The 243,356-nt window shown below is 38.8% G+C and overlaps 1 protein-coding gene and 1 long non-coding RNA gene across 14 annotated transcripts; one reads left to right on the top strand and one right to left on the bottom strand.

Moving 5' to 3' along the window:
* The first annotated feature begins 13,907 nt into the window (after window positions 1–13,907).
* On the top strand, window positions 13,908–174,777 carry LOC121655598 (transducin-like enhancer protein 3-B). 13 transcript variants are annotated; one of them, XM_042010479.1, is made up of 22 exons: window positions 13,908–14,264; window positions 140,190–140,416; window positions 140,944–141,044; window positions 141,298–141,361; window positions 142,954–142,998; window positions 148,889–148,951; window positions 149,376–149,480; window positions 151,780–151,818; window positions 155,067–155,271; window positions 155,927–155,985; window positions 158,448–158,570; window positions 160,017–160,067; window positions 160,469–160,624; window positions 163,965–164,100; window positions 164,504–164,676; window positions 165,151–165,221; window positions 165,336–165,585; window positions 166,317–166,564; window positions 166,708–166,855; window positions 167,032–167,182; window positions 171,451–171,527; window positions 173,373–174,777. In XM_042010479.1, exons 2-22 carry the CDS (start codon window positions 140,393–140,395, stop codon window positions 173,478–173,480), a joined length of 2,397 nt encoding a protein of 798 aa, XP_041866413.1. In that variant the 5' UTR covers window positions 13,908–14,264; window positions 140,190–140,392; the 3' UTR covers window positions 173,481–174,777. The 13 variants fall into 13 exon arrangements, with proteins under 13 accessions (XP_041866413.1, XP_041866708.1, XP_041866629.1 ...); XM_042010774.1 differs by lacking the exon at window positions 13,908–14,264 and adding an exon at window positions 139,293–139,719 and having other exon boundaries at window positions 149,376–149,450; window positions 151,783–151,818; XM_042010695.1 differs by lacking the exon at window positions 13,908–14,264 and adding an exon at window positions 139,293–139,719 and having other exon boundaries at window positions 149,376–149,450.
* On the bottom strand, window positions 33,767–42,903 carry LOC121628528. Its single transcript, XR_006008194.1, has 3 exons — window positions 42,894–42,903; window positions 36,315–36,319; window positions 33,767–34,076 (listed from the first exon to the last, which is right to left on the bottom strand). It is a non-coding gene; the product is annotated as an uncharacterized LOC121628528 (long non-coding RNA).
* Window positions 174,778–243,356: the final 68,579 nt, after the last annotated feature.

The raw sequence follows: 243,356 nt of genomic DNA, 5'->3' as shown, positions 1-243,356 counted from the left end.
ATCTTTATAAAATTCGTTGTCCATGGAGGGATCAGAGCCATTATTTATGTTGGAATCGGCCCCGGCCGTCCGCTGCATACCTCGTGAGTGGTTAGATGGCTGAGGAGCCATGCGGGTGGTTATATACACATCAAACACACGCCCACATCTTTGCTCGCAGACCTCTGAGCTGTCACGAATGTTTGTTATGTTGTGCAGCAGTCTTCCCCATCAGCAGCTGCTTCTTTGTTTCTCCTCTCGACACTTGTTCCCCAGGGAAAGGCTGCACTTTGCCAGCCACACAGAAACTCAGGACTCTTGATGTCTGAATTCTGATTGAGTTTGATTGTGACTACCTTAGTTGTTTAATAATTATATGTTCATCAGCTCTGTGGTTAGTTTTACCCTTCCATTTTTGCTCTTAGGTCTTTCCAAGTTATTATTAAACAAGTGATTCACTCATTTAGTTTCCCTGTTATGGGCATTTACCAATAAAAACCAGTACATGTCAAAATATCCACTGTTTACCCAGTGCAAAGACAGAACTAGCCTTCTTTGAGCCTCAAGCAGAGAAGAGCAGGCTTCAGATTTCTATAACCTCTCTTCACCCCCCAGATGGTTTTTATTTTCAAACTTGTAGTTTTCATCACTTGAGGCAGTTTATTAGACTCTCTGCAGCTTCCTCTAAAACCACAAAAGCTTTCATACAAGTTTTTTCTCATATAAAGAAGTGTACTCTGCAAGACCTGTAAGCACACTTTGATGTGCAAGTTGCAGAGTTCCCCTGTAAGTACAAAACACGGCACAGTGTGATGCACAGAGCAATGCAGTATAGTTTGCAGAACCAGCGTTCTTCCCCCAGAACAATACCTGTCACACAGTTTCTGCTTATTGGTTGGTTTTTTTGGTGGTTTATGCAGATTTGTTCAGGAAAGTGAAACATGTTTTTAAAGGTTTAAGAACCAGACTCCCTCTGCTCAGCCAGGTAATGTTGGCTGACTAAGTACATAACATATCCAACTGTATGACTGAGCAACAGACAAGCAACCTAATAGTTCCAGATGAATGCAGCTTATATCAACTGCTGCTGTGAAAGATGCAATTTGTCCCCAAAACTCCAACAATTTTCTTTCAGTCTTTATGCCATGTCCTACATTTGTTTTCCCTCTTCTTCTCTGTTCCTTTCGTCTCTCATCCTTCCTTCCTGGTTAACCTCAAAGGTCAGGTCAGTCAAGAGGTCTGTGCCATATTTGTCTCCCTTGTGTAATTGCTAACTATTTCTTTGTCACTAATGGGCTATTACTCAGGCAGTACTGGCCAGGCAGCTTATGAGGCTTCACTGAGGGCACCAAACACGAGGCCAGAGGCCCCCACTCTTTTTTTCATTAGTCCCTTGAGGAACTGGACTCTTCTTGGCTCCAGGCCGAGACAGGCGGAGCCCCTTTAATGTTTTTGTAGATCTCCAAAGCACTTTGTTGCCTCAATAAAGTTCATTTATGGGATAATAGGGCTCTGGAGGACACATGGTGCTGATTTGAGTTAAATGGTTTCAGCCTGGGTCACATTCCCAAAACCACTTTTCTTGTCTCTCTGCCTGTTCTACGTCTTTCTTTTCTTTAATCTAATTTCTTTTTCTTTCTCCACTTCTCACCTTTCTCTTGCTCTTCACCTCTGTACTTGTCATCTACCATCATTTATTATTCCTCTCTCCAGCACTTGGGCAGTGTAACAGCTTGATCCTGGGTTGACCTGGGATCTGCACACCTGGGAATGAGTAGCAGAGAGGGGACAGGAGGCCCTCTCATTTCCCAGGATTTATTCCAGGGCTTTGAGGGGGAAGTTAGTTGGGGTAGATGAGGGAAGAGAGGTGATCAGAGGAATGAAAACCAGCAAACCCCAAATCTTGGCAAAGGGATCAGGCTTTACATGCCAAGACTACACGAGAGCCAAGAGCCCCAGACTTTTCCTGTATCAAAGGTGTGGAAATAAACATATGGGATCTATGTGTTAAAACAGTTTCCCTTACTCTTAAGGATGGCTTCAATCACACGAAGATTAAAAACAGGTCCAACCTCCTCTTCTTTTTATCCTTTTGGTTTTTACACATAAAGCTTACGTGAGTGCTGGCCATCTTCCCTTGAAACTGTAAGGATATCATACACCCCTGCATGCTGAATAGTTTTATCTGAGTTCAGTGCTTTTCTTTTTCCCTCATTAGTAGTTGGTTAACCACTAATGCTTAGTGTATCTGCTCAGCTTTTCTCCCTCCCATCATTGACTTAGCAAGAAACAGATGGGCTCAAACCGCCACATCTCCCCCTCTGTTCTGACTGCCATCCTTCCCACCGTGTCTTTCACAATAATCTCTCGCTCTCAAACGGAAAATCGCCCTGGTTTTGCATGTCTGCTTGTGGCACAACACAGAAGACAGTGTATGTGGTTTAATAGGATAAGGCTTTTGGGGTTTACTCGGTGCTTGGAAACATAGCTGAGGCCACCTCCGGCTTCCTCAGTCATTTCAAAAGCACTGGTTTAGGCCTGAGGGTGTTAGCTCAAGCTTGTAAGTGAGGTTGGAAAAGGTTGTGTTTGACTCCATGATGAACACTATGAAAATGTCTGAGGCTGAAGGGCTGATGCTGATTTCATGTTGGTATTTGGGGGCCTCAGCAGTATCAATGGTATTGTGGAATGGTATGCTTTTAGTGAAGCTTGTTTAGCTGAAACATACAACTAGCAAAAAACCTTTTATACACACAGAAGTTATGGCTTACTCATTAGTGAGATGTAATACAAAGTGATACAGTATTTTACTTTTGTGGATATTCAGGATTTGTATTACGCAGAAAAAAAAAAATCTCTTCAACAGCCTTTTGTCACCTTACGAAGCATTTTGGAACTGATTGCATGTAATCTCAAAAATATGAAACCACATTTTTGTTTTTTTTTCATCAATGAAACACACACAATATCATTTGTCTTAATTTATGCACCTCAGAAACAGTAGCAGACATTTTTATTGCAAACCTATAGTGAACAATGGTAGCTGTTTCCACTAAGCTAACCAAAGCTAAGCTAAGTTTAGCTAATTACCTTGTAGCTCCAGTTCTGTTTTAACAACAACGTTCTAAACTGTACAACACCAATTTGTGTTGGTTATGAACAACAACAGATTAGATTTCTATGGTGACTTTCACCAAAGGCTTTACATTGTATTTATTAATCATTCAATCCTCATTCATACTTGGTGATGGTAAGCTACATGTGTCATCATGTGCGCAGACAATTGCTCACAAAACAAATGCTGACAACATCGATAGAAAAAGAGACAAATGCTCACAAATTCTTGCAACCTTTACTTTTCAAAAAGGAAAAAAAACAGAACTTTCTGTTACATTTAAAATAAGACGTATAACATAGACCTACGCATGTGAGAGGGATCACGTCTCCCTGACAAATGAAAGTTATTTTAAAGAATAATCATCGATGTGACTGACTACCTTTCAGTCCTGTCATCCTTAGATCACATGTCCTAGCTCATCATATAACAGAACTACTCCCAAAGTACTCGACACACTGAGTATCCAGAACGGCTTTAATGACTCGGTAAGTGTTTTTATTCTGAGTAATTCATTTATAAAAGGACCAAAGCTTTGTGGTGATGTCAATGCAATATTTAAAAAAAAAACAGGTGTGAAAGGTGATGAATAAAGTGTGAAATGGGGTGTAATAGGTAAGGCTAACTAAAGGAGTACACATGTGGCATCTATAAAGGGGTTAAAGTCCTTTAATTTTGTCTCACCAGTGTAACCTTAGGTGTGAGAGAATTACAAAGCAAATCAATTTCACATTACTCTAATGCATTAGGTTTTGAAACTATCTGTACATGTTTTTATAATTAAATGTGAACACATTTCATATCTGTATACTGTAATTTTTCACTGTAAATATAGATTATAAAACCATTTGTGAGCATTTGTCTCTTTTTATTTTAGTGTTGTGAGGTTTTATGTTGCAATCATTTGTCATGGAATCGTAGCCTGGGGCAGACTGACGGAGACATGGCAGCCAGTCCGCGGCATTCAAGCAAAACACATTCATCCACCAGCAATATACATACACTGTTCATACACCTCATATATATTATTCTATAAAATGAATGTGTGAACAACACAAACATCTTGATCTGCCTAAACAACAGTCACTCCATATTTTCACCTCAGCAGAGACTGGACGGACGTTAATTTTAAGCATCCAACTCTTATTCTAATTTGCTGCCTCTTGTTTTTTAAATAAAATAAAAAATATATAATACTAATTTGTGCACTTCACAGGCAGTACATTTATATTTCAAATTTGAAGTGAACAAAGCCAGTTGTGATAAGCTAAGCTAAATTTCTTGTAGCTCCAGTCGTTTTAAAAGATTTAGTATATGAGGGTGTTCTTTTGGGGGGGGGCTAGAAGTTGATAAAGATCAAAGAAAAAGTACAAAGAATTTCTTTGGGAGCGACCCAACTACTAGTGTCGGTATAAATGTGTAGCCAATACTGCAGCAGGTTAGCCTAGCTTTCAAGCTAATCTCTTCTCTACCTCTAAATCATACTAACACAGTCATTTTGTTCCATTACATGTAAGATTATATCTTGCAAACCACAGCTGGATACTTGAAAAGATTATTTCTATATGAAGAATGTGTGGACACTACAAAAATCCCCTGCTCTTGATCTGTCTAAGCAACTGGGACAGAGTGTTTTCGCTTGAGCAGAGACCAGACTGAGACTAATTTAGAGCATCCAGCTCTTTCTCTAATTTGCTGCTTCTTGCCCGACATGAAATAGTTTAGCTTTGTAGTTAATTGATGAAGATAGAGTAGTTCAGAAACTTCATTTCCTCAACAGGGCATGGATTTCAGTAGTGGCGAGGTCAACAGGTCAAACATTCAAAGCAGCCTTCCTGTTTGAGTCGTGGTGTTCAGATGCTGAGTTATTGTCAAGCTAGTCCATTGAGATTAATTCTGACTTCAGACCAGCTTTATAGGACAGAGGTGGTGGCTAAGAACTCACCAATTTAAACATGGCTGTATTGTCACACCACCTAATTAGACACACGAGAAGCACTTTTCTTTGGGCAGGGGTTCACAAGATGTACACAGGCTGTAAAACACACATCTGGATTCATTTTTTCCTCCCCAATTCCTCCACATTTGGTCATCTTTAATCTCCACAGCTAATAATTCTTCAGATACAATTTTGCCCAGAATTAGTTTGGACCATCTGCTATGAAGGTTAAAATGGATTTTCTTATTTTCAGCCAAGTATTGTTTGATACTGTGTCAGATATTCCATAAATGGTCGGATATTTTAGAGGTGGAAAGTTCATCCAGCTCAGCAACTGAAAAGCACAACTCAACTTTGAAGGCAATAAATTTTAATAGCAGGTGACATTATGCAACTTTCAATTTCAAGGCAAGGCAAGTTCGTGTTAGTCATTACAAGCATTACAGCGGGGTGCGGAGGAAGCATTAAAAGTAAATTAAAAGCAAACTTTACAAAGAAATAGAACAAATTAAATAAAGGCAGGAAAAAAACTAAAATAATATAAGATCAAATGCAAGATGTAAAAGTTACAGTGTAAAGAAGTAGCAGTTTCTGGGGAAAATTTCAGGTAAAAGCTAAAGAAAAACCTTTATATATACTTTTTTTTACACCAGCCTGTAGGTATTAACACTGCAGTCTCTTACATAGTCTCTTACACACATAGTACCTGCTATGCCAACTGGTTTGTCTTGTGGCTTTTCATGTTTAGGTTGCCCCTGGCCAACCAACTAAATGGTCTGCTGTAAAGTCACGATAACATTATAATACAAGGCATTAAAGCATAAACAATGTTTTTTTTTTTAAATATAATGACGTGGTTTTTAATGCCTAACGGAATAGTTTTAGTACCAAACACGGATCAGGAAAGTGTGTCTAACCATGTAGTAGTTGTGAATTTTTTGCCATGAGATCAAAACAAAGTGATTAATGAATAAAATTAAAACTTGTTGTGTCATCTCAAACAAAACTTGTGTGTATTAGCTCGATCTACCATCCCTCCTACTGGTAAGCATATTTTATGGTATTAGCCCAGTGGCTCGTGTGTATGGGAAAATATGCCCAGATTATGCTTTTGGTCTTCACTTTTTGTTTGAATATTTTATCTACAATAGCATCTCAGATTTTTTTTTTTTATTCACTGATCCAGTGATATCAGCTTTGCATTTTTCTGACAACAAACTGGGGAAAGAAAAATGAAAAACCTGCAAATATAAATAATTGATGAAATCTTGATTTGATGTTTCCAAACTGACATTTTCTTTTAATCACAGCCTCCAACCTTTTGATGTTCAGGTAGAAATAATCTTGCTTTGTCTTCGTCCTCTTAGCCCCCCACTGCGAGGCAACCCTATTTATTGGCGGCTTTTTCCCCCCCCTCACTGACAACAAATAATTAGTGTCTTTAAACTGTACTAAGTGCCTACTTTCATGGCAGGATCTTGAAGTGTTTTCAGCCCTGTGATCTCAGTCTGGCTGGGTGGTGACTGCCTTTCTGTGTCTTCAAGCTTTGATGCAAATTCACAGTGACGGGAGGTTTCCAGCCTTAAGGTTTGTAATCTAGTGAGAAGTGTTCACCTGATCAGTTATTTGGCAGCAGAGAGTAGTGTGTGTGTGTAGGTGCCTGGCTGAGGAGAGCGTTACTGTAGGTTGTGTGTGTGTGTTAAGTATGCAAGCATCACACAGGCATGACTTTCATGGCCTCACATCAGAGAGAGCTCTCCCCTGGTAAGATATGCTGCCCTTGGTAAGACCAAAGGGAAATATTTATAAATCATTCGCACAACAAATATTGAAGCCGACCTGCAAGGGCAAACCTGTTCAACAGAAACCCATGCCAGAAATGTGCAAATACACCTCCAAGTCCACTCGGTGACCCACCAGAGCGTATCTTGAACCTCTTCTCTGACCCACTTAGCTGGCTTGTATATCACACACACCATTTTGACCTATTAATACCAACACGATCCCTCTGGGATTGTGAATTGCTGCTTGCTGGAAGATCAAATGTAAACATCTGGTACTTGAGCGATGAAACAGCTTTCAGCATCCACACTCAACAGCCTTTCTTCACCACGCTTCATCTGCTTTGTGTTGTTTGTGTTGTTGCTGTCACAGCCACTTGATTTGATTGTCAGTTTAAACTTAATGTGAGCTCAATTTCAGAATAAATAACTGCAATGTATCATGATTACTTTATACTACCCTGAATCTGTTACAGGATCTTTAACAATCATAAATATGGTGTGACCATGTCCTCTGATGTGTTGCATCACTTCTTCACAACGCTTTTGAAGCATCTGGGAATAAATAAGTTCCAGTTGCTGTAGTCTTTTAATGGACGTGTTTACCCATCCTTTGGTATAAAATTTGCTTAACATACAGAACCTCCTTTGTGTTTTGAGTCTGCATTCTTTTACTACAGATCATGCTGTTGTAATAGTTTGGCAGTGTTGTGCTGAAATTAGTTAAAGTTCACTGAAAAAATGTTATCAAAATGGTTGTTTTGCTTCATAGCCTTTAAATACTGCTCAGGAGTGACAATGCCTTTGTGGATGTGCTAGTTAACCATGTAATGTGTGCTAATGCACCTACATGGAGGCTATTTTTACATTTTTTTTTAACTTCCCACGGGGCCCCGAAAACAATATAATAAGATTGTCTTCCACCGCGATGCAATCCATTTTAGATGTGATCAGGAATCTTGTTTAAATACAGTGCCAATTAAATTATTCATTCACTCATTCATTGTTGAATCGCTGATTAATCTTAAGTTCTGAATGATATTTAAAAAAATCAATTTATGATGAAGAAATACTGGGGGAAAAGATGAAAAAATAAAACTATTAAATCAAAAATAAACTATTTGAAATGTTTAATTTCAGGTTGTTTTATAATATAAGTCATCCCTTTAGTATTATGCTACATTTTATAACCTAACTTGATCTTTTAGATATGCAACAGTGATGAAAAGTTGTCTTTTAAAACTTTTAAAGATGCTCATACTAAACTTCCTTTCATTCAAATACACCTACTTATATGTTAAAAGTCTAATTTACTTTTAATCCTTGGGTGCAGTTTCACTGTACATAGGTGGATATAATGATTATGTGCACACAGTAAAACTGTCAGCAAATGTGTGACAGTTGCAGCATCAGGTTTAACCAGCAGAGGGCAGCATATCCCCATCTCTTTAGTCCAGATGCAGGGAAGATCTCTTTGAAAAGCAGCAAAATGAAAGGATTGATTTCGGAATCAGTGCTTCTCTCCGTTTGATGTATAAACCCCAAAGATCAGAGAAGCACCATGCATTAGCACAGAAAAAAGCGTTCATTGCCATCACTGTTATGCAGCATGTCCTGTTTCTTGCATGACCTCTTTTTGTAATCTATGACAGATTTGGTAATTTCAAAATTCTGTCATACAATAAATTTTTTAATTAATTTTACTTTAAGACATAGACCAGTATGTGTGGATGATACTCAAACGTAACCAGGCTGTAAATAATGACGCCCCGAAGAGACAAATTCACTGAAAAAATGTGATTTCTTGAAACAGGAAGAAAAGCAGAGGGTTTGTGGGTAGAAGAGGGGGAAAAAAAAGAAAGAAAAGCAGTAGCTGAGGAGAGAAAATGAAAAGAGAGTTCTTGTTTTCAGTGCTCTTGTTATTGCAGCCTGTTCTGGCTGTCAGAGGACCTGACTGAACCCTGACCTCGCTGCCTGCAGCATGAGGAAGTGGTTAGACAGACTCACAACAAGACTCGGTGCAGCTGAGTGCAGAGAAACCATAGCTGTTCCCTTTGAGTTTGTCTTTGTTTTTGGCATGGCACCTCAGGCCACTGCCGCGGTTCCTGTGCCTCAACAAACCCTCTCAGGCTGTCTGTCCAGGATCAGGCCTCATGTTCTTGTGTCGTCTTAAACCGCATCCCCTCTTGCTCAAATACGGTGACCTCATTCTCAGCCTGAGCGCCATGCTCTCATGAGAAAAGCAGCCCCAAATGCCATTAATTCGACCTCTCTCCACTGACCATGTGGTTGAAGTGCAGATGCATAAACCAGCCTGTTGCTCCATTGCACTCGGGCAGCTTCATGCTCATAAACACAGTCAGGGCTCACTGAAAGCACAGTCATCGTTGAACTCCCACCCTCCCAATCCCTTCATACTGTTGTACCACATTTCCCTCTTGCTCTGCATGTGTGTGTGTTCATACGCACACACTTGGCAGTCTGGAGGGGACATGCCAGATGTCAGCACTCTGTCTTGGAGCAATTAAACCGGCTGCTATGATGAAAGAATTTACTTGCCATTTGTTTCTCCTACTCAATCCAATTGAGTGATTGAGATCTTAATTAGATTAGTTTTTTCCACCTCCATTGTTACTCAGCCTCTTTAATCCCTCATTTGTATTATAATCTTCACTGCTGAAGTTATGACTGTTTAATGTTGGCTGAGTAGAGCTGGAAAGCAGATATTTGCTGCTAAACTATTCATAGTCCTGTGTGCAGTGATGCTTCTGGTTGTATTTTTAAATATGTGTTTTCACTGCTTTTCTACCAATTAAACCATCTGCCGTTTTGGTTTTTCACTTCTCTTAAAAGCACTTATCATCATTTGCATTTTGATAATAAATAACCCGACAGGGTGAATGTGGAAGTCAGTATTGACACTGACAACTGTCACCACAGTTTAAGTTCCTCTATGAAATGAGGATCATCAGCATGTTTTGTCACATTGGTTGGGTTTTCATAACTTTATACTTTCTTTTGGGTTCCGTTTTAGTACTCTTGGCTGATTCTCTACAACAGTGGTTTGCAAACTTTTTGAGGCACGACCCCAAGATAAGATGATTTGGTGTACATAATTGTGATTAATTGTGTCATGGTTCAAATAGGTCATCCTGGTTTTTGGCAGTTTACCGCTGTGCCTACATGCCCCAAATCTGCTTCTCTTGCTGAGATAATGTCAAATTTGGATGTTTAATATGGCATGGGTACTAATTTTGTTGTTTATGAGTTAATGTGTTAAAAAATTAAGGTGCTAATTTCAAAGATTTATCTCTTCATTAATAGTTTGACAGCCCTGGTAAAAATCCCAAATGTTTTAGATCAATGTAGGTAATATAATTTTCAAAATTATCTGGCCCAGTGGGAGTCCCGATCTCCAGTTTGAAAACCACTGCTCTAGAACAGGGATCCCCAACTCCAGCCATCAAGGCCCAGTGTCCTGCACTCTTTCAGAGTTTCCAACAAGCCACAGTCTGTTTTGCTGCCACCATTTTTCAAGTCTGGTCTTTTCTGAAACTCATCACATCATCTAATCCCCACATGATTCATGCATGCACAGAAGGAACATATGCACCACAGTAGAATTCATAATGAGTGTATACATGGTTAATTTTTCCTTTTGATTTGATCGTAGAAAGATTTCAACCAACCCTCTGGATTAGATGAAAAATCTATTTCTATTGAGAGCGATTGGATAAGCTGAGGTGTTTACATGATGCATTTTTAACCTGACTGGATGATCGATTGGATCAAAAGTGCTCCATGTAAACATAACTACTTTCAGCAATGCTACAAAAGGCAAATCAAACCTTTGTTTAACTGCAGCACACCTTTAAAAGGATTTAGCAGCCTATGGAGCAATGGTGCATTTTGCTGCTGGGCAGAGACTAGCACCTTCATGGACGAGTCAGCAGGAAGAAATCAGCGTTAAAAGATTAATAACTAACTTTCAGTGAATCCAGATCACATGGCCGTTAGATGCCATGCATCCATGCATCCATGCATCCATGCATCCATGCATCCATCCATCCATCCATCCATCAGCATCCCAGCAACTAGCAGGCGAGAGGCAGGGTACACCCCGGACAGGTCGCCAGTCACTCGCAAAGCCCACATAGAGAGATAAACAACCACTCACACTCACTCCCAGGGAGATTTTAGTGAGACCAATTAACCTAACATGCATACGTTTTGGACAGTGGGAGGAAGCCAGAGTACCTGGAGAGGCTACGGATACACAGGGAGAACCTGCAAACTCCACACAGAAAGACCACTGTTTGAACTTCCCCCCAGCCAAGACTTGAATCAACCGTGGGCTGCACGGGCCTTATAACTCTTCGGTTACAGGGAGTGATTTAAAGAAAAGAATACCTCACCCACTCCTAAACACAGAGATGGATAAATATTTTTTGGGGCTTACATTGCACTACAATAAGCATTTCTCTACTAAAGCACTGAATCATATAGCAGCCACTTCTGGAAGCAAACTCACCATCTGTAAAGATACTGAAGACAATGACTTCTCCAACAGAATAATGATCCAAAAAACACTTCTAAATCCAAAATGAACTACCTTACCAGGAGCCGATTTTGCCATCTCACAATCCTCTGGTACAGATATCAATAAGAATCCTTTAAAACGGCAACATGACACAAGAATCCTTCAGAAATGTGATGACCACAGTGATGTACCTGTTCTTCAGATGAAGTTCTTATCACTTTGATGGGATTGAAGGATCCTTGACCCCAAAACAGAATGAAAGACAAGCTTATTAATGGATTTCAAATGTTTTAGTTTGGCGGAAACTGCATTAAATAAGTGATAATGATGGTGTCTAACTGATTGATAAGGAGTAAAAAAAGAGAAATACTCTGTAAACAAACTCATATGCGATATGATGAATGTGATGTTTTCAGTTTGTTCTCACAGACCAGTATGGTTGCAGGTAAGTTATATCAAGTTTAATGTAAAGCTAACTGAAGCAAAAAAACAAACAAACAAACAAACAAACAAACAAAAACTCAATTTTATTCATTGAGAAATTTATAGAAATTAAACCTTATGTTCAGTAAAACACAACTATTTTTAATTAGAAAACAGAGCATGAGGTTCCATCTATGACAATTATACTGTTCATAAAACATGCATGCATGAAACCCTGATTTATTTACTTCATAGACATCGCTGGCTTTCTCTAAGCTAATTAAAATAAAATTACTCATGCAATAGTTGAGTATAGAAGTGTTTTTAGTTACTTATTTTGGAAACAACAATTTTATCACTTTTAAACAGGAGGAACCATCTTAAACATAAAACTGAGTCGACCTGGCAAGACCAGAGATGCTACAGTCCATCTTTGTATAGAGAACAGATATAAACACAGCAACCTCTTATCATACAACAGTTCAATTTTGTAGAAAAATAAATCAGCACTGTTTTCCAATAATGTACCTCGGCTTAATGAGAAGTCAAAATGATTATCTTGTGGTTATTTAGAATCAAACGACAATGCATAATGTCATTTAAATTAATTATCAACACAGTTTTGTATTAATCTTGGTAAATGAGGAAATTATGTTCATGAAATTATTTCAAAATGCCTCAGGTTTCTGTCTCACAAAATGTGCTCAAATGTCTGTGAAATATTGTCACCATGGTACCCTGTGGATTACAGCCTTCATACATGTATTTCATCCAGAAATTAGGTGGTTAGAGAATGTCTTCTTAGCACTAGAGTTTAAATATGTTAATAACTCGCAGTCTGCCTTTCACAATAGCAAGTTATGAGACGCTTGAAATTATGTCTGCGCTCTAACAAATGAGTTTTCATTCTCTTTTAGATTTTAAACAGCACTCTGCTCCCAACCTTTTGCAGACACCACTAAAGTTATTTTGCATTCTTCTTCATAACCAGGCAGCAGTTCAGTAAAAGCAATCATTTATTCACTAGTTATTAGCAGGATTGCCCTGGATGCTAACAAACTTCTGCAATGTTTGATCTTTTTTGCACTTTGTTCTGAAAATAGTTGTTTTGTTCTGAGTAGTTGGCTGAATTGTATTTCAAATGAGCTCCTTCCCTGGGTGTTTGTTTACTGATGCAATAAGCAGCAGGTTTAATAATGAGCAGCAAAAGTTTATATATTTTTATTTTATTTTATTTGTTATTGTTTTTATTTGTCCCTTATTTACCTGGGGAATTCCTGTTCAGATGCAAAATCTCTCCGTCCAGATAATCCTGGTCAAGAAAGCAGCATAAAGAACTTCACATGAAAGTTACACATAAATAAAAAACATTTTTGAATGTTCATACAACCCATATGGGTTCATAACCCGTAAGTGTGTTAAAAAGGAAGGAAATTAAATCTTTAATCAGTTAAATTTACTTCATAGATTAAATATTAAGTCTCAAACACGAAGACTCCATAAAATAATTCTATTGGTGAATATTAATACTGTAATAAAAAGTATTAAAATGATTTCAAATAATAATAATAATAAAACAACAACAAACAAACAAACACAAAAAACAAAACAGAAGCTCAGCACGGGGGAGCAGATTTCAGCAAACACCAGCCTGTTTATTAGCAGATCTAGTATTCAGTGGTGTGACTCAGATAGTCCTGATAAGATATCATTTTATTTCTCCTTTCATTTTTTTTCTCCATCTCTTCCCTTTTCTTCTTCTTTTGTTATTTTTAGCCAAAGTTTAACCAGGTAACGATGGTTGCAAACAAACCTAATGGTAGAGTATTCATTAAATGATGGAGCTACTGTCCCAGAATACAACACAACTGTTCACCTTTTTCGTTTTTTATGAATAGATTAAATATTTTATTCCACTTAACGATGATTTTTTTTTACCTCATATAACACTGTATGTAATGACTTTGTCACAACATAAACGGGTGAAACAGCGCCCCCTGGGATTCTAAACGTTGCTTTTTGTTAATTCTTGTGGTTAAAAGTGGTACTGCATTAGCACTAACGGAAAAAAAGCAAATAAAAAAACTTCAAGTTATTCATGACAGCCGAAGGGAATGCAGTGAGTTCGCCACTTATTGTTAAAAGAAAGTGTTAAACTACAACTTAATATCACAAAGAAATAGTTAATACTCGAAGAAACATGTAAAGAAAAGAGAGACGCACCTGCTTGGTCAAAAGCGACTAACCTTTTCTTAACGATGTTAGCTAGTGGCCTCGGTGTTAGCTGGCATGTATACACAGTTTTGCACCTCCCAGAATTAAGCTCGCCAGTAAATAGTTTGACTTAATTTATAAACAGTGACAACTTAAAAAGAAGCTGAAGTGAACAAGAGCTAACGAAGCCAATATATAGAAACCCAACACCCTGCGTTGCTAAATGATGGGGCATTTAGCCACCGTGATGACCCATGTTGGCTCTGCTGCCAGGTAAGTGATAAATATACTTTATCTCCATTTGTCCTTGCTGGCTATGAGGTTTATAAAATGTCCTCTAGATAAAGATACTTTCAGATGTGCCAGGATCTGTACTTGTACTATGAATGTCAGTTGTGATCGTTACTGTATACTGACACGCTTTGTCAGATAGTTTTACATCTGTATTCAGCCACTTATACATCTTTATTGATTTCTTGTGATGATTTTTTTCCCGCAACATACGTTTACTTTCACCACAGCACACAAAGTACTGCAGCTGTACATGAACAATATTTAATGTGTAAATAGATGTACATACTGTCTCTGTTAAATGTTTGGACACACTTACCCAATATATTTGAATGAGTAGGTAGGTAGGTCAAACTTTTGACTTGTCCTGTACACACACAAGAATAAAAACAGAAAACTAGGAGAAGAAGAACTTGATCTGACAGAACCATCTAGAAAGCACCTTGGGTGTTTACAGCTGTTAAAGACGTTATATTTAAAGTAACAGCTTCCATCAGCAATGTCAGCTTACTGAAAAACTGAATTTCTATACCAAGTGACTTGCCCAGAAAACGATAAATACTTTGTGTTATGAAGAATGACATGCAAATATTAAGTTAATCCAAAATAGCCAGTAGTATTTGCACATTGCTACCTTTCTTCCGGTGCTCGATATCAGGAAGTAAGGATCAGCATAAAATCAGGGCGTCAGACGAGCCAACTATGCACTGAAGAACTATTACTAATCAGTAGGGGTGCACGATAACAATTGGCCTGATAATTATCGGGTCAGTAACAGGAAATTATTAAGTCATTCCGATAAGTCCGATTTCATAATGACTTGTCCCGATAACATATATGTTTTTGTCAGCATGGCAGTGCTCTACTTATCCTAGGAGACCTGAATGGTCTGCAATGAATGCTGCGTTCAGTCTTTCTGACAGGAAAAATATAAGAATAACTCCTTTTGTTGGAAGACAGCTCGTTAAAACTCGGCCATAGTTTTGGTAGTTTAAAATTTATCTAACCAGAAAACTGACTGAGTTACTGACTTGAACCGACATCTAGTATTTTTCGACATGTTAGACATAAACAATAGAAGCGTAAACTTGAAAAGGCTGGAAGCAGCAAACGTGGGATTTGGGAAGTTCCATCACCCCTTGAATGCAGAACCACCAGCATGCAGCACAGTGTGCTTACGTTTGACAACAGAGAACAGGGCGTCAGTACTGTGGGAATTCTTCAAAGTTTCCAAAGAAGACAGTTCGCTGGTTATTTGTAATAACCCTGAGGAGGGAAAAAGTAGCACGAGCTTCAATACTACAAACCTGATCAGTCACCTGAAACATAATCATCTTTTCGATGGAGTTTTGAAAGCGTATGAGGCGCCTGGGCTGCTAAACGCAAAAAACTTAAAGCCAACCACAAAGAAGCCACCGGGACTGACAGACATCCATGAGGCGATTGAGACATCCAAGAAATTTGCCAGACATGACCCACAGGCTAAGGCTATTGAAGATTCAATCATGGAAATGATGCCGCTTGACGACCAGCCCTTCACCCTCGTTGAGGACAGAGGCTTTTGTTGTCTGATTCATCATTTGGAGCCATGATTTACGATGCTGAGCCGCCCCTACTTTGCTGATGTGTGCCTTCCATCCAAGTATGATGCGATCGCCAAATGTATTCACACTTTGATTGATAACAACATGAAAGACATAAGCTTCACCATGGATATATGGACTTGATTTTTGCATCAGTAAGCAAAGCACCTTATTTAAAATGATGTGCATTTGTGATATGAAATAGTTCTGTTTGATATCTTTAGAAAATGCTTTAGAGGTATACTAAAAGTTTTGCACTGGAAAAAAATAAATGTCTCTTAATATAAACAGTGAAAAGTCTTAGGTTTTGTTTGTATTGATGTCATGATCTTAAGTGTGTTATTGGTTATCAGTTATCACTATCGGCCTTTAGTAGCTGAAAGTTATCGGTTATAGAAAAATGGTTATTGTGCATCCCAACTAATCAGTAAGAGGCAGAGAGGGACGGATAATGTCTTTGCCTTCCTGTTAAAACAGATTTACTTGCCACACACTGCTAAATGTGATTAACTTGATCTGGTACACTCAGTATAACCACACATACCCTTTACTACACTTTTGCTTATCCAGTAGCCATGACACATAATTTGTGGCCTGACTTATTGCTCTAATATACAGAATGTTCACTTTTAGGGTGAGTCACTCTGCCTGCCTGTTACTGTGTTTTAATTTCCTGTTTGATTCATCTGCTTTTTGCTGGTTAAAGTTAAAGTTCTGGCGAAACTTACATTAGCTGCATATTTAAAGTGAAATTCTGAGCAGTTTCTGGGCTGCTTCTAAAGCACGCTGAGGGACGTTTGGTCCAAAGTATAATTAGAGTGACTGTAATAAACTCTGTTGACGGCTTTCATGCTGGAAAATGTCACAATTGTAAAAGAAATGGTGAACCTGCTGTCTGAAAAGTGTTGAGCAGTAAGTTGCCAAAATGAAGTAGACTGGAGTGGAGTGGACTCAGATGACTGATAGCAGGATAATTGGACCAGCAGCACTACCAAGATGTGAAAGAGCTAACGGTTTTATGTCACAGAGTACCACAGACATTAGAGCCCACATGATGGTTGGTATTGAGCTCTATATACCTCTTGGGTTAAAGTGGTGATTGTCACTCTCCATCTCTGCTGTGCTGAGCATGCCTTTTGTTTGTGCAAGCTAGCATCAGTCCAACATATTCTGCATTTGCATGATCATTTTTTCCACTTGAGTTGACTGACAGAAATGTACTATAAATATTTCCCTGAGATGTTTTTTCTAAAATCTGCAATAACATTACACCACTCCTTGTTGAAATTATTTCAGTCTGTGCTTGTCAGTTCTGTCACTCAAAACCTGGGGGATACTGTCACAGGAGCTTGTAATGGACAATCAAACCTTTCACACTCTGTGAACTTTGATGTTAGTGTTACAAGGTTAATGCCACAGCGGGCTGGGATTCAAAAATAGCAGTTCTCTGCAGGCTGTGGATGGATTTGTCAGTGGAAACCACACGCTTAGTGAAGCAGGTCCTCATAATTGCCCACTGACACACAGCCTGTTGGTGAACTCTTTCCTGCTTCCCACAAGATTTTTAAACGGGAGTTTGACAAAGAAGGAGAAGTAAGTTTAGGGTAGTCACTCAACACTCTGTTACATAAAAGAGGGGAACTAGCTTTATATTGTGAGGGAATGCAAAGTATTGTTAACATCTGGTTGATTGGTATTGTAATCATGTCAACACTAGTAGACAAACTAGTGTTTTGACAGCTTGGGCTCTCGGAAACATTCTGGTCCACGCTCCGGACCACTTGGTGGCAGTAATGCACCAATTTGTTTTTGCCAACCGCTCAGAAATATAAAGAAGAAGAACTGCAGCACAGTGATCAGCTTTTACTGAACGCATTGAAGGGATAAAAGAAAAAGAGAGAGATATGGAGAAGCAGGTAACTGGGGTGAAAGAGGGCAGATATCTTGCTCTTGATTTAATAGTAAATGTGTTTCTTATTCCATCTCCCTCACGTCATCATTATAATAATTTACATAGTTATTTGGTATATAGTTATAGTAAGTTATTTATATATATAGGGTGGCACAGTGAACAAAGTTTGAGAATCACTGACATAATGGCACATAAAAACTGAAAAAAGCAGTTTTTCTCAGAAACAAGACTAACACTTTTCTTCTTATTTTTCTTGCTGCTTAACTGCGTAAATATGACTCATAGTTAGAAATATTATCCATAGTTATCGGGTAACAGACATCTCCTTCTGCTATACCGCTGTATCTGATGGGCTGTCATCTGTTTGAGTTGCAGCATCGGTTGTAGCTGAAGACAAACTGGAAATTCCAGATTGCAGTACAAAATGAAGTTGTGTTTATTAGGTTCCTCCAGGGTTGGTCAGAAGGTTCAGGGTATGTTTGATGGTTCAGAGACTGCCAGCAGGACATCCGGTGTCTCTTGTGTTTCTCTCTGTGTTTTTCGCCGCCAGCCTGAACTGCCGTCCGGCGTGTTGTTGTTGTGCTGTTGTTGGCTTCAGTCTTCATTTTTAACCACCAGCCCTGTTAGCTCCAATACCATCTGTGGTCAATAAAGTGACTCAAAGGAGGAAATAAATAAATGTAGGTCTTTGGGAAGTTGTGCTCTGTCCCAGACTTTATCACATTTAGCTTTCCTCTTGTTATTGGTCAGAAAACAGCTAAGTCTCGTTGATTTTTTTTTTTTTGTTTTGTTTTCTTGTTTTGTTTCTGGACACTGAAACCAAAAGCAGCCCGCTGCAGCATTGTTTATGTGGATCCACAGTTTAAGAAGAAAAGCTTTCCACAAAAAAGTAGCATTTGCCTTCGCCTCCATGTATTCTAGTTTAGATCACAACCCTTATACGTAATCTCCCAGAATGCATTGTGCAAGTAAAATTATGGTGACCTCCATAGTTTAGAAACGTAGTAAATACATACGATATTAAAAGTCATTAGGAATTTTCATGTGTCAGAAACAATTAATTTTAGTTAAAAACAATAACTAAATGTTTTGGCCAAAATGTGCTAATAGCCGGGGTTACTTTTAACACCCCTGCAACAACATGACGTAGCACAATAAAATTCAGCCTACTTTCTGCCTTGTGTCAAAAGTTTCATGAAGTGTGAAGTTTCAGTTTCCTGCACTGAAAATTATTAGAAGCACCGAAGGCCTCTGAGGCCCCTCAGAACTCTATTGCAAGAACAGGTGTCATAGTGCTGTAAAGAAGTAGTGAATCATAAAAAGAAGATTACACCTCAAGGTTTCCCACCTTATTTTAACATGTCGGCAGGCAGCACAGGTGTATTTACGGGTGCCTAAATGTATTTAGCAACCTACTCATAGATTTTTAGTTTTTACTATTCCGGATAAGCGGAAGAAAATGGATGGATGGACTATTCAGATAGTAAAATTATTACTGCTGAGCTGCACTTTGATTCAGCCCCTTGCTGCTTTATGTTACTCTCAGACATTACATCTGCCCCTTCCTTCTTTATACACACATTGCAGTACACAGTATTAAACAGCAGAGACGCTCATTGGATTGCCATCACCAAATATATTAAGTCATTTTTAAACTTTTTTCAGACCCTTAACATTTTTTATTTTTTAATAACATTTTGAGCAAACCTTTTAAGTGTGAGACTTCCTGCCCCCATGCTGCTCCTCTCTGCTTCAAGCACAAAGAGGGACAACCTTGTATGAGTTCATTATTGTTTTGACCATATTAAGGCCATGTGCCAGATATGGAGGCAACAAACTTGACCAAACAAACGTTATGACAGACTACTCGAATGCAGTCTGTTCACTTAGTGGCAGAATGAACAAGGAGAACAACAGCTGACAAGGACACATCTGTAGTCAGTATTCAGTGTTATGATAATCTAGTAATGACAGTTTTATGTCTGTTTTCCTTCAATTTTTAAACCCTACCACATAAATAAAAATGTGGCAAAGCTACAAAGTACTGATGAAGTAATGTAATGTACCGCGCATTTTCTACAGGGGGTAGGAAAATGAACAACTTTAGGTAATTTGGTCCAGGTTTGTCTCCTTTTTTTTCTATGCTGTCATGTCATTGCATTGATTTTGAATTATTTCTGCTGTGGATAATTTTCTGATTGAATTTTCATGGTTGTTTTAAAGCTACATAAAATTTGTTTTGTATTTTCTTTGGTGTTAAAGAATAGAACAGAACAAAAACAGCTGAGCATGTTTCTAGGTCAGCAGTCATGTTTTGAAGGTGCTGGGGGGGGGAAAAAAAAAAAGTAAAAATCAACAAAAAAACCAAAGTGCCATCAAACTGAAATACCTGTCATGGCACACAGCTTGACAACACTTGGTAACAGCTTAATAATAGTACCATAGTGCCGATTGGCTAATCATTTGTCCTTCTGATTACACCAAGTTTTTCAACCGAGAAACCTCTGTTTCATGGCACCATGTCAGATTGATCTGTCTTAGTTTTAAGTTCTGTTGGGATTTTCATCACTGAGAGTTTTTGCCTAATGGCACTTTGTAAATTATTTTATTTATATTGTTAATGCTTCTGGGTACATGGTATCACATAACTCCAGAATATTAACACATATTACCATAAAAATAAGAGAAAGACAGTAACTTGTCCATGTTGTCTGCAGCTGTATGACATGTTATCTTGCAGTAGTCAAACTTCTCTTTTTGTTTCTGTTGTGAAATCTCTTTCTAGTCAAAGCCTGGGGAACCTCCTGGCTAAACTGGACCTGGTGCTTTGTTGTGTTGTGACTCAGAAATAAATTAGAGAGACTACTGGGTCTACAAAGTAACTGGAATAACAGGATACAACATGAGACAGTTGTTTTTTTCCCCCAGCTCTTCCTTTAAATTATAAGGGAAAGTACCATCTTGAAGTACTTTATTGCATTTGAGCAGATTGCAGAAGGTTAAAATAGTACACAACAAAATATTTTCTAATCAGCTTATTACAAATCTTTGTACTAATGATACATGGGCTTCAGGGGTATAAACATGATGTTTCAATGTGGCTTCATTGGAAACTTTCAAGATTAGATATATTCAATTTAAATCTAGATGTAAGGTTAAGAAGTCTGGAGTTCCTCTCATGCTAAATGAAATTGGACTCTTCTTAAAGTATGCTCCTTCTGGTCTTGTTTGTTAAGAAGAAATTATTATAAAAGATGTCTGAATTTCAGTACAGGTGGGTGACTATTCGGTTTGCTGCCATGGTTGTGCTTAAAAATTTAGCAAATGGTATAATGTAAACTGCACACATGTGAAGTTGACTGTGTTTTATAGTTTTATTTTTGTTCAGTTTGATCAGAAATCACTAAACTTAAATGATCTGAGCCCCGCTAGGCTAGGTTTATGCTCATGTTACAGATTTGTATGAAGTCTTGATACGTTACTCCTCTTTAACCGCGGTGGACCATTTTGTTTATGACCCAAGCCTTTCAGACCACCGCGTGTGTATTCACAAGCTCCTTTCACCATGAGGGCTGTAACAGCCAAAGCTGCTCCACAGAAGTTTCTGTTCTGCGTTGAGCCCAGACAGGAAACAGCACTCTGGGGAACCACAGGCATCTATAAATATTCAAGCCTGGAGAAGTTTATAGAGTTTGTCATTAAGGATTTATGGTGGACTGCAGAAGTGGTTATGAATCTTGTTTCAGACCCAGTTCGAAGGAGGGATTGCACTCTACACTCCTTAGGAGGCAGGCGGTAGTGTTGAAAATGGGATTGATGAAAAAACATGACACTTAAGTCATTAAGTTTGGTATTGTTTGGAGGAATGAATACTCCTGAAGAGTCATAATGTTGTGGTGTTGGATAATTTCACTGTTTACATTGTTTTCTCATGTTAGAAAAACTATTTTGTGGATCACCATCTGTTGAGTAGTTTAAAAGATTTGGAGGAATTCTCCAAGGGCAATGCATTTTCATATCTATCAAGTCAACATTGTACTGATTTGTAACTATATTTCTAACTGTAACTATAGTTAAACAAGAACCTACTTTATGCAGAATTTATTTTTTTTTTATTTACATTAAATTTTAAATTGATCTGTTTTTGCTTGTAATATTTGTGAGTATATTGAACACTTTGAAAGAGAAAAGAAAAAAAAAATACAGAGGCACCAACTACAACATGTTAAGAACAAAAAAAGAGGAACATGACATGCCTGAGTTAGTCATTTTAACTTTTTCTCTTTTTTGTTGTGCAGTGAGAAACCGCTTTTGACTTTTGCGGAACATCATGGTTTTGGGTCAGCATATTTGTCTTTCACAACCTGCTTCCAGTTGGCTGGACAAGGCCCATGTGCCCTCACCACAACCGCATGATGCTTCTATCAATACCCAGCATTAAGACCACTACATCTCACATTTCACACATTCTTTTTCTTATCTCTACTTCCCCTTTCTAGTTTTTCTTCATGTCTCCCCTGGCTTTTGCTTCTCATCAGGCTTGTTAAGAGCTGTTGCAACCCTCCTCCACTTTCTGTACTCTATAATTTGTCTTTCTCACATGTGGCTTAAGTTTCAGTTCCTTCTAGAGGTTTCTCTTTGGAATCTCACCATCTGTCTTAATCTTTTTTTTTTTTTTTGCTGTTGTTTTCTTCACTTCCTAGCTGTGTGTCATTTCAGTGCATTACAAGGCCACTTAACTAAGTCTGTATTGCAACAGTTCCATTTCCCTTCACAAGCCATGGTTTATTGATGTCTTCACACCACACCAAGATGATGACATTTTCTAACTAAAGGTCATGGTAATGCTACCCTTACTGACAGCATTTCTCTCCCTTTTTTTTTTTTTTTTTTTGTAGCTGAAGGTTTTCAGGAACGCTTTTGTTCTGCAGAAATACCAGAATGCTGCTTGGGGATTTTTGGCATCACAGTGTGCAGGATGAAGTGTGTTGCTCAGTGTATGACTGCCCACATCAACTCATTAATGACTTTGTTAATTAATAATGAAAAATGTTGGATGTATATTGGTGTATTGGTTTGGACTATTGCACACAAGAAGATTCCAGGTTAGGGTTTCAGCTCTGTCAGTTTGCATGTTCTGCCCATGTACTCTCCTGGTACTATAGCTTTCTTCCACCATCCAAAAACATGTGTGTTGGGTTAACTAGTGATTCTACATTGAGCCCAGAAGTGAGTGAGTTGTTGTCTTATTTGTCTGTCTTAGCCCCGGGATAGACTGGTGACAACCCTGAATAAAATAAAATAGGAATAGAAAATTAATAATAAAAAATGCCAGCCAGCATATTTAATTTATTATTATTTATTTATTTTATTTTATCATGGCTTTGTTGGAGAGCAATCATTCACCAGTCATCAGGTCGACAGGTTGCTTCTGATGTCAGGTGAGCACATTGCATTGCAGCTCTGTTGCCTTTGGTATGGGATCGTGAGAATAGGTACATTATACACTGTAAATATTTATAAAGCCTAACTAATTTTATATAGGTGCTATATTATTACAGCTAATTAATTAGAAAACAGTGAACCCTTGTGATAACATGTTGTAAACATGTATGTCTTAGAGTTATCTGAAGAAATCAGCACTATTTACTTTTTCTGGCCATAAGCCACACTTCTCCTGCGGAGTCATGTGATCCCACCAGAAACCCAATAAAAAGCAGGAAGCTTCATTTCCTCTCCAGCCAACAAATTGCTCATCCATCCTCCCCTATCTACACGAACATTCAGATTTAAAAAGAAAAAGCAAAACAGATTTCATATTACAAGACAGCCAGAAAGGGCTGCCATGTGAGGAACCCATCTGCTTTTTTGTAGTTTAAGAGAAGGCATTTGTTGATGTCTGCCACACCTCTGTGACAGATGATATGACAATATAAGCTGGCCCACAGGTGATAGGGTTTTTTTCCATGAAAAAAAATATAACTCAGCTTTAGGAATGGATGTGACATGTGGATGAAATGGCATTAACTTTGGTTTCTACATTGACTTGTTAACTTAATGTAATGAGTGATTTACCTCCACATATTTTATCCTGGAGTTCTAGGAGGTCCTAGTGTGTTTGTATCTGTCATGTGCTTTTGCCTTTAGTGTTGATCTGGCACTCATTAGTTCTGATCGTGAAATCATGCTGGGGAAGTGGGCACATATGTGGGAGCATATTTGTTTATGTTTATGTTCATGCATGCATGCATGTCATGCATTTAATCAAGTAGTTTACTTGGCTTTGCTAACTGCCAATTTGGAAAGAGGGAGTTTCAGACTTGTATAATCCAGCATTTATTACACACAAGAGGGAGCCAGTGCTGATTAAGGAGAACAGTGGAGCCTTAATGGATTAGTATATTGCACAGCAAATGGCCCCTAGCAACCTGAGCTAAAAGGATTCTACATCACTTTCTGAGAGGTCTCAAAGTTTATCATTAGTAAAGATAATGGCATTAACTAGAGGGCTATTTTCTCATCTATATTATTAGTTTTTCTCATAAAAGACCATGATATCTGCACACAAGAGTACTACAAAATAAACAGGCTTTTTCTATTTTTTCTTTGTATTTTTTTGCCTGGCAGACCATGAATTACAAAAAATAAAAAGTCTTTTTTTGCTGTCTATTTTTTTCTGCATCTGCTCGTCTGTCACACTCTGCACAGTCTCAATCATCCAAATTTGCACCCACACACTGATCTGAAGCTCATACACATATTCACATTCCAACCTACCCTATGAATTCTTATTAAAGTGAGCTTTTTGAAATGGCTGCCCCTGCTTTTCAATGTCAGTCACTGCATATTATGCCAGTGGCAAAGCATTTATTTAGTATATCTTGCTTGGGTTTCAATTACACCTATTGACTGTACATGCGCAGTTAAAATTCAATTCTTCATTCACTTTGGTCAAGGGGGGGCACTAGTCTGGAACCCAGTTTAAACTATGTGCAGTTAATTAAAAATCACTCCTGTCTTTCTTTTTTATACCTATACCTTCCCAGCTTTTTCTGATTAAGGTTGTATTTCAAAATTTCAAGTATAGCTTGATCTCATGGGTATCTAAACAGTCTTTTCAATGTGGAGAAACAGTAAAATGAAAGATCTTGTCTTGTGTAAACCTTTCTGTATAAAACCTTCTTATCTGTCAGCTAATATCTATCTGCATGTCCATCTGTAACTCAACATTACATCTCTGTTAGTCTGTCTTTCTGTTGATATATTTATAGGGATTTCCTCAGGCTTTCTTTCTGCTTCTTCAATGTTTCCTTTTGATGCTGAGTGCTGTCAGGTACTGCCTAAGTGTTACTGAATGACGTCTGACTATGCTTAATGCTATCTCTGAGTTATCTGTTGTGACTGTGGACTGTCTGATGACATTTGTCAGTATTTACTGTTGTAGGTGAACAAAGGCTTCTTTTCTCCTCCCGACTGTGACTCAGTGTTGCCAAGGTCACAGAAAGTTCATCTTCTGTTTGTTGGGAGCATGACCAGACAGACATGTATAGGCTGTGGCAGGCTGTCTTTGTTAAGGTTAGGTTGATACAGACATTTCCTTTTGGATGTCAAAGGACAACGTCAGGTGAAGTTGAACTTTTCTGTTGTCCCACACTGGCTTTCTCATAACCCTGCTTTCTTTTTCTGCCTTTGCTCAGTATTTTACATTTAATAACAATGGATTAAGCTCTGGACATAACACAAACATGCTCACTTGGATTTAAAGTTACAGACATGGAGGGGGCTAAGACCAGAGGAATTATAGCCACAAGCAAATAAAAAAAATTGAGGTATTTTGAGTTGAAACTTGAGTAGACACATTCTGTTTCATGGTTTCTGTCAGCATGCTGCAACCATGAATCATGCCAGTATGCTGACAATACAAGTAAAAGGTTAGCTGTCCACAGTTGTAACATCTCTTTGATTTTAATAAAAGTCAAGATCTGGGATAAAAGACAAGTTGGGGTCTCTTAACAATGCCAGCAATGATAAAAAAAAAAAAAAAAATCTACTTGTGTCTTTTGAGTTTCTCTCTGTAGAGAAAATCTAGAGTTTCTGACTAACCATTTGTAGATCAAGGTCACTTTTCACTCCTCCCTGGGTGCACCAGGTTCCCTGCAAAGCCTCATTATCCTTTTATCACAACATTTATCTGACAAGAGAGCAGGGAGGGAGTATCCAGGCCACCTTTAAAGATTAATAAAAGGCAGTAAAAAGAGAGAGCCCTAAAAAAAAAGAAAAAGAAAAAAAAAGAACAAGCTTCAAACTAGCAATTCAGTTTAATGTCTGCATGTGATAGGGTTGAACAGAATTATTAATCAGAAGCTAAAAAAAATTCAGACCTTTGCTCTCAGCTGCCTCGCTTAGAGTCTTTAGTTACCACCATTACATAGCAACTGAAGGTCGGGAGGTCTGCCACTAATTGGTTCTACAGGGTTTTGAATAACAATGAGCAGAGCCCAATTATAAAATCACTATGAGACGCCATGGAAGAGCAAGATAGAGCGAGTATGAAAAACAGAGGTAGGAAGCATAAAAGAGAGAGAGATGAGGGACCTGCTGGACCAGTGGTGGGAAAGAGGGACTACAGAGAAAAAAGACAGACGTGAGGCTGTTTCATCACTTTAGCTTCTTTTTCTTCAGCAGCAAGCTATTAATAAATTTTATAAATCAGCGGTGGCATAAATTTGAATAGAGGTTCGTGGAAAAACTGTCAAGGTCTCTGAAGATAGCTCCACCTCATTGGAAATTCCATTTCACATAACACAGGCTGATTTGAAGGGAATCTTTTCTGTTTTATTGTCTGTTCATTTATTAGTAATAGAACAGAATCATTTTTACAAGGTGGGATCTGACGCGAGCATTTTGGAATATAAATCAGTGTCTTTTTAGAATAAAATAAAAAATAGTCTTTTTTACCTCTATCTGTGGTGTATATTTTTTGTCCATTCATGCATATTTAGTTAAACATATGTTGTGGTTAAAGCATTTGTCATTACTAGGAGTGTGTCTGTGAAGATTATCTATGTGTTCTTCATGTGTCTTCATGCTGTGCTGTGTCATGTTTGATGAGACATCAACAGGCAAGTTTAACACCCACCTGGTGGCTCTGTTTCTCTAGGAAACATAAGAAACTACTGTTCCCCAAATCAAGGCTTTGTCAGGTAGCTGGAGAAGCCGTGTCAGGTTTAACAACAGCCCCTCCCTTTAACTGACATATATACTCACCACTGGATATGAATGGCCATGTTACAAGTTTATCAGGCTCTTACTGCTTTGGTCCATGTTCATCTTTTCTTTGGCATCTTTCAGCTATGAAGCTCAGTGTCTAAACAAAAGAGAGTTATTCTTTCCACAGAGGACACTGTTATGGATGTGTTTGAAACACCTATTTTTCTTTAGTTCAGGCTTTTCTTCCGTTGTTTATCTACATCATCATGTAAACATATTTACGTAATGCCTAACTAGTTGATAGTTTAGTATGCCTTAAATGAAGAATGGGCTTAAATGTGGTCACATGAAGAATCAGTAGCTTAGGCATTGTTGGGTTTGAGATTCTGACAGTTTAACTTTAAGCAAAAATATCAGTTTTATGCTATTTTTATTAAAGTGATACTATGTAAGGGCACATTCACACCAGGATAATTTGGAGAACGCCATTGGGCGAGGGATTCTAAGGAATTCTTCCATTGGTTTGGTTTGCTTTCACACTGCAGTTTACTCAAGTGGACCAAACAACCTGGATAATGTCCCAGTTACAACTGCTGCTGCTAGAGGCGGTAGTCTCCAGAATGCAAAATAAATTTATGCAGTCTCCTGATGTCCCTTTTTACTTTGTGGTTTAAACCTATTGGTTTTCACAATAATTTGTCCCGTATGAGCAACAGGAGATGCAGCTAGCTTTCAATCATGTTGCGCTACAACACGCTGTACATCACTTCCACACCAGCGTTCATCAGGATGTGAACCAAGACCCCTGGTTTTCAAGCAGACCCCAAAAGATAAGACAAAGTCAACACTGGACTGACTTTTACTGGCTAGAGAGAGCTCAGAGAAGATGTAAGATGGAAGGTGAATTAGCATTCATTAGAGGGCGCCACTGTGTGAAATCGTCCAAAGTCCAGTAGTGCTTCTTTAAAGATCTAAAATAGGTTTATTTAAAATGTGTTGATAAAACCCCCTTTTTTTTTCTATTAAAGCAATCTATTTTAATTTATATACCATTGTCACTTTTTAGGGTTTACATTTTGAGTTTGCTTCATGTTCCAGATATCTTAGTTTTTTAATTGATAATCTTTCATCAGCTGGTAAAAAGTTTGAGACTGAAGCTAGGTTTTTATTTCAGGATAAAATCCTGCCTTTCAAATGAATCTAAAAAAAAGGCTGGTTGCTGCCACCTTTATGTTAGATTTAGATTATGGAGATGTTCTGTACGTGCATGCATCGTCTCAGAGTATATGTGCTCTGTATTGTATGTAAACGAGACTTTGAGGTTCATCACAAATTCTCGATCACCTATCATTTATTGTACAAACATGTTGGATGGTCTTCTTTGTCTATATGAAGGCATAGACACTGACATATTTTTTTATTAAGTTATTAGTCTGCTTCTTTCCTACTTCTCAATTTTTCCCCATCTGAAGAGATCCGGGGCTTTATTTATAAAGTTGGCGAAGGTACAAAAACTGGTGTACGCCAACTGTAGTCAACTTTTGGGATTTATAAAAACCAAACTTGACTGGAAAATGTTCCTACCTTCACGGTAATTCTGACCCAGGCGTACACACAAAATGTGGGAAAATGGGAAACTGCGGCACCAATGGTACAGAATAAAATTGAGGAAATGGTGTGAAATGTGAGACATTTGTGCACAATCCACTACTACCTTTCACGCCACGTTAGATATTAAAGGTGTTTGCAGAAATAAATAAAGATGCACATTCCATATTAATTCTCCTAAGAGCGCACGCTCGGGGGAAAAAGACAGGATTTTCGGGAAAAAGGGAGATGATGTCAGTGTGAAAGTCATTCAGCAGAGCGGGATGCAGATTGGAGGCTGGAGGTCTAGAAGTGATGCAACTAGGGCCCGACCGATATGGATTTTTTGAGGCTGATATTTGGCAGAAAAAATCTGAAAAAACCGATTAATCAGTCGACAAAAAAATATATATATAATAAATAAATTAACCTAATTTTTGGTTCATTATAGGGCTGCAACGATTAGTCGACGTTGTTGACAATAGTCGACAATGAAAATAGTTGACAACTAATTTACCAGTCGACTATTGTCGCAAAAAAAAAAAAAAAAAAACAAACAAAAAAAAACACCTACAGAGTGAGACATCATCTTCTTCCCTATCTCTGCTGAGAGTTGCACAACGCACATGTGCAAAGAAAAAAAAAACAACCCACAGAGTGAGACATCGTCTTTTTTTTTTAAATCTCTGCTGAGAGTTGCACATGCGCAATAAAGTCAACCAGGGGAAAAATAAGGCGGCCGACAGGGGAATAGAACAGCGACAGAGGACGTCAAAAGTCTGAAATAACTTCACGTTAAACTTACAAAATAAATTAAAAGCATGTCAGATTTGTAAAGCGGACCTTGCGTACCACGGAAGTATGTCTGCAATGCTCGAACACGTAAAGAGGAGACAAGTCAGACGTACATAACAACCTCATGCAAGATTTCAAAACTGAAAGTGAAATAAGATCCATTTAATAATTATGAGATACATAATCCGATTGGTCGACTAGTCGTTTTAATAGTCGGTGACTAATCGACCATAAGAATAGTCATTAGTTGCAGCCCTAGTTCATTAACGCATACACCAACAAAATATGAATTACAGAATATTTTACTGTTTCACAATATTTTTTCCTTATAAGTTTAACTTTACAACAGAAGAATTTAAAAAAACATGCAGCAAAGCATTAAATAACTGGGAAATTAAAATATATAACCTTAAAAAGTCAATCTATAAATGAATTGTATAAATGAATGATGAATTAATTAAATATACCTTGTTTTGTACTTCTTGTTGATGCAAATTAGAAGTAGGCTAAAGTACAGGTAGAAAAATATATATAAGGTGTATGCCTTATATAACCAAAATGAGTGAAGTTAGCTAAACATTATGCAGCCTTCTGGTGCCCTTAAATGTTAAATTACATTTTCTTTACTCCATTATTTTTGTTGTCATGAAATATATCATGGCATATATCATATATGAACCAAAATAGAAACCAGATATGCTTTTCTGTCAAAAATATGTCATCTTCGATAGAATTGTATTTTATATATATATGGTCTGGCACTAATTGTAACACATAGTGAGTTGCTGTTACAGTCTGTGTCACGTTAGTATTTTCTGACAAAGTAAAACTAAGGGAGATAAACTAATATTAATAATGTTAAATTTTCGGTGCTGCATTCACGTTTCTCCTCCTAAAATGCGCCTCAACCTGCAGCTGACGGAGTGATGAACGCACATTTTGTTCTCTCAGATGTTTTGTACACTTATGTTATTTCTGCAGTTACTGGCTACTTAGCTAATGCTATGCTAGGTTGGGATAACAGTGATGTTATTGCTAACATAGACGGATGTTATGACTGGCCGTTTTTTAGGAATAACTTTACCTGTGTGAACTGCTGACAACAGCTGGTACTTGACGTGCTATTATGGCAACAAGTCAACGTTGCAATACCCTAACATTTTACATCTGGTGCTTCACACTTCAAAATAAGAGTTCCGCTTTCAGCAGTTAGCCAAAACATTTAAACGGGGAACGCCATGAGCTATTTTAGCACAACTTTAGCAATGCAGCGTAAATAAAAAGCTGACCGACACAATGAAGCATGCGTCACTCGTCATTACACATGGCAAACAGAGTTAAACTGAAACTGGAGACATGCTGAGTCATTAATTGTACAACATTTTTATAAACGTACCTGTCGGTAAGCTCCACTCAGCCCATTGCTTTAATACAGGGATCTCCAACTCTGGTCCTTGTGAGCTACTGTCCTGCAGGTTTTGGATTATATCCTGATGCAACACACCTGACTCAAATCACTGGGTCATTAACTGGCTTGTGCAGAGGTGTGTTGTAGTAGGAGATATCTAAAACCTGCAGGACAGTAGCTCACGAGGACTGGAGTTGGAGACCCCTGCTTTAAAATAAACTGGCTAGCTACTAGCTACCTCTGTTGAAAAAACGAGAATGACTGTGGGAGTCAGAGCTCCATCTAGTGGACAAACGTCGCAAGGACATCATTCAGCAGACTCCGACACTTAACAGCATTTACTGTTTTATGAGGAAGTAAGACTAAATCGGCGTATAATCGGCAAAACAACGGCCGATATTGGCCATTTTGAAAAGGGCTAATAATTTAGGGCTAATAAATCCGATTTAATCGGCCTGTTGATTAATCGGTCGGGCCCTAGATGCAAATCTAATGAAACACACGAGGTGGATTTCTTTTTATTTATTTGTTCTTATGCAATGCTTTTTAAAAAATTGTTCCAATTTCTGTCAAGACGGTCTTTATTTCCTGCAACTCCTTGTCCATCTGGTTAATAGCGGAGATTGTGTCCCTCTGCACCACCCACCCAGCTGGAACACCCAGCAACTAGAAAGAAATACAATTTAACACTAAATAAACTGCTGCTAATCTCAGATGTATCTGTACATATTTATTTTATAAATTAAAACAAATTACCGTCATCATTACTGTCATTTAGTGATTCACAACTCCAGGTACCGAACTTCGGCCTCCCGCATGAGAGACGGATTCCCTATTGACTGAGATATGCAGCCGCATGTACTTATGCCTCTGGCGTATCTTCCCTTCTCAAACTGCACTGGCAGGATTAGCCCCCTGCTACCACTATTTTGTTTTTCTGACACCAGTAATGCCCACACCGGGCACATTCAACATGGGCCATCAGGATCTCTGTCTCACACCCTGAAAAATTGCACTTCTTAACTCCTTTTCCCTCCTGAGACATCATGCAAACGATGTGATGAATATATATTACAGGTGTCCACCTGACCATTTATAGCCACCATGTGAGCGTGGGAAGGCTTTCCCTCACGTGCTCCCGCTTTAGAGTTGATTCTGATTTATAAATGGAAAAAGGCAAAGGACGTGCGTGCGCAGGCTTTTATTAATCTGAAAGTAGAAGTGCGTAGCATTTGCTTTTTGCACAGCAGATGCCACCTGTAGTTTGCTTTGCTGTGCACAGTTTTATTAATAAGGCCCCAGGACCTTACCTTACCAATTTTTTTTATTATTTTCAGTCCCAAGAGATTGAACTGGGAATGGAAAAATGTTTTTTCTTGATTTGGAGGCCGTTACATCTGTTTGAAGATGTTCTGAATGATTTAGGGGGGAAAAAAGTTTTGTTTTTTAATTTATTTTTAAATTAGTTTTTACTTTGTCTTAAGACATAAGCCAGCTTGAATGTGTGTTGTTGTGGTTTTGAATGTTTTTTTTAACTCTGCTTCTGCTGTCTCTGCCAGGACACTTGGAAAAGAGATTTTTATTGTCAGCAAGGCTTTTCCTAAAAAAATAAAGGTTAAATAAAATTTTTTATAAATAATAAAAATAAAATAGCAGTGAATATGTATCAGCAGTACAGTATTAAACATGAATTTAAACAATGTGTTACATAATATAATCGATTTTATTTAAAATTACAAGAGCTACTACTGCTAAGAACAAAATTCAAATATTGTAATATTGATTCTGTTAATTCCATGTTGTTGCACTCATACACGTAACGATAGAAAGGTGGAAGGAAGTGTGTCATCTTTGAGCACACATACCCATTCACACTGTCTCCATGGGAGTTTTTGACAAGTCATTAAAAAAGCCCATACCAGTACAGGAATGGTATAATGGAAAGTAGTGCTGGGTGGTATGACCAAACTGATGTAATGGTATTTTTCAAAATTATGATGGATTCATGGTATTTGACAGTAATTAGTTTTTTTCTTTATGCATGACTGGGTGTCTACAACATTGGCTCATCTCCATGAGAACTGTACATTGTAAAAAACATAGTAAGGCTGGATTTTGGATTTTCTTACCAATAGATCATAGTGTGTGAAGGTAATTGGTGTGTTTTCTATTGTGCTACCCTCTTCCACGGGTTCTCCACAGGGTTGTTGTCTCTCTCCACTTTTATACATTATGTACACCGATGAGTGTTGTAGTAATGTTAATAATAGATATATCTTTAAATTTGCTGACGACACAGCTATCGTTAGCCTTCTTGAGGGTGGTGAGACAGCACGTAGGAAGGTTGTGGATGATTTTGTAAGCTGGTGTGATAGCTCTTTCCTCCAAATAAATGTGTCTAAAACCAAAGATAAGGTCATCGATTTTAGAAGTCTCCACCAAACCCCCCATCTACTTTTATAAAAGCAGCTGCCATCAAGAAGGTGGACAGCTATAAATTAGTGCTGGGCGATATGACGATACATATCGTGGGGAAGATAGAAAAGTGTCTATCGGGCCATTTCTCTTCTATCATTTCTATCGTTTCTAACCTAATTTTATCAATTATTACAACAAATATATCATTAAACAGGCTGCGACGATTTTATTAACGTTGTCTTGTTATTAACGCATACTCTAAGTTTATATAAGTGAAAATAAAGAAGAATAAAAAAAGATTTTTTGCAAAGAAACTCCGTCTGGTGGTTTTGCGACATGACGCTGCTTTACGTTCTTTGACTCTCACGCGGATTTGCAAAATGCTTTACGTTAATCATGAGTGCTGAACGATGGACGTGGAACAGGTTGATGTTTCACGCCCGGAGTCGCAGATAGAGACAGCTACGCAGGCAGCCCAAGAAGAAGCACTTTTACCCAAAAGAGGGGGTACGTCTGTGATTTGGTTACATTTTGGGTTCAAGAAGTCCGACACGGATCAGAAGATGGCCATATGCAAACTATGCCAAAAGACTATTCCTGCGCCCGATGCCAACACAACAAACCTCTTCTATCACCTTAAGAAGGTCCACGAAAAAGAATACATGACAATCCAAAAAATCCGAGCTAAACCAAGTGGAACAGCGGGGGCAAGTTGCGAAAAGAAAAACTATAGCCAGCCGAAGATAAAGCAGTCTTTCGCACAAGGTACGCCATATGAGAAGGCGTCCCAGCGCCATAAACAAATCACATGTGCCATCTCGCGTTGCATCTGTAAAGGCATGGCTCCCGTGTATATAGTTGAGAAGGACAGCTTTCGAGACCTTAAATTAATTAATTAAATAGTGTTTATTTTGACAGTTGAGTTTAAATAACTGTATGATTTTGAAAAAAATGTGAAGGCTACTGTACCTCAACCACAGCTGTTTTCATTTGATACATTTATATTGCTGCACTAAAATGTATGTTTCTCATTTGTGACAGTACAGTTAAATGTCACTTCAAAATAAAGCTGGAGAAAAGTAAGCAATGAAATTTTTGTCAAACTTTTCAGAGAATAACTGAAAACATACTTTATTGTGGTATATCGTGATATATATCGTTATTGTGATATAAAATAATCCATATCGTGATATATGATTTTTTCCATATCGCCCAGCACTACTATAAATATTTGGGTGTAGTTCTTGACAACAAATTATGTTTGACATTTACTCAAAAAAGGTTCAAACAAGGTTATTCTGTTTTAGGTGAAAGTCCTTCTGCATCATCATGTATGTCTTCTGCATCTTCACTTTCAAAACTTTCTCCATCCATTTTAATCGCTCATCGCTGCATGTATGGTTAGCAGTGCAGCGGTGACAAAGGTCCCCCTCAAACAGTTTCCCACTGTGTCATGTTCTGACACCAAACACTAACAAAAGGTTTAGAAAAAATTCTACTTTAAATGTGATCTAGCTTAAAGCAAAAAGCAGCCAATGGCTGCCTGTGGATGAACGTGACATGACGTAATATATATATATATATATATATATATATATATATATATATATATATATATAGTATATAAAATATATAAGGTCATGTGGCTGCATTAACAGTTTTGGGGCGATCATCTTGAAGCTATCTACTTAGCATCTTGCTTACTGGAAGCAGAATAGTATCTTCTAGAGCTTCCTTTGATCGTAATTTGATTGATCACAGTGGAGTGAAGTGGACACCTGATAAAAGTACTGATTATTCTCTAGTGTTTGTCTACTGAGACTCTTGCACTCTGTCTGGGATTATAGTCAGCCTTTAATCAACCTGGAGTCGAGGCTGTGTCCTGTTGGCCCACGTCAGACTCGCCATCATTGTATTGGGAGTATTGACCCAGGTTATTGAGCAAGAGGTTTCAGTGTACTCCCAGGTCATTACATTATTTGATTGTTGCTGAACCTCTAAGCAGTTAGTCAGTATTTGGTCTAAATCCACCTGAATGGTTAAGAAACAATACATTTTTTAAGAACGAAATCTCTACATCCCAGTGTCTGAAAAATGTAATGAGAAATTAATCTGGTTAAATGGTAATGAAAAAACAAAACAAAACAAAAACAAATATATAAATATATATATATATATATATATATAGTATCACCATTCCTGAATAAATTTGATTTTAATCACAACAGTCTGATTCAACTAGACTTAGATTAAATCAATAAAGACTGTTGTTTACATTTACCAGTCTGTTATCAGATTTATTTTGTACTACTTATGTGCATGGTGACATCACTTCCTATAATTTCCAAAACCTTAAGTGCTTGTTGAACATGGCAGAGCCCACGGTCTTAGTGTTAGCTGCTACAGTGAGAGGTAATACGCTGCTAAACATTTATAGGAGGGTGTAATTCAGCTGTGAATGAAAAAATCCATATTTTGCATCTTGGTGAGAGAAACTGATTTTGAGCATAGGTGCCTTGTCTCAACCATTAATCCTCCTTATTTATGAAGTTTCAGACAGTTTTCCAGTCTTAGATTTAGAAAATTTATCATCAGGTGTCCAGACACAAAGTCATCACGGGTGCTATTTTAAAAAAAAAATCTGAATTTGGCATTCTCTCTAGCAAGTGAAGCTTATTTTAGTCGGAAGTGACACAGGCAACCTTTAAACTATGTAAATATGCTGAGATCACACCGAGCATCAGTAAGTCACGCAAGAGTAGGGTCACTGTTACCAGAAAAGAAAATGTATTAAATTAAAAAATTGATTTCCAGAGAAGTATGAATCGATATTGGATTAATTAAATCTGAACTGATTAAAATCGATGAATTTTTATTTTTTACCCAGCTCTAAATATTTTTACACTAACTAAGCTCGATCTTAATCATGATATGGAGTTTGGAGTACTGTCAAATTAAAAATATACTAAGAACCACTCAGAGCGCAGACTTCCACCAAGCCATATAGTCACTGAGAAAAACCCCAAAAGACCCAACAGCCCACCCAGTACACCCTATATTTCTAACCCTCTGGATCACCTGATGCAGAATAATAATGTTGGATTATTACAGAGTGAGACATCGTCTTCTTTTTTTATCTCTGCTAAGAGTTGCACATGCACAATAAAATCCGCCAGGGGAAAAATATGGCAACCGACCAGGGAACAAAATGGCGGCAGAGGACGTCAAAAGTCTGGGATTACTTCACGTTAAACGTATAAAATAAATTAAATATATATGAGATTTGTAAAGTGGACTTTGCATACCACGGAAGTATGTTTGCAATGCTCAAACATTTCAAGAGGAGGCACGTCGGACTTACATAACAACCTCATGCAAGTTTTCATAGCTAAAATTGAAATAAGAGCCATTTCATAATTATGAAATACATAATCCAATTGGTTGACTAGTTGTTTTAATAGTCATTAGTTGCAGCCTTATTGCAAACAGGCAGACAGACAGACAAACCAGTGCTGCATAACAAAGAATAATAAAACATGAACAGAAGTAGAAGAATGAATGCAGAATAAGCTGTGGCTATGCTCCAACAAATTAATGAAGACTCAGAAATGATCATCGACTCTAACTAAAGTAGGACCAAGTTTAGACATCCTTGACAAGATGCCAAGATTTCAAGTTACAGTTAGAAGTTTTTGGACATTGCTTCACTGAATGTTGGGGTCCTCTACCGACGCTGCATCGATGCCAGAATGACCCGACGTCTGTTCATTCCTGAGCTCTCAATGTGTGATACAATAAATCCATATCAGCTGACATCCAGCACTTTGTTACTTTAGCATTATATTATGCTTTTTCTATTTTTTCACCCTCAAATAATGAATAAAAAATATAAATTATAATATACATTACAATAGTAAGTATTTGACATTTTTTATTTGTAATACAAGCCCATAGTAATCCCACATGCTAATCAATTATATATTTATTTTTTAAGCTGTTTCTACTTCTAAATGATAAAAAACAATTCACAGGAAAAGAATTTGCCTCTGTAAACACCACCTTTATCATTTTTATTTTCAATTATGTGTCAGCACAGTGTCAAAATGACCCTATCTGGTGGTTCTAGTATTTTTAAAAAAACCCTGGATCCAGGTGGTGATCCAGATCACCCCCAAAATCTGAGATTTCCTAAAACGATTTGATCAAAATCCGTCCGTTACTTTTTGAGTTTTGTTGCTAACAGACAGACAAATGTCCTTTCTGATATATTAAATATTGTGATTTATATATATATATATGTGTGTGTGTGTGTGTGTGTGTGTGTGTAAAACAATTAAAAAAGCCTGATCTCCTTTTATCACAAACTGATCTTGGGATGGTTAGAAGCAGTAATGTTACTAGGTACGTGTCCTGCGTCCCTGACGCATTAAAATATAAAAGGACGCAGTAAACTCTCTATTGATGCGTCCTGGGGATGCACCTCAAATTTTCCACTACATTGACTCAGGCTATATTGTTAGTGTCACGCCTTCAAAATGCCGAGAATGAAATCTTTTAACATTAATGTCAAAATTTCTAATTACAACCTGCATTGCCGCCTCCAGAAGCGCAGCAGTGGTAGGCTAATCTGCTGTCAACAATTGCCACAATTAAAATGATGGTTCTACATAAAGTCAACTACCTGTTTTCAATGATACCCACTTAACCATCCTCCAGTCACTGAACTCACAAATGCAAAATTCTATGGAAAAACAGTCTAAAAACTTTACAACAGACGTAAGACAGAGGTGGATTGGAGCTACCCATCAATCCCCACAAGTGTTTTAAAAGCATTAACATCAGTCCCTCTTTAATTTCTTGGTGGGAAATGTCAGCATGGTTTAAATGTAATAATATTGCAAACCCCACACTGTGCCTACTAGGTGACTTGGCTGAAATTAACATGTTATTAACTCTGCACACATGATCGTCACGGTCTTATGCATCGCAAAGAAAACTATCCTGGACCGCAAAAGCAAATCTGTAATAATTCAGATTCTGGACCCTTGGGGCTTGGGGCCTTTTGCTCTGGCTGCCCTATATAACAAAAAACAGGAAATTCTCTGTTGGGTTTCTGTACAGGTGTAGCAGTTTATTGTTTAGTGTTAGGTTGGATTGAAGGGTTGTTGCTTCTATCTACTGTATCTTTGTCTCTTCCTTTTTTCTAATTTCCTTTTTACTTTTTTTTCTGTCCCCTGCAGTCAGGTCTAGCAAGATTCCATAAATTCCGTAAATCCAAATAAATAAGATAAAACAATATATTTAAATAAATATAGAAATAAAAAATTTAGATTATCAAGAGGAGCCTTATACCCATAAAGGTCACCTTGGCAAAGCAAATGTTTTTGGCACAACACTGCAGCCAAACCATCATTCTGTTTGCTACAGTGCTGGACAGGACAAATAAATAAAAAAAAAGATTGGTCTGTGTTAATAATAAAACATCAGTGGTTTTTGTTATTGCTTTCTGACCTTTTCAGATTTGGAATGTTTTTTCTTTAATTTTATATACATACATGAATATGTCCATTAATTATAACCATGTCATACAATACCGCCATCAGAGGAGTTTAATATTACAATTTAAGAAATATAAGAATATAAAAAATAGGGGATTTTTATTTATTTTTTTCTTTTTTTTCAGTTGGGGATCCATTGAATTTCCAAGGTACCCACTCAAATCGCCACCTGTGTGTCCTGGAGACTCACTACATTGAAAATCTATCATTACCTAACATCACATCAGCATATTCACCGAACATCACTGTGTGAGGGTACTATTGTGAATCTCAGTGATTGGGAGGGCACATACCAGGTCAATAAGTTTGAGATATATATGCTGAGGCAAGGTCATTTCAGGCTTTGAATTTGAGCAGGAAGATTTTGGAATCAATATGAAATCTAACAGGAAGCCAGTGAAGGGAAGAAAGCAGAGGGTTAGTGAACTCTTACTTTTTTTCTTGCTGCTGCATTTTTAGCTCAGATCAGAAAACTTTGTTTATCCCTAGAAGACAATTCAGTTAGACAGTTTTCAAGATCACACCACAACAGAACCACTATAAAAAACAGCACTGATAAACACAGTGTTAGCGCAGCAGGAAATTCAGCAACTTGAGCAAGGATACTATCACAGCCAAAACAACAATGACCATGAGGCAAAGTCAGAATAAATTTAACAACATAAATCATTTGAAATTAATTATATGAAATATCAAGTCTCTTCTTATGTCAGACCTTTTAAAAGCATTTTGAATTAAGCTTAGAGTTTAGAGGTACATTCCAGCTAGTGGACTGGAGTGTGAGAAATACATATATCCCTCTGTAGATGGATCAACTGGAAATGTTTCACATTTACACCAACATCAATTTAATCACAATCTAATTTTGAGATAGTTTTGTCTGCCACCCTTTAGCGATCTGCAGTGGCTATAGCAAAAGCCAATTTCTTAGAAGACTCATAAGTAATTATGCACAGAAATAAACTCTAATTGAGAAACAGTAACTGACAGGCATCTCTTCCACCTGTTAAACAAAATTTCAAATGTATAATTGCTCATGTTAAGTGGCTACTACATCATTGTCAACAATCCATTTGTTCGGTGCCCTAATTAAGCAATTAATATCTGACAATGCTGCTTTCAGCTGTTTGCCTTAGTCCCTCTATGATAGTGCTGTATTTGCCTGTTTGTTGGCAGAAAGGATTGTACTGAATAATGCATAGCACATCACAGCCTCAGACAGCGTTGCCATTGAAATTATGAAAACATTATGGGTGAGACACTAACTTGCTCCGACTAGCCTGAGGTGAAAAGAGGGAAGAGGACAACATAATGAGCCTCATCCCAGGCTTCTCTTCATCTTCATTTGATATTTATAAGTGAGAGGAGCATTGGACGTTTTAGATATGTTCAAGTGTCTTGTTAAAACCCTGTAAAATCTGAAAGACAGCAGCACACCCAAAGAAATGCTGCCATCACCACACCTTGTTTGGCACAAAAACATTTGAGTTGCTGGTGAACTGAACTCTTCTGTAATCTGAAACTTCTCAGTTTATAGCTGCTAAATATCACATCGTTGAAGTTGGTATGTTTATGTAAGCACATGCAAATGACAGTCATAAAGTAAAGTGTCTAGTGTTCCTCTTTTTGTGACTTCCTCTTATTTTTATATCAACCTAATACATTGTTTACATTTTGATCTCTTAACGATAACCTGTTCTTTAAAAAGTCTTCAACTCAAAGGTGACTTTGTCTTAGGAGAACTTCAAAAATGTTCATTTTGGTCTTATCCATCCATTTGTTGAGGCTTCTGAGGTGAAGAAAATGGTTTATTCAGAGGAGGAAACACTGGGACTTTGCCCACTCCCAGTACCACTCACGTGCACTAACATGCAAATGCAGTACAACTAGCTGCTAAACACACTACAGAGATGCTTGGAGTACAACACACACACACAGGTGGAAAATGGCATTACATTGTTAAAACTTTATATAGCAAATGATTGATTCTAAGGGCTTCTGTTTTTATTCCTATCATACCCTCTGTGCTCATTGTTACACTTCATATGATGATATTGAAAGGGAAGCAATGTTATTCATCCACAAACATGTAATTCATAATTATGAAGCTTACATATTTTTTCATCTATTTTCATTCTTTTAATTCCTTTACAAAAAAGTGATCAGTATTCATTCAAAGCAATAATCAATCTATTTAGAATAACTATTAAGAAAAAATGTTTGGGAGCTGGTTGTTCAAAGCCAACCTATTTTTGTTCTGTTTCTTTCCCTCAAGAATATTTGTTAATCCCATCTGTTGTTAAACATTTGGAGAAAACTGGTTTCACTGGAAGCTGTTTCTGTAGCAAATTTAGCAACAAGATGCGCAGATTGGCAAGTTTACATTTAAACTATGACCATTAAGAGAATTCCAGGGCCTGTGTTCTGCTTGAAGTCTCACCACATTTTCTCTTTCTTTAGTATAGAAACATCCATCATAATATTCTTCTTTACAGTGGTCATAGATAATCATTAATTGCTGGCACTGCCCTTAAAGAAAACAAAATCATAACTCTAAAAACCCATATGTGCTGCCTTACATGCGTAAATAGCGACATCCTTTTCAAACGTTGTCATATGTCGGCTGGATAGCTCAGCTGGCAGAACATGCACCACATCGCTATAAAGCAGGGCTCCAGACTGACGTTTTTTTACGAGGAGCACAGTGGTCCCTAACTTAAATTTTTAGCAGCGTAACGAGAAAATTTAGAGCGCACATTGAAATTGCCTTGCATAGCAAATATTCACATTTCCTCCCATTTTCACTGTATTAGTGATAAATACTTCAACAATAAATTTAGAAATTACAATGTTTATAATTCACATTTTTTTTGCAGTTGACATAAAAAAAAAACATCTTACTGGCTGCACTAATAAATAAACAGCTTCAGGGACTGATACTCCTTTCCAGCCACTGTTAGCTATTGGCCGTCCTAAAAGTCGCTAGAAGTCGCTAATTAGCACAATCAGCCTAGTACATATAGTAATGGATGCTCCCACAAAGAGGGATGTAGTGGGAAAGGCAAAAATTGATTAGAAAAAAAAAAAAGACAACCTAAAAATGTTTAGAACAGCAATAAATAAATAAACAAACAAATAAAATACATATTAAATCAAATAATAATTCTGTCAATATTTTCTTTATTTTTTAGTTCTGTTTTTTTTTTTTAAAGTGTAGTTTGTTTTTAATTAGGAGTCTGGAGCATGTCCACACTCGGTAAGCCAGCGCAGGATCATCCAGCATCAGCTTTGTACATTTCTTTTTCAGCCTTGTCATGAAACAGAGGTGATCGTCATCTGCTCTGAATACAGCTGGGAGCTGCTGCTGCTGCTGCGAGAAGACCAAGCCTTGTATGAGAGGGGTCTGCACAGCACCCTCTCCTCATTGGGAAGCGGAAACTACGTTCATTCACGTCAGTCTCCAAAAGTCTCCAATAACCAGAAAAAGTCGCTAGATTTGTCATTAGTTGCTTTTTTAAATAAGGAATAATGAATTCCCCCAAGACCCGCCTCTTTTCACACATAAGCCAATCACAGTGGTTGTTCATCCCCGCTCACACACACATTGGCTGTCATCTTCTTCGTTGGTGTTCGTCTCCTTTTCCCGTATTGATGTTAGTTTGAGTCGGTAAACCAGCAGCTAATTTGTGCATTACTGTGAACTACTGGGCTGAAGAGGGGAGCAGAAGTTTGTTAGCGACAAAATAAATTCAGTTATAACTACTACAAAAAAAACGGCAAATGGTCGCCATTGCTCGAGTAGATGAAAAATTCACTCGCACTGTCTTACATTTTAGTCGCAAAATGCGACCATTAGGTAGCAGTCTGGAGCTCTGAAAAGTTGTTTTCACACACCCTAAACACTTTCTTTAAAAGCTTCTACAGTTGTCCTCATCTTCATTCTTTTGCTTTTTGTTCCCTTCCTGATCCTCCTCCTCTTCTCTGGTTTCTTTCTTTGACTGGTCGCATGTCAGCTATTCTGCTCAGCACTGCCCCCCACGATTTCCGGTGGTATTGCTCTGTTTTCTGCCTCAAGCAACAGATAGCTAAACATCCTGAAAACGGACCAAATTATGCGCGTAACTAACGCAGAAGACGGACGAAACTGTCAGTCTGCATATCTGTCTTTTGCTTTGAGGATAAATGGGCCTTAAGTCAATAATTATCTGTCTTTGACTTACCAAAGCACGCAGACACCTCAAGATATGGACATTAACTTCCATTCACTTAAAGATAAATATATTATTTATTTTTCCCTTGTACTGGTTCCGAGCTATTCTTTGATAAAGTTTACCAGGATAAGATGGTATTTGATTTGTGGAAGAGGTGGGTGTTTTGTACTGTGGAAAGTAAGAGAAAGACACTGGGGTGTGTTTTAGAGGCAAATTGGGTTCAAGCGCAGCCTGAAACAGTCTGTCACCTTGAAGAGAGGCAGGATGTGTAGCTCAGATCTGCAGGGAACAGATCTGTCATGAGAACAGCCTGGGCATCCTTCCCCTGGGAGACAGAGAGGAGACAGGAGGAGCTGTTGGTAAGAGACTAGAATGGCACAGAGTGGAGTAGTAAAAAAAAGTGCTGATAAAAGAATAACAAGAAAGTGTGTCTCTATGCTTGTGTGAAAATCCACAGCCATCTAAGACAACTTATAAACACATAAAAGTGCAAAAAATTGGGTAACAAAAGAGAACAAAAACTCACCTAAGGTACTGCTACTTTTAAGAATATTTTTTCCCCTTTTTCTGCAGCGATATACATCCTAAACAAAGCAAATCAGACTTGTGATTTGTTTAGCTTGACAAAGCAACTCTATTAATATTAACAACAAAAAAAAGAGAAAAAAGAAGTCTGACTGGGGGTTATTTTATCACTCCCAGCGGGAACTCTTCAAATTAACAAAAAGGAAAATTGAATGCAACAGTCACTGCCTCTGCTATTTCTGTTTTCCCATCTCTTTCCCCACATGAGAATGCTACATACTCTAAATTAATTAGCTCCGGATATGTTTTAATGATATAATACTTTCTAGTGTAATTGTCTAATTGTGCTTTCCTAAAGAAAACATGCAGTGTGTTTGGAGGCAAGCTTCCTGCAAAGTACAAAAAGAATTTCTCAGCTTATTAAGTTTTTTTTTTTTTTTTATGTTCAGCACATCATTACATCTGCTCCCATTGTGATTGTGCCTAACCAGCCTCCTCTTTCCTCCTCTCTGTTCTTTCTCAGGGGATAGATTCTGCACCAGGCTGTTGGTCAATTAGCTAGTCTGTGTAATTCAAAGGCTGAAAAAAGACCAAAGGGAAATAAAGATTATGTGTCTTGTGCTCCATGTTTGTGTGAATGAGACTGGTGGTGGTAAAGGGCAGGAAATAAAAAAAGGTTTGGCTTAATAGATGTTTGGCCTTTGGGTAATACATCTTGGCTCTGATTGCCATATATCAACAAAATACATTTATTAGTGTTGGGTAGTACCATTCACTGTGTCCGATAGAGAATATCTTGATTAGTATTACTGAAATATATTTCATTTTTAAAATTATAAAATGACATATACCCACAAAAAAACATTTACAAACACTAGTGAATGAATGTGCATCCAGGGGGCCAAACCGCTGATGACAGCAACAATATTGCAACTAGATAGTCATAAACTTATTTTCACAATTACTGAATTCTTGCTGACTCATTAGTTAAATGTGTCCATCATAAAAGGCTATGTTCAGTTTGAATACTGACCTGTGGAAACTGTAAGCTGAATATCTATCAGCAACTTGGTGGTAATGTTAGTTTCACTGGGCTCAATAAGTTATTTTTACTTGTACATTATACTTTACAACTTACCATACATAATTAGAAATCACAATGACTATAAACAAATTGTTAAAGACATGAGTAAGATCAAAACCTGTTTGGGATAGTGGCTGGTACTGAGCACCATGCCAGTTAAATTTATAACTTGATCATCCTGATCCTAACGCTGCTCTCCATGGAAAATGTGTATACATTAAAACAGAAAACAAATGGAAAAAAGTACAGGACCTCTACCTGGACTAGAGGGTTCTTTCTGTAAACCACTTTATAAAAATGCTTTTGTACATTTTTAACCTGAGTAGAGAATTTAGAAACACAGGACAAAAATGCATCTAGATGCTGAGTTCAAGCTGCCCTTTAGCAGAATAGCTGCTGTTAGAAACATAAATTATACTGGGACAGGCAAAATAAAGAACCAAGACCATATATCTGAAATTTTCAACTTGAGTTACACACATTTACTAAATTGCAAATGACATATTTAATTTCAATGTTATTTTAGGTAAACATTAACATATTTTGACCCAGTTACTGAGCATTTACCCTAACTTAACCAATATGGTCAGAAAAAATCTTTCATGAATGTTATGATATTGAGGGATTTTTATGATTTAAGTTATTATGTTGTCTCATTTGTTACAAGAGATGCAGAGGCTTAGGACAGGCCTTTTGGATTCATGTGCTTTTTTTTCTTCTGGTATCATGTCTTGGTTTAACAGAATTCATGTAGGTAAATTTTGTATGAACCAGGAAAAGAATGACGGCACTTTAACTCCAGTTCTGAGTGCAATCACCACTATCCACAGTTTTTAAAACCATCATTTAGATGAAAATTCAGCCTACAAAGACAGATGGTATGTTAATGTTGTGCCTCTTCTGTCACAAACAACAAGAACAAGAGCCTCACAGTAGCGACCATTTTGCTAACAGCACTAGGGATCTCCATGCTGGACGTCTTGCTTACAGGCCTAATCACCCTGCAATATGTCGGCTTGTTTATTATGCATGCTGTTTAGTTTGGCTCATATATCAGCTGGTGATTTGAGGGTTACAGTATGTAATTGTGTCAGGAAAATGATCCATGATTCTAAGGGTTAATATTTCTCCAAGTAGCTTATGTAAACATTTGAAGACCCTTATGTGACCTGATCTCTATGTTATATGCTGTGCCTCTGGCCTGTTCAGGATTTGGTGGAGCAGACACATGAAAGTCCTGAAAAGTTTGGTCTTGGTTCAAAGATGGCAGCTCTTTTTAATAACGTGCCCTGCATTCACTCTCAACCAAAGGAAATCCTGCTTTTACTTGCAGCTCTCACCTGTTCTTTTTATCTCTGCACTATAGATTAATATTGCAAACCCTGTAGCTTCTACCTTCATCCTCTCCCCTCTTCCTCTTGTTATCTCTGCATCCCATCACACCCAAACACATTCGCTCTTTCACCTCCCCCACTGCCTTCTCTATCCCTCCTCTCTGCTTGTGGATATTGCCTTTCCTTCTCTCCATCTCTCTTGTTTTCTTCACCGCTCCATCTCAATCAAGAATGCCGCTAGTTTTATGAATTCATCAAAATGATCATGGACAATCTAGGGAGGCATGCAAGCAGGCAACAAGGCGAGGCGATGGCGGTTGGAACAGACGGAGGAAAGAGAGAAAGATGTAGGGGAAAGAAGAGCAAAGCGAGGGGGTGTTGCTGTACTGCTGAATTTTAATGAGTACCAGGGGGAATTTCTTCTGCACGTTTTTTTCCCTCGCTCCCTTTCCTTTTTTTTTTCTCTGGGATACACCCATCTACTACATGGCCCTATATCACTGTCACGTAAATGAGCTTTAACACATTATTGCTTTGGCCTGGACAGAATGTGTCACTGAATAGAAGTGTTGGCTAGGAAAAAACAGTGAACCAAAACTTCTAATTGAACTGCCAATTTGTCATGTTTATCTTTTCTGCTTTCCACCAGCCGCAAAACCACACATGTGGCACCCACCACATCCCTTTCCTGGAAACAAGCACAGATGTAAGCTGTTTCTTTCCATGACAGTTCTGCAGCTTGTTAGTAAATTATTCATTCTTTTCATTAGAACCTAACAGATAGCATCACAAGCGTAAACACTTGGCATATCTGTACTTAATGCTGTTTCTTTGTTTCTCATCAGCTTTCCCCCCTGTCTTCCACCCCTGTGCCCTTATGCCCTATGGCTTCTTCACAATATCCATACCTTGTCTTTTTCTCCCGTCTTTCTTTCCCTCTTGGGAAGAGTTTATTATGCTTTGCTCTGACAGCAAAGTACACAGATAAAAGATAATTGCCTGGCTTGACTCCTCCATTGATATGAAAATAGGATTTAAATTATTCACATCAGTTTAAAGGTTAGTTGAAGGTTATTACTGCCCGATAGAAGTAGAAAGGAGCAGGGTAAGGTGTAAAAAAAGTCAGTGTTGCAAGCTGTGGCCTGAAGGTGAGGCGCTTTTCTGAAAGGCTAATTTGCAGTGCAAGCAGCAGAGACATCTTGTGAACAAACCACAAAAGCCTCTCAGGGGGATTTGAACACAGTGGTGGAAGTCAGTTATTAAGCAGCAAATTAAGGGTGGCTTCTCTGCAGAAAAACACTGTCAGCTGTAAATAAGGCTGTATCCGATCCTGCCCTTGCTCTAATCCTTTTTCTACGTCTTCTGTCTACCCTTGCATAGACTTTTCTTATTCATGCAAAGTTAATAGTGCATGTTAGGTAATAAACTGCACCTTTCTTTTGAGGATATGAACGATTGAAGAGCTGGGTTTAAATCAGAGTCAGCTCTGTTGGGCGATAGAGGTGTTTTGAGGTGGGCATGAAGAGGGGAATGAGGTAGAATTACCTGTTCTCTTGTTGTCAGTGTCCCTGAGGACACGTTCAGTGATCACAGCAGGGGTTTGTGGGATTAACAGAAGAGATGAGAGGCCTATGAGGAGTCCTCTCTTTGCTCCCATTGTATTACAACAGCATGTGTGTCGGAGGGGTCTTTGTTATCCCCACGGAGGGAGTTCAGACATATTTTACACAGGACTGTTGGAGTTGATGGTCTTTAAACGCAACAATGCTGCCACAGTTGAAACAACAGCTGTCTACTTCTACCCCTTAGCTATTTGACTATTTCCATATTTGATTTATGGTTGAATAAACATTTAATAATTGTTCTGAGGTGCTTGATTCTAGAAAAACATAACCACTGTAATTAGCTTGTTTCATTGACCTACAAAGCTTTCTGGGGACTCAGCCTGCTGGAGGCAACTTTCATATTGAATAAATTAGCGTTTTTATAACAAAAATTTAAATAGATACTAATATGGATTTTTTGCCATTTGATTTTTTTTGTTGAAGTTTAAATAGCACTTGCATGTTTAAACATCCAGCAGATATTGAGCGATGTGATATTTTAAAGTCAGTTTTATGCACACATGAGGAACTTTGGTGCATGTTGAAGCTTGGTTTTTGGTTTTCACTAACCTTTGTTGAATAGTGTCCCTTCTAAGTGGATAAATGCTCCACTATGTTCATCAGATAGTTTCCAGTTGCCTTTTACTGTGTGTTTTTGGTGAACAGACAATGCACACTGGATGTATCTGAGGTTGCATCTGAGCATGTATCTGGATGTATCTGAAAACCTTTGCTGAACAATTAGTTAACAGTTGTGTAAGAGATGAAAAAATTGACTAAGATAGATGAAAGATAAAAAATAAAACAACAAGAAAAAGTAAAAGGGAAATCTTGACTGTTGACTGTAGTTGCTTTATGGGTTTGTTGCTTACAGCATGATTATTATTATTATTATTATTATTATTATTATTGTTTATACATCTTATTAGATTTTTTTAACTTTACTACAAAGTTATCATAAGATGTGGTTTGTAGATTCATCTTGGTGACTTAATGGTAAAAGAAAGCTACAATTTCATGGAGTTTTATTTGAAAGGGAAAAAAAGAACAGAAAGACAAATTGTTATAAAGTTTCTTATGGTGAATTACATTCACATTTATTGAAATTAAAACGTTCACTTAGCCTGGGTAAAGCCTTGGCTCAGAATTGGATTTACCTCAGTGGTTGCATAATCTCAAAGATAACTTTAACGGGGTTTGGAGAAACTACAAGGTTTACATCCAGTTATGCTGTCACAAGCATGAGCATCACATAATGTGATGCATTTTCTCTGTCTGGAGCGATACATCAGTTTTCATTTAACATTAACCACAATATAGTTTGCTTTTTAAATAACTGGGCTATGTTTTCTGTGCAGAGATATTGCTGTTAAGCACTGAGTGCCATTTAGTTCTTTTGTTTTGAGATAGGACTGACATTTGCATAATTGAAATCCTCCAAACTTGGCACCAGTCTCTAAACAAGCAAGACCAATGAAAAGCTCTGCAGGGCAGGGTAACATGTGTATCACACATACACCACAACTTGATAACTAATTCCTGAGGCTTAATAATGGTTTGCTGCACCATACCAGTGTTCACACTGATATCACCAGGCAACCTTCGGACATTTTCACGTTTTTCTGAAGTAAATTTGGCTATTCTGTTTCTTCTCTCACTTGTTTTATTAAAAAAAAATTCAAAGTGAAGGTCCCATTTTTCAACTGTCCCCACCCCAAGAGCTTATTGATTACCTGAAGCCAATCACTTGACAGCAGTATGTCCTTAGAGAGCAGCCAAGCACAGTTTTTCCCTCTTATTCTCTAATTAGTGATACAACCCGTGGGCACTAATCTATGCAGTCCCTCTCTGATATTTCTCAGATGTTCAGCGCTTTGATTTCTCTGACCCAACAAGGAGCACTGGGATTGGTGTGCGCTGCAGGAATGCTAATATGTTCTAGGAAAGGCAGACACTGTCAGCCTGTTGGCAGACCAGAAGGGATTAACCAAGACTTTCTTATTTCAGTATTCACACCTGTATTAATCATTTCTTCTAAATATATTCTAATGCACTGCCATCCTTGAAAATATGCTGTTTGACATAATCAAATTTGGTAGTTGAAGTGCCTACAAACAGGCAGTAATGCAGAAGCCAGATCCTAACTCATGTTCTTGTAAGAAATCTCTGGATATCTTATCATGTTAAGGGATAGAAATGTCCAGAAAGCTACATGGACTTGGAAAATGTGGTTTATTTTTTGTATGTTTTGTAATTATATTTATTTAGTTGCCATGCATCCCATGAAACCCCATAATACAATAATTTCTGACTAGGGATGTCTCGATTACAGTGTTTCCTGGTCAAAGAAGTAATCACGATTTTACGATTATCCCAGTTTTTCTGCATTTATTAATTTCACAACACTGTAAATGTTTAAAATCACATGAATACTCCTTATAAGTCTTTAGGTTTTGGTTAGGGCTGGTGAATAGAAAGTGACAATATTGAGGAGTATTTATGATTAATTAATCATGGCGTTTAATACTGCGATTAATCGTGAAATTAAGTAGTTGTCCCGACATCCCTGTTTCTGTCAGGCTCACTGTTGGTCGTTGTGCTGATCAGGGGTTTTGTGCCTTGCTTAAAAATAATGGCTTTTGTTAATGGAAGTAAGGGTGAATCCTCTCAGATTTCCTCCTCCAGCAGCTTCCCATCACAGTCTTGCAGTCTTGTCTGGAAACCTCAGTAAACAAGCGGTGAGCAGCTCTTGAATAAATCAGTCGGTGATGTATGACTAAAGCGAAAGTTAGACTGCCCAGGCATCCCTTTGATGAGGCCGAATTTGAATATCAGTCATAGGCCAGTGCTGCTACCTTGCACACTTCAAACATGCTTAGTGCTAAGCCAATTAGCATGACTTTGCATGGTGTTGATCTGGCTGTGACATGGAGCAGACTGGGCTTAATTGCCTACTGCCAAACTGGCTAATGCTAATTTCTACTAGCCTCTAGGAAAACTGAGCCCTGAGGTAAACAAAGCAAAAAGGTTAATATGCTCTTAGTGCTGTCTCCATGCACCGACTAAACTAATGCTTCTACTCACAGTGAGCTGTATGTAGTACCACAGCATCAGGCTAAATATTTTTTTTCATGTAGAATTTATTTACATCTATCAGTATTACTGTACAGCTATATTAGCTGGTTGAACCTTAATTACCTAATTATGATTGAGCTCTTCAGTAGATGGAATAATGACAACTGGAAATGATTCAGATTATATTCAATACATGTCATCTTACTCAGCGAGGATGTTTCGCCATTGTGAGGCTGTACCATTTAAAACCTCAGGAAAAGAAAGGCTGCCAGCAGCTGCTGTAGAAAAATCTTTTATTGTGATCTGTAGAAACAGCTTGTTTTTCTCACAAATTACTCTGAAGACAAGTTTTTACTGGTGGGAGTTCATATTGTTCTAGTGAATTTTTTGTTTATCATTAGATTCGTGTCTTATTACCCTCTGCAATATTTGTTTGCATCTTTTATTTATTTATTTTTTACATGGTTATAGTTTCTTTTTCAAAATCCCCTCAACACAAACCTAGCAATACAAATAATTACATTACAAATTTTACATCATTCCAAGTGCTATTTTGCAAACTTTATGAAAACATTGGGTTTCACCTTGTAATCACTTCAGTCTACATGTTTTCTGTGATTGTTCAAAGATATTTAATATACAGTTATAAGAGGCAAACAAAAGCCCTTACGATATGCTACTATATGATGTCAGTATGGGGTGGGCAATATGGCCTATTACTGATATCCTGATTTTTTTTTTTTTGCCTTATCCCGATACACAATATACATCTTGATGTTTTTGATCTCCTCTAAAACAAATGTTGAATTAACATTATCATGCATAAAAAGACATCAGTAGGATTTAAGTAAACTCTGCTAGATTTTACTTTGTTGTAATCTTTTCCTTTCAGCAAACTTTATTTTCAACTTGGGACTTGCACTCATAAACTGTTAATGAAAACCAGTGTTTCGCAGTTTGCGTTCCATGCAGACCTCTGCTCCATGACCAGATTGAAAATAATGCGCTAAATTGACACTGGCTAATCCTGCTCTGGCTTACCATAAGATATTAATGCTTATTAATGAAAAATAATTGACGAAAACATTTAAAAAGTACAAGTACTGTATTATTTTGTAGCCACTTTTCTACTGTGTTGAATTGAAATGCAATTAAATGTGTTTTTCCAGACATTACGAGAGCTTGAGTTTACAATATTAATGTCTGTGTCTGTTATATGATTCGGTCTATTAAAATCCATTTAAGTTAAATAAAGTTTGCTTTTTTTTTTGTATATGTAGAAATGTATAAAAATGTTTGTAAGCTGGGTGCAGTGAGTGCAGCCCAGTCTCACATCTGAGAAGGCCTGCAGGAATGTTCAGTGCCTTTGAAAAGTCTGCTGTCTGTGCTCAACAAATATCGTGTCCAGAATGAAGGGAATGCAGCTTCACAAGGTTCCATCCAGCCCTGTTTTATTAAGGGATCCCATTCGTTTTTTCATCCTGCTGCCTCTGTTGTTGTAAGGGATGAAGTGGGCACATACATACTGATGAGATGAGCTGTACTGGAGGCTGCAGCTCAAAGAGACATGCAGGCTGGCTGAGTCCAGGAGGAGGGGATCAGAGTGAATCTGTGGTCTATGGGTGAAATGATTTTTTTTAACCAGGGAAATGTGCTGAAAATTTCTTAAGCTGCATATAATGTAAATAAAATGCAGGACAGAGCCAAATATAAATTAACCTTGGGTTTACTGTGATTAGTTTTAAGCTTTTAAATGAAAAGTCCAGGTAACAATCAGCTGGAACAATGAGACTATCTTCAGCTGAAAAATAAGAGTAAGGTTTGTTTGCCTGTGTTTACACTTTCTGACAAGCAGCGTCTTAATACCAGCAAAGAGACTTCTCAATTACCTTCTCAGACATGCACTGCTTTACTCTAATATGACAGCAACTGAACATGTCAGTGTCATGGTTGAATGACTGGTGGTTTTCTGTAACATTTCCTGGTAACATTTCTGTATTACTTTCAACACAACACAAGTCTGAAAAAATGCAGCCACATTAATAATAGTACTGTCCAAACAGTCCTACTTCTCCATGAGATAATTAGGTGCAACACATTTTTTTACATAATCTAAACTGCTGTTTAGTGTGTGAATGTTTTATGGCTGAAGGATATGGTATCATGAGAGAACAACAGCTCTACAAGGACTCGTGTGCTTCATTTTCTCATCTAATACTGCTAGGATGATGAATGTGATTTATACCTTAAGTAGGGGTGTCCCAAGCCGATATTGATATTGGAAATAGGTATTATATCGGCACTCCGATATAAGCGGCCCATTCCACTCTCCCTCCCGCTCCAGCAATTCTATCCAGCAACACCCAGATCCAGCATGCAGAGCCCACATGATCACCACAGTGTGTGCAAGCCAAGTAGCAAGGAGCAGGAGCGATGTCGGCCATGTGGCATATTTTTTGTTAAAGTATGAAAAAGACGTTGCAGACGTTGAGTGCAACACTTGTCCTGCACAATTTTCCCATGGTGGAACAGAATCAGGGAAGTTTTATATGTCCCACCTCATCACGCATTTGAAGCAGCATCACAAAAATCTAGCGAGAGGCTCTTTAGCACAGCATCAATTATCATTACTGAGCACAGGAGCAGGCTCACAGCTCAGCATGCAGAAATGCTTATCTTCTTAAAAAAGAATCTCCGCATCATGCTCGGACTGCAATAAGTGGAGATGGAGGGGTAGAAAGGGTAGTCATCCTTTGAGTTAACTGACTGATTATTTTTTTATTATTAGTTTTATGCTCGTTATTAGAGTGATATGAATATTCTGTTTACGCTGTATTTTTTGTAAAGACTAAGAGCTGTGACCACATTGTTTTGGGCAGTCAGTGAAATTGAAGCTGTGGAATCCTAATTTTGATCAGTTGGACAACATTGTGTTTTTGTTTGTTGTTTTAAGTCCTCACCCTCAGTAGTTCCTATCATATACTGACAGTAAAAAATAACTGAAGTGACCATGAATTGTTATTTTGCACTTTTAAAATATAACTTTTTGTTAATTTTGGATTTATGGAGGTTATTTTTCAGGGTCGTCTTATTTCTTTTTTATCTATTTTATTATTTGTTGTATGTTATGATTAAGATTCAAATTTAAGATTGATGATTAATTAATGGATTAGTTTTTTCTGTGCCTACTGTTGCTGACTATTATTCTATGAGTAATATCACTTGATCAAGCCTTTTTTCACATTCCACACTACAAAATAAGTAAATGTATGATTCGGACTGATATAGTATTGGATTGATATCAGTGACGGCCAATACTGAAGGCTGCAATATTGATTTCATATTGGAAGTGAAAAAGTTGTATCAGGACACCCCTAACCTTAAATTAGATGTATTCATTTGTTCAGAGGTAAAGCTGCTATTTTTAGGAGTGATTTGAAGTTTTGACTGGTAATGACAAACCTAAAGACCTTTATTACCTGCCTCACTACTCTTTTACTTCTTAATGTCTTTCAGCTGCAGCTTTTTTAGGAATATAACTTTACTCTCACAGCTGTTCGTTTGCCTCTCGTCATCTCAAATGTAATTACTGTGAGGTCCTAACTTTTACAACTTTTATTTTTTAATTTTTGTATACATCAGTCATAAATGATTATAACAGAAATGTGCTCATCAATGCTTGGATTAAGCTAAGGCCATCTCTGCCCTTAAAAAACTTTGTATTAGCCAGCCAGAACAGCCAGATCAAATGTCATCACAAGTAACGACTCAAAAAAAGAGGGAGGAAAGCCAGGATCAGTGTTCAGCTAAGTCATCTTGGTCCGAGGGCTATTCCTATAAACAGCCTACTTCTGGCAGGAGGATGTTGCTCAGTGGGTGGGATGAGACTCGAGAAACAGCAACGGGAGCTATTTATACCCATATCTCTACAGAGACCTGGCTTCATCACTGCTCAAAAAGGCAAACTCAGAACAGTTTTACTTAATTTCATTGCATGTTTACATGCCCATCTGAGGAAAAAAAATACCCTGGACATTTCTGGAAGCTACAAAGCCCTCCCACATCCTCATTTTGGTATGTCCGACCATGTAACCTTGCTGTCCCAATCAACTTACTGTCATGTCTCTTGTTTAAATTGCTTTTGTCATATTGACTTCAGAGACTTTTTTTTAAATGCAATCTTTTGTATGTAAAAGGAAGGATTCTGATTTTGACATTTGCTGGAAACTTCTGGTCCTCACTTGCTACCAGAAATCAACAAATAAATAATAGAGCAGGTTTCACAGTGTAAACATAATCGGACCTACACAGAGTTCAAAAGTAAATTTTACATAGAAGAGTTTTTGGGCATTAAAGCTTTGCTTGATCTTAATTAAATTAAATTGGAATTAATATCTAAAACTTTATGGAACTGGGAATAAATAAATAAATAAAAGTGTGTGCTGACAAAATATTAGTGCTATTAAATGAATTGTGAATGAATTTAAATATACTGTAATCTGTAGAGTACTGACTTTCAGATGGATGGAGCTTGCTCATGCTGTTTATCCTCTCATCCGTCCTCTTCTCATCCTTCCACCTTTCCCTCTAGTGCTGCATTACTTACTTCTGACTCAGCGTCTCCCCAGCCCAGACACCAATATTGAGTGTTTTCTATCGTAGCCGCACTTTTTCCTTTTTTGAAACAATATAGCCTGACGGTTACTATTGATTTCAGCAGATTGCGCTCTTGTAAGCACTCCTTCAAGCCCCCCGCTGCTATATTAAGCGATTGTTTCCCACAATAGATGACACTCTTTCTCTGCCTTCTGCAGCAGTTTGATTGGCTCTAATGGGCCTGACATTGCTCAAACTCCACATTGATTGCATGGTAGAGGATTTTAAAAGGAGTGGTCGAAGTTTCCATTAATGTGGCCGACGCAAATGAGCTTGTTCTAAGATATCTGGTGAATTTTCTTCTGTGGACTGGTTCCGCTTGACAGTTCGAGGTGCTTGTACCATTAAATGATATTCAAAGATGTGGTGATGTAGGCGTGAGGGCTGTGCAAAATTAAACTCAATAGCCCACTTTGAAGTCTCTTGGATTCAAAATGAAACAGTGATGTGCCTGGATTGATTCCACTGGCCCACCATTTATTTGCATGTCTTTGGTTTTAATGTGATGTGACTGCATTTCTCTGCCAAGCACCGAGGTCCTCTGAAGTATGTCTCTTTAAATCACTGGGGCCTCGGGAGTGCAACTGCAAATGATTTCAGACGCTGGGCTGCTTTTCACATCAGTTGTGGTACATTGGATTCCCGCTATGCTATCTGCTATCTCCTCCCCATGTCACTGAGCGTCAATAAATCAGTATGCTCTGCAGGCCGACCAGGGAACATGTGGGGAGAATAACATGCCCTGTAGTCACGCATATTTGAATATACAAGGGCTCTGTGTTGCTGATGATTGGGCCACATATCACAGTCTCATGCATTCAAGACAGCGGAAAAAATGGCTGCCGTTTGGGGACACTTAAATGGTGAAGTCATCTAACATGAGACTCGCCAATGTAATCTAATTGGCTTTGGAGAATTGTTTGTATGCAATATATGTGTGTGTTTTTCTTTTACTGAGCAGTGTGTTTGTACAAGCTTGAAAATGATAGTGCAAGCACAATGTTGAATACTATCTTTTGGTGTGTGCTCGAAAATTAAATAACGTGCCATTTATTACAAGGTGGTACGATGATTATTTTCTCAGTTGCCTGAATAAAAGCTGCAGGTTGTATTTTCAAATGTCTTCCTTTTTGTCCAATTAACAGTACAAAACAAAAAAAATGATTGTTGTATAAGACAAAGAAAAGCTGTGAATATGATTTGAGAGGCTGGAACTGTTTAGCATTTCAGTATGAAATGGCATTCAGAAAATGGATTCAATTAAGATTTTAATTACTTTGAATTGTTCATTAAGAAATACTGTTCAATTTTCTGTGCAAAAAGAATGAAGGATATTTAAATAGCTTGTTTTGTATGCAAGAGAGTCCATGGAAATCGGACACAGAAAAGATATAGAAAGAAAGTCGTGCCTCGGACGAACGAGGTCTGGGTCAGATGTTGGGGGACCAAATACTAATGAAAAGTGGGCTACTGGAACAACACACTGTTCTGTACCAAGACATTCCAGGAGCACAAATATAATATTGGGACAAGGTATTCATGGACCAGAGAAAATCACATTGTATGTGTTACAATACCAGCAATGCCAGTGAGAGTGGATACACAAAGTAAGACCTGTGGACATTTTTAAACACTACATCTAAATTAACAACAAAAAAACAAACGAACAAATAAATAATAAAAAATAATAAAAAAAAAAAAAATGACGACTTCTAATCCAGTACTCTAACATTTGGAAACAGAATTCACTATAACGAGACACAAGGCACAACAAAGATGCTACAGCAGATTGGAGCCAGGAGAATGATAGATCGGGAGGATATATCATCGTCTCCACCATCTGTAATGAATACCGGTCTCATTTCAAAGCCCTGATAACCTTAACACATGGGCAGCTGACATGAGATGGAAGATCATAGACAAACTGGACACTTGGACTGTTTGCCAATGCTATTAGATAAGGTACTTTCTGAAAATATGCTAGAAGACGTGTAGCACTTCATACTAAGACCATCACAGAGACCAATAAGTTTATGTACAGCAGCAGTTATTATGTAGATTCCTGGCTATGAGATAGACAACACAATTAGCAGCAGAAGGCAGTATCTCCTATTGCGAAGAAGGTTAAGAAAAAGTTTTTTGTATTTCTGAAGTCCCTGAAATAATTAATCACTAATGAAAGAAAATAAATCTGGCAATTTTTTATCAGTGATAAGTCAGTTTTGGCTCTACTTGTAAATATTTCCTGTTCAGGGCAAATGTTTCCTAGCTATGAATCACTGTATGTCAGTCTTACCTACACCAGGGTGGGACCGGGTGGTGTCAATATTACAGTAAGGATTGTGAGGCATTCATCCATGTAGAAAGCTGTGGCAGCCCACCCTGCTGTCTGTCAGCATCTCTAGGGGACAACTGTCAGATTAAGAGCCTTAACTTAATGTCAATAGATCACAATCTGGCTCCTGGCCTCAATTATATTGCCTCTCATCCTCCAACCTCCCCTTGGTGTGGAGAGAAGTATTAGTTGTGAGGCTCATTGTGTATTCAGAGCTGTAATGGCTTCTCCGTGCCTGCACTGCATAGATTAGCACTGAGGGCCGAAGGGAAGCTACATGTTGGCAGAGGCTTTATGAACATTGCCGTGATGGATGTCAGGCCCGAGTGTCATTAGTGCTGTTGTGCTGTGAATTCAGCAGTAGATTGCCAGAAAATCCTCTCAGCATGCCTTGATATCCTGTTAGTGTAGCCATGGCATAGGAGATGTGCACATGTGCAGTGAAAACTAATTTGCTAATGGAAAATACAACATATTTGTGTGACTTGCCACAGTAAGGTTTTTTTTTTTTTTTTTTTTTTAGCCATTTTTGTCATTTTCCCGTAATTGGTTGTAATGGAGTATTTCCTGATGTTGAGAGCATTTGTAGTAGATTCATTCAGTGCAAATGATGACTAAAAACAAACAGTGTTTCTTGCATATATAGCTCTTACTCCCCCACTCTTTCACACTTGGTCAGTCCCTCTGGGCTCACCTCTGCCGGCCAAGTTTTATTATCTATTTGACAGAAGGGCTGGTGGAAGGCATTTGAACACTCCATAAATTGTCATGCAAGCTGCAGTGTGATGCTTACCAGTTTCATTCCCTCAGCAGCCTGGCACATAATCTCAGTGCCAACCCATCACACTGCCATTTGCAGATCCAACTCGAAACACTGCAGTGCAATTAAGAGCATTGATCATTTACATAGTGGTAGATCTCATTTTCATAATGTTTCTTTTATTATCTGAGGTAGAAATTAACCCAGGAATATATTTACATACCAGCTGCCAATGTTAACAGCTTGCTAATTGCCTGTTAGATGATTAATAAGCTTACAGCAGATGCTAATGAATCGAGCACTCATTGTTTCAAAGGTGCTCATGTGGCATTGCTTGTTTTATTTTGTTGTTTTTTTTTAGCTTAATTACTGCCGCAATTATTTACTTGTTGCATCTGCTTTGAGCAAATTCAATCAAATAATGGGTATATAAACAATAACCATTTATGTATGGATGATTGTGATGTACTGTTGTCATTTCACAGAGTAATAAAACAAAAGAGCCATCCTCTGACATCACTAAGTGAGAACACTCAGGAGCTGAAATACTAATAAAGGTTGTTATCATACAGTTTTTTATTTGGGCCAGACCAAGAACCACAAGCCTTATAAAAAGAGATAGTGCCTTTCATCTCAGAGACTGTATTATCTTTTATTTTTGTTGAACAGGCTTGGGTGGTCAGTTTGTGAATTATGATCTCATTAATTGTAAATTGGCCATGAATCTGGGTTTACAGTACTATGTTATGACCAACAAGCAGCTTACAAATAGTAGTTTTGAATTTCTGCTGTTTTAAGTCAGATCCACCAACTAACAGTGTACAAAACTTGCTAAACCTAAAGTGGATGTCCATAAACCGTTATGTGACATATCTGTGGTTACTCTAATCTATTTTTACTGAGCATTACTTGCTTGTATTAAAGCTTCAGCACTTATTTACATTTTACTTATTTACATCATTATATGTGTATCTGTACATATGAAAATGAACCCGGACTTGGTCTCCACCATTTAACTGGCTGCAGCTCTTCACTTTTAGCTCTTCTCAAACACTTGATTCTGTAGCTTGCATAAGCGCACAGCAGTAAGTACTACTAATGGTAGATAAACCTTGTTTTGGGTCACCAGCTCTGACAAGTTCTACTCCACATGTTGACAGGAGCGGTTTCTTCCCTTTGTAACCTTTCAAACGCTGTTTAAAGCTGTCCATCAGTGCATTGCTGCGGTTCAGAGGTGGTAATGTACAGACGTGGAATTAACTACTTTTCTGCTACAATGTGGGTGACATTTTTTGATGTGGTGGATAGTAATTTAGAAGCAACATTACTTTGTCAGGATGAATTGTGTTCAAATGACAGATTCTTTAGTGTCTTATATACCAGCACTATGAGATTAAAATTTGTCCAGTAGTTTAGCTTATTATCACAAATCTACAAAACTTATGACACATAAATCAACGTCAGCTGAAGTGTAGTGTTAATGTTTAAGAGATGGTATGTTAATATGTTAAAATAAAATGGTTAATATAATGTCTGCTTCAAATTATCATGGAAATACTTTTGTTGTATAAGTGCAGTCGTGTTTAAAGGTACAGTGTGTAAAAATGACCAGCATGTAGAGGTAAAGATGTGCATAGAAATGTTTTCAAACGTCAAGTACAGCTGTGAAAGGATGGTGGCTATTAGTGGCCAAAATTCTTCCAGACAAAAACATTTTTTTCACTTGCAGCAATGACTACACTACAGGCAACTACTTCAGCATTGTGTACATGTTTACTGTCTTCTTCTTTGTGCCTTTTAAGGCGTTACTGTAGACGGTGCTCTATCACCTATCAAACAATGATGTTACTGCAGTTTTACAGCTCAGAGAGTTCTCACTTCACACACTGTTGTTTCACATCATAGTAAAAATGGTTACACAAATATGGCAGCTGCTATGTATGTGGATCTAGGACAGGTACATATAAAGAGAATAAAAACATAACAGTTATTTTAGTAAACTGGTTAGATAACAATGGGAGTGATATTTTTTGTCATTGACCTTTGATTTTGTTATACGCTGTAACTTTAATATTTATGATAGCTTTGAACAAATTTAATATAATACTATTTATTCATTTAAACAAAGATCTAAAGAGAGAAGTTTCTGGATGCAGTATTTATATTCCCATTTTTTAACTTTTATTTATTTAAAATAGGATGATGGATATTAATTGACATGAGGTTTACCATGTAAATATACCAGATTTAGCTCTTCAGGTTAATTTTCATCTGTAGTCTCAGGGCAGGTTAAATAAAGAAGAAACATGATAAAACACATTGGATTGTTAAGATTAATAAACTTTAGGTCAATAGAAAGACAGACAAAAGTAAAACAGTCATGTATTAAACACATATAACAAAAACAATGTTCAAACTGCCTGAGCAGAGTGAATTTTAGTTTTTGCATGTAAATAAATTACAGTGTCATCTGCATGCATTTGACATGCTGCAGATGGCCAAGCATCTGGCAAATCATTGTTATAAAGTGCAAATAAAAGGTTTTGCTTTGTGGCACACCCATGTAATTATTTATTTTGGCGGGGTAGTATTGAACACACTACTTCCTGTTTTCCAGATATGATTTTAAACATTGAATTACAGTTGTTGAAAAATTATTCCTATATTTTATGAATCAGAACGTCATCATTAACAGTATCAAAAGGCTTTTTGAAATCTAGATAAACAGCTCTCACTACACCCCATTTATCTATTTTGATAGAATGTTTTCCAGTAAAATTTTGTTTGCTGTCTTAGGGCTGTGCATCTTCACTACTCTCATAATTCGATTCAGTTACGATTATGATTAGCTTGTCAATAATTTAATTCAGTTCCACGATGCAATATGGTGCATCACTATGTGTTGCATCCTTATTTTTTTTTTTCTCCACAATACTACTTTCTTTCCAATGAATACACGCAGCCAGATAAATATGAACTCCCTGTTTATTTATAATTATTTCAGAAATCAATTTGAATGTCCTGATATTGACACAGATTAAAAACATGTAAACAATGATATATTATTTTCAACTTCATTATCGAACAATATTGTTCTGTTACCGGAATATCAATAAACATTATTACTATACTGTGATGTTCTGATGGCCAGAAAACATTTGCCTGTAAGTCTTCTAGTCAATTTGTAATTGAACACAGAGAATATTGTTGACGTAAACATTTGTTGATGGACAAGGTTGTTTTAATCCCTTTAGTCTGTTCGCGCATGCTAATAGCCAGCGTGTCAATGGCATTTTCCATTTATGTTACCTTATCAGTTTTTATACATTTTTATGTGTAATGTTATGCTATTTCGCTGAGACAATAAATGCATTTCTATTGAGATACTGATGTAATTTCTGTATGTTTTCCTATTTTAACAGTTTTTCTAAGGTTTCAAAACGGATTCAGCCTTGGATCTGCCGAACTGTTGCAGCAGGCTAGATCATGCCACAAACACGCAGGCAGCAGAATATATGTATTACATTGCTTATAATCGATTATGTTTTGTTGCTGCATCGATGCAGAATCGTCCATGTCCACATCATGATGCATTGTAGAAATTATTAAATTCAACACCCCTATGTCTCAGTGGAATGTTTTTTTCTAAAGCTGAACTGCAATGGATGCTATGTACTTTTAAATTGAATTTAGATGTGATGTGATTTGTTCAGAGAGGGCTTTTTCAATGGCTTTTGACACAGCTGGGATGTGATAATTGCTCTATAGTTGGTCACAGCTAAACAATTGCCTGCTTTAAAAGTTGGTGTAATTACAGCAGTTTTCCAGAGAACACTCATGTACTGATTGATCAGTTGATAATCTTGCAAATGACAGAAATAAAATAGCTTCATGAGCTAAAAAAAAGACTGTATCAATTATGTAAATGTCTTTAGCACGTGATGATTTAACGGATGAATGTGTTTTAAGAGCACAGTGCAGTGTTGTTTTTGTCAACGATGACGATGACAAATTTATATTGTTGACAAACCTTTTTTTCTTGACGATAAGATGGTGACGAGCTAAAAATGGCTCTCTGACGAAAACATGAAGAGATGTTTGTGAGATTTCGTTGACGAGACGAAAATGTTCAAGGGCTGATTGTCCAACAATAAAAATGCACAACATTTCTGCCTATTGCGAGTGCAATCTGTCAGTCAGCAATGCTGCTGCACTTTGGCCACGTCCACGCCCCAGTGCACACACATAGATGAATTATGGCGGCAGCATCGACGAAGGGGTTTGGTGGAAGCGATGAAATGATATATGGACGTATTTTAACTATAATCTATCATAATTTCAGTCGCAGACTAGGTCAAGTTGAGCATATGTATTCCTCATATTTTGGGCATGTGTATGCTCAGGGTGGAGTATTACACTTCAGAAAATTCTCAGAAATAAAGCTACAGCTACCAAAGTAAGAATGTTGTTGCTCTTTGCTTTTTTTGGAGTAATTGACTCCACAGTTAACACTTTATCTGTGCAATGCATAACCCTAAGTAGATCAGAAAGTTTTTGCTGTTGGTTGGAAACTTTCTAAGTCTAAAACCATTCCTTTTAATTTTGTAATTATTGATGAAGATAATCAAACAAACTCACAATGTGTTGCTATATGTTGAACTTATAGATATGCTATTTTCTTGTGTCACATTTTTGTATGATGAAGTAGGGCATCATTTCATGAAAAAAGGTGAAATATAAGTATAGCACGGCAGCATCGCATCCCTGTTGATGGGAAAGTCTCGGCTACAGCTATCAGTCTGGTAAAGGATCTGGTTATTATGCAGAAGCATTAAGGTTAACTTGTTTTATGAATTGGAATACTTGTTATAACCTGTCAACCTTGATTCCACTTTTTGACATGTATTATAAATTAATTTGTTTAAAGACTAATACTTTTTTTATTTGACTAAAACTAGACTAAACTATCAAACTTAGAAATGACTAAAATGTGACTAAAACTAATAAGTATTTTCGTCCTAAAAGTAAGACCAAACCTGAGATGTCTGCCAAAAACAACACTGGCACAGTGCACATTAATTATCTTTCAGAAGAGGTAATATTGGCTTTATTATATCACATAATAATATATACAGTTTTATGATGCTAGTTTTTTTACTATGCCACATACAGTTATGAATTTGTACAGAGAAACATGCAGCCATGACACCCCCACACAACCCCATATGTGTGTACATGATTTCCTCCCCTCTCCAATCCAATCTATTCATTGGTGCAGTATTACCATACCCATCCGAACAGACAGATAAGCTCTGGTTATGGAATAAAGGCTGACTCACTGGTTGTGATGCAGAACCGAATAAATCTCTTTTCAAATCCCCAGTTTTGCATCAGTTATTATTTCAAATATCCCATGTGCTGCTTAAAATCTTCAGCTTGTGATGTGGCTGTTTTATACACAATCTCTTCTCCATTTTAGTGTTATGCTCAGTATCCATGTTCCACATCTAGATAGACAATATATCCTTAATCCCCATCTCTTTTGTTCCCAGGCTGTAGTTTACAGTGAAATAAATGGCTGTGTTTTAATTGTATCACAGTACAGTGCACTCATTGTAGCAAATGATTAGCACGACAGTATCTCCTAAAACCCTGTGCTGTTGTTTATTTAATTGTCCCTATGATGCTGTGGCTATGCTCTATTTATTTTGCTGCTTAACTAAAACAAAAGCAAAGGTTCAACTTTAGCGAAGGCTCATACAATATTGAGCGGAGTGAAAGACTGCACTGCACTCTGGAGATGAGTCCCTCCAAACAGTGTGAGCACAGCAAAGCAAGTGAGTACTGTTTTTGTGCCTGTGTGTGTGTGTTCAGTCGTGTTCATTGAGTGTTTTTGCCAAGACTTTGAATAACACAACTTTAAGTCTATGAATAATTTCCTGTGTTTATGCTTTTTTTGCCCCCTGAGTTGCTATTTTTCCCTCCTGGCTTTCTTACATTCCTAATGCAGATTTTTTTCCCCCTTCGTCTCCCACAGATGCCTCCCTTTTTCCTCCATCATCACTTGTAATCATTACTGAAACGTTTGAATATATTTTCAAAAATATGTTTAGCTGTTTGCCATAACAACATTAAGTTGGTTGTGAAAACTTAAAACTTTTCCATCTGTATTTTAGAAAATATATAAAAAGTTAACAAAAATCTTTCCTCATTCCCCCAGCTGGTAATACGACGGCATAGAAATGTCTTTGTGATCTATATCACTGCACCTTCAGCTAGATATTTGACCACTACGATAAAGGAAATATGTACTACAATTTGATACAGTAAAACAAACTAGTTTAACCAGATTAGCGTTTTACTCGCTGGGTAAACCCAAAGAGAATGTTTGGATAAAGTTAATGATTTCTTGCCAGAAAGCAGCTCTGTTTATACCTTGTAATGTTTATACCTTGTATTTACATATCTGATGATTCAAACACAAGTTCTAGTTCTAATCAATGTTGAAAGTCCATCCAAATTAAAAAAAAAAAAAAAAAAGTCCACATGAACACTTGATGTTCAGCACCACTGAACTCTGGTAAATTTTCTCACTTCCTAACAAAGGCTACATCCACATCTGTCTTGCATCCTGTCTCTTCCCTGAGGTCTCTCCAGCCTATAAGGGTCAATTTCATGCCGACTCCTGTCTTACCTCTTGCTCTGTCGCTTTCTTGCTCTCTTTTTCATGCTTCCTCTGGCATTATCCTCTTGGGTTTCCTATGAATCAGCAATGGTTCGTGTTCGAAACAGCCAGTGTTGATGTCCGGTTACTAGCATGTGACCAACAGAAACACTGAAGTTGTCCAAGAAGTTAAGAAATGCAACTCAAGTGGCTCTAGAAAAATTAAGGAAGCTACTTCCCTATTTAGTGACTTGTTGTATTTTGTAAGTTTTCAGACAGCGACTAGACAAATCTGGCAACACGTTATTGGAGACTTTATGAGACAGGCATAAACATATAGTTTACTCTTCTCAAAGAGCAGCGGGTGCTGCTGCAGGCCCTTCCCCCGTTCCAGTCACCTCTGCTCCATGCCCACACTCAAAGCTGCCGCTGGCTCATCACGGCCTGGCTTACAGTCAGATATTAACGCCTATTAATGTAGACTGTAGACAAAAAACATTTAAATTATCTTTTAAAATGTTTTTAAAAAATTGATCTAGTAAAAAATTGAATCATCTTAAATATATATATTTTTTTGTTTAGTATTGGTATTGAATTTAAAATTTTAGTATTGTGAGCCCTTTGCTCCAGGTCACTCCTTCTGTCCATGACCCCCTTTCCTCTCGCGCATCTGTGTTCTAAAGGCCCCTAGAGCTAATGGTAAACACAGACTTTGGGAAGAAACACAACATATTTTGAAGGCCCTAGTCAGAAGCCTTTTCTGCATAATGAAGGTTTCATTTGAGGTCAGCAGGAAACTGATAATTGCCTCATGATGTTGGTAATTTTAAAAGAAGCTCTGAATAGCTTTATTGTTACCAGAAGTGTCCTGAGTTGAGTTCACCACGTTTGACAAGAGCTGCATGTGCTGACAGGCACAACTTCACCTTCAGATTTTCACATATTATTGATAAAAATGCCTGAAATGGCCTTACAGATGGTGAATAACCTGGAACAATAGACTCCCTCATATTGTGTCTCTACAAAAAAAATCTTTTCAGACAAAAAGTAATAATGCTTTAAATTCTAAACTGCTATTGATCACAGTGAAATGTTGAAAAGTTCTATAATGATGCTCTAGTCTGAGGTAGAAAAACTCACCATGCGGCCTGAAAATAATAGTTATAATAGAAGACAGGCTGGTATTAAACCTTGTTGAAATTCTTGCTTGTACACTGCACAAAATCAATCTTCAGAAGTTTTAATGTTTGAGAAAATCTGGCTCTAATTTTGAAAGAAAAAGAAAGAAAATCACCTGAGAGTTCAGCTTTATCTTAATCCATTCAGCTTGTGTCTTAGCCCATTTTAATTTTTAATACTTTGAGTAATGTCCTTTGTAAAGATCAAACTAGTGCTTTTCATTTTCTTCAAGCCAGGAAAAATGGCCTCCTTATACACCAAGGTTTTCTATTCTATTCTATTCTACAGTCATTTAGCAGACGCTTTTATCCAAGCGACTTACATTTGAGAGTAAGAACAACACAAGCATGAATTCAAACAAGATGGGACGTCATAATTAAGTGGTAGTCAGACTGCTTTGAGTCCAGTTGGACCCAGGTGCTGTCATGTAGTGCTAGAGGCAGTGCATATAATTTTTTTTTTTTTTTTTAAGTCATTTTATTTAAATACAAGATCACGATTTCATCACACAATACACACATCACACAAAATTGAACTATGAAGCATGTTAAACTAGGGTTGGGCAATATATTGAGATTTTCAAATATGTAGAGACTTTATCAGACGCAATATAAAATGAGGGCATATCTTTTATATCGAGATAGCTTGTTTAGAGTTAAAAGCATCTTTTCTTTTGCATTTTGCACAGCTGTATTTTTGTTATGGTCATTGAAAAGTATTTTTCATTAAATTTGTTTTAAGAGCATTTAATGTAATATAAAGCTACTTTAATTTCAGACAACTGTTTTAATGCACGTGCTGCTCATCTTTAATAAAGGATTTAGTTTTTTTGCTAATGATTGTGGGCATTTTTGTTAATTCAGAAGCTCTTATGGCAACATTATGCCTACCTCACAATAGTAGAGAAATCTTTTAAAAATTCCTGGATCCAGCTGTTGATCTGGATCACCCCTAAAATCTAATTACTTGTTCTTTATTCCATTTCTGAGATTTATTAAAAATTTAATCAAAATCTGTCCATAACTTTTTGAGTTATGTTGCTTACAGACAGACCAACTTTGCCTAATACATGACCTCCGCTTGGCTGAGGTAACAATGTGCCTCAGTGAAGCATTCGGTCAAACGTTACCTCTTATGTATGGCTGCTTTCACCAAGTCTAACAACTTGTGACACAAATAACAACTTTTATATGCAAATGAATTATATTGTGAATTAAGGGGTTACCTACATCCATTCATGGCTAAAGGTTAGAGTAGAGATCAGGCTTGTGCATCTGCTAACCGTTAAAAAATTATTGAGGTTTGTAAGAAAACCATGTACATGCAGGGGTTTATAAACCTGCTAGAAAGAATACCTTATGAACTTGCTATTCATTTTTTCTTTAAAAATGTCTGCGGCTAAATTTTCTTCTGCTTCTGCATTTACAAGAAAATATGAGAGTTTATTTACTGCTTGGAAAAAAAACATGAACAGCGTTAAAACTATACACACACACACACACTGCAACAATTCTCAGCCTCCCAAACGAATGCACGCACAAGTTGCAGGTCATAGTCATATAACGTTATATATAAACTGACATGGGATTTTATGCATCCCATCTCAGCTCATTAATTTTCAAAAGTTGGCCAGAGTCTGCAAAATCTCATTCATAAAATATTAATATGAACAAATATTCAAGGGATGTGTAAGAAATATTAAAGAGGGACCAATTAGGCAAAGTGCCTAAAGATTTTAACAGTTAAATTCAGAGGAGCTCTGTAGTGATTTTATTTCTACTTACATGTTTAAGACTTACAGAGGAGATTAAGGTTTGTAGATCAACACAATTGACTGAACACATGCCCTCTATCTGATATGCAAATTCCTTATTAAATTTAATGTCTATAGTTAGTCATATAATATTAACGTACACACAAATCCTCACACCAAGCTGGTCCTCAGATGTGTATCCCCGCCCATATAAACAATGTATGCCTTTTAGCTTGAGCATTGTTTATTTATTCAAGCAACTAACTCATCTGTACGCTGTTCTCCATTAAATGTTGGAGCTTTAAATTTAAAATATCTCAGGTATGTTTACTGTTTGACGAAGAATATCTAAATGTAATAATTAAGTTTTAACTCTGTCCTTTGAAGAGTCTGATCAAAGAAGCTGTTGATTTAGTTTTGCCAGTTAAAAAGTATTCAATCAATGTGTCCCAATTCAAGGTCTGCACACTTCGAAGTGAGGATTTGTCACCTACATACGTCACTGTGGTGCGTCAAGCACAGTCCCAATTCAAAGGAGCCTCTGAATCCACCCTACTTCGCACCCGTGGGTGATGTGAAGTACAGCAAACTTTTCCCAGTAAAAGGATTCAACAACTTAAAAAATAAGACACGGCAAAAACAAGGTAGGCTACATGTTTAAAAAATTAAACATCACATGATGTTACATTTTCAAACCTCATCACGGACTGACTTCTGAAACGTCCTAATGAAGTGAATAAAGAGTAAAGTCGCTCTAAATATTCAGAATTCAGATCTCAGATAACTTGCTGATGTTAATAAAACATTCAAAGAATATTGGATCTATTTTAAGCCGTAATATGACAGAAATCTTTGCAAAGACGGTAGATTCAGCTTGTTCAGTCGTGTCTCTGTGATGGACATGAAGTTCTCAGCATAACATCTTCATCTTCCTGGGAGAGTAAAAAAAAAAAAGGATTTCTGTCTGAATTTTAGGTGGTTGAAGCCACATATTTTCTGTTATGTATTCTTTGCTGGTTGGAGTGTGCGCATCTTTGGTGCACACGGTTTGTGTTTGGCATCAGGCTGAATCTCCACTGTGTGCTGTACAGAATCCACACTGATCAACTCATGATCCACACTGGAATATAAAATGAAAATCTTGTTATTAAGAGCTGTAAACTTTCTATTTGGTCAGATATGACATTGTCAGCATAGTTTTGTTGTAACTATTTTAGGCTGCAGGATACCTGTACATGATCTGTTTACGTTACTGACTGAATGATTTTTATTTCAGGTCACAGTGTTGCCCAGATAGGAGCAAATATGGTTACATTGAACATTCAATCATTTACTGGTGCCCCTTGTCGCTTAGTCCATTAGCATTAACTAGCATAACAAACGTTACTTGTTACGTCACATTAAGCTGGATGGCAACATGCATACATGGAATTTAGTGTTGGATTGACGACTGTTCACCAAAATTTATCATGTTTTTGTTATTGGAAATAAAATCCAGTGTTTTCTTTGCCATGACGGCATGTCATTTCTCTTTTGCTCTTTGTATGTCCGGTGTTCCACCGCGATGCAAACACACCGCCATCAGCGGACCAACAGTGTCAACCACTGCCCCTCTCTGTGTCACACAGACCATGGCAATCATCATGAAGTAAAGATCAATGTTCTTCACATACAACAACGCAAGTTTTTATTGTCATCTGCTATTCATTTGCAAGGAAGAAGTTTCAGAAGCAGCTGTGTGTAAATAAGGGGTTGAAATAAGGACAATCCGTATTTCCCACATTTCTCCTAGTTCATTAAAAGAAGACATTACATAAAACCTGCTCTGTCTTCATTCATTTTTATTACCATGTTTATAATTGATCATTTTGTTTCCTGTAAAAGAGATTTCACCGGAATCGTCTGTCTGAATGTGTAGCCAAACCTGAGAACCACCTGTTGTATTCAGCTTGTCTGTGGCTATGAACAGCAGGGAGGAAGACCTCCAAGGAAGAACTTTCTAAGCCAAATCCCTTTTCCAGAGACCTCCCAAACAAACCCCAAGCATGGTTTAGAATTTGTAGTAAACAAAACTTTTAAAAAAAGATGCATAGCATTCTCAATAAAAAAGACAGCAGCGGGTTTGTTCTGTCATGTATAGCACTGCTGCTGCTGTGATCAGAGAACAGCATGTGTTGGCATCCTAACCTTTGCATTGTGTTAGATGTGCTGCCATGGCACAAACTGTAACTCAAAGGCTCAGTCACTCTGTGGGGTTTGCAGCTTGGCTCAGACTTAAGTTCAGACTTAAATTTGGTTGAACTATGCCAGGGCATAAATAATGAAATCTGTTCTAAGAAACAAAAGTATTGTTAAAGTTAAAATATCTGCTTTCAGTGAGTTCATAATGAGCAATAAAAGTATAAGCAAGCATTACTGCTAAATGTTTAAAGCTATTTTAGCAGCCTACGTAGTTTTACCACACAGTTCACTAACCTAAGAAGTTGAAACACCTGTGTGGGTTTTCAACACAAAGTTGGTTAATATATTTAGGCTACTTTATTGGCAAAGAAAACACAGTTAAAGTTACCAGTTTATTTAATGAAGAAGATGCCTTTTTAACATCCGTTTTCCACACCTAATTTCCTGACTCATGACTGCTAATGATCCCATAATAAGGCAATCCAAATGAATTAGCCTCCTAATCACAAACATCTGCCTTTGTCAAGTGATAATAAGCGGCACAAGCTATAAAACAAACAAAAGTGGCTGATAAAACAAGTCTGTCAGCAGTGTAAAATTGCTGAGCCTGAAAGCCATAATGTCCTCAGCTGTGTGTTTGGCCTGCTCTTCAATCAAACCTCTGACACAGTGATTTGTTTGCTTCAGTCTTAATTGCAAACGGGAAATAGCCAAGCTCAGAGTCTATCTTCTACTGGAACTGTGCCCTAATTATAGATATTGCTTTTGCAACATTGTTAATTCATTCTGCCGTTTTTCTCTTATCAGATAAGGGCATCTTCCATTGAAAGCTACTGGGAACCATGTGTATACTAACAGGTAATTAATCAGAAAACCAATGGCTGCCATCTAAAAAATGTGCAGTGTGTAGGAAGTTTAACAGGATGGCATTTCTGTTTGATATGTCTTTTGTTGTTTTAATTTGTTTTTACTTTATTCAGAAACTGAAATATTCTGTAATAACTACTAGGAGACGTACAAAGGGTGAAACCATTATACTTCAGTGTAAAACAGAATGAACTGACATCACCAAGGTTTGAGTAACAAAAAGAAAACAAACCTTAAACTGAAGAGTCACATTTTTACCCTGGCTCTTGTCACCATCATGTTTATCTGCCATAAAAATCTGTGTGGAGCCACCAGTTCAGAGCAACTTCAGATCCATGTTTTTTTTTTAACTGTCACTCACAGCAACAAGGAGGACTGTGAGGACATCTCTTGTGCCGTTGAATTTCACTTGTAGCACATCACAACACATTTCTCTACATGCTGCCTTCAGAATATCGTGAAACTTTGCACAGCCATTCTTTTCTAACTCAGCATTCCTCAACTGGTCAGACCAATTAATAAAGATCACCCCTGATCCAGTGTGGTCCGTTACACTGATTTCTTTCAAACTTTTAACTTCCTCCAGACATGCAAACCCCTTGTTTTGTCTCACAGAATCAAACATCTCATTCATGATACTGGATACAGTGCAATCATCTGTAAACTCCTCCCTTGGCTACAAATTTGGAAAATTTCCACACTTATGTCATTGCTGAAATTAGCACGCTTACGCAGATGTCAGATGTGCACACTGTCTCCATTAAACAGCAGAGGGAAGGACAATTATGTCAGCTATTCAGCAGAGGACACAGGTTGCAGCTGTACACCCATTACTCTGAGCAGTGTGTGGTTATATTAGATTCCTATCAGAGTCAGACTGGCAGGTGGCAACTTTGGGCTCTTCCATAAATGTGAATGAGTATGTGTTAGTCTGTGCAGCTGGAATCTATCCAGGCTTCTGCCCTTGTCTGGTGAAAAACTGATGGGGGGTAATAGCCTTCCACGCCTGCTTATTCATCCAAAATTCTTCACTTAAAGGACAAAGAAGATTAAGTCCTACTCAGGTGTCCCACTTCCCTTAAACCTGCTGACCTTTGCTGATTGACTCGTCAATACTGAGCCAACTCTTTCAAACTACCCTGCACAGCAAAACTGACTGTCTCACCTCTGCCAAACGAAGACAAATGTGCTTTGGAAGATAGCCAAGCTTTAGAAATATACACATTTTATTTCCCTTTAATCACAGGGAAAGACAAGGATTTCACTGTCTTTATTGAAATGTTGAGTCCTAAACAGGAGTAAATGTGCTGTGGCATCAGCTTTTTTGAAGAGGAAAATGGATAAAGTATCATTGTGTAGACTGTGTAGAGCAGGATGCTCAGGTTGCAAACAAAGAAGCAGAGGTCAAAGTAATGAGATGCATGATTTACTTAAGCCCCAAATGATATTAATTTTTGGAAAGAACATGACTCTTTTCCTTCATTTGTATTCATTGTTGTGTATTGCATTGAAGCATAAAAGAAAACAAGGTTGTTACTTTCTTGTGCACACACAAACATCCCTGTGAGTGCGATAAAATCATCTTGTCCTTGGGAGCCCATGACTACAGCAAACAATGTTGGACCTGCACTCTCTCCAGCATCCTCTGCAGTCCCTTGACAGCAGCTGAACCAAACAAGCCGTCTGTAAGGCCGTGAAAGAAAGAGACATCCTCATTGCAAAGTCTGGGCACAAGCAAACAAGGAAATAGCTTGGCGGTGGTCGAACCTGAAAATAATGGAAAAAGCGCACTTTCAATTTAGCCATTCCTGAGGGGTTTTTTTTTCTCCCTTTTGGGGGGGTGCAGAGAGAGGTATATATGGCCCAAGGCAAAGCAAGGTGGATAGCTTGGAAGCCAACTGACAAAATACCAGTGGAAAATGGAAGCAAGCTATAAATAAACAAGCAGCAATATCCTGTGTTATGAATATATAATTCCTGTCTTTAATAACTATTGAGGCCTGAGGGATAGTCTACAAACGGCTCAGTGAGCACTGATATTGTGATTGAGAATAAAACTCCTATTGAATTATTAAGGCACCAAGAGACAGGTTTCTCTTTCGTAAGGTGATCCTAGCTCTGCTGTCCGGTGACACCTGTTTTGAAGCCTGGGGTTACATTCAAGATCTAAAGTGTGTTTCAGCATAAGGAATTGAAGAGAAGCAAAGCAAGGCTACGATCAATTCATTTACTGAGGAGATGGTGATGTTAATTTGTAATAAATAGAGAATCTAGAAAACGGAGTATATAGATATACTGTTTTCATTGTTTCAGCTCACTATTTTGTTCAATTTAATTGCATGTGTAATTAATATAATATTAAAAGACAGTAATTGTCAATATTATTTATATAGCATTATTACTTACTGCTTTTAACCTAGGGATTGAGTCTCCAGCTGTGACCTGCATGTGTCCAGCAGTGTGTCTTTGGTGCTTGTGATTAATCTTCTACCACAATCTCTCAGCATCTCAAAACTCCAGGTTGACCAATAAACATTAGAAATACATTCCCATTTCCACAGTAAGTTGGGACGCTGTGTTAGATTTGAATAAAAAATAGATACAAATGATTTGCAAACCTCATAAACCAATGTTTTATTCACATTAAACACCGAAGGCGACCAACGACAGTGACGGGTGAAACTCATCACCACCCTCGTGAAACCGAACACGCGGGACACGACAAACAGCAGCGACGGCTCTGAGATCACTTTTCTCCAAGAAATTGGAGGGGGTTTTGACATTTTCAAACCAATCTGTGACAGACAAAGTTAGAAGATTTTGGTTGAATTGACAGAAATCTTGCTGTTTACAGGGTTCATCCGAGTTTACAAAATAGGTAACAGCATTGTGAATGTCATCATTTGATGGTGGACCTCAAGGCTGATCCAGATAAATCCAAAACAAATTCACCTTGGCGCCACATGGCTGCCTTTTTATTTAGCCTACATATCTATAATCTTTGTGTGAAGTATTGTAAAGTATTGGGAAAGTCAGACAGCTAAAATTATCTGTTCTTCCATGTTAAAAGTGTTTGCAGACTGCGCTGTCTAGCCTGCTCTCATTGGTCAGTAAATGAAACCCCTCACTGATTGGTTGTAGTGTCATGCAACAGCAACAAAAATTGAACATTTTTCTATTTTCTTGTGAAACGTTGCAAGCCCCGTGTGCACGTCTACGTGAACGAGCGCAACATTTCACATGCATGAATGTCGCCTGTCGCTTGGCTGGAGGAGGACAGCAATTTTCGAATGAACAGAGAAGGAGCGACGTCGCCTGTGTGTGTAAAGCCCAAAAAAATGGCATTAGTTGAAAGTCAGACATTTTGCTATTAAGGGAAAAATCCTAGCTCATAGTATGTCTGTAGGTTGTAAATGAAAGGTATAAACACTGATTAATTCCTCTTTGGAAAATTATAAAAGAAATTAGTCTATTCATCTTATTTGTCTATGCATGTTATAGTCGCCTTACCGTGATCTTCGCTAACAGATGAGCCCTCAGTTAGCCACCTCAGTCCTGATCCAGACTAGCAATTAAACAAGTTCCTCTTCTAATAAAATATTTTGTTTTTGCAGATCTCATGCTAAAGTCTCTAAAAGACTGCTAGCTTGCATTACATGATACAGTTGCACATGTATTGAACTCACTAACAATTACTGGTTTCTCCACATTTAAATGTTTCAAAAACAACTTTTTTCCAGTGTATTTGTTCATTATATATATTTTTTAAAAAACTTCAATCTTGTTTTCTTTTGTTTTTTAGCTTCCTGTAACATTACCCTACCTCGTTGCTTGACAGTTTAGGTGGTGTCTTCACCTGCATCTACAGCATGATACATGTATGGCTTTTAACAGGGAAGGTGCCGTCTGGGATTTGTTTTTACAACAGTGGTGTTGCATCTGACAATTGAAGAGCAATAAAACTGCTAGATTCTTTTGCTCCGCTTTAGAACGAGGCCATTTCTCTTGAGGGATTGTATTTTCCTTGTTAGGCGTGATCATCACCCAGAAGTGTTAGCATGTATGATTTTTACTTCACGATAAAAAGGAGTAAAATTCAAAAAGGTTCATTTCTTGTGGCACTTCCTGTGCTTCCAGTAAAAATACTGATGTCATATTTGCCTCTATTTTTGCCTTCCTAAGCCATATACACAGCTGTCGTCAATATCTGTGCAGCAAATTTCATTAGGGTGAGACTTGATATCCTAAATGTATCTTCCCAATGGCCAGATCAGTGTCTTCTTTACCAGTTTCTTTTACTGTACCAGTATTGTGATATGGAAACTATGTTTCAGTTGAGTTACAATATATACAGTTTTTTTTATTTTAAAAAAGCAAAACAGACTTTTCTCAAGAGCTGAAGTGCATGCTCATCTTTTTATCCAGGAAATGCTTCTGTGCAGCTTATCTGTGGAAATTATCTTTGGGTGCTTGCTATGCGGCATCAGTTCAGTGAGATTTGACGTGTCTTGTCCACTTCCTGCCCTTGCCTTGTGGTTGGTAGTCCTTTCCCATAATGATAAGGAAATCAGCAAGTTACATTTTTCTTTTCATTTAGTTTGAATGCTAAAGACCTCTTGGTAGCATGCCTTTAATGGTTTAAAAGACCATCAATAACAAACTCATGTGAAATTTAGTGATAATTATTAGTAAGAACTGGTGTCAACATCTAAATGTTTTTGGCATATTTTAGAGTTTAAAAGCTCATATAGAAATGGTACAATTTATTTCTACATTTCTAGGGCTGATAACAATGTAGACATCCTGTTGTGGCAAGCCAGAGTAGAAAGAGCTCACGAAATGGTGTATTTTCAAATGATGCTTCATTCCCTCCTTTTCGAGTGTCAGAAGCCAGTTCCAGTATAGTAGCAGTCATTGATTATGATTAATCATAAAGAAGATTTTTCCCCACCCAAGTCATAAAACAGTATAATGACAAAGAAATACATTGATAGCCAGTGTCATTAGTAAACTGACATAAATTCACAGGAGGTAAGAAATACAGATTTTCAGATGATAGTTTTGTAGACTGATTAATCTCTGAAGGAGCCTGACAGTAGATTGTAGCCATAGAAACCCTCAATAGAGCAGTGTATGGATTTTATCTGGTACTTTATTGATCAGAAGGTTGTACCTCCACTGCAGTCTGCTAATCACAGGCCTATTAGAGAGAAATGTTCAGCCACCTCTGACAGTGTTGCACTGACAGTATATGGGAGTGGGAGGTTAAGTTGTAAAAATGGATCAATTGCTGATTTATTGGATCTACTGGTTAATCCTGAAGCTTTGACTTTTGTGTTGAGCTTCCATTGTTGAATAAAATGTTATGAGGGGGGAATAAAATGAAAACAATTGCAGCTTTGTTTCATTGTTGGCTGTAAATCAGTTGCTATATTATTATTCCCTCGGCTGATGCTGCATTTGTATTGCAAAACTTAGAGAGGCAAAGTTTAGATGTAACGGGTAGCTCTTGTAATTTAATGCAGTCTATTAAAAACTATGATTTAAGCTAATTTGAAGCTAACTTTTGAAATGCCACAAGCAGAAAACTAACTGGCTCTGTATCAGAAGGTTGTAGCATGTGTGAGGTTATGCTAGAAGGTGTCATAATGACTAATAAGAAACAGAACCTCAACATTGGAAAAAATTAAACCAGTTTCCTTGGCTGTCTATGTAAGCAAATGGTGAAAGGTCTGTATTTAAATTGGATGTGATTATTCTTTCATGTCAATAAATATCGGAAAAATATTAGTTAAATATTAGAAAATATATAACAACAAAAAGTAAAAATGTTTCTTCTTGGGAAGAGGAAACGCACACCAAAAAGCACCACAAGCAAGCATTTCAACCATTAATAAATTACTGTTTCCCCCCAATTTTTTTTTTATTCCATCAATTTCTTTTGCCTCAAGCCATATATGAGAAACAAAGCGATGGAAGTGTGTGTATATTTCACATGTAAAACTAAGTTGAAACATGAGTAATAAGCATTAGTTTCAAGGGTGAGAGATACAGAAAGCATTGCTGCAGTTCAGCATCCTTTTCACAAAGCAGGTGTATCTGGCAGCATCTGCATTATTGTGACAAAGTTTGCACCAGTTTTGCTTCCATCCCACTGCAAAGCAAATTTCATGAGAACCTGAAATTTTGTTTGCAGCAGATAAACATCAGTTTTTTTTCCATCTCATTGTTTGGAGTGAATAATGTCGTTATCAGCAGCTGCATAGCTGTAAAAGACTGTGAAGTATTTAACTAGAAATAAATGGTTGATGAAGTAGACCCAAATAAAACTGATAGCCTTGGCCATAAGAGATTAATGTAAACAAAAGAAAACCTTTTCCTGAATTCTTGTCAGCGGGGAATTTGGTGTTTATTTGTGTCTGTTGTAGCGTTGTCATGACACTAAAATTTCAAACACGATACAGATACTAAGGATGGTTCTCAATGCAATTCTTTTAATCAAAGTCAGAACACCACAAAAATAACACAATCCAAACAATACAACAAAAATATATAAGAAAAGACAATAACAATGTAATAAAATAAATGCATCATTTTAAAAAATTGTTCGCACTGTTTCCTCAATGTGGTGCAAAAAATGCAAAACTAAGAAATAGCTTAACCATTAGTTAATGTACTTACTTACATAAGTGTCCTTTTCTTCACAATAATTGATATAAGATCAAGTAAACAGTAGAACAAAGTAGGTATATCTACTATATCTAATATCTGCTTTTTAAAACTAAATAAATTAAAAAACATTGAAAAAGATTAGCTTTTTAAATGTTTTTGTCTACAGTCTACATTAAAAGGCAATGATATCGGAGGGCGTGATCAACCAGTAGCAGCTTCTTCAATCCATGTTCAGGCTGGTTATGAAGCAGAGGAGAACATCAGCTCTTCCTGCAGCTCACGATGAGCCTCCTGTTAGTGCTTCCAGACGGGTAGCAGCCGCAACTCATTGAGAACAGTAAACGAGACGTATTCACGTCAGTTTCAGAGTCTCCACCAACACCAGAAAATTCACTAATTTTGTCGATAGTTGCTTTAAAAAATTCACTAGAGAGGTCCAAAAACTCACTAATTATAGCAACAAGTTGCTAAGTTGGCAACGCTGTAAACAATTGGTCCTTCAGGGAGATGCTTTAGAGGCGGAGCTGCCCGCTGCAGTGCCTGTTTTAATGGGCAGAGATGGCTGTTTTTTTTCCGTGAACCAGCTCTCTCTGTGTTGGCCCTGCGATGGACTGGTGACCTGTCCAGGGTGTACCCTGCCTCTCACCTGCTAAATGCTGGGTTAGGCTCCAGCTTCTCCGTGACCCTTAATGGACAAAGCGATATGGATAATGAATGGATGGATGGTGACCCTACTCTCGCTTGACTTACCGAGGCTCTACGAGATCTTCACATATAAATATACAAACAATTGATTTCCTGTGTTGCCTCAGTCCAAAATCAGCTTCTCTTCCAGAGATAATGTCAAATTTTGATGTTTTCATTCACCAATGTGGATTACATTCACCTATAAACTATTTTTCAGTGTATTGCCATTCTCATTAACAGCTAAGACTAAGACAGCGGGCGCCGGTAAGTTCCACAACAGGAAGTGATGTCACCAAGCACATATATTTGAAATAAATCTGACATGCTCATTTAAAGTAAAATTTCCTCTAGAACAGGTTTACACTTTGTCATTTTAACAAACAGTAAATATTCCGATGCTATTTATCTGATTTACATGACGGCATAGCTGCACCTGTTCTCTGTGTCCACGACAGTGGGCGCTCACACAGACACTAGTTTCCGTCAGACGAGAGTCCACGCGTCGAAAAACACATCAACCAGCTGAAAATCAGACAAAAATATGAGCGTTTTCTAGATTCTCTCAAGCGAGTGAAGATGGAAGCGTCTTGCTCCAGCGAGGAGCAGATGGAGTATTTCTCCTGATCTGGTGTTACGCTGATATTGTTAAGGTCGTCACGGCAACGCTCACAGCTGAACAAGCTGAATCTACGTCACTGAAAGAATTTCTGAGTCGTATTACGGCTTTAAACGGATACGGTATTCTTTGTAGGTTTTATTAACATCAACACGTTATCTGAGATCTGAACTATAAGAATATTTAGAGCGACTCCACTGAATGAAACTGTTTTATCAGGAAAGTTATTTTATTTTTATTATTTAAAAAGTTTCAGTTATTTTCTGTCCTGTGGGTTTTTTCCTTTTTTGTATTTCATCGCAGCATTTCTGGCTCTGAATCGGGGGAAACATTGTATTGTTACGATATTTCAGAAATGCGTGTAGATGTGTCAGATCAGATTATTACAGTAATCTGATTACGTCCAGATAACTGATTTTGATTGTCAAGTAAGTGCACTCAGTGTTTTATAAAAATAGTTATGAGAATGTCTTTAATGTTCAAGAAAAATAGGTTGTGTTACACATTTAGCTGTACATGAATCGATATTGAATCGAATTGGATTTAATCAAAATTTAATCGAAATAGGCTGTTGTGAATCGAATCTAATCGATTTAGGAAATTAGTGACGATACCCATCCTACTAAAAACCTTCTCAGGTCAGCATTAAATTGAAATAAGATTGTCTTAATTTTAACGCCTCCACCAATCTGTTCTGTGCAAATTAAATGTGAGTATAAAAAATGTTGATAATATTGTTTTCTAATGTATGTTTATATTGTGTGAGAATGATTTAAAGAAAAAGAAAACCTCTCTTTTATGCTATATTTAAAGATTAGCTGCACAATAACTGTAGTGATCTCTTGACAAGTGAAAAGAAACATGAACAGAAAAATTAGATTTTACTACTGTTTCACATGTAGTTGTTTGATTTAGATATAACTGTTAGTAATGGCAGTTTTCAGATATAACATGAATATGACCATTCTCCTGACCTCACAGCTATAATTTCTACTCTTGAAAAGATTGCACTGCTCATGCCTCTTTGTCCTGATTTCATGACAGTCGCATTAACTAGCCGAGGCCACTTGACCTGCACGTGGTTTAAGCTTTCCTGCTGAGCTGGTGGTATGTTAAAGACAGAAAAGGTGGCATTGGAGAGCAGGATAAGACATGTTACCAAGAGGATATGGAGCCACATTTTAAAGCTAAATTCTTTGCCAACTCTCAGTCAGACATGAAAATAATGAGATTTAGTTAACTAGCTGAACTACACATTACAATTTTAGACATCAACACAATCATTTGAGTAAACAAAATATGACCATTTGCATGAATTTCACAGGAAAATGTATAAATGTTTTTTAAGAAGACTTCACTAGAGGACCATTAACATATGTCTGCTTTCTACACCTTGCTTCAGTTCACAGTGAGTCATTTCTTATAATGAACTGCCAGATTATTAGTACTGTTTCTTGTCAAGTAGAAAATGGTAATGATGATAACAAAAGAACAAGAGTAGCATAAAATAAGTTGTATCTTGCCCTGCAGCCAACAGTGGTGCATTTTTGTCTCCCTCATACACACAGATGCACTTCCCAAGCTGATAATCAGGCATTTATTCCATAAACAATGCTGGAATTGACTTGGGATTTGCCTAACAATGTCTCATTACTAGTGTATGAGCTTCTTTTTTTCCTTGAGCTAATGCAATTCGTCAAGGAGAGCAGATGAGGCAGAGTGTGAGGGTGCAGGAGAACGAGGGGCGGGGGCGGAGCACAGGGAGGAGGACAAAAACACTTATTAATTTGCACGAAATGGAATTAGCAGCGGGGAGTTAGAAGCGGCAGAGTTTCTAATTTTACCCTTGCCCCCATGCGCCGATGGTAAATGGAGATTTGTCACACTCCACTTGGCTGGCTCCCCAGCTTGATGAGCTGTCTCTCTTGCAAGAGCCCTGCTCAATCTCCTGTATTAGCTGCAATGCCAACGTTCACATCCCTGCCACAACCCCACAGAGTTGTTGGGGAGTGGGTGGAAGTGTCATCAGATGCCACATTGCACTGAATTAAAATGAATGTAGGAAGCAAGGAGACTTGTGAACATTTGTCCTGCTAATTTTTTCTACAATTAGAGGTTGGACAGATGGGTAGATAGATAGATTATACATAAACGTGCGGATGATGAACTGAAATAAATTAACAACATACAAACAACGAGTGACATCAGAAAGTTATTTTTGAGTTTTATGTAGCAGTTATGTGGGGTTTGTTGAATTAGCTGAGCACAAACATACGGTTGTTTTGGTTTCAAACGGTCAATAAAAAGGTGGAGATGAATGTTCTCTTGAAACAACTTTTCAAGTTGACAGAGAGCGATAGAAACTAGACTGATAGAGCTTTTCTAGTTCAACAATGAAGGTGGAGCAACACTTTAAGAATGGAAAATTAAAAAAATAAAAAACATATAACCCGAGTATTCAAACAAAACTAATGAACATATCATTTCTTCCAGCTTCACTGCAGGATTTTTCACCAGTCTTAACCCAAACTCATCTGAATGACAATTGTCATATTTTTTTCATGTTTGCTATTTTTCTTTTCTAGGTTTCTCCGTTCAGATTTTCTAACTTTATCACCTGCACTGTCTTGGTTGTAGATGCTTGCTCACGATCTCCACCACTGTTTACTCCTCCAGAATATTAAACAAGCTGCATTTTTGCTCAGACTTGGATGCTGATTTGAAGTCTCACAAATCACCTTTTTGAAGTGTTGACACATTGCGATTGATGACTGCTGATTGAACTATGATTTAACTCAGAGCTGGGCCATTTGTCTTCAGTCACCAACATTTGTCTACGTGAAAATTCAGCTTAAAATCTTGACATTAGGTCACACTGGTCACATTGGTTGCAGGTTGGAAACTCAGAATTGTGTCAGTGCATCCTGTGCATCTTGTCTTCAGCTTCAAACCGTTAATGAGTATTTTCTGTAATGTGGTGAGGGAGCTGCAGTGTGACGTCGTACTTAAAGTAGCATCCACATGAATGAGCAAAAGTTATGAATTTGCCCTATTTCTTTTTTTTTGGGGGGGGGGGGGGCTAGACGGGATACTTTGCCGTGTTTTTTCTTGTGATATTTGTGTTTGTATGAAATAATAAGACTTAATGTGATATAATTGTATACCACATTAGTCTGTCTCAATATTTTGATGGATGGAACATCAGAAAGGCACATGGCTAAATTCCAGTAATGAAATCTGCTGGCATCCACTGAGCAGCAAATATAATAAACAATGTGCTGCTGAAGATGAGCATCGATCAACAACTAAAATTCTCCCCTAGTGAGAGCTGCTGACCTCACACCTACCATGCAGCCTCTTTTTATTTGAATATCTTTTCAACATATTTCAATGGAGCCTGTCCAGAATGTACTTTACGACAGATAATAAGACTTAAGTATCCCAGCTCTGTTAGGACATGGGTACCTCTCCTCATGACCCCACTTCTCTGATTCTTCGATCAATATTTATGTGATGATGTGATCAACTGATGGCAATACATGAGGCAGTTGTGGAGCTGTTATTACCTTCCAAATCCCCCTTAAATCTCTTGTGAATCTGTGTAAAAGGTGTTTATTGATCATGCTTGTCTTGCAGATAGTCTGTTCTTTGTTGCTGCGCTCATTCACATGTATGCTAGGCTTAGCTAAGGAAGAGAAAAAGGGGGAAGGAGGAGTGTGGGGGGATAACATTGTCATACAGTACTTTAATTAGAAGCATCAAAATAACAAAGTGCGTGTTTATCGTCTGTATTCCTTGTTTTGCATAGATATGGTTTGTTTATCCATTTGCTAGAGTTCCTCAAAGCTGAGGTCAGGCCAGTGTGGCTTCAAGGCCACAGACATCCTTCACTGATTAAAAGGAAGCAACTGAGACATGCACATACACACACATACATGCTGTGCCTGCAGCTCTTGCCTAGCGATAAGGATCCCGATGTGTCTGACAGTGAAGCTGACTGCAGAGTGTGAGGGAATTAGGGGGATTAGGGGGCTATAGAGTGGTGTGATAGCCTCTGGGATGACGGAGGGATTAGCCCGATTATCTCACTCACTCTCTGCCAGCCAGGCAGGCCTAGTCTGGAGCTGAAAGTTGCCAGATGTGGCACCTACAGATAGAGAGAGAAGGAAACATCCTGAGGGAAGGAGGCAGAAGAGGGTGCAAACGAGGAAAAGGAAAAAAAAAGAAACAAAAAAAAAAAAAACAGAAGGGTAAGGAAGGGAGGACAAAGGGGGAAAGGTTATAAAGATGGGTAGTGAAAAAAGCTCAAGTATAAAAACAGGGAGAGAAATGGGAGTAAAGTGTGTGGGGAGTGAGAGGCGAGGTAATGATAGTGGTGAAAAATAGAGAAGGGATGAGATAGGAGGCAGAACTCCCTGTTGGCTTGGCTTCACTTTCATTCCCTCCAGCGAACATTGACTCCTTGCTTGGCTTAATATGGGATTTCAGCTAGGTGGTGCTCAGACCAGCTTTACATTTTAATTTGAAGATTTACAGGCAGTTACAGGGAGGTTGTGTACAATATGTCATCCTGTTTGTACACTTCTTATCTGTAAGAATATTATTCTGGACCACACGTTGTTCTTCTGTCAACTTACTGTCAGCTGTTTAGCAAATAGTAATTGTTTGCCAACAGGCACATGCAAATCGTCTTTATCTCCCATGACTACATACTCTGCACATTAAGAACATGAGATTGGAAATTAGCAATACAGTCTGAAATTGCAAGGATATTCTGAGGAAATGCACAAAAAGAAAAAGAAACAAAACAAAGACTTAAATATCCACATGTTTAAAATCTCAGTTTGCATCACAGCACAAATTAGAAAATGTTAAAAGACTTTTATTTATGCTCTATAACACATTCCACTAAAGGCAAATGTTAGAAATTAACATTGCATATTCACAATCTATAGTATACAAGTATACTGCTATTTAATGGCTATTTAAGGACCTATTTGACTGGATGTAAGGTTGCAAGGTCAACAGCCGTAAAATGAAGGAGTGTTTCAAAGACAAGATACGACTTGTTTGGTTCAAGGACTTATTTACAATCTAATATAACAAAGTTGATTTTTTTTCTGCTGTGATCTCAAAATTAACCTCTGCTGTTGTCATGTTTATCATTTTGTTTACATCCTAGTAATTTGGCAACTCTATACAGTCTGAGTCTGCACCCCTAGTGGAAGCCGCTGGTAACAAGCTTAGTACACAAGTAAGTACAGATTGTGAATGGCTATGCTCACAATGGAGCTGGATACCTACATGAGTATGAGGCCAGATCAGTCTCAATAGGAATGAACTCACGCCAGGTTTTTCACAAATGCACATGCTCTGGTTTGCATTTGTATTTCAGAATCGGAAATGCACACTTGCTGTTTCACAAATGCACATGCTCTGATTCACAAATATAATTTTGAGGCACACTTGTAAGATTATACGAATTGCTGAACGTGCATTTACGAACTGCTTCTCATTTGTGAACATCTCTGCATTCGTGAGAGAATTCTCTGCGGTGGATTTTGAGACTCCCCTGACGTCACAGGGTAACGAATGTCACCATTGGTTGACTAATCTGTCAATCAAATTTCCAAGTGTGATTGACAGATTCATCAGTCAATCAGGTGTGTTTGCATTCAGCCAATCATACTGCTCCTTACATTTTCTCCATACTTTTAAACCTGTCGCAGAGCTATTTGAGCATGGTAGTTCAAGTCCAACTAGCGGGCAGACATGGAGGAGACGCAACAATCACAACCTGTAAGTAACACATTTATCTTACATTCCCTCGTTGTAAATCATGTAATGTTATCGAATTAACAATTGAAACGTTCTGCTCAGCCCAGTTACATGTTTGCATGCTTTATGTTCAGTTCAGTCCAGACATTGTGTCAGGTAGGGCTGTAGCCCAGAACTTTCTTTCTGACGTCTGAGTTTTTAAAAATGCAACCTGTGGGGCCTAGCCAATGTCCAAACAAAGTTAAAAGACTGTTCGTGTGCAGCTCCGGGTCCCCCATAGATGTACAAAATAAAGGCTAGATGACTCGCCCGCGCTGCTGGCCAGTGCGCTGGAACGTCTACACTGGGCCGCCATCTTACCACTGGCCGCTCGCTCACTTTTAACATTAATTTAATGGGGCATGTAGTTTATAAATAACCACTACTTGCTCAATTTTATACCGATTTTCAACCCCCTTGATTTGTTATACACATCAGACATGTGGTTCGGACACTGCATACTTATGAATAATTATAGCCGTGAACTTTCGTATGAAAATAAACTAAGGGGCTATGTATATACACAGGGCAAGGCATTTATGTCAAATCAAGGTTTTTATTTCGTTTAGAAACATTTACTCAGGAAAACTGTGAAAGTAAGGAGACATACAGAGAATACATCAGTATCTCATTGGAAATACCTTCAATGTCTGAATGACATCACGTAACATTACACACAAACATGTTGGAAAACCAATACGTTAGCTTAACGCTAACGTCTACGGGAAATGCAATTGGCAAGCTAGCGGTTAGCATGCGCAGGTGATTAGACGAACTACCCTTCAATAAATGCTTACTTCAGCAATATTTTATGTTTTCACTTACAAACTGACTAGAATAGTCACAGGGAAATGTTTCTGGCCATAAAGCGTAACGAGAAAACATCTGAACTTCCGGACGGAGGGGACAAAACTCTGCTTGTAATAATATCTGCATCAGAGGGCTGCTGGACCATCTCTCAATACAGATCATCATGATGGTTCTGGATTTTCTGGCAATAGAATAACAAAGTTCATTAATTAATGATTTGGAAAACAGCATAATTGTTTACATGTTTAAGATGTTTGTCAGTATCAGAGTGGTTTGTAAAATACTTCTAAAATTAACAGGGAATTAGTTCATAATCTTACTGCTTGTGTTTATTGATGAAGAAAGTAGTTATGTGCAGTATGAAGCAAAAAATGTATTCCCCTCATGAGTTGGCTCACGGCTTCTGAGACATGGATCAGATTTATTTTCGGATCAGCAAAAAGGAGAAAAAGGACCAGATAAATTTAACTCTACTGAAGTATTTTTCCCAAATAAAACATTAAAACTTAAAACTAGTTCAACTCTATAAAAACAAATGAAGGTGCAACATAGGACATATAATAAAACCTAAAAAGCAATGAAGGTATCATTGCTCCCTACAGTGAACATGAAGAGGGGAATACATTTTTTGCTTCATACTGCACATAACTACTTTCTTCATCAATTAAGCGTTAAGCTAACGTATCGGTTTTCCAACATGTTTGTGTGTAATGTTACGTGATGTCATTCAGACATTGAAGGTATTTCCAATGAGATACTGATGTATTCTCTGTATGTCTCCTTACTTTCACAGTTTTCCTGAGTAAATGTTTCTAAACGAAATAAAAACCTTGATTTGACATAAATGCCTTGCCCTGTGTATATACATAGCCCCTTAGTTTATTTTCATACGAAAGTTCACGGCTATAATTATTCATAAGTATGCAGTGTCCGAACCACATGTCTGATGTGTATAACAAATCAAGGGGGTTGAAAATCGGTATAAAATTGAGCAAGTAGTGGTTATTTATAAACTACATGCCCCATTAAATTAATGTTAAAAGTGAGCGAGCGGCCAGTGGTAAGATGGCGGCCCAGTGTAGACGTTCCAGCGCACTGGCCAGCAGCGCGGGCGAGTCATCTAGCCTTTATTTTGTACATCTATGGGGGACCCGGAGCTGCACACGAACAGTCTTTTAACTTTGTTTGGACATTGGCTAGGCCCCACAGGTTGCATTTTTAAAAACTCAGACGTCAGAAAGAAAGTTCTGGGCTACAGCCCTACCTGACACAATGTCTGGACTGAACTGAACATAAAGCATGCAAACATGTAACTGGACTGAGCAGAACGTTTCAATTGTTAATTCGATAACATTACATGATTTACAACGAGGGAATGTAAGATAAATGTGTTACTTACAGGTTGTGATTGTTGCGTCTCCTCCATGTCTGCCCGCTAGTTGGACTTGAACTACCATGCTCAAATAGCTCTGCGACAGGTTTAAAAGTATGGAGAAAATGTAAGGAGCAGTATGATTGGCTGAATGCAAACACACCTGATTGACTGATGAATCTGTCAATCACACTCGGAAATTTGATTGACAGATTAGTCAACCAATGGTGACATTCGTTACCCTGCGACGTCAGGGGAGTCTCAAAATCCACCGCAGAGAATTCTCTCACGAATGCAGAGATGTTCACAAATGAGAAGCAGTTCGTAAATGCACGTTCAGCAATTCGTATAATCTTACAAGTGTGCCTCAAAATTATATTTGTGAATCAGAGCATGTGCATTTGTGAAACAGCAAGTGTGCATTTCCGATTCTGAAATACAAATGCAAACCAGAGCATGTGCATTTGTGAAAAACCTGGCGTGAGTTCATTCCTATTGAGACTGATCTGGCCTCATACATGAGCATTAGACTAAAAAGTAAGTATATTCTTAGCCTAAGCTGGACATCTCAAATTCCTAACACAACATTGCATCAAGAACCATCGTTCATCTATAACTAATATAAACACTTGAGATTTCTTAGGAAAATCTTTTTTAAGCACTAAAGTACATTATTACATGTACTTGCATACATGCTAGCTGCATTAACAAATACCACGTAAAAATGTTATATTCTTTGTTAGCTAGGCATCTGAAGTGGACTACATACTCTGCACATTAAGAACATAGTTTTTTTTTTTTTTTTTTGGGAAAAACATCCAGTCCAAAGAGGAAGACGTCCATCCAGCAGGTGCTGTGATGGTGTGGATGGGTGTATCAGTGAACGCCACATTGTACGTCTGTGATGGCAGAATTAATGCAAAAAAGTACATTGAGATTTTAGAGTAATTCATGAGTAATTTATGCATTGACATTTATGGATGTCTTTTGACAAGACAATGTAAAACCACATTCTGCATTACAATTACATTACAAAGGCATGACTGCAGAAGAAGAGGTTACAGGCACTGAACTGGTCTGCATGTAGTCCTGAGCTGCTGCCGGAGGACAATGTTTGGAGAATTTAAATCTAAAAAACAACAATTGACATATTCTAGGTTCAAACTGTTAGGAAATTAGTCAAAATAAATGTAAGAATCACTACATGGTTGTACATTTTTCTTCTAATAAGAAAAGAAAAACTAACTCTTCCAACTTTAAATGTTAGGCCATTGACAGGAAGTTGTTATGAAGCAACCACCGAAAAGTTGTTTTAATTTTAAGTGAGTTGTCATATGGGCCTTGTGGTAATGTGTGTGTGCATGTCTTTTGCTATTTGCTTTGGTGTAATTTTCTGAGTTGGCCAAATATCAGTGGTTAATGTGTGAAAGCATTGCCTTGTTTAAAGATAGCATGTGTAGACCGCCAGTTACGAGTGCTGAGCAGAAGTAATTATCTGGGGCTCTAGTCTGGTACCAATCTTTGGGACAGCAATTAGGCTCATATAAAAGTATATGTTCACCTTATTAAAACATATTTCAGTATATATCAGTGTATATTCTCACTTTCTTCTTCTTTTTATTCTTGGATTAATGTTTAAAACCATCCCTTATTCATTTAAACCCAGTGAAATTTGTATTTTTAAAGTCTTTTTTTTTCTCTTTTGGTTCTTAACATGTCTGTTTTCTCACAGCCCCAGTAGTGGCTTGCATGGCCTAAATATGCTGACAAGGAAACTGAACCGTTATATCTTATGCACAAGCCCACAAACCCAAAAACCACAAGTAGCAGCCTTTCTTAACCCAGCGCTCTCCTTCCTCCTCCTACTGCACCAAAACAATTAATGCTGCAAACACATCTACTGGAATAATCACAAAGAGAAGTGTGCACTTTACTGCCTGCTCTGAGCAGCTTATGAACAGAATGTTAAGCAAAGCATTCTTATCTTTTTCTTTTAGTTTCTGGCTGCATTACTGAGCTTGTTTCAATCCGGATATCTGACGTAGGAACTGTAACACCACATGCAGTTGTGGGTTACTGTATTCTCCAGCGGCTGCTCACATCTACGCAGGATGTGCCGACTGAGCTGCTTGAAGGTTCTTTTGTGGTGAAGTGGATAGATTGTTTCCGTGCAGTTTGTCAGTCTGGTGTTTATGTATGTGTGTGTGTGCGTGTGCAAGTCTGTGCTCTGTAAACAAGATTTGCTTGTGCCCTCAAACCATGGTCGACAGAGTGCTTCTATGTATGACAGCAACACTTTTTTTTCCATGGGTTATTGGGTATGGTGAGTTGTCATGGCAACTGGTGAGACGTTGCTCACTATGATTCTTTCACTCGTTCTCCTCAATAAAGATAGAAGCAGGATACAAACTGACTCCCTCATCAAGCCAAACTAAATCAGATAAAGGGAAGTAGAACTAGTTGCTAATGGGAAATAAGGAGAGTATTGTTTTTTCTTTTAGAAATCTTTTAAACATATGGAAAGAAAAAGCCACAGAAGCATCAGCTGTTTCACTTTTAATCACCCAGCTATTTTTAGAATGAGATTTTTAACACTATCAATCACAAACATCCCCAAAACACAAACTACTGAATGGTAACCAAAGATATTTCTATTTATATTTAGATATACCTTTTTCTTATGATTATATAATTTTACAAAGACACCTTTTTCATTATTATTATTGATCTGAATTGTTTATAATGACTTTATTATGCCAAAAAAGCAATTCATTTCTTATATTCCTTAGCATTGGAATACTTTTTGCAAACATGTGCCATCTGCATGTTTGCCCTGATTTGACTTAAACTCGCCTTATCTTCCATCTGTACATGTGCAACCCCGTCAGACTTGTCAGGGTAATCTAGCTGATAAGTCAGAATGGAAGCAGATGACTTCTTTCTTATCTTCCCACAGCTAAGTGCTGCAGTTTGTCTTGGTGCAAAGTGTCAGAAAGCTTTCACACATAGACACATGCTTAGAAAAGCGTACAAATTGGTTCACAGACTACTTACATCTAATAAGTCTATCATATATGTGTTTGTGTGTGTGCGTGTAGAAGCTTGTTTCTACGTGGTGACTGCTGTTTGAAGACAGAAGACGTGCATTTGTTGTCTGGCTGACGTGGTTGGAAGCAACGACCACAGAGCACCGTTGCAGATTGACCAAAACAATCAGCAGCCTTTCACTGATGCCATTCTGATTTGTATGACCACAGAAAGTTGTTCAGCCAGCAGCTCTTCCTGTTACATTTACAGGGTCACAACTGTTGAACAGTGCTGTTATTTTAACACAAACTGGCATTTTTGCATTGAATGAGAAAATTGGAGACGCAACTGACCTTTCTTTGCCTTTTTTTAATTCAACAGAAAAGTTTTGTTACACATAATGAAACAAAAGTCAAATAATTTGTCTTAATATCAGTAAATGCAAGCTCATTTTTACATTGTACAACCTTGAAAAAGTGGATAGATTGTTCAGATAATTGCCAATAAATCTAATATCTTCTAGCCCTCCGTTTGATATAAAAACTGTTTGCAAGTAAGAAACTATTGTAGCAGAAAGAGAAAAAAGACAAACAGCAAAGAGACTGAAAAGTGAACAAGAGACCTGTAAAGAAAATAGGCTACCCCTACACAATTGCATAACTGTGACCTATAATACACCGCAACCAAGACGAAGAACAAAAGTGGGATGGAAACTGTGTGAGTGTGTTTCTGTGAGCGCTCACACATGCCTGTGGGTGTGTAAATGTGCATCGACGTGCAAGATGACACAATGTATTTGAAATGTGTAAAATGGAGCAGGGGAAGTGAGTGTGAAAATATGTGTGCACACTTGAAGTACACACCTACAAGATGTAGATGTATTGGTTTCCGTCTTTTTGCAAGCGCTGCTTCATAGAATGCTTTGATAGCACATTGTTTTTGCTGCACTGCTCGCCCACAAACCCACAATGACAATCTCATGGCCACGTTGTCAACATCCATACATTAGAAGGATAGTTCATCGTATTGTTTTCTGATCAAGATAGATTACTCTTCAGCAGCAGTTTTGGGTTGAGAGATGCAAAATCGCATTGATGCATTTGATAGAATAGTGAAGGTGATAGATTTTAGATTGAAATCTCTGTGCCTTATTAAATTCCTCAGGGGTGGATCAAATTACTGTTTTTGTCAGTGCACTGAACAGGCTGTCGGCTTTTGCTGTCTCATTTCTCAGGTTTTGTTATTTATCTTGTAAAAACAGAATAACAATTTCAGCTTTTTTTTTTTTTTTCTTTTTTGGTTGTCTTTACAGCGGCCTAAAATACAAACATCTCAAAAGCCAGTCTGCTCATCTGTTTCAAATTCCTGAAAGCAGTTTTAACATTTACACTTCCTCTCTGTGCCTGTGGATCCCTTTCACTTACCCTTTACTTCTGAGCACATTTTGTTGCTGTAGCACGAAGAACAGAGAGCAAATTGAGCCCTAAATGTAAACATGTGACATGAGAAGACAAAATGGCAGCTCAGACAGGCCCTGGACCACCCACATTCATTGTGGCTTCCCCCTAACTGAATGTGGACTGAATTAGATGCAGCCTCAAACTGTTACCCCAGAGCTTTTATTAACCGCACCGGAACCAAATGGCTATATGGCCTGTTTTGACTTCTCTTTTTGACTCCATACACTGTGTGTTTCTAATACTGAGGAAGTTGTGTGTTCAGACTTCAGGTTTTTACAGAGATCTTTAAAGTGGAGGGCGGACAACATGTGTGCATTTAAATACACACAGCAGTTTGTCTTTTTAGGGTGGAGTGTGTTACACATGCAAAAACACCAGATGAAGACTGCATTTATGCAACCTACTATTTCCAAGTGTGTGTACATATGCAGCGCCGGTAAACGAATGGATGTATCTATACTGTGTATTTGAGTACAAGCAGATTCACACTCAATGTGTGGGCCTGTTTTCAACAGTGAAAATCTCTTTAAAAATACTACAAATCTGCTTCACACTTGAAATCACAATTATATATAGTACAAAACATTGTTGCCAAATACACAACACACATGAACAAACATTTTATGGTCCTATAGATGATGAGTTTTGGTTTCTTTATGAACAGAAATACACACATCCCACACAAACATACACTTGCAAGGTGTTGTAGAAAATTACCAGACTTACATGCACGCTAGCATAGTTACTGAAGCTGTGGAGAGTGGGAATGAGCTATTTGTGGTGTCCTGCTGACTGGACCAAAGAAAGAAGACCAGAGCTGTGGTGAGGCTTGAAAGAGGAAAGGATGTCATTAGGCTTGAGGCCAAAGACCTCCATTTACCCTCTGTTCTGTGTGTGTGTTCTGTAGAACCACACAGTAGGTGGTATCTGTGCAAAACGTATTCAGCTCAGGAACTTCACCTCTCCTCATATCACACAGGGTAAAGCCAGAGGTGGATAAAAAGGTTAGAGTGGTAAAAAGGGAGGAGCTGCAGGTTCGTACAGCTTAAATTTGACTTTGAAATCATCACTGTCTCTTGGTGTAGCAGCATGGGAGTCCCTTAAGTTATCTTGTTATGTTTGATAAAAACTATATTTGGTTATTCCCCTTTGGTAGATAAAAATAAAGCCATTTTTTATGAATTGATACTTTTATATGACAAGGAAACTTAAACACCTTTAAATAATGTATTTAAAAGTCATCATTTAGGCCAGCTAGAGTGACATATCTATATTTAATTTACAAATGAGTTCAAAGTTTGAACGTCAAAATGACAACTAGAGACAAACAAACTGTGGACTAAAGCACTATACATACAGGCTGTGTTGACATTTTCAGGAAAGTTAACATGCTATTTAATGTACTACAGCTAAGTGGCTAATTAGCTGGCAAACTTAGTTTTGCATTCTTTCCTGCTGAATGGTGTCTCCTGAACTCAAGAAGCTGAAGGTCGTCTCTGTCAGCTTAATAAGACTTTGTAGGGCAGATTTAGTTTTGCTTTGTATCAGGTACAAACAGCGTTTTGGCAACAAATTTGAAATAAACATGCAATAATATAAACATTATATGAAAACACCAACAAAAAGCAGCTGTAACAACTGTACAACCAAAACAGATAAAACAGCTGCTACACCTGTAGAGAAACTTAACAGCCTCTGTAAGAAAACAAAGCAGATAACCATCGTGAGCACTTTTAATAAGACGAACTGAGAAAAACATGAATAACAAAAACATTAATGACAACAGGACCAGCAATAAGATTGCAAAAACATAACTGTAGTTATTTGTGTTAAACCTACACCATAGCTCTGTGCACACACAGTGACTGTACAATCATGCGCATTAGTGAGTGCAGAATAAAGGGAATGAGATGTGATCATGTGTTTTGTGACCACATGCTAATTTGAACAGGGTCAGTAAACTACTCCTGTGTAGTGTAGCCGCCTGCTGTCTGGCTAAACATCAGTGTAAAGTATTGATGTCACTGCTTCACACAAAGATTTGATTGGTTATATGGAAACAAGTTCTCCATTGCACTTAAAATGGATAACATGCTAAATAACGGAAGAACACAAGTTTTTCTTTTAGGTATGTTTCTTTAAAAAAAAAAAAAAAAAAGTTGGGACAGAAAATACAAATGATGAACTGTATTATTTTAGACATAGGCTCGGATTTATGAAAGCTTTGCATGTATAAAAATGTTTGCAAACTCTATTGCATCTGCAAAAACATGTTGCAGTTGATTTACTCACTGGGCGCACTGAAGATTGTGTCTGTTAAAAATAATGCGACTGGACAAAATAATGTGCTCAATCCTTTTAGCGCATTTGCCCTTGATGAAAATGCAATATATGCATGTCTGCCAGAAAGCACAAAATACTGGGAGGAGTATATGCAAATAGATCAACATAGCACACGCAACATAATTTAACAAATGTGAAACAAATGTGAGATTGTACTGGTGTTTATATTTAGCAAGTTTCAAAGGCAAGTGGAAACTGGCACAACTTTATGCAGAAATGGCTGCAGTTGTTGCGAGGAGGAGGCATTGACACTACAAAAGACGACGGAGAGAACGCATCTTTTCTGATCGTGTAAATATTTTGGAATGCCAAAGGCAACGATTATTGAAACATATGGCTATGTTGAATTATATGTTATGCAGGATGAGCTGTTGCTGCTGCACTCTGAGTCTGTGGGCATTGAGAGCCCACTCTACCGCCTATTCCCCATCGTCAACCCCTCTCTTAAGGCATTAATGACCACCGTCAGCCCAGATTCAGCCCTGACCAGCTGCCGAGTGTGTACTGCAATGCACCCGCATTAGTTTACACAGTACGAACCTTGTGCGTAATAAAAGTTTTCACAGGAGGCACGTTCATTTGGTCAATTTGTCTTGGGCTGAACGTTTTATTTCGTCAATAAAAACGACTGTTTTGTCTTATACCTGTCTCTGCAATCAGCTCTAGTGCGTCATACCCGGTATTCCAGTCATCTGCTCCTCACAGTAAGTGAGCTGCACTAGTTGCTAAATATTGGTCAGAGGCATCTCCTGTACCACCCTCACCTGTCTTGTTTGCAGAGGTTTTATTATAAGCAATTTGTTTTGAACCTTTGTCTTATATCTTGTCATCTCCGCTTAACCTCATCTGGTGTTCTCTGGTTTTGCCAACTGCATTTACTGTTTAGCAAATACTCTTCCATGCTGAAGTCATTCTGGTGATGTTTAGATTTCTTTGCTGGAGCTCAGCAATATTTTCTTTACCTCATCCACTAATATCTATATCTCCATCAAGTCGAATTTCATTTTGCATTTGCAACCTTCCTGCTTCTAAACTCTCTATGGCTACACCGCAATGCATGCTAAATCCTAAAAACTGCTGTTTGCGCCTGTTATCAATTGCGCCATCATTCTTAGTTGATCACCCACAAATCATAAACAAAAAACACGTGCAATCTATTTGCGTGCGCATTTTCCGCTCTTCATCAGGAATCTTAGTGAATCAAAGCCTTAGTATATAAATACCTTGTATGTTTTTAAGAACGAGAGAGGACATACAGCTAATAAGTCGGCCACAAGCATCAATCACAACTGTGGCATTTTGTCTAAAAAAGGAACATTTTTCTAAACCTTGGCTCTAAATTTGCTTTGAGAAACAAAGGTAATACACATCAGGATGCTATTAGTCCACAATCCAACCAATTTTGGCTCCCAATTTGGGCCTCAGACACCAATTCACAACATGTTGTAACAATTTAGTTGCTGCTCATTAATCTAAAATCCTCCCTCTCCTCAAACAACAAATGAGCAGCAACAGAGGGGAAAACAATCCTAAAGTAGTATTGATTTTAATCGCAACTGTGGTGCTGCTCGGCCTGTTTTTATGAGCAACTATAAAACAACAGTGAGGAGATGGCCTGGATGCTTTCCATGTATTGCAATCAGAAATTATAAATTGCCCCATTACCCACCTTTCCACTGATTACTCTTGGAACATTAGCAATTATTTTCACATGGGTCACACTCATAAAACCAATAATCAAGTGATTTAAAGCTGTGATGGAGGAACTGGGCTGGAGCTTACTGAAGCAGCAGGGTTTTTCCTTTTAGACATAGATTTCAGGCTGCTGTTAGTGGGCTTTACAAGGACAAATTGCTTCTGGGTTTTTCTGATGGAGATTGAGAGAGTGACAGAGAGGAGAAGGAGATCATCCTAAATTCAATGTGGGTGTCTGGTGAGGTGAAGTCAAGATACAAAAGCATGTTCAGTGTGCTATGAGCTAAAGTGATAAACAAAACATTTCAGAAAGCACATTTGAAACACAGTATTTCTTGAATGTTCTGTTAAATGTAGTGTTTTCAGTTTTGTTACTGTGTCTGTTCAGATCTGCATTATGTCTTGTGTTTTGTTATATGTTGCATTTTCTGCTTTGTTGTTTTTCATTTTACTATGCTATGAAGTGTTTTGGGTGTCAGGGTCATATAAACTTCTCAGCCATGTTACAGTATAAATGTTGCTTGTTTCTCAGGTCTCCTCACTGTGTGCTGTCCTTTCCTTTTGCGATTAGATATCGTTGGGTGTGTGCTTTTATCAGCGTATTGTTTGACTAGATGGATGTAGGTCTAGGAAACACTGCACAGAGCTATGGCCTCCCACTCTGTTTGTGCTTATGGAGACTGATGACTGCATTTGGTGGTGGGAGGTGAAAAGGGCCTCTGCTGCAGGGCAAAAGCCCCGTTGGCTGCCCACCTACCCATCATCCTATTACTGCTCCACTGGGACAGAGCAAAGAGCGGCAGAGGGATGAGAGTAAGACTAGATAAAGCAATTCAGGTCTGAAGATGAAAGTGGTGATGAGCGCTCTGTGTAGAGACAAGGAGAAGAAAATGGACATAGAAACGAAGAAGAAAGGTAGAGGGAGGAGAAGATGGAGAACTGAGAGAAGAAAAACAAAGTGGCCAATCTGAAAGGCAGTCATGATTTTACATATATTCTGTTGGGTTGATTTTTTATTCACTTTAATGCATTATGTGTATATTGTTCTTGTAGGTTTGTGAAATATTAATCTGCAATTCATAATCTTGTTTTCTGGTCTCAGTTGTGATTGGACAATTGCTGTAAAACCTGTTAAATGGATAGATATAAGCTATTCCTCCATTTAGTTTTTCTAAATGATTGATCATGATGAGTTCTGGAGTTAAGTCCAAATGTAAATTTTGCATTTAGAAGCTACAGCTGTGAACACACAACACACACAACATATATGCAGCAGTCAGAGGAGTCTCAATGCAAATAAAATCCCTCAGAGATACAGTAACATAAGGATTAGTCACATTCAGACAACAACAAACAAAACCACCCACAGCCAGGTGAGGAACATTTACCAGAAGGTGTTTCCAGGCTTTTCTTCCTATAACTTGAAGAAGTTTGCCCATTTATTGTTTTACCATACTGCAGGTACTTTGGTTGATTGCAGTTCATAGAATATCTATTTTAATTGTCTCTTTTTTAGCAGAGAAATTATAAACATCAATGAAAATTGTTCAAATAAACAACAACTCTTAATGTTACCTTGGGAAGCCTAAACAAAACACAGTAATGGAATAAAAGTGAAACTCTGTCTTTTTAAAATCTATGCAACACAAAAATTGCAACACAAATCTGAATCGTCTACCAGCTTTTAGTTGACTTTCACGTCATTTCAGAGCTTCTGTCTGCAGTGAGAATGTATCCAGAGTAAAAGCCCTTAAATGCATGTTGTCCTTTGGGTAGCTCTGCAGTCCCCTCAACACTCAGATAGCCCCAAGAACTGTTTTGTCCTACCCCGATATGTTAGTCCTCTGTAAAGAATGACTTGACAGAAGCATATACAGAATATTTGCCACAAGATACAAACCATTCATAAACATCACAAATAAAATGGCTGGATTAGACTTTGTTAAAATACATTTCTAAAAATCAGATTTGTTGTGTGACGGTGGTTGTTGACAGATTAAACTCAGATCAGCATGTGCCATAATGACAAGAAGAAAAAATATGAAATCTTGATATGAAGCATACAGTATTGCCTTTAAAAAACTTGGAGGCATTGTGAAGAAATAACCCCATGCTGTCACTTGTGAACATATAAATACACTCGTGTTTATTCTTGACTAAACCTTTATCCAATTTGTACATAATTCCCAAACTCTAAGTTTAAATTCAGAGCTTAAGTGAAGAATTGTGTCATTATTGGAACATGTCAGTACTGTACTTGTCTTTTAGAGCAGTGGAGTGCAACTCAAATAAAAATACACAGTACAAATGTCTTCAGATGTCTTGTTTGTGTCTTTGTGTGGACAGGAATCTGTAACTTCTCTGACCCTCTAGATCTCCACAGCAACCTCATTTACACTGAGTGACAGGGCTGAGTGGCATCCAGGGCACAGTTGAGACTATAACCACATACACACTCAACCCACAGTTGGAGGCTAGTCTATAAAAGTTACTTGCAGCTTCTTTCTGTTTGGAACTGTTTGACACGTCTGTATGTACGTGTTTGTTTCTTACATGTGAAAAATGTAGTGCTTCATCATTATATTCCCAGACTTCCTGCATCAGGTCACGAAGTGGTCTTATATAAATCGATGTTTGGTCCAGAGAGCTCGGTGGTTTGCTTTTGTTTTTAAATAGTGATGGAGGCAATCGGATGATGCATTGTGAATTTTCCTACAGCCTAACCCAAAAATGCCACTCACTCAAGCCTAAAGAGAGTTGAGTCTTTTTTCTGGTCACAGGATGGTTATTTAAAGACAACTCTTCTATTTTTGAAACCTGGGGTTTGTCTCAACAACAATGAAATCTGTGGGTTGTGAGTTACTTTCTGTTTTATTATTTAAAGTGTGGCGAACATGCACAAACCATATACAGTGACTTCTTTAATTAACTTTAAAATGTGGCATAAAGCCACAGATGCATGTGCATGAGAGGGAAATAAAGAGGAATAAACTCCCACACCAGGAAACATAGATGCACAGATGTGCAAACAGTTATAAAAAATGGTCATAGATATACACAGTCACACACATGCACTTGTATATATAAACAGACAGATTCACATGCACACAGTGTGGTCCAAGCCTCAGCTTCCAAGCCTGTAATGAAGACTTAGTGAAGGTTTACTAAGGAGGCTGGAGCAGTCAGCCAAATCGGCCTGTGGTCTCATTCAGACAACCACCTCAGCTTTGCCAGCTAACCAAGCCTCTGTGTTCAGTCACTGGGTGGGATGGTCAGGAGAACCAACCCAGCCAAGTGAAGGGTGGAGTTTTGACGAGGCCTGTGCTAGATGTGGTCAGTGTGGGACACCATGAAGGGCCATCATTTATTTTGTACCACAAAAGGGCAAAGGTGGCCTCCCTGTTCTTTACACTGGTCTCCTGGCTAACTCGTGAGTGGATCTTGCCACAGACAAGGAGCTGTGAAAACACAAGCCAGTGTTTCCAGAACAATAAACACTCAGCGAACGTTTCAAAGTGAAGCTTAGACTATTAAGTGGATTCCTCTTACGTTCCATAGGCACGCAAATCTGTATAAATACACAAACACATGCAAACAGAGTTGTTTCACCAGTGTGGCTTCCACCATCCACACAATACACCCACCACAATGACCTGGTGAGGCCTCCACAACACATAGCATATATTTACTCCACAGCAATTTACCCTTGGGCTTTGACAGCTCATCATTTATGCTACTGTGGCGTTGCAGGGGCACCACTCCCTGTCTGTCTGCCCATCTGTCTGTCAGAAAATGGCAAGGGAGGTGAATCAATGACTGAGAAATGATGCTCTATCGTAACCTTAAAGTGAGTTAAAGGTATTCAGAGGTCCCAGGAAAAGCTGTTTCCATGTTGATATTTTATAATAAAAAAAAAAATAATAAAAAAAACAACATTTTTTGCATGTCTTTAAAATGGTTTAGATATAACTTTACACCTTTGCTTCATTTAATATGTAGAGAACCATACATTTGCTAATAAGCCCCATCTGCATCTTAACAGTCGCCTCACTTTTAACTCTGCTCAAACAACGTAAAAGTACTTTAAACTTCACCATGGCAAATTGTGTTGGAGTTTTCACCCAAACACATTTAACCCTTTAAAGCCTGAACCAAGAAAAAATGCTGAGAAAAATATCTATTTTTTTATCTGAAGCTTTTAATTGACTTTTTAACAAATTATAAAAAATAAATAAATAAAGCAAAAATAATTGTTGTATATTTACCCTTTATTACTGTGTATGTCAAAATTATTGTAGTGTTAAAGGTGTCCACCAAGGGGTAGAAGAGAAGTATCAGATTGTTTACAACAAGGTTTTGAGCAAAGTTTTTACCATAAAGTGCTGCAAAAGATATATATATATATTTATATATATATATGTATATATATATACATATATATATATATATATATATATAATTTTTTTATTTTTTTTATTTTAAACACATGCGTGCCTGAATTTATGTTTTGAGATCCAGTTGCAAGGTGCAATGCTCACTACGAGCATTGTCTGCTTTTTACTGAAGTGACTGAGGTTATATTTTCGGCTGAATATGTTTGTCCATCTGTTTGTCTGTCTGTCTGTTAGCAACGTAACTCAAAAAGTAATGGCCAGATCTTGATGAAGTTTTCAAGAAACCTTTGAAAAGGAATAAAGAACAAGGGATTAGATTTTGAGGGTGATCCAGTGTTCAAACATTTCACCTTACCCATCAAGATGTGTGACCTATGCTTCTGTACAACACAAAAATGTAATTTCAGTGTGCAATAAGGAAACGCTTATAAATCCATGCTACCCTCAAAGTCTGTGTCTTAACAGCTGTACCTTCGTGTTGTGAGGCTTTTGTCAGCTGTATCTCGTAAAATAAAACAATTTCATATATGTATTTCATGTATATTCATTGAAATTATAGGCCTATATTTAAAATACTTTGAGTTTTTCATTGTTATGAAAGCCTAATAATAGAAGGTTCTCCCAGATTTCCTTAAGGCTCTGGATGCTGTAGGGCTGTCTTGGCTGACACGCCTCTGCAGCATTGCGTGGACATCGGGGACAGTTCCCCTGGACTGGCAGACTTAGGTGGTGGTCCCCCTCTTCAAAAAGGGGGACTAAAGGGTCTGCTCCAACTACAGGGGAATCACAGTCCTTGGCCTCCCTGGTAAGGTCTATTCAGTGTTCCTGGAGAAGAGGGTCCGTCGGATAATTGAACCTCGGATTAAGGAGGAGCAGTGTGGTTTTTGCCCCGGTTGTGGAACACCGGGTTTGCTCAACCAGTCTACATGTGCTTTGTGGACTTGGAGAAGGCGTTCAACTGTGTCCCCCGGGGACTCCTGAGGGAGGTGCTCTGGGAGCATGGAATGCCAGACCCCCTTGTACGGGTTGTCCAGTCCCTGTACGACCAGTGCCAGAGCTTGATCCACATTGCCCATAGTAAATCAGATTAGTTTCCAGTGAGGGTTGGACTCCGCCAAGACTGCCTTTTATGGACAGAATTTCTAAGTGCAGCTGAGGGGTTGAGGGGATCCGGTTTGGTGGCCTTAGGATTGGGTCTCTGCTCTTTACGGATGATGTGGTTCTGTTGGCTTCATTGAGCCATGATCTTCAGCTCTTGCTGGAGCAATTCGCAGCTGAGTGCGAAGCGGCTGGGATGAGAATCAGCACCTCCAAATCCAAGACCATGGTCCTCAGCCGGAAAAGGGTGGAGTGCTTTCTCTGGGTCAAGAATGAGGTCCTGCCCCAAGTTCAAGTATCTCGGGGTCTTGTTCACAAGTGAGGGATGGATGGAGTGGAAGATTGACAGGCGGATCGGTGCCATGTCTGCAGTGATCAGAACTCTGCAGCTTCTCACCCTATCTCCCTTAAAGATGGGGTGAGAAGCTCGGTGATCTGGGAGGGGTTTAGAGTAGAGTCGCTGCTCCTCCACATTGAGAGGAGCCAGATGAGTTGGCTTGGGCATCTGGTCAGGATGCCTCCTAACGCCTCCCTGGTGGGGTGTTCCGGGCACGTCCCACCGGGAGGAGGCCATGGGAAAGACCCAGGACACGCTGGACAGACTACATCTCTTGGCTGGCCTGGGAACGCCTTGGGATCCCGAGCTGGTGAATGTGGCCGAGGAGAGGGAAGTCTGGGCTTTCCTGCTTCAGCAGCTGCCCCTGCGACTCAAATTCGGTTAAGCGGAAGAAAATGGATGGATGTATAAAGTAGCACATTTCTATTGGTTTATTTACACTTTTGGATCATCCTACCTTCATAAACATATAGGAAATGTACTTTCAGGGGTTCATTTATTCTGTTGAGGTGTCCCAGCTGTACCTCCATGATGTGGGACTTTTGCTTGGTGATATAAACTTTTTTTTTTTTTATGTATATGCATGTTCATAGAAATTGTTTATCATCAATTCCTCAAACTATTTTGAGTGTTTCATGATTACATAATATGTGAATATCTACACTCACTAATCTACACTGTGGAATCATCTTACCTGCATAAATATAAGGTAGCATACTTTGATAGGGTAATTTATACTATCAAATCATCCCACCTGCATAATGTACTCCATAAGATAGCATACTTTGATGGGCTCAATTAAACCATCCACTGTCAAATCATCCTACCTGCATTAATGTATAAGGTAGCATACTTTGATGGGGTAATACTTTTGAGACATCATACTTGCATAAATAGACAATATAAAGTAGCTTACTTTGATGGGGTCATTTAAAGTGTCGAATCATCCTACCTGCGTACTTTCATAGGGTAATTTTCACTGTCGAGACATCCTAACTTTAATCATTTATTCAAGGTTTCATTTTCGAACAAACGTGACATTATTTATTTTTTTAAAGATCATTATGCACAAATATGTGGAGTAATAATATTTAAACTAACTAAATAACCAAATAACTTACAAACTTACTAACTAACTAACTAGTTTTGATTGAAAACTGTGAATTTGTAAAATATGTACATTATTCTGTTAACGGTATTCTGGGTAGCACAGATTGTCCAATAAACCTATAAATTCACCCTGCGGTAGCACATTTCGACAGAACACAGGCTCACTGCCTAGATCCAGGAATTTTTTTCAAACACTAGAACTGCCAACGTTCCAAAACCATTTTGACACCCTGCCGACGCAACAATAAAAAACATGAAAAAGACAGTGTTTACCGAGGCAAAATCTTTTTCCTTTGAAACTTTTATTTCATTTAGACGTCGGCACAACTTCAATTAATAAATAGTTAATTGATTACCTTGTGGGATTACTTCCAAATAAAACACACCAAATACTTATTAGCTGACAGCATTTACTTATCAGATAACATATGACAAAATTAAATCATTTTTAAATGTAATTTTATTTTTATGAATAATTTGAGGGGGGGGGGGATTTTGAAAAAAGCATCATATAATGGTAAAGTAACAAAGCCGAGCCCTGGATATCAGCTGATATTTATTTCTTATATTGCATGTCAACTGGGCCTGCAATGATTAGTCGACATTGTCGACAATAAAAATAGTCGACAACGAATTTAGCCGTTGACTATTATTGGCAAAAAAAAAAAAACTACAGAGTGAGACATCGTCTTCTAATCCTATCTCTGCTGAGTTGCACAATGCACATGCACAAAGAGGGGGAAAAAAACTACAGAGTGAGACATCGTCTTCTTTTTTTTTTTTTATCTCTGCTGAGAGTTGCACATGAAGTCCGCCAGGGGAAAAATATGGCGGCGGACTAGGGAGCAAAACGGCAGCAGAGAACATCAAAAGTCTGGGATAACTTCACGTTAAACTTATAAAATAAATTAAATACATGTGAGATTTGTAAAGCGGACTTTACGTACCACGGAAGTACGTCTGCAATGCTCGAACACTTAAAGAAGAGGCACGTCGGACTTACATAACAACCTCATGTGAGATTTCAAAGCAGAAAGTGAAATAAGATCCATTTATAATAATCATGAGATACATAATCCCATTGGTCGACTAGTCGTTTTAATAGTCGGTGACTAATCAACCATCAGAATAGTCATTAATTGCAGCCCTAATGTCAACAGCTCAAAAATGAACGCGTGTCTCAGTCATTGTGGCATTGACGCAGTTTTGGTAGAGGAACCAATGCATCCAGTGCAGCAATGTCCAAAATATTATAAAACAAAGGCCATCAACTACTAGTTAGTGTACTTGTTTATATAAGCATCCTTTTCTTCACAATACTTAAGAACAGATCGAGTAAACAATAGAACAAACAATTTAAGATGATTTAGTTTTTTAACTAGATTAATTAATTACAAAACTTTTAATAGATTAGCTCTGAACGTTTTCATCTACAGTCAACATTATTCCACACGATGTAAAAGATCAGCCGGCTGGCTCTATAGATAAACCTGTAAACCAGGAGGGATCAGTCAGTAGCAGCTTCATGCATCTGGTCATGGAGCAGAGGTGAACTTCTCCTGCTCTGACTGCAGCTGGGAGTTGGGACTGCTGCTGCTGTGCGAGGGCCGAGCCTTTTCTGAGTCCTTTTGGATGGGGGAGCGGCCTGCGGCAGCACATGCTGCTCACTGAGAAGCGTAAACAATATGTAATTGCATGTCTGTCTCCAAAAGTCTCCAATAGCATCATAAAAGGTCGCTAAATGTGGTGCTAGTTGCTTTTTTATTTTTTTTAAGAGTTGCTAGAGAGGTCTAAAAACTTGTTAAATATAAGGAAAAATGCAACTAAGTCGTCAACACTGTAAGCAATGGGTCTATAGCGGGAGGAGCTGCCCACTGCAGTGCCTGTTGAAAATATGTAGAGGCAGCTGGTCTTCTTCGAACCAGCAGTCGCCAAAGTGCCGCTTAAGTACTGATACCCATGCTTATTGATATCTAACTAGATGCTACAGTTAGGAATCATTAGAATCTGAGAATCTTTTTACTTTTCTTTAAACTTTTTTTTATAATTTGTCCATCAGCTCGCTATATGAAAGACTAGGTGCTTTTTGATTAAACAACATCAAGTTGGCAAAGATGATGAAGATGATGTTAGTATAAATGCCATTGTCTTTTTTTCCATACCCTTCTTTGGAAAATGTACATATAAATAAACACAAACAACAACAACAAAAACAAACATTAAACTGCTCAGTCTCAGTACCTAAAGGGTAATACGGTGGTCACTGGTTCCAAACATGACATAAGTGACCATGTGGTCAAACTGGAACCTGAAGTCTTTTTATGCTGTTAAGAACTTAGTCATAGCAAAATTTCTCTCCATTTTCCCTGCGACGTTAAATTTAAAGTCATAATTTTCACTATTAGATTATAGGTTGATATAACAATAGCCTTTAACATGTCTAAATGTCTTATTAAAGTAATTAGCCTCTCTTAACCTTTAATCTCACTAAATTCTTCTGGCTCTCCAGAAGAGACGCCCTTGGTCTTGCTAAAAATTGGCAATTAATCCTGTCACATTGAAAATGGTAACCAAGCTAGTTTCTACTCCCCCTTGTCTTTTTCCCTTGAAGTCCTTTGTCTTTCTCTCCCTCTGATGTTTTCTGCCCTCTTTTCTTTTCTCTTACTAGCTGAAATGGCATAAAGGCCTGCTTCTGTAGTGTGACTGTAATTGCATATTTCATAATGACACGAAACAGACAGAGATGAAGATGAACAGGAGGGCATAAAAGAGAAGGGGGTTGGCGCTTGTGTTTCCATACTATGTTGTTTCCCACTTAATTGATGATGACCGAAAGTGAAGTTTGGAACCTCTGAGCTCTGTTCTGTCAACATTTCAAGGAAGTGAGACAGCACGGACTCACGTGTGTTAGGATGACATTAACCCCTTAACACATGTCTTCCCTTATAAAGCAAAATTAATACAAGGAAAAAAATCTGAAAAAAAAAAACAAAAAACAAAATAGACTGAAACAAAATGTACAATTTACTAATAACAATAAATAAAGATTAGTAATAAATAAATAATGTAAATAAATACATAAATAATAGTGAATAAAATTACATAAATAAGTAAAATAGAATAACTATATATAAAAAAAGAAAAATAAATAAATAAATAAAGGCCTGAAGTGGTTTGATGCAAATTTGTGACACCAGGCTTTAAGGGGTTAAAGTTCCAGCTGTATTTCGTCCACATCCCTGCAGTTGTGGGGCTGGACTGTTATATGCACATAGCAATCTGCTGGAGGTTAATTTATAGATGCCTGTTTCCCACAATAAACAAAGCATTAACAACATGTGTGGTAGCATTCAACAAGGTTTCAGTCTTGTTGATCTCAGTGTTATTGTTAAATACAGTGAGATGTAAGGGTCAGAGGTCAAGGTGAAAAGTAAAGAGAAAAGTGACATCAAGTTTTCCCAGCTATGAATTAAACAGGGGAAACAAATGTGTTTCCTTTGACTGCATGTTGCTTAATTCTCTTCTGGTCTCTGGCAAGTCAAGCCCAATGTTAAGTGGCTTCTTGAGTTTATCCAGCGAGGTCAGAGGGAAAATAAAAACATCACACAAGAGCTACAATTACAGCCCTCGAACATGACAAGCGTCTGTTTTTGTGCTTTTGACAGAGGGCCCACTTTTAATGGTCGGTTCTGGCTGCAACATAAACAGACAGTTATAGGGTTAGCACAGCCCCCGTCTACAAGCACTAACCCGCCTCAGCCAGTGAGTCAGCCAGAGAAGCTAAACTCTTCCGCAGCGCTGCAGCAGCAGCAGTGGTGGTTTTGGCGGCAGGGTGAATTACAGCACGGAGCAAAGCTGTGGTTTGTATACAGCATACTCACACACTCGCTTCTCCTTTCACTTCTTCGATCCCCTACACACTCAGACTTGCTCCATTTTCTTCTCTTTTTTGAGTATTTGACTCTTGTCTTCAGATTAAACACATAAATGTACATTTACATATGTACAAGTGTAGTGACTTGGGTGGGTTTTTCACCACAGGTGTCATCACAGCAAGGTCTGCAGTCAAATTTGTCTGTAGCAAGAGTTTAAACCTAAAAAACCTACTGACCTTATCAAGAAACCAGTAATCTCTTGAATTATTGGTTCCAAATCCGTTGGGAAACTCTAAGCTAATGGGATCTCATTATACGGTGAATAAAAAGAGTCCCATCAGGTGGCATTTACACGTTGCATCATTCTGTATTCTCATCCAGTCGGGCCCAAGGGGCTAATCAGAGATCAGTTCAGTTAGATTTTCTCTCAGACAGACAACCTGTTTGCAACTGTGAGACAGACCATGATGAATGCTGATTGTAGAGTTGTGGTAGTTGGGCCACAACAGCAATGCAGTCACATAATTTGAATAACAGACTGATGCTTTCAGTGGTTATGGCTTGCTGATGGCCAGTGACTATAAATAATCTGCTCATTATGCCAACACTGGATGTGGCAGTGGTGTGAGATCATCGCATAGTATCCTCTGTAAGATTTTTTTTTTTTTTTTTACAATGACAGTCTGAATCATGTCTGTATTTTATCAATTTGAGTCAGTGTTTGTCTGGTACAGGAACAAAAGGGCTTTTTATTGCGCTTACTGATCTAAACAAATGAGATACTACACATACATTAAAATTGCATGTTCCATAACATACTTATAAATTAAATGCGGATTGACAGTTAATATTTTAATTTAACAAATTTACTATTTGATACTGGCAACGTTACAGATACAATCTCTATAAACGTTGTGGCGTCACACTGAAGCAGCCGAATGTGATATCAAAACAGAAGCTAATCCTGCCTAAACTAATTGGATGCTGTCTGCAGCTGGAAATATTAAGCAAACACAAGTTCCTGGTACCAAAAGTGGATCGAGTTGAATCAAGTTGCAGCAAACGGTGTAAATGAAGCACTTCACGGACTGACCGGACAAGCTGCAGCTGAGCTCTGAAAATCCACATGAAGGTCACTGAAATATTAATGTTATGTTCTTAATAGTAAACCAGAAAGAAACAAGCAGTTTTTGATTATTAGCAGCTCTGCACATCTCATCTTAATGGGAGGCAGAAAGATGTAACCCTTACTGGGTTCTAAGTATGAAAGCTAGACACTGCGGTATCTTTGTTTCTCTTACAAGCATTAGCAGATAGTACACACTACACAAGTGTGATCCATGCTATAGATGCTATTTTGTTAACTCACATAAATTATGGCCTAGTGGGTAGAGTAGCATGAGGGTTGCCAGTTCGATCCTCCGCCTGTTGAGCTCATGTTGAGGTGTCCCTGAGCAAGACACCGAACCTCAAATTGCTCCTAATGGGCCTTGCATGGCAGCTTTATATATATATATATATATATATATATATATATATATATATATATATATATATATATATATATATACAGACCAGACCATTTACCATTTTGTTTACCATTGCCCTTGATTTCATATGTGGATGCGGGTATATGGATGTCAGTATGGCAGTGGTGCACTCTGCCTTAAATTCTGTACTCTGATTCATATTCTGCATGACATCCATTTAAAATTAATCTTACTTCACTACAAAATGACATTGTTAGGTGGGGCTGCTGGACTAGACATGATTTATTTAGATTACTGGCAGTGAGAAACAACTAACCCATGGCGTGCTGTGGAAATAACAGTTTGAGCTTTCCATTTCTGTGCCTCATTGACTTTGAACGTGTAAACAAACATGTCTTTGAACACGGTTTCTCACTCTCTGTTCTGAGTTCACACCTGCTGCTAAGTTCCTGTAACAGATGCATCCATACTTTAGGGTCACTGTACGTAGTGTCATTAGCATACAGCTACATATTCACATGCATACTCTGTAGACGCACAAAGGCATCACAATTAACAAAGTGTCAGTGCATTGTTATTGTGTACATGTACAGAAACACACCCTTACACCCACACACCTGCTGCTCATCCTCCTCCACAGCCCTTTGTGTTAATGGATGGGAGTCTAATTACTACTCTCACGCGGGGACTTCTTTATCCACACTTCTCTCTGAAGACATGTGTGCATGTTAGTGTGTGAGTGTGTGTACATGTGTGTATGGGAGTGATGGGGTTAGCGCAGAGCTCACACACACTGCTCATTAGCAGACTGTCTCTGTCTTACTTTGCCTACTGTTCCGCACGTTTGCACAGCAGCACACTTGACTTGATGCAGAACTCTGTTAAACACAGCGCTGTGCTCAGCTGAGCATCAAAACACATAGTAGAAGCTTTACATATACTTTTCATTTTAAAATGCTGTTTATTTCCTTTCTCACTTTGCCTTTTTCTTCTTTAAGACATAGCTGAGAAAGACATAGCCTCAAGCAAGACACAAAACCAGACAGACACACTTCCCCATTCAGCCACCACAGCTCTGGTTAAAAATAACGACAAGGAACTGTGAGATACTGACTCCTTCTCTCACGATGCTAATGCACACATCTGCATGCACATTCACAAACACTGCACTGGTGGTGGCTGAGGCATTCTGAGTCTGTGTTTTGACATGGCCTCGTCTGTGACGCAGTCTGTGTTGTACCATAAACTGTCTCTGTACTGGAGTGACCTCCCCCACCACTTCCTCTGTGTCTGTGTGTGTTTCATCTCCCCTGTGGCTTTCAGACTCGAGGTCTAAGTGGAGCACAGAGAGCAGATAGGTCTTCAGAGGAAAGAGTGCTGTTGAAAATGTCTGTAGCTCACAAACAAAGGCCACCTGGCTCCTGTCAGAGGGATGGAAATGTGCTCTCCTCAGTGTTGCAGTAACAAGTGTGTGTTAATAACAGGGTCCACACTCCTGAGATCTAATTAGTTCTTGAGCTAATGTTGTGCTAATCAATCATAAATGCTGGAAAAAAGGCTTTGATGTTTATATTTTTGGTTAATTAGTCTGTCCTTTGTCTGACCTGTGTGGTATGAACAGTTTAAGATTGAGACATTTGTCTATATTAATACAACTGTTAATTACAACTTTAGCTTTAAGTTTAATATTTTTAGATTTGTCATAATAGAATGATATTCCAACTTTAACCTTTTAAAACTTACTGATTGCTCACTTCAAAGTCTGTTACGTGATCTCATTGCTGCCATCTAACAGTTTCCTTCATCACTTTTTATATATCAGCATATTCTCACTTTTTTGTTAAATATCCAATTAGTAATATTTCCTCTAATTCTGAAATTAAGTTACATGTATGAAAACATTAAAAGATTGTGTTTATCACATGAAACTGGACATTTTGTGTGAATCAGTTGATCTAGTTTCAGCTTTCCTGTTTCAATTAAAATCACAAAAGGTAGTAAAGATTTAATTTGATCAGAAAATGAAAAACTAAGATTTAGTTGTCAGGTGTAAGGTTATAAAAACTTACTTATTAAGTTTAAAATTTAGCATGTTTTGTTACTGCAGTGTAATTTCATTTTATTCTTAATGCGTGATGAGCAGTTGATGTGCTTGGAAAATGAATTTAACAGTTCAATTAAAATCCCTCCTTTTCAAACACCTTTAACACAGCTGACCTGAGGCCTCATTTATCAAGCTTGTGTAGGTACAAAAACCAGCGTATGCTAATTATAGTCAACTTTTGGAATTTATAAAAACCAAACTTGGCAGGAGAACGTCCCTATCTCCATGGCAACTCTGACCCTCCCGTACGCACAAAATCTGGAAACTGCGACACCAACGGTACAGAATAAAATCATAGAAATAATGTGAAAGGTGAGACATTTGTGCACAACCAAATTCACACCACATGCTATAAATTAAAGCTGTTTGCAAAAGTGAATAAGGAGGCACATTCGATATTAATAATTCTAAGAGTGCACTCTCAGAAAAAACAAAGAAAAAAACAACAGGATTTGCAAGAGAAACCTCATCCACTAAAATATGTTCTGTCATTGTGAAACAAAACTTGCATGTTATAAAATACATTCAGCTAAATAAGATGGACAGTTTGCTGCCAGCACGTCGCAGTCAGTAAAAGAAAAAGTACCTTCAGTCATTCATTCAAAGACCCAGCAGAGCGGGACGTAGACTGGAGGCATAGAAGATGTAATGCTTATGAAACACACAAGAGGTGGATTTCCTTTTATTAATTTATTCTTACACAAAGCTTGTTTATTGTTGTCCAAATTTCTGTCCAGGCGGTCTTTATTTCCTGCAACTCCTTGGCCACCTCGTTAATAGCTTAGATTTTGTCCCTCTGTACCTGCAGGACTCCTCTGTGCATATACTATTTAACACTAAATAAACTGGTACCAATCTCAGATGAATCTGTACATATTTGTTTTATAAATTACAACAAATGACTAAAATACCAACATCAGTACTGTCGTTTAGCAGATGCTTTTCTCCAAAGCGATTCACCCCCTTGGGATTCGAACTTTGGTCTCTGGCATGGGAGATGGATGCTCTGCCAACTGAGACAACCAGCCGCAATGTCCAACACCTCTGGCGTGTCTTGCTTTCTGTAACGATGTTGACAGCATCTGCCACCTGCTGCCACTATTCTGCCTTTCTGACACTGGTAATGCCCACGCCGTGCCCACCAATTAAACATTTTTACTTTTTTTAACGTGGTCCATCAGGACCTCAGTCTCACATTCTGAAACAATCCGCTTCTTCCCTCTTTTCCCCTCCCGAGCCATCATGGAAATGATATGATGAATATTTATTTTAGGCCACCTGCAGTCTGCTTTGCCACGCACATTTTTATAAATGAGGCCCCTGGACTTACTTTGCACCTCTGTATCATTTTTACTTGTACTCTGCTCTCTAGAAAGATTTAAATTTAGCTCCTACTGAGTAGGTCCCAGTTTCTTACTGTACTGAAGCTTTAATGTTGTTCCTCTCTTGTTAGTTTCACTGGATAAAAGTGTCTATGAAACTTCCTGCGATTCTAATGCTGGTTGGTTTTCTTTTTTTTTCACATTCTCTGAAGACTTTATTTCTACCAAAGCAGCCGTTAAACACGAAACATGTGACGTGTCTTTTTGCATTTATGGGAATACTGTTTCTTTCCACTGTTGTTTGGGTCAGGGTTCATTTTTTTTCTATTTTTTAAGCTCAGTAGTTTTAAGATGTCTGTTTCTCATTATGTGGGTGAAGAAATTAATTATTGAAATTATATTACTGTAAATGTTAATTTGAGCTCTTTACGTTTTTATTTAATGCCTCATTATCTCACTGAAATGTATTGAAATGAATGTATACATGTGGTCACTTGTAATTTTGGTCTAGAAAGAAAATTGCTGGGGTTTTTTTTGTAATCTACCAGCTCCCTTGGCACGTAAGTCAAAAGTTAATTTCAGACACTGTAAATGTGTTAAAAGAAGTCACAGACTGCAGACAAATTACAGTTTAGCATTTTCTGTAGTGCACATCTGTAGTGATGTACTGTCATCTTTTTTAAAACCAGCTCCTCAGCTAGACTGAAAGCTTTATTCCTACTATTAGATAAATGATTAAATAATAGTAATAATATAAGGCTGCTCTTGTGTGGAGTTTGATAGTGGAAAAACACATTTTAATGTAAAAGAGCGCTGCGCCTTTAATGCTGTAAGTTCTTTATGTGTTTAGAGCTCATCTTTACACATCCTCAAACAACTCAGCATCATCGCTTAAATATCCATCGAGTAAACATTATGCTGCTGCCGACGCCATGATTTATGGATAAATTTGTCATGAAGAGTAACAGAGTTGTGTGTTACAGAAAACAAATAAAAATAGCAATTGAGTTTTCCATGTGGTTCTGCCAGCAGAGTATAGATTCATCTCTGTCTGGCTGACCTCATCGGCTACTCGCTGTTGATCGGCGATGCAGAAGGAGGGGCAGACGGAGGGTGGGCAGAGACCAGCAGCCGAGTGGACCCCCGGGCCGCTCGATTGCTCAGCCAAGTCGAAAATGTGTTCTCAGATCTTTGCCTGACATGCTGTCCTGTGGGGTTAGGCCTTTGCGTTTGTGTCTTTGGTTGTGTGTGTGTGTGTGTCAGGGAGGAGAAGAAGCTCTGTTTGGCAGCAATTCACACTGATCATCCTTGACTGCTCCATGTCTGAGTGCATGTGTGGGTGCATGGAGCTTTCTTTGTATGAAGGAAGGCAATTTGATCTGTGACATTTTGGCCTGCTGCAAACATAAAATATCACATTACATGTTTATGTGTGGCCATCGTGCATGATCTGTTTTGAGGAGACGAGTATGCTCATATCATCAGAATAATATTTATACATTTAGACATTTGAACCATTGATTATGACTTTGAGCTCATGTTTGCATATGAAAACCACATCAACCTCACTTTAAACTGCGATAACAGGAATAGAAGCCACTCTCTTAAGGAAGCTTGTGTAAAAGGTAGCGAGAAAATCATTCAGGTGTGTGTACGTGTGTTTCGTGTTGGAGTGAAGGCAGTGAAGCCATGATGCCTCCCTGGGCCTGTTTCCAACTGGAACACTGTGTCAGATTGAGCGACCTTCGGCTGACAGGCCCAGGAGCTCACTGGACCATGTGTGTGTGTGTGTCTGTGTCTGTGCGGGCAGCAGGGTTTGTGATTGTATGGTCATGCATGTGTGCAAATATGTGAGTGTGTGTATGTGTGAGAATATGGGTGAATGCACACAAGTGTGATTCCGTCTGTGCGTTTGTGTGTCACCCATTTTTTCTGTATGTGTGTGCTTGCAAATCTCCCAGGGTAGCAATCCATCTTGACAGTCTGTGTAGCCCCATCACATCACTGTCACGGCACTTTCTCACTCGGACGAGTGATGGAAGGAGTCCAGAGGGAGAAAGAGATGGAGGGAGAGAGTGAATGACAGAGAGAACGACAGATCACATCGGTCTCATCAGGAAAAGTGCTGTGACACACACTCGGAGAGAGGAGGGCTGAGTGTGCAGGTCAAGATAAAACAAACCAAGCCAATCAACCTCCATACCATACACAGATATTAGCTTAGTTAGAAATTTCCCTTCAGATGTTTTTACTTGGAGATAAATGATCTGAGGCTTTTTTTTTCCGATTTCGGTATTGACAATAAATAACTTGAGCATGGAAATGATGAAAGATTAATTTTTTCTGCAGATGCAAAGCAAGTTACAAAAGATTCTTTATGATTCCTTTTGAGAGATGTTAAGTCTTCAGTGTCGGATAGAAAAAAAAATATGGATGTTTGTCTTCCTTTTAGATAATTTCATACCAATGTAGATTTGTGGGGTATAATGAAATTTAGGAATAATACATTTTAATACAGAGAGACTTGGTATGATTATAATAATAATATAATTTTCCATTCTAAATTTAAACAAGTCATCTCTATAAATGTGATGCTAGCTACTTTTAAACCAGTGAAAGACCAGAGAATCTGTTATTTATGGTGCTTTTTAAATCTTGTTTGGCTTAATTCTTACTTTTGATTAACAATTCCAGCAGACATTGGTCAGTGAGAGTCTAGTTAGTATTACTGAGAGACCTTTTTTACATTTGCAAATCTTGATTATAATATTGTTTGTTGCTGTCAGCTTTGACAATATACCAATAATAATTACATGTATTTTCCTATAAATTATGAAACTGCTGTCATAATCTTATGAAACTGCTGTCATAATCTTTTTACTTGATTTTGAATATTTATCATACAGGATGGCAGCCACGAATGATGATGATGTTTTCTGTTTGACTCTTGGAAGTGCAAGAACTGGTGCACTGAGTTACTTTGAAACTCTTTTCATGCTTTCTGTGTGGTTGCTGGGCTGATACCTTTTCAGGGGATCAAACAAATTGGTCATGTTTCCCTTTTTGCATTCATCAACTGATGCCAAAGTTTTCACATTGTATTAATCTGCTCCAAGCCATTTTTACCACTTTCACCACTCTCTGACACCCTTGGCTGTCTTCAGCTACACTTGTTTTCTCCTACGTTTCTGCTTAGTTTCATTTCTCAGTCTGCTGTCAAGTCATCATATTTTTATATTTTTTCCCCCTTTTGGATTTTCTTGGTGGTTAGTAACCAGAGAGGTGCATTATCGCCAACTAGTGGCCTGGAGTGTGCTGAGGGATGAACAGATGACTGTATGGACTGACTGAAAGTATCTCATGCTTATCACAAAGATTGACGAACATTTATGGCAATCTAATTTTGAGATTGTTTTAATCACCCAGCTCTACTAGTTGGAATCTGTCACCTAAGCAGTCATGATCAGCACATTGTAAAGTCTCATATTTTTTTAGCAACAAATTTAGTGACAAATTAATTAATTTGGTTTTGTAGAGTTGCGTCTTAAGTTTTGGTTGGAAAAAGTCTTAACCATGATGTCTCACCACATTTTGTGTGTGCAGTATTTAATCAATACAGAGGTTTGTTTAATGATCTTTCAACTAGTATTTTCAGTATATTTCCTGTTGATAGATTTGATGGGATATTATTAACCTTGTCAGCATCAGTCTTTAGATATATATATATATACATATATATATATATATATATATATATATATATATTTTTTTTTTTATTAATTAATTAATTTTTTATGTTTAACCTTGTAAGTAATGATGGTGGGTGCATACGCCAGTTTTTCTGCTGGATCTGAATGTGGTACCCTGCAGACGGACCAGCTATATTAGCTAAATGGTCTAAATGGCCTTTGCTTACTCATTGCACCACCACTGCATGCAGATGTAATAACAGTATGCACCCATCACCTTGATATGGATTTGTTGCACTGACCCTGTGCAGGATTTTCAGCCAGCAGATTTTAAAATGTACAATTTGATCATTGACTAATTTATGGTACATTTGAGAGTGTCTATGTATGGATGTAATTACATCTTTAGCATTTCTAGTTTGTAATAGTGAATCTTTGCACCCCCAGAAGACAAAAAAGAAACCTTACAAAAAGGATAGTTTATTATCCTTCAAAGCTGCTGACTGCAAAGCTAAATTCATGTAAATATTTTTTTCAGGCCAAAATCTTATGAATTACTTTTCTGTAATGCTGTCTTATGGTTTCAGTTAAACAACATAAAGTGAAATTAGTTCTAAGTTCTGTAAAGCTGATCATGCAAATATCAGCACTTAATGCAGCCACTCAAGCTGGTGAGTTAAGCTCCTCTGTGAAGATGCCATCTTTCAATTAATCTCCAATGGGATTGCTGTCAAAAGACTGATGCGGATAGGTCATCAAGTTCTGTACAACTGAGGTTGTACAGTTCTCAGACTGTGCAACCTCAGTCTTACACAGAATGATCATCTATAAGGCGGCTTTAGTTAGCAGTTTATTTGCAATTTAGGTGTACAGGACAAAAAAAAAAAGAAAAATAAAGAGTAGTCAACAGATGCACAAAACCTGATATTAATCTCAGAGCCATGGTAAAATATTCTTTAAAGATTGGACAAAAAGAAATTTACAAGCTACAAATGATAAGATTTCTGAGGCCTTATTTGACACCTTTATCAACAGTTGGGGCCAATATGATTGGTGATGAGGATTGGTTGGTTCACCATTGTCACAATATATGTGTAGATGCTCCACTGGTCTGAGGTTCACTTTATAGATGTACTGACACTTACGTAAAGGTTAGGTTGAACGGAATTATTCATAAATGCAGGTTAAGGGAAATGACTGAGAGATCTGTCAAGCTTCTGGAAAAACTGTGAAAAGAAAAGGTCAGAGGCTTTGAGTGGGACATAGTTTCAGTTTTAAAGTCTGTTATTATTTAATGTTTTTCAGTTGCACTTTCAGCTGGAGAACTTCATATTCTCCAGAGGAAGACACCTACTGATTTGTATTAAATACATTTCCATTTGGCAACACATTGCGTACACTAAGATTGAACTAAGAGTGTAAACACTGTGAACTTAACACATGATTTAACAGTCTTACATGGGCCAATAATTTGGTTTGTTTGTTGATGTAAGTTCGAACCTGGACTCAGTCATGACTCTGTTCATATAGAAAATGCAGAGATAGGCGTTTTGCTACGCAGTTGTTTTTTTTAATACATTTTTTAAAAATAAATAAATAAATAGATTAATAAATAATCCAGTCCATTGTTAGGTGACATTTATGTATCAATATCATTTTTACATCTGTGCATTGTCTTTTCATGCAGGAGCCTCCAGACATCTGCACAAATCTCATTAAGATGTCCAGCTGGGAGGCTGAACACTAGGGTTGTTGAATTTAATAGTTTCTATGATGTAACGAGATGTGGACATGGATGATTCTGCATTGATGCAACAACGAAACATAATCCGTTATAATAATTTAATGCGTATATATTCTGCTGCTACTTGCATGTAGCGTGACCTAGCATGCTGCAGCAGCTCGGCAGATTCGAGGCTGAATATGTTTTGAACGTAATGTATACTACATATACATACGGAAAATACATCAGTATCTCACTGAAAATACATTCATTGTCTCAGTGAAATCGTGTAACGTTGCAACTTAAAAATTTATTAAAACTGATGTTAGCTTAAGGCTAATATCTATGGAAAATACCATTGGCAGGCTAGTGGTTAGCATGTGTAAACGAAGGGGAATAAAACAACTTTCTCCATCAACAGATGTTTATTGCCAATATTATCTGTGTTATATTAAAAATTAACTTGAATACTTAAAGGAAAATGTTTTCTGGCCATAAAGGAAAACATGAAAAACATCTTCTTTACTTCCATATTCTGTCTGTACTGACTACGAAAGACTGAAGGGACAAAACTTGCAGCAAGAAATCTCGCTAGAGGGCTGCTTAACCACAACGTCACCGTATAGTAATGATGGTTCTTGATTTTCCAGCAATGGAAGAATAAAGTTCCATAATAAAGTTAAAAATAACATAGTTTACATCTTAATGATGTTTGTTAATATTAGGACATTCAGATTGATTTATTATATCATTATATTAACTATAAATAAACAAGGAGTTCATGATCATCTGAATGCTTGTATTTATTGATAAAGAAAATAGCAATGTGCAACACAGTGATGCATCTTTGAATCGTATCAAATCATTGACAAGCTAATCATAATCAAATCGTGAGACCAGTGAAGATGTGCAGCCCTACTGAATACCCAGCCTTGGAAACAGCACTACAGCTCTCAAAGGAAACCAAATTATAGTTTCAATGTGGACGTCTGAAGGAGGTTAGTAACCAACCATGCCTCAGATCTCAGGAGCCTTTAAGGCTAAATATTTCTACCATACAGATATTGTTTTCTTATCATTGCTTAGGAAGTTCTATCACTTAAATTGTCCATAAACTGCTCAGTGATTTGAGAAAATTCAGCTGCTTTGCTAATATGAATTCCTTGTTTTGTAGAGTTACGTTTATATTCCCCAAACGTAATGTTTGGCATGGCTTGCTCAGCACTGAACCAGCAGACGTGGTCCAAGTCGTGTTTCAGAGTAATGATTTACAAAATTGCACAGGGTAAACTTTCATGACTTCATTTCCTCTCCTGGTGTATTGTCACTCAGCTGTTAATGTAATCAGTTCCTTGTCCAATTATGTTCAAACCCATCGTGTCAGTGTCATGGTGAAAAGCAGGGCTGAGGAGAACTGAGGCAGTGAGGAGACTTGGCTTGTTCGCCTTGTCAGCTGCTGCTTTTAATCGAACTATCTTCTGAATAGTATCCAGATTGCGCCTGCGCTTCTTCATCCAATCCTTTCATGTGTTGGCGGCTTTCAACACTTGAGGAAAATCTCCTTGAAACTCTTGATACTTTTCAACCTTTGCTCAAAATGTGGAGCACAGATGGTCACTGCTGCCTCAGAACCACTTTTGAAAGGCACTTTGAGCTTTTGAACACTAAGATCATTCAGAAGTTTGATTGAAACTCAAGAAGTTGTGTGAATAAAAGAAACAAGAGGAACACAGCATAATGTCTTAATATAGAGTAAATTAATCTCATCAGCCAGAGGACTGAATCTGAGTGGTGTTTCCAGCTTTCTGTCTTTTTATCACACTTACTTGTTTGGTGTATGGAAGCATCATAGTGAAGGAGTTCAACAGTGATCTAATGGTGAAAGCCTATAATTTAAGTACTTGAGGGAAAGTCTACTTTATGTCTTCATGAGCATAAACAAGCAAGAAAATTACCATCACATGAAGTGATTCATTAGTTTAATTAATTGATGTGGATTTGCTTAATCACTTCCAGATCATGTCAGGCTCAGATCTCATTGATGTTTCCAGCCTTGGCACTCAGAAGGGCGAGGTGTTACAATACTGATATCAGATAATTAAACAGAAGTGTAATGAAGTTAAATCGACTACCAGAAAAAAGCATCAATCAACATTTTTTTCGATAACAAATTGTAATGCATCTTGAATTGATCCAAGAGAGCTTTTGACTGTTGTTAGGGGCTGTCAGTGTGAGCGTCGACATGAGGATGAGACAAAGAGTCCAATTCACTTTGATTAAATTCATTGCTCTTTTGAATGTTAATACATTTCTCCTCTCACCAGTTTTCTCTTTCCACTCATGAATCAATGTGGCAGCTGGAACAAGATGCTCTTCTAACACTTCATGCTGGTAAAGAAGCAAGGGTATTTTTAACTAGGAGCCATGTGTCAGTTGCCAGGCACTGAGGGGTTTGTGTGAAGTCTTGTGTCTGGAGGGGGTCGGGTTGTGTGGCAAAAACTAGCAGAGGAATAGTCAAAGAGAGATTTTTTTTCCCCAGCAAGGTTGTGGAACTCACACTTAGAAATGTATCATAGGCATACCTCCAGAGACACATAGCCTTTTGTTTTTGCTCTATAGATGTGGGAGGATCAGTATAAGCATACTGCTTCTGCCACAAAGAGCTTTGGGCCCCTAGACGACAGCTCAACAGGAGCTCTGACATAATAAATATCTGTGGTTCTTGCTAAGATTCTGCTCAGCTCTCCAGCTCTTCAGTTCCCTCTATATTTTAAAGTTTTGTCTTCCCAAATGCATGCCTGAATTTATTTGAATGATTTATAGCACAAAAGACAATCACATCTGTTTTCATTCTTAATCTTCTGAAAACTTTAATTCTTTCAGTTATTTTACTTTTACCTTTACTAGTCAAGATTATGTTTTTAGAGAAAACACAATCATCTGTTTATGAGCAAACAAGTACATTTTGAGAAATTAATTTTGAGTGACTTAATCAGACATCTGTTTTTTAAACATGATTTACTCATTAATCAGTAACGGAGCTCTAAAAGTGGAGGGATAAAAGCTCCCAGTGGATTCTGTTCTCAGTCAGAGCCAGATCTGTATGTCTCAGCTTCATCCGCCCACTTCAGCAGGCTACTCACAGCTCGATCACGCTGCTTTAATCTCATTAACAGCTATCTTTGGGTGCAGATCTAAATGACTTCAAGGCAGATGATGTGGTTTAATACAGATTGAATGGTAGAACCTCTCTTACTTCTGGCTGTTGTGGCTGTTGTCTTAACTTGCTGCTCGGCAGTACATCCAAATCTTCCCTCTTCATATTCTGCTGTTTTACTGATTTTTAAACTGTGGTCTTTGGCGTTTGTCACTGCATAGAAATAAAAAATGTTTTATGTGGATCTTTATGAGCTTCTTTAGCCATGTTAGCAGCAGGTGGTAGGTCCAGATTGAAATATGTCAACAACTATGAAATTAAGTGTTGTGAACTTGTGTGTAATCCTTAAAAGGAGGAAGTTTATTTACTTTTGTTTTTCCTTTTTCTTAAAGTGGTTGATAGTTTAAAGTAATGATTTAGAACAATTTGTTAATTTCCTGCACAGAACTAAAATAGTGGTAATGGCAAACATTATATCTGCTAAATATACATAGACTATGCACAGTGCTGAGCTGTAAATCTGAGGGAGGTTTATCTTCAACACATTATGAAGTCATCAGCTGCCAAAGCCGCTTTAAACCTGCCTGACCTGATGCTCTGTGTGGCTCTTGGAAAGAGAACTGTCTGTTGTCTGAGAGGCACTTCAGTCAGTTTCTAAAACATATTTGTGAGTGATGCTACAAAAAGCATGAACTAAAGTACACACTCCTGGAAGTGCTAAAGCTCCACATCGTGACCCCTGAGAGACTGTTGATCACGTTTCGTAACAATCTCATCTTTTCAGGCCTGGAAGGTGGAACGGCTCAAGTAGTTGCTCTGTCATTCACTAACAACCACTTGAACCTCGCTACCAAGGAGACTCAGGTACTCCCCAAATCCCAATTAATGAGAGAATAGCTTCAAGAGGGTGTTCTTGACTCTGGCTGTGACAGCTTAATTGTAATTTTGGTGAGGCCCTTCTGGCAACAATCTTCTCTACTTGACAGCTCTGTGCTCCTGATTTAACTGAAAGCCCTATTTTGCATATTCATTTAGTCACAACAGTGTGATGCTAGAACTTATTTCCAATGAGAAGATGTGTGCAGACCTTACATATACATATTGGTAGGCAAAGAGCCTCATTGGTCTTTAGCACTGGATGATGAGAATGAATGTTAATCACTAATATGTCCATGCAGATGGTGGTGACAGATAAGTTGTTGCTTTTTAAAAATAAAAAGCTCTGTTTTCACATACAACATATGATGTGTTCAAGACCCCCACCTCCACACGATGATATAATTGTGACTAATTGTGTGATAGATCAAATGGGTCATCTTGCAGCCATCCTCTAAATACTTAAAGCTAAAAAAAACAACAATGACTTCATACGATTGCATATTCATTCATTGGGTCGTGGGTAAGCTGGAGCCTATCCCAGCATTAACTGGTGAGAGGCAGGGTACACCCTGGACAGGTCACCAGTCCATCACAGGGCCAACACATAGGGACAAACAACCACTCACACTCACTCCTAGGGAGAATTTAGAGTCATCAATTAGTCTAACCTAACATGCATGTCTTTGGACATTGGGAGGAAGCCGGAGTACTCGGAGAGAACCCACGCATACACGGAAAGAACGTGCAAACTCCACACAGAAAGGCCACTGCCCTCAAGGTTCGAACCTCCCCCCAGCCGAGATTTGAACCAGCAACCTTCTTGCTGTGAGGCTGCGGTGCGAACCACCACAGCACCATGCAGCCATACGATTGCATAGTGTTAGATATTTAGGACATGTTCGCAGGAACGAACTAAATAACACCTAAAATGCTGAAATACTTGATATAAGTAAGCAGTTTTATAAAAAGATATGACAGCATTCCTTCTCATAAAGTGCGAAAAGTTTTACTGGAATGTGTTGCAGGAATGAAATGCACAAAATGATTTTCATTAACAGATAAAATTCAGAAAGGAAAGCACAATATAAGTTAATATCTTCGTTACAAAGAATACCTAGGAACTGCAGACAGTCTAAACTAGTTTTTTCCTTTTATTGTTGTATTTAGGCCAAATGAATGCAGACCTTTACGGAGGTTATGAGCAGCATTCTGGTCAAATTACAAGCTATGTTAGCCTAAACCGAGCTGAGGTTAGAATTTGTGATTGCTGTGTGCAGAACAGATGCAGCCCAGGTGGATATTTATTAAATGTGTAAATAAAAAAGAAGTAGAAACAAATAATTTACAAATCTTAAAAGGTTCACACAATGACGTAATAAAATGTGGCAGTTTTATTGGAAAAAACATAACATGACAAAATAACTATTTCAACAATCTTTGATAAGTCCTATTGTTTTGTTCTTGATACCATTCCTGTTATCTCACCTTAACTTATTAAATTAACTGCAGAAACACAGCTTTGTGATACTGACAGAAACTTTATTACACAATGATATTGTACAACTTTGTAATAGATTACTCTGTAATCTTTGCAGTGGATTATTAAGTTAAACGTTTAGGAAATTTTGTAATTTCTAGTGACTTTGTCAAATGAGTGATCAGTTAATGTAGATATTTTACTTGTTTGTTGCCACAGAACAAACAAAAAAGAAAGAAACAATGAAATTCCTTGATGAACTCTGGGCATTTACCATAGATTGAGTATGAAACCAATCCTGCATATGTCAGTATATACATGTAGCTCAGTCAGCTGATGAGTTAGCAAAGAAGACAACACAAACAACTTTGCTGTGAAGTAAATACCTTGTCAGCTTTAAACAACTTTACTCCAGATTTAAATAAAGTCCTGCATGCTACGTACAGCTTCTCCACATAGATGATTCTGCTGGTGCTGTGGCCTTAAAACAGCATGACCATGCATTTTCAGTACATTTCCTTTGATGTGTCCAAGCAAAAAGAGGGAAACAAAGCAGTGACATTGTAGTAATGTTGATTTAATTCATTAAAACAAGTCCTAATCTTGAATTAACTGGTTCAGAGACAGATCTGCTGGTGTTTGCAGGGAACTTGTTCCACAGGGAGGGAGTCTTGGCACAGAAGGCTGTGCCCCCAGCTGTTTGCTTCTGAACAGGGGAAGTGAATGAGTAATTGCACTTTCTGCATAAAGAGGGTTTAAGTATGTTTGCATGGAGTACATAACTCAGTGACTGAATTAAGGTCATATAATCCTGCAGTAATGTACATATATATATATATATATATATATATATATATATATATATATATATATATATATACATATATTACATTTAAATGTAGGATTATAAATAGAAATACATGGAATAAATGTAAAGCTGCTGCTGGGTATTTAGCATTTATAAATAGTTACAGTGAGGACATTTTAACTACCAAAAGCCTTGTTTTCCTGTCATTAATATGTTTATGTATATTATTATCTTGTATATTATCCATATTTAGTTTGACTACCTGAATTGTGTTTATTTTTGCTAGATGACACAAATCCCATTACATTATCATTGTGTCAAATCTTTTCAAGTCATATAACAACACATCATATGCACAATGATGGGTAGTGTATATCCACAATCTCTTTGTATTAATGCTCCAGTGTTGTTGCATCACTGCTTTAGGACTTTAAAAGAAATTCTCGGGAGCTTAGTCAGGATTCCTTGGTCGAACACCTTTGACCTCAGATCAGCCTTGATGAGCCACAAACCTACAGTTTGAAATGTAAAAGCAGCAAAGTGCATTAACAGCACATTCTTCCCTTAATAAAGTATACTGTATCTCATCCATTTCTTCTTATTAACATAATATTAGTAATGAAAAGACTTCAGATAAATGCTTTTTTTTTTGCATGAATAATGTCAGTAAAAGATGCGCCATCTTCTACACTTCTTTTCCCTACATCATGCAGCTCTCCCTCTCTGAAGTAAATGTCTCTAAAAGCTTTTTAGGAGAGTGCAGTGAAGTGAACAATAAAGCAGAGCAAAAGGTTATTTTATTGAAAGAGAGGCAGAATGGTGACAAATTATGAACAACTCATTACACTGACGTGGCACTTTGTAGAGCCGCGAAACACAATCAAACATAGGCGATGGTTCGACCGGGGAATGTTGAAAGGTGCTAATAACCCTCTTGTTGAATCACATAAAATTTCCCCAGAGAACAAAATCTCATTAGTAGCTGAGTATTTCAAGTTATGGGATTGTTTTTTATTGTGTTTTTGCTCTGTGAAATTCAGCACTTCACAAGTTAATAAAAACCTTTTTTATCGAATAAGTTGGACTTTAATACACCTCATAACCCTGAATATTAAAGCGGATATAGAAAATGGATAGATGGTTTAAATCAAGGGTGTCTAAAGTCAGTCTTCGAAGGCCGCTGTCCTGCAGGTCCTGCTGCAGCACATATAGATACATATATAATCCAACCATACATAGTCCATACCCATCAGAAGAAATGCTGGTGCCCTAAATAGTAAATAGTTTCTCAGTTGTTTTAGTCCATGATATGATGATAATGGTTTAACCAGAAGAAGGACATCTCTCAACAGGAGCTGAAAGAGGCATTTCACCACCTATTTTAGCAAAGTGGGAAATATTCCAGTTGTTAGATCAGTTCCCCTAACCTGGTTGAACACTGCACAAGGACCACGGTCCAGTTAAGTGTCCAGGTTGAGCTTTAACATTGTGTGTAAAATTACTGGCTGTAGCTGAGATTCTGGGCAGTTTATGTCCATGCTTAAACATTCAAAATATTCTAATATCTTCCCTGTTGTTTGAAATTTTAATATTTAAATAGACTGTACTCTTAACTGACTACATTGTGTTCTCTGAACGTAACAGTGAAGACTTTTAGTGTGTTTTAAAGGATAGTGAAAATCTAGATTTTTTCGCTTTAATGTATATGTTCATTTAAAAGTGTTTAGTGGTAATTCTGGCAATATTCAATTTCACAATAATAGCTGTTGCACACTAGAAATATTTCATAGATGTCTTAATAGCCAGTAATATCAAAAAATAATACAGTGTGGAGGCTAAGCCATAGAGGTCTGTAAGCTATGTATGAAGACTGGAGGAGGGAAGCAACACACACACACACACACACACACACACACACACACACACACACACAAAAAAAAAAAAAAAAAACTGCTTCTGTGCAAGTTTACAAAACTTCTAAATGTTGATGGTAAGGAGAGCAGTGGAAGTGTGTCAGTTGATTGGAAACTCAGTGAAAGAGAACGTGAACACAGAATAAAAGATAAAGCCTCTCATCACTTTTATATGCTGCAGAGTGACTTCTTAGATCCCATAAAGGATGCAGCAGCTACAAATACGAAATGTAATATTTATGGTTTTGGTTTGACCCTTTTGTTACAAAGTAGTCACATTCACAGAGTTGTGGCAGTTCTGAGAAGTGGCGGAGGAAAGAGTAAAAACAGCCCCCCAAAAAAACCTAAACCAAAAACGATACCATGGAAGAGTGGTAACACGAGTCCTCTATCTACAGTGGAGTCACGGAGCTTAATGATTTGCCTCTCAGCTTCCTCTCATCTAGCTGTTGGGTGAAACAGTGTAACCCTCCTCTCGTCTCTTGGATAGAGTCATCAGCTGTTGGTGTTGAAGAGAACCTCTGTGTGGGCCAGCACATGCTTCCCTTGTGGCATCGTCAAATCCCTGTGGCGGTCTCCCACTTTTCTTAATATCCCTTGTCAACAACTGCTTTGGGTTCAGTTCTCGCCACTGGTATTCTAATCAGTCATTATTATGGGCTAAACAGTTACACCGGCCCTGAGGCCAGCTGCTGGGCATGTTTGGATGTGTTTGGATACGTGCCTGCATCGGAAAGTCCTGCCAGCATGGGGACAGCGCAGTTTGTTAAACCTTTGTTAAACACACACATGTAGAAACACAAACAGACATGAAATACCTTCTTGGAAAAAAAGAGGAAGCCTAGAATTAAGTGTATTATTTTTCTTTTTGGCTATGAGACTTGAACCTGGCTAAAACTACACTTGAGTTTTATGATCATTCCGGGCAGTTTGCAGTGTTGTGTTCTTTGTTATAATTCAAGGAAGGCATTGCACTGCTCTCTGACACAGCTGACATATCTATTGCTATCTGGCTTATACCTCGCCCACCAGATAAGGACACTGTTGGCTCTGGAAAGGACACAGAGGTCAGGATTTACTGAACCAAACCTTCCCATCTCAAATTGGACCCCGTGGTGGAAATGGGACTTTTATATTGTGAGCTTTGGCAACATTAATAATAAGGCTGGGTTTTAAAAAATGATTTATTGATTTGAATAGATTCAAATTAAATAAATTCTAAATCAGTTAATAAAACTTAGAGATCTTTTTTTTTATACCTCTTCTTTTCAGGTAACGTGCCCCTACTTTCGTGTGAATTTCATTTATTCATTTTCTATACTGCTTTGTCCAGTGAAGGGTTGAGGGGAAGCTGGAGCCGAACCCAGCATTTAACAGGTGAGAGGCAGGGTACACCTAGACAGGTTGCCAGTCCGTCGCAGGGCCAACACAGAAAGACAAACAACCATTCACACTCACTCCAAGGGAGAATTTAGAGTTACCAATTAACCTAACATGCATGTCTTTGGATGGTGGAAAGCTGGAGAGAACTTATGAATACACGGGAAGAACATGCACACTCCACACAGAAAGGCCACTGTTCGAACCTCCCTCCAGCTGAGGCTCAAACCAGTGACCTTCTTGCTGTGAGGCTGCGGTGCTTACCACCACACCACCGTGCAGTCCTTCCTGTGTTGCCTCCATCCAAAATCAGCTTCTCTTGCTGAGATAATGTCAAATTCAGATGTTTTCATTTACCAGTGTGGATTACATTAATATATAAAACCTTTTGCAGTGTATTCCCACTCACATTAGCAACTAACGCTAAGACCGTGGGCTCTCATATTAGCAGCTAATACTAAGGCCTTGGGCGCTGCCACGTTCCACAACAGGAAATGATGTCACCAAGCATGTATGTAGTTTGAAATGAATCCAACATGGTCATTTAAAGTAAAATGTCTTCTAGAACAAGTTTACACTTTGTCATTTTAACAAACAGTAAGTAGTCTGATGCTATTTATCTGATTTACATGATGGCATGTCATAGCTGCACCTGTTCTCTGTGTCCATGACAGTAAGCACACACACAGACACACAGGTTTCCATCAGATGAGAGTGCACATGCTGGAAAACATGTCAACCAGCTGAAAATCAGACAAAAATATGAGCATTTTCTAGATTCTCTCAGGCTGGTGAAGATGGACGCATGTTGCTTCAGCGAGGAGCAGATGGAGTATTTCTCCTGCTCCGGTAGCTCAGATAGCGTCACGGTCGACACGGTAACGCTCACAGCTGAACAAGCTGAGTCTACGTCACTGAAGGAAATTCTGAGTCATATTACCGGTTTAAATGGATCCAATATTCTTTGTAGGTTTTTATTAACATCAATACATTATCTTAAATTCTGAACTTCAGGAACTGAATGAAACAGTTTCATCAGGACATTTAAATAGTTTTTTTTTTTTTCCATCACAGTGTTTCTGGCTGTGAATCTGGAGAAATTCTGTATTGTTAAAGTATTTCAGAAGTGGATGTAGATGTGTCAGATCAGATTGTTACAGTAATCTAATTACTCCCAAATATCTGATTTTGATTGTCAAGTAAATGCACTCAGTGTTTTATAAACAGTTATCTGAGAATTACTTTAATATTCAAGAAAGATAGGTGGTTTTACACAATTAGCTGTAAATGAATCGATAATTGAATTAAATTAGATTCCGTCAAAATCTGAGGCTGTTGTGAATTGAATTGATTCAGGAAATTAGTGACAATACCCAGCCCTAATTAATATTAAGAAACAGCACTTATGAATAAACAAAAGGCCAGAAGTAGGCGGAGTAATGGACATTTAAAAGCTCTGTTTGATCCCACAGTGGAAAAGACCATATCAAACAAGGCCAGTTAACTCTTCTAATTAGTTCCACAACTAGAAATCACTACGGCTTAAAAACCAGTCCTGTAGTTAATGTTAAACTTCTAAGCACACATTTATCCCTTTTTTTTTTACCCACATTGTTACCTATTTAACAATAGCCAAGCATTATCAGACCAATGTAAGGGTTTTTTTTTTTAATCATCATCAGGTAATGATTAAATTTCTACTGGACACAATTTAATAGACCTACAACCAGGCCTGTCATGATAACAAATTTTGCTGTACGATAAATTTTCTCAGAAATGATCGTGATAAGCAATAATATTGCGCAGAGCGATAATGTTGTCATTTTGAGACCATTTTCAACTAATATAATAACAATGCCATAATAATGCAAGTACACTCTTTCAAAGATCAATAAACTTTCATTTCTAAAGAAAATTTTATACTGGAACTGGAAGAAATTTTAAACAAAACAATAAACAGAACAGACTCTCAGTCTCATTAACAATGAATGAAAACCAAACACAACCAAAAACAATAAGTATGATAGAAAATAAAGTCTCTGTTCTGTAAACAAAATTGCTCTTCAAAAAATATATTAAAAAAATATTAAACATGGGGCTCAGACAGAGAAAACTGGTAGTTAGTGCCATTGTATTTAAAGAAAAATAATTGTGCATCATTACTGTTTATGAAGCTGAAATATCTCCCTAGTTACTGCGTGTCAGACTGATCTACGAGCAGTGAGTGAACCGCGCTGCTGCGATGCGACGATGCGCCTTTTTCACATACGCCGGGACACTGGCCCCAAAGTAATGCGGCCCACTGGGAATCCTTCCGAACCTCTCGATTAGCCGATTGACATGTATTTCAGCATCAGAAATCGGAGGTTGAGCGTGAGAAGCCACTCAAATGCGCGAGTCTCACGGCTGATGTGTGAGAGTTGGCAGTCCTGTAAACAAATGCAGCGTACCAGCTCGCACAGGCTAAGTGCTTCACCACGGTCCCGTGCTGCAACATAATGCTGTCAAGTATGACACGAGAGAGATCACGAGAGCGCTCAGTCAAGATACTACATAGTCAGTCAAACCTACTGTCATACACAGTCTATGGTAAAGTAAGATAGAGAGAAAAGAAACGATAAAAAGATCGCAGCTGGCAAACTTATCGCGCTCATTTTTTCTTACCGTGCAATTAATTGACTTATTGCTTATCGCGACAGGCCTAACAACAACAACTGAGAGCAACGTCACGTGAGTCTCTGGCCTTTCTTATTGTATTCTGTCTATATTAGATAAAAGGTTTGAATTTGCACCTTAGACACAGTCAAACGGACCAGATGCTTTGACTAGAGCAAATATAAGTTGAAAACTAACTCTTTTTACTCAATATTTCATCCCTACTGAAGACTACCAAGCTGCTTTTGTTTGAGTGAAGGAGAAGTGAGTCTGTGGGGGGGCAGCTGAACATGAGCTGAAACTCCACATTGCGACCGCCTAACATTGTGATGTGTGTCATTATAACATTTTTGCCACAATGCTCGGCCCTAGTATTTGGACACATGAGCTATTTCATCGCTCTGAGTGAGACAGGCTGTGATGGTCAGTGGGCAGTGTGCCAGCCTCAGTGATAAGTGGTCTGCTGCACAGCTATGAGTGTAGAGAAACCAGATAGTGAGATGGCAGCACTCAGCATGTCAGAGGTGAGGGACAAGGGGAGGGAGGGCAGAACACTAACAACAGCGTTACTTTTAAGTGGACTGCTTAGAGATATTAACACAAGATGCTGTTTGGCTGTGGCTGGTGTGTTAATGACACATGAAGCAGAAGTGGCGCAGCTTGGAAATTTAACTAGACCAGTGAGTGAAGCTGAAACGCCATCATTAAATCCCAGGCTGCCTTTTGTGCTTTGAGCTTGTTTCAAATGCAGTGAAATGCCTCAGAAAGCAAAGTAAATAAATAAATAATAATGAACAAAAACAGGTATGGAATTGAGGCTGGAGATTTACTGTATCTTGTGTTATTTTGCTGTTACAAGTTTCGACTCCTGCAGCATCTTTAAAACCAGACTGATTTAATTGGCACGTCTCCTGAAACAACCTTCCTTAAAAGTTGTATTCAGCTGCCAGCTCCCATTCTGACAGTAATAAACATACTAACAGAATTCAGACTTATTCCAGACCTTTGAATCACCTCTTGTGTAAACTTTTTATGAATAAGTCAAAAGTCTCTCAGCTAAGAATTTCTCTTGATTTTCTGAGGTGAGCATAAGGATCAGTTTTTAGAAATTGGTGAAAAAAAAATCTTTGATAGTATATGAAAATAGCATCAGACTGAAACATCCAATCAATTTGAACATAAAAACCTCTATGTATGAAAAATGCACTCGGGGGCATTGTAGCTTTGGTCTGACTCAGTCAGTGTTTTCTCACTCCAGGTCCTTGAAGACTGCATGATAGATTCTGAATTTATTGCAGTGGGTGGAGTAAGGTAATTAGAGCTATTGATCTGGCTAAATGATAGCCTTTGCCCAGTGCTGAAGGGCATGTGCTCAGCAAGCCCTGGTGTTATCTGATGACCCATGAAATCAATGCCCTGTCTGCAATCTCCCAGGTGATTTACCTCATTCTATTTATCTCAGAGCTGAGTAGGTTCACATGAACGAAAAGGACACACAACACTGCACAGTATACTGCATGTTTTCCTGTAAGCATGCACTAATTCGGCACAGCTACCTCTGAGGTATACGTGAGTACAAACACCTCATCTTGCCTACAGTCGTAAGGCACTGCCTGTAGGGGCTTGTTCCCTTGGAAACCACATTTTGCTCGGGTCCATAATGACCGCAGTTCTTTAGTTGCCTGCTGAGCAACTGATGAAGGAAAAGAAAAAAAAAAGATCATTTCACAGAGAAGACATTCCAAATGTCACTAAGATGTCACGCTGCTTTCACCTACTTTGTACGTCCCTGTGTTTTCGCTCCTAATAAAGAGTTTACATTGTAACAACAAGGCACAAGTTCTGTGTAAACCTCGGCTAATGAGGAACTTCCAGTTTGCAGTATTGCACCCAAACCTTTGCTTTATCATCCCATGGTGATATTTTCTGAGAAAGTAAAATACAAAGTGTCATAGATTCAATATTATAATAATGAAAAGACAGACAAGAACAGTACTTTATTATGGACAGTTATATATATTCCAGGAATCAAATTAAATAACCATAAAATCTCCACCTGATATCTGTATCATTAACAGACAAAATGTAAGTGAAAGGACCACTCAGCCTGACAAACTTCCTGCTTTTACATTTTTAGATAGGCTTTAAATTTACCCTCTGATGAGCATTTTAATGATTGACGTTTTTGTCTTACAAACCTCTACTTGACCACTAGCATTTCTTTCTTAATTCCTATTTCATAATCAGTCACCACAGACAGACAGACGTGGTTTCACTAAATGCAATAAAAAACATATTCATACTGACAAAAAAATTAAGTTTAAAAATGAATAAAATTACATTAAAATCACATTAACAGATAAAAATCATGTGTGGTGGTAGCTGCTTGATTAGTTCAGGGTGGTCACTGCAGAGGGAATGGAGGAGGTTTTGTAAATGTTCTTACGGGACGGGAACTTTATAGCGTCTGTCTCATGGCAGCAGCTGGAAGCAGTGACGGAGGGGGTGAGATAGGTTCTCTGTGATCTGTGGGCTTTACTAATTACAGAGTGGTGATACAGTTCAGAGAGTGGGGTTGGTGGTGACCCAGTCATTTTGCTGGCTGAGTTGGTTTTTCACTTACTGATCCAATTTGATGAATTGTCTTGAAATCCTGCCATAAAATAATAAAAATAAAAGCTTGAATTGCAAGAGAAAAATGGAGACTCTGGAATATTATATCATATCTTGGAAGACAGTGTCACGTATGCTTTTTGTTGTTCGGCTTAGACCGAAAACAGCTGGTGAGTCATGTTATTTTAACCTTTGTTAGATCAGATAAGGTTTGCAAAGCCATTTCTGTTTCTCTTAACGTGTATCAGTATTTAACAGTTTTTCCCCAAACCTTCCATAAGTCCTTATTTAGATTATGAGTCACTTGGTCACTCTCATCACAGGATTCTCTTTTACTCTCCAGCTGATAGGCAGGATAAGGTCACTTTGTTGACCTGATTTTCAGCAGCAGCCACTTGGATGGTAATCACAAAAAATAACACCAGCCCACTGAAGAGCCTCCCACTGGACTGGCCTGTAGTCCCGGTCACAATAAGTGCCGGCTAAATGAGCTTTTTAATGACAGACAGCAGCAGAGGCAGAGCCATTCTGAATTCATTAAGATTCAGCAGAGTAGTAAAAAAAGGCTCAATCATATTTTAGGTATCAGCAACTTTGAACTCATTTCAGATTAACAGCACATGTACAGCAAACACTTCAACCTCATGAGTGCAGTACTACATTCAAGGACACTTTGTTATACAACACCACCACAGCTAACATGCATTTACACATCTACAATAAACAAATGTTGTAGTGATATTAGAAAGCAAACCACTTTTAAGCTATTACTATCGTTTTGACTAAAAATGTTAGTTATAGGTATATCATTCATGTAAAATGTCCCTGTGAATAAATACGAATGAATCCTTCAAGCTGCAGGGCATCTGAGTACTAATACCTCCAGGTTTCTATAAAAACATGAACTAAAGGAAAATTGTTCCATGCACTTTGAGTATGTTGTCTTTTTCACTGCATTACTACTGTTTACTTTTAGTACCATAAAGTTTGTTGTGATAAGCATTTTTTTTTTACACAGTATGGGGCCAGCTTTCAAGGTGAGATTACAGCAAATAATCAGCCAGGATTTTACAGATTAGGTTCATATTCAGTTCTCTTTTATTGATTTTACTCTCAATAAGGGAAATACACACAAGACAATATTCTAATTCCCATTTTCTGCTGGTATATTGCACCATGTAAGCAGCTCTCTGGCTTCAGTAATGTAGGATATCCTATACCAAAAAAGACGTTCACCTTTTTTGATCAGACTTTGCTCATGTCTGTGTTTGTCTGTTTTGATAAGGCCCTTTCATCTTGTTTGCATTGATTACAGGCTGACGAGTCACAGTGATACACTTAAGGGCTCTATTCATGTCGGCTGCCCCCGCAACACACATTGGGTCCATTGTGGGAAGGAATGTCTCCTTTCAAGGCCTGAACTCGCCTGTGAAAGCATGTCAATAATCCTGAGTCAGTGGGTGCTTCACAATACCGCTGTGACCATCCCACCAAACACACCACAGTAGAAACAGCCCCCAAGTTTGTGCTCCTCTGAGGCAAAGTGACTGGGATGGTTGAAGGTGGGTGTAGTTGAATGGATGAAGTAATTAATCTCATGGATACCAGAGTATAAACAGCCTCACAATAATGGGGTCATTCTCACAAGAAAAAAAGGCTGTAATCAGTGTCCCTCTTCATTTACGACATGTACCACCTCAAAAACAGAACGGCTTTATTACACAGCCCCTCCTTATTTTCACGCTTCAGTCCCCTAAAAGGTGAGTGAACAGGATTTTTCTTCTGAGGAAGTATTGAGGTCCTTGTTCTGTATACAGCTGGAGCAGAAACAAGCGTTTGCTATCGAAACTGTGGCTTGGACTTTGTTTGAGCACAGAATGTGATATCATAAGCAAAATAAATGAGATTTGTGTTTTTAGTGGCCACTAAAGCCATGAAAATAAACATAATTTCTACTTATTTAAGGGCTGGTTTGAATTGATGTTAGTGGGGGGGCTAAAGGAGGCTGAAGGAATCCACTGGCAAAGCTCCTGCAGAGATGAGAGTGGAAAGAGCCAATCATTGCTCTGTAAAGAATTAAAACCACCTCTGCAAATAGCCTCAATATTTGTGCAGTGCCTCAGAGTGGGAGTTTCACAGCGTCTGGGTTTCCAGTGCAAATAAACAGTGCAGAGGTCTACAAGGGCGGACTGCCCCCCTCCCCCCACCTCTGCTCCCAGTGGTGAAGCCCACTCCTTTGTTGCTGCTTAATCTAGGTGGCTCTCTATTGAGTAGGATGAAAAGTGAATCTTTGTGTGAGTGTTTGTGTGTGAGTGTGTGTGACGCATCCACAGCCCTCCATATGTCAGATGAAGCCGTACGATAATGTCTGTTTGTATGTGGTTCTTGAATCAAGTCTCGGGCCTGTGGAGACCACCGCTGTGTTTGCCAGTTCCCAGATAACCCACATCCTTACACTGGGCCTACACATACCAATCCCAGGAAGCTCTGCGGAAAGCAAACTGACAAATATCGACATGACTGACCAACAGTTCTTCTTAAATCAACACTACGTGCCCACTTGAGTAGAGATATGATGAATGGGGGATGAGTTTGATATGCTGGGAGCTGATTTCAGACATTTCACAACTCTGTGTTCTTCTCTTCTTCCTCTCACCAAGGATATATCACGCTGTTTTTTTTTTTCTTCAGATTTGTGTGTTAATAATGTCTCAGAACACAATATGTGATCATGTAGTCTGTTATAAAAGAGAAATGTTTTTGTTGCTAGATGTATGTGCAGTGTGCACTGTAGAAAAAGGAGTAAAGCTGCTGCAGCTGCTGGTTAATTGGTGGCACATGATACTGCAGCCTGCACCACAGTATCATATATTCTCTCCTCTGCTTGGGTTTCAAGTCATCCGGCTCAGTCTAGGCTCTTCTTGTGTTTTTCAAGCCTCAGCACAGTTTTCTACTTTTGAGTTTTGATTTTCAATATGCAATTTGTTGAACACTAACAAAAAAAGACCAGTTCAGAAGTGCTCCAGTGATACGTGTATAAATAACAAGTTAATGACAGTAAAAGCTGTTCAGAGAAGTAGATAGTTTCTATACAAGAGTCAAACTTCCTTAAATCATCTCTGTTGTTTTCTGGTTGAGTAAGCATGAAGAGGTTGAAATGGTGCCTTGGCAGGTGATGTAATGTTGGTTGGTTCTTAGCGTTGCTGCTACTTTTGTAATTTACAAAAAACTTAACCCACTCATTAAACATGATAATACTTGGATATTTAATATGGATATGTTAATCTCTAGCAGAGGTCAGGAGCTAAAGTAGCAGATCAACATGTTTAGATAGACACCTCACACATAGCTAAGGGCTGTTCGGTCTCTAATACACATGGATGGCATGTCCCTGGTATGTGGGAGGAAACTGGAGCTAGCAGCGGAAAAAGACACAAACAAACATACAGAAAGAGTCTGTGAGGTGAAGAGAACCACTGACCCAGTAGGTTGCTGTGCTTAAAAAATAAAATAAGAGGTTGCACAAGGTTGGAGGCTGAATTGCGTGTGACACCTGAATTTGTACATTTATTTTTCATTTAATATGTTGATCATTTCAAACTCTTCCATGACAAAAGTATAAACTTCATATTTTATAAAGCATATTGAAGATTGGACTTAATCAACACCATCATACCTCAGATGACATTGCGCAACCTTGTTGATAAAGAGGTTTTAGAGCTGCAAGAACACAGCGGAACATCGCTCTGCTCCCTTTTTTTCCAGGTGAAAAAATCAGCTCGCATTATCCGGCTACAGTTCATAAACATATCTAACATATCTGCTCTAAAAGATCCAGTCATTAAAAAAATGTCATGTGAGAGGTAATGGAACAGAAAGGTCGAGGTTATCCTGCTGCTATTTAAAATAGTCGATTGATTAACGGCATCAGCCCATGTAAAAATGCCATAAAATATCATTCATCCATTTTCTATACCGCTTATTCCAATTCAGGGTCGTGGGAAGCTGGAGCCTATCCCAGCAATTAACAGAGAGGCAGGGTACACCCGGACAGGTTGCAAAGTGATGGCCCTAATTACCATCATCATGTTAAACTGAGCAGTCTTAGTGATGGTAGTGTCAGTGTTTCTACGTATCAGACCAAAAGATGGCGGCTTGTTTTGGTAATTGTCATGTTTGTGGTAATTAAAACTTTTGAAACCCAAAGCGAGGAGGTTATTGGATTTCTTCAAGTGAGCTGAGTTCCCCTTTCTACATTACTTCACATTGAGATGCAATAAACAGTAATGTTCTGATTTTATTCTTATAGTATGATATTTAGCCATTAACTATCTAAATGCTTTTTTAAATCAATATACAAAGTATTGAAGAGCTATGTTCAACCTTAGATGGCCCACATCATTTTCACTGATGGCTACGCCTGTAACGTTTCATTTATCTGGTTAAAGTTCTGCTTATGGTGGATTTTCATCACAGTGATGCTTCATTTGAACACCTGGGAAGCATCTGTTGAGTTTAGTCTTTTTCCAAACTGTCTCTGTGAAGAAATTCCAGGTAATTTCTGCCAAACTAACCATCTGTTGCGTCAGGTTATATAAGACTTGAAGGACATATCTGCCAACTTTTAGGTCTTAATACGCCATCATTAAAACTGAATGCTCTACAGAACAAGAATGCTCTTTTCTAATGGAGATTTTTTAAATGATAACGAGGCCTTTGCCTTTAACTTCTTGTTTAGTCGCAAAACAGAACAAATTAGGGATTTTGACTTACAACTGGAACTAGCAAAGTTCCCTGAGGAAGCTTGGATTTTGAGAAGTGTGGTGAGTTTTTCTGTTTGTTCACTTCTAAAGTTTCATGATAACTTAATCAATTTATCATTTGAAGTTCTGTGTGAAGCCCCTCTTTAAAGTCTCCCCATGTGTGTCACTCACTGACATGGCCTCGGTACATGAGCTATTATCCCAAATGATGTTGCCACATCTGCAGGAGGGAAACATTTGTTGCCAAGCAACATCTGAAGCACGCAGCATGCTAGCTACAATTTGATGCTGATTTTCAGGGAATTTGTTGTGTTGTGAATATTATAAAATTTATAAAGTTCACTTTTTTGCACTGAGGTGTAGAAAATGTACCAGATTGCACAAGTCTCCTTTATTTCTTTTCTTATTCATTTAATCATGACACCCATAGGCGTCGCCAGACCTCTTCTCCAGGGGCATGTATACAAGCTCCAGCTTGCTCTGAATTCTCCATTTACAATAATTATGGATGGTTCTTGAAGCCTCTCTCCCCCCTTTAAAATGGTGAACAATGGTTTAGTTCACACCTGCACCGGCTGTTTCAACTGAGTTACGTATCCTGTCGGCAGCCTAGGATGGTCCGCCACTGGAGGAAGGGAAAAGTCATGTCTTTCCTCAAGAAAGGAAAATCAGGCTACCATAAAAGAAAAGAAAGACGAGGAAGAGAAAGTGAAGTGAGAAGCAGCTGCTTCCTGGTTTCTTTGAAAAAGAAACCAGCAAGCAGCTCACAATGTGTACTAACACATTGTGAGCTGCTATCAGCAGCATGTTAGGATTCATTTAGAGACAACACAGATTAATTACTATCAGAAATTCATCAAAATTATTACCAGCAGTTATTTGACTCTAAGATGTTGCTGGAAAACCAGTTTGACTTTGTATCGCTATTTCATCCCTTTCCCAGTGACCAACCATAACATATTTAGTATCAGTGGATTCCTTATGATGTCATTTCTTATAATCGCATGATTGAGAAGATGAAAAAGAGTCTGATTATTATGACATGTCAGTGCATGAGTCAGATTTAATGTCTCAAAATTTGTTGGAAAACATTTCCAACACAATCATATTTTTCTGAAAATATAAATAAATGTGAGTAAAGTCTGACTATTTGACTTTTATTATGCTGGTTATTCAAACCAAACCTCTATATCCATGTGAGAAAAAATAATATTAACTACTAATATTAACTATTCAAATGAAAGTATTTTCTATCTTGAATCCATATTAATTTATAAATCTGATTATATTATAAATTTTCTATTTTTTTTTTCTATTTTGGTTGACAACCCAAAAAAGGAGGCTTTTCTTCACAGAGTCTACTAAAACCATATTATTATTATTATTATTACGTGGTATTTCAGTTTCAGCAGCAGTTCTTTGGAAGCAACAGTAACAGTCGAATTAGAAAGGGGAAGTAGATGGAACATAATGTTGCTCATTTTATAAACACAGCAGGTCTTTATGATGTGATCTGTGTCCCAGAAGAGCCCTATATCTATCATGATTACACCTCTAGGTCATTGCAAGTTATGGTAATATTTATTATTATTTATCTTGCATAACTAATGTGTGTAATTAAGTCTGCACTGAAAATGGTAAATACACACTATTGCTTTTAAAACCATCTTGATGTGGGAGTAAATTTGTTTTAACTTTCTGAAAACACTATCAAAAATGACTGCACTTACTCAAAATCAAAAAAAATATCATTAGCTAAGGAAAACTGGTCTACCTGGGAAAAAGCACACTTTAATGTAAACGTGAAAAGCCTAAATGGACACCCAAATAAACAAATAAATTCAGTTTTAGAGAACATGACAGACACAGATGAGTGAAAGGAACCACGGTTTGAGTGAGGTAAGAGCTTTGTTTTGCAGCAAATGCTTTCATGGTGGGGTGGAAGAGAAAGGGGGGAATCAAACTGATATTTAGCCCCTACTGGCATTTTTTCCTGCTTTTGTTTTATGCGGGGCTCTTTTTACCACATGGTAGTGACAGATTGTTTGAGCTGAAAGGAAAAGCCATTCGAAGCTAATTAAGCAGCCATTCCAGGCACTGTTCGCAGGCAGGAGGGAGAGTAGCACAGGCATTTGTCAGCGCCGTACCCAACGTGGGTTTAATTGACAGCAAGGACTCCCGACTGACAGCTTTTCTAGGGTTAAGCCAATAGTAAACCGCGGAGCAAGAACGCTGCGAGGCCATTGGATAAAAGGCAGGAAGGTGGGGGAGAGAACCCACGTGGGGCGGGCAAAGTGAGCAACACGTGATAGGCTGAGGCGCAGACGTGTTCAAGCCTACCTAGTGCTGCTGATAGGAAAGCTTGTAGATGCTTGAGGTCTCGTTAGAAATAGGTCGATCAATTCAAGTCACTCAAAGGACACTCTGCTGTAGATGAAGCAGTGTTCGCATCTTCTGCGTGTTTTGAGTTTGGAATGAATTTCAGTGAACTTATCTTGTTCTCAGTGTGGTAACTGAACATACTTTTCTTCTACATTCATATGCCATATACAGAATGTGACATCTTTAAAATAAATTTAGTGTTACAGTAGATTTACATGTAATTGGTCTCATCTTCAGTGCAGTGGCCGACGACTGTTTTTATTGTCAGAAAGAGGCTGATTCTGTTCTTTAAAGTGTAGTTATTGTCCTGTTTACATCGGAGTGTGTATTTGAATGGCCACAGCTTGACGTGATAAAAGACGGTGGTATATACTTTGCTATAATATGTAACTCTGGAGTGCTGGCTATAGTGCTCAGACATATAAATTATTACCTTTGTTTTTAACAAGTTGTTGAACGCACACAATGCCACTTCACAACCAAAATGGCGAACATGTGAGGTCACATATTGCAGTCCAATGAGAGCGTCTGTTTGTTTCAAACCCCACGTGGGGAGAACGCGCAGTGATTGGCCCTTTGCACTGAACTCCTCAGGAGAGACTGATTGGTTGGTGCGTGGCCCTCTCTCGGCAGGCGGGTCCTCGTGTCGGTGCACAGTCTGTGTGTGGTACAGCGCGCGACGGAGGAACTGGGTACCCAACTGCAGGCTGGCGGTGCATTTCACAACGGTCGACATTTTTAACAGAAATAACCGGTTTAGTCGCCAAGTTCCAATATCGGGACTTTCGCGGACTGCTACTGGATCCATCGCAGGTTGTGTTTGAAGTTGTCTGCGGTCAATAGTCGAGAGGTTTCCAGCGTCCGATCGGACGGAGCGACGCTCCCCCCCTCGAATCGCTGGCTTTAAAGGACTCTCAGGGGCCAAAGAAGAAGTGTGTAAAAAACAGAAACGACGATAGATATTTTTCGCCTCCGTCAGTCCGCGGTGACGGTAACAAGTCAAGGATATTAAGCTGTGTGTGGATACTATTTACCTGTGCAGAGGAGGGGAGGAAGCAGCCAAGACAAAGGTAAAAAGGGCTACATGAAGAGCCGCTAACAAGGCGGCGGGTGGTGTTGGTGTTGGTGTGGCTTTATGGGTGCCGACTTTGAAAGCAGCAGCTTCTTGTTTTCTGATCTTTCTGGACCACCAAAACACAGTTGCGTGTGTTCTTTTGTCGTTACGGAAGCCAGCTCGTTAGATTTACGAGAAAAGCAAGACATCTTGCCGCTGTAAAAACTTTGGGATTTGGTTCTCGGGGATCAAATATTTCGTTTGTACTCTGTAAGATAAATCGAGCCGTCAGATTGAGAATTGGTATAACTTGGCGGATATGAGAATTTTCCACAAACACAGAAAAAATAAAGACTACTTTAATTTTACGTTACGGACTAGTCGTTTAAGGTTTCGCTTACTTAATCTTTAAAATTTTCTTTTGGTTCAAACGTGGTGTTGGTGTGATCCTGCTCCTCAGCGCTGCTCCGTTTCATTTTTGTTTAGGTACAAAGAAAGGAAAGGCAGAGGAGGTGATACATCCAGGGGTTGGGGTCTGAGAGTGCACCTCGCAGCCGAGAAAAGGCTTTGTCCGCCGCCATCCTGCGTACATAGGGGAGGGGGTGGCGGTGATTTACCGCACCTTCAGTGGGATTACGAAAAGAAAGGGGGAGAAAAACACATCCATTCCCTTGTGTAAAAGACTCGACATGTATCCACAAGGCCGGCATCCGGTAAGTAGCTGTCTTTGTCACTGTTTAATTGATGCAAAAACACCAGCTTTCAAAATAGCTTAATTAACCCAGAATGGAGCTGCTGATCCAAATCATACTATTTATGATCTGGATTGGTGCTGTTGAGGCGTTTCATTCTGGCAGTAGAATAAAAAATGTTTTTCAACAAAAGCATCTGAAATTGTGTGTAACCCAGTAAAGCAAATCCTCTGACTTCAATTATGAATGTCACATTTTTGTAGTTTCATAGTTGCATATCCAACAACTGTGTATTTTTTTATCTAAACCCCACACGCTTTCCCCTGCATATCATACAACAGCTCTTTCTTAATGGATTAAGTGGTTCACCTTTGTTATTGCTCATTTTGATGAGTGAAAGCAGCCCTCTCCTCCATCAGCTGAGGCTCAGGGGATGTGAGATGACAAACCATGAATAGATGGAGTGCTCAGTTTACCCAGAAAGCGGTGGCGTGAGGGAGATGAAATGATATTTATGCCTGCGATATTACCGACTTCTTACTTTTTAGGCACCTCACCAGCCAGGGCAACCTGGCTTCAAGTTCACAGTGGCAGAGTCCTGCGATAGGATCAAAGACGAATTTCAGTTCCTACAGGCCCAGTATCACAGGTAATGACTAGGCTACTGTAAACAGCGTTGCCTTCCTGGAAACAATAAGAGGAAACTGCTTCTGTTTTGTTCCACTACAATAACTTCACACCAGCAAGCTGACGCAAAATCTGAACTGCTTTATCACATAAAATATGAGTCTTTAAAACTAGTTTCACCTGTGTGCCTTACAGTGAAGGTGTCTGCTCCTCAGTCTGTTTAACAATCCTTATTTATCGTAATAGATGACTCCATTTTTCTTTTTCTCTTTAAGTCTTAAAGTGGAATATGATAAACTGGCCAATGAAAAGACAGAAATGCAGCGCCACTATGTCATGGTAAGTGTGTTACCTAAAAATCTGTGATTGATCTATTGGTGTATTCTCCCGTTTGCCTGAGGTAAACAGCGACAGGTAGTGCAGCCTGGGTGTTTTGCATAGACCCTGGTAGACAGTTGACTCAGCCTGTGTTTTCATTGGATAAAAAAGGTTCAGGGTGCGGATGAGCTGAGGGGTAGCTGAAACCTCAGGAGGGGTCAAATGTCCAGCTATGGATTTTTGGGTGTGACCTCGGGGGTCCTCTTTGTGACCCTTGGTCATCATCTTTCTAACAGCCCCAAACTGACCCATTGGGAGTTAATGACTTCTCTGCTGGCTTTGTGTATGAATTAGAGGCTTTCCTGTGTGTTTTTTTTTTTTTTTTTTTCTTCACCTTTTTGAAGCCAAACCTCACTAAGTGGACCATGGGGTCACACCGGTTGCTTTCTCAGACAGAGAGGGACTCTTGAGTGTTTGTAACCTGAGTCGACTTGTTGGGACCGAATGTTTTTGCCTAGCTATTACATTAGTCTTAGACCTTTATTTGAGCTCTTTGCGTCTCAGATGTGAAACTTTGCTGCCATTCTTTATTTATGGTTTAAAACTCAAATTGTTTGGAGATTAGGTTGTTAGTTGACTAAACTTGGCATTTAAAGTAGTCTTTGGAAGTGAAGTGTCTGTGGTTGTCTACAAAATGTCAGATAATGTTGTAGACAATCAACAAACATCCACTGATGACAGCAAGCTTGAGTTGCATCTTTCATTAGTCCCATTAATAAAGATCACTAAGTAATATGAAATTAATCTCCAGCTTTACAGTTCACTGAAAATTAGAGTAGTTTGCTTTGCTGCTCTGCATTAGGCACAGCTTTTGCAGTTTTATTGAAACCACATTTAAGAACTCAAAGTGTCTGATTTCAATAAAAGTGCTGTAAAGAGTTAAATGAAAAGCAGTTACTGTACCGTGAATACATTTAACTTTTTTCATACCTCCTCGAGTATCAAATGGAGACAACCAAATCTGTAATAAATATAATCCAATTTAAAAGTTCTTTTTATTACAAACTTCATTGTGTGCATGGAGAAAGAAAACAGTCTTTATAACTGACAAATGATCTAACCTCTGTCTTGGATTTTGTATGTGCATGCTTATCTTACGTGTGCATAAAAGGAATGACATGTTAACAATGCACTTATTAAATATTTTCCTTGTGAGGAACCAGAAGGTGGTTTGAGTAGATCTAATCAATGGAGGGTGTTTGATAAGGAAAACAAACACCTCAGCTTTGTTTTGAACCTGTTTTTGGAGTCATTCACAGATAGTGTTGTTTCTTCTTGGTTTTACAAGTCAATTGGTTTTTGTGCTTGAGCACAATACCAGTGGCAAGCAGAAGTAGAAGTCTGCTTTGGCACAGAAAAGTACATGAAGTTGTCAACCTCTTTGTGCTTTTGTGGTTCAGCACTGTTTTGCAACATCTAGCTTCTGTTTTATCGTTGGGGTGTTTATAACAGGGCTGACTAAAATGTCTAAAATGAGAGTATATCACTGATAATGAATATCAGCTTTTTTATAGTTTTTTTTTTTTTTACATTTTGTCTCCTCTGTTTTACAGTACTATGAGATGTCCTACGGGCTCAACATTGAGATGCACAAACAGGTATGTAGCTGTATCAGTGATGGTCTGTGTAGAGTCAAAACACCCCACCCCCCCCACCCCCTCCAGTGTTTGTTGAATATGAACGCATGCATGCAAGCATACCCGACCTTAGTTTCTACCCCTATCCCTGAAAGCCTTTAGGAGACGTACACATACCGGCTTCCTGTAGTGAAAATGCTGACAGGCCAAACAATGCTGAGGGCACGCTGTCTGATGGGGATGGTTTGATAAGATTAAAGCGAAGTATTTGGCAGACAGTCTGACAGGATGTGTTTTTGAGTGGTTTGTCCTTCTGAGTTTGTGAAAATAAATGCCTGTGCTGTTCTGTCTTCATCTTCAGTGCCAGTCAGGCTAAAAGCTCATTAGTTCAGCTGACACTCTGCACTGGGCATCATGCGGCAGCAGAGCCAACTGGTACAGATGAACAAGGCAAAAATATCCACAGTTTCTACTACACTGCACAAAGAGCCATCTCAGTAGACTGGAAGTGTGAATGAATAAGTGTTTGGCAGATACTTTCAAGTGGTATTGAAGGGAGGTTGGCCAAAACAAACTTATTTTTCTGGATGTAAACAAATAACTTTTTTAGGTGACTTTGTTGTTGTTTTCTGTGTGTTGTTGCTGAAGATGAAGGTTTGACTTAAATGTGAATTCTATGTTTTTGTTTTCTGCAATTTTTTCATAAATTTTCAAATTTGGCAGGAAAACTTTGCAGAAAATTTTTAGTATTCTGATTTTATTGGCAAACATCCCAAGAATGTCAGTTTGTGCTCAGAGCAACTTTAAGGGTCAATATTTATCCACATTTTTTCTTTAAAATTTTACAGAATAAATAACAAAAAAAAAATCTAAATTTAATAGCGCTTGTAGCTGCTTGACAGGCTGTGCAGATTAAAAGAAACATCATCTCACAGGACAAATAGTTCAATATCTGTAAGCTATCTGTAAGTATTTAAGCATCTCTTCTGAAGAGTGTTCACACACAGGATCAACACACACAATGTCATCTGTTAGGCTGTAATCTGCTGAACAACTTTTGGATTGGTTAGGTTTAGGCTTTTGCTGATCCTTCACCTAGAATAGGTGTTAATGGAGAGTAACTCCTCCCCAAAAATCAAATTAAATCTCTAAACTCTCATAAATTAAAGTTGTGACTTGAGGCTTTAAAAGAGCTTTGTGAAACCCACATCACCATAATGTTTTATTCTTTTATCTTCGAAGCTTCAAAAAATCTCCAGGTGTCCTCCTTTTATCTCCTTACCCCTCCATTCCCGTTTTCTAATTCAGACTTGCCTTCTGCTTCTTTCTGTCACATTTGCTTCCTCAGTTCTCCTTTTCACCCTCCTCTTTGTGCCCTCGTGTCTTTTCATTGCCTCCCCCTTGTGTCTCGTGGATGTGATGTGAATGATGGCTCTTAAGTCATTAGTTGTACGATATGATGTATGAGAGGGGGAGTCTGTCAGTGAAGCAGAAGGTGAGATGGAGAGCAAAGGGGTGGAGGCTTCATGGCTCTCAGATCCAGAAGGTTAATGGCATCAGTGGGAGGGTAGCCCAGTTGGAACAGCAGCACAGTGTGCAATTCATCAGGTGCAGACGTTGCTGTTGACGCATGTTGTGTGTGTGTGTGTGTGTGTGTGTGTGTGTGTGTGTGTGTGTGTGTGTGTGTGTGTGTGCTAACTAGGTGTATTTTCTGTTTATTAAGGAGCTAAACCTACCCACCCCACCCCTCCACCTTCTTGAGTGTTTTGTGTCAGGCACTTGTCAACAGTAAGGAGCTTGAAGCAATGCATGGTGGGGGTGGAGCTGGCCATTGTGGGAGGATGCTGGTAGCGGTGGACAAAACAAATGGGGAGAAAAGGTGGATGGAGTGTGGAGAGGGGAGGCTTTGGGGTAAATGGGTTAATCGACTTATCCTGTGCATCTCCTTTGTTTGTCAATAAGAGCAGTGGAGAGCTCTCTGAATAATGCATGGCTCCTGCCACCCCTTTCTTACTCCTCCCTCTACCATCCCTGGTGAACAAGTGTTTGTGATGACATCAGCAAGAGGTAAACAGGCGGTCCTTAGCTGCCCCTGTTATTGACATGAAAGGAGGGACGCTGGATTATTGGATGCATGCAGACGTATTACTTTGCTTGTGCTGAAGATTTATTGCAGTGTAAAAATTAAATTCTAAATTAGTTGTTCTGTTATCCCAACAAAGCTGGATGGAAAGGAAGGAAATGTGCATAAACATACACACACGTGTTACACTGTAACGCTGTTTGTGTCTTTTCACACAAACAAAATATTGCAATTCAAGTTGTAGCACTCAGTTTCCTCCATGCTGCTTCTGAGCTGAATGGTTGCTATGAAAGGGATCTGTGTGGCTGCTGGGAGGTAATTTGTTTTGACAGTGTCTCTTATGATGGCAAAGAGTGCGGGGTGGAGGTAATCACCCTCGCTTGCTGTCAATAAGTGATTTTAATTAGCGCAGCTCATTAGGCTGCCTCAGCAACGTGCCCTGATGACTGTGGTGTGGGCGTGGTGGGGGTTGCTTTGTTTTCACTACCTCTGCTCTCTACTGGGGTCTCTGTTTATCTGTTGTGCACTTGCTTACAGTTTGATTTCAGCTCTTTCTTTGGTAACTCAAAAGCAACACGAAGAGAAAATTATACATTAGTCATGAGAATTAACTGTGAATAGATCCAAAGCTTTTTATATTATATTTGGCTGCTTGACTTTGTTTTCTTTTTTTTCTACCTTAGGTAGCCATTTTGTGAATGTGCTGTTTTTTTTTTTTTTTATCATTTTCCTCATTTGTTGAATGAGTGAGAGGAAACCAAGAAAGTGTTTTATCAGGGAGACTCGTGTTTGTTTCCTGGAGGAAGAGGGTGAAAGGAGGAGCAGAGGGAAGGAGAAACAGAGCTTGTGCAAATGAATAATTTATACGGGATTCCTGGAATTGTTTGCCAAGGTGATGATGGTCGATCTGTCTCAAAGCCAAAACAAACTGACTAGAAGAACACACACTCACACACAGTCTCTCAGGGGAGACTGATGAGGTTACCGGAGGCTGTGAGACGTGCTTTATTATGATAGCCAGGCAGGAGCCGGGAGGTGTGATGTTACACAATTATTGTATCTGTGTATGTGTCCTTAAACCAACTTATAGTGAGACTTAACATCTCTGTGCATATAAGCTGCATAATTCAAAATGAGAAGTATAAAATTATAATCAACATAAGTTGAGCCCTAACGAAATCAGATGTAATCTGTTGGAAAACGTCCCATTTCCGTATGTTTCCCTGCAGACAAGGATGTCACTTCCTTTTTGCGAGTATGTGCTTAAAATAGAATGACATGCAGATGCAAAATATTCCTCATGCATTTGTAATGAACAAGATACCTCTAAGTGGCTCTTTCTTCCTCTGCTCTGGCTGAGAAGATACCCCCGATCTTCATATGCCACTTGTTTTCCTCGCCAATTGAATCCTCGTCAGAGACTCTGCTCTCCACTCGGAGGCTAATGCCTGGAGCGACAAACAGCCAAATGGCTTTCAACGCACCATTGACAGAGGGATGCATTGGAGAGAGCCTCTCCAAGCTGTGGTGCTACTAGACAACGCTGAGTACCTGTAATTGTGGAGCTGCAGTGAAAAGCTTCTGCTAGCTCAAAGGCTTCTGTTTTCAGCAGCTTAAAATGACAATAAACTCTTTTCTTTCTCTGCCAGTAAAAGCACTGGAAAATAGTTCCTCTAAAGTAAAGTGGGAGTCGTTCTGAGTACTGTGAGTCACTGGATGTGTTATCAGCATTTTCCTCTTCAAAATGTCTGTCAAAAAATCTGTGCGAACACGTCATGTGCCGATTTTGCCCTGCTTAACATGAGTGAACTCTCAACAGAGTGCTGTGTCTAAATTTAAAAAGGAAGGACAAGATGTAGCTGATAACAGCAGCAGTTCAGCTGAAGGGTTTCTGCTGCATTTCTCAGGTTGACGTGAGTCGTGTTTGCCCTGACATTCTCCTAAATTATAGCTGAAATATGACATTCCAATAAAGGGTCCACTCGAAGTGAAACAAAAGTTGAAGCAAAGGTTGCCTGTTCTATTGTTTTATATCCGGCCTCCAAAGCACAATTTTAGCTTGGTTGTAAAATGGTTCAGGAACATTTAACTTTTAAGGTGTGAGTTCAGTCCTCTTATCATGCAGAGGCGCTGCAGCTTGTGAGAAACATGTTTTTTGTTGTTGTTGTTGTTGTTTTTGTTTTTTTGCTAAAGTAAAAAAGAAAAACAAAAAAAAAAAACAAGGCAGAGTGGACCTGAATTCCACAAATGTTTCTGGCCTCAAATGGCAGCTCTGAAGTGGTGATTTGCTGTGAACAAATGGATACTTTTCTGTGTGACTGAAGGTTTATAATGTAGTCGCTCTAACAGTAGAGTATATCAGCATACCGCTGTTTCCACAAGCCCCATGCTGCTCTCCTCACAGCCATTTCCAGGGATGCGGTTCTACGCTGAAATACTCTTCCCTACCGGTGTCATTGTATACAGCCTCCACTAATGATGATGCTTTATGTGTCCCTAAAGAGTCGCCTACCTCTTCTTTATGTCAGCTTACTCCCAGTGCAGCCCCCCTCCCTATCTCCCCGCTCCCAGTTATCCCTCATTAATTTCCCGTGCCGATCAGATCGACAGGCCGAAAATTCAATTTAATGACCTGCCTCTGTGCTTCGCCTAATATGATTTTACAGGCTGTTCTGGTCAGAGCCCCAGCCCAATTTACATAATGATAAGCCGTGCCAGATAGCGTTGCCCCAGCAACAGAAGAGGGGGAAGATGAGAGGAAGGAGGGAGGGAACAGAGGAGAGTAGCGCAGATTAGCATGAAGGGGTGTGAAGAATCTTTTGGAGGACGAGGGTGAGGAGAAAGCGCAGTGTGTCTGAGGTCAGACGGGGGTTGTGAGATAATTCCTGACAGGCCAGTAAAGGTCTGCCCCCAATTCTTCATCCCTCCTTCCTCCAAAATGAGAGGAGTGACACAGAGGTTGTGCAGAAAGCTACTGGCACCTCCTGCCCCCCCCCCCCCCTTTCACAGTCAAACAAGGTTAAGGGAGTAAATGAGTGGAATGCAGCAGTGTATAATATGGCGGGAAGGACCTCTTCGACCCACACACACCTGCTGGGCCTCCACCCTTAATCTCTCACAATCAATTAGTTCACCTCCCCCGGTTCAGTCAAATCACATTACCTTAGTTTCAAATGAGAGGGTTTCACTTCACCATTCACTTCACCATACGTCATACCAAGCTTTTTCTTTTATTCAGCTTTCCACTTTTGTGTTCTTCCTCTTCTACTCCTCATCTTCCTCGTTTCTTTTTGGAAAGTGCAGAATTTAAAAAAGGAAATGGGCTTTGGCAGAATGTCTTGGGACCTTCTAGTGCGGTAGAGAGCATATCCATTCATCCAAATGCAGCACTGTAAAGTGCTCCATGTACATCGAGCCCTGCAGTATCATCTTACTCTGCCAGCTAATATTATGTGGTCGATACCAAAGATGCCTCTGATAGATAAGACCAGAGTTAACCTGTCTGCTTCAGTGTGCCCTACCCCCCTCTTTATGGGCCGTAATTATGAAGTATGGACCTCATTAGGCTTTCTCCAGCCAGATGGTATTAGCATATTTCAGCCTCCTAATGAAATAAGGTCTGAGCCTAATGGAGGCAGGAGAGAGGGGGAAGTGAATTTGTTCTAAGGCGGTCCCAATTTGGTTAGAAATACATGGCCCACACTGATGGATGCTGCAAACAGTATAGTATAGATAATTAAACTGCTCATTTCTTCTGTAATTCTTTCCCTGTATCATTCAGGATACTGAAATACTCTTGTTCTTATATTTTCTTTTCTTCTCCCACAGACTGAGATTGCCAAACGCCTCAATGCAATTCTGGCTCAGATCATGCCGTTCTTGTCACAAGAGGTGAGTGTCAACTATAGCAGCTGAACATGAAGGATAGTAATGATACTCATTTCTTTCACGTTGTACATTTAGAGTGGATGAACTTGTGGCATGCCTGTTGCTAAAGACTGTGTTAGTGGAGAGGAGAGGAATCTTATACACGGCAAAATCTGAATTAATTTAAAATAGAAATACAGATCAGAGTGCCACTGTTTAAAAAAAAAAAAAAAAAAAAAGGATAATCTTGATCATTCACTTCTGCTGCTGTTATAACTTTTCAACACCTGGCTAAACAATTTAGAAATAATCAGCATTCTTTTTCCTACAAAACTATATAAACAAGACAGATTAAAGATGTTTTGTCAAAAAGAAAACAACCTGAACCAGGTTTCAGCTTTGCTTGTTTATTTACTTTGAAGCTAATCTTTGTGTTTGTATCTTGCAGCATCAACAGCAGGTGGCTCAGGCTGTTGAACGGGCCAAGCAGGTGACAATGACTGAGCTAAATGCTATCATCGGGGTACGTGGACTTCCCAATCTGCCTCTAACTGTGTGTATACCCCCTCTTCTTCCTTCATTGAATCTGAGGACAGGGGCAAAACTGCATGCACAGAGGACGACCATCACTCTAACATTGTTATAAGCTATTCTTAAATGCCACATTATGTCTGTTTGTTTAACCCTTTTGCTGTAAAAGCAAGGCAAATTTATTTGTATAGCACATTTCATGTACAAGACAATTCAAAGTGCTTAAAACAGAAATGTTGCACTTTAAGGATAACTTGGAAAAAGATATTAGATTTCACAGGAAAACATGGGTGAAAAGGAGATAAAAGCAGCTTAGCGTATTAATCTGCTACGATTTCCTCCTCCTGTCTGTGGTATTTGAATGTTCAGACTGAATGCAAACCAATAATGGCATGTCCTCCTCACATGTGCAGACTTGTCCCTGTCTCAAGTGGTTTATTATGTTTTTGACTTGACAGTGTGTGCAATGCTCTTTTAACATGGTGTTCATAGCTGTATTTTTCCTGATTGTTGGTTAATCATGGCCTGTCGGCAAACAGGGTGCAGTTCCCATCTGCAGCTCAGTTCTGGTTTTCCTCCTCTCGTACAGAATTAAAAAACATCTGATATAATGTGACACAGTCCAGACTGAGATCAGATCATGGGTTTTCTCAGATTTCACTGTGGCTGCACTTTAATTACATAAAACGTTCCAACCAACAGGCTTACCTTTACCTGTGACCCAATAGCAGGAGGAATTAAAGTGGTCAGGTCAGGACAAGTGTTGTGATTGCAACAGAGATAACAGCAGCAGGAACTTTGCACATACTGAATGTCTATAAGGTGTATGAGATTAAGGGTTTAGGCTACTTCCAATCAGTGTTGGGAGAGTAGAGGGAACAGAAAAATCTGTTGTTCCTATTTGGGAGTGTATATTCATCATTCCTGATGGTTAACAAAGCTTCTGTGTCAAGTAATATCAGCGACTGCTCAGGTATCATTATATCTTTGTGAATGAGTAAAGCCAGATAAGTTTTTGTATATAAAACCTTTAAAAGCAGCCAAATTGTACCTGTCAGTATTATCAGATTTAACTACCTGCAGTTGAGAATTAGCAGCCATTTTGTATCCAATATTTTTACTTAAATCCTTTTCAATAGAAATCCCTCCCAACTCTGACTTGGTACAACCCACAGGTTGTTTTTGCCATTCAGCTGCTCACAGAGGAGGCAGAACAAAACATGTGAATAATACAGCAACACCTAATCTTCAGCATTATTCCTATCCAGTTTCTGGATTTTAGAGAACTGCAGCAGCCCAGAATTAAATGAAGGAAAGGAGTGTGTGTCAAAAACCAGGAAGGGACCTTCAGCTATTTCCACAACTTTAACACGCACAAATCACTCTCTGCACAACAGCTTCAGAGTGAAATGCAACGATTTCTGCCTTTTATTTAAAATTTGAGTCCAGTGATGATCACATGAAACTTAATTAAGGGAGGTAACCCAAGAGAACAGACCCCAATTTTCAAGGTAGTTGGCCATTTTCTTTTAATTTTTTTTATAACCAGCGCAGAGTAGTGTTTAAATTGGTATATTTTATTTTACTTTGAATTATGTAACTAAAGTTTGCTGCTAGCTCATTGAATGTCACAGTGTGTCAGCTGTCAGCCAGCTAGCACCAAGATATCAGAAAATCTGTTAATGCGTACAAGCAGAGGACAGAGTGTTAAAGTAGTGATCAACATTGAGATGCATTTACATAAGAGTAAGACCTTGTTTTATATAAAACAAAAATAGGAGGTCAATTTATTTACAAACTGTTCTGCATCTCCACTGTTTTGCTTAATCTTTTTGACCAAAGGTGACATATGATTGAGTCTGACTTGACAAGTGTCAGAGGGGCCTCCTCATTTCCATGTTCCTACCTTCATTTCCATGATTTCAACATAGAGCAGGATTGTTTTTGCATAATAATTAAACAGTCAGCCACAGATGGTGTACTGCTGATTATGAATCATGTAAATGCTAATTTGTGGAACGCAGCACCAACTTCTGCACTGCCTGGTTTCACATATCACTCTGCTTCATTTACCTGCTGGAATGTCCTCTACCTTGTATGTTTTTTTGGCATACATACTGTTTGTACTGTACATACTGTTTGAAAATAATTGTTGAAATACTTCTTTCATTGTAGATTAAAGTTAAAAAAAAAGGTTATATTGGATTCTGTGGACAAAGATAAAAAGGGCAAAAGAAAAAAAGGACCAACAGGTGCTTCCCTGGTGGTGTTGCTTGTTTTCACTGCTGGCTAAATATCTCCTCTCCCCTCCTTCAACCCAGCAGCAGCAGCCGCCACCTCATGTCTACCCAGCCTTCATGGTCAGTGTTTTGGATTGCTTGAGTTTTGTGGGTTCAGTATAAAGCCATTATGATTTTGGAGCTGTAAATGAATGTTTGCAAATAATTTTAATTAAATTTTGTCACCCTGTAAAAAAAATCTGCCAAAGAAATTCAAATTTGTGAAAATATATATATTTGTTTATGAAAAATAGAAGTGCTTTTGCAAACATGTTTACGTATGCAAAGGAAAAACTTGCATGAAGGACTCTGAAGTTGGAGATGCAGATTTTTGGCTCCATCTTGACACTTCTGATTTGGATGATGAGAAATCAAACTGTCCAATCAGAGAGCAGACAGCTTCCTTCATTTCCTCACCGCTGCAGGCTCTTAAAGGAGAGTAGATGAATTCTAAAGACGGTTGGTGCGACTACCAGTGTGTCAAAGTGAATGTGATACACAACATCACTCTATCCAAGACTCGAGCAGCAGGTGTTACGGACTCTCCCTGGAAAAAAGAAGAGCCCATCACGTGGTCGTTATTGGTTGCTCGCCTCACTCATGTCTGGTTGGCCTCCGTGCACCGCAGTTACTATTTTAATGGTGTTTGGATTCGTGAGTAGCCGTAGCTTTAGTTGATCGTGTCCAGCTCTGGCCCCGACAGCAGCTCCTCAGATCCAGCGGTTAAAGATGATACAGCGGGGCACAGAGAGAGGTGGAGGAAAGCGAGGCAAGCAACCACCAATAACGGCTGCGTGGAGATGAATGTAGAGGTTTTTTGGTCTATTAAATAGCTGAAGTACCATTTATTAGGCCACTCAGATCCCACCATCACCCGTCTTCTATCTACCGTCTGCTCTCTGATGGACAGTTTGATTTGTCATTATCTAATCAGAAGTGTAAAGATGGGCCCAAAAATCTGCATTTGCAGCTAAAGTTTTTCTTGCAGTTTTCTGCTTTGCATCTGTAAACAGATATTTGCAAAAACACATACAAATCCTTTTGTACACATTCACAAGCTTGAATTTCTCAGGCAGATTTTTTTTACAGGGTGACAAAACTTGATTTACAAAATTCAAACTCTGAAATTCTTAAATTTATTTACAGCTGCAAAATCTTTATGCCTTTCTATTGAGTCCATAGAATTGTCTAACATCTTGTTTTGTGAAAGGAGACAATACTAAGCCTGAAGATTTTACAGAATCTTGTATTTACCTGGTTACTAACCTAAAATGTTTCCTGTGTCTCAGTCCAAACGGCTCTGTTTGTACATAGGTTGTAGTATATTCTGTGTCTTGACTCCTGAAGAAAATGCAGTCTGAGCTAGAGAGCTGCTGTAAGGCTCAGTGGGTAATGTGTCGATCATTGCCAGACTTATTAAGCCAGTCTGCCAGCTGGTTTGTGCTGGTGCTGTTGATGCTTGTTCCACCTGACAGTACTGTTCTGCAGGGAGCCAGCTTCGCCTAGTTAACTTTAATTGCCTGTTTCCTGTGGAAGTTGCCTGAGCTGCTGCAGCATTTACACATAATGAAAAAAGATAAGTGTGAAAGAAAGCTAGCTCTTTATCCATGAATATTGAATTGGAAGCAATTTATTTTCATTTTTTTTCTTTCTTTTCTCTTTCCCAACCCCTCATGACTTCCCTTCCTCGTCTCCCCTCTCCTCAGCCATAGCTCGCTAATGAGGCTTCTTGATAATGATCCCCGCACGCTTTTCCTCATTAGGCACACTCAATAGGGACGTCCCTGCCTCTATCCCTCGCCCACTCGCTTTCATTCTCTTGTTATTTTTGTGATTCTGCTTCTCCCCCTTCAGTATTGACTGGGCCCTTCCATTTTGTTTTTGATCACTTTTACTTTTTCACATCAAATGGACTGCTTGGTACACCAGCACAATATCGATTAACAATGCTGCCCCTCAGTTGTTCATATCCATTGGGGTGATTTCAGGTCTATCTCCACATAATGAGCTGACTGAATAATGGCCAGCTGCTAATAAACCTTTAAATGTGGTAAGCCACGAGATATACCCTCATCTAGTTTCTCAATTTTATGTAATGAATGTATGGATGAGGTTACTGAAGTTCTTTCTAGCAAGCAGAATGGTAATCATGTTATTTTTCTTTTTGGAGAACCAGTTGATGGATGTGCTAAGTGTTATTTAACCTTGTTTTAAAGCACTTGCTTCCCTCTTGCCTGAGTGGCTATTTAACTCCTGTCTATCTGCTCTCAGCTCTGGTTGCCTCTTACAGACATTCATGTCCTCTTGGGAGGTGTGTGTGTGTGTTCTCTGCTGTCTGTGCTTGGCAGTATTTTGCTGGAGCACGGCATGCTTTCTTTGGTTTTCAAGTGTAGACCTATTGATTTTCTTTTTCTTTTTTTCCCCCGAAATGTCCCAACTATGATTGAAACACAGCAGTTTGAGACTGAGCAACACTGTTTGGCATCATTTCTGGCAGCTTGAGGTGATGTGTTTTAGAACAGAACATAGCTATCAGAAGGTCATGTAACATCAATATGTTGGTTAAACAACGGTACTAATTGTGGGAGTGCAAGAATAAATAAGAACATAGTGTGAAAAGAAGTCAGATCTGGCTAATAAACTGGAAGGAGTCCTTTTACATCCTCCACGTGAAAACCTTTTCCACAAAGATCAATTAAGCTTCACTTTAATGCTGAAACAGAAAAAACAATGTACAGCAGTTTGTGTGTGTGTGTGTGTGTGTGTGTAATATCTATTTTAAGAATGTTTACTTTTTATATTGCAGATTTTTTTGTGTTGAAAAAGCTTCTTTACAATTTTTAGTATTTTATGTGATTTGCAGCATGAATAATTGATCAAATGATATAAAACCTGGTAACTTGTAACTGCCATATTAACACAAGCATATTAGAATTAATGTAAAAAAAATCAGACTAAATGTTTTTAATTATGTCACTGTAACACACGGTCACTGCACAAAGTTAAATCGAATCATAATTTACAGCTAAGTGCAAAACAGGTCAAAAATAGGACATTTTGGACATGAATGTAACGTGTCATGCATCGCTTCACCTATATGTGTAGGCATGAATTAAGTTATTGTTTGCTCATCAGACAGCGAGTGAGCTGGAATAGCATGCTGGCAGTGACCACCATCCTGCTTTTATGAATAAATGGTTTGGCTTCTAACTAAATGCTGTCAAATCCAGCTGCAAAGCACGAGTCCAGTGCAGTCATTCAGCGAATCATTTCCCAGCCGACCCACTTGTCCTCTGTTTTGTCTCTTGTCTCTCTGTGTTTGTTTACAGCAACAGCAGCTTCAGGCTCAGCACCTCTCTCACGCTGCCCACGGACCCCCAGTCCAGCTGCCCCCTCACCCTTCCGGCCTGCAGCCGCCCGGCATCCCTCCTGTGACAGGCGCTGGCTCTGGCCTGCTGGCTCTGGGTGCTCTTGGCAGCCAGGCCCACCTGCCTGTAAAGGATGAAAAGAACCACCATGACCTGGAGCACAGAGGTGAGGAGCACAGCCTGCTGCGAAAGCTACCTGCAGCAAGAACAGGATGTACCTGCTGAATAGAATTTTTCCTGGAAACATGTCATTGTATGTTTTTAAGTGTTTCTGCATATAAAAACTCTCTGAGGAAATATTAACACAGTTTCAGTAGTTTTCTTATAATTGGAGATGTGATGGTTCATAGTGGCATCACAAAGCTGAACACTCCTGCTTGTGTGGACGCTAAACATGTTTTTTGTCCGGTGGTGAATAAATCATTTACCAGAGATGCAGGTGGTAATTATAGTCTGACATAAATCTGTTGGATGTTAATGCATTTCTTTTTAAAGGATTTACAAGTGAGCCATGGCATTATGCATCATCAACATAATTATTTACTCATGACTTAGATATTTATTGTAAATAATTGACAGATTTGTAAGCCTATCTCCTCATTTATTGTGGCGAAACAGCTGCTTAATAAAGTAACACTATAAAATGCCATAATATGACCTAAATATTCTCTAAAAAGTGGTTTGTCAACAAGCTTCAACTAACTTAGTTGTATCAGTTTTGCAAAAATGAGCATTATCTTTCAGAATAGTATGTTTATTACTGTTTTAATTGTAGAGTCTGTTACTCCATACTAATTTGTGTTTTGCTTTCCTCCCTCCTGGCCCCTCATCTTTTCACTCGCCTCTGGCCATTCCTCTGAAAGAGCGAGAGTCCAGCACGGTACGTTGACTCTACAGCTCTCCTCCTGTGTGTCTCTTGACTCTGCCGGTCACAGGCTCACTGTGTTTGGTGATTAGGTGTACTTTACATAGACTTAAACCAACTGTTAAATAGAAATTCATGCTCTTTGTGTAAGAACACACACATTTTTGTCCTCAGGGGGTATAAGCTGACTGAAATCAAATGACTTCTGGCCAAATAAGCCAGTGCCATCTAATCCAGGTGGAAGATGACTCCAATCACTGGACAAGGATTAGTAGTCTGCTACCTCCTTTAATTTCAACACAATTAAAAGTGACTTTGACTCTCCTTCTCTCTCTCCCTAATCACTTCAGAGGATTTACTGTTTCATGTGTCCAATACCTGACTCATTTTCATCCCCTTTCATCAAACTTTTCTCCTTCTCTTTTGCATAGTTTTGTTATTTACTGTTTTGTGTTCTTATCTCAGTCGTTTACCCTTTCCATCACTTTTTCCTTCATGCTCTGTCTTGGTTGTCCCTATCTCTCTTCCTTCTCATGTTAAAGTCCTTGTTTATTGGACTGGCTTAAAGCTCTCAGTTAGCTGGAGTGTAACGCTCTGTTGGATCTGCTCAGCCAGATTAAGTTCCCATTGACTGACCATCCTGAATGAGCCTACTCATGTCAGAAGGAAACACAAACTCTTCTCTCTTATTTGGTGACGAACGACTGCCAATACCAGCTTACCTGATCTCAATGCCACCCTCCTCCCCTTCTTTTTCAGCACACACACATACACACACAGTCTTCCTGTCCTGTTGTCTCAGGTCATCTGATAGCACAGTTGGAGGGAAGTGCAGGATTACTGAACTAAGAAATCCTTGAAGTTCTCAGCCTCAGATACAGTCTGTAATTCTGCAGGAGATTTTTATCCGTTCGTCTGTGTCTTTGCATTAAGCCAGACTCAAACTTGTGGTGGCTTTCTTTTCTGCAAGAGTAGCTCAAGAAATCTACATATTTTGACCTGAGATGGAATCACAAAACTGTTGGATGACCTCTGTAAGGACAAGTCTAACCTAACCCTCTGTTTCGTGGCCAAGGAAGGGGCACTTTGAAAAGAAGGTGGTCTAAGAATATGGCATTAACTGCTCAACCACAGTTTAATAGTCTCCACTTTGCTTGGCTCAGGTCTTTTCTTTAATGTCTTCCTGTCATTATGTTTTCAGACTGTTACCTCTCTGTACTGCTCATCTTTTTTGTCAGACTTCCTTCTTTCTCTTTCATCGTGTCTTTGTTTCTGGTGGCAGCGGGGATTTACCACGCTGCTTGATAATGTGAGCTGGCCTCAGGGTTTTCTGGCCTTCACCCCCAACCACCATCTCTTTGCTTTTCGGTCTGATTGGCAGAGCCACCACACCAGCTCTCAGAGTACAAAAACCCTGTTTGCAGCTTCTGAGAAAGTGCCAGCCTGTCCGGGTGTTCCCACTAGTGGGGAGAACTCACCGCCACACTGCCATGCTCTCATTGCTTGCCAACTTCCTTTCCAATTTTGCTCTCTTGTCTTTTTCTTTTTTCTTTACCTTCCATTTTTCTCACTCTGCCTCTTTCATGGCTCCTGTCTTTTCTGGCATCACCCTCTTTCCCTCTTCACATTGCTCTCTTGTCCTGGTTCCATCAATAGCCTTTTTATTCCTTCGTCATCTTTTTTCTCTCTGTTTTAACCTGTCTCGCGAGCCGTTATTAGCTTGGCTTTTACAGTTACACACTAAGGGGCCAGTCACTTCTCCTTTATAATTGCTTCTTCCTGCATGATCAGTCAGGAATGCAGCCCTTGTCTGCTTTTATATTTAATGTAACTTTAAGCTGGCCTCTACTCTGAGTCTACAAGATTACATGTCAGGTTGTGTGTGTACATATTGTCTCTCCCTCTTCACTCAGTCTGCTCCACGAATCATCACGCCAGTTAGTGTTTTTGTCTTCCAGTATTTTTGTGGGTTTGTGGTTTTGCTTAGCTGCCTCGTCTGTTTCCTTGCTCCACTGCTTTGGCAGCAACAAGGCTAAGCTGTCCAAGAATCCTCCACTTCCCACCCCCGCCCCATCCCAAATCAGTCCAGCAGCATTGTGCATTTGGCTTTACAGTCGGTATTATCACTGCTCTGACGAGAGATAATGCTTAAAAGTCACATCTGGGTGTAAATACGTGATTAGTATATTTATAGTTTTCTGGTCTGTTGAAGGTTTACAAATCCTAAAACATTAACTGTGCGATGGGCGTAAAGTAGCAGCAGACCTTCACTCTACTAAACGGACGATATTTGCAACATTCACATAATTTGTTTGTCCATACCATGTTAAACTCATTTCCTCACATTATATTTACTGAAGCTGCAATTATTTGCATAATCCATGAATCAGTACATGGTTTAGTGTATTGCAAATTAAGAAACCAATTCAAGGGGCATTTTAACTGAACTCTGATGTAGTGTCTGTTATTTATGGCAGAATAACTCAGTGTCACCATCAGACAGCCTGCGGGCAGCGAGCGAGAAGCACCGCAGCTCTTCAGACTATGGCCACGACTCCAAAAAACGCAAAGTGGACGACAAAGACAGCAGATATGTGAGTGTCTGTGTCCATTCGTTTCTTTGTGTCAGTTGTTAGTGCTGAGTTTGCTATTTTCAAAATCCAGCTGCATAAGGGGAAGAGATTCTAACATTGATTTTGTTGGCATACAAATTTCTTGGAAAACATTCTCTATATTAACAAAAAAACCTCATTTGCACAGTTTATGTTGCTATGACATATGTTCCTTAATAAGGCTCTAGAGTTACTTAATTAACATATTTTGAAAAGATTTCTGTAAATTAGAGGAGGAACTGGGGACAATATTTATCTCCCAATTAACAAAACATATGTTAAAAATTCTCATTTTAGAAGAGCATTTCAGGGAAGGGTCTAGTTCAGCCTCTTGTCCAAGGATACAATGACATGTAGACTGGTAAAGCTGGGGATCCACAAATGAAGAGTAGTAGATTTTTATGTTTTTTTATGTTTGCAAGAACTGGTTTACCGAGTCACATTGGCCCACATTTTCATGCTTTGTGCGTAGTCACCGGTGCGATACCTGTTTACGTTTTAGCAATGACAAAGTTTGCACTTTGTATTAATCTGTACTTGATTACATATTGCAAATAATACTGACATAGTAGGACCTTTTTTGTTAGCTACTTAAACAGTTTGGGAAGATAGTGTTGTGTTCAGTTTCAGTTTTACTCGTCCTTTGGGGCTCTCTTCAGCTACACTCGTTCTCTCCTGCCTTTCTGCTCAGTTTTCTTCCTCAGTCTTTGGGCAGGTCATTGTAATTTTTTTTCTTTTACATTTGACTATTTTTCGAGGCTAGCAACTAGCTTAGAGGTACATTACCACCAACTAGTAGGCTGCCGTGTGCTGAGGGATACACAGCTGGCTCTGTAGATGAATTGACTGAAAATATCTCATGCTGGTTTTTCTTAAATAGGCAATTATTTTTTATAAATTGGCTTATAACACTATAATGACACCATTATAAATTAGGCTGATGTGGATTTATTTTAATTTGATTAGCGTGAATTGATTGTGTCTGTAAAGTGACTTGAGATGACTTTGTTGTGAACCACTGCTATGCAAATAAAGCTGATTTGAATTGCTTATTAGAATTAGAATATCTTTATTGTCATTTTGACATTGTCTCAAATATTGGGTGGGTACTAATTTTAAGATTTTTTTTGTTGCTCAGCCCTACTGTCAGCTGAGATTACCATTCACTCATTGATAAACTGAAATGAATTTCCTGTTCCTTACATGGATCTGCTCCTAAAAAGAAACATATCTGTATATGAACAACTGATTAAAATGACTGGGACATTTCAGTCTCTCTGTAAATGCAGCAACAACTGCAATAAGAAATCCCACAGTTGAGTTATTTTAGGTTCATAAATCTGATGTGGTTCTAATTTAGTGGCTGAACTGGTGTAACCTAACTGCCATTAATAGCCTCACTTTACGCTGAACCTGCTACTCCTTCATTTTTAGGACAGTGACGGAGACAAAAGTGATGACTTGGTGGTGGATGTTTCCAATGAGGTAAGATGAGGGTTTGAGCTGCTCCGCCACATTCTTCAGTAAAAGGTCTGCACAGAATCCAAACAGTTCTCTTTTTGTCTGTGGAAGCTTCAACACCTCTTACTGTGTTGTCAAAAAGTCTGTCATAATATTGGTTGTTTGCTCTGAGCATGTGTTTACTTGCTGTGTTTCTTTTGCCATTCATGCAGAATGTAAGACAAAGAATACAAAGGGAAAAGGGTGTGACAGGTGAATGAGAAGTTGGTGCATGTGTGTGAAAGAGAGTGTGAGCATACATGAGTATATTTATCTGTGTTTGCGCATGAGGCCCCGGGTTGTTTGACCTACATGTACATGCCAGTGGCTTTCCTCCGGTCTGTTTGCTTAGTCTTGCCCTCGGTCTGTCTCGTTTAACTCTGTAGGATCCAGCCACGCCTCGAGTCAGCCCTGCTCACTCTCCTCCTGAAAATGGCCTGGATAAGTCACGAGTGCTGAAGAAGGATGCTGCCCCCAACAGCCCCGCCTCTGTCGCCTCCTCGGGCAGCACACCATCTTCTAAGGCGAAGGACCACGCCCATGTGAGTGTGAGGATGAAATAAGGAGGTTACAGTTGGATGGGATAAAGCCTGGACTGACAGACTAAAGGGCATTTGTCAAGTGAAGTGGATGTCTGTGTGAAAGACTAATGTGCAGGCTTAGCAGTTGGCTGGTACGCGGTGCTTGAGGGTGCAGAGGGTGGATGCACTCTGAGGAAATCAAACCCTATAGCTCAGTCCTCTCAATCTCCTTTATGGCTTAACCAATAAATGGTCATTTCTCCATCGCCCCAAGGCAGTAAATAACCCAGAGACATGGCAGCAGGAGAACTGCTGTCTCTGTCTTTTTGCTTCATCTCATCTTCTCTCCTGCCATCCCTCTATTTTTTTATAGTAAGCATTTGACCAACCAGATTTTAATATTGTTTTTGTAAAACAGTTTTTCTTTCTCATTGTGAACATATAAGATGTTTGGTGGCAAAGAAATTTCCCCTGTAAGGGATGAATAAAGCTTATCTTTATGATGATTAGCTACAATTACAGTGCATCCAGAGAGTATTTACAGCACTTCACTTTTTCCACATTTTATATTACAGCCTTATTCTAAAATGGAATAAATACATTTTTGTAGTGGTGTTCCGATCGATCGGACGCCGATCATTATCGGCCGATATCCATAAAAAAGTATGTGATCGGTGTTCGCCGATCAATGCCTTTTGTTGCCGATCACAAAATCTGACCACCTATATTTCATACTCTGCAACCTGCAGAAGCGCTGCGTGCAGTGTCATAGCTCCCGCTTTCCTCCACAATGTGCATGCGCGCGCTTGCAAATCCAAAGCAAACATGTCTGCCGTGTGGAAGTTTTACACTGTGTGTGAGAGTGATGTAAAGTTTGCATCCTGCAACACATGCAACGCAAAAGTACCTCGCGGGGGAAGTACATCAAAATCAGTACGCTGAATTTTCGAGGCTCACTGCACAGAATGAAAGGAAGACGCCGGTGCAGCCAGAGCGCAGCTAACGCAGCCAACAATTACCAACACTCGTCTGTATGAGCGTGACAGTCAAGCAAATAACCACAAAAATAATTCAGTTAATCGGCCTTGACGACCAACCGTTCTCAGTGGTGGGGGACGCCTATTTTACTTGGCTTTTTTTTTTTTTTTTGGGAATATTAAGATTTTGTTTTACTTTCTTATTTAGCCTGATGAGAGCCTTAATGTGTTTTCAGTCTGTTAAAATATAGTACTACTGATTACTGAAAGATAGCGCATTGTACTATGTACATGTTATTGTCTAAAGTAGGGGGATTTTATGGTTCCTTTTCCACATCAAATAGTCGGCAGTGCTTATAAGAAAATTACAGCCAATCCATGTGATTATCGGTGATCGGCAGTGATCGGCACTCATGGGTAATCGGTATCGGAATCGGCAACAAAAAACCTGATCGGAGCATCCCTACATTTTTGTCTTCAAAATTCTACACACAATACCCCATGATGACTTTTTTTTTGCAAATTTATTGAAAATAAAACACTAAAAAATGTACACAAGTATTCACAGCCTTTGCTCAGTACTTTGTTGATGCACCTTTGGCAGCAATTACAGCCTCAAGTCTTTTGATGGCACAAACTTGGCACACTTTTCTTTGGGCACTTTCGCCCATTCCTCTTTGCAGCACCTCAAGCTCCATCGGGTTGGATGGGAAGTGTCGGTGCACAGCCATTTTCAGATCTCTCCAGAGATGTTAAATTGGATTGAAGTCTGGGCTCTGGTTGGTCCACTCAAGGACATTTACAGAGTTGTCCTGAAGCCACTCCTTTTATATCCTGGCGCTGTGCTTAGGGGTCATTGTCTTGCTGAAAGATGAACCGTTGCCCCAAGTCTGAGATCAAGAGCACTCTGGAGCAGGTTTTCATCCAGGATGTCTCTGTACATTGCTGCATTCATCTTTCCCTCTATTCTGACTAGTCTCCCAGTTCCTGCCGCTGAAAACATCCACACTGCATGATGATGCCACCACCATGCTTCACTGTAGGGATGATATTGGCCTGGTGATGAGCAGTGCCTGGTTTCCTCCAAACATGATGCTTGGCATTCACGCCAGAGTCCAAACTTTGTCTCATCAGACCAGAGAATTTTGTTTCTCATGGTCAGAGTCTTTGAGGTCCATTTTGGCAAACTCCAGGGGGGCTGCCATGTGTGTTTTACTAAGAAATGGCTTCTGTCTGGCCACTCTACCATATGGGCCTGATTGATGGATTGCTGCAGAGATGGTTGTCCTACTGGAAGGTTCTCCTCTCTCCACAGAGGAATGCTGTAGCTCTGATAGAGTGACCATCTGGTTCTTGGTCACCTCCCTGACTAGGACCCTTTTCCCCCGATCGCTCAGTTTAGGCAGCCGGCCAGCTCTAGGAAGAGTCCTAGTGGTTCAGAACTTCTATTTACTGATTTTGGAGGCCACTGTGCTCATTGGAACCTTCAAGGCAGCAGATACATTATTCTGTACCCTTCCCCAGATTTGTGCCTCGAGACAATCCTGTCTCAGAGGTCTATAGACAGTTCCTTTGACTTCATGCTTGGTTTGTGCTCTACCATGCACTGTCAAGTGTGGGACCTTATATATAGACAGGTGTGTGACTTTCCAAATCATGTCCAGTCAACTGAATTTACCACAGGTGGACTCCAATTAAGCTGTAGGAATATTTCAAGGATGATCAGTTGAAACAGGATGCACCTGAGCTCACTTTTGAGCTTCATGGCAAATGCTGTGAATACTTATTTAGATGTGATTTCTTTAGTGTTTTGTTTTAAACAAATTTACAAAAATCTAATAAAAAAATCACATTGTCATTATGGGGTATTGTGTGTAGAATTTTGACGACAAAAATTAATTTATTCCAATTTGGAGTAAGGCTGTAACATAAAATGTGGAAAAAGTGAAGTGCTATGAATACTTTCCGAATGCACTCTATGTTCAACTAAACCTCTCTCCATCCGTGATTGGTCTGTCACTTCTCAAAATCAGCTTTTTTTCCCTCCACTGTCTTGTACACAGTATGCCTTGTTGTTCCTGACAAGCTTGACTGCTAAACAAAGGTCTACGCTCCTACCCCCAACACGCTGACAAACACACATGACTGTAATGAAGTGTCTGTGTTAGACTGGATTAACTAGAGCAGTCCACTCACTCTGAATTTCCTGTCATAGGTGGTATTTTTGACTCATGGGGGTGGGGGTTGGTTGAACTCTGTCATGTGTCATGGATGTGATTTCACTTGTGTGTGTTTGAGCACTGGAGAGAAGAGACTAACTGAACTTACAGCTTTCAGTAAGAGGATACCAAACACCCTGAGGGTAAAGAGTATCTCTGTTACAGAATGACAAGTCGTCCACACCGAGTCTGAAGTCCAACACACCTACACCAAGAAATGAGGCGCCCACACCAGGAACCAGCACAACTCCAGGACTGCGACCTTTACCAATGGGCAAACCACCCGGCATGGAGGCTTTAGGTAAAAAATCTCCAGCTCTCTTTTTGTTTTGTTTTATTAGTAAATTTCCAGGAAAAATGGATTCTCTAGTTAAGCTGTTATTGTAAGAAGGTGATGATTTTCTTTAATAAAATAAGCTCTTGCTTTAATAAACTGTGATTGGCATTTTATTAAATCTGTTTAGTGGAAGTGATGTAGACTAATAGGACAAAATTTTGAGTTCTTGATGTTCATGTTTACCTCAGAAAAATTGTAAAACAGTTTTAGTACAAACTCCAGTTGTAATTGGATTTTTTTAATTTAATTTTAATCTTCACTACACAATCGTAGTATGTGTACTCGCTTCAGTTTACCATTATTTTTATTAAACCAAATTGTTCAGTCTATACAGCAGTTGAATTAGTAAAGTCGTCCTCTCCTTTAGCTGCCCCAGCCCTGCGTACACCTATGTCCATCGCCGGTTCATATGCATCCCCATTTGCCATGATGGGTCATCATGAGATGAATGGATCCCTTACCAGTCCAGGCGTGTATCCAGGTCTTATTTCGCCACAGATGAGTGCTGCAGCTGTTGCCGCCTATGGACGCTCGCCAATTGTAACTACATTTTACACTTGATTATGCTACAAGCAATGCTGTTTGTCCTCGTAACATTAACTAATGATAACCATAACCTCCATCATACCTGATGCTGTAGGTGATAGAACATCACACACAAAAAAAAAGAAAATGAAATGAAAACTTAAACATCTTTGTAATTTTTATAACGTGTCATAACGGTTTGGCTGCAGTTTGTTGAGTGTACATAATGAGCAGCAGCAAAGACAGCCGAGCTGTTTACTTTGATGTTAGTTGGTTTTTTGAGAACTTTAAAGACAAGACTGAACTCCCAAACTGTATCTCCTGTCTGAAAGTCTCCCAGGCTTTAATGGGCATTAGTTTTAGCCGTGTCAAGCTTTTCTGTATGCAGTGACACTTGGCCTGAACGTTGGCTGCTACTTGAATATTAGCTTAGACTAACTTTTTTGTAGATTAGCAGTTCTTTGATTATTTTAACTTTTCCTCATGCAGGCAGGGTTTGACCCTCATCCTCACATGAGAGCTCCAGGCCTGCCAGCAAGCCTGACTTCTGGAGGAAAGCCGTGCGTATTTACATTTTTATTAATCATCACAGTTTTGCATTCAAGTTGATTTTATTAACACATTTTGTCCAATTTTTACCCAAATTGACAGTTTGCCTCCTCTGTCCTCTGCAGAGCTTATTCTTTTCATGTCAGTGCAGATGGTCAGATGCAGCCCGTGCCCTTTCCTCCAGATGCACTGATAGGCCCTGGGATCCCGCGGCATGCTCGTCAGATCAACACACTGAGCCATGGAGAAGTGGTGTGCGCCGTCACCATCAGCAACCCCACACGTCATGTCTACACTGGTGGAAAGGGTTGTGTCAAAATCTGGGATATCAGCCAGCCGGGCAGTAAGAGCCCAGTGTCCCAACTCGACTGCCTGGTAACTAGCTGTTGTTGTTTACAAGTCATACGGCAAAAATAATGTTTTATCATTCCTTTTGAACATTTCCAACCATGGCAGTCATAAATGTGATCCTGAGGTCTCAGAAATATTCTTGAGCATCAAACGTAGCCTCTCTTCCCACACCCTGTTGTAGCTTTCCACAGATGCTAACAAAGAGGTGAATAATTCAGTAAAGTGTCTCACTGCTGTGCTGAAATAATCCTCAGTGAAGAAAAAATGCCCGCTGAGTAATGATGTTCTGATTGGCCAACCCCGTCTGCCATTACCCAGCTCATTACTTCTTTCAAAGTGCCTCTCGTTTCTCATTTTGATACTGTGGCTTCATGCCGTTCAGCTCATATGGCCTCTCACACCCTTAAGGTGTGTCCAGAGTGCAGTTCAGTGTTATAAAGCCATCATGGTGCTGTTTAATTCGACCAACAGCTTCCACGGTGCTTTTGATCCGTCTTCCTGCTCTTTGGAGCCTGGCTGTTCCTGCCTGCAGCCCCACTGTCTCTGTGTCTCTTGTTAAATCTGACATTCACATCTTCACTAACATGAAAGAGTCAGCTGTTGCTGAAAAGCTCCACTTGTCAAAGAAAAGGTTTACAACAAATTCACTAAAGGACATTGCTGACCTCAATTCAACCTTTGTTTCACATGTAGGAACAAATTAAATAAATTGTATTCATTCATCAATATAACGACAATACTTTTTTCTGCTCCAGAACAGAGACAATTACATCCGCTCCTGCAAGCTGTTGCCTGATGGCCGCACCCTGATAGTGGGTGGCGAGGCCAGCACGCTGACCATCTGGGACTTGGCTTCACAGACACCCCGGATAAAGGCAGAACTCACTTCTTCTGCTCCAGCCTGTTACGCACTGGCCATCAGCCCTGACGCCAAGGTCTGCTTCTCCTGCTGTTCTGATGGAAACATTGCCGTCTGGGACCTCCATAACCAGACCCTTGTCAGGTCAGTACTTTGTTCATGGGGATGTTAAAAAAAGAAATTACAAACCTTAAGCAAAACAAAGCATTTGATCATCATCGTATGAGTTTGGAGAACCCCCCCTCCCCTGTTCATGCCTTAATGAGTGTGTGTTTTGTGTGTTCCAGACAATTCCAGGGCCACACAGATGGAGCAAGCTGTATTGATATCTCCCATGATGGGACCAAACTGTGGACCGGAGGGCTCGACAACACAGTCCGCTCCTGGGATCTGAGAGAGGGTCGACAGCTCCAGCAACATGATTTTACCTCACAGGTAATTATTTCTGTAAAAAAATCAAATCTGCTAGTTTACCTGATACTGTGTTGACCTACATTAACACTTTCACGGTTTCTCCAGATGAAAGCGCTCGTTGTGTTCCTTTTTTTAAAGTTTATCTTTACCTGTAAAACCAACTTTCTCATGAGTTTTGATCGAACTCCTTGTTGCAGATCTTCTCGTTAGGTTATTGTCCCACTGGGGAATGGCTGGCTGTGGGTATGGAGAGCAGCAACGTGGAGGTGCTTCACCACACCAAGCCTGACAAGTACCAGCTGCATCTGCATGAAAGCTGTGTGCTTTCACTCAAGTTCGCCTACTGTGGTAAGTTACAGACCAAAAAGATATTTAATGAGAGCACAACTCCAGGTTAAAAAACAAGAATAGTTGTCAGATTTTATCTGATGCCTAATTAATTCTTCCACCTATAATAGCCAAGTTTAACAAAAATCATCTAAAAGGAAGCTATATGCGTTTTGTTAATACAGAGTTCTACTAATCAGACTTCAAATAAAAGCTGTGTAGCCTAATTAACTCTGTACACAGTCTTGAATCTAGTTAAATTTCAGTGTACTGTTTGAGAGGACAAAATCAGACCAATGCAGCAAAGCTGGTATCCAGTAGTATGTAAAGTAATTGGAATATATAAATATTTATAAAAGGAATTCTTTATCCAAGGTATAAACCTGGCTAATTTTAGTAAACATTATCCTACAGTACAGAATAATTAATCCATATTCGCATTAAAACATTTGAACACAAACTCCCAATATGTGTAGCTAATGTGTCTTAGTTAGAAATTTGATATTTTGAGGACAATTTATGTTGCTTCATAAGCAACAGCTGGTGTTCGAACGAAGTCACTACGTGTGTATATGTACATATACACACCACATAAAGTGGTCCCTCGTCTATTGCGGGGGTTACGTTCTGAAAACACAAGATAAATGAAATCCGCGAAATGACGACCTTATTAATTTTTCACAATTCAAATGCATGTTAAGGCCCAATTATCCCTCCTCGCAGTGTTTATAGACCTTTCCCCAAACTATAATTAACATTTTCAACATTCTCACACACTTTATACACTCTCAAAAACTTAACAATGTGGATTTCTTAATAATTACTCACCCTGTAAAATAAATGACAACTTCTCTGCTGGCGCTGCGTCCCCACTATGGGGATATTTTTCGATCTTTAATCAAGAGCACAATTGTTTGCTTTGAGAGCAAGATTTCTTGTTTTCATGCTCAAATATCATCTTGCTCTCTCTCAAAACTCTACTCTCACACTCAGAAAGTCGCTCTTGTTTTCAAACATATTGTTCTTCCTTTCAAAACTCTGCGCTCAGACATTTTCTCTGCTCTTGGATATTTTTTCCTCTCTCGGGTTGCAGAAAGAGACGTCTGTCAAATCTCCTCCAGCCAATAGAATACGAGCTAATTCGAGCCAATCGTCCTCACCTTCTTCAGGGTGCGCTTGTTTTACTTGACACAGTGACTCCACACTCTTAGCCCAGATTTTGTTAGAACATAAAATTTTTAGTAGGGACTAATTATCATTTTATGTAACAGTGTCTCATTAATAAAACAAATAAGTTGCTTCTAATAGTTTTCTACATTGTGCAGTGTGATAATAATGATTAGCAAAGAAAACTCAATATGTTATGTTTCTGTCAGAGGGGGCGGGGCTATTTTCAAAACTCAACGTATCCCGACTGCAAAGGTTCATGGGAGATGCAGATTCAGCTAAAATTCAACCTGTTTTTTATTGCTATGCTATAAATTTAAGTTTTCTGCTTTAATTCCTGTGTTATGTTAACAATTAGACAATGTTATAAAGTTCTGCCCTCTTTAAATTTTAAACTTGGCACCATCAATGAAAAGGGCAGTACAGGGGGAAAAAAAAACACCACCAACGTCAAATTTTATACATTGTGTAATGATAAAAATAGACTTTGACACAAGCCATTGACATATTCTCAGTACTGCTGATTATACAGCATATATACATACTGTAGGAGGAGGTGAAGAAAAATCTTGCCAGCCTTCTGAGGGCAGAGCATATTCGCAAACGTAGAAGGAAAGGAGCATTTTTTTTTCATAAATCCCTTTAAGCATGCGAGACAGCTGCTAGAGGACATGAGAAGTGGTGAGCTGGAGATTACCAGACTGGAGCTTGAAGATCACATCAGGGTGCATTACAGTGACCAAGTGAGGTTGACTCCGCTGGGATCCCCTGGCTATGTTCCTCGCCCAGCCTTCCTGTTCAATGTTGCCCTCCCTTAACTCAGCGAGGTAGCAGACATGGTCCGGAGGGCAAGAGCAGCCTCAGCCCCTAACAGGATACCATACAAGCTGTACAAGTACTGCCCAGGGGTCCTGAAACACCTGTGTGGAACCTGATGAGTGGCTTGGAAGAACCAAGGCATCCTGTCAGTGTGGCAAAGAGCTGTCACAGTGTTCATCCCGAAAGAGCAGACCTCCAGTACCATCAGCCAGCCAGTTTAGGAGTATTGCTGACCTTAATGTTGAAGGGAAGATTTTCTTCTCCACCCTGGCCAAGAGGTTGTCAAGCTACCTTATAAGTAACAGGTACATTGACACCAGCTGCCAGAAGGCAGGTGTGCCAGGCTTCCCAGGGTGCATGGAACATTCAGCAGTGGGAGGCTATTTGGATGATATCTCCTCCAGACAGCTGCATGTACAACAAGGCTGCTGAAAAGGATAGACAAGCTGGTGGGCTGGGCAAGAATGAAGATCAAACCCTCCAAATCACGCAGTCTATCAGGAAAGGAGTCAAAAGCACAATCTTTGTCGCAGGTGGTGAGAACATACCATTGCTGGCAAGTCAAACTGTCCACAGCTTGGGACAAATCTACACAGAAGAGCTCTCTGACCGGCAGATGGGAGAGACGGTGAGGAAGCAGCTCTCAGATGGCCTGGCCAGGATCAATCAGAGTCAGCTCCCTAGAAAGTACAAAGTATGGTGTTACCAGTTCATACTGTACCAGCAGGTGATGTGGCCTCTGAAGATGAGCAGAATCCCCTCCTCAGTATCAAACTCGTTAACCAGGAAGTGGCTGGGACTGCCAAGATATCTGTTAGACGTAGGCCTCTTTGGCAGGAACATGCTACAACTGCCACTGCAATCCATCATCTTGGGATACAAGCAAGCAAAGGCTCAGTTGGTGCTGGTGCTGAGGGAATCCTCTGACCAGCTGGTGAGAACAGCAGGCACACAAATGAGAACAGGAAGGTGGTGGAAAGCCCAGCAAGAGGTTAACATGGCAATTGACAGGCTGAAGCTCCTCGAGGTGGTTGGCAGAGTCCAGGAGGGTCGAGCAGGCCTTGGGAGAGGCAAGTTTCTCTTGTTCTGATCAAAGACTTCTAAAGAACATTGAAGAGCCATGGTGGTGGCAAAAGCTTAACAGGAACGCCTTACCATCAAAGTCGTGTTCCAGGGCCAGCAAGGATGTTGGACATCATCGGAAGGTCTCACAAGCAGGCCCATGTCATGGTCTGATCTTTGGAAGATCTCCCAGCCTATGCTCAGCTTCCTGATCAGAGCAACATATGACACCTTACACTGTCCCCGAAACCTCCACCAATGGTTTGATGCTGAAGAGACCTGTCTCCATCAATGGAAGCCTCCAGCACATCCTGTCAGGCTGCCTGACAGCGGTGTTTAATGGCCTCTACAGATGGGGACACGACCTAGTGCTGAAAAAGCTGGCCTAGGTGACAGAGTCATGCAGACAGGAGGTAAACAGCAAGCCATCCAGTTTGCAAGGGCTGGAGAGAATGTCAGTAAGTGGACCACGAGGGTCGACCTGGGGAATCGGCTTTACTTACCAGGGAGACTGTGGAAACATCACTCCAGCCAGACTTAGTCATGTAGTTGGAGACTTGCAAGACAGTCCTTCTGGTAGAACTCACTGTCCCATGGAAAGGGGCGCTGGAGGCTGCTAACAAGTGGAAGCAATCCAAGTATGCAGATCTGGCGGCGGTGTGCAGGGAGGCTGGCTGGAAAGTTGTTACGTGCCCTGTGGAAGAGGTTTTATTGGTTCCTCAACTACTCACCTACTCCACAACATGAGATTCAAAGGGGCGGGGCATCAGAAAGTCATGAAAGAGCTGGCTGAGGAGGCAGAGAAAGGCAGCTTCTGGCTAAGGAGGAAGCAAAAAGGGTGGGGCCTAACAACACCTAGGGTTTCAGCAGGGAGAGATCTCTGCCATCAGGAGACATACTGGGGTTAAAGGAGTGAGAAGTCAATGACCGTGCCTGACACACTGGTGGAGGTGTGTCAGGCACCAATATATAACTGCCCAAGTACTTTTGTCCTGGGTTAGGTCTACACTACATTTTTTTTTTTTTTTATTTTATAATCACATGAAGCCCACCCTATGACATTTTCTGCTTCAGAGTTCTTGCTGTAACTAGTCAGTTGGGTACTTAACTGTATAAGATCCTTTTTTTTTTTTTACAGTCACATGATCGCAGTTGGTCTCTAAATCTGAGACGTGCCAATAACCAGACTTGAGAACATTTACTTTCAGCTTGTGCTCAAAATGTTTGCTTTGTTTTTGCAGGTAAATGGTTTGTGAGCACAGGGAAGGACAACCTGCTGAACGCATGGAGGACCCCTTATGGTGCCAGCATATTTCAGGTAACAAAAACGAACACATACCGTACCAAAGTTTGGGCACATTTACTTATTCAAACTGAATGGAGGGATGTGCACATGTGTGAACTGGATGGTGGCTAAAGACGGGACCTTGATGGCCCAATCCTTGGCTACAGAAGCATGGAATGCCTTGTTGCATAGGCTCTGGAAACAGTTTCCTTAAAAGGAGTTGTGCCCTCTTCCACTCTGGAGTTATTGCCTATGCCCCAAACAGGGAGTAAGTGTGCCTCTATCAGCAACTCAGAATACCACCCTTTTTAGAGTCCCTGAAAGGGGGTGCTTGATCTAAACCCGAGTGGTGCGTTGTCATTAGAATTCTTGCTCCAGCTTGTCCTAAACATAAACTAGGCACAGCTCTCATCAGACTTGTGGGTGCATCTCTTGGACACTCGAATTGGGAATGATCCCTCTGTATGGGAGTTCACCGAAACCAGGTCCAGGAATATTGAGTGAAGGGTCCCAGTACAACCAGTTTAAGAGCTTGGTCCACACTGATGGTAAAGTCCATACCCCCAATAGAAATTACTTACTACCAAGACTGTCTGTTCTGGACAGAATTTCTAGGTGCAATTGAGGGGTCCAGTTTGGTGACATCAGGACTGGGTCATTGCAGTTTTGTTGGCTTCATCAGATCTCCACCTCTAGCTGCAGTGGTTTGCATCTGGGATGAGGATCAGGACTGAGATCCTGCCCAAAGTGGAGGAGTTCAAGTATCTTGAGGTTTTGTTCATGAGTAAGGGAAAAACAGAATGGGTGATTGACAGGTGGATCAGTGTGACATCTGACCTGGTGAAGTAAGAGCTGTGGGTAGTCACCAAAAGAACAAGATTGTAAATACAAGTGGCCGAAGTGAGTTTCCTCTGCAGGATGTCTTGAGATAAGGCAAATAGCTGTCACCTGTGACGGGCACTGAGGGAAGCCATTTGAGGTAGCCCTGGGGAAGACCCAGGACACATTAAAGCAGGATTATTAACTCTGGGCTTCTTGGTCCAGTGTTGTGCCAGTTTAGGATGTTATTCTAATGCAACATACCTGATTGGATCTCCAACAGCTTAAGATTATTCATTTCTGCCAGGTGTGTTGGAGCAGGGAAACGTCTAAAACCCGCAGTTTTTTTTTTTTAAGCCTTAAGAAGTCTGGAGTTGGTGGTCCTTGCACAGGAGGGACTCTCAGCTGGCCTGGGGACCTGGTAGAATGAAGTCAGGGCCTCACTGTTTAAGCTGCTGCCTGCATGATCCCACCTTAGGTAGTCTCATGCATAAATGGGCCTTAAAGATAAAAACATGTCATGGAATCACAAACGTTAGTCTCACCTTTTGTGCATTTATAAAATAATAGTCATTGGTGGCCACTTAGTGGCACAACCATTTGTTCCATATAAGTCCAAGGAAATTAACATTGACTTTAAAGCAGGGGTGCCCAAAGTCGGTCCTCGATGGCCGCTGTCCTGCAGATTTTCCAATGTTCCTGCTTCAACAGACCTGACTCAAATGAAATAGATCCAACAGCCTATTAAGTTTTGCACAATGACTCATCAGTTTGAGTCAGGTGGTTTTGGAGCAGGGACACATCAAAAACCTGCAGGATTGTGGCCCTTGAGGGCCGGAGCTGGGCACCCCTGCTTTAAATCAATTGTGATTTAAGTGCTGTTGCAACTGAAGAGAAATTAAGCCTAACAGACACAGCTTTGCTTGTAAAACCTAATTCTAATGTCATTGCTGTAAATGAACAAAAACTGCACACTATCATTTTTGGACAAACTGAAGTTCAGTTTTCTGTATAAACCTTGAGTTTAATGTGTTTTCATTAACTGGTTTGTTTCAACAGTCAAAGGAGTCGTCCTCCGTCCTGAGCTGTGACATCTCGGCAGATGACAAATACATCGTGACAGGATCTGGTGACAAGAAGGCCACCGTCTACGAGGTCATCTATTAGAGAGGATTTCTATTTCTTTTCCTGAACAACTGTGGACTACGGCTGTTTGAGGCAAACTACACTTGTGGGATTAAGGAGCGCTGTTGGCCAATGGATGTACTGGAAACAAGTTACTTTTTTGTCCCTTTGTTTTAGGATGGCACGTTTTATCCTGTTCTGAGAGTCTTCCCCCCCCCCCCCCCTTTCAGAATATTTGGATGTAACCTGGTGAAGCAGAGCTTCATTTCTGAGAAATTTATTTCCCAGACATCTTGTGCAAAATGTACATATCGGATTAAATAACAATTTTTATATATATATATATATATATTATAAAAATATATATATTTTCATGTCCTGGGTGTACTTGTGATTATCGTTTTGGTTCACTCATGTCCGTAATAACCGAGTGACAGACCAGAACATGGACACAAACTTAAACTATTTTAAGCAGATTTTCTTAAAGCACATTCTGCTGGCTGATATTTACAAAAATCAAACTGAGGAGCACGGATCTCTGCACATAGGAGTCTGTGGAGATTTGAAAATGGCCTTTTGTCACAGTGCTCTTACCGGATGATAAAAACTTTCTGGATCTGCAACACAGAGCCCTTTGACTCAGGTGGAGCTTTGGCTGGATTGGACCATTCTGGGATCAAAGGGAGGACACAATGACACAATTCAGGAACAGAAATGGATGTAAATTTACATACATGTACAAAGGAGAAAAAAAAAAGCTTACAAGTGTACAAATTGTTTTGCTCTGTCTGTGCTTTTGTTCTACCTTGTTTGTGGGAGAGGGGGTGTTGACATTTAGCCTAACCTTTGGACCTCATTCCACAGCAGAGGCATTGCGACAGGCTTAAACTGAAGACTGTGTGCTACTGCTAACTTGACGTAATACAAATGTTGATTGCGCCACAGATTTTTAGTCAGGCTAAATTCAAACAGTCCAGTCGTGCCAATGGGATCCCTCTGGCTTTTGTATCTTATCAATATTCCTGGAATATGTTTGTTTGGCTGTTACAGGGAAGCAGACCGCACACATCAGTCTGTCTTCACAGAAATGTTTAGTGCCTGTAAATGCTCGCGAGGACAGAGGGAAGCGCATTTAGATGTAAACAAATACTCAAGTTAGCAAATCAAAATGAGGGTTAATAATTCTGGTTTGTAAACTGTGTTCCTGTCAGCATTTACAACAAGAAGATAAAAGGGGCAAAATGCAGCTCTTATTCACACCAAAGTATGTAGCAAATGCTGTCGGCACCGAAAACAAACCTTTGGTTGTTAATAAATCAATAAAATTGTTTTTCTAGAATGTCCCATTTTCTCGACTGATGTGAAGGTTCAGCTGGTTTTACTGAAATACAAAAAAATGAGCAACAGTGCATACAACACTTCAAATAATAGTTAATAGCTATTTTCATTTAGTATTGTTAGGTTAGGGAAAGGAAAAGTATTTACAGAAGGAATAATTAGACAGTTATAGCATGTTCTTTAAAAAACATAAATGAATTTAGTTTTGTAAAGATGGTGCAAGAACAGTGTGGCTGCAGTGAGGGAGCTTCTGTAAATATCAAAGTCTGAATGTGGACCACAAGTTGAAGAGTTAGAAAGCCGGTATTTGAGCAGTGGATTTTGGCTCACCTCAGCATGAAGACCCTTACTGTGACCACACTCCTTCAGTCCTCTCAGTTTCTGTATGAAGTTGACTGCACCATGTCTGTAGCTGCTGTGCACGATGATCTGTTTGAAGAAAACAACACAGTTTGATAATGTTAGTGTCAAAAAAATAAGATGAACTGACCTTTCAGACTGTTAAAGTCAGTCAACATAAACAGTAATGGTTAGCTAATAACCCACAAGCATCACTTTCATCACTGGATACGGTTACCTGAAACACACTGACGGCTGGTCTCATTAATAATTTCAGTGGGAACTGATAACACAAACAAGCAAAACCTGGCACAGTTCTGCATTTGAGCTGTTATTAGACTTGGATGAAAATAAATGAATTAAGAACTCAATTCCACTTTCACTGGACAAGACAAGCCAAGCTGGTACTATAGATGCAATTATTGTTTAAGGGGCCAGTTAAGTGTTGATTGTGCCACAGAAATATCTTGGTCACAACACGCACTGATAAGAACCAAGAGGAGAGTGATGGAACGAGGAGGTTAAACTGAAGTGAAGGGTGTGGACGATGCAGAGGCGGTTATTGTGACTTAATGGCTTTGTTTCCAGACGGGATGGTTAGCGGTTTCAGGGCTGCTGACAGGAGTCGCTGTGGGAGGGATGAGACACAGTTGGAGATCAGTGTGGCCAGCCAAACCAAACACACACTCACACTGTGAGTGACTTCTCTGTTGCTTCACTTGAATCACACAGCCAGCAGAAACACATTTTACACACACGGAGAAGCTAGTTTGGGAATTTGTGGTTGTGCACTGATATCAGAGATGACTGCGAAACACAAGTCGAGGATAAAAACTCTCAAATGAATATTGACCAAATACAAACTAGCACATTACGATGAAGTTGGAACTTATTCTGAGATGTATTTCACCAACTACTCACGATACACACTATTAATGTCTAAATCCTGTCACACTGACTCACCACTCTGAGCAGTTGCCATGTCTTTCCTTTCTCTCTTTCTTCTCCCACCACAGGAGGTGAGTACATTCATTTTCACTTTTGTGGGGGTGCTGGCTGTAAGACTGTGATTTCTGACTGTGCCTGTGAGAGAAAGAAGGGGGGGCTGGGATGCAGTGTGGGGGTGATTTCAGCTGAGTGTGTGGGCTGAAGGCGTTGTACATATGGCTGAGCTATGAATGCATAAATAGTCATGTTTTGTTCAGATACCTTCACACCATTTACCAGCCCAAGGAGCTCTAGCTGACCTCGTGTAAATGTTAGTTCTGCTTGATACGTTTCTGGAGGAAATACGACTGCTGCGTTAATTCTGTCTACAGCTGATAGAGGCTGCTGTTTTTACTGCATCTTGCAACCAAGTCAAGGTCTTCAAAAAAAATCACCACTGAACAGAAAACAGGATCAGTATAACCTCCATGGTTCAGCGTCAGTGAAAACATTTATTCAAAAACATATTTTTTGTCTAAATATGAAATGAAGTCCACATCTGTTTCCCTTAACTATGACAAATTGTAAATGGACTGTATTTATATAGCGCTTTTCCAGTCATGTTGATTCCTCAGAGCGCTTTACACTACACATCACATTCACACACACATACCCCGATGGGCACATCGGGAGGCAACGTGGGTTTCAGTGTCTTGCCAAAGGACACTTCGGTATGGAATCGGGAAGCAAGGAATCGATCAACTGACTTTCCGGTTGGTGGACAACTGCTCTTCCTCCTGAGCTACAGCTGACAAAAGCAGCAGTTTGTGAGGCTGAACAAATAGCCCGTTAACCAACCATGTGGTGTTATGTGTTCTGAGTGGGTGCTATATAAATGTACGCAAATAGAATTAAATAAAATTTCTAGGAGTGGATACCCATCTGCTCAGGTTGGGGTACAGTCAATTTTTTTTCTTTGGATCTACCATCCAAAAGACAGACAGTATAAAAAGGCTGATGTCTTTTCAAAGTGAAAAATAAGACACTGGGCAGGAGGAGCAATGGCTGCAGTTAATCAAATTGTGCTGCTTTAGACCGACTGTTGCGTCTCTGCACGGCATGAAAATGTAGTTCATCTCAACTGTTGACGTCTTTGACACAGTGGAATAAGGTCTGGTTTAGATGCCACAAAAATGATCAGTAAACAGCTGAATGAGGCTGTCGTCGTAAGCCTTGTAAACACAAATGTTTGAAAAAGCTCGTTTCTCTGCTTTTTAGCACACAAAAAAGGAAAAAGACTGAATATTCACAGCTCAAAGGGAGGAACCTGTTACAGGTTTGCACATGCAGGACCACAGCGACACAGACATCCGTGAGGTCATTGCAGAAAAGTGTCACCATAACTTTAAAGGTCACAGTGGCTCAAATGGAAAAGACTGGGGTGTATAATGTAAAGATACTATAAAAGATTTTAAATTTGTGGCTGTTTCGATAAAAAAAAATGCTGTGGTATTTACAAAAAATAAACAGGTACTTTTTTTAAAAAATATTTAACCAAAATGATGTTATTACCCTGACTTCAACTAAAAGCTTAGAGTCGCCGAAATCTAACTATGAAGGTAAACATGTCCCAGATGCTTCAACATGTAACATAAGTCTGGTTCACATTTTAGTCAGGTGGAAATGAAAAGGAGCACACACACATCTACAGCTAAATATTGTCAGCTAAGCAGTGATGCAGGATATTGTCATTTTAAAACACAACTTTAATAAAATCAGACCTAAAATAAAGCTTTAGAGTACACGACTGAGCACACCTGGATCATTATTTCTGATTACAGTTATTGTTAAGAAACACTGTTTGTTCAGAAAGAACTGCTCACTGACCTTCATGGAAGAAAGTCTTTTCTGCATCGTCAAATTTTTGCAAATAAAAATCTAAACAAGCTTAATGCAATCTGGAAACAAATCCTGTGAACCGAAAATGCTACTCAGGTGCGATGAGCAGGTGCATTTGAAGAAAAACAATGCAGAATTTCATCAGGAGAACTTCTCCAAATGTAAAGAAGGGGATGGGACACAATCATTCACTAGGGAGAATGGATTCAATAAAACACCTGCAAGTCCTGAAAGCAAACATTACACCATCTGTTAAAAGTCTGAAGATGAAAAAGAGTGGCTTCTACAACAAAATAATGAATGGATATATCAACTAAAATTCAAACAACTACCTTGATAAGCACAATCTGCAGGTTTTGTCACATTTGTTACAGTTCTCTGATTTAAATGCAGTAGAAATCTAAGAACAGATTTTAATGAGGAAAGCATGCCAGATAACTGGTATCACAAACCTAGAAGCATTTTGCAGGAGCAATAGATCCTCCAAATAAGAACTGAAAGTTGTTAGTTATTACAGGAAATGTTTACAAGCTGTGATATTTGACAAAAGGGTCAGTCAGTCAGATCCTTACTGACAGACAAAGATAGACGCTGGAGGGACAACATATCTCGGCTGGCCTGGGAACACCTCGGGATCCCCCCGGACGAGAGCCGGGGAGAGGGAAAGCTGGGCCTTCCTGCATAGGCAGCTGCCCTCGCGACCTAACTCCAGATAAGCTGAAGAAAATGGATGGATGAATATCTTTGGGAAATCTGTTAAACGGTTACTTAGATATTCACAGTAAGGAAAATTTCAGTTAGGGATGGCCAAAGTTGTGTATTTAACTAAGTGAAGAAGTGAAGTTATTAGGGCTGGGCGATATGAACCAAATTTCACATCTTGATATTTTTATTTTTTTTTACCTGAATTATGATATATGATATATATATCGCGATATAATTTTTTTTATTCAGTAACCAAAGAGAGTTCTAATTTACAGCCTTGATTGCTAATTGCAGTTTTATTAAGGATCAGCCGCACACGTGCATTAAAACAGTTAAAGTTAAAGTAGCTGTAAATGTAAATGCTCTTAAAACAAAATAAAAGAAAAATACTTTTCATTGATCATAACAAAAAAACAGTTGAGCAAAATGCAAAAAGAAAAGATACTTCTAACTCAAAACTATCTTGATATAAACGACATTCCCTCATTCTATATCGTGATTGAAAAAAACCTCAATATATTTGAAAATCTCAATGTATTGCTGAGCCGTAGCAGTTATATATGCTGAAGATAAAACAGTCTGCTGCAGCTAAGAAATTAAAGATGTGACTTCACAACTTGACTGTGATAAATGACTGATGATCAAAAGCGGCAAACATGTTCAACTCAATCAAATAATTGTGATTCCAGAAAATAAATATAATTGTGGTTTGTTTTTAGACTTTGAAGAAAATGATTTAATAGTATGACAACATGAGAGAAAATAACCTCATTGAAAGCCACAGTTTTAGACTAATTAAGTCCACACCTTTCTGATTTAATCTCTTTTTATAACTGGAAATGGGGAGCAAAATCATTATGCTTTTCTTTAATTTCTCACCGAAACAGGACTATATTTTCATCTTCTGCCACTGCCTTCGCATCCTCATGTCAGCCTTTCAATGGGTACACCCTCCACAACTTTGTCTCCTGCTTCCACATGTCTCTGCGTCTGTGATGGCAGCTCCTTTGAGCACATCGGCCAGGCTGAAACAAGAGCCCTGAAGAAAAACTCAGTGTATGAAGACAACACATGAAAAACAAGAGACTCTCCCCTCAGTCACTGGATAAGCAAGTGCTCGCAGAGAGCAGAGTGAGATTAAAGGGAGGTTGTGTAGAGGCAGAACATGATGGTGCTTCAGCTCCCAGAGGTCATTTGGGTTCCTTTGAAAGTATTCTGGACTCGGTACATCTGACCTGTCCTTAAGATGAGAAGCTTTCATCAATCTCTGCAGGACACAAGAGCCCACTCAGGATCTGTGTCTCAAATTGGAGGACTGTGTGTGTGTGTGTGTGCATGTGTGTGTGTGTTGGGTTTTCATATTGTTATGTATAATTCAAACCTTTTACTGTTATAAAAGCTTTTCCCTTGATCTATGATCACAGAGGTGCGAGAGCAATGCTCAAACAGGATTTTTTTTTTTAATCTTGTTTTTTATGCATGAGAGACTAGAAGGGAACTGGTAAGCCTTTAAGGTAGAAAACTAAACAAAACCTGTAAGTAGGAAGCTGACTGAAAACAAAGTGTGTGAGGATGGACTTTATAAAAGATGAACATGGCCTCTGTTTCATTGCTTATTGATATTTTGACTCATCTGTTTCATTAGCAGGTGGCCAGTGCTAAGTTCTTCTAATCAAAACACACAAAAAAGCAATTTTTGCGGTTCAATGCTTTTATTATTATATTATATTATTATTATTATATATTATATTTAATTATATTTAATATCTCCAATAAAGAGAATCAGAACTGAAAACCAGTGGAAAATAAACATTTACTAACACAACTAACAAATAATCAATAGCAATAGCATACAACTCAAACTTTAAGTGCATCTTTTTATGAAAAAAAGGCTTTTATTAGATTTTTTTTTTTAGGTCTAATAATTTATATGACAATTATAAAATTATTTTCAGAGTAACCAACAGTGCACTGGTCAGTGAAGAATTAAGCCAAAGTTTTTATTATAGAAGCGGACATTTTTTGAACAGGAATTTATTTGAGATGTTTTGAAGCCAGCAGCAAAAGTATCTCATCCTCAGTTTCCTGACGTTAGAACAGAAGCCACTGCCTGATCAGACTATTGATTCCAGCTCAAGTCCAGCATTTTTTTCCTCCCTGGTGATAAAGATTTTTAGGATTGAAGCAAACTGTACATTTTTACAGCTACATTCTTCTCTTTGTAGGTTAGTAGCCATTAAAGCTTGGTCATACAGACAAACATGATCCAAATATTATTTTGTATATCGATCAATCTCGATATCGAGGTTGTTCATGCTGTTGGTTTTAAACGTTTACTAATCATGACTGTGAGGGACAACATGTGTTTTGCTATGAAGTGTGACACTGCTCCTGTGATCGCTCTGCTTTGTTTTGAATGTTTCCATATGGAGCGGCAGCCACAAACAACCAGAGGATGTTTTTCTGTTTGACGCTTGTACTGGAAGAACTGGAGCAGCACTGGTCCATACTGGTTAGGGTGGTAACCTTTCAGCATTTCTGAGTCATGTTTCCTGTTCTGGTGTCACCAACCAATGAATTTGCAATTTATATTAATCTCTTCGAATTTTTATTTATTTTAAGTGGTCTGAATTAAGAAAAAAGCAACAGTTTAGAGGTTCATTACCACCAGCTATGCTAAGCTTCTATGCTCTTTCCTCCCTCTAGTTTATGTCTTTCCTGCATAGAGAAGCTGTGTTTTATTTATCCTGTTATGTTCTATTTAAATTGTTTTGTTTCTTCATATGTACACACCTAGTTGCTTTGTTTTGAGCACTCTGAATTACATTTGTCTTTAAAAAGTGCTATATAAATAAAGTTTGATTAGACTGATTTAACTAATGCACTGTAGTGGACTGAGGGCTACGCATTTGTCGATGAATTAATTAAAAATGTCTCATGTTTATCACTGATAATATAAATGTAATCGCCGTTGAGATTATTTAATCACCCAGTCCCTGTAAAACTAACTGAAAATGTAACTGGGGAAAAGGAGACATTATAATGTACCTTTGATGGCTTGCCAAAATTTTAAGATCATTGTAAGTCCTCAACGTGGAGCTGATTGGTGAGTTGTTGCTCTTTTGGATGATAGTTTTTGAGTTGAGAACTCATTTTTCCTCATGTCACGATGACTTCAGTGTCATCTGGCATCATTACACAGAGTCTGTCAGCTGAATTTAGTTTACAGTATTCACCACAAAAGTAGTGAATGTAGTTAAGCAGAAAAACCAGAGAGAAGAAACAGTTACGCTATTGCCACAATCTGTCCAAACCCACCTAGTCTAAACTTCTCTTACTGCCATGTGACTTTAACTGTCATTGGTTCCGTTTGTTATCACTGTTTTCTTTTAATTTGGAGAAAGTTTCTAAAGTTGAAAAGCAGGATGCATGAAACATTCAGAACAACCTGATTTTGGAGGATCAGTCGACTCCTCCATCACCCACTCTTTCTGAAGGAAGTGGAACAAAGAGGATGAACGTCAGATTTTCTTTGGTTTATTTGATAGAAACCCAGAGGATGGTGGAGCTGTTTCTAATTTCCTTTTTGTTCTGTTTTCTTTAGCCCTCACACAGAGGAAGATGTAGGAAATTTACATCAACACCAGGGTCAGTTCAGTTAATTTCATTTTAATGAGATGGGAAAAGGAGCGTTATGGTGGACTTGGAATTAATATTTTATGAAGAAACCTTCCAATTTGTTTTAATAACACTGCAGGAGCATTCTCTCAGGCACCATATGCCATTTTTGGATATGACATCATCATGCTAGGGGGTAAAATACTCTGGCTGATTCACTTCACTGTTAAAAACTACTGTGGATTGACATACTAGTACCAATACCATAATAATAATAATAATAATAATAATAATAATAATAATAATAATAATAATAATAATAATAATAATAACAAACAATAAAATAAAATTATAATAATAGTTTGATAACCTAATTAGTTGTTCCTATTCTAAAACTTGGAGCAACAGCAGAAATTGGGTCTTAATTTCTTGGTAAAATAGAAACTCAAACACTTCAACACAATTGCTTTAGCTGCAGAGGTGAACACGGAGGTTAACAAGCTCAGCAAAGCAAATAATTGGTACAAATAAGTCATTAGCACAGTGGAAAGACTCAGATAAAATGTGAAGGACCACTAATTGAACATGATTATAAACTTCCTTCCTTCTTCCTCCATCAACTGGAGATGTAATGAGGAGGGCCTTCAAGATAATTAGGATCACAGGGCAAAAGTGCCACTAAGGAGAAATAAAACACAGCATTAACACTTTACCAAAAATAATTGATGATTTGCAAATTATCCAGAGCACTATTTTTCATATTAACCCTTAATCAATTAATTTGTATGAAAGGGATGCCAGGAAATACACAGATAATTAACTGGCAAATTTGCAACTTTATGTTGTTTTTAGCAAGACTTAACGTACATAAACAGACCAAATATGACATGAAAAATATTAATATTTTAAATATACCTGCTCTCATTGTAATTGGATTATGACTAAACATTATTTTCTTTAAAAGTCAAACAGCTGATCATTTTTGTCGGGTGATATTTTGAACAACAAAAAGACCAAGTTAAACACATTTTCTCTCTCTCTCTCTCTCTCTCTCTCTCTCTCTCTCTCTCTCTCTCTCTATATATATATATATATATATATATATATATATATCAGGTGTTTGATTTCTTTCTTAATTTCTTAACACCTAAGCCTCAAACAGGCCACCTGGATATATTTAGTTGTTTTGGCTGTAAATGTGTCAGAAAATGTGCTATAAATAAACGCTTTTACACCTTTTTCCAGGACTACCTCTGCTTTCAATATCTGGCAGTTGTTTAAACAAGTGGTCCAAAAAACACAAAGAACCAAATTTTATCAGTTTAAATGTTAAATGGATGCTTCTGATCACAAGTGGATGCACTGTTCTCTATGCCCCATTCTCCTTTTCCATTTGGCTGGTTCCACTGCTGGTTTGAATCTGGAGCCTGATTTGGCACCATTTTTTGGGAGGTCAAATGATTAAAATTTTTAATCAGATTAATCACAGTTTACAAATGAATTAATCATGATTAATCACCATTCTGGACTATACTTAAAATATGCCCCTTTTTACTATACTGTATTACCAGAAACAGCAAGCCAAAGCTCACATGGGTTTTTTGTTTTAGCATTTTTACATTAGATGATCACTTTAGTTGTACTAATCAGTCTAAAATTACATAAAATCAAGACCTTATAAAATCCCCTTTGTGCCAACCTTTTCCTGGCCAGTCCCCCTGCCTGGGACCCCAGGAAAACTTTTCTAGACCCAGGTAAAACTGCAACAACCCATTGTCCTCAGCCTATTTCCTGTCCACCTTTGTGTTTGTCTGCACTTCTGAGAAAAGAAGGCAAAAGGATGATATGGAAAAGTTTGAACAATGGCAGCAAGCAAAAAAGAGAAGAGAACAAATAACATTAAAGTTTTTACATAATATTTAAAAAATGTTATGTAATTTGTACTCTTCTCTTTGAATGAACAAGACCATAAGTTATCTACATCTGCTGTTTTCTCCTCTCTGACACGAAGAGGAAATACTTTGTTTGTGGCACTTTCTGCAGCTGAAGGTCTGATACCCATCCTGCCACGAAACATTTATAAGCCTCCAATCTGACTTGTATGCTTTAAATTCTGCACCTGTGAATTTTGATTGTCGATTGACTAGGTTGTATGCCAAGGTAAGGTAAATCAGGTAGCAATATGTCTGTCAGATGTTTTGGAGTTTTTTTTTTAAAAACCAGGAATTTAGAAAATCATACAGCTTTTGAGCACCAACAAGTGCATTTTAATATATATATATATATATATATATATATATATATATATGCTGCTGGTTTGCACCTGAAAAGAACACATTAAAATTTAAGTTTAAATTCTAAAGTATTTTTTTAAACCAATTTAAAATGATTTCAACAGAAAAACATTTGTATAGTGACTTGTATCTGAATGTTTGTGGGTATTTGTCATTGTGTGACTGTTTTATCTAAAACAAACATTACCTCAAGACTCCACATAGGTTAGAGAATACACATGGCTCATCTGGCGTAGCTCCTGCTTTCCATTACATTTGCAAGTTGTAGCTTGTTCATGGATGTGTAGAGGACTTGTGATTAATCAAACTTTGATTTTGCCTGTGATAGTGGCTTTTTAACAAAAATGAAAAATGGGACAATCAAGGACAAATCCAGGGCATAAAGCCCAAACTCACTCTGCCTCACTGTGTGGAAGTGCAGCTTAAGTTAAGGTGAGAATTTTTTAACAAGCTATTTAAAGGGGCAAAAGCAAAGTTGTTATACCGCAAGGTTTGAGGTGTGCACTGTATGCAGACCGTAAAGTGTATAATGAGACATCTCCCTCTACCTCTTACCCCCACTTGCCTTGCCTGGAAATCAAAGTGCAAACACACTGAGTAAAACAATATCACCATTTTGTGGAACACGTTGAAGCGACTGATATCGTTTCTGCTGTTATCTGTCCAGGAGAAGAGCTAGCTCTGAGTCAAACTGTAGCCTCTAGCCCTCACAGTGCTCTCTGTAAATCTGGATAATGTCCCTTTCTTTGTCTGACATCATCTTCGCCAATCACCACTGTTTGTTTTCGAGGTAATGTCAGATCCTGGCTGTCTTCTGGTGAATGTTTCATTCTGCTCTCCACCATTTTGCTTTGAAAATATGTGCTACCATTGCTCACTGACTGAAGCCTTGAGAGAAGGGTGGAGGCAGCGATTCACATGAACGTACATGAAGGCGCGGCTGGACCGGCTGGTAAACATGAGGATCAATCAATACAGAGAGACATGCTATACTCCAAATGAAATTGCACCTCTGTTCTTCATTTAGTGATTGTTTTAAAATTCCTTAAATAAAGAAATGAGGAATTTCTGCTTATTGCCCCTTTAAAGGTGTAACAGCTTATGGAAACTTATAAAAAAGTAAAGCTGCGGTCTCCACATCATGGAAGGTTATTCCCAGTTGTTTCAGTGCAGGTCTCTCAAGGTGAGTGAGTAGCCTTGGACGCCTTGTCTGTCAACCTATCTTACCCCTACATGCACATAATACAAAGCCATGGACCCCCTGCCCCACTCAGGGCTGGAACCATCCTTGGTTTTATGCTTTCAAAAGTGAGATTCTCACCATAAAGAATTTATTCTGGCTGAGTCCTGTCCTTCGATAAAGCCAAAGTTAAATTAACAACATATAGCCTTACTATTTTTCTTAAAATAAAGACAATGTGTAGACATTAATCACAATAGCTCTGAAAGTTTAAAATGTGGGGGACCCCTGTACTCTTTGGGGGACCTCCTTGGGGGTTCCCAGACCCCAGGCTGGAAACCTCTGCTCCAGACCACCCCAAGTGGAGAGAGGAGAGGGTTGCAAAATAAACTCTTAATGGTGTAGTGTTTCCCACCACCTCTATTCATGCTCCTTCATATTTTTCAAAATAATTATTTTCTATGCTTTATGACTAGTTATGGTTATAATCAATTAATTAATAAAAATTCAACTAAACAGAAAAAAGTTAAAAAAAAAAAAAAAAAGTCTAATCATTTTTAAAAAAATGTTCACTCTTTGTTCTGTCTGGCTTAAGCCAAAGCCACAGACCTTCATTGCATGACAGTTGCAAGATGATGTGCTGTATTAGATCTTTATGATTTTAAAAGAAGTTCCTCCTCCTAAAATCTTAAATGCTTCATTTAAAGCTCTGAAGTAAGTAACCATTATAGTGACACAAAGGAAGAAGTGGAGGAACGGAAGGTCATTAGAGGTTAGAGGAGAGGTGAAATAAAGCCGGAAGGTTGTCAGATAAGGAGAAGGGCTTTGTGCTCTACGAACAGATCATTTGTTTGGGTGGGTCACCGTGGTTAAATGGCCAGAGAGAAGCGAGGGGCCAAGTTAATGTGACAGGCAAATAAGCGCGAGCTAGTTCCTGGGATTTCTATGGGCTTTATGCAAAGCAGGAGGTGAGAGGGGAAACTGCTCATTCAGTGTGGATGTCAGTGTGTCAGCAGAGCAGAGAGATTCCAGCCCACAGCAATTCAAATCAATGGAGATGCAAGACCACACCGATCGCAGTTTGTTTACACCAAACACATGTTGCAACAACACTATAAAAACACCAAAATGCGTACTTACATTACCAGGCAAAATGCAGGATTTGTTCAGAATGGTCTTCATCTCAATTGCTTTTAGTGTGTGAAGTCCAGAGATGGGAATAATGGTGTTAAAATAAACAGTATTACTTTTTACAGTAACAACTAATTACTCTTTCCATCCATAAGCCGTTACGATTACTGCCAATAAAATGCAGCGCATTACTGTCATTAAGCACAATAAAGTTGTCTTCAACTAACCAGAGACTTGGGGGGTGAAACATCTTGACTGAGGAAGAATAAATGTCACTGTAAGCCAAACAGAGGCAGACGTGGGTAAACGTGCACATCTGAACACAAGAGACACGCAGTAACATTGAGTCCGGAGTGTTTCTCCATGTCGACTTTGAACAGCTAATCTCATGTAGCACCTCGCCATTTACAAAAGAAAACCAAGCCACAACGACATCCAAGCAGCCTGACTACATAGTGGTGTCTAAGATTTCTTTTAGTAGTTTATTTTGTTAAGTTTCCATTTCACTCAGTTTCATTTTAAATTTAAAAAGCAGTTTTATTAAAGTACATTAAAAGGAACATATTTTAACATCAAAAAGAGCTCAAATTAAATTAACAGTTACTTAGCAGAGTAGTTTTATAATGTAACTGTTACTAACTCTGTTCTTTTGGGAAAAGTAACTAGTAACCATAATGAAGTACTTTTTAAATTAACATGCCCAACACTGGAAAACTCACATCTATTTTTTTAAAAATAGTTAAACAATATTTTTCCTCCTTGCGCAACATTAGGTATTTTGACTGGTTTAATCACCACTTTGTTTGCAAGAAGTACATAAGTCTACAAAAATCATGTAACTGAATACAAGCATGGAGATCATGCTTACACCATGCCCAGCATGGATATCACATGACCAGCTCTGCAGCCAGTTCACTGATAAAATAATATCAGTCTTTATCATCTCTAGCAGTGTGAGTGGATGAAGACATTACTGCAAGCAATGTGCAGCAACTTGTGCTCCAGTTATACAAGGACAACATGAGTCATTGTTTTTGCTTGGTAGTTAGCTTGCAAGGAATAGTAGCTGTCATTTGCATTTTAAATTATTTTCATTTATCAAAAAAGTTATAATAATATAAGAGAACATAATCCTCAAGATGAACACTTCACACATAGTCAAACAGTTATTTTAGACATATCTGGCTCTAAGTGCATGAGTAAACACACCTGTAAACATGAACACGTTAGTTCTGTTGAAAGAAAAACTGCCCCAAGAAAAAGGCAAACTGAAACATTTCTAGAAATGCAAAAGCACTTCCTCTCTGCGCCTGCCCTTTTTCTCAGCTTGAGGTTTCCTCTGTCTCACACGCACAAACACAGTCACAGCATATTCCCTCTCCCTCTCTCAACCTGTCTCACACACCATTACCCCTGTGAGGCGAGGAGACAACCCGAGCCAGCAGGGAGGAGGAGGAGGGGCAGCATCACGGGTAATGTCAGTAGACACATGTCAAAAGTACAGCCTGTGTCCTGAAAAAGCTGTGTGTGGTGTGACAGCGGTCCGCCTGCCGCTAGCCCTGCACCCCCACCAACCACCCTAGACGCCATCCAGCCGACACAAAAGCGTCCTGTGTCGGCCCAGAGGGAGAAAGAGAGCGAGAAAGGAGCCAGCAAGGAGGGTCATCAGCACTGCTCTGCTAGGATAAATGCTTTTACTCTTGTGGTCTCACCTCACTGCACAGCTATTGTCCTCAGGTGGAGAGAAAAGGGGTTTTGTGTGTCACAGAAAAGCAAAGCGTGAGAGAGCAGTTCTATATGTGTGTGGCAGAAGAAAGAGATGGCGTGCATGTGTTCGTGCTGTGGGATTGGAGTAGTTTTCCACTCAGCACACAGAAATCACTTGACATACCCATCGACCCCAAACCTGTCTCCATGAGCTCCACAGCTATGAATCAAATAATTGGCTCTTTAATGAGATAGCCAGCCCTCATCCACGTTTCACTGACCAGCCATGATAATTCACACATCACTACAATACACGACTATGTGGATGCCAGGACATTGGGCATGCCTCTTTACGAGCCTCCACTCCACTGCATCCAGGCTTTTCACAAGTTTTTGAAACCTGGCCGTAAGACTTTGCTCTCACTGAGCCAAAACTGAAGTTACAGACTGGTGTTAGGCATTATGGTATGGCTCTTGGTTGATTGTCCAGTTCATCTAAAATGTTATATGTGGCTGGGTTTAAAACTGTCTGTGGACTACAAACAAGTCTTTTCAAAGTTTAAGGATTAAACTCACATCTGACCCAGAAACAACTTCACCCAGCAGAAGTTAAGATCTGTCACCTTGAGGAAAAAGGCCCCAGACATTTCTTAATCTCATAAATTGATAGCCTGCCAGTGAATCATCTGCTATTTTCTAGACATTTTTAAGTACACAGTATTAGGGGGGCAGGGAGTCTTTTTTTTTAGATGCATCGTGATGCCGATGTAAACAATTCAGAATTGCTCATTACAATTGTTTTTTTCTGTTAATTAACAACAATCAAAAATATTGAGGAATGAAAAGGATAGACTTAAAATTGGGAAGATAAGGTGCCCGGACAATCTGGACGATGGTGGAGTGTGAAATTTAATCAGTCCTCTCTGCATTACAAGCTAGCGTGTGGAAGTATTTATGCTTCTATGGGTGGTTGCGTTTGCTCAGAAAGTCGGGTTCGTTTGTGGAGGTGTGAATATGCAAACATATTCACACCTCAAACTCTGGTTCGTTTACAAATGACAGTGAACCAAATACAGGAAGCAAACTACATAGCTGATCAATAGCCAACTCTCTCTGCGAGAAATGGCTCATAGTCAACTGTGGAAGAAGGCGCAGAAAGTTCTGATTTCATGCAGATCCATGTTGGCTTGTATGTGGTGGAAACAGAAGTTGTCCTGCATTAACCAATAAATGGGCAGGTTTTCTTCTTTGTGGTTTGTCACAATAAATATGAATAACCATGTTACACGTTTCTACTCAAAGTAGTAGTACCCAAGTAGTTTTTAATAATCATTTTAGAATTGTATCGCGGCCACCTGAATTGTAATCTATTGTGCTTTACAAGATTTTTGTCATTCAACTGATGCTAAGCATGTTGCAATAGAGCAGTGGTTCTCAAACATTTTCTACTGTGCCCCCCTTTGGAGAAATAAACATAGTAGTAATATAGTAAGGCTATGTGTTGTTAATTTAACTTTGGTTTTATCAAAGGACAGGACTCAGCCAAAATACATTATTTATGTTGTTAATCTTACTTTTGAAAGCATAAAACCGAGCATGGTTTCAGCCCCGGGTGGGGAAAGGGGTCCATGGCTTTTAATTATTTGCATGAAGGGGGTCCCCAAGGAAAATAGGTTGGGAACCACTGCAGAAGAGTAACTGATGACCAGGCTTTTCTCCAGCCCTTCCTTGAGTCCTTGGCATTTCTCCAGTTTCTTGTGTTCCCTCTTCTTGAGATTGCCATCATTCAGGATGGCTACATCGATCACAACGGCTTTCTTCTGCTGCTTATCCATGATCACATTGGTTGGCTGGCCATTACCATTTTGTCCGTCTGTATCTGGAAGTCCAACAGGATCTTAGCTCTGTCATTCTCCTTTTTTGGAGGCGTTAACCATGATGACTTAGGGGCCTCCAGTTCATATTCTGTATGCCGGCTACTTGGTTATGGCGCTCCATGTATTCTTTTCCTGCCTGTATCTTACCCAATGGTCTGGTTGCCAAGGCTTGCTCTGTTGCTGCCATGCAGGGGCATAGCCATCATTTTAGAAGTGAGGGGGACAAATTGCTTAGAGGTCTATTGAGTGAATTATCATCCTCTCACATTCAATTGCATCTATCCTTAGCAGCTAAAGAACCACATAACCACAAACAGCACCAGGGAACCAACTTTAGTTCTTTAGATTTTGATAGTATATCACCTTAAAGTCAAAATCTAAAATCCAAAGCTTCCAAACTCTGGTTGAGAATTAGAATGACCCTGGAGCATCTACAGGGTAGGTAGCCAGGTTATTAAGTGCCAAATGACAACACTGAAAACAAAAAGTTTTGTAAAACACTGTTCCTGTTTAAAAAAAACAGCACCAAAATTAAATGGAAGTGACAAAGTAACAGGGTAATAAGCCACATAATTTAATGGCAAGAAGCAACAAGTGAAAGTGACACAACAATAAATATATCAGCATTAAGATGTGGCTATTTTATCATTTATTTTATCATTAACAATTACAGCACAGATGTGCAAAATTAATCAGTTAAGAAAAAAATGGTATAACCAGTGCCTGCTGACTAATACAGTAGTCGAATAATGTCTGCAAATAAATGAATAATAAACAAATAGTCTCTTTGAAATTACTTATAAACTACATCTTTAAAAATCAGTGTCAGTATTTTCCTTTTGAACTAAGGGAATCCAAGGCTGCAGGTTCTCCTAATTAACTATGTTACAAAATAATATCATCAGCTCTAGATTTAATTTTAAACCCAAGCAGAAACAATAATATAATCAAAATAAAATAACAGGCTGTTAATGTTTGTGTGGGGACTATACCTATACAAATTAAAAAATAAATGAAATATACATATCTGTCTGTGATAGGCCAATATTTCCTCTATCATGTTTTATAAGGAAGCCTAAAGATAAGGAACATGTACATATATGTAGCTGTACCTCACACCTAAGTGAAGCACCCAAACGGGATTCTGTGCCTCTCATTAGCCACAATGAATTTCTGAGCAATTTGACTCCTATTTAGTTTGTCCAGTTTATCTTTGTAGATATGACAGCACCACCGTTGAGCCAACACTGTGCTTCGGAGCCAGGTTTTTAACCTCTGAACACCAGTGAAGTTTCTTTCAGCCTCAGCGGAGTAGGCAGGTACAGTAAGAAGTAACCGCACAAGTATTTGTACTTGTTCAAAGAAACCCTTCACTTCTGGCAACATTCCTCGCAGGATGATAGCAGCCTGACTGCCTGACTGGAAGTCATACTTACAACATTTTGCACTTGAAGAGAAGGTCTGGACACTTCTGAGTATTGCAGCAAAACATCATTATCTGTCACTCCTGTTAAGAGTACTTTTTTGAGTTTCCTTATCATCAGCATTCCTTTATTTTTTAAACTTTCTGTTAATTGCAAACTCACAGTGTCCAGAACCTTGAAAACTTCTGTTCTGAAGTAGTCGAATGAGGAAGGAGGTACATGAGCAACAGCCTCACCAGCCGGGTGTTTGGGAGGGTTTCGGACCCGAATTTTAGTTGGAGACAGGTTGAGGTTTTCACACATTTCTGATACTTTGGTGTTGATACTTTGAAATCCCTCAGGTGTTCTTTTTTCAGTTATGCTCTCTATGATGCACATGACAGCAGCAAGCATACCATCAACTGTCTGTGAACGACTATGAAGAGACTTACTGAGGCACTCCAGTTCCTCTGTAACTTCCAAGGCAAGCAGAAGACCAAGAACAACATTGCCATTTTGCAATCTTTCAAGCAAGCCATTTGGTTTGCAGGCTGAATCTGACGTACCAGATGCCATTTCCTCTAAAGCTAAGAATACAGGCTGATACTGGTTCAGTAGTGAACGAATGACACCTGTACGTACAGTCCACCTTGTGGGACATAAGGGTCTGATAAACTGTGCTGGCCCATGCTCTCTCTTGTTTTGCAATATCCTGAAAAAGGGACTTCAGTTTCATTGACTGGCCAAACAGAAGTCCCAGTTCATGAGCCCACTGCAAAAAGTCACAGACAACAGAAGAGGCTGTGTAAGCATGCTGTGTGATTAGGTTCACACAATGGCCCCGCAATGTACATAAAGAGCCAGAGGTTAATGCTTCCTGATAACAGCAGCACCATCATAGGCTTGCCCTGTCAACCCAGTGATTGACAAATTCAGATGGAGCAGTACATCCATAATAACCTTTGCAAGGTGTTCTCCTGTGCTCAGACACTTCATACATGCCAACAAATTCTTCATCATGATCATCATGTTTTATCCATAATCACAGAAAACTGCAGTCGCGGAAGTGACCTGACGTTATCTACAATTTCACTAATTATTGAGTGGCTCAATAAATTCAGGATCTCATTTTGAACTTGGGGACATGTACATCAATTTGGGAACTCAACCATTTCAATAGCTGTGCAAAACTGTCATCATGACCTCTTAGAGCTAGACCTTGCCTCGTGAAGAACTGCACAGCACAGACTGTTTTTAACAGACAGGTCCGTGCCTCCTCTTGCTGTGATGCCTGTACATTAGACAGTTGCACATCCACTGATCTAGTCTCGTAGATTTGCGTTGTTAAAGCTATTTTGTGACATTCTGATGAGCATGTAATGCAAACCTTTCATGGCCCTTCTTCCAGTTTTAAAACAAGTGGAAATTAATGTATTCTCTGTGTTTTTTGCAAGCTGCGATGTTTCCTTTTCAAATGCTTTGCGACAGTAAAAGCACAATGCTCCTTCAACACCTGGGATGAAATGAAGCCAAGGGAAGTCCTGATACCATTGTTCCTGAAATCTTAGTTTTGTCTGCCAATCTCTGAGACACGATGGTCTTAGGATCTGGCCGATGTGGTTTTAAAGTGGCCACAGAAGGTCCATGCTGTGCTGTATCTCTGTCTGAAGTATCTCCCTGCCTGTCAGTGCTGCAGCCTGGTCTCTCCCCTGACACATGACCTTCTCCCTGTGCCGCCTGTTGCAACATAGACAAAAACATTAGTATAAATAAGAGTAGTTTTGAAATAGAAGTGCAAATGTTCATCTTAGAGTCACTCTTATCCTAAATACATTTCCTTAGCCAGTTATAATTTCTCCTGCAATAATATAAACATTCATTCATTCTCTGTACTGTCCATTATGGGTCGCGGGTAAGCTGGAGCCTATCCCAGCATTTAACAGGTAAGAGGCAGGTACACTCTGGACAGGTCACCAGTCTAGTATAAACACGCAAAGCAAATTTATAAATAGACTTAAGAATAGTTGTGGTGACATAGCTATGGAAACTAATTACAAAATCAGTCATGTTATCGATACTTTTTCTCAGCTATATTCTTTTCTCACCTGGGACGCTGCATAATCTTGAACTAGAATTTGGAATACAGTGGTAATAGTGAAACTGTTGTAGAATTTAACCTCAAAATCCCTTTTAATGCTATCGATATTCTGACGTACCTATTTACGTACATCCAAGGAGCATAAATTATTCATCAACAATCAAATTTATTCATCAACTTTTCACCACACTAGAACCAGAATGAGCTTCCACTCATATCCCAAAATAAAGGATAAAAGTAAATAATGCTTTACTCCTCAGCTGCTGAACATCACATCAACGCCTATTAATATGTCACAACCAAAAAAAAAAAAAAGCTACTTCATATCTGGATGGAGTGTAGATGTACTCAACCCCTTTGTGTTTTCTTTTAAGCCTCTTCAGAAGATTATAGAAGACAGAGAGCATTATAAGAGGCACAGTTAATTGCCCCCATTTCTGCCACAGACAAAAGCCAATGTTCAGACTTTTCTTATGTAAACTGTTGAGTGTCACTCAAGGAGTCTTCACGGCTACAGAAAATTGCATGTCTCATTTTTTCCCATGACAGCTACCAATCTCTGGATAGAAAAGAAAAAAAACAAACAAAAAAACGTATTGACAGATTGATGCCATTTTAACAGGTAACCACAGGAAAGATTTATTTTTTCCTGTCTTTCTAGAAAAAAATAGTTTGTGTGTTTGCACTGCAGTCCATCAGTTGCCCAGGATTACAATAACTGTTGCTCACAATAGTTCTTTTTCCTTCACGCTTGGGTCTTAGCACCACTTTACCACAACCTGAAGATTTATCAGCTTGTATCAGATTACATTTTTTTTAAACAATTTCCGTTCTGGCCACCCTGGAAGGCTGGTGCTTGGTTGGGTCGGCTTGTGCCCCGTGACCGTGGGAGGCTCTGGCTGGGGCCTTCTTCTGGGCGGGGCAGGGATTGTCTTCATGATGGGGTGGCTTGGCTTCTGTCCTATAATCTGCCTCTAGCCTCCGTAGAGCGTGGTCACATTTGCATGATCACACTCATTCCTGATCACTCCTCATTCCTCATACTCTGCATGCTGACACAGTCACTGTCCAGTGAGTTTATACAATAAAAGCTACTTTTGTATGTTTTTTGCATGTGTGTGTTTCTGGTACTTTGGTTGTTGTTTATGATACATACTGTTGTTGTTGTCTTGGTTATTTCTTTAAGAACTCCTGATGATTGTCAGCTTAGTTTACTTAGTTTCTGTACAGGTGTAGCAGTTGGTTGTCTGGTGTTGGTTGGATTGAAGGTCAGTGCTTCTATCTACTGTATCTCGTCCCTGCTTCCTTTTTTTCCTACTTTCCTTTTTATGTCTCTTCATTATTCTCCTTTTTTTGTGTCCCCTCCGGTCAGCTCCAGAAAGACTACATAAATTCTGTAATTCCAAATAAAAAATTAATTAATTAATATCAGGAGCCTTATACTCATAAAGCTCCTCTTGGCAAAGCAAATTTGCTCGGCACAACACATCAGCCAGATCATCATTCTGCGGCTACAATGCTGGACAGGACAAGTTAAAAGAGAGGAGAGGAAAAGCAACAACAAAAAACCAAACAATTTTCTTAACACAACAGAGTTGCTGACCGCCACTACATCAGATTTTATGGCAATTATCGTGGCTGACGGCATTCATAAATTTACATCATGACATTTGTAGAAAACTCATGATAAACAAAATGGAACAAAAACAAGATAAAAAACAAAACTATTAATTCAGTCACATTTTTTTGAGGGGTGGGGTATTTTACATATACTCTTTTGGTAATTTACACCCCAAATAAGAGGTAAGAAGCTGTATCATGGTAGAAAATCCATGTTTATAATGTTCGGATTCTCTCAGGTGAGATCAATATTATTATCAGTATATTAATAACTAATTAATAATTACCTCTATTAATAAATAAAGGTTCAAGCAATGTAATTTACAGATTCCAGTTTTTGTTGCATTGTACAAAAACTTCCAAACTTTTCTGGAAATGGGGTTTGTATGTTTTTGTAACTTTGCATTTCACACAGGTGTATTTATGCTTGTGTGTGTGTTTGTGTGGGTGTGTGTGTGTGTGTGTGTGTCATGCCATGTGGAAATATCTGCTGTCTTTTAACATTGCACCAGATTCCTCCCAAATTGTGTGGCTGTGCTTTTAGGACCAAACTCATTTAGACAATACTGAAGGCATGACTTGGGGGGGTTTAGGTCCTAATGAAAGGGTTGCCATAGCAGACACGCATAAATGTGTCACACACACTTATACACACACTAATCTTTTAGTAAATTGTTACTAAGTTTTGTTTCCACCACAAACTTCGTTGTGCCATGCTACACTACAGTTCATGGGATACCATCTGGTCTCCTCCCCTCAAAAAATAAGATCTTGTCACACCAGTGTTAATAAGTAAACAACGCTAAACCCCAAGGAACAAACAAAGACTCCAAAAGGTAACGGAAGATGAGAAGCCCAAATATTGCCCCATTACTCATCCTCTGATCCCAAATGTGATGTCCGTTACAGCACACCAATCACTGGGGTAGACCCAATCCTAACCCAGTGTTCATTTGCATATGAAAGGAGTTTGTCTCTGAATATGGCATCCTGAGAGATGGTTCTGGCTCTGAAATCAAGGGATATTTAGCCCTCTATTCAGTCATCAACAAAGAATGGCCATTCAAACAGGCGAAGAGGGAGGCAGTGCTTGCTGAACCGTCACAGAGCTCATTTGTTCTCTTCTGTTTACTTTAGCCTCCTCCTCTTTTTTCATCTTCCCTCCAGAGGCTGCCAGCATATATGGATGGGTGACTGACTGGGAACCCTCCTTTCATCGCTTTATCCCAGTAGGAGAGATAAACAACAATTTGAAGTGTAATCAGAAAAAGGTTTTGATTTACATGCATTTATCCGTCAATCAGCCCTGCTGACAATCATCATCAAACTGTCAGTGTGCTGTTGAATAGAATTATCAAATTTAACTTCTTCAACTGTTGTCTACTTGTTTGTATTGTGTGAGTCTGTAAGAAAACAGGAACTTTAGAGTGGAGTATGCCTCAGTTTACTGTTTAATTCTATTTAGTTTCCAGTATGGAAAAAAAAAAAGATCTGAGAGGAATCCTAATCTGAACTGTGCCACAACCCACCTGCAGATTCCTGTGTATTTGTTTGGAGACTGTCTGAGAGGAGGGGGCATCTGCAATTATATAGGCAGATTAAGGAGTGGAGGCCAAACTCAGTTTACTGTCTCAGAGAAATACAGAAGGTCAAGCTGTACCGCACATCCTCCAGGTGTTGTTAGATGAAGAAAGATTGTGTAGTAGGGTGGAAGATGAAGAAGGGAAGATTAGGATGTAGCAATGTAGCAAGTGTGTGTTTCTTCAATAACTTCAACACAATGTGCTTTGATACAAACTGTATTTACACAGTTACAAAGAGAGGGTAACTACAAAAACATGCTTATTGTATTGTACTGTTTCTATTAAAAAAATGTATTAAAAATTAAGTAAAAAAAACAAAACAAAACATGTGAACAAAGAGCTGAACAACTTACTATGCAACAACCACACTTAATTTGTTACATCATCATTCACATTTTCTGTTTAATACCAGCTGAACACACACTTGGAAGGTTTGTGCCTCTTAAAATATTGTGAATTAAAAATCATTAGATCCACCAGTGTTTCCCCTACATCAGGACTCCGGTCTGGATCTGGACTGCAAGGCACTTCAGTCCGGACCCAGCCCAACTTATGTTTTGAATTACAAAATGCTATTATCCTATGTCTTTTTCAAAATTAATCTTCCATAAATAAATAAATAAATTGTTTATAATACGGCTGCTGACGTTGTCAACAATAGTTGACAATAAAAATAATCGACAACTAATTTAACCGTCGACTTTTGTCGTCAAAAATAAAAACAAAAAAACAAACAAAAAAAAAACTAAAAAAAACTACAGAGTAAGACATCGGCTGTGTCCACATGTCCACCCTACTCCCTAATCCCTGTGCACTACATAGTGGATAACTTTGAGTGCCCTACTTTTTTCTCTCTGGACATTCAGACACTCCGACAAAATGGCGTGACCCGTATATAGGGTACTATGTAGGGAGAAGGGTGCACATTCGGAAACAGCCATCGTCTTTTTTTCTTATCTCTGCTGAGAGTTGCACATGCGCAGTAAATTCCGGCAGGAGAAAAATATGGCGGCCGACCAGGGAATAAAACGGTGGCAGAGGACGTCAAAAGTCTGAAATAACTTCACCTTAAACTTACAAAATAAATTAAATACATGTGAGATTTGTAAAGCGGACATTGCATACCACGGAAGTAAGTCTGCAGTGCTCGAACATTTAAAGACGAGGCACGTCGGACTTACTTAACAACCTCATGCAAGATTTCAAAGCTGAAACTGATATAAGATCCATTTAATAATTGTAAGATACAAAATCCGATTGGTCGACTAGTCGTTTTAATAGTCGGTAACTTATCAACCATCAGAATAGTCATTAGTTGCATCCCTAGTTTATAATGTGAAATAAAGTGTCCCTGGACATTATTCACAGGTATCTAGTGAAAACAGCTCTTTCTGTTCACCATGTTTTGCCGTCTCGCCCATAAAGCAGTATGTCTCGACTGTCTGTGACACCTGGACTTCATGGTGACAGCCAACCTGCCCTCTGTCTGTGAAACAGGCAGGAGGACATGAGCAGAGGGCTGCTATAAATGACAGGACCAGTGGCCTATCAGTACACAGAGATTTGAGATTTAGAGCCAATCAGAGGCAGAGTAGAGCAGGCATTAGTAACAACTCCGCTAGCAAAAAAACTAAACGAAACCAGTGCTCTGAAAGCTTCTGATAGACGAGTCAATTTGGGTGAGAAAGGATGTCCCTGTCAAAGTTCATCAAGAAGAGAAAAGTGGACCAAAAGGAATAATAATAACAAAAATATTACAAATAAACAAATAACTTAAATTTCAAGTTATTTATTATTATTGTCAACGTTTGTATGTTGTTTATACATGAAAGAAAATACAGTGAAAAAGTTAGATCAATAAATGTGTTTTTGCTCATTTTTCCGGACCTCTGGCCGTCAATGGAGCGTAGATATGGACCTTTAAAAAATAAGTTTTGAGAACCCCTGCCCTACATGGCAGGCCACCATGGCTATATTTTTAGTGCCATGCCTCCAAAATGCCGAGAATTAAATCATTTCACATGGACAACGTACAAGTTCCTTAACTGAACCAGCAATGTCGCCTTCAGTACCGCAGCAGCACGAGGCTACTCTGCACGTTAACACAGAGTCCGTTGTGCAGTCTGTTAAGAGGAAAGGTAGCTGCAGATAAGTTGCTTTAGATTTTACAAGTTGAATAGACATTACAATACAGTGTTTCTAAAAGGGGCACGCCTAAAAACGACCCCACGCATGAAAACGAAGCATGTGCATGATACACATTAGGAGCATGTACGTGATACAAATGAGTAAACTAGTAGTGGAAACATACATCGCGAGGAGGCTTTTCTGCACTGCGAGGGAATTTGACACTCCGGAAGTGGAGACTGTGGTTGAAGCATCCTATCCTCTGATTGGTCGGTTTCTGGCCGACAACAAAGCTAATGTCAGAAAGAACTTCTCTAAAGTTTTGTTACCACATTAACTACACTGAGCATATGTTTAAAGGAAAACATTAGACAAGCCCCTATAAAAGTAAAGAGCACCCCCCCTCCCTGTTTGACCATTGGTACCTCCACGGCTACAAACTTTTTTTGTAAGGGAAACACTTGTCAACTGAAATCCATTTAATGTTTAAGTGAGTGTTAATTATTTAAATGTTGATCAATGAATGTGTTTAGGAGAACTGGAAATCCGATCGAGGATCTATCTATGCTGAAACCAGAGAATGAGCTGGCCAGTGATGAGCTGGTGATGCAAAATGAGAACACGACTAATCCATTCAACATAGGCGACAACTCAGACAGGAATTAGAACACCAGTGGCTCATTCCCAGTATGCCAGTGCTGACAAGTCATTCATCGGATGACACTATATGACAGTTTTTCGCAAAATAAAAGAGATTATTCTAAAACTTCAACAAAGTGCAATTGTTATTTGAGGAGGATGTGATTTCCGTCTCCTCCTCAGTCCCTACACACCACGCCATTCTTATTACAAATGAACTGGTCACGCGAATCTCTATGTTACATGTAAATGCAGTAAAAGCGTTTTCATTACACTTTTGTCTTATACATCTATATCAACATGTCTGAAAAACCACCTCGTGAGAGCGTAAAAACTTTTTAACGATATTTAAGATGTTTTTTTCGAAATGTAGGTCTTTCCATTACCAGTTTTTTATTGCAATATTCATGTTTTGTGTAATTCTTGTGATAATGGAAACGCAGCTACTGAAAAGAATGCCAGTGTTCATACCTGTGTGGTCAAGAAAACTACCTCTAAATTTGGAGTGTGTCATATTACAACCTCTATGGTAACTGTTTTAGACAAAACATCCCCAAACCAAAAGCTGCAAGAAGACAATTTCTTTTGACACATCAGACACATCAATGATTTTGGTAACGAGAAACACAAAAGCTACAAACTGTGGTTTGTAGTTAAGCTATTAATGTCATATAATTGTTTTACCATTTAGTTTGAATTTGTTGCATAAAAGGGGGACAAAAGGGAGCTTGAAAAATATTGGACCATTTCGACAAGTGGATACTGGGCACTGTCCAGGGTGCTGAATGAGTTCCTTTTGTGAGAATAAAACAAGAGTTTGTTTGTCAAGCGCTAAAGCCAAAAACTGTGTAAATCAATCCTAAAGAATGGAGTCATTAATACATGGAGCACTCTGAGTAATGACAATCTAATAAATAGTAAAAACTGTATAACAAGTTGTACAGTTTACTTTTCTAATGTGATTCTTTTTTTTTATTGATAATGTATATATTTTCTGCTATCAATAATGCAAACTTGTTTTACTGCAGTATGTTCTTAAACTGTATTCTCCTCCAAAGGGAACTGACATTGTAAGTTTCTAGTAGTTTGAATTCAAAGTCTTTAATTTATAAGTTACTTCCTAACATTCAGTTTGCCAACACAAAATGCTTCACAGCATGTACGTTTTAGTTTCACAAAAGTCAAACTGAAAGCAAACAAATGCAAACCTTGTGGCAAAGTGTAGATGGTGTGTAGTCAAGCCTCTTGTCTGTGCCTCAATCTCTTTATCCCTAGACTGAGCTGGTCCTGGCCCAGGGCCCATTCCCAGGCTGTGTGTGTATCTTTATCCTCACAGTAGGGAGTAATCTGGGGGCAAAAGGCTCACTACAGTTTTTACATAAACAAAGACTTTGAGATGAAACAGAGAGAGTTACCACGGCCAAATCCTTGTGCTTGGCTGTCGGCCACTACTCTATACTGCTTTCACCTTGCGGACACCATGCTTATTACAGATAATACAGGCACCATGATTAAACTAAGTGACATGAAAGGTCGAGATGGGGCCAAATGACAAAGTAGTAGTTAATGCCGCCAGTTGAATGTTTCTATTCGATCAAACTTAGCTTCAAACAGCAGATTACACATAAATGACTGGAGAATTAAAGAAGCCCTATGTAGATTTGTAGCACTATATAAATATGTTTGTTGACTCAGACTTCCACGGGTTAAGACTGTAACTATACTACTGCTATCCATCCATCCATTTTCCATACCCATTTATACCAATGCAGAGTCGCATGGGCCCCGGAGCCTATTCCAGCAGCTACTAGGCCAGAGGCAGGGGGCATCATTTGTTTTGCAGGGCAAATCTACAACTCCATCAGGCAGGTAATTTTTGATTCAGCAATGTCTCCCAAACTTGGAGCCTGGATCAATTTGTTGCATAAGCAATATTATTTTTGTAGATCTTGGCAGCAGATTTATTTCTGACTTACCATGCTTCTTATATCTGCACTATTTCTCAGATTGCATACAGAAAAAATGGACTGAAAGACTATAAAATCTACAAGTGCCAGTTATGAGCACAGTTACCAAACAGAGACGCCCTGCTATAATTTATCCAATTCTCAGTCAATCCAGAACCAATTCTGGGTCAACAGTATCAGGCATACCATGCTTGAAAGGTATTCCATTTGTTTATAAACTTATAATTTCCAGTCAGCAGCACACGTTTACAAATCACCACTCCTTTCAAGAATTAAAAAAGTCAAATGACCATTCCATAAAGATATATTTTTGTTCTGAGTGAGATGGTACCCAGAGGAAAAAGTGGCCAAAAGTTACTATTTAGAATTATGAAAGGGGCACTTTGGAGTTATGATAGGTACCTATTGATTCAATTTGCACCTAAGATTAAGAATTATTAAGAATGAGTGGAAATGGTCCACTTTAAAAACCAGTAAGAAATATGAACATGACACAAACATGTTTTATACAGTAGCCTGTAGCATGCATGCATGCATGACTATTGACTGTAGTCCCATTATTTTCCCTTTGTGAGGTCATGCACACCAAATGCAACAAGAAAACACAAATAAACACACACACAAAGCTCTCTGAGAGCAGTTATATCAGCTGGCTATGACTGAGCAAACTGTACAAGACTGACAGAGTTCTGCAGGAGCCATGGAAACTAAAGACAAAAACTGAACCAACAACAGACATGGCTGACAAGAATGACTGTTAGTGGGGCTACTGTGCGGTCAATATACACAAAGACACACTGTGCTTCTCAGTGTGCTTTCAAAGCCTGGTCTTTCTGCTGTTTGTTCATGCCTCTGTGTATGTGTGTGTGTGTGTGTGCAAGCATGTAGCTGTGAAATGTTTATTTGCAGTACTCCCCGTCTGTTCCTGTAACGGTGTCAGCTATATCCCGCTGTATTTAGTAGCCGTTTATGTGAAAATCTACTAGCTGCCATCTGTCATCTGCTATCTATGCAAATAGTAAGCCAGCAGCACCTTATTTTAATTTTGCTTTCAAAGCACTTTGTTTGCATTTTGCCTGTCAGTGATCAAACAAGCATGACCCATAACTGCATATTCCTTATGATGCAGGTCTGCAGAACATCAATGGCCTTGAGTAAATGCACACACACCCACACACACACACACACACATCAGTGAATTAAGATAAGAATGTTGGAATTCCCCTTATAGAAACAGATACAGCAAAACTTCAACAGATAATTTCGAAGACAAGTCTGTGTGTGTTGGTAAAACAGTGGGGTGTGTATGTATAACAGTGACTGTTTAGCCTGTTGTAACTGCCAGTATTAAAGTAGATTATGCAAATGGTGTTTGTAAAATGTAGATAACACTGTGTCCGACAGTGGTTACGGTTTGTTGTCATTAGATACTCTGAAGTTATTTATTCACAGCCGTATGAAGCACTGAATTCCAGCCCTACAATCAAGTCTGTCTTTGTGAGATTGAGAAGGGTCAGTTGGTGTTTACATTATGTTTATGAAACACTACAGTCTTCAATAAAGTTTCATTTAGTGTTACTGAGCAACATAATTTTGACAGATGCAAATATAAATGAAGAATGTAGTACAAGAAGAGAATCATTAGGTAGACCATCTGAAGATGAAAGAAAATTAGGTAGTAGATGTGTAGGTGCAAATATTGTGGGCAGCAGGGTGTGGTATGGATATTTTCATGGAAAGAGTGCTGTGATGATAAGATAAGCAGGAATGGAATGGTATCTTTATAACCCACATTTATTTTCCTAACAGCAGGTGCCAAAACAGTCAAAGTAGGGAAAGCGTTAGACTGCATTTGAATGAAGTGTTAGACTGTTGCTATTCAGCTGGTGGAAGACTATCACTCTACCGATCTGGTGCTCTAATACAGCTGAATCATCTTCTTTCCAAACTCTGGTTTTACCACAACATTTTAAGGCATACAATTTAAAAACATTTGGATGATTTTAACAAAACTAAAGACTTACACAGCCCAAGAGCTGTAAGTCATGCTGGTTGAACAGCATATTATAGAGACAAAACAAGCTCACAGTACTGTACAAACCCTATTGTAAGCACTCATGTAACTTTTTGCTAACAAAAGAATAACTAGTTCATATTCAACAGATGATGAGAGACAGAAGTAACAACATTTTTTCTGATATATGGAAATGAGAAAAATACTTTGTTTAAATATAAGCAGTGACAAAGAATTTAAAAAAGCAGAATGTAAGGAATTTTAAGTTGATTTGATTAAAACAGCTGTGATTAAAACACACTAATGTCCATCATGTATCTAGTGTTTATATCTGCTATTTATCACTTTACTCACTGTTTCCAATTATTTCCAAATCATACGTCCTGGGAGTGGATGTGCTGCAGCAGGTGTTTCATGTTGTTTATAACATTAGCAAGCTTTTTGCTAATGTGACTCATTATATTGAAGTTTCATATATGTGTTTACTGTCATACATTGGAAAAACTAAATATCAATGAAGAATCGTTCTCAGACAGACTTCATGTCTGTATGTGCTATCACCCAATGTAGGATGCCACTGACAAGGAGCTGACAGGGAACAAAGAGGACAAACGGTCTTCATCTGCCTGGAAATGTTTTTTTTTTTCACTTCTCTGCATCTTTTTCAGTCTTTCAATGACTCTCTTTGTTTATATTGTGAGAGACAGAGTAAACCATCAAGGGGATTATTTTATAATACACAGAGTGCCAAAAATACCCTCTTTGGCCACCAGTTCCTCTGTCAGTCTTTTGTATGTCTCATCATTAATTTAACTATGAAACTGTCAAGAGAAAAACACGCATCTCCAGAAGTCTTGAGAGGAAGAAAACAGCAACTTAACTTTTAAGTTTCACACAAAACAGTTCATCCAGACAAGAATCTACTGGTTGTGAAGAAGGAAAATTACAATGTGTTGGCTGTCAAAGTCAACATGTTAATGACGCATTAACTCAAATTACTTTTAACGGCACTATTTTTGTAACAAGCTATTAACACACACTGTGTGTCTGTGTAGGTTCAGGAAGAGATGCTGAAATACGGTTGTGGTTTGGAAGCAGAAATGAACACAGAATGCCTTTTTTATGAGGACAGTTCTCTGGACAAGACTAAAGTAATTTTCATCTACTGTTGAAGTAAACTGACTTACCGCTGTAGTACGTTGCATCTCAAATATGACTTGGCGGTGCGAGAAAACAGCCGATTCAGACAGCCCTCCTCCTCTAAAGAGTCTGTGATGGATAGGTTCCTGCAGAGATGTCCTGATAATTCTACAAGCAGCAACCTGCATACAGCTGATCTGGATAAACTAAAGAAGTTGAAAATGGTGCTAGAGCACCGCAGGCTATTGACTCCTGTTTATTTTTGTTTCTAAATGAAGGTGAAGCTGCCAGAAGTGTTGAGAGAGTGTATGTGTGTGTGTGTGTGTTTGTGTGTGTTTGTATGTGTGTGTGTGTTTGTGAATGTACACTGCTCAAAAAAATAAAGGGAACACTTAAACAACACAATGTAACTCCAAGTCAATCAATCAAGGTTTGCTGTGTCTGTCAACATAGTGTCCAGAGCATGGAGGCGCTGCCAGGAGACAGACCAGTACATCAGGAGACATGGAGGAGGCCGTAAGAGGTCAACAACCCAGCAGCAGGACTGTTACCTCTGCTTTTGTGCAAGGAGGAACAGGAGGAGCACTGCCAGAGCCCTGCAAAATGACCTCCAGCAGGCCACAAATGTGCATGTGTCTGCTCAAACGGTCAGAAACAGACTCCATGAGGGTGGTATGAGGGCCCGACGTCCACAGGTTGGGGTTGTGCTTACAGCTCAACACCGTGCAGGACGTTTGGCATTTGCCAGAGATCACCAAGATTGGCAACTTCGCCACTGGTGCCCTGTGCTCTTCACAGTTGAAAGCAGGTTCACACTAAGCACATGTGATATATATATATATATATATATATATATAGCTATATACATATGTCTGTCAAAAATAATGGGTTGTGTGTGTGTGTGTGCACACACATACATAACATGTGCATCACCCAAAGTAGACACCTGTTAATAAAATAGATAACTGGCTGTTTGTTTTTCTTCACTTTTTTACATAATATGATTACTTTAGTTGTAACAATCAGTTCAGTATTTCATAAAATCTAAACCTACAAAAAGATCTCATTTGTACCTCCCTTTTCCTGGTCAGTGCTCCTGCCTGGACCCCATCAGAACTTTTCTAGTCAACTTGGTCTTGGAGTCAGTGGTACACCTATTGGGACAGAACAGTTGATGCAGGACAGTAAGACCCGAAACCTGATTGGATAAGACCAGGCATCCTTGTGACTAAATACTGTATCGACTACATTATACAATAACTCTAAAAAGGACCCCCAGCTTAATGAAGCAATTACCCATCAGCTTCATGTCATGCACTTAATAGCCAAATCCATGCTGTAGACACAGTCTATTCTTAGAGCCAGACTGCTGACTAGCATAAAGTATGATAGCTTTGCAAACTTCTGTATGTGTTGATATGATGGCCTCAAATAACGTAATGACAAATAGACAAACTGGCCAGTTTTTCAAATGTGCATATTCTGTCTCTCCTCAAGCAAGACATGAAAAGATTTGTCTGGCATCAGCTCCTAATCTGGGGGTAAAATAATCTGTCTCAGAATGTAATAATTCACATGGTATGTCTTTTGATTTGGATTAGAGGCCCAGAATCCTCTTAGTCCAATAGCTCAGTAGAACTTCTCAGTGACAAGTTCACAAGTCCACATAGCTTGCACAGACTCCCTCTTTTGGCCATTAACTCTCACAGCTTATAGGTAATCTGCTTAAATCTGGCTCGACAGTTTTGCATACATCTTGAAGTGATATTGTAAACATGTCCACTATGATTTTTGTATAAATTATTTAAAGAAAAAGTGATTATTGTGTTCTTGTTCTTGTATTGTGTCTCATTTCTTAAGGATCAGCACTGATTTTTGCTACACAGATGAGTATATAACCTCAGCACATACTCCAAATTAAATTTGTCTTATAACACTGTTTAAAAGTTGTCAAAAGGATCAGTGACACTTTGGATTTACCAGCATGTGGGAAAACACTTTACACTTTAATGCCCAACAGTCAGAGCAGAGTCGAGGCTGAGTCCATACTTAATGCAGGTTTCTACTAAGAGGGGAAAGAGCTCCATTTGTAAAAATAAAGTCTGTCACAGCTCTTGCATGCTGCCATCTTTAAACATGATCCAGTGCTATCAAATAACACACACTAAGACAGGATGGGGAAAAAATAACCCTGAATCATTTAAATCCACGACTCAATATTCTTTATCTTTATCCTTTAAGGTTCTTTATAATTTAATAAACAGGATTAAAGTCATTGGGTAGAGCAGAGCTAAGCGAAGCTCGTTCCACATTTTCTGTTTTAGCCTCCACTCCGCATACTGAGTCTTATTAAGCCCTTGCAAGATTACAGGGCCTTAATCTCTGGGAACACATGTTGTGAAGAATAAAAGCAATTTTATTTGGGAAACCGGAGTCCAAGTTTAGCAGGAAATGAGCTTTCTCTATAATCTCATCTTTTTGCTTTTTTTTTTTTTTCTCAGAGTAAATGAAAAGTCCCCTGTTACAGAACTGAGCTTCTCCGTCTGAGTGTGTGTTAAGGAATTAACTGTGTATTGTGTGCAGTATGAATCATTGGCACACATATATACACTATGCTCACTAACTCATAAATACCACAGCAGCAGGCCAGGTTTTATCCACCGTGAAGGCTTTGATTTCTGAGGAATGTAAATCCACCTGTTTCAGAACAGACGGGTTTTCAGATGAATGTATTTATTGTCACTATTCTACCCCAACACCATAACCACCTCGCTTCTCTTCCAATGACACCCCCTCTCGTCTTCCCCCACCCCAGCCTGTAAATTCTATGCAGATTGCTTGCCCATGCTTACTGCACTTTGCAGAGAAAGCTTCATAAAGATGAAGATAAGCTAAAGCTCTAAATCCCAGACTTAGCTTTCTTATCGAGAGCTGCAGGAGCGCTTTAATAGAAGACGTGTGCAGTTGCAGAATGTATATGTGTGTGTTTGTGTGTGTGCAAGAGAGAGTGTTATCTGGGTTGTATATGCAAATGCATTAAGACTCCTTTTTTCTCCTCACCAGCACAATTTCATGAGCGCTGCATAGGCCTTGTGGAGCTTAAACCATTTCAAAAAGAATTAAGACACTCAGTCCTACTACAGTAAGTTTGATTGACTGCACTGTCATCCTACTGTCAGAGGTTGTATTTCAGAACATGCAAATCCTTCACAGAGATTTAGATGCCAGTTGTTTATCATACATGATTTTGTGTTAAGTACTCTTCTACCCTGTGTAATATCCTGACCAAGATGTCATCTCAGTTTTCAAGCTGCTGAATACACAAACAGGCCAAAGGTGATTTGGCTTATCCTGACAGATTTACAGTCTGCAGTTTGCATCTTTAAGAGACTTTCCTCACCGGCACAAATATTATACAACATTTGCTCAAAGGATTGAAATAACTGTTTTGGTCATAAAATGACTTGCCCTTTCTCTGATTTAACATTTCTGATTAAGGTATTTTCTGAGACACTCCAACTTCTTAACGACATCTAGGAAGACTTGGTAAAGTTGCTTTGGCAGTTTTTTTTTTTTTTTTTTTACACTTGTCTTGTCCAATATCATAGCAACAGAATGATGGTCTGTCTGCTGTGTTGTGCTGAACAAGTTTGCTTTGCCAAGGGAAGCTTTATGGTTATAAGGCTAGTCTTGATAATTTTATTTATTTAATCTTATTTATTTATTTTGAATTATGGAATTAATGTAATCTTGCTGGACCTGACTGCAGAGGACAGAAAAAAGGAGAATTTCGAACAGAAACAAAAAGAGTAGAAATAAGAAAGAGGAGACATAAATACAACAGATAAAAGGCAACGACCCTTCAATCCAACCAACCAACCAACTACTTCACCTGTACAGAAACACAACAGAGAATTTCCTACAGCTTTTACAGGAAGACAACGCTGACAATCATCAGAAGTTCCTAAAAAATAACCCGAACAAACGAATGAATAATCAGAACAACAACCAAAGTACCAGAAACACACACAAAAAAACATAAACAAAAGTAGCTCTTGGTTGACTGTGCTAGCATGTAGAGTATGAGGAATGACGAGAGATCAGAGATGAGTGTGATCATGCAAATGCGACCACGCTTCTACAGAGACTAGAGGGAGAGTAGGGTGGCCCAGAGATCTGAGCGATCAGCACCAATCCTTGAGCACAAACCCAAGCCACCCCACCACAAAAACCACCCCGGACCCACCCAGAAGGCAGCAGAAGAAGGCCCCAGCCAGGGTCCCTGTGGCCACGGGGCACATTCCCCGGCATGTCAAGATCGGCAGCTGCCGATCCCACCAAGCACCGACCATTCTGGGCGGTCAGAGCGCAGGGCCCAGCACCCCAAGAGCCCAGAAGCACCGTCCTCGTCCCAAGGCAGAGAGCCTGCACCACGGCCAGGAGGACCAGACTCACCCCAATGTTCTGGCCACACACCCCATGGAACCAGAGCACCATTGTCGGTGGCCCCCAGGAAACAGGAGTGTGAGAGGACCCCATTGCTCTTACCTCTCCCGCTCATGACTGTCTGTAAAGTGTGCTTTGTTTGCAATTAAAATTGAGGGGCAGTAATCACACCGTGCTGAGAGCGAGGTCACACAAGCAGCCCCACCCACCATGCACTACATGGCATGCCCCCCATTGCGTTTCTCATGTTTTGATGACTAAGTGTAAATAAAATTAATAGAGTGAGTCGCCACAGGGTGCAGCCAACGAGGCCATTTAGATGGTTTGGCAGCTTCAATCTATGTATTGTATTAGTGATGGCATTATTACAAGAATCTGGCAAGAGTCACTAGTAAACAAGTTTAAATAAAGTGGGTAGGTACAGATGTTGAGCTTGTTTCTGACACCTTCACTATGTGAAACAGACGATAAACAGGAAGTAGCCAGGTATGATTCGTCTGTGGTTATTGAACAGCATTATTACTGTTCTCTGCTTCTGCCTCCATGCACATCCAGATGCAATTATGAGGCATCAACAACGCACTTTTATAGGGAAACTCCTTCCATTGGTAGTAGCAGCTTAGTGGCTACAGAAGTGGGCTTAGGTCTGGAGAACGTGGGTTTGAGTCCCTGGTGTGCCAGCAAAGGTAAACCACTGTGGACCTTAGAACAAGACACTTAACCCCTCCCAACTACTCCCTGGGTAACAAAACATGGCAGCCTAATTTTCTCTAGCATCAAATCAAACTTTATTTTTAAAGCGCTTTTCATGCTGAAAGCAACACAAAGTGCTTTACATGAAAAAAAATGGAATTCATGCATATTAAAAAAAATAAAACAAACCTTTACACACATCAAATAGATTAAATAGCAATAATATTAAAAAAAAACATTAATTAAAGCCTTTCACACAGTCGCACACACACACATGTATACACACACACACACACAAAGCAGTTGCACAAACATGACTCCCTAATTTCTGTCTCTAAACTGAATATTAGTGTAAAATACTAAAAGTAATAAACATGGCTTAATGCTGCTGTGAGGAAACAATATCATGGGGATCCATTCACACTAGGAACCAGTCCATCCATGTCCACAGAGTCCGCCGCCACAGCAACCACCCAGAGCAGGGTAGACAGGGGCCTACACCACTGCCATAAGGCTGCAGTGCAGGGCCCTAGCCACCCAGATAAGGACGATCACCGGGGCATCAACCCCCAGACCGAGCAGGCAAAACCCCCAGCATGAAGGATCCCCATGAGGAAAATACTGGCTGTTCCACAGACGAAGGCCATAATAATGTAAAGAGGCCTTGCTGTATGTTTTGATCCTCACTCTTGAAACAACCAAAAGACCGGCACCAGATGATCTCAGGGTCCGTGAGGGTTCATTATTTAAAAGCAGGTCCGATAAATAAGGTGGCCCAAGAGCATTAAGACATTTATAAACTACTAAAAGAACCGTAAAATCAAACCTGAAACACACAGGGAGCCAATGCAACAATTTTAAAATTGGTGTAATGTGTTCCCGCCCTCTGGTCCTCGTCAGAATGCGTGCCGCCAAGTTCTGAAGTTGCTGTAGGTTTGAGATGGACTTTTTGGGAAGACTGAAGAGCAGGGCTCTAGTACATCTAGAGATTATTCAAATGGAGCACTGAATTTTCCAATTGCAATTAATAAAGTAAAAAAGAAAAAGGTTAAGATTTTTGGATAATTTGGTTGTGTTGCTGTATGTGGACAGGATAACTTGTCTTGGCTTCATTCTTCATATCTCCTTTATTTAACCAGATAAAAACCTCCTTGAGATCAGAAAGCACAAACACAAGTTTATAATATGTCACATAACAAACAAACATCAACTACTAAATACAAGAAAATTTCAAATTACTTTGCAAGTTATTCCAAGTGGAAGGAGCAGCATATTTAAGAGCTTTACCCCCAACTTCTGTTCTCACTTTTGGAACTACCATTGGTAGAATACACTAAGAGCAAAGGCCATACTGGGTCTGGTTTCTAGATGTAGTATGTAAAGAGATTTAAAGGAACTATGTCAAGAAAAGTTTTATATGCAAAAATCAGCAAGTGTCAGATTGTGGATCAGCAAATGTGTGGCTGGCGACACACAAATGTATTGTTTACATGGCAATGCCAATACAGTTTTTTTTTTTTTTTTTTAATCCTGCATTCATGTGGACAAGAAAACATTTCTAGCATGTGCAGGAACGGGATTGTGAATATAGGCACACCTTGGAAATATGTAACCATATTTTGTTGAGTGTTTTTTTCTTTTTGTTTTTCTAAAACTGTATATATCCAGTGAAAAGGTGGAATTTGTTATAGTAAAGCTGAGTATGTTTGCAGAAGTGAACTAATTCAGACAGCCAGTGTCCGGTGCTCCTGCCACTCTTGCTCACTCCATAGAGCTCTATTTTATTTATTTTTTCCAAAACAAAACATTATTAAGACTCTCATGTGATGCTATGGCTCCAAAACTACAGTGAAAATAGGATGAGGAAAACATCAAATTCTACTGACAAGAGTGTGTGCTGTTTATAAGGTAATTATATTGCAAACAAAGCCATATATATATGGGGTTTTCTGTAGAGCCCAATTTGTGAAAAAAAAAAATAGTTTGCTGACTCATCTACAGACTTTAAACATACAACAGCATGTAAAGTCTGGTACAGACATAAGGTTTTTTTTAAATCTGATGAGATTTTTTTTTATCTGTTTGAGACCTCACACATGAAGATAGAAACAGCACAGAACAACACACACATAACGATTCTGCAACCGATCTAGAATCTAGTCCTCTGAGCCAGAAATCCTGCGTGACCAAACCTGAGGTAAAAAAACAAAGAAGAAGAAACAGCAACAACTGGAAAAACGAAGAACCATGGCAACAACCAGAAAACAACATCCAGCATGGAAGAGAATATACAAGACGAAGGAATGAGGTGGTCTTGGGACTATTCTTAACAGAAAAAGCCAGAACTGAGAGACAGAAAAACAAATACCAGACTGGAGACAGCGTGAACACAAACTTTATATCCTTCTTTGCTCCCCAGTCAGCTCGCTCTCTGATTGGCTACATTCTGTTCCACATCACAACCTACAGAGTCACAACTCAGGAATCTTTCCTTACACATATCAAGACTTTTGGTCGTAAATATTGAACATGTTCATTACTTCTGATTGTTGACCATGACCCATTTTAAAACAGATTGTTGGGACGAATTCACTCTTAACACACCAAAGACCAAATGATAATTTTATAGGAAAATCTTATAAGACTTAAGATAATCGGGCATTTGCCGTTGTTGCCCGGGAAGGGGCAAAATCAGGACAAAAACAGCCCAATAATCTTTACGTGTGTATCTAGCTTTCAGATAAGCACATAAATTATTCAGGGACAAATGCACTGAATTGCAACATGTCGGTCTGCAGTATGAGCTAATCAGTCTGAAGAGGACACATGTTGCATTCTACTCTGAGTTTCCATTACCCCTGGAGAGTCTCAAGGACCCCTGAATAGATCTTACCAGGGAGGCTGAGGTGTGATTGCCCTGTAGCTGGAGCACACCCTCCGGTCCCCCTTTTTGAAGAGGGGGACCACCGCCCCAGTCTGCCAGTTCAGGGGAACTATCCCTGATGTCCATGCAATGGTGCAGTGGCATGTCAACCAAAACAGCCCTACAGCATCCAGAGCCTTAAAGAACTTCGGGCGGACCTCATCTTCTCCCGGGGCTCTGCCAAATGTTGACCCTCACAACACGCTTGGGTCTGCCAGGCCCAACAGGCATCCTCCCCCACCATCTGAGCCAACTCACCACCAGGTGGTGATCAGTTGACAACTTGGTTCTTCCCAATCACTCCCCTCCAGGTCTCACTGTCATTGCCCTTGTAATCATTGAAGACCCCAGCAGAATGAGAGAGTCCCTGGAAGGAGTGCTCTCCAACATCCTATCCACGGACTCTGTTGGTAGGAGCGTAAGCACAAACAACAGTCAGAACCCGCCCCCCCAGCCTAAGGCGGAGGGAGGGTACCCTCTCATCCAGTAGGGTAAACCCCAGCGTAAAGGCACCAAATCGGGGGGCAGTGAGTATGTCTGCACCTGCTCGATGCCTCTCACTGGGAGCAACTTCTTGAGGACAATGGTTCTGGAGCCCAAGCCGTGCTTCGAGGTGAGTCCAACCATATCTAGCCGGAACCGCTCAACCCCACACATCAGCTCAGGCACCTTCCTCACCAGAGAGGGGATGTTCCGTACTAGAGGCATAAAGCCCCCGATAACATATTGTAGCTCCTAGGATCTTTAGGGTGCACAAACACCTCCATTGCGGTAAGGTGAGCGCTCAGGGAGGAGTTTTTAATATATTTTTTTTATTTCTTTGTCTCTTAACTGCCATTTCAGACGGGGGAAAGTGGAAGCATTGAAATATCTTTTTATATTGTACATCAACCATCTTCTGCTTTATAGGGGTCAATTAGCCTAGCTTTGAAATCCTCAGTCAGTTGGTCAGTGGTTACTAAGTAGAACCAGAAGGTTTAAAAAGCCATGAAAATTTATTGTTCTAAAAATGTTATCGCCATAACGATTATAAACACGACTGTTGACTTGCCTAAGATGTCAATGGAGGCTTAAAAAAATTATTTTCTTTGCGTTTTATCTACTTCTGCAGATTATACAATCAGTGTTTGCTATTTAGTATCACTGATGTGTCACCCAAATAACTTCAGCCAATGTGAAACTCAACACATTTCTAGCAGAAAAATTCAGTTATATAATAATTTAGTGTTAACCTTATTAATTTCACACTCAAAATATTAGAAATGATTGCCAGTTAAGTAGTTATTTAGTAACACTAGTACATGAAAGCACTGAATTTGAATTTGTCAGATGTTTAATACAGAATTTCTCATTAGAAGCCATTAGGAGCAGTTCTGAATCTTGTTATAGGGAGATATCTCAACAGTACCAAACATGACTAAAAAGATGGCCTGACTGTTCCAGGTTAGCATGTGTCGCACAAAGAGCTCTAACCCTGGCAGAAAATTAGGGGTCAAAGCTTGTTGTACTGCCAACAGCCAGTTACCAGGGCAACCAGATGGCACTGATCTCTGCTTCCCTGCTATCTACACAAACACGTGCCCCCCCCACCGTGCCCTACTCTCCATTAAGGTCCCTGATGCCTGTCACATGCACTCAGGTGCACAAACATCAGCATAATTAACTCAAAGGTAGACTTTACCACTTCACTGACTCCTCACAAGACAAAATGCCAAAACAAATCTTGTCATAATTAGGCATAATCCAGCTCATTACCATCTGCTTAATTATCCTATTAATAACACTTCCTAGGAGAGCTTGTTTGCAGCAGCGGCAGCGTGTACAGGCAAATGTTTGTTCCTAAATGAGCAAACACAGAGAAAGACAACAGCACTGTTCAAAGAAGGGAGCTCTGACAGTGGGGAAAAACAGGGCCAGGATTAATTGTATTGCATAAAGCTTATTTTCCCTGAGAGAGCTTGCTTCATCGCCAGAGCTTTGCAATATAGGTAAAAGGTAAGTAAAGAGGTTTATGCACTTGGGTGTTATACTTTTATAAATGAGAGCACTGATCGTCACTTTAAAATAAAATTCTAAACAAATAGTCACATACTTTAAATTTATTGAACATAAACTTCCCACACCATATGTAGACTAGATATAGCTGGATATATATTCCTTTTAGTGTTACTGTGCCAATTATTTTGCTCTCTGTGTTTTATTGTCATAATAAAAAGTATAACTATAGGAGGGATTGTTGTTTTAGACAGGGTATAGTGGAGGAAGACGAGGTCACTATACTTGTGTTTTCTTTAAAGCAGTGGTTCCCAACCCGGGACCTCCAACGAGCACAGGGCGATTCAGTCATTATCTGTACCGCTTCGTTCATTAAGGGTTATGGGGAAGCTGTAGCCTAACTCAGCATTTAATAGGTGAGAGGCAGGGGACACCATGGACAGGTCACCAGTCCATTGCAGGGCTAATACAGAAAGACAAATAGCCATTCACACTCACCACTCAACTATTCAGTGTTTTGTAAACTAACAGCATGATTTTGAAGTGAATTCCTTGACAGACAGGAAGCCAGTGTAAAGATCTGAGGACTGGAGTTATATGATCTACTTTCTTGGTCTTAGTGAGGACTCGAGCAGCAGCGTTCTGGACTAACTGCAGCTGTCTGATGGACATTTTAGGGAGACCTGTGAGGACAGCATTACAGTAGTCTAGTCTACTAAGATAAATGCATGGACAAGGTTTTCTAAATCCTGCTGAGTCATCAGTCCTTTAATCCTCGATATGTTCTTTAAGTGATAATGGGCTGACTTCACAACTGTCTTAATATAACTGATAAGATTCAGGTCTGAGTCCATGACCACTCCCAGATTTCTGGCTTGGTTGTTAGTTTTGAACTCTGCTGTTTGAAGCTGAATGCTGAGTTTTTAATCTTTCTTCCTTGGATACAAAAGTTTCAGTTTTGTCTTCATTTACAAAATACTTGAGATAACTTTGTTTTTGTCATTGTTGATAAAAAAAACAAAAACAAAACAAAAACAAAAACAAAACAAAATAAACTTGTGTGTATGTGTTTTGTGGGTTGTACATTTTATTAAATTTTTTAATACACAAGTAGAGTTAAAAATAGGGCTGGGTTTAAAAGAATCGCTTAAAATTAAATCCAAAACTGATTCATAAAACTTTATATGCCATTTCTGGTAACGTGACCGTACTCTCACGTGACTTACCGAGAATCGGCAAGATCTTTGCATATATACACACAACTGGTTTCCTGTGTCGCCTCCAAAATCAACTTTTCTTGCAGAGATAATGTCAAGTTCAGATGTTTTCATTCACCTGTGTGGATCACATTAATCTGTAATGTCTTTTGCTGCATATTACCCTTCAAATTAGCAGAAAACGCTAAGACCGCAGCACTCATATTAGTAGCTAATGCTAAAGGTTGCCATCATGTTCCACAACAGGAAGTGATGTCACCACGCACATATGTACTTTGAAAAAAATCCAACATGGTCATTCAAAGTAAAATTTCCTCTAGAACAGGTTTACATTTCATCCTTTAATCAAAAATAAACATTCTTGATGCTATTTTTCTGATTTATATGACAGCATGTCATAGCTGCACCTGCTCTGTTACCATGGCAGTGAGCACACACAGAGAAACGTGCATGCACACACCGTTTGCATGATAATGTGCACTCGCACATGCTCCACCATACCTGCTTCAAATTAAATGGCTCATTGACCCATTAATCCAATGCAGCAAGAAACATCCAAGACCTGACTTTAGAAACACCTACTCTAGTGGTTAATTCAAAGTACTGTATCTGACTCAGCTGGAAGGTTTGAACTCAAAAGAACAAGTTTAAACACAGTTTAAATCTAGAAACAATGGACTGCTGATGGTAACCAAAGTCTACTATATGAAATATAACAGGAATCCCAATATGAATTTCTCCTGTTTAACTCACTATGACAGCCACAGCCGTACTACTGCTGCCGGAAATGAAAAATAGAGATATTCATTTTGACGTTAATCTTTAGCAATTTTCATCCACTGCAGAACAGAAATTTACCAGAGAAGTCTTTGAGACGTGGCCTGTGACTCTCGCTCACTTTAATCATGTCTTCTCAGCATTGCGCTACGGCGTTTATTTAGCATCAAAACCTGTGCATGAAAAAACCAGCTGTGCACATGAAAATATGAGTGAGTTAAATAGTACCCAGGAGAAAAAACACACATCACCAGGAGGCATTTCTGCTGTGCTAACTGACAAAACAGCTTTTGCGAGCAGAGAAGTATCCTCATGAGTCACAAATATGACCCAAAAACACGGTCATCTTGTTCACTTAACTGCAGAAGTTTTGAGACTCTGGAGGCAGGGACTACGGCTGTCACGAGAGTCTTCTTTTCTCTGATAAAACACAAAACAGGAATCTGTTCAGAGATACATGGCATTTCTTTAGATTTCTCTGACAGGAAAGAAAGTTTAATAGAAAACAGAGATGATGTAAGAAATGACTTCCTCTAAACTATCAACAACAGGTATATATAATTTAGGCACAAAAAGTAAGGAAATCTGTATGTGGTAGTTTATTTTTCATCTTTAATAATAACCAAATGGTGTTGTATTATACACTGTCTGCTCTCAGTGCAGAAATGCCATCTCACAATCTGTGCTCTCTCAGATATTATTTCACTCCCTTGTTTTACATTTAGCTGCCCAATATGTCTACTGCACGTGCTCCATTTTCATATGCAGCTGTTTTTTGTGTGCAGGTTTTGAAATTAAATAAACACTGTATAGCTCAGCCTTCCAGTTTGGTCATACATGTATTATTGTTTGTTTACTGCAGACATGCAGCAACAAATTATTACTCAGCTGTATATACACCAGACTGCAAAGTGCACATCTCAGTTAATATTCTTGGTTAGACTGTATTGCTTTGACATTATAATTTAGAAAATACTTGGTGTTCTGTGGCTGAGCAAAGGGAGCCTGGCAATGAAGACGGAAGAGAACTGGTAGTATTTGATGCAACTCTAAATCCTCAAACTTTGGCCTCATTTTGAGGGCACTTATTTCATGTTCGGCGGCTGTAGCTTAAGAGGGAGAGCAGTCGTCTGCCAATTTGAAAGTCGGTGGTTAGATTCCAGGCTTCCCCTGACTCCATGCCAAAGAGTCCTTGGGCAAGACACTGAACCCAACGTTGCCTCCCAATGTGTCTATCCGGAAATGAATATGCGTGTTAGAGCAAAAGCACTTTGTATGGAAGTGCTGTACGAGTGTGTGCGTGAATGGGTGAATGTGACATGCAGTGCTATATAAATACAAGGCAAGGCAAGGCAGTTTATTTGTATAGCACATTTCATGTACAGGACAATTCAAAGTGCTTTAATACAGTCCATTTACCAATTCTCTCCACCTCAAAGACATACTACTGATACACAAACAACGTTAGTTCTTCCTTTCTGGTCTTAAATATAAGTAAAAGAAAACAAGTCTTAGCTTGAGATTACATCTCTATAAGATTTTGAAACAGAAGAGGGGCCCTTCCCTCTCTTTTGTTTCTCTAATTAATTTTTTTTTAACTGAACTCTTTAGACTGTGCACAAGCAATGTCAACAAAGCAAAGACTCACAGCAAAGTCTGCCAACCGCTGTAGGCAAATGCCAGCAGAGACAAACCAGACCACATCCTGCCTGGCTCTGACTGATGGGCTGGTATCATCTCTAAAAGCCCTCTGTGTACAGAATTTATGCAGGCAGGCTGTTAACACACATACACGCGTGTGCAGAAGCATGAGATTTAATTATTTTATTTTATTTTTGTTTGTCATATTTTGGCCAACTCCATCCTCAAAGCAACATTTTTTCACTCTCTAAAGTTATCATTTGGCCTCTCAGAAAAGGCAGAAACAAAGTTCTGGCACAAAACACCATCTTGGCTCCGAGTACACAAATACCCTCATCGACATTTGAATCCCACCTACAGTAAAACGTGCTTGGCAGAGCATCTACCTCAGGTATAAAACTGTAAAGAACACAAACAGTTGAAAGCTGAGTACACCATTGTATTCAGTGATGTTTTTATGTCATTGGGTGGAAAACATTTATGATTTAAAAATGATTTCCAAAATCTTCAGGGTACTGAAATAAATAAATAAATAAATAAATAAGGAAAACAAAAAAAGGTCTTGATATAAACTGACTGAGATGACAGGATGCTGTGTTCAGGATGCCTGTTTTATATCATTTAGCTTTTATTTTTGGAGATGGAGAGAAATAGACCCAACAGAGAGGAAAAAAGAAAGACTAAGTTGGCTGAGAAGTGTAAGATTGGGTGTAGGGAGGGACAACAGCACCATTTCAAAGAATAAAGAGAATGAGTTACAAAGGAAAAATGGATCAATGAATTCATTTCATGCGAAAAAACAGCAAACAGCAGATGTATTGAACCCTATTATGGGGAGAAAAGTGAATAATTGATATATTCATCTCTTTTTTCAAACTGGTTCATATTTCTATCTGCCCTGCATCAAACGGATTTACAAGTGGTTTAGAAGTGTCTAAATAATTTAGATGTGAGTTTGAGAGCTTAAAAGGGTAAAGAATCCACTGGTGCTGAGCTGCATGCATTATACAGGTTTTGAAGAATGATTTTGCATGTAAAAGGAAAACTGAGGCAGATGAAGGCTGTCACTAAGGATAATTAGTCGTTGAACGAGTTAGCAGGACACAATAAGAATAAATTCAGCTACAGAGAAGCTGAAGTGCAAAAAGATTCATTCAGAAGCTGAGATTTGCTATCTGCTGCAAAGTTTTGCTGCTGGAAGATGGCTGGGAGAAAAAAAAAATCTTTATATGCATTTAAAATGAATATATTTGCACATTTAAACACATAATATATACGTACAGTATATAATATAAACTAAAATCTATAAATAAATTTTATTAAAGCACACGAAACAAGCAGATTAAGAAGCTAAACAAATATACTATGAATCTGCTTAAATATGGTAAACACCTGGACAACATCTGCAGAAGAACTCATGACTATGAGTTTACATTTACGTTTACGTTTACAAAATGAGAGCATAAAAGATATATGACAAAAAGGAAAGTCCAAAAACAAGTAAAACAAAAATGATACAATTGCTGCCAACACCAGAGAAACAAGTCTGACAGGTACTGCAGCTCAGTCTCAGGTGGGCTCTTTACCCTTGTTCAGGAGGATGGAAAAAAAACACCTAACCAACAGTCACAAATATGAAATAACAGGTGTGCAATGAGGATACAAACACAGTTTTCCCCTCATCTGGTCTGATAATGATGAGATTGATGAAAGGCTGCTGGTCTAGTTGCTTAAAATACCAGAAGGATTAAAATCCGCTTTTGTTCCCGGTTTAGCCTTCTTGATTTGTTTTATCACCCATTGTGACACACAATGTATTCATATCCAGTATTTATTAATCACACACACACAAGTATAGACAGAAATAAATGTAATGTGTTGAAATACAATGCAATAACTGCACAGAGAAGACATTTTAACTGCATAGATTTGAATCTAAACGGGCCTGAGTTCTTACTAATGTTAGCAATTTTATACCAGTATTTTAACTACTTTGAGTGCTTAAAAATGTTTGCAGCAACAACAGGCTTACGTCAAAGTGTAATACTAGACATAAATCTATAAGAGATTAAAGAGAACATTTTTTTAAAGTGTCTGGCAGTAAAGCTGGGCAATTTAGTAAAAAAAATATAACAATATTATTTTCTGGATTGATAAATCTCAATTTTGCTCATGATAACGAGTCTGTTAATGCTTTCAATTTCAAAAGTATACTAATAACGACTACAACATAAAAAGAAATATCGTCAAACTTAATGCAGGAAGCATGAAAAATGTGGGCCAGTCCACCCTGTGCACCAGTTTTTGCAGTGCAAGCATCAAATAGAAAAGCATCATCTCATTGTGTTTGGCTGACGCCCCAAGATAAGAACAAGAGTTTCTCATGACATAGAAAAGACATGATGCTCCTTATGGTCATTATTTATATACATTTAAAACAGACAGCATTAACAAACTCTACATCATGTTGGATCATAGAAAAAATATTTAGATCTTTTTTGTTGCCTCATCATCCTGTCTTAGTTGTGATAATTAGGTCTCATCACTTTCATTCCTTTAGTCTTCATAAAACCCACAATTTTCTGTCTTTAGTGCATTCAGGATTTGTCTAGGACAAATTGTTTCAAAATATGAATTCAGCAACTTAACTATACAGAAAAGACGACACCATGACACTTTAAGATGCATTGTTTGATATGACACACTGACACTGCACACTGAAGGTGCAGCTGCATATCTCTATTTTACAACTTATATATTATTTGTATTATTTAAAGTATTATTTTAGATTTTAATTTTTAAATTTTAGCCAATACTAAAAAATAATCTCCAGGTGGACTTTGCTATGTGAGTCCAAACGTTTGACTGGTACTGTAAATATGATTCTGGATATTATCCATCTGTAAATAATAAATTTAAACCTGCCAAAAATTTATTGAAATCTTCGTGAGAAGCACAATTAGTGACTACCGCAGAACTACCCTCATTATATTTAAAACAGTTCTTATTAATTTGTCACATTTAATTTGTCATTTAAAAAGCTACTAAGCTCTTTGGTGGGGAAAAAGATGAGGAAGGCTACTACCTACAAGCTGTTTCATTCCTACACAAAACACCGGCATCACGTGAACAAAATAACCCAAAAACTACAAAAAAGACTTTCACAAAGCGTAGCACTCTGAGCAGAACTATATACAACCATAAGAAGGAAAATCTGTTCTTGTGTTAGGTGGAATTATTCTAAGTATAGCTTGTCTTCTAAGATAAGTTTACCAAATTTACCTTAAAATCAAACATTATGCAGCTGTACACAGAACACTATATCTACCATAATCTTGAGCCAAATCTTCTACACTAACAAAAATGATCTTAAAAGACTATTTGTGTACTTGGAGAACAACAGGCACAAACTGCAGGGTTACTGTAACATAGCAATCCAACAAGGTGAAGGGTGAGGAGAGTGACCTGTAGTGACTTTGGACACGCAGTATAAGTTAATAAAAACAAAGTAATTTAGTTGTTTTTTCATTCAATCAAACATAAGTGAAAAACGTTGTTAATTTCATATTGCATTTCTAACAATTATTCACCTTTTTACACACTGGAACTTTAAATGAAAATTACTCGAGTCCTTCAGCAGCTGTCAGATGTTATACTTGTGAAGGAATGCAGACACTACAAACAGGCCTTTACCTGTGCAGTTTCAATCTTTTGTATATATATATATATATATATATATATATATATATATATATTTATTTATTACGCTTTATTTTTTAATCAATGCTTAAGCATCCTTTCCAACTGTTTCAAGCTATCCACATCTCTCAAGCTAACAACAATTAGGCCCCTGAAATAAGTCATTATTGTAGTGCAGCTCACTGAGCAGCAATAATAAATACAGTTACGGATGGGCTTACCCAAGTGAAGCTAACACTAAGTGGTAATGATGGCAAGACAGCGCGCATTATAAACTGTGTTCTGCCTTTATAATGAGACACATGATGTAAACGAAACAAAGAAAAGGAGGGAAAGTCAGGAGGTAGCAACCTGTGTGCTAACAGAGAACAAATGCAAGAACAGTCAGGATTACCACAAAGCATTTGCTGAACCTGTCTGAATGTGACATGTAATGGGAGACATTAGTAAGATGTATGCACTACACTTTGCAACACACCTTTTTTAGCTGTAGGTGAAGGGTTGAACAGTTGGACAGAATTTTAAGGACCCTAATGGCTCAGAGAGATGTGTGAAGGTCAAACCATCTTTCACCAGCCCACGCACTATTTTGTGGGAAATGACTTCATCTCATGTCTGTTGTTCTGCTTATGCTGTGTGCTGACTTCAATCTGTGCAAGTCAATGAGAACACACCAATTTTACCTTCATCTTGTCATTACGAAAGACCAGAAATAAATGCAACCACCTGCTTAAAGTAAGTGAAGGGAAAAAAGAAAATAAAGCAATGTAGACGAGGTTTAGATTACTTCTTTGATCAAACTTCTTGTGTAGACTGGTGCTAAGCAAGTTCAATCAGCCTCATATCCAAGGTAAAATCAGGAGTTGTCAACTAAAAAAAACAGAAAACAAAGAAATATTATGGTTATATATGAAAATAAACCATAGTTGAGGGAGAAATGGAAAGAAAACAAAAGTGCTCTTTCTGTACTTCAGAAAATTAGTTTTAAGTTTTTAAGTGACAACAAACTGAAAAAAGAAATAAGGTAACCTGTCACTTATGTCATTCAATTACCTGCTTAATCTAGCAGCTTGGAGTATAATTACACAACATCCTCATCTATGTCTAAGCTTCACATCACATCAAGATGCAGTCATTGATCCATTATGTTACTTAAAAGTTCCTTTCTCTTGTGTAGTATTTTAAAAACCTGGGCCTGTGCAGTACATGACTCTCATGGAGAGAGTGACAAAAATAGGGATCCATATCAGCTTTCTGTGGATCAACTGCGAATGGGAGAAATGCAGGTGTTTGAGAATAACATTTGGTAAAATTAAACACTTTATGGTCTCTTGTACTGTTATAATAGACTTTGAGCGATTATTAAATATAACCCGCATCTAAATTTACAGTTGTATGGAAGCAAAAGTTGAACCTTTAATAAGGTACACTAGTAGAAGAGAAGGGTGGAGTCAAATGAAGTGGCTCAGTGTAGGGCTGCCACAAATGATTATTTTGATAATCGACTAGTCACCAATTATTTTGGTGATTACTTGACTAAGCGGATCATATGTAAATTGTAGTCTATCACATGAGCATGGAGGTGCTCTCATATACCCATCATTAGCTTCCAGCTTCAAGTGTTCTCTGTTGTGTGCCATTTAAAAATAAACAATTAAAATTAAAGCTCATTCAGCAACTTTTAATGAATTTTGCAGCTTGTATTAAAATAAGGAAAAGTGCATTTTGTGCTCAGTGCTCACAACTGTAATGTTGCATTAGGAAAAAACAGCTTTATCACATTTCCTATTCAAACATGACATCACTGTTATAACTTTACATCAAACACATGACATATGTGTGCTAAGGGATATAAAATTGCCATCACTACTGTTAAAGTTACAGCTATTGATACAGTAACATACTGTTGACTTTAATGTTAGCTGTTAACTCGCACTTCGTCAAACTGAATCACCCACAGTGTCCTTCCTTTTAAGGGACTGTCATGAACAGAGTTGTAAAGACATGGTTGAAAAGTGGGCTGTTGTTTTCTACCCTCTGTGGTATTTAGACCAAAACATGTCCCAGATATGATTACTGTGAGAGCTCAGGAACATATGTCAACTTGTAAAAAAGAAAAGTGCTAAGTATTATTGAGCATGTCTTCTTTCTGACAAGCACGTGTTCTGACGAGGACCAGAGGGCAGGAACAGATTACACCAGCTTTAAAATTGCTGCGTTGGCTTCCCATGCATTTCAGGATTGATTTTAAGGTTCTTATAGTTATTTATAAAATGTCTTAATGGTCTTGGGCCTTCTTATTTATCAGATCTGTTTTTAAAATGTGAACCTTTGCAGACCCTGAAGTCCTCTGGTACTTGCCTTTCAGTTGTTCCCAAAGTCAGAACCAAAACTTGTGGCGAGGCCTCGTTCCACCACTATGGGCCTCGACTGGAACAGCCTACCAGAGAACCTCAGGGCTGCACAGACTGTTGATGTTTTTAAAAACAGGCTCAAGACCTTTCTTTTTAGTCTAGCTTATAGCTGAATTTTATTTGCTATTTTTTAGAATTTTGCTTATTCAATCATATATTTTTAGATATATTTTTTCTTACTACCTATTTATATGGCTTTCTGTTTTATTGTGTTACTGTTTGTTTTTATTCCCCAATAATTTTTTTATAAACGCTTTTATTTTATTTTATCACATTGTATTTTATGTTTTTTCATCTTATTTTATTTTATATTTTTCCTGAACAACTTTATCTGCATTTTTATTTTTGTCACTCTTATCAGTTCTTATTGTTTTTAAGTTTATTTACTCTTGTTTTTACTGTTTAACGCCAGTGTTTTCCTCTTGGGGTTCCTCCACACTGGTAGCTCTGCCTGCTTTGTCTGCAGGGTTGTTGCCATGGTGACTGCCCTCGTCTGGGTGGCTGGGGGTCCTGCACTGCAGCCCTGTGGCTGTGGTGTGGACCCCAGCCTGCCCTGGTCTAGGTGGTTCCGGTGGTGGCGCCCTCTGTGGTCATGGGTGGACCGGCTTCCTGTGTGACTGGATCCCTGAGATATCGTTTCCTCACAGCAGTATCAAGCCAGATGTTTGCATTTTATTACTACTTTTATACTTATTTTAAATTCAGAGACAGGTATTAGTGATGGGAGTTCATCTTTGTACAAAATAGGGTACGGGTGGGCGGGGCGAGTGTGCATGAAGCTTGGTTTGTATGTGTGTGAGTTTGTGTGCGACTGTGTGTGTACAATTATGAGGTGTGCCTTTTTTTTTTTTTACTATAATTTTGATGTGAAGGCTTTCAAATCTTGTACTGAATATGCATGGTTTGTTTTTTTATTATGTATAGCACTTTGTGTTGCCATGTACATGAAAGGTGCTCTATAAAAATTTGATTTGATTTAAGGTGTAGTTGTTAAGTAACATTTATCATTCATTTAATATTCCTTTCCTTTCTTTATGAAGTCAAATTTATTTTGACTTTGGACGAGGACATGCCAAAATAGTCTTTCTTAGAGTTTACAACAATTTTAATAAGAACATTTCTAGTCGTACCCATCAACAATACTGGGTGTAATGAGAAGTGAAACAGTTGAGGAGCAGAATGACTACTTTAGCTACCTGTAGCTCCTAGGTTGCTAGTAGTATGCTCACTGTTAAAACCTACAATGTAACACAAGAGCACAGTATTTGAGCTGACATTGTTATCTTCCACTGTTTCATTACATGTGCTGAGATTTTGCTGCTAACGTTGATACACTGAAACCCTCTCCCTCATTAGAAAGAGAACTGGTTTGAAACTGCAAAATGCACCAAACACCCACAATGCACTGGGCCTGGCAGGTAGAAAACAGATGGGTTGGCTGGCCTTACCGGATAGCATGAGCCCAATAGTGGCATTGGTTGTTGTTTTTGATGAGCTATGCACATAAGGAACCAGAACATCTGGTCTGACCATGTGGCACTTCCATTTGTCCAAGGCCCCTTGAAGCAAGCCTTCACAGTGATGCACACATACAAAAACATGCACACACACCTTCTACTGCCAGCTGCATCTACGCAAATGTGAGCTAAATCCAATGAATGATGTATGTTATTCACAGTGAGGTGGTGAGGAAACGGGTGGGAGAAGGGCTTTTGGGGGTGTGGATGTGGCCTCTGCTTACCTATCATCCTTTTCCTGTGACTTTGATTAAAATCATTTCTCTCTTTCACAAAACAACTCATGAATATGCAGAGGAGGTAATAAGCTCTAGCTCAAAGCAACTGATTTGTCAATTGTCTGTATTTCATCAAGATGGAGTAACACCTCAAGGGTGCTATAATCGAAAGCTGTAAAAAGAAGAGGGAGGAAAGAGCCTGTTCGCTATTAGATTGCAGCGTTATCTTAATCATTAGGCACTTCGGGAGCATAATTAACGACCTGACAAGAGCTGGGTAGAGGATTTGCAGTTGATTGGTTGTTGGAGGTGTTGAGTGAGTATACAGAATGCTAAGTCAGGGGAGGAATCCTAGAGAGAGAAAAGAGTGGCTGATTCGCTTTCAAAGGCCAACTCAGCAACAGCCATTAGACTGTTTTAATTAAGCGTAATTAGAGATGGGATTACAATGATGGGGTTTGATAACCAGCATTAAATCGTTCATCCATAAATGTTGTTAAAATAGATGAGGGGGAAAATGAGGGAAAAAGGAGGGGCGGAGTGTGAGTAAGATGTAGAGAATAAATATGTGTGAAAGAAGAGTGTCAAAGAAAGAAGAGAGAAAGTGAGTGTGAGACAAAGAGGGAGAAAGAGAGGGGGATGGCTGGCAGGCTGCCACCAATTAGTTGGATGTGCTCAATTGCAGGAATTCCCTGGTGTCGTGACTCATGTTGACAGGTGTTCAGGGTGAATTATTTGTACTGAGGAGACAGAGTGTGTACAACACACACACACACACACAAAGCCCGCTCATCCCCTGGCCCAGCTCTGATATATATCCAGCATGTTTATTGCTCTGGTCGGCAGGAGAAAATGAGATTGGACACACTTTCCTCTTTCTCATTCTCTCCTCCTCTTCTCCCCTCTGCCGACTGGCTGACTGGGTCATTTTTAAATGCCTTGTAAATTTGTCAGCCATATTAAGTGCCCATTAAAGGGCACCAAGCTGGAAGAGGAAGCAGGGGAGAGAAGCTCATATGGCAATCCCTGACTGGCATTGCTCCCACATCCATCCAACTTAATGGTGCCTGCTCACTGTGGCACTGGGGAGTCATAACTGTGATGTACTGTGGCACAGATAGACACAAGCTGAAAATGGCAGATTAGCTACTGTAGGCCAGAGTGTTTTGAGGTAGGCTGGACTTTCTGCTTGGCAGCTGTCAAAGTTATAGCACTATGATGTGCAGCCTTTTATCAGCAAGATAACTGCAGTATCACTGAGGTAATAGGATCAGTTTGAATAGTTTCACAGTTTAAATAGCATAATTAGTGGTTGAGTCACAAACTCAAACAGACAAATTAATAAATAAAGTTCACACCCACTGAAGTGCAAAAACAAATTCAGATTAGTGATTAGGACTCCTTTTTTTGTTTTTCAATTACTTTACAAGTTAAATGCAGCTCAGTTGGGTTGAGATCAAGCGACTGTCTCAGCTATTTATCTTCTTTTACAGTATTTTTTGTGTCAGCGTTAATCTGACTGTAAAGCCCCATCCAATGGGCTCTGTGTATTTGGCTCAATCTAAGACAGTGTCTCTCTATATGCTTCACAACTGACCTGACTTCTTCAGTCTTCTGTAAGATCAACAATAAAAAAAAATAAAAAGCTAGTGACGGGGAAGCCATGCATGCCTGCACTGCCATACTTTCTCTCTTGTGTTTACAGATGATGCTGTATACTCCAGATCATGAGTCTTTAAAATCTACCTTATCAACAGGTTGACTTTTCCCTAATCTGTTTGACAACAGTTCAAAAGTTCTGACATGCAAATTAAGATTATTAATTACTTTTAATTTTACAATTTTACGGAGTAAAAACATATATAGTTTCAATAAGAATATTATAAAATTTGAAGTTGACTTTTGGCACATCCCCAAAGTATGTTTTGACAAACACCCTTAAAAAAAGAAAGAAAGAAAAAGTGTTAGTGTGCAAATAATCCAAACCTAAATGTATACATGCATGCTGTCTGTCAACAAAATAAATGCTGTATAGTATAATGTCGATGTATATCCCCTATCTGTTTTTAACCTGCATGTCCTCATTTATGTCTGAACTACTCTCCTCCAAGGTTGTGCTAATCAGAAAAAGAAAGGAATGCTTTAATCAATGAATACAATAGACATCTTTGAGCTCTGCTCCACATGCTCATATGTCAATAGTGGAGTAGTCAATACATCTTAAGCCTTATCTAAAAAAAAAAAAACAAAACAAAAAAAAAAGTAGCTGGAGTCCATTTTCTAATGGACGCGATAAAAAAGACATTCTGTTCAATCAATGAGAAAGCCAGAAATAACTTGCTCCTCAAAAGCTTTGTGAGGCTCATGCTGAACCAATCAAAGTCCAGCTGCTGTTGTGGTCAATTGTCCGTTACTCCTGGAAAAATGGAAAATAAAAATATCCAGGGGCTAGAATTTCCTAGCAAGTGAGTTGGTGCATGACGACATGCAAGTGAGAGAAAGCAGTCTGGGAAAGAGTAAATTTATGTTAAATAGGTGGTTTTATACTTTTTTTTTTATAATTTTTATTTTTAAAAAATATTTTCAACAGTATGAACCAAACATACATGGGAAGAGTACCTATCATCCAATATGTAAGAGCAGATTTCCAGAATCATAGCAATTTTACACAAAGTCCGGCCTTATAGGTTTTACATACTCAGTCCATTTGGTCCAGATTCTGTAAAATTTGTCCTTTTGCATCCTGAGGGAGGAAGACAACTTTTCCATAACATAAATTTTGTGTACTATATTGACCCATTCATCTATGGCGGGGGGCTCCGCCTTTAGCCATTTTCTTGTGATGGCTTTCTTGCTCGCTGCTAGTAACACCCCAAATAACCTTTTATCTGTGTTTCTCCAATTTGATACATCTACATCATCAAAATATACATTTTCACAACTACAGGATATTTTGGTACCAAAAACATTATTTATATGTTCACATATCTGTGTCCAATAGGGTTTTAAAATCTTACAGTCCCAGAAGATATGAAAGAGGTTAGCCCCAGAAGCCCCACAGAGTCTCCAACATGAATCTCCACTGCCTCGATGTCGTTTCTGCATAGGTGTAATAAAATACCTCACAATATTCTTCCAACAGAACTCTCGCCATGTGTTGGACCCTGTAGTGTTCCATTGTAGTTGACATATATTCTCCCAACTTCCATTAGAAATAGACATAGTACCTTCTCCTTCCCATCTCTTCTTAATGTATTCTGTGTCAGCCAGCTTACATTGTTGAATGGCTCTATACAACCTAGATATAATATTATTCTGTGATCTGGATTTAATGAGTGTTAAAAACGTCTGTAAGAAACCTAAGTGACATTTTTCCCATGTTGCTTTAAGGTTTTGATTTAAATAATGCCTAACCTGCAAATATCTATAGAAGTCTTCCTGATCCAATCCATTTTTATTCTGTAACGTCTCAAAACTCACAAAGGCCCCCTTGTGGATGAAAGAATAATAGGTAGTTAGTCCTTTTGAGATCCACTTGTTAAATCTGTTATCGTATGTATTTGGTACAAAGTCTGAATCATAGGCACACCACCTTAAGATTTTTGACAATTCCCCCAATTTACAGATTTGAATGGTTTCATTCCAGGATTTTAATAGAGCATACATGAAATCGTCTGTAATGTTAATGCAGCTTTGTAATGTTTTACCCGCCAATAGAGCCATTATCGGTATACCTTTTGCAGTAGTAGTGCCCTCTACATCTTTCCACCCTGCAGAATAGGATGATGTACATAAACAGATCAGAGGTCTAAGCTGAGCAGCAAAGTAATATTCCTGAAAATTAGGTAGGCCCACTCCCCCTTTTTCTTTCCTTAATTGCAATGTTTTGTATTTAATCCTTGCCTTTTTCTTATGCCAGATATATTTGGCCAGTAACCTGTCCCATTCATAAAAGTACTTCTGTGGTATATGAACTGGTAGACATTGGAAAAGATATAACATATGTGGAAGAATATTCATCCTAATTGATTCCACCCGGAAATATAGGTTCAGGAAGGGGACAGTGTTCCACCTTTGTAAGTCTGATTTCATCTTTGAAATTAAAGGCCCATAGTTGACATCAAACATATTAGATGGGTCCTTTGTCAAAGCCACACCCAAATATTTAATGTATTTTATGTCCCATTTCCATTTATATGCGTTTTTAATCTCAGTTGGCGGGTTATAGTTAAGTTTCAGTACCTGGGTTTTATTAATATAAATTTTATACCCTGAAAGTGACCCATAGTCCTCCAGCATAGCCATTAAGTTGGGAAGTGTCTGAGTGGGTTGTGTCAAAAATATCAACATGTCATCTGCAAAAAGAGCCAACTTTTGTTCCCCAGATGCCATTGTAACACCTTTAATGTCAGCTCTCTGCCTTATCCATTGACCCAAGGGTTCCATAAACAGAGCGAAGAGGAGTGGGGATGCACAACACCCCTGTCGCGTCCCTCTCTCTAAAGTAAAAGATTTGGAGAGATCCCCGTTAATTTTAATCCTGGCAGTAGGTTTGTTGTATAGCGCGGCAAATATATCAATCACACCTGAGTGAAAACCAAATTTGGCCATTACTTTATATAGAAATGTCCATCTAACTGAATCAAACGCTTTTTCTGCATCCAAACTTATTATAAGAGTTTCCAAATTGCGTTTGCGAACATGCTTCATGATAAGTAGTGTTTTTCTTATGTTGTCCTGAGTCTGCCTCTGTCTAACAAAACCGGTCTGGTCTCTATTTATGAGTACTGGCAAGATGGTTTCTAATCTCTTAGATAATATAGAGGTGAACAATTTATAATCAATATTCAATACACTTACGGGATGATAATTTCCAAATTCCACTTTGTCCTTATTCTCCTTAGGAAATACAGAAATTATGGCCTCTCTCCATGAAGAGGGAATTATTCTCATCTCCTGTACCCAGTTGAACACTCTTAATAATGTTGGCACTAGTTGATCTTGCATACTTTTATACCATTCTGAATTAAACCCATCAGTGCCAGGAGATTTCCCATTTTTTAATCTTTTAATTGCTGATTAAACTTCCTCTTTAGTTGTTTTTGAAATTAGTTTCTCATTTTGATCATTTGTGGCTTTTGGTAAATTCAAAGAAGACAAAAAGGCATCAATTTGGTCATTGTCACATAGTTGTGGTTGAGAATATAGTTTTTGGTAGTACTCAAAACTCTTCTGTATTTTCTCAGGACTGGTTTCAATTTTATTTGTCAGTGGATTTTTTATTTTATGTGTCGTCCTCTCCACTTCTTGTTTTCTTCATCTCTATGACAAAAGTTTCAGTGCTTTCCCCCCTGTATCATAGTACTGTTGCTTTGTAAAAAGGAGTTTCTTTTGTATCTCGTGTATTTATTTCGTCTATCTCATTCTTCACTTCTCTTATTTTTAATTTAGTTGTCTCCTGCAGAGAATTTATATGCTCTTTCTGTAGCTCCTTAAGCTTGTCCTCTAAGTCTTTCAATTTCTGCTTTTGTAATTTCTTTACAGTAGAGGAGATAGCTATTATTTTGCCCCTTTTTCACTCCTTTTAAAGCGTCCCATAGCACCGCTGGCGAGACCTCTTCATTGTCATTAAATTCCAAATATGATTTAATTTCTGATTTCAGTTTTTCTTTGATTCCCTTATCGTTTAGAATGTTCGCATTTATCCTCCAAAGAGTAGATTTGATCCTACCGTTAAGTTGAAGCGATAGATAAAAGGGACTATGATCTGAGATAGTACTAGTACCAGTTTCGCGCCCATCCGATCAAAAAATGTCCTTTTTAAACATCAAGAATAAATCAATTCGGGAATATACATTGTGTGCTGCAGAGTAATGCGTTTAGTCTCGAGCTGTTGGGTTTTTTTCTCTCCATACGTCCACCTTTCCTAATTCTTTCATAAAATTTTTCATTTTTTTACTAATATTTTTAGCATCAGGTTTCCCATTTGAACTGTCAATTCTCGGATTCAAGCGGATATTAAAGTCGCCGCCACAAATTACAATGCCTTGGCCTTTAGTTGTCATAGTTTCAAGTATATGTTTGTAAAAGGACCAGTCATAACCGGGAGGGATGTATACATTAAGAAGACTAACCAGAACACCTTCTATTTTACCTATTATCATGATATATCTCCCTTCCTTATCTTTGTGTTCAGATATGTATTCAAAATCCACCGCACTGGACAACAAAACCACCACCCCTCTCCGTCTTCCCGAGCCATGGGAAGAGAAATACACTTTTTTATACCCCATTTTAGTCAGTTTAGCATGTTCCGTATCACTAAGGTGAGATTCCTGAATGAATGCTATCTGGACTTTATCTCTTCTCAATTGTGACAACATTTTCTGTCTTTTAATTGGATTGAGTATACCGTTTATTTTAAGTGAGACAAATCCTTTAGGCCTGTTTGACATCTAAACATTTCACTGGTTAACAACTCTAATAAACATGGTACTCTTCCCCTTCTCTGCACAGAACAGCAGAGGATGAACAACTTGTATGTAACACTCATATAAAACGTGGAAAAATCCAACAGACTACCAAAAACAAAACACATAAACATAATCCACAGTCTACTCACCCATTCAACAGTCAACAATATGGTTGTAGTGATTCACGGTGGGTAAATCCAACATGGATAACTCCGGTCCGGAACATCACTCCACATTTGTGCCTGGAGAATGTCTCCTGAAAGCATGAAGCTTCTCTTTATATGTCACGTCGCGGCTCGGTTCTGATGCATTCCTCCTTACGCGTCGGTCCGCTCTCATCCACGTCAGCTGTTTAATCTGCTCCACAAGTGATTCCGGTGTTTTCATTGTCTTGACCGCGTAGCCTCTCTTCGTGAGGTCCTCTGCCGCATCTGCTGCTGAGTCGTATACCTGAGTCCCGTCCTCATGTCTCACACAATGCCTGGCAGGGAACAGGGTCTTGAACTGAACTTGATTCTCTTTCAAAACCTTGCGAATCTCGGCGTATTCCCTCCGTTTACCTATAATACGTGGTGGGTAATCATGGTCCAGGTTTATGTGATTGTCCTTCCACTTAAACCCCTTCTTCTGCCAGGCCCTGCAGAGTGTCATCTCTTTGGTTGTAAAACTTAAAAACTTCACCAATATGGAGCGTGGAGGTGCTCCCGCCGGTGGCTGAGGGCCTAGTGAGCGATGCGCTCTCTCGATGTGCAAGTCCGGCACGTCCTCGGACAGTTCTAGACCCTCTCGGAGCAGTCTGTCCACAAAGGCAGCCATAGTCTAACAGTCCTTCTTAGCACCTTCACATACCTCGTATATCCTTATATTTTCGAGTCTGGAGCGACTCTCCAAGTCCGTTAGCTTCTCGTCTAGCTTCACGCATAGCTTTAGCATCTCCGCTGTTGCTTCCTCTGTAGTCTGTATCCTCTCTTCGGCTTTTTCTATACGACTTTCCACTTCCTCCATTCTTGCATTCATCTTTGATATTTCGCTTTTTATTTCCCCCAACTGTTCTTTGTTTTCTTGTCGAAATCCTTTCAATTCTTGCAAGATTAACTCCAAATCAGCGATCTTTTAAGTCGGCTTTTGCTAGGTGCTAGTTAGCCTGTGACCGTTGAGCGTAGAAAATGTATTTCTCATCCACCTGAAAGTAAGATTTCTCGCGGTGAAGTCTCGCCCCCTCTTTTATACTTCGATTTTAACAATATCTCCTCTTTAAATGGGGCTATCAGTTGAATTTTCAGGGTACAGTCGGGAGCTCTCCCACTATGCTGCCATCTTGTCGATGTTCCGACCGGAAGTCGGATTTTATACTTTTTCAAACTGTAGCCACAAGATACTGATCCCCATTTCCTGAAGCTTTTACAGACTACCTCTGAAGGACCAAATTACAATGAACTTGTCACTAGTTGTGCCACAGAGGGATGTATACACCACTATTTGTGCACCGCTCTCTGGAGACAATTGTGTTGTTGCGAACCCATTGACCAGAAACCTGTACAACAAAGTAGGTTCAACATATCCAGGATGTCTTTAGGCTATCTGGCTTAACTACCCTAACAATGGAGATCTTGCCAAGTGATACTACTAGTAAGTCATTTTCAGTTTTCTGACACTAGGCGAGTTGGCACCAGATGACCAATCACTCATATTTCTAGCAGGCTGAGAAACACAACAGCTGCTGAAGCCAAAACAGAAAGAAAAGATTATATAAAAAAGAAAAGAATACAGATAATATGAATGTTTTTTGTCTTCTTGGACCTACAGCTTTTTAAATTAAGTTTTGTGGAGTAGAGTTCTGCCTTTGTGCTGGGAGTGAATATAAAAGCGCCTTCAGAGCCAAAGCGGCACAGAGCTCTCTCCCTCCCACTAATGAGCTGAGCTTTCAATGCACCCACTAATTAGCTCATCTATAACTCTAAGCACTCAATTACTCTCCACCAGCACCAGCACAGAGTGTCTAGAGAGGCGATAAGACTGACAAATGCCTTGGCAATACGTTCAAGAGCTCACTCCCTCACACACGACATGACTTTGAGCTGTGATGCCCAGGAGAAGTTTTTCCTGACTTCCTACGCTCAAACATGCTGTTCATGCAAAGCACACTGATCTTCATTTTACCGTCTAGTGTTTTTCTCAAACTCTCACTTCTTCAGTGTATGATGTATGGATTTGAACACAGAGAAATAAGTGTATTAAAGTGTGGAAGTTTAAATTCAACAGTAAAAGAAAATGCTACATATTCTCCACATTTTACCCAAAAAAGCCCACCATTCAGATTACAAATAAGAAAGCAAAATAAATTTTAAACACACACATATATATATATCACACACACACACACACACACACATACACACACACACACACACACACACGAATATATATATATATATATATATATTCATCCCCTTAATTATTACCCTCCTCTATATGTTGAATCAAATTATGACCATGTCCATTTTAGAAATTAACCATGCATAACCTATGTTCAATCTTTTACTAATAAGCATGTTTCCACAGTGACTGCAATGTCTTACATCATGACCAGTCATAACAAACTCATATTATATATACAGAACAACAAATGTAACTTATCACTGCCTTACATGTTTATGATACTGAAACCAAAGTGTCCATCAACAGTTCAAAAGGAACTTTTGTGCACACTTCCGTAAATATATGCAAATACATAACATGCAAATACAACACCACCTTATTTGCCTTCTGCTCCCCCCTCCCCAACTGCACACAGTTTTCAACAACTACCACATTGACAAACACACATGCAAATCTATAAGACTATCATCCTGTTAAATGATTTACTAACCTGATAATATTAAACTACTTTCAAATACCTTTAACTATGGATACATTGCAATAATAATAATAATAATAATGATTAGAAAAAGCAAACAAAGCTTTATTGTCTTAATATGGGAAGAAGTTGGTCTGCAAGTATTCTGTCACCCATTATGTATACTGGTAAATACTCAAAGTGTGTGTAGAAATAAGATAATCAACACCTAATTCAAACTATGACAGAGAAACCAGCATGCAAACAAATGCAAATAAGTACAGAAATACTTATATCTCCTGTTGGACATTTATGTCTTCAGGCCCAAACCAATCAAACCTGTTTGTATACATATTAAAGATATGTTGCAACAGCTGCAACATTATTGAATTATCACTGTAAATGTGTAATTTCCTGCATTATAAACGTCGTATAAATGCAGCCCTTCTGCATTCATTTAGTACTATAACTTAAGTCCTAAACACAACATTGTGTGTGTTTGGAACAAACTGAGAACAGAAGTGTTTGACATTTTCCAAATTAAGTATAAATTAGAGAGCAGGAGAGAGAGACAGAGAGAGGAAGAAAGAGAGAGAGGGAGAGAGTGAGAGAGGAAGAGAGAGAGAGAGAGAGAGAGAGAGAGAGAGAGAGAGAGAGAGAGAGAGAGAGAGAGAGAGAGAGTGAGAGAGAGTCAGACAGACAAATGTACTTTTGGTGTTAACTTGGTGCTTTAGCATTACTGACCAGTGCACGTGGATCTGTGTGATTATGTTTACCAAGGACCCTGAACAAATGGTTGAGTAGTTGATAATTCCCCCTCATGTGCCTTAATAAGCTACCTCATGTGTCATTATTTTGCATTTAACACCTGTGCCTTATTTAAAATGAGACGTTGCAATAATTGTTATATATTATATATAATATAATACATTATACTCTTATTTTTATTTATATTTCATCTTATTTACTATACGTTGTATTTTGTCTTATTTATGATTGTTGCAATTATTCTATTTATTATATTTTATTCTGTTTTGCACTTACTGGAGGGCTTTGCAATTTTGTTGCAATGAATGTCCTGCACTTTACTTATATTTTAGTTTGTAAAGCACTTTGGGCAACAAAGTGCGGAAGGACAGGAAACTGCCTGCTCTCTGATTGGACAGTTTGATTAGTCACAGTCAGAGTTAAAAAGAGAAGGACAAAGTTCGCAAACACCACTTCAGAGTCACAAGCAATTTTGTGCTTTGCATCTCTGGACAGGATGTTTACAAAAGAAGTTCTGTTCTGGGGTGGCTGCCTCCGGGCTCTTGGGACTCGGGGCCCTTCGCTCTGGCCGCCCTGGATGGCTAATGCCTGGCAGGGTCGATGGCTGCCGATCTTGGCCAGCAGGGGCCTGTGCCCCTTGACCACAGGGGGCTCTGGTTGGGGCCTTCCTAAGCCACCCTAGGGGTGGGTACAGGGTTGTCTTTGTGGCGGGGTGGCTTGGGTTCGTGATCTTGGATTGCTGCTGATCGCCTGGGTCTCTGGGCTGCTCTAGTCTGCCTCTGGCTTCTGTGGAGGCGTAGTCACATTTGCATGATCGCACTCATCTCTGCTCAATCCTGACTCCTCATACTCTGCATGCTGACACAGTCAATGAGTTGTCCAGTGGATTTATACACAAGCCATTTTTGTTTAGGCTTTCCTTATTTTTTATTTATCTATGTATTTTTTTCTGTGGGTGTGTCGTTGGTACTTGTAATTGGCTGTTGTTGTGTTGTTGTTTGATTATTTATTTATTTTTTAGGAGCTCCCAATGACTGTCAGCTTAGTTTGCCTGTAAAAGCTGTGAGAAATTCTGTTGTGTTTCTGCACAGGTGTAGCAGTTGGTTGTCTAGTGTTAGGTTGAATTGAAGGGTCGTTGCTTCTATCTGCTGTATCTTTGTCTCTACTTCCTTTTTTCCACTTTCCTTTTTATTTCTCTCCATTACTGTCTCTTGTTTTCTCTGTCTTCTGTCCCCCTTGGTCAGGTCCAGCAAGATTACACAAATTCCATAATACTAAAGAAATAAGATAAAACAATATATTTATACAAATAAAGAAATAAAAAAAGAGGAGCCTTACACTCATAAAGCTCCTCTTGGCAGAGCAAATTTGTTCTGCATAACAACAGCCAGATCATTCTGTTTGCTACAATGCTGGACAGGAGAAGTTAAGAAAAATAAATAAATACAAAATAAATGAAAATATTGAGCCCATAAATCTATTGCAATTTTGTCCATATAAAGCCACTTCATAAAAAGTTGTCCAGCAAAAGAAGCCAAATGATTGCATAGAACTTTCTCCATTTCAATCCCCTGTCCTGAGCATGCATGAGAATCATATTCATACATGGACTCAACATTATCCAGTCCAGTTTTTACCAGTCATTAATCATCAACACTCTGGATAGATATAAATGTGATGTAGCATAAACTTAAAATGATACCACAAATACGTGGGCCATTATTAAAGCTCAAGGGGGTTCAACACAATATTAGTGTGACTGTTTTGGTTAAGCAGTGTATTTCAACCGTATAATTGTAGCACAAAAAATCAATACTGGCAATCAACCTTGTCCACATCAAAGAAACTTAGATGAAAAAAATACAGAAAATTATTCTATGCATCTTGAAGTTGGAAATGTCATTAAAAAAAGTGACAAAAGTTTATACATACACATACATATTACTTGATATGTAGCAGCTATAAAAGCCAATGTGTTTTTGTGCTTATTTTCACAGCCCACAACCTGCTTTCTACATTAGCTTTTTTCTCAGAATTTAATGGTAGACAGAAATTGCGCATGTGTGGATGAGATCAGTGTTACTCTATAAGTGTTATTCTTCCTATGTGTATACACATGAACACATGCACACACACCATCTACATGGTGTAATAGGCTATGGGGGTAGTGTTCACAGTCTTAAGCAAAATGGATTCAAAATCCACATTACACAACACATTCACATTCCAGAATAGAGACCCATCAAGCCCTTGCACTGAGCATCTGTACATAAACCTCAATTATGCTAATGCTAATCCCTGGGACATTGACGTGAGTAGGCAAGGAGGCTAACAGCAGAAGACTTTGATGTGTGGTGCCATTTGGCAGGGTCTCCTGAAAGACTAGCATTGGACCCCAAACTCAACCAAGGCTTAAAGAGGAAAAAACAGCCCAGCCTTGTCTGTTTCTCTACTGATTACAAGGGCTTAGGGGGCTTCTTTTATTTGCCTTTTGGTATGGACCCAATCATGGGTGTCAGTTTTCTCCACTGCTGCTTGGCAGCCCTTCTGCATTCATTTTCTGTTCTTACTAACCCCTCTTATGTGCCAGACTTCTGCACTACTTTGTTTTGTTTTTCATATCCCTGTTGCTTTCTATGTGTGCATTTACATTTGACACTTGTGTTGTATTTTTATGACAAAAAGCATAATGCCTTTCACTACAGTATGTCAGAAATTGGACTGATTAATCCTTTTCAGAATATAACATCAGCTACTGCGCCGTTAATCTCTATTCATACATATTCTTATTGCTGGGACCTGAGATACAACAAGCAGTTTCTACTACTTGTTACCCATTTGGACATTCATCAAAGAGGAAGATGCCAGCAATATGAAATAGGAACCTGTTTTCTTAAAAAAAAAAAAAGAAAAAAGGAACACTAGCATTGAATACTTATTGCCTGTATGTACTCTGGGACTTGTGTGATTAGAAGTTGCTTTTTGGGAAATTTGGCAAATAGCTCTAATCACTTGTTTAATGATAATAAAAGCTTAAATAGAGATCAGCAATTTCCTGGCAAACACTGGTAGTAGTGATCTAGTTTCATTTATGGTTAATGTTTTTTGAAGTACTTTGCCCCTTTTGTACTCTTGTGTTCTAATTTCTTTGAGCTTTCAGGAAAAACCCTGCCACAAGAGAAGGATTAGAGCTTATTTCCAGTGAATGAGTCAACACATGAAAATGGGGAAAACACTGCAGACAGTTTGTGTAACAAAAGAGATTATAAACATTTAAGAGGGATTTGTGAAAATAATTGGTGCTTGTTCTAATTTTAGGGGTAAGAACTGTAAAATGGTGGCACAACCTTTTACGACTAAAGAGAAACAGAACACAAGCCCATTAGAAGAAAAAGATTAAGTTTTTGTTTATTTGCTCCCCATTTGACTGAGTCAGTTTTTTTTAACCTCTCCTGTCTAGCATCATGACAGCAGAATGATGGTCTGGCTGTCGTACTGTGCTGAACAAATTTACTCTGCAAGGAGGAGTCTTTTGCATATGGAGTTCCCCTCGAATCCTAAATGATATCCTTTATTATAATTTCTAATGTTTTTGTTTATAACTGCTGGACTGGAATGGAGAAACAACAGAAGGAAAAAGGTGGATAGAGGAGAAATAGAAACAGAAAAGATAGAAAAAGTAAGAACAAAAGTAAAAAACAAACCACAAGAACTGCAATCAAAGTTAAACGGAGAAACTAATCAGCTGATATACCTGTAAAGAAACAGTAAACATCCTAAAGTCTTCTTACAGACCGAAACAGACAATCTAGAGGGGCACTTGTGAGAAGAAAAACTATAAAAACCATGAACAGCAAAGAACACAACAGCAAATATGTGTGTAGGTGTGTGTCTGCACGTGTATGTGTGTCTCTTTGAAGGGGTGTGGGTGTGTATGTAGGTGTGAGTACAAACATTAGGGGTGAGTTGTGTTGAGTGATCATGCAAATGCAACCGCGCTCCCTCCAAGGACGCAGAACAAGAGGGCCCCAAGTCCCGGGCAACCAGCAGCCACAATAGAGAACAGAACTGAGACAGCCCACTGAAGAAACGGCAATGCGTCCAGACAGAAGGCGGCAGAGGAAGGCCGCAGCCAAAAGCCCCCCCACCTGCTAGGAAGCACAGAACCTATGGGGCCTGGGGCAGCAGCCCACCAGCCCTGCCAAGCACCGGCCCCCCGTGCATGAGCCAGGGACAGAACTGAGGGCCACACACCACTCCAGAGAAGGCCTGACACCCAGGAGGGCAGGGCCAGTCCAGACAGTCGCCCTCAGCAGGCCAGCGCCCATCTCAGTGTCCCAGAGACCACAGTCTCCCCCCATTCCCCCACCCCACCCATCCCTGAGTCAGTTTAAGCACCCACGTGTGTGTTAATGGGTAAGCTGATTTAACTTAATTAAAAACAAGGATTACTATATTATATCGGCATTGCAGATGGATTGATGAACACAACAATCCAAAGCCAGTGATAAGACACATTACAAGACATTAAGACAGTATTGCTGCATCGGATACGTAGCAATATCCCATTAAATACCACCAAATACATATTGTTACTTCCATAGATGTCTAGACGACTCACGACCCACGCTGCTGACCAATGAAGCTGAACGTCCGCACTGGTGGCCATCTTGGCACATTCAGCTCACTCACTCATAACATTGTTTAATGGTGCATGCACTTTATAAATAACCATAACTTTTCCAATTTTATAGTGATTTTTACAGGGTTTGGTTTGTTAAAACGCCAGAGATGTAGCTATGACAATGCATACTTATGAAAAATACTTATAAATAATGATAATGAATAATTATAGCCAAAGATTCCAGAGCAGAGTTTTAACCATGGACTTTCATATGAAAATAAACAGATAGGTGCAATGAATATACACATGCACAGGGTATTTATGTTAAATCAACATTTAGAAGGCTACTTAAAATCAGCATATAGAATGAAAACATGATTATATAAGTCTATAGGAATATTACCTATATAAAATAATTTGAATTATTCCATGTTTAGTTTAACCATGCAATAATTTAAATTATTTTATTATATTAGTAATATTTATTATATATTTATATTATAACACAATACATTTATAATAAATCTTCATATTTCTCTTCAATGTCTTTGACATCTTGGACATAAAAGTGACATTTATTTGCAATACAAAATAGGTACAAGATTTACAAATATATATCAAGAAATGCAGCTTGTTGAAATTCCCATCCTGTACAGAGAACAACACTATTGTGGAGATTTACACATGGAAGACAGATATAAAACAGAGATGTGTAAGTGAAACAGTGGAATTGAATTTAACACTAAAAAGGCCTCAGAGTTAGACTGATAAACAATTAAATTACCCAACTTAAAATTCCACTAGATAAATAAACAGGGCATAGCAGAGTGAGAGAACTTCAAATAAACACAAACTACACCAAAGTAATAAAAGTGCATGTTCAAGTATCCAGAATTACAGCCACATTAATAACTTATGTAAGAAACCAAACCGTTTGTAAATCCATTAAGATTTCAGTGAAATAAGAGTATTTGTGTTTGTGCAGATCACTCACATTAACTCAGATACCACAGATCCAGCAAGAGAACAAGCCTGTGGTAAGATGGCCTCTGGTGATGACGTTCGAAACTCCGCCATAAAGCATCTAGCCTTTATATATATATATATATATCTATATATATATATATATATATATATATATATAGTTACTTCTCCTTCTATACTACAAAGTGGTCATTATTTCAAGTAGACATCAAACAATTTTTTATCTAAGCAGTGACTATAAATTATTATGTGAAGACTTAAAACCATTAAAGGGAAATAATGAGGTTATATTTAACAGTAATGGTTAATAACTAATTACTGTTTCCGCTGTTACAACACAGTTAGCATTACTGGTAATAAAATATTTAATTATAATAAAGCGCACCAAAAGCTGTCTTGAGCTGACTGGAGGCTTATAGGGCAAAATAACCAGATAAGGAATGATGATTGGAGGACAACGGGTTGTTGCAATTTTACAAAATTAGCCCCAGTTACATGTCTGTTAACAGACTAACCTGAAGTGTTTGGTCCTGGGGCGCAATAACCTTAAACCATTGTAGTTTGCTGCATTTTCGTAACACAATGTCTTAATTTTTTATAAATAAATATATTCAAAATTAGAGCAGCCCACCGTAAATAGACTTGGAAAGCATACAAAACAAAATTTTTGATAAATTTCCCACCAACAAAGTGCTCGCTACACAGCTGAGAGCTCTCTGACAGTTTCCAGTTATCTCGTTTGATGGCAGCAACCCTTTTAGCCCGTCGTTCAGGGTTAGCAAGCACTCTGTAAATTTGTTTATCTCTTTGGCACCCACGAACATCACCGACGTGCAAGTCACGTGATCAGTGACGAAAACTGAGAATAGTCCATAGCTCCATGTGGTTGTACCGTAGGTGGCAGGGGAGATTAAACGTGTGTTCCTAGAGCTGGCATAAGTATTCAACATGTCTTGCAGAGTATCTGTGTTTGTAGTGTACCATCTCTCTTCTAACCAATGTAGTTTGGAACAACTGACAGGCTTTTCTGTTTAGCCAAGTGCTTCTGCATCTACCTTTTCTTCGCTCCTCTCGTTACCTTTCACCA

This window comes from Melanotaenia boesemani, chromosome 1 (genome assembly GCF_017639745.1).
Source record: "Melanotaenia boesemani isolate fMelBoe1 chromosome 1, fMelBoe1.pri, whole genome shotgun sequence".
NCBI classification, from domain to species: Eukaryota; Metazoa; Chordata; class Actinopteri; order Atheriniformes; family Melanotaeniidae; genus Melanotaenia; species Melanotaenia boesemani.
This window is presented reverse-complemented; position numbering and strand designations above follow the sequence as displayed.

Coding starts and splice junctions, on each gene's coding strand:
- LOC121655598 (XM_042010479.1), top strand. CDS start 140,393: ATGTATCCACAAGGCCGGCATCCG. Junction 141,045..141,297: donor CTACAGGCCCAGTATCACAG/GTAATGACTAGG, acceptor TTTCTCTTTAAG/TCTTAAAGTGGAATATGATA. Junction 142,999..148,888: donor ACATTGAGATGCACAAACAG/GTATGTAGCTGT, acceptor CTTCTCCCACAG/ACTGAGATTGCCAAACGCCT.